The following is a 288,358-nucleotide window of genomic DNA, read 5'->3' as shown; positions in this document are numbered from 1 at the left end:
TTGGTTTTTTACGAGTGAAATGTACAGCTAACTATAACATGTGTGAAACCTATGGTTTTTTCAGTGAATTTGCAAGGTTTTTTAAATGCTAATTCCTAACTATAACGTGTGTGAAACCTATGGTTTTTTCAGTGAATATATATATATGTATGCCCCACAGTAAACTGAGAAAAATAATATTGCACAATTCCCCCCCCCAAAAAAAAATTTGAATTAGAACTTTAAATGTTTTAATGCCAGGAACCCAGCTCTCCCAAACCTGTGCAACCATTTTCTCTTTCAAAAAAATAAAATGGTTAATGAAAAATAGGACCTTAGTGCTATGTCTGGCCACACGTAATCATTTTTAAAAATAGAAGAAAAAGCATAAACGGTAAAAAAACCATACTGGTGCATGTACTGCATCAAACAACAAACTTATCAAAAGGTTCTTTAACTTACTTGATTACTCACAAAAATCCTTAAACATCCAATGGTATATGCAGCAGAAATTGCAGACAAAGAAGAGAGTGACCCTTTCCCCTCAAAATTCAAAAGAAAAGTCAACAAGGGATGGACAAAGCACTTGGAGGAGCCTTCTGGACAAGACGGGGAGGTTGGTGCCTCTGTGGCACATGGGTATGGTTTTCCGGTAACATTTTACCTTCAACCCTCCTGTTTTGCTGACTCTGTTTTCACTGGCTTTAGGACTCTGTGCATTGTACCACTGCTGACCAATGCTAAATTGCTTGTGCTCGCTCTTTAAAACATGGTAGAACTGGCTGACACACAATTGGCTTATTTAATGTACTTGTAAGTCCCTAGTAAAGTGGCTCTTCCTGAACTCAAGGCCTGCTAATGTAAATCTACTAGTGGGCCTGCACCACTGATTGTGCCACCCACTTGCGTAGCCCTCTAAAACTAGTCTAAGGCCTGCCATTGCAGCCTGTGTGTACAGTTTTACACTGTCAATTCAACCTGCTAAAATAAACCTTTTGCTAAGCCCACATCTTCCTTTTGATTACCTCTAAGTCACCCCTGGGCATGTCCTGGACAGCCCAGTGGGCATAGTGTGGTATATTTAGAAAGTAGAACATGTACAGGTCCTGATAGTGAAAAACTCTTAATTTTTTTTTTTACTACTACAAGGCCTCGCTCTCCCCTAGGCTAACTTTGGAGTTACCTTATTACATCTAATGAATGATAATTTCCAAATGGGAGTAGGGGACCAGTTCATGTTTGGTGTCTTTGGAATGATAATAAAAAATACTCTCAAGGTGAAGTCAGATATTAAATTATAATTTTCATAATGCCACCTTTAGAAATTTGGAATTTTTCTATCTTAGTCATTAATGCCTGCAGTCTGTCTACCTGTCACATGATTGGGTGTAGTTGGTTGTTGGGTTTTCAGCATTGCTTCTAGAGAGCCACACACAATAGAGAGGATAGGTGTGCCTGGATAGGCCATCACTGGCAGAATGGGAGGGCTGAGCTGCTCAGAGCCCTATTTACACTTGAATAGGCTGTTTCCTTCCTCCCCACCAAGGGCAAAATAACCCCTGTAGTTAGTCAGGAGCCAAGACAGGGAAAACAAGATGCCTGGGTACTTCAAAGAGAAACTTCTAGCAGCTTCTCCCCCTTCAAAGGAAGGTCCAGGTATAATTATTGGATCTCATATACCAACTCTTCAGTACACTTCTGGATCTATGAATATTTTGGCAGGAAGAAGAACCACTGTACTGCTGAAAGGACTGTCACTCTACTAGAGTGCTGCTCTTAAGGAATTGCTGCCCTGCTGTGCAGGCCTACTGGCCTCTTGCCTGGGTAAGAAGGACTGGGCCTGCATTTGTTGAAACCCAGGGCCCCAATGTGACTTCAAGAGCTAGTTGGCTGGCCTGCTGGCAAGAGCCTCAGGGACAGAAGGCTCCAACAACCTTGAACTGAACACCTTGACTCTGCCATCTGTGCCAAGTAGTGCCACCCCAGTCCTGGACCCTTGAGAGTGGGCCTAAAGGTGCTCTAGCAGTCCATCTATAAAACCAGCAGAACAGACTCATTGCCTCTGCCACAAGGATTCTCATGACGCAAGGACTTCTCATTGACCCAGCAGCCCACATTGGAACCACCACCTGTGCGAAGGTTTCTCATTGCAAATCCTTGCATTGAAAATCTCTAATTGACGTGGGCCTCGACCACGATGCTGGTTCTCTCATCGTAGTCTCACAGCTCCTCGGAACCAAAACATCGCCTCAACAGGGCGACACAATTTTGCCACTGCACTTTGCATCACAAGCCCTCGTCAATAGGATAGAATCTCACATTGTAGTGCCTCAGAACCGATGTAGTGCTCTGCAACCAAGATTCAAAGCAGTCTAACTGGGTCCCCGTAGCTCGCCTGTGCTCCATTGTGACCGATATGAACTTTTGACTTTGTGCTGTTTGGGCATGATCAGATATCCACAGTTAGTTCTTTGCGCTTTTTGCCGCTATTCTCACTCACATCTTTAAACTAGCATATCTCTAGTTCTACTGATTGGATTTTTGTCATTTTGGTCTAGTATTAGTTATTAAAATGTACTCCAACTTTCCAACTTGGTGTGGGAGTTTTCTGGTGTTGTGTTTTCACTTTAAAACAGTTTGAAGTGCTGCATAAATACGTTATACATTGCCTCCAAGTTAAGCCTGACTGCTCTGTGCCAAGCTGCCAGAGAGTTGAGCACAGGTTAATTTGGGGTTTGTTTGTAGCTCACCCTAGCAAGGATTGTGGTTGCTGTTTGAGTAGGAGTTCACCCCTCTCAATCAGTAACCCAATCTTTATGATTTGATTACAACAATACTTGTTTAGGCTACATTGGGTAGTTTGTTTGAACTATGGGAATTTGGCTTCAATCTAGGTGAACTACCCAACATCAAAGAGCAAAATACCCCAAAATATTTATAGAAATTCACTATCCATAGCCCTACATTTCAAACACACCATTTCTATTTCAAGTGGTTTTTAACATTTTGATTTCTATGAATCTCCACTTAATCAGTACTGGATCCCAGGGGACCCCCACTGAATCGATATTGGAATCTGGGGACGTCCACTTAGTCATTACTGGAATTCAGGGACTGCCACTGGGTCACTAGTGGAATCCAGCACTCCAGCCTACACATTTCCGATGATTTGAACCTGAAGGAATACACAAAAATAGAGAAATAGCATAGATCAAACTAATACACATATTATGAACTATTCAATTCATAAATAGAGAAAAGTAAAACATTAAATTTAATGGGAAGGTTAGAGATTTTCTAAGGTCAATTGAAGCCACTCATTGCCCATTCTATATTCTGTTTGACACACTTGCACAGCTCCTACAAATCAATCTGACAATACTAACTTAATTTTTTGCCTCAATTTCAAAGTCTTTTATGTTTACAAAACATTTTTACATCTTCAGCTTTACATGTACTTCTTTATTTACATGCACTTTATTATTCTGTTATATTATTGAATATCCTAGGCAGTTGCGGACCCCCTGGGTAGGCTTTGTGTACCTCAGGGCTCCCCGGACCACAGGTTAAGAACCACTGCATTATACTAATCTCCACATTCTGAGTTGCCTAATATGTCTATCTGGAAAAAAATAGGAGTTTCAGCCAAAATAGGTATTAGGCATTTGGTAAATCTGCATGGGGTATTATCAGGGCAACTGTGGCAGGGGCAACTGTTGCATAATTATAAACCAGATTGGTCGCACACTGCTACACCTACCAGGCGTGTTCCCCCAATGAAAATGGTCCCTGAAGGTCAGCGTCGGCGGATACACCTATGCTCGAGTGTGAATGCAAGTATGCGTGGCGTGTGCCATCCCTGGACACGTGTTTCGAGGTAGTTGCCTCTCGTCAGCAGGGAGTAGGAAAATGTGTGGGGTTGCTGTGTAAGCTGCTAAAATCGTTATCAGGTCTAGTACCTCTCGTAGCGCGCAGGTGCGTAACCATGAGTCCGTCGACTCCATCGACGCTGACTACAGGGACCACAATTCTTCGGGGTAACACGCTAGTGGGTGGAGCAGTGTGCGACCAACTTGGTGATATATATTTAGTGGCTCTCTGAGCCCCGGAGTCGACGGGCTCATGGTTACGCACCTGCGTTCGCTACGAGAGGTACAAACCTGATATGATTTTAGCAGCCTACACAAGCAACCCTGCACTCTTCCTACTCCCTGATGACGAGCAGCAACTACCGCGAAACACGTGTCCAGGGATGGCTAACGCTACTCTGACTTGCACGCACCACTGAGCATAGGCGTACCCGCTGACGCTGACTACAGGGACCACAATTCTTCGGGGTAACACGCTAGTGGGTGGAGCAGTGTGCGACCAACTTGGTGATATATATTTAGTGGCTCTCTGAGCCCCGGAGTCGACGGGCTCATGGTTACGCACCTGCGTTCGCTACGAGAGGTTCAGACCTGATATGATTTTAGCAGCCTACACAAGCAACCCTGCACTCTTCCTACTCCCTGCTGACGAGCGGCAACTACCGCGAAACACGTGTCCAGGGATGGCTAACGCTACTCTGACTTGCACGCACCACTGAGCATAGGCGTACCCGCCGACGCTGACTACAGGGACCACAATTCTTCGGGGTAACACGCTAGTGGGTGGAGCAGTGTGCGACCAACTTGGTGATATATATTTAGTGGCTCTCTGAGCCCCGGAGTCGACGGGCTCATGGTTACGCACCTGCGTTCGCTACGAGAGGTACAGACCTGATATGATTTTAGCAGCCTACACAAGCAACCCTGCACTCTTCCTACTCCCTGCTGACGAACGGCAACTACCGCGAAACACGTGTCCAGGGATGGCTAACGCTACTCTGACTTGCACGCACCACTGAGCATAGGCGTACCCGCCGACGCTGACTACAGGGACCACAATTCTTCGGGGTAACACGCTAGTGGTTGGAGCAGTGTGCGACCAACTTGGTGATATATATTTAGTGGCTCTCTGAGCCCCGGAGTCGACGGGCTCATGGTTACGCACCTGCGTTCGCTACGAGAGGTACAGACCTGATTTGATTTTAGCAGCCTACACAAGCAACCCTGCACTCTTCCTACTCCCTGCTGACGAGCGGCAACTACCGCGAAACACGTGTCCAGGGATGGCTAACGCTACTCTGACTTGCACGCACCACTGAGCATAGGCGTACCCGCCGACGCTGACTACAGGGACCACAATTCTTCGGGGTAACACGCTAGTGGGTGGAGCAGTGTGCGACCAACTTGGTGATATATATTTAGTGGCTCTCTGAGCCCCGGAGTCGATGGGCTCATGGTTACGCACCTGCGTTCGCTACGAGAGGTACAGACCTGATATGATTTTAGCAGCCTAACACAAGCAACCCTGCACTCTTCCTACTCCCTGCTGACGAGCGGCAACTACCGCGAAACACGTGTCCAGGGATGGCTAACGCTACTCTGACTTGCACGCACCACTGAGCATAGGCGTACCCGCCGACCCTGACTACAGGGACCACAATTCTTCGGGGTAACACGCTAGTGGGTGGAGCAGTGTGCGACCAACTTGGTGATATATATTTAGTGGCTCTCTGAGCCCCGGAGTCGACGGGCTCATGGTTACGCACCTTCGTTCGCTACGATAGGTACAGACCTGAAATGATTTTAGCAGCCTACACAAGCAACCCTGCACTCTTCCTACTCCCTGCTGACGAGCGGCAACTACCGCGAAACACGTGTCCAGGGATGGCTAACGCTACTCTGACTTGCACGCACCACTGAGCATAGGCGTACCCGCCGACGCTGACTACAGGGACCACAATTCTTCGGGGTAATACGCTAGTGGGTGGAGCAGTGTGCGACCAACTTGGTGATATATATTTAGTGGCTCTCTGAGCCCCGGAGTCGACGGGCTCATGGTTACGCACCTGCGTTCGCTACGAGAGGTATAGACCTGATATGATTTTAGCAGCCTACACAAGCAACCCTGCACTCTTCCTACTCCCTGCTGACGAGCGGCAACTACCGCGAAACACGTGTCCAGGGATGGCTAACGCTACTCTGACTTGCACGCACCACTGAGCATAGGCGTACCCGCCGACGCTGACTACAGGGACCACAATTCTTCGGGGTAACACGCTAGTGGGTGGAGCAGTGTGCGACCAACTTGGTGATATATATTTAGTGGCTCTCTGAGCCCCGGAGTCGACGGGCTCATGGTTACGCACCTGCGTTCGCTACGAGAGGTACAGACCTGATATGATTTTAGCAGCCTACACAAGCAACCCTGCACTCTTCCTACTCCCTGCTGACGAGCGGCAACTACCGCGAAACACGTGTCCAGGGATGGCTAACGCTACTCTGACTTGCACGCACCACTGAGCATAGGCGTACCCGCCGACGCTGACTACAGGGACCACAATTCTTCGGGGTAACACGCTAGTGGGTGGAGCAGTGTGCGACCAACTTGGTGATATATATTTAGTGGCTCTCTGAGCCCTGGAGTCGACGGGCTCATGGTTACGCACCTGCGTTCGCTACGAGAGGTACAGACCTGATATGATTTTAGCAGCCTACACAAGCAACCCTGCACTCTTCCTACTCCCTGCTGACGAGCGGCAACTACCGTGAAACAGGTGTCCAGGGATGGCTAACGCTACTCTGACTTGCACGCACCACTGAGCATAGGCGTACCCGCCGACGCTGACTACAGGGACCACAATTCTTTGGGGTAACACGATAGTGGGTGGAGCAGTGTGCGACCAACTTGGTGATATATATTTAGTGGCTCTCTGAGCCCCGGAGTCGACGGGCTCATGGTTACGCACCTGCGTTCGCTACGAGAGGTACAGACCTGATATGATTTTAGCAGCCTACACAAGCAACCCTGCACTCTTCCTACTCCCTGCTGACGAGCGGCAACTACCGCGAAACACGTGTCCAGGGATGGCTAACGCTACTCTGACTTGCACGCACCACTGAGCATAGGCATACCCGCCGACGCTGACTACAGGGACCACAATTCTTCGGGGTAACACGCTAGTGGGTGGAGCAGTGTGCGACCTACTTGGTGATATATATTTAGTGGCTCTCTGAGCCCCGGAGTCGACGGGCTCATGGTTACGCACCTGCGTTCGCTACGAGAGGTACAGACCTGATATGATTTTAGCAGCCTACACAAGCAACCCTGCACTCTTCCTACTCCCTGCTGACGAGCGGCAACTACCGCGAAACACGTGTCCAGGGATGGCTAACGCTACTCTGACTTGCACGCACCACTGAGCATAGGCGTACCCGCCGACGCTGACTACAGGGACCACAATTCTTCGGGGTAACACGCTAGTGGGTGGAGCAGTGTGCGACCAACTTGGTGATATATATTTAGTGGCTCTCTGAGCCCCGGAGTCGACGGGCTCATGGTTACGCACCTGCGTTCGCTACGAGAGGTACAGACCTGATATGATTTTAGCAGCCTACACAAGCAACCCTGCACTCTTCCTACTCCCTGCTGACGAGCGGCAACTACCGCGAAACACGTGTCCAGGGATGGCTAACGCTACTCTGACTTGCACGCACCACTGAGCATAGGCGTACCCGCCGACGCTGACTACAGGGACCACAATTCTTCGGGGTAACACGCTAGTGGGTGGAGCAGTGTGCGACCAACTTGGTGATATATATTTAGTGGCTCTCTGAGCCCCGGAGTCGACGGGCTCATGGTCACGCACCTGCGTTCGCTACGAGAGGTACAGACCTGATATGATTTTAGCAGCCTACACAAGCAACCCTGCACTCTTCCTACTCCCTGATGATGAGCGGCAACTACCGCGAAACACGTGTCCAGGGATGGCTAACGCTACTCTGACTTGCACGCACCACTGAGCATAGGCGTACCCGCCGACGCTGACTACAGGGACCACAATTCTTCGGGGTAACACGCTAGTGGGTGGAGCAGTGTGCGACCAACTTGGTGTTGCATAATTATAGATTTGCCGCATTTGCCGCATACTCACTCATCTGCCGCATGACCTTCAGATTAAAAACAATTAAAACATTTGTTTCTAGCTCAAACGGTTCAAAAGTTACTAAAAATGTGACAACGCGTGTTGCCACACAGTGGGGGGCCTTTTGCAAACCTGAACTGGTCACTTTTCTGTTGATTATTGCAATATTTAGATATTAAACTGGTACTAATGAGGTGCAACCAATGCCCAGAGAGTGCTGCCAAGTTTAAAAATGACGGAGTAATGAAGTAATATTATTAGAAAATGCGTCACATTATGCCTCATAATATTGCTTTTCTTGTTGCATAATATATTCAACCCTGCCACATAATTTGGCCCTTACCTGCTGCATTATTCCAGTGGCCCTGGCAATTATCGCATGGAAAATGACCACAGGGGATTCATGAGACGTATTCAACATCAAAGAAGGCGGAAGAATTACCAACAAAAAATTGGGAATGTCAGAGGCAATTTTCAATGGTATCCCCACTCCACAAGAGATAACATTGATTACTTTTTGTGATACAAAAGCAATTTCCGCATCACTTCTTGTCATGTATGTTAAAAAAATGTAACCCTTTGAAAACGTGAGAAATGTCACGCATGATTTTATTTTATACTGTGTTTACATAAATTGATGTTTTGTTTATTGGAATGCTCTAAAACAATTTGGAGCCGGAATGGAAATTACTATTTACTAATGAAATGAGTCACTGTGAGGAATGCGATGCATTATCCGCGCTATGTATTCCATGGATTTCAAACACATGAAATTTATTGGCAAACGTGAATCATTCTAGACGGTAGAGGAAATTGGGCATTTAGAAATGCATTTGGATAATTTTATGGTTCATTATTTAAAATATACTATGAGAAGTCAGGAAAGCACAAAGGAAAGTCAACTGCCTGCCCTTTCACTAAGTTATCGTGCAATATTCCAAATGCATTATCTTGATGGCTTGAAGAAAAAAACATTAATCAAGTTAAATGCAAACAGCAACAACTCTTCAACGAGCGATGGAAGCATTCACATATCACAATTACTATTCAAGGTTTTACCTTTGTAATATATTCTGCTCCTATTGTGCTTATCTATGCATAAACAGGAGACACAGGTCGATTGTAGTATAATTATCAGTGAAGAGAATCAATAAGCACTGAAAGCATTAACTCGTCGCAGAAAACATTGCAAACATATCTCTGATGTTCTTGTCTTCATCATTCTTTGTAAAACTGGGTGTTCGCTTGTTTTTATTAGTGTGGCTCAGATGTTTTCTTTGAATAACTATTTATTCCAGAATTCGGCATGTCACCTTGAAAAACTTTAAAATGAAAACCAAATTCAAACATAATCTGGAAGGTTGTGCAGATGGACAGGATATTAACGTCAACAGGGGTTGTCTTGTTTTATAAACATACTTTATTCAAGTTCACCTTTGTTTTGTATTTGATTTGTATTTGACATGGCACTTTTTTGAAACCAGTGATTGTGATCCTTAATCAAATGAATGAATGAATGAATTAATGTTTTTTTTTTTTTAAATGAAGCATGAGGCTACTCAACCGAGTGCCCGGTCGATAATTCTAGTGGAAAGACCCAATACTAAAATGTAGGGCCTTATTTAGGTCTTGGCGGATAGGTTACTCCGTCACAACAGTGATGGATATCCTGTCTGCTGAAATATAATTCCCATTATATCCTATGGGATTTATATTTCAGCGGACAGGTTATTTGTCACCGTTGTGACAGAATAACCCGTCTGCCAAGATCTAAATCTGGCCAATGGAAAAGACCCTGATAAACGGATGGGAATGGCCACGATTTCAGCTTCCTACTGAAGGAAAGGGCCAGAGGTCCAAAGAGAGCATCTTACCTCCCTTCTTCATATGCTTCATTCAAGACACTACCATCATGGCTGCTGACAACGATCACAAGAGTCTGGCAGGACGGTAATGGAGGAATCTGTTTGTAAAATAGCTAATACAAACAAAGAAAACCCAAGGTATTGGGTTTTGAGACCTAGTCCAAGAGTGTGGCTCCTAACCAGTGTGATCAGGAAAAACCAGAAAGAAAGAAAAAAAAAATCTTACTTGAGTCCCCTCACTCACCAGGGTTTCCCCACGGTGACATGCTTCATCATTGGGGCCATCCCAGTTCTCTACAAACTGGGGCGTGCTACGACTTGCGGAATTACGTAGGAGTACTTTTAGTGGAAGACGATGTGTGGTGCAGTGTGTGGTGGAGTGGTTAGAAAGTGATTAAAAATACCTTGCTAGTGGGCCTAAACAACTTTTATTCTTGCTCCTAGGTTGGTATGTCTAAAAGGGGGGTTGCACTGGGAAACCTGACTGTGATGAGTAGGAATTCAGTGTATGATCAACATGTTTCGAGCTTCCCCTAGCTCTTCATCAGGACCACACAGGGACCAGCCCTGTGTTTGCCCCTCCTAATAAACCTCAATAGGAAAAAATAGAGATAGTGAAAAAATAAAGAAAATAAAGTGAACGCTGCTACTAATAAAGCATGCATAATTAATACATACGTTCCCTAAATCACGTTGTATATCTGTAATGGTAAAAATGGAAAGAATGCATTAGAAAGCAAAACCCCCCTCACTCGAGTGGGGGTACACATTATATTATTCCATGCTGCAGTGCTCCACATGGGTGATTTGCTCCATAATGATGCGTGCAGGCTTCCAAGGCGAGCGTGGTTGTGCCTAAATAGGTTAAAACATGCCGGTCAAACGCGCAGCGTGGATTATTTACATATGTGTATAGATAGTTACACACAACTCAAGTGGTGACACACACACGACACACATTCCACACAAACAGGTAAAAAAAAGGGGTTTTGCGTATTTTCAAATCTTTACTTTGTTATGTGCGAGGTTGCGCTCCATGGACTCAGGGGGGGGCGGTGTCTCCCTATAAAACAATCCTGCCAGAATGAGAAGGTAGGAGAGGTTAGCGTATGTAGTTAACGGAAGTACAATGATTGAGGTTTGCATGGGCTCTCGTTGCGTTAAAGGTACGTGGAACTCACGACCTTCCTAGCGAGACCTGTGGAGGCAAATTTCACTTACTTCAATGTTGGGGACGCCTCGTCTGGGCACCTAGACCTCTCCCCGCCGGACCGCATCTTAGCGTGTCTCCGGTGAGGAGCTGGTTATAAGGCTTCCGTGTTTGCCGCGTAATGGTCTTGAGAGACTAGACCGCGCGGGGCATTAAAATGGCCGCCGCAGTAGGGAAAGGGTGGCGGCCATGCTTGTAGGATACGCGGGTGGGCTCCGCAGTATCCTCGTCTTCAACACTTTAATAGTAGCATGTCGGTGTTAAACTTTGGTCTTACAGCATAATTTAATATTCAATAAACAAAATTATTTAGAGGTGATTATGTATGGCCATGGAAACTTCTATTGTAAGGGCTCGTTTTTTTACTGTGGAAGCCTCTAGTTTGGTATGCATTTGCGCAGCATAAACGGAATGTGTCTTCTTCTCTATGTAGTTACTTAAAGCCGATCCTCTAGTGATGTAGGAAATAAAGGCATCGGTTATGAACGGGTGAACCCTACATCCTAATTTGCCAAAAAGCATAGTTTTGCTCATTATATGACCCCACTTCAGGCACATTGCATGTGTGTTTTGATGGGGATCTTGCTGTGTCTAAAGTTTTTTAGAAAATCAATGGGGAACACCTCTATGGTGTATTGGTGCAGGGGCATATACCCCATGAGAGGTGTTGCATGCTTCAGCTTGTCTTGATACCAGACCTAACCCGTGGTGACTATGTTGATACTGGCGGAAAATTCAACAGAACTGACCCCAGGGTATATCGTCACTGAGACCCTCGGTGTCGGTGCGGAGTTTGAACACCCATATAGGCAGCCAATGAAAGGATTTTAACAGGGAGGAAGTCCACGTCCCTCTAGGAAGTCTCAGATTAAGACAAGACGCCGCATTTTGCACCACCTGGAAGTGACGCAACAGAGCGTTGGACAACCCAAGGTAGAGAGCATTGGCGTAGCCCAGACTGGATGTGACCAGTGCATGTACCACTGTCTTCCTACAGTGTATGAGGAGTAAGTACAAAAGGCCAGATTTATTAGGCCTTTGCATTGTCCTTGCGTCACGCAATGTGACACAAGGACAACAAAAGAGTCTTCAGTAATATTTACAAAGCCACGCAATGGCCGATTTGAGCTGCCTTGCGTGGCTTTGTAAAGAAATGTTACACAGTACAGGTGCTTGTGTTGCATTACGATACATTTCAAGATGGGACACATTACATGGGAGTAGTATGGGCAATCCCATGCATATGCCCATGGATTTTGGTGCATTCTCAGATTTATTAAAGCCAGGAAATCCAGGAATGTGTTGAAATACTACGTCTTACCAAGTGAGGCATAAAGAGGAGAAATATATTTATTTTTCTTAGAAGGTGGAAAATGACTCTAAGAATTATTTTTGTGCAGGAAGGTGTTCTTTCCTGGACAAAAACCTAGGCACCTTTCTACTCTGGTGCAACGGCGACTGCGATGGGGGCAGGCTCCAAATGGTGCTTAAGTACAAGGAGAGAGCAGAAATGCTGCACATCTTTGTAAATATAGAGCATTTCTGCCTTCTCCCTTTCATGCAGCCTAGAAACTTTGCCTGCTGCTCTTTACTACGTGAAAGATTAGAAAATATGCCCCTATAATGAAAAAATAGCAGTCCTTGATAATATTTGTGAGGAGGACGCAACACAGATTCAGATGTACTTGTGACCCTAGAACCCAATTGAAAAATAAGTTATACATAAAATGCTCTTAAGTCTTCAAAATAATAAGAACTATATTAAGATTACGTATATAAGTAGCAGAGATAAATGCTGTAGTAACTTAATTAGCAGCAGAGCCAAAAATTCATTATTGGCAAAATAAAGGAGCAGTTACAACAAAGTAATAAATATAAATTGAGTGCAAACCAGTCTTGAACTAAATGCTTCATTTTTTCTATTGCAGAAACTTATTTGCAGCCGTGACCCGTGCAGATAAGAGCGGTGGGCGATTTCGACAGATGACAACGAGAGAAAATTATTTATTTATTTAATTGTCCCTTGTGTTTGTCTGTTGAATCCCCTCAACCCGGATCCACCGCTCTTACCTGCACAAGCCGTGGCTGCCTCTTTGAGCAGGAACGGGTTGCTTAAGAAAGTCAGGCCTATCCCTTTTACAGACACCAACTCCTCTGACTAAAAATAGGTCAAGCACCAAATCTGATTCACGATGCAGAACACCCAAGGAGTGATCTAACTCACAGGTTGGGCATCCTACAATAGTCCCAACATGAAAGTAGTAACAGAATCGATACAGCATGTGAAAATAGTTTATTGTTTGGCTTGACATGGATGTTGTTACAGGCGGGTGAACCGGAACTCAAAGAGCAGCAGCAATCTCAGTGTCTGTGCTCACACATTTCCTTATTTGAGATTTCTAAAGACTGTGGTCACAATCCCATTTACTACTAGACTGACACTCCTTATGCAATGCAATCAAATGCACGACGAGACTCAATCTCTCCTTCTAAGAGCATTCATGCAGTGATGTTTTCCAATGATGTGCATTCAGGGGGTGATGCCTCATAATCTGACTCTGTGAGTCTCTGCAACAGCTTCCATGGAATCTTTGAGGTACCTCAGTGGATTTGCCTATCATGTTCTTATTAAAATAGCACTAAATGTCATAATTACTTCCTCAAGTGTTTTCATCAGTACTATCTTCATTGTATTTTGGTATTTTTTCAGCATGTTGGATTTCTGTATTAACACATTTGTATTGCATTTATTGCACTTTTAATGTTGCCCAGTATCTTTCTCCCTTCTTATTTTCTAGATCTGTGCACTTGTTATGGACCAATAATATCCTCTAAATTTGTGACTGGTACTCTATTCTATATTTTACATTGTCTCACTTTTACGTTCAACCCTGGGGTACTGGATACTGTATAAATCTTAGAAGCACAGGATTAAGTGCAGTGGGGGAACCCAGGGGCACAAAATGAGATGGTACAGAGACACATAGTCATGTTCTACATTAGGCACATTCTCTGTAGGTCAATAAACAAATCTGCAGTTCATGCCATGCAATTCAGTCGATTACGGATCTAGTTTTTGTCTTTTGTATTATCAGGATACATATTCTATGCAAAATATAGTTATTCAAAACATGCATTGGATGTTTAAAATGTTGCTAATTTCACTTTGATTTCCTGCTTATAAATAAGTTGTCAGCATTTGGAAATACTGTAGTTTTCAATAAGCAAGCATGGGTGGCTGGATACATTAGAAAGTGGTGGGCAAGCCGAGGGCCGCACCTGCTTCCCAACAACCTAAATTAAACAATCACTCCCTTCAAAGGTCAAAAGCAACCAACTTCTCCCTCAAAAAGCCCAAATAAAAACAAACCCTTCACCCAAAGCCCCTAACCAGTAACTTTAATCCCTACACTTACATGTATTATACATTTCTACTAATTAAAATAAAATTATACTTGCTCATGGGATCCACGTCCTCCTCGGTGTTCCTCTGCAGTCTGATGTACGAAGGATGATCCCCTAATCAATCCAGATGCTGGTCTCATACTGCTAACCAGCTTGAGAGAAGTCCCTGGATTGGATGGAGTGGGCTGGCTGGACGCTCCTTCAGGCCCTGAGGAGAGCTTCAAAGTACGCATGTCACTTTGGCCGGCAAAAGACAGCCAGCCAAAGTGACATGCACACTTTGGGGAAACAGTGGACCACTTTTACTTAAGAAGAGTAGTAACCCCTCGGGATACCACGTAGGAAAACTCATAACGGGGCCCTTCGAGCGGTGCTGGATGCATGGAGCATCAACAATTTGAAGAGCTTTCGAAAGAGTAAAGAATATGAGTGTCAAATATAGTTCATTGATGTAAAATTTCAAAGCATAATTCTTAAAAAAAAATGATTAAAATAGTAGATATTTCTTCAAAGTCAACGTGGGAACACCCACAGTTAGGTCCTTGGCACGCCTCCTTATCGGAGTGTGAGGCAATGCAGTGACTTGTCCTGTGTTGTTTCACACCATATCTACGAGGCCATGAAAAGCCACACAGGGTGGCTTTATGAGTCTTGTAGATATGGATAAAAAGAGACGTTTCCGTGACGCACTGGGCTTGTAAATAAGCCCCATAGTTTTTACAGAAAATATCTGGCTTCAAATTGCTTCTTGTGAGAAAATGTCTTCTTTTTAATGGTGCCACCAATGAGAACAGTAAATGCTGCTTTAGCATAAGGCAGCAGTTAGACCTAAAATGATGTGCAGGATAATTGACTAGCTCTTTTGCTGCTGCAAAGACAAGGCCTACAATTCCACATGACACCTGCAAATGCAGCAGCCACTCCTACTAGCAGTCAGTGTGAACTCAAAGGGTCAGTCACTGGTTAAATGTTACACCACCCACTCCAAAGAGCAGTCCGATATATCTGTTAGAAATGTTTCCCAAAATAACAAGCAGCAGATACAATACGTGGCAAGGCTCTTTGGGTTTGCTTTGATTCTCGCCAGTAACATATTTAATTTACTTTGATTTACTATTTATAAAGTTTTTTTATTTGTAAAATGCGACAGTGCTACGTTGGTGCTGGATGTTAACAAAGGGAAGCCATCACACGCCCCTGAGGTTGGCCTCACACCCCTGGCACTCACTGTTTAGGTGCACAGTGCAAGTTTCCTACATTCATTGGATTGGAAGGTTCTGGCATGAGTGCAGGTAAGTTATTTTTTATACTTCATATTGTGATGTTTCTTAGCCTCTTCACTTAGCCATGAGCCAATAATAATAGTAACTTCCAAAATAAAGTGGTACATTTGGGAAACAGCAGTACAATGATGGCAAAGAGGCAGTTCGCACTCACTATAAGAGGAATACACCAGTTTTATTTTACCGAATGCTCTCAACAATCGAGGTTTATTGTGAATAATTAAATAAGTAAAAAAACATAAATTGAGCGTTTAATTGACGTAAATAAATCTAAATCCAGGTAAGAAGTACCACGGGCAAAATAAGGGGGGACATGGCAAGATACACGTGCTTTACAGATGCAATTGAATGTCTACTTAATATCCTCAAAAGTATCCTTAATTCCTCATTATAGCATGTGCCAAGTTGAAATCTGACACTTTGTGCCCCACTAGGGGTTCTCCGTTAACTTCATGGGAAGTTTACTATCCCGGAATTAACTATTCCAGGTAGTAACTCCCAATGAGTTAGATGGGATCACAAATTGGAAATAACCTGTAAGACAGGGAATTCAAAGGTACTTTTAGGCAGGTTTTGCCCAATGTCAAGAAGTTCACTGGTGCCCAACGTCACCTGTTCTGAACTGGTGGTAAATGGCAGTGGGAGGCTACTGCAGGTCGAGGATGGAGATGTTAGGTGTCAGGGAGGTCATGTGTGTGTGGCCTTACCATGGTATGGCCTGGCTGAAGGAGAGCTTTGTATTCTCCCACCGTTGTGCTGTAGGGGCTGACATAGGAAGGGCTGTGTCAGTTTTGGATCAATTAATTTCAAGATACTGTAACAGTGGACCACGTAGGAAAATTCTCGGTGTTCCTCTGCAGTCTGATGTACGAAGAATGATCCCCTAATCAATCCAGATGCTGGTCTCATACTGCTAACCAGCTTGAGAGAAGTCCCTGGATTGGATGGAGTGGGCTGGCTGGACGCTCCTTCAGGCCCTGAGCAGAGCTTCAAAGTACGCATGTCACTTTGGCCGGCAAAAGACAGCCAGCCAAAGTGACATGCACACTTTGGGGAAACAGTGGACCACTTTTACTTAAGAAGAGTAGTAACCCCTCGGGATACCACGTAGGAAAACTCGTAACGGGGCCCTTCGAGTGGTGCTGGATGCATGGAGCATCAACAATTTGAAGAGCTTTGGAAAGAGTAAAGAATGTGAGTGTCAAATATAGTTAATTGATGTAAAATTTCAAAGCATAATTCTTCAAAAAACTGATAAAAATAGTAGATATTTCTTCAAAGTCAACACAGCACACAGTTATCACAGACGTTAATGGGATCCATGAAGGTGGAGGAGAAGTCAGAAAATGTCTAGGGCCCTCAATATGAGTAGCCCGTTGTGTTCCTACTCCTGCGCAAACATCCGCTAGCACGGAGATCTGAATGACAAGGTTTACAGTAATTACCTCACCCTCTGCCATATACTGTGACCAAAACATACAATAAAAACAAGAACTCGCAGATTTTGGTTCTTAAAAGTGTGATAGGAATTACTTATTAGCCCTTTTGAATCCCAATCCCTGGAGTATTGTCTTTTATCGGGCTGAAAAGGGTCCAGGCCATTCCTCTTGGGGACCTCAGTGTGTCTACAAGTAATTGAACTGGGGCTGAGACTAAAGATGAAGCTGAATTGCAGGTGCACACAGCGGGTAGCTCGTGTAGCTATGAGTCTGTATCTCCCATCTACCTGTTTATGCCTCTGTATATCATATTCTCTAATCTGTCCCCAAGTTTTTTGTCTCTGAGTCTTTGTTGCCCACATTTCCCATACCTCTTTCTCCCAGAACTGTGTTAGTATGTGATGGTATAAAGTCGGTCTGACGTTGAACGTTTTTGATACTTGGGCATCACTCACATTTAAGCAATATTAATACCCTCTAGCTCAGGGGAATGTATCATATGACCCTAATATTGCATGGTGATTTGATGGCCCAGCCAGGGGTCAGTCAGATGCTCCTACAACCTTTCATCAGAGAGCCTGAAGCCACTGAAAAGAAGCATTTAGTGGCTGTATTGAATGCAGCCCAGTTACAAGAGCTCTTCAGCCATGCCTTAGAACTTGACCAGTACCCTGTACCAGACTGACATACATTGAACCTCTTCTGGCCACAGGACAATCATCCATCCTAGCATTGAAATATGGTACTTGTGGCAGGCACCGCAACACCCTGGTCACTGAGAATAATGTCCCTTTCTATAATTCGTAAAATTATGACAGAATAGCAGGTACTCCACTGACATCAGCACACTACCTCGCTCTCGTGAGGCCCTGCACAAATAAATACCTCTAAACACTTCATAATTACCTCACTGTCAGATCTTTAGGTATTCCTCTGCAACACAGCTATGCTACGTGGGGTTGCTGGCGCACCTCAGCCACAAGCTCCTGTGATACAAGAGGGTGTGGGGGCAGGAATGTGTGGTTGTCTGTGCTGGGAGAGTGAAGGAGCCTTGAGACAGATGCTGTGCAGATGGCTTATCACTTTAAAGGTGTCCTACCTTGATATGCTGTACCCTTTTATGGCTATCCTGGGGATTATTACAACAATGTGCTGAGGAAGAGTGACTCTCAACATGCTACACCTGTGGCATTCTTCTTCCAGATGGGGGCACAGGAGCAACCTGCAGCTGAGGACCGGCATGGTGCAAACAGTGAAACAAGCCCAGATGCCCCAGAGAACTGAGGCCGGATTCTCAAATGTCTTACATTAGCAGCCACTGAGTTACCTAACCATGAATTAGATCTAGCACAACCGACAGCTCCAGAACAGTGAGTATAAGGAACATGGTTTTCCCTCTCACTAGACAGCAGATTACATTTTATTAGTATCAAATTGATTAATAGTGATCTGGCTGATTAGAAGTGGAGCAAAGTTTATCAGCTCGAGTTCTGATTACTAGTCTGCTTTCTGATTCTGCAAGCTATGTAGTTGCTCCATGTATCAGGAACGCCTTAGCTGCTGCTGCACATATCATACATGTTTTTAGGGCAGGATTTACAAAGGCAAACTTACACTTTTCTGTAAGTTCACTATAGGTATTCACAAAGGGATTTATGAGTAGTATATTTATGAGTGTGTAGTCTCTGCACATAAAAAGATGGGATACCCCTATCTTATTATGTGTGGAAACTATGCGTTCATAAAGCTATGACTCGTAAATCCCTTTGTGAATACCAAACAATCGTAAACTTCTCAAAAGTGTAAGTTTACCTTACCTTTGTGAATCAAGCCCTGAGTTTCCACCTGAAACTGAGAAACATTCTGGCTATTAAAAATCCCAAACTACTAGCTTTGTCAAAGCTTGGTTTTTGAGCTATATGTACATTAAACAATCTCCATGAACCTGTAAGCCATATTTATTGGATAGTACGTTGCCAAGACCCCAAAGCCTACCTTATAAAATCCATAAAGTTATCTTCCTCCTGTTCTCAGAGTTCGGGACCAAAACATGAATAGTTGGTGGTAAAGTTAGAAAGGAAGAAAGCTTCAAAACAGGTGCCTGTACATCAATGTGCGGCCCCATGGAATGGCCTTGTTTTGCTTGAAGGTAGTTACCTATCTTTAGTCTCCTAAAGACTCCCCATACTTGCACCTTTGTGAAGAATATACTTATTCCTTTTCCCCTACTCACAGATTTGCACCCCAGACAGAAGGTTTGTGTTCTGTAGCTCCGAATTACAAGTTGAAACTGATTTATTGTTGTGCATTGTTAAATACCCGTCTTAATTAATGAATTCACTTATATCATAACTGTAAACGTCCTTCATATTTGCCACGATTTACTTATTGGAAAGATTGTTGTGATTTTCCTTTAAACTGTCATTTCCATTTTGTTTTGCTTTCATTTACTCGGTGTTTGGTAATGGGTAGGTCATTTGGTTTGAGGATTTAGTCATATTATTTGATTTTCTTGTTTATCCATGATGTTCCAAATACACATTCACAGATTTTATTTTAAGTTAGCCACCTGTTAAGCATACACTAATAGATGAAATATGAATCACTGCCACACAACCCATGAGAATAGAAGCATAGCTCGTAGATATGTGTGCTGGGTTTGAAGCCAATAGCTACATATGATCCAACTGCTGGTGCCATCCAAGTATCAGTTCTCAAATCTGGGAATCAGACAGTGAAAAATGTTTATAGTCAAGATAATTTTTTTTAAAACTAAATGGCCATGGGCCATGCAATGAAATAGACCCGGCAGTGTAACAGGTGTTTGCATCCACTTCTTCACTCCCAGGTCTCTTTGGTGGTTACAGAAGCTGCTGTAGAAACTAGTACAACCCCTTCTGGGTTATGCATTGTGCATATATATGTATGTGTATGTATATATATATATATATTATCTACTGGCGGACGCCAGTAGATAGTTATAGTTAGGACCGTGTTTCCATAGGAAATCTGAAAATTCTATTTTTAATAACTTTGGCGCCGGTTGACGAATCCTCGCAAAATTTTCAAAACTAATGGGGCGCTCTGCTCAGCTCCTACCCTGAAAGTCTCGGGGTGATTCGTCAAGCGGGGGCCGAGAAAAAAGGGGTCACAAAACGCGTTTTCCCCATGCATTTTCCCATAGGACCTTTAGTCGAAGGTACAGCCCGAACGGCTGAACAGAATTACTTGAAATTTGGCAAAGCGGTAGTCCTCAGGTCAGGGAAGTGCCTTTTGCATATCTGGAGTCAATCTGTTCAGTATTTTCTGAGAAAATTGCATTTAAAAGCATATACATATCTATATGCGCGCACCGTGCGTGCACCCTAACGTGCGTGAGCGTAATTCTGATTGGTTGTTTGATGTCAGTCAACATTCGAATCAGTCGAAATCAGGAAGTGTCGGCCACCATTTTGTCTATCGCAGTGATAAGGAAAGGTGGAAAAAAGGTGGAAAACGTGAAAAGGGGGCAGGGAGGAGAGTTTCTGACCCCCTAGACTTAGTCAGGGGGTCACAGAAGGACCCCCAAGGGTGAAAAAAACGTTTTTTTTTTAAAGAAATCACGGGGTGCGCGCTCGGTGCGCGCACGCGTACGCCCAACGCGCGCGCACGGTGCGTGCACGGTGAAAAACCTTTAAAAAAAATATTAACAAATACATAACTTAGCATTTAAAAAACCTTGCAAATTCACTTAAAAAACCAGAGGTTTCACACATGTTATAGTTAGGTGGATATTTCACTCGTAAAAAAACAATGAAATTCCCCCGTTATAGTTAGTTGAGATAACTATAACTCGCGCGCCCGCAATCCTCTGCTCATGACGTCACATATTACATCATTCATGACATGGTCAGTGGCATCACTCATGACATCACTGATGAAATCATCCTTGTGATAGAGTGGCGGTCGCGCGAGTTATAGTTATCTCAACTAACTATAACGGGGGAGTTTCATTGGTTTTTTACGAGTGAAATATCCACCTAACTATAACATGTGTGAAACCTATGGTTTTATAAGTGAATATATATATATATATATATTCACTTAAAAAAACCATAGGTTTCACACATGTTATAGTTAGTAGGACATTTCACTCGTGAAAAACCAATGAAATTCCCCCGTTATAGTTAGTGCAGGCAACTATAACTCACGCGACCGCAATCCTCTGCTGTTGACGTCAGATATTACATCACTGTATTTAGACACTTATTTACCCATGTCTTCTTCCATTAATTTTTAGCTATACATATATTACAAATATTTTTTTTTCAGAAAAACACATATGTCATCAGTGATGTAATATCTGACGTCATCAGCAGAGAATTGCGGTCGCGTGAGTTATAGTTGCCTGCACTAACTATAACGGGGGAATTTCATTGGTTTTTCACGAGTGAAATGTCCTACTAACTATAACATGTGTGAAACCTATGGTTTTTTAAGTGAATTTGCAAGGTTTTTTAAATGCTAATTCCTAACTATAACGTGTGTGAAACCTATGGTTTTTTCAGTGAATTTGTACGGTTTTTTAAATGCTAAGTTATGTATTTTTTTTTTTTTTGCCGTGCGCGCACGGTACGCGTAGTTGCGGAATCGTTACGCGAAGTTCGCAGAATTTTTCTGTTTACGCCGTGCGCGTACGCTACGCGCATTCGGCGATTTTTCGAAAAAAAATTACAATACATTTTTGCCCTTGGGGGTCCTTCTGGGACCCCCTGACAAAGGCTAGGGGGTCAGGAACTGTCCACCATGCCCCCTTTTCACGTTCTCCACCTTTGTTTTTCACCCCCTCAGACTGCGAGAGACAAAATGGCGGCCGACACTTCCTGGTTTTGACCGATTCGAATGTTTACTAAGATCTAACAACCAATCAGAATCGCGCTCGCGCACGGCGGCGTGCGCGTACGGTAAGCTTACGGTACGCGCTCGGAGCGCGCCTATAGATATATATATTGATTTAAATGCTATTTTCTCAGGAAATACTGAACAGATTTACACGAGACATTCAAAAGGCACATCCCTGTAATTCTGTTCAGCCGTTTGGGCTGTAGCTCGGACTAAAGGTCCTATGGAAAAATGCATGGGGAAAACGCGTTTTGGGACCCCCCCTTTTTCTCAGTCCCCGCTTGACGAATCCCCCCGAGACTTTCAGGTAAGGAGCGGAGCGGAGCGCCCCACCTATTTTGAGAATCGGCGCCAAAGTTATTCCAAATAGAATGTTGCGGATTTCCTATGGAAACACGGTCCTAACTATAACTATCTACTGGCGACCGCCAGTCGATAATATATATATATATATATAATAGCACTGTCAGCACAGATTGTGTGCTGAATAAAGAGAGCACACTGGCATATCATTTTTGCAAAGTGCTTTTTAATCCGGACCCCCTGACCTCCCCGACAGATGCGTTTCGCCTCGCGGCTTTTTCAATGTATATATATATCTATATATATATATTCAGTGAAAAAACCATAGGTTTCACAGACGTTATAGTTAGGTGGACATTTCACTCGTAAAAAACCATTGAAATTCCCCCGTTATAGTTAGTTCAGCTAACTATAACTCGCGCGCCCGCAATCCACTGCTGATGACGTCACATATAACATCACTCATGACATGGTCACTGACATCACTCATGACATCACTGATGACATCTCAAATGACATCACTGATGACATCACTGATGACATCATCCAGTGAATGTGTGTTTTTTTGAAAATTAAATATGTTTTATATATGTATATCTCAAGGTCGATGGAAGAATAAATGGGTATATAAGTGTCTAAATGGATGATTTTTTTTGAAAAATATATTTTGTAACTGACTGATAAAGTGTATGAAAGTGAATACATGGCTTAGTGAGTAATGTTTTAATATGTAAATATCTGTATCAGTCTCTCACTTTGTGTATAAGTGGCTGCATGGGTTGGTGAGTAGCTACATGGGTGTCTATATAGGTTATTAGTTGGTTTTTTGAGTATCAGTCTGAGTGTCTGCATGGTTTGGAGGAAGAAATTACGTAGTGAATAGGTGCATGAATGAGTGACTCACTGTATGTGTTGAAGACAGCATGTGTGCAGGACTGTATGGGTGGATGAGTGTGTGTATGAGTGTGTTAGTGAGTGAATGACTGTCTTAATACTGTTTTTATGAGTAACTACATATGTTTAAAACTAATATATGTGACTATTGGTGTATATAAGTGACTATATGTGATAGTGAGAAATTGGAAGAGATCCTGTATCAATAAGTATGTGTTTCTATAAGTGATTGTTTAAAAGACCAAGTATGTGTAAGTTTCCGTAGAAGTAAGTGTGGTGGTGTGTGTATAACTTTTATGAAGGTAAATGGATGTTTGATTCTTTATTAGCATGAGTGACTATGTGTGTCAATAACTCTATGGATGAGTGGCATTGTGTAATAGGATGTACAGGTGTATAAGTACATATGAGTGAGTACATGTATGAGTGACTGTATAGGACTGTTGGTAAATGAGTAGATGTGTATGTGGTTCTTAGAATTACAGAAGAGTTTGTTGAAACTAGTATTGGAATTTCCTTTAATTTTTTATTTTTTAGTCTCTATTTTTTAATGTGTGTATCAAAGGTTATATTAGGGTAAGAGGAGGTCTGCCACTTTTTCACAAGGATGATGTCATCAGTGATGTCATCAGTGATGTCATTTGAGATGTCATCAGTGATGTCATGAGTGATGTCAGTGACCATGTCATGATTGATGTTATATGTGACGTCATCAGCAGTGTATTGCGGGCGCGCGAGTTATAATTAGCTGACCTAACTATAACGGGGGAATTTCAATGGTTTTTTACGAGTGAAATGTCCACCTAACTATAACGTCTGTGAAACCTATGGTTTTTTCACTGAATTTGCAAGGTTTTTTAAATGCTAATTCCTAACTATAACGTGTGTGAAACCCATGGTTTTTTCAGTGAATTTGTATGGTTTTTTAAATGCTAATTCCTAACTATAACGTGTGTGAAACCCATGGTTTTTTCAGTGAATTTGTATGGTTTTTTAAATGCTAATTCTTATGTTTAACGTTTTTTTTTTTTTTTGCAAGGTTTTTTACATCTTTTTATTTTTACTTTATATTCTCTTTAAACACTATGGTAAAATGTTAAAGATTCTGCAATATATATTTTTTTAACTTTTTTTTTTTAACCAAACAAGTAAGATATATTAGTATAACATAGTGATTCTTTTTTTCCAATTTTTTTTTTTCCCGTGCGCGTACGGTAAGCTTCCCGTAAGCGCACGTTTTGCTTTATGTACGTAATATTTCTACGCTTTTTGCGTATGGTTACGCAATTTACGTAGACGTGCGTACTGCGTACGCGGCGCGTAAGCGCGCACGTTACGCGGAAGTGTTGGGGCGTGCCGGTTATGCGCATGCACGCGTGCGCGTGTCTTTTATACGCGCATGCGTACTTTTACCGTAAGCGCTCCGTAAGCGTAACGTAAGCGTAACGTACGCGCACGGTGGGTCATGTGATCAAGAAACAACACTTTTGATTGGTTTAAACTACTTTCAGTTCTAGAACTCTCCTACACCACACCCATTCCCCTCATTTCTGCTTGTGATCCCTTAGGAGAAGGAGCTGAGTTGTCTTTGGGATACAATGGCGGACCAGCACTCCTCTTCTGAGAGTGAGGCTAGCAGCACCACCATCAGGCAGAGAAGGAGGAAACAAAAGAGCTCTTTTATATGGGAGTATTTTACGTTTCCAGAGGGCAAGAAAAAGGTAAATGCTCCTTTAGTGACTTGCAAGCTTTGCCAGCGTGTACTTTCTAGAGGTAATCCTAACAAGAAGTATTCCTTCGGGAATCACACTATGTTAAGACACCTTGAGGATGTACACCCTAGGACACATGCTCGACATATTGGAGCAAACCCTTCAGTAAGTCGACCGAGCACATCCACAGCAGCTCAGCCGAGTCCATCTTCGGCAGCTCAGCTGAGCCCTTCATCTGTGGGGGGAGAATCACCTTTTTCTGGTCCTCTGGAAACTAACCATCGATTTGCGAAGGTTACAATGCGGTGCTCAAATTGTCATGGTCTAATTGTTCGTGGGGAGACCAGTGTTCCCCTAATTAACAACAGAATAGACCAGCACATTTGTCCTACCAGCTAATACTCCCATTCTTTCTTTCCTCTGTCCCTGTATGAACACAACGGCTCTTTTAGGAGCCAACCTTACCTTTCAACTTTTTTTAATTTTTTTTTTAAAACTTTTTTTTTTTTACCGTAAGCGTATTTTTTTTTTTTTTTTTTTAAAACACTAAAAAACAATTACCACATTACAAAGTCCTTGAGGGATTAATAACGAAAAAGTGAAAATCTGATTGAGGAGAAGTAGAAAAAAAGGACCATAAAATTTCTGACTTACCTGACCCACCCAAAAAATTAAATATCAATGTAAATTTTATTTAAATTGGTAGAAAAATGGTTTTATTTTTCGAAAATTTTCTTTCTCAATCTGGAAAAAAAAGAAAAAAGTATTAATATTTAATAAAACATTTTATAATACAGTACACGTATTTACATATTTTCCAAAAACAATTTTTTGCCATTTTTTTGCTGTTTTCAGAATATATTGCATTTCACTATTAATCGTGAAAGCAATTGCATTCATCACTTAACAGCGGGCAAAAAAAAAATAACAATCTCAAAGATTGTTTTAAAAAAGCCCAGAATCTTTTCTCACTTAAACATAACATTATAGAAATGCAAAATATTCAAAAAAAATTTCATCTAATAACAATAACTATTTCTAAAAAATACCGTCTGACAATTTTGTTACAGAAGCATAATCACAAAAATAATATATCTCAAATAACTCCACAAAACATCTGGTTACCTTTCCTTTAGGCCAAATGGTAATTTTTACATTCTTTTTTGATTAAATTTCCAATGGTAATCCAATAAAATTCCAAAATTTGATTTGTACAGATGTTACCAATTTTCTCTAAAATTTTGGTTTCCGAAAGATTAATTAGGAATTAAATTAGTCCACAATACAATTGGTTACCTTTCCTTTAGGCCAAATGGTAATTTTAAAAATCTTTTTATTAGAAAATTCCAATGGTAATCCAATAAAATGGTAAAATTGATTTGTACAGATGTTGCCAATTCTCTCTAAAATTTTGGTTTCAGGAAGATTAGATAGGAATTTGCTAAATCAAAAGGCAAACATTGCTTAAAAACCAATTGACAATCATTACACATTGTCCAGCCTTTTTTACATTTTAGATAAACTGTGTAATGACCAGAAGTTACAGTAGGTCCATCATGGAAAATTATTGCAACTGTTACAAACGTTTTTCCTGAAATTGATAATTGCTGTCCTGTAAACTTCTTTATTAAAGTATCCAATTTTGAACCATCAGCTCTACATCGTTGCACCATTAAAATTACATACTGTCCATATTCCTTTAAAATTAACGTTGAAAACATGTCAGATTTACACTCACCGCATTCCATGCTATGATTAGCATCTTTAACTAATTTAGCAAAAGTGACTGATTTACTCTCTGGCAATGTTAAATAAATAAACCTTTCAGAATCAACATTAGAGCCACATGTATTGAAACAGTTTTCACAACTATGTTCCCATTTATAAGAGAGACCAAACATATTTTCTATTTGTACGCCTTCTTCTTCCAGTACCTGAAGAAAATACATCAAGAATTCCTGTGCATCTTGCTGTACATTTTGAGAAAACTGTGTACACCCTGAACATACATCTAAAAGTTTTCTAATTTCAGTAGCACTTTCAATTTTAGTTTTATCAATACTCAGCTTTTCAAAAAGGAGACTCAGCACAGAACAGAATCTTTTTCCCTGATTTACTATTATCTGCTCTTGCAAACTTTCAAGATAAAATACAACATTCAGCACTACATTAGCGTAGCAGTTGACACCAGAGCTATTTTCAAAATGACAACCAACAACCTCTTCAACATTGTCCTTTTTCTTCTTGCTTGCAATTACATCACTCTTCTTTTGTTTTCTCTTCTCTACATCCTCATTACAGATATTCTCAATTCTCCTTTTCCGTGAAACAACACGTTTTTCCAACACAGGATACTGACCTAAATGAGGAGCATAGGTTCTTCCTAATCTATTATACTCCTTTACACAATTTGCATCAGCACTAACTTTTGAGTCATCAAAGTCTATCATGAATAAACCAGATAATGTTTTCACTCGTGACAAAGCAACATAAGCCATACCTTCTTTGAACACAGTTGAACCAATGTTCACAAAAGCACAATCTACAGTTAATCCTTGAGACTTGTGAATAGTTACAGCATATGCTAGAGAAAACGGAAACTGCTTCCTACGTACATATAAGTCTTTCACAAGCAAAAAACGGACTGAACAACGACAAATGTCTTTAACCTCTTTAATCTGATCAAACTTTATTTTTAAAAATTCAATCCCATCTTTTTTCTGGTAGTTCACAAAACCCACAACTTTACCCATAGCTCCATTCACTAAGCCTTTTTCAACATCCAAATTTCTCCTTAAAAATACTCTACAGTTCATGCAAACATATAGATTTTTTTCTAATCCAGCTGTTTTCGAAATTTTCTTCTCTAGAGAATCCAATTTTTTTCTCAGTTCGCCTGTTAATGTAATTGTAATTCTTTCATGCTGAATTTTGTCCACTGCTTCCAATTTCTTAATCTCTTCCTTTTCCAATTTCAAAAGTTCCTCATTGAATACTGAGCACTCACGTAGTGTTGGCATTAAGCAGATTACAGTATTTTTTTCTGCAATGTTCTGGTATATTTTCTCTGCAACTATTTCTTCACTTGGGAATAAATTATGTAGCAACCGACTCTGTAATGCTTTCCTGCCAACTTCAGTGAGTAGTCCAATTCTGATATCTTTCAGAATACTTGCATAATCTTCATCGTTTGCTTGCCTCATATTAGTAGTAAGTTCCTTGTACTCAAAGAAGGACCAAATATTCACATTACCAATGCTTCCCAATGACTTCTTTGTGTCTTCATGTGTCACAGTATTAAACACTGGTTGTCCTTTAACTGGAGTAAGCTGTAGAAGATCCCCAAAAACTATGACATGTTTTCCACCAAATAACACGTCATAGTCTCTCCTTAGAATTTGCTGCATTCTTAAATGCACAAAGGCAAGCATTAAGTTTGATACCATGCTCACCTCATCAATAATGAGAACTTGCATCTTCTTCAACACTCTTGACACTTCAAAGCATGCTTCTCCAGTTAGCTTGTGGTATTCTATTTTGTTCTCATGCTCCACTGGTAACATTGGCAAGCGATGTAAGGTAATTCCTTTTATGTTATATGCTGCTAACCCAGTTGGAGCAGTTACCACACAAGACAAAGTTGAATCCGTTTTTTGCTGTAGGTAGCTTCTGATGACTTTTATTAAGAAACTTTTTCCAGTTCCAGCTTGTCCACTCACATACATCCTGATTGGTTCAAATGATGTGCATGTGAATGCTACTTCAGCTGCAATTGTAGCTTCCTGTTCAATTTCTTCATTTAACATTTGGACATAATTTATGAAAGTACTGCATTCAATCGTATCTTTACATGCATTAAATGAGTCCTCATAGCTCTGGAATTCTCCAAGTAGTTCATCCTCTGAACGCCATGGTTTGAACAACTGTAAAAGTGCCAAGTAGTAAAATTCCTTTTTGTCAGTAGTGTCGCAAGTCAGCTTTCTGTGATTTATCAAACTTCCTTTTGTTTGCTTCACCAAACATCCTTCCTCACCACTGACTTTATATTTTCCATTGTTGATGTCTTCTGTGGCATTCCGTTTAAAAATGAAGTTCTGCAGCACTTCATAGAGACACATGTTTTCAAGATGATGACTTCTTTTTGGGTAATATGTGTCCAACATGTTTGTTTTGAAAATGTCTGTACTTTCTGGGTCGTTCTCGGCCAAATATTCAATTTCTCCAACAGATTTTAGAACCCGATTTCTCATTGCTGCAAGGCCTAAACTTGCCCAAATTATTCTTCTTGATTTCGAGTAGAGACTTGCAGAAGATAACCTATCTGAACATTCGTAGGATCCAATTTCTCGATGCGATAACATCTTTAAACTGAAACTGTATAGCTTCTTACTGACAGTCTTCTCGTGAGAAATCTCTTCCCACATTTCTTTCAATTCAGTCTTTTCTGATTTAGTAATGTAAGACGTCACATATCGAGCAACAGCAATGGAATTGTCAGCTACATACTGTATATCCATGTTAGCATTCCACATGGATAAAATGACTGGGTTGTAGTCATTTATATATTTTGATTCTTCTTTTCTTTTTAGGTTGTAGGTATTCTTAGGTGATTTTCTTGTAATAGTATGTCTCACAGCTGACATAAAACTGTTTACTCTTTCTTTTGAAAGAACAGGTCTAGGAAATCCAAATCGACATTTAGTGTAGAATTTAACTTTGCTCTTGTACTTCCGTCGACAGTATTTTCCACACCGATGACTTTGGAAACGTAAAACTTGGTCCTTTAACTTTTTCTCTTCTGTGCTTTTTGGTATAGCACATGTTGCATATTCTTCAATGAAAGATAACACTGCTTCATCAGCATCTGTTCCAAATTTTGGGGCATCCTTGATCCACAACAGCATATGAATATGAGCAGCACCTCTTGCTTGGTACTCTTTTCTCCAAAAGAAATCCACTACTTCTCCAAGAGGTGGATTTTTTTTATTGCAGATGAAGCACATCATAGCCTCAAATCTATGATTGAAATATCTGCAAACATTAACCGGATCCAATGAGCACAGTTCTCCAGCTGTCTTGTATTCAATGTTTTTAATGTTTGAATTTGCCTCTCGTAGAAAATTTAGTAAATCATCCCAAGCGTACTCAGCACAGCTTAGGGTAAGGAACCATGTTGGAGTTCCTAAATTCCGTAACATGCATTTTAATTCACCATGGCGTCGGTACCAATATTCATTCGTCCCACGCTGACAAGCCATCAGATTGATCAGTTGTGTTTCCAAATGATCATCTCGGTGCTGCACTTTCTCCATAAAATCCTTAGCAGACACATTTTGTAAATGTACTCCACTTTTTAAAATGTGATTTACTGCATAAGATAATGCAGACAAGTCGCTTTCAAATAAAAGATGGAACAAATAAGGAATACTTTGACGAAATCTTGGATCTTCTGCATATAGTCTTGTAGTCCGATACTCAGAAGCTGGAATCTGTTCTGGACGTTCATCGTATCATCCTCCTTTTCCTGTAGGAAACAGCTGGGGAAAACATCGAGCTTCCAAGCTCTCCTCCCATACACTCACGGGGTTTCATTTTGCTTTCTTCATCTGAAACAGATCAATAGTGTCTCCCATAACTTCTTTTGAATGAAGAGGATGTATGCTAAAATGTTCATAAATGTCTTCTTCCTTTGACTTGTCCACTTTTTCAATTTGACCAGTTGGTGTTTCTGTGTCTTCTTGTAAATGTTCTTCTTCTTCTTCTTCTTCTATATAAATTGATTCATACCATTTATTATTTTTTTTCAAATACAAATTTCCTCTTTGTACTTTTCGTACATCCACCAGCTCTTGCCAAATCTTCTTATTCTTTGTAGGTACACCATTAACCAGAATTACTAATGGTTCAGTTTCCAAAGTATCTGCATCAATAGTTTCCATATTTTTTTTCAAATCCAAGGGCAAATACACCACTCTTCCTTTTAAACCTCTCAGTAAATCAGAAGGAGGTAATTTACCAGTTTTGGGCTCCATACGTACTATGGTCTGGAACGGATGAACACATTGAATGAGTATAGACTCATATGTATTTAAATCAGAAAGTTCGGCAGGAATAGCATCCAATTCTAAATTATTATGTACAGCTCTGGTCGGCATTCTATTTTCTTCTAACTTGTTATAACAGTATTTACAAATACGCTGATCTTCACCCAATTCAAAACAATTTTCCAGAAATATATATGTTGCAAAATCCTTCCACTTATAATTATCTTCATTTTCACTTTTTTTATACAGATCAACATTCCTGGTTTGATTTTTATTATGAGTTCTGCGGCAACAAATACAAGTAATATTTGGTCTTTCATTAGAGATTATTGCAAATTTTGTGATTTGATCATCAAATTTCTAACTTACAGAGGGTTCTACATTCTCTTCCACATCTTCCTCGATAACTGTGTCATTACCTGCACTCTCTTGTTCTGGACCAAAGTAACTAAACTGAATTTCATCAGTAACCTTCTCTACATCTGATACCGATCCACGGAACAGAGCCTTATTCAATTCATCTAACTTTATTGCTGGACTTTTAGCAAAATACAATCGTCTCACAAACTTTCTCATTTCAGTATGATGAACTGCCAGCATCCTAAAATGATGAAAAACACTTTGACACACTTTCCTAGATAGACAAGCCAGAGAGTGTCCTTGTAAACCAGTATTCTCTCTCACTCTGCATGGATCTAGACTTTGAAGCACCTTCATCTTCTGTTTAACACTTTTTTTACTATATTCTCTGACGCACAGTGCAAATAATACTACAATTCCAAGTATACACTGGGGCTTTAGGACGTCTCCCCATAACCTCATCCGCAATCACTTGTTCCTCATCTCTTGGAACCATTTTCTCCTTCTCCATTATACAACCATTTTTCACTTCATAAGCACGACCACTGGTGTCAACTGCATGCAGCAAACTATTACTTTGAAGATAACTCTCTTCATTAAAAAAAGGTTCACTACTTGAACTATGCATCCATTCTCCTAAAAACACTTTACAAAAGTTTGTTCTTTTCACTAGTCTTTTCCTTTTGCTTTGTGATTTCAGTACATTGACCATTTTATCTAATGTACGCATCCTGTTCAAAATTAAAATGAATAGTTTCCTTTTTAATTCTAAAGCCTTTGCTACACTGGCTTCAATTTCTTTTTTTCTCTTATAAAATTTCGCTTTTTTCTTATATTTCTTCACATCCGTTATCAAATTGGACATAACTCTTCTCTGAAACATTTTTCTACGAATCTCTTTAAACGCTGTTTTTCTTTTTAAGTTAATCTTTATTGTTTCTGAAGGTATATTTGCATTAACTAAATGCTCAATTTTCTCCTGTTGTTTTCTATTTAAAACATTATTTCCAGTACAGACATTTTGTACATTTTTCCTTTTTTAGAAAATATTTTTTTTAAAATCTTTTGTCTGCTTACCAGAAGACTTTCTCTTTCTCCCAACATGTGCATCTCCAACTAACTTAGGTCCTCCAGTTGTCTTCAAATATACATTTTTTTTCTGGTTTTTCCTTAGTCTGGATTTTGTAGGGATCTTAAATTTTGTTCACTGCTCTTCAGCAATACCTGAATGAAACTAAAAAAAAATTCATTTATTTTATTTAAATATATTACTATATTTTTTATGATCTTTTCAAATCTTAAAATACTATGTACCCCTTTCCTAAAAGTGAAAATCACAATAAAACCATCACAAATTAAATATCTAAAAACAATTCCTGTGTGCACACAGACTCATGGTTTGATATTAGGCAGAAAACGAAATTTCTTTGCCATTTTGAAAGCACACTTACTACTCATTTTTTGGCAAGTGATAAGTACTTTTACTGTCTGACACATTTTCAATCCACTTTTCAGAATCTGAAAACAGCACATGTCCAAACAGCTTTTTGAGCCCAGGAACATGTGTAACCTGGGTGAATGACTACACTCCAGCAAAGGCAACCAGCCTTAGTGTTGTTGAATGTATTTGCATTACTCACTGCAACCTCAAACACCACTTGGTTGTGAATACTATGCATGATTCTACAGGATAAGCAGCTGGGTGTGTGCTAAGAGTCTGCTTCTGCCGAAAAATAGCTGCCCCTTTCCTACTAATGCCAATCTTAAATTACCAGAGTAGTACGCAATAAATCTCTGTCAACAATTCCCCTTTGCACACAGAGTCATGGTTTGATATTAGGCAGAAAACGAAATTTCTTTGCCATTTTGAAAGCACACTTACTACTCTTTTTTTGGTAAGTGATAAGTACTTTTACTGTCTGACACATTTTCAATCCACTTTTCAGAATCTGAAAACAGCACATGTCCAAACAGCTTTTTGAGACCAGGAACATGTGTAACCTGGGTGAATGACTACACTCCAGCAAAGGCAACCAGCCTTAGTGTTGTTGAATGTATTTGCATTACTCACTGCAATCTCAAACACCACTCGGTTGTGAATACTATGCATGATTCTACAGGATAAGCAGCTGGGTGTGTGCTAAGAGTCTGCTTCTGCCGAAAAATAGCTGCCCCTTTCCTACTAATGCCAATCTAAAATTACCAGAGTAATACGCAATAAATCTCTGTCAACAATTCCTCTTTGCACACAGAGTCATGGTTTGATATTAGGCAGAAAACGAAATTTCTTTGCCAATTTGAAAGCACACTTACTACTCTTTTTTTGGCAAGTGATAAGTACTTTTACTGTCAGACACATTTTCAATCCGCTTTTCAGAATCTGAAAACAGCACATGTCCAAACAGCTTTTTGAGACCAGGAACATGTGTAACCTGGGTGAATGACTACACTCCAGCAAAGGCAACCAGCCTTAGTGTTGTTGAATGTATTTGCATTACTCACTGCAACCTCAAACACCGCTCAGTTGTGAATACTATGCATGATTCTACAGGATAAGCAGCTGGGTGTCTGCTAAGAGTCTGCTTCTGCCGAAAAATAGCTGCCCCTTTCCTACTAATGCCAATCTAAAATTACCAGAGTAGTGGAGGAGCCTAGCGCCGGACCAAGATGGCCGCGTGAGCTTTGAGCTCCCGAGACCCACGCGCCCTCCGTCGACTATCCTGTCTTCAATCCTGTTTTATATGCACGGCATCTTGCAGATGACTCGTTATGGAGGCGATTGATGCCGCCCGAGTTCGGATCGCCCACCGGGAACCGGAGATGTGCACGGCGGAAGATTGAGGCTTGTCTCCGAGGGATGCCAGGGGCTGGTGTTGGCAGGATGCCCGACCTCTAATTGAACAACAGCGGCCAGGCGAGGTGTGAACTGTCGGACGGAGGATCTCATCCTTTCACTTTCACTTTCTCGCCCTTTGTCTGCCTTGGCCCGGGAGTGCTTTCGGCTGCTTTATTATCCTCTGGACGCTCTGCGCCCTACCCTGGCTGGCTATTGCAGATCTGACTTCTCCTGCTCCCTCTACCTGAGAGAGGGCCGTCTTTTTGCACCGGACTGCTTGGAGCCAGACATGCCGGGTAAAGCAGAGGTGGATCGGCTGAAACCCAAGGCTACCAGGCGGGGAGCCTATACTCCAGCCAATAAGTTGGATCGGTATGCCCAGCAGAAGGGGTCGCCTGGTGGATCGAGCCAGTCGCTGGATGGACAGAAGACTGCCTCACCCCCGGCCTCGGAGCTCTCGTTGCAGGACGTCATGGGCGCGCTCGAAGGGATGCAGGCCTCGATTGGGAGACAGTTTGATGCCCTGGCGCACAAAGTGGATACCATCTTGGTGGACGTTAACCTGATCCGCGCGGACTTGGGCAAAACTAATGAACGGGTAAAAACCCTTGATCTCAAGACCACGGGCCTCGCTGACGATGTCTCGGAACTTCAGACTGAGGTTCGTAAGCTGCGGGCCGAGAGTGACCTCTCCGCCCGTAGGCTCGAGGACTTTGAGAGCCGGGCCAGGCGCCACAACGTGCGCATTATCGGGGTCCCGGAGTCCTCGGACGAGGTTTCTGTAGACCTTCTCGTGGAGGACTTGGCGCTTAACCATCTGAAGCCTAAGGGCCTTGGGAAGTTCTTCGCAGTTGAGCGAGCTCACAGAGTGCCGGGTGGGAGGCCCAAGGTGGGAGCCCCACCGAGACCGATTGTCGCCAGGCTCTTTCACTTCCGAGATCGGGACGCTATCCTGCAAGCATCTCGGGTGACGGGCCCGGTCCCTTTTCAGTACGCGTCGGTGAGTTTCTATCCTGACTTCACCCAGCTGGTGCAAAGGCAAAGGCAGAGCTTCCTGGGGGTGAAGAGACGGCTTCGGGAGAGGGACCTGAAGTATGCCATGCTTTTCCCTGCCAGATTACGTGTGGTGTATGAAGACCGAACTTTCTTCTTTGAGTCGCCTGCTATGGCCGGTGAATGGCTGGACGCTTTGCCCCGACGACGGACGGGTGAGGATGCCGCCGCAGACGGGGACAGTGGCCGGGATGGGCAGGGTTGATGCCTTTGGTGCCGGACTGACTTGATTTGGTTCCGGATGATGACTTGAACTGATTGCAGTACAATACGGAGGGTTGCGGGAGGACGATGGGAGCTCTTTCCTCCCTCAGGGTACTTTTTGTAGATTTGGGTTTTGGTAGGGCGACAGGCACACTGCAAGTTGGGGGGGCTTTGTAAGTTGCAGCAGGGGTGCAGGGTGGGGGGGATAGTTGGGATTTTGGGTTTGTTGTTGGGGGGTTTGTTTTTGCAAGGCGCAGTAATCATTGTCAGGATTTTTCCATGGTGGCTCTTCCGGTGTGGGGTGGGTCTCTTGTGGTGTTGGGATGGGGGGTAGGGGTTTAAATGTTCTTAGCTGGAATGTTAATGGTTTGGGGGATCGCATTAAGCGGGGGATAGTCCTGCAGTTCTTGAAACGGTCTTTGCCGGATGTCGTCCTACTGCAGGAGACACACCTTATAGGTAATACTTGCCATGCTCTTAATAGGAAAGGTTACAAATTCATAGCTCACTCGGGATTCTCCTCCGGATCCAGGGGTGTGGGCATCCTAGTTAGAGCTTCACTACCGTTTGAGGTCAACTCCACCATTGTTGATGATAGGGGGAGGTTTGTGGCGGTGGCGGGGAGGTGGGAAGGAAGAACTTTGGTTTTGGTTTCGGTCTATGTCCCTCCTGCCCTGCAGGCCTCCACGTTTACAGATCTGGGTAGGGCCTTGTTGGACCTCCCGGAGGGTATGCTAGTGGTGGGGGGTGATTTCAATGCTGTCGGCTCTGGGCTGCTGGATAGGTACCCGCCCAGGGACACCGGGGGGGCTCAGAAGTGGCTTCCAGACTTTCTAGACACACTCGGCCTGGTAGACTGCTGGAGGCTCCGGCATCCCACACAGCGCCAATACACCTTCCACTCCGGGGCGCATGGTAGCCTCTCTAGGATTGATTACCTGCTCACTCTGGCTGCACATGCCTCATTGGTATCTGAGGCCATGCATATGGCGCGGGGCATATCGGATCATTCGCCAGTGTGTGTCCGGCTGGATGTCGGGCGCGAGGGAGGGGGCAGGGTTGCTCCTATTAACCCCTGGTACTTTCGTGACCCCAAGATGCGCAGTGCGCTGTTGAAGACAGTTGATCACTTTTTTAAGGACAACCAGGGGTCCGTTGACTCGGCCGTGTCGTTGTGGGAAGCATTTAAGACCGTGCTGAGGGGAGAGGCCCTCTCCTTGGTAGTGGCAGCCAAGCGGCGGAGAGATGGCGAGGTTATGCAGGTCGAGGAGGAGATCGCGGCTTTAGAGGTGGCCCTGGAGGAGGAGGTTACAGAGGCCTCACTGCATGAGCTGAGCCTGAAGCAAGCCGAATATAAGGACCTGGTGACGAATGCCGCCAAGACCCTCAGTAGGGAACAGCAGGGCCGCTTGTATGATGTTGGGGATAAGGCCGGGAAGCTCCTAGCTTGGCTGGACAAAAAAGAGCGGGTTAATAGAGTGGTGCCGGAACTGACGAGAGAGGGGGGAGAGGTAGTTGTTGACCCTGAGGGGATAGTACAGTGTTTTTCGGATTATTTCCGTATGGTTTATGCCTCAGTTTCGGATAGGCCGACCGAGGACTCGCTTGACCTCCTGCGGGACATCGATCTGCCCTGCCTTTCTGACGTAGATAGGGATGACCTCGATGGAGACATAACGGTCGATGAGGTGGCGGGTGCCATCCGTGCGCTGAACTCGGGTAAGGCCTCAGGCCCTAATGGTTTGCCGATTGACTTGTATAAGCTGTTCCCGGATAGGGTTGCCCCTCACCTGCGTGCCATGTTTGTGGAGGCGCGGGGGGGCGGGTCCCTTCCGTTGGACCAGAGACTGGCGACGATTGTTGTAATACACAAGGAGGGTAAACCCCGAGATAAGTGTTCCTCCTATCGGCCAATATCACTTCTTAATGCTGAGCCGAAAATTCTGGCTAAAATTCTGGCAGGCCGCTTGGTCAGGGTGCTCGGAGACTTGATCCATCCGGATCAATCCGGCTTTATCCCGCACCGTAACACTGCGTTGAACCTTCGGCGCCTCCATGGAGTGATTGCCAGGGCGGGCACGATCCGAGAACCAGCTATTGTGGCATCTCTCGATGCCACGATGGCTTTTGATACGGTGGAATGGGCATATCTGTGGGCAGTGCTTGCCAAGTTCGGCTTTGGTCCTGGTTTTTTGAGCTGGGTGAGGTTGCTTTATGAGGGTACCCTTGCGAGTGTTGTGGTAAACGGGCGGGCGTCGACTCCGTTCCAGCTTGGGAGGGGAACTCGGCAGGGGTGCCCCTTGTCGCCTTTGTTGTTCGCCCTTGCCCTCGAGCCGCTGGCGGCGTGGATACGCTGGCATCCGGATATACGTGGACTTAGGTGGTCGCCCGAGCACGAGGACCGTATATCGCTCTATGCCGATGACATCCTGTTATATCTCGCCTCGCCCAAGAATTCGCTTATAGTGGTTTGTGACGTTCTGACGTCCTTTGGCAGTCATCAATTGGAGTAAATCGTATTTGTATGTTCTGAGCGGCGAGGTTCCGCCTGTCCCGCGAACGTGTTCGATCCAGATCGCCCAGCAGGGCTTTGTGTACCTGGGGATTTTTATCTCCACTGACTCCACCCTGCGGTATGAGAGAAACCTGCTCCCCCCACTGGCGCGCTTGCGGCGGGATGTTGCGGGCTGGCGGAAGCTGCCGCTCTCCCTCGTCGGGCGCGCCGCCTTGTTTAAAATGATGTCTCTCCCCCGGTTCCTCTATGCCTTGCAGAATACCCTTGATTGGGTACCGGCCAGTTACTTTCGGGAGGTTGAAAGCCTCCAACGATCGTTGTTGTGGGATGGAAGGCCGCGCATAGCGATTGCTAAGTTGACGCTTCCGTGGTACGACGGGGGTATTGCGCTTCCGGACATTCGACGCTATTATTGGGCCACCCAGTTGAGCGCGATTAATCATGGTTTCTATGGTCCGGCTCTAAGCCCCGGCTATGCCATGGACCGATGGTTGCTGCGCGGCGGTAATTATCATAGAGTGTTGTACTCTCGGGCGCTGGACTCGTCCCTCACGGGGCCCACTGGGGTGGCGGTGCACGTGTGGAGGTTAGCGACTGACTCGTTGGGCTGGAAGGATAGGCTCACCCTAGCTACCCCGTTGTTTGAATCTGAAAAATTGGGGAGGCTCTGGCATACGAAAGGTTTTGATAAATGGGACTTGATTGGAATCTCCAGGGTTGGAGATTTGCTGATTAAGGGGAGGGTGAAGTCCTTTGAAGAGCTGCAGCAGGAGTATGAGTTGGGGAAATCCGAGTTCTTCCGCTATGTTCAAGTGCGTCATGCCCTGAGATCAGTTCTTGTAGACGGTGAGAAGGTGCCTGAGTCCTCTCCCTTGGAGGATCGGATCCTCGACGGCCATATGCCAGAGAGTACGATTTCTCTCATATATAAGAAATTGATAAATGTTCGGGCGGACCTGCTGTTGGGGCTGAGGGACCAGTGGACTAGGGACGGGCTCGAACTGGATGACGAGGATTGGCAGTCTGCGGTCTCCTCTCCTAAGGAGGTCGCGATCCCATCACGTCTGAGGCTGGTGCAGCTCAAAATACTCCACAGAACCTATGTTACGGGGCCTAGGCTGGTTCAAATGGGATTCTCTGAGGAGGGTTTATGTAGGAGGGGCTGCGGTATGGTGGGTACCTTTATGCATATCATTTGGGAATGTGGCGTTATCATGGAATTCTGGAGGAGAGTCCATACGGTGATGGGGGAGGTGACGGGCATTGTTATGCAGCCGGAGGCGCGGTGCTGTCTCCTGAATGTTTGGGGGCCTACCGATCACGATGAGGGACAGACCCAGTGGGTGACCCTGGGTAATATGGTGGCTAAGCGAGACATCGCGCGCCTGTGGGGCTCTGCGGGTCCCCCCACATTGACTGCGTGGAAAGAAAACATGGACTGGAGTATGCTAAGGGAAAAGACAGTATATTGTGCTAGAGGGCGCCCCCGGAAGTGGCACGCCATTTGGGGGAGGTGGAACCAGTATAGGGGGGGCATATGTCTTGCCCCTGATTTGGATCCCCCCGATGAACAGCTCTCTCCTTAACATTCTTTCCAGCTTTTGTATATGTATCTGATTGTTAATTGACTTTTTGGGCCTCTGCTTTTCCCCCTTTTTCCTCTTAACACAGTGTTGTGACTGTTAGACGAGGGGGGTCTGCTCTCCCCTGAGGGGCAATCACCAGTGGTATTCAGTGTCCTTCGCCTTGCTGGGTTTTTGTGTGAGTTTGTGTTTATTTAAAATAGAACCTTTTTTGCTTCTCCTCTATGCACTGTGGACGTTTCTTTGTTCTGCTTTCTCAAAGCTGCCGAACCTCCGGGATGTCGGCTGAATAGCTGTGTCCATGTTTTCAAGAATAAAGGTTAAAAAAAAAAAATTACCAGAGTAGTACGCAATAAATCTCTGTCATCAATTCCTCTTTGCACACAGAGTCATGGTTTGATATTGTTGCAGGGATTCTGCTTATACACAGAACTATGCGTAGAACCCCAGGTGAGTTGTGGTGTACCAGAAACTCACCTCAGAACCCAGAACCCAGTATCCGGCTAGCATAAGTGTCCCATTCGTTATCCGAGATTTAGCTCGGCGGTCCCAATGAAAAGACAACCCAGAACACGCGACTCAGTACATACTCAGGAATGGTGGGAATCGGAAATACCTGTTCGTATATTATTCTCACATCAGTCCACAACAAGAATCAACAGAGACACGGTGAAAATAAAAAGAGTTTATTTTTATAGACCACGTGTCCTAATATGCAGTACTTTGGCTAATACAAGCAGACAAATGATTAAAATCAAAACCATCAACATAGTTACAATTCCATAGAATATAAAAGGGGTGATCATGTTATAATGACAGTGGATACTACCACCTTCCCTTTACTAAGAAGCTAATATTATTATTATTAGACTAACAGAAGGTCTCTTAGGCTTGAATAGGGGACCCCATACCTCAAAGATCAGCTTAGTGAAATCACATCACAGGAGCATCAGGAGTCTTCTCGCAGGAAGGCTCGTCTTCGGTCTGAATAATAAACATGATGTCCGTGATATTAAAAGCACCAACTTTCAGGTATGTGCAGCTGCTCGTGTGTTATGACTAAATAGTGGGTCGATCAACCTAGAGTGGAAAACATGCATTGTCTAACAACTCAGACTGTTTGTCACATCGTGTGCAGACCAAGGTCGCTTCGCAGAGCTCGGGATGGTAACAACAGATTGCTCTCGTGTGAGGCAAAACTCGAGTCAGCAGTTCGTTTAAGCAATAACATGTGAACGCAGTGTCGTGTGCAAAAGCAGCAAGATGGCTTTCTAACTTCTGACGTGGTTATGCTAACTTAACAATGTATGTACGTATCAAGGGAGTCCTTACTACATGCCCCCTTGATCGAAGCACTACTTAGTATGCAAGAAAAGAGAGAACGCAGAGTTCAAGCGCGACAGAGCAGAACAAGGCATATCCAATTTAAAAAACATTGATCAGTTCAGGCAAAGTCCGAACAGGAAAAAACCAAAAATGGAAAGAAAAAACAAAAAACCTCAAACGTGCCGTGGGGGGTGAAAAAATGAAAAAACGCCTCACCGGGCAGAAGTGCAGACGTACAGGGACAGTTCAAGACACGTGAGGAAAACACAGTGGACGATAGTTCACTCAATCCATGAAAGTATACGCAGCATATGTGGCCACTGCTTCCAGCAGAAAATCATTGGCACGGCCACTGAAGGTTTCAGCCATCCAGTTAAGTACAGAAAAGGAACATACGTGTCAGCGGAGCCTCTAGCACCATCAGAGGGCAACCAGCGTGTACTTCCAAGTAACTCATATTCAAGAAGTCATATGCCGCTCTCACGATGTCCCAATTACCCAGGATACCATGCGCCGCACCGCAGGCCATAATCCGAACACCAGAACAGGCAGACCCGTGAGACACTAAGGGCCTCATCAGTCGATCAAAATCCGGGTCCGGAGACACCCTGTTGGTTAAGCACAAATCCATAGGCCATTCAAAGGGACAATCTAGGCAGTGGAAGACAGGTTGCACGCAGGTGAAGTAGGAATACCGGAAGGATAATCCATATGCCAGGCTCAAAGTCGCCAACGGCAGGACACCATAGTAATCAAGCATCCTGTCACGAAGAAGCTGCAGACGGGACAGGCTGTCGTGTGGCACAGAAAGAGCAGCCATTCCGCAAGATGAAAAGTAAAAGTAGCACACCTGCCACTAGAGCCAGAATTAACGGGACACCTCCAAAGACGCTGGAGAAAATAGAATGAAAAAATGCCGGAATCACACTAAAAATAGTTTGGAAAGAGGTCACGAGGCCTGAGCCCACAAGTTTAAAAAAATGAGCGAGGCCAGTCGTGGATGAGGCATTGAAAATTGTTTGGATCAAAGCTCCAAAATGCAGGGGGAGGTCAGTATTCAAAAGCGCCTGTACCTCGGTGCGCGTATTTGCTACGTGAAGGACAAATGTTTCCCGGGAGGAAGTCAATGGCACCTCCTTTTGGGACAATAGCGCTCTTATTCTGCTCATCTTGTTGAACTCTGCTTTCAAGGTTGGAATCGAAGGACAGATGGAAGCATCCAGCCTCCCATGCGGGGGTGGAAACAGGACGTTATTGCAGCAGACAACCCTCTGTGTTACAGTTACTATATACGGGATCCCTACTAACATCCCGCAGCAAGCTTCATTGTTTAAAATTAAATAACTACCGTTTGCAAGCAGCGTGAAAGATGGCGTAATCACTGGTACCGGGATACCTTTGAGGACGCAGGCCAAATTCGGAGCGTGTACATTACAAGCACCGTGCAATTGAATGTGCCTACATACAACAGAATGATCAGGTGACGTTGTACATTCCTCACCCTTCAGATATACCTCAGTACCGTCCCTTGTACATCTATACGTAAAGGGGAGGGACCAGACTTCATGTATGAAAGCGGTACCCAGCTGTTCATATCTACCCAGAGCATAGTGTTTCATACAAGAGGTAAACTTAAAAAGCGCAAACGGTAGAGTTATCAATCCGTGTAAGAGCCACACAGCGGAGTCGACTTCCGCAACAGAAAAAGGTAACGGCTCCAATTTCTCAATATGGAGAGAGGAATATGTAGCATCCTTCATGGACATGAACTGCTGTTTGTCAGTAAGGTTAAAGGGAAGAAATAACGATGTTGTATTCAGATAGTCCCAAGGGACCTTCCCTGCCTTCAATGTTTGTAATGTCCATGCAAACTGCATAACAGAACGCAACTGGTTTTGACCATGATACAACACAGACATATCATCCTGCACAATATCCACAATTGAAGAAACAATATTATCTAATGTATAAATGCGAGAAGAAAGAGTGTTAATGCTGTTATCAATAACTGCCAATACTTTTTCCATATTAGCCTGATCAATAGCTCTCAATCTTGAAGCTGCCTCAATCTGCGACAGTTTCCATACTTCGTTGTAAATAGCATACGCCCATCTCTTGGATCTGCCACCCACAGGACCTTTAACAAAATCATTCAAATCTATTTTGTCATGTAACTTTGATAAATGAACTTTGACAGATGCCAAGGTGGAATGTCGCAGCCAGGACTGACATAATTTCCCTACAGAGTATGTAGTTACTGTATGTGACGACTCAAACCGGGGCTCCACGCGATCTTGAGTATACTCCGGTTTCAGTCCTAGAAAACGACGTTGACAGGTATCAGAACTGCTTTGCCAAATTAACCATCCCTCACTGTTAAATTTCGAAATATTGAAAGACGAATTGGAAACCAATAACTGCAAAGCAGGAAGGGACAGATCTGTGTGATTATACCAATTTGGGTAAGCACCCAGATCCGGCACAGAAGGCGAATTTAGTTTTTTAGAAGTGGCCAATCCGAAACAGGTGGTTTGGAAGATGGTTGCATTTAAAAACAACATATGATTTGGTACTAGACAGGCACGGTGTAAAGCTTCAGTTCCCTGAACCTGCCACGGTTTGGAACCCCAAACCGACTTAAGATCAATAGTAGCCTTCCATAGATCATAACCTTTGATTGACAACTCATCCATAAAGGACTTAGAATATAGCAATTTGGTGTGTGTCAGTCTAACCTTGGAGGCCGAGTCAGGCTTAACTTTAAAATAAAAGGATGCCGGGGCCGAAACACTGAAATCAGTAAAATAAGTAAACTTATCAACTAATGTATGTGAACTGCCAAACGAGGGGGTGGGACAATGTTCCCACTGGGTAAAATTTACAAAATTTCTAAACGAATTCGATTTATGCAGGAAGTGATTGCCATAATGTTGAAAACAATACTGTTCCGCATAATTAGCCGCATTTTCATACAAATCCTCAGCATCAAAGGCGGCATAATATTTCAAATCTGAAAACAGTGCTTCAATGGCGTGTACATCCCAATCATCAGAACGTATGTTCTGTTTAACTACATCACCCATAGAAACACGAAATACATTAGGCACATTAATGACCTCTGTAGGCCCATGAATTTGAAATTTAACTGCATCCCATGCGATTCCATCCATGACGGGCCAGGCAGTAATATTCACAAAAGTCTGGTCCCTTTTCATGATGTGGGATGAGGAGTGGGGGGCCAAAGTTCCATTGATAAATCTAATTGTCGATCTCTCTTTGAGATAATGGCCATCCACCAAACGGAAGAAAACTACAACAAATCCAATGGACATAAACAAAAAAATACCAAAAAGCATCAACCAGATGTATGTCCAAGGAGCTATCAAAAAATGTTTCTTAAACCAGCTCACAAAAACAGCAATGTTTGATGGGGGAGTTGAGGGCAAAGAGTTAGTGTCAAAGGAAAAACGGGACTGGCCAAGTGCTGTAGATTGTAAAACAGGCGAAGGTCCACGTGTAGGATAAGCATACTCAGTCTCATCGGGCAAACCACCAGCAGGTGGTATCAGCAAGGGATCAGTAACTGAATGCATCTCGATGGCAACATCAGACAAGGTGGTAGAAGCAGGAACCGACATTGAATGTCTTTGCATCGTCTGGCATGAAACTGCCGGAGTCATACTAAGAAGTATCGGCCACTCGCTGAAGTTTGACATTGTCAATAGAGATGTACCTGTTTTCTTTGCGACCAGGAAGTGGAGGTAAAATGACTGTTCTTGTACCCTGCACTCCAAGCACTGGAACTGGTGCACGATAAGAGGGGCCGAACTCCTTCTTGTTCTCCACCTTCTCACGGACCAGATCACCAACTCGGGGTAGCCAGCCGACTACCGGAATCTGAACCTCAGCTTCAGACGTGGAGGGCAAATGTTCTTTCGAAAGAGAGTCTCTGGCTTCTTGTAGAGTCTGCAAAACAGCACAGTGATCATCTACGTCAAAGGGTGCGGTCGACGCCGCAATGTCTAGACCATCAAGGCCTGGAACAAACATTCTGATTCCGAAGAGCATCATGTACGGGGTCCGCCCACCCAGAGACCTTCTAGGGAGATTATTTAGTGCACGTTGGACGTTATACAAATGGGCTAGCCAGTTCCGGCCTGTGCCTAAAACACGTGCTGTCAATGATTGCTTTAAGTCACGGTTCATTCGCTCCAGCACACTATTACCCTCAGGTCGGTAGGGAGACGAAAATTTGACTAGGACCCCCAAATTTTTCATAGCCTCCTTGTAAGCCTTAGAGGCGAACGCAGGGCCCTGATCAGAATGGAAGGTACCACACGCAAAAGTTCCCACAAAGACACGCAAATCCCTGATGACAGTCCGCGAGTCAGCACTCCTTTGTGGCCATACCCATAGAAAACGTGTGCACGAATCCACTGCAACCAAGATGTACTTGTACGCAGTATCAGAAGAAAAAGGACCGCAGTGATCTAAATAAACACAACCAAATGGCTTATTAGAGATGTACAGCTGTGTCTGTGGTGGGCGCGCAACAGTAGAAGGTTTAATCTGTTGGCAAATGTCACAATCAAGAACATAAGCGCGCGCTTGTTTATATAAACCAAACCACCAGTAACGTTGTTGTAGCAGAGATATTGTAGCTGACACACCGGCGTGGGCTGACGCCAACCCCTCGTGCGCAGCCAAGATCAGTGCTGGTCTGCAGTCCGTGTTGGGAATAATTCTATCACCAACGTCGTTAATCCTCACTAATGGGACGATATCAGGACTTAAATGATAAATATACCGAGAGGGAAAACCCTTCGGGTAATCTCCTCCCTTCTCTGTAGCAGCAATAGCTGCCAAGATGTCATCATCAATTTTACTTTTGGATCTTGTAACTGCTGCCACTAAGTATGTAGCCACTGCTGTTTTCGCTGCCTCGTCAGCTAAGCTGTTGCCGACAGCATGGACACCAAGCCGCTGGTGACCAAGAGTGTGAATAACACTCACGAGAGGGAGACGTTCTTTAAAGTCTGCCACCCGAACCCAAAGCGTTTTATGCTTAATTGTGCGACCTGTAGTGTCGCGGTAATCATTCTGAGACCAGAAGTGTAAATTGTCATTGTAGGACTGGACACAGTAGAAGGAGTCACTCACTATAAGAGTAGTGACTCGGGGATCAGCAAACTCCAGTGCAAGCACCAGAGCCTGGAGCTCCGCCAATTGCGCGGTACAATCACCCAATGACTGCGTATGCACTGCATCAGATTGGAATTCACCATTTACGAATGTACCTACGACAATTGCGCAAGCCGCAGAATAAGCGTGCTTCGATCCAATTGCGGGTTGCGCAGACCCGTCAGTGTATATGACACAATGGTATTCTTCGAGCGGGCGCAAAGACAGAGGTGCCGGATGAACGAATTCATACTGCAAGTACTCTTGAGTCTGTAATGAGGAATCAAAGATGTAAGTGACGTCTGGCGACGTCAGTGTTGTGGCCCATTGTATCCACCGTGGATGCAAAGCTTTAGAATTTGGTACACTTGCTTTAGTCACTGCCTCTAAAGCAGGATATGGAGTTACAACCAGAATCTGTTTCCCATGCGACAGTGCGCGTTCCTTGAGGATCGCCATCTGCACAGCAGTCAGAACTTTTTCGACCGTGGAAAAACGTAATTCAGCAGAGGTGTACAAGTGGGATTTGTACGCAATGGGGACTGTGTCGCCCTCATTAAACGTCAAATTCGTGATTCCCACGGCGCCTGGTACTATTCTTATTACCAGGTTAGTGCGGTTATCACGTGTCAGCAAGTATTGTGAAGCAAGAAGGTCAGCCTGTAAAGACTGTAAAATTGCAGAGTGTTCTAGCTGCCAGCTAGATTTCGAAAACGAAGGCTGTACCAAGGCGTAAAGCGGCTTGATACGCTGGGCATAATCAGGAATGTACGTACGGCCAAAATTCAGAAAACCCAGCAGAGATTGTAATTTCTTCAGTGTCGTAGGAGCACTTAAGCGTGCACACTTTTCCAGAAAGTGGGGGGCTAACCCCTTACCTCCATTGTTGAGCTCGTAGCCCAAAAACAACACCGTATATTCTGCGATGTGTGACTTCGCAAAATTGAATTTGTAGCCATAGTCAGCAAAACTCACGATAATATTGTCAACCCGAGACAGATGCGGCATCAGCTCATCATCCGTAAGATAGATATCGTCAACATAGGAGTATGCTTCGGGGTCTATTCTTTCTAAAAGAGAAACCACGCGAGCAGAAAAGACGCCAGGGCTATTTTTGTAACCCATGGCTAATCTTGTAAACTGTTTTTGTTTTCCGCCTGAAGTAAACGCCGTCCACTGGCTACTCAGTGTGGACAGGTTATGGCTAAAAAAGCCATTGGAAATGTCAAGTGTCGTTTTAAATCTTTTACGCACGAGACTGTCGACCAAAGCCGAGCTATGTGTATTTTGTACCACGCAGGTCCGGCAATGGGAGTTTAGGTGCCGGTAATCCAAAACTAAACGGTACGAGCCGTCAGGCTTCGTTACAGTGAATAAAGGGTTATTCATAGGGGACACACATGTTTCAATAACACCCTGATATTCCAATTGTTCAAGGATTGCCGCGACGTGGGGTCTCGCTTCACGACGCATAGGATATTGAGGTTGAGGCTGGGGCATAGACCGCAATGGAATCTCATGGCAGGGGGACAATCTGTCCCATCCCACCTGAGTACGATACACCGCCGGCGCAAGCGCAAGCGCCCACTCCTCAGCATACACTTCAGCTTGGTCCTTAGGCACTGTGTGCGCAAAGGACGGGAGGATTACTTCCTCCCCTCTAGGAGCCTCTAAAATGAAAGCTGGGGGCCAATCTGCCTCCGCTAGGAGGATATCATAGGTGGTGGTCAGATTATCCCAAAAAATCCCTTTTATTGTACGTTGTATGTCACCCTCTAATAATAAGACTATTTCATAAAGTCTGTCAGGGGGAGCCACTCTGGTGTCAGCTGTTTCAACAGTAACCGATATATCAGTTGCTGTCACCGCCAGAAATGGACGCAGAGCTTGACGGACTATGGTAATTTCCGCTGCGCTGTCCAGGAGCGTCAGCGCCCATGTCCGGTTCCGAAGCTGTGTCCGCACTATCTGAGGCATACCTTGCCATCAGAGCCGCCACTTTCTTCTTCTGAAACGGGGGTCTTTGTCGTGCAAATTCGTCCTGCTTGCCTTTACCCTCAGTCTGTCGGGGCTGGTCACGCTGTTGTGAAGCACCCCGACCTTTGCCACCGCCTCCGCCACCGGACTGTGTAGCCGATGTTTCCTGTGAAGAACGAGGAGAGCGCTGTTCAGAAACCTGAAATCTATCAGGAGACTTTATAGCAGCACGATCGCGCAGATCATAAGTGCGTTCACTACTAGACTGTACGGGAGAGGCAGGCCGAGAGCCCTGTTTCTGTTGCTGCTGCTTTCCCTGTTGTTTAACCTGCCATTTTTGTTTAGGAAAAAAGGGCCGTTCGTCCTTACCAGACGTTTCTGCCTTACCCTGCTGTTTTAGATCGGGATTCTTTATTACAGGCTTAACTCCTAAAGAGCTACGACCCAAATCCCGATATGCCTCTGCGATTATTTTCGCAAATTCCTGCGGTTTGTCCTCCTCAGCAACTCGTTTCAGTTCATTACGAACCTGGAAATGCAAAGCATCACCCTTCAGGTTACCAATTATCATGGTAGCCACCAGGTCAAATTGCCCGAGGAGCCGCATCCCTAACTCTATCGCAGACTCCGCACCATGGTTCTCTTGAACTCTTTTGATAACGGAGGGCAGCTGCAACATAGACGGAGTGCCAAAGCACTGCGCGTACGTCGCTGCAAAGACCTTGCCCCAATTTACACAATCATCAATGTGGGGGACCAAGTCTTTAGGCAAACTAATGGTGAGGATCCTGTGTTTCTCCACAGGAGTAGTATTCGGGTAAACCGCTTCTATTTGGTCAAATTTTTCAGCAAGCCAAAAGGGGAAATCATCCCTAGTTTGGGGGCGCTTGCCCATAACAGAATTAACCATAACAGGACTAATGACCACCGCGTGATGATCAGTAGGCTGTCCCGCAACATCAGGTGCCCCCGCCTGCATATTGCGCGACACATACTGCACTAACGCCCTATATACCGTAATGAGGGCAGTGTGTAGTACACGCAACTCAGCCACCGTCACCGTGAGGTAACGGGGATGAGGCGTAAATCCGGCTAGTACCGGCCAAGTGGCCCCTGCAATTGATAAAGGGCCCATTCTCGGCGGTATAACCACATGGGGAAGGGCGCCATTAAACCAAATATGGTGCTGCCAAGCAGATATTGTTAATTCCTGTGTCCTATACGGCGTATAGTTCGCCGGCACTGCAGCGGCAGTGTAAGAATGAAAGGTGTCATCATCCCCCACCGCTGGAATCGTCACCCAAGAGTAGAACAACTCATAGGGATGAGCCGCATCGGCTCCCACTACAAAGATGACGTTCATACCAGTGTCCGGTACCCCATACTGCGTCAAATGACGTTTCACAGCCGCACGGCTGTGCGCCGCAATCTCCACCGACATTAGGACAACACACACTTGAAACTATCAGTAGCACAAGGGTTCAATAACCTTTTTAATTATCAAGCTTGAAAGAACCTATATCAATAGACCTAGGTAGGTTTTAAATCCGTCAGACTTGTTATCCGGAAACAAGAATGAGGGTGTTGTGGACAAACGCGAGCACTACTAAGGCGTTTCAACTCATAGACCAAACGTTAGGTGCGCCATGTTGCAGGGATTCTGCTTATACACAGAACTATGCGTAGAACCCCAGGACCTCAGTGAGTTGTGGTGTACCAGAAACTCACCTCAGAACCCAGAACCCAGTATCCGGCTAGCATAAGTGTCCCATTCGTTATCCGAGATTTAGCTCGGCGGTCCCAATGAAAAGACAACCCAGAACACGCGACTCAGTACATACTCAGGAATGGCGGGAATCGGAAATACCTGTTCGTATATTATTCTCACATCAGTCCACAACAAGAATCAACAGAGACACGGTGAAAATAAAAAGAGTTTATTTTTATAGACCACGTGTCCTAATATGCAGTACTTTGGCTAATACAAGCAGACAAATGATTAAAATCAAAACCATCAACATAGTTACAATTCCATAGAATATAAAAGGGGTGATCATGTTATAATGACAGTGGATACTACCACCTTCCCTTTACTAAGAAGCTAATATTATTATTATTAGACTAACAGAAGGTCTCTTAGGCTTGAATAGGGGACCCCATACCTCAAAGATCAGCTTAGTGAAATCACATCACAGGAGCATCAGGAGTCTTCTCGCAGGAAGGCTCGTCTTCGGTCTGAATAATAAACATGATGTCCGTGATATTAAAAGCACCAACTTTCAGGTATGTGCAGCTGCTCGTGTGTTATGACTAAATAGTGGGTCGATCAACCTAGAGTGGAAAACATGCATTGTCTAACAACTCAGACTGTTTGTCACATCGTGTGCAGACCAAGGTCGCTTCGCAGAGCTCGGGATGGTAACAACAGATTGCTCTCGTGTGAGGCAAAACTCGAGTCAGCAGTTCGTTTAAGCAATAACATGTGAACGCAGTGTCGTGTGCAAAAGCAGCAAGATGGCTTTCTAACTTCTGACGTGGTTATGCTAACTTAACAATGTATGTACGTATCAAGGGAGTCCTTACTACAATATTAGGCAGAAAACGAAATTTCTTTGCCAATTTGAAAGCACACTTACTACTCATTTTTTGGCAAGTGAAAAGTACTTTTACTGTCTGACACATTTTCAATCCGCTTTTCAGAATCTGAAAACAGCACATGTCCAAACAGCTTTTTGAGATCAGGAACATGTGTAACCTGGGTGAATGACTACACTCCAGCAAAGGCAACCAGCCTTAGTGTTGTTGAATGTATTTGCATTACTCACTGCAACCTCAAACACCACTCGGTTGTGAATACTCTGCATGATTCTACAGGATAAGCAGCTGGGTGTGTGCTAAGAGTCTACTTCTGCCGAAAAATAGCTGCCCCTTTCCTACTAATGCCAATCTAAAATTACCAGAGTAATACGCAATAAATCTCTTTCAACAATTCCTCTTTGCACACAGAGTCATGGTTTAATATTAGGCAGAAAACTAAATTTCTTTGCCAATTTGAAAGCACACTTACTACTCTTTTTTTGGCAAGTGATAAGTACTTTTACTGTCTGTCACATTTTCAATCCACTTTTCAGAATCTGAAAACAGCACATGTCCAAACAGCTTTTTGAGACCAGGAACATGTGTAACCTGGGTGAATAACTACACTCCAGCAAAGGCAACCAGCCTTAGTGTTGTTGAATGTATTTGCATTACTCACTGCAACCTCAAACACCACTCGGTTGTGAATAGTATGCATGATTCTACAGGAGAAGCAGCTGGGTGTGTGCTAAGAGTCTGCTTCTGCCGAAAAATAGCTGCCCCTTTCCTACTAATGCCAATCTAAAATTACCAGAGTAATACGCAATAAATCTCTGTCAACAATTCCTCTTTGCACACAGAGTCATGGTTTAATATTAGGCAGAAAACGACATTTCTTTGCCAATTTGAAAGCACACTTACTACTCTTTTTTTGGCAAGTGATAAGTACTTTTACTGTCTGACACATTTTCAATCCGCTTTTCAGAATCTGAAAACAGCACATGTCCAAACAGCTTTTTGAGACCAGAAACATGTGTAACCTGGGTGAATGACTACACTCCAGCAAAGGCAACCAGCCTTAGTGTTGTTGAATGTATTTGCATTACTCACTGCAACCTCAAACACCACTCAGTTGTGAATACTATGCATGATTCTACAGGATAAGCAGCTGGGTGTCTGCTAAGAGTCGGCTTCTGCCGAAAAATAGCTGCCCCTTTCCTACTAATGCCAATCTAAAATTACCAGAGTAGTACGCAATAAATCTCTGTCATTAATTCCTCTTTGCACACAGAGTCATGGTTTGATATTAGGCAGAAAACGAAATTTCTTTGCCAATTTGAAAGCACACTTACTACTCATTTTTTGGCAAGTGATAAGTACTTTTACTGTCTGACACATTTTCAATCCGCTTTTCAGAATCTGAAAACAGCACATGTCCAAACAGCTTTTTGAGACCAGGAACATGTGTAACCTGGGTGAATGACTACACTCCAGCAAAGGCAACCAGCCTTAGTGTTGTTGAATGTATTTGCATTACTCACTGCAACCTCAAACACCACTCGGTTGTGAATACTATGCATGATTCTACAGGATAAGCAGCTGGGTGTGTGCTAAGAGTCTGCTTCTGCCGAAAAATAGCTGCCCCTTTCCTACTAATGCCAATCTAAAATTACCAGAGTAATACGCAATAAATCTCTTTCAACAATTCCTCTTTGCACACAGAGTCATGGTTTAATATTAGGCAGAAAACGAAATTTCTTTGCCAATTTGAAAGCACACTTACTACTCATTTTTTGGCAAGTGATAAGTACTTTTACTGTCTGTCACATTTTCAATCCACTTTTCAGAATCTGAAAACAGCACATGTCCAAACAGCTTTTTGAGACCAGGAACATGTGTAACCTGGGTGAATGACTACACTCCAGCAAAGGCAACCAGCCTTAGTGTTGTTGAATGTATTTGCATTACTCACTGCAACCTCAAACACCACTTGGTTGTGAATACTATGCATGTTTCTACAGGATAAGCAGCTGGGTGTCTGCTAAGAGTCTGCTTCTGCAGAAAAATAGCTGCCCCTTTCCTACTAATGCCAATCTAAAATTACCAGAGTAATACGCAATAAATCTCTTTCAACAATTCCTCTTTGCACACAGAGTCATGGTTTAATATTAGGCAGAAAACGAAATTTCTTTGCCATTTTGAAAGCACACTTACTACTCATTTTTTGGCAAGTGATAAGTACTTTTACTGTCTGTCACATTTTCAATCCACTTTTCAGAATCTGAAAACAGCACATGTCCAAACAGCTTTTTGAGACCAGGAACATGTGTAAACTGGGTGAATGACTACACTCCAGCAAAGGCAACCAGACTTAGTGTTGTTGAATGTATTTGCATTATTCACTGCAACCTCAAACACCACTCGGTTGTGAATACTATGCATGATTCTACAGGATAAGCAGCTGGGTGTGTGCTAAGAGTCTGCTTCTGCCGAAAAATAGCTGCCCCTTTCCTACTAATGCCAATCTAAAATTACCAGAGTAATACGCAATAAATCTCTGTCAACAATTCCTCTTTGCACACAGAGTCATGGTTTGATATTAGGCAGAAAACGAAATTTCTTTGCCATTTTGAAAGCACACTTACTACTCATTTTCTGGCAAGTGATAAGTACTTTTACTGTCTGTCACATTTTCAATCAACTTTTTAGAATCTGAAAACAGCACATGTCCAAACAGCTTTTTGAGACCAGGAAATTGTGTAACCTGGGTGAATGACTACACTCCAGCAAAGGCAACCAGCCTTAGTGTTGTTGAATGTATTTGCATTACTCACTGCAACCTCAAACACCACTCGGTTGTGAATACTATGCATGATTCTACAGGATAAGCAGCTGGGTGTGTGCTAAGAGTCTGCTTCTACCGAAAAATAGCTGCCCCTTTCCTACTAATGCCAATCTAAAATTACCAGAGTAATACGCAATAAATCTCTGTCAACAATTCCTCTTTGCACACAGAGTCATGGTTTAATATTAGGCAGAAAACGAAATTTCTTTGCCATTTTGAAAGCACACTTACTACTCTTTTTTTGGCAAGTGATAAGTACTTTTACTGTCTGACACATTTTCAATCCACTTTTCAGAATCTGAAAACAGCACATGTCCAAACAGCTTTTTAAGACCAGGAACATGTGTAACCTGGGTGAATGACTACACTCCAGCAAAGGCAACCAGCCTTAGTGTTGTTGAATGTATTTGCATTACTCACTGCAACCTCAAACACCACTTGGTTGTGAATACTATGCATGTTTCTACAGGATAAGCAGCTGGGTGTCTGCTAAGAGTCTGCTTCTGCAGAAAAATAGCTGCCCCTTTCCTACTAATGCCAATCTAAAATTACCAGAGTAATACGCAATAAATCTCTTTCAACAATTCCTCTTTGCACACAGAGTCATGGTTTAATATTAGGCAGAAAACGAAATTTCTTTGCCATTTTGAAAGCACACTTACTACTCATTTTTTGGCAAGTGATAAGTACTTTTACTGTCTGTCACATTTTCAATCCACTTTTCAGAATCTGAAAACAGCACATGTCCAAACAGCTTTTTGAGACCAGGAACATGTGTAAACTGGGTGAATGACTACACTCCAGCAAAGGCAACCAGCCTTAGTGTTGTTGAATGTATTTGCATTATTCACTGCAACCTCAAACACCACTCGGTTGTGAATACTATGCATGATTCTACAGGATAAGCAGCTGGGTGTGTGCTAAGAATCTGCTTCTGCCGAAAAATAGCTGCCCCTTTCCTACTAATGCCAATCTAAAATTACCAGAGTAATACGCAATAAATCTCTGTCAACAATTCCTCTTTGCACACAGAGTCATGGTTTGATATTAGGCAGAAAACGAAATTTCTTTGCCATTTTGAAAGCACACTTACTACTCATTTTCTGGCAAGTGATAAGTACTTTTACTGTCTGTCACATTTTCAATCCACTTTTCAGAATCTGAAAACAGCACATGTCCAAACAGCTTTTTGAGACCAGGAACTTGTGTAACCTGGGTGAATGACTACACTCCAGCAAAGGCAACCAGCCTTAGTGTTGTTGAATGTATTTGCATTACTCACTGCAACCTCAAACACCACTCGGTTGTGAATACTATGCATGATTCTACAGGATAAGCAGCTGGGTGTGTGCTAAGAGTCTGCTTCTACCGAAAAATAGCTGCCCCTTTCCTACTAATGCCAATCTAAAATTACCAGAGTAATACGCAATAAATCTCTGTCAACAATTCCTCTTTGCACACAGAGTCATGGTTTAATATTAGGCAGAAAACGAAATTTCTTTGCCATTTTGAAAGCACACTTACTACTCTTTTTTTGGCAAGTGATAAGTACTTTTACTGTCTGACACATTTTCAATCCACTTTTCAGAATCTGAAAACAGCACATGTCCAAACAGCTTTTTAAGACCAGGAACATGTGTAACCTGGGTGAATGACTACACTCCAGCAAAGGCAACCAGCCTTAGTGTTGTTGAATGTATTTGCATTACTCACTGCAACCTCAAACACCACTCGGTTGTGAATACTATGCATGATTCTACAGGATAAGCAGCTGGGTGTGTGCTAAGAGTCTGCTTCTGCCAAAAAATAGCTGCCCCTTTCCTACTAATGCCAATCTAAAATTACCAGAGTAATACACAATAAATCTCTTTCAACAATTCCTCTTTGCACACAGAGTCATCTTCTGATTCTATGCAGAAAACAGAATTCCTCATTCATACCAGTACACCTTAATTTATGGTGAAAACATAGTCCATAATATTTTACATGTTCCTTACATTTAAATTTCTCCCGAAACACAAATTGAAAAACACAACTTCAACAAAAGGAATTCCAATTCTATTATTCATTTCTAAATTTACCACATACATCCCCTCTCAAACTCTTAACTCACCTTTAAAATTAGTTAGTTGTGAAAGAAATGTGGCACTCAAACAGCAGATTATCAGAGCCAGGATCTCTGTTCTGTACACCTCTCTCATCTCAGCAGAACCAGATAATGGCAATGTTTCCCTCTCTTTTTCCACACATATACATGTTAATTACAAATCTCATTGCTTCCCCCTTTTTTTCAAATGAAATCACACATTTCTATTGGTTGAAAACCAACTCTTTTCCAAAAGTACCCTTCCCCCAACTTGACTTCTGCCTGCTACCATAGCAACAGCTCATGGAACACTGCTGTGTGGAGTCAGGTCAGAAGTTCACCACACAATGTTTCATTTTCAAAGAGCAAGAGTGCTTGACTTTTCAATCCTAACAGCAAATCCATAGTAATGTTCTTTGGTAACACATTTTTCTGTACCAATACAAAACATGCTTCTATAAATTTACACATACAGCCTAGTTTTTAGTGTAGAATGATGTGAAACAGCCAATGAGTTCTTTTTATTTTAAAAAAATATGTATGCCTCCATTTCCAAACTGTCTTTCATTTTTTTTCCCATTCTACTGAAATACACCTCCTGAGTGCATCCAGATCTCCTTTGAAGATGTTCACAGTGTGGATTGTAGGGCACAGCTATGTCTTCTGGAGTGAAAAGTATGCAGAGAAAACAGGTATGGTGAGAGACCTTGCTTTGCCAAATGTAGACATTAAATAGATTGGTCAGAGAGGGTTAAAGTGGCACCAATTGATGCCATTGGTGAAATCCTTCATGCAAATCCAACACCCTGACCTCATAATAGTGCACTGCGGTGGCAATGACCTAGGCACTTTGACTGGGGTAGGTCTGGAAATGCTTATGAAGGAGACCTTTGCGCAACTGTTTTCACTTTTCCCTAAAACTGCCTTTGCGTATTCTAACATATGCCAAAGGCAAAAATGGAACTGGTCCAATCAATTTTGTCCACAGATTGACAAAGCAAGAAAGCACGTCAACAAATCTGTTTCTGCTTTCCTCCAAGACTATGGTATGGGTTCCATTTACCACAACAACTTGCGTTACAACATGCAAGACATTTATAGAGGAGATGGTGTACACTTCACTGATGAAGGGAACAGAGTCTTCCTCTTGAACCTTAGACTCTGCATCGGTACTTACTTGTAGGTACCACTAAAAAATCACTTCATAAACACAACGGCTCTTTTTAGAGCCCCCTAATATCTAAACACTTAAATCTGAATTTTATTTCTTCTTTAATTATTTTTTTCTGCCGTACGCGTACGGTAAGCTTACCGTACGCGCACTCGGCGATTTTTTTTTTAAATTAATAAATGTATTTTTCATACTTTTGTGTCCTTCTTTGACCCGCTTTCAAATGTTAGGGGTCTGTAACTCTCTTCCTTGCCCCCTTTTCATGTTATCTCCCTTTTTTTTCTGTGTGAAACACACAAAATGGCGGCCGACACTTCCTGATTTCGTCCGATTCGAATGTTTACAGTCATGTGACAACCAATCAGATTTGAGCTCGCGCACGGCACCGTACGCGTACGGTAAGCTTACCGTAAGCGCACGGAGCGCGCTTACAGATATATATATTGATTTAAATGCTATTTTCTCAAGAACTACTGAACAGATTTACACCAGACCTACAAAAGGCACATCCTTGACCTACGGACTACCTCTCTGCCAAATTACAAGTAATTCTGTTTAGCCGTTCGGGCTGTAGCTCGGACTAAAGGTCCTATGGAAAAATGCATGGGGAAAACGCGTTTTGGGACCCCCCTTTTTTCTCGGCCCCCGCTTGACGAATCACCCCAAAACTTTCAGGATAGGAGCGGAGCGGAGCGCCCCATTAGTTTTGAAAATTTCGCGAGGATTGGCCAACCGGCGCAAAAGTTATTTAAAATAGAATTTTGAGATTTCCTATGGAAACACGGTCCTAACTATAACTACCTACTGGTAATAAGAATAACAAGAATCCTGGCTTTTTTTCTCCAACGTAAAAGAACACACGGGCACGAGCTCCTCTTTAATTATTGTGCATAGTTTATTGCAACTCACTCCATGCCATGACGCGTTTTGGTCACCTCACGTGACCTTGATCACATACATACATATATTTATATATACAAAATTCCACTTTGCTCCTTCCATTGGACAAACGGACACGGACGATGCTTCCAATGCTTACTTATTTTAGTGATTTGAGCTATCTGCCATTACGTGTTTCAGCTGTCCTCGGCCTTGATCACATGACAACGCTGACTGTGGATATCAACGAATTTAAAGTGACAAGTGCCTAAGCCAAATTAATGAACATAGATGACAGACTTTAGATTTACGAGCTTGAGTGTTTAAAATAACACCAGAAAATATATAAATATAGGTTTCTCTGTACATTTATAATTATGGCACAAACCTTGGTGCAACAAGATGAAATAAATAAATAAATACTTAAATGTATGTTTTCATCATTGCATAATTGTTACCAAAAAGGTGGTTAAAACTGTTGCCAGAATATCATATATATATATTTATATCTATATACACACACACACCCAGATACATCCACCCTTCAGCGCCAATGAAACATCTTGTGGCAATAGCTAGGAGTTTTAGAGGACAGTGTGAGTGCATACCCTGGGCAGGGGTGCTAAACCTAGCGTGCCCACCAGAACCCCCAGCCCTCTCCAACAGGTACAGGGGGATCCGGCAAAGTTGCCGTGAGACCTGAATCAGACTAGACATGGAGCCAGTGAAGGAGCAGAGCTCCCGCCTCCCTTACTCCATTATAACCCATTATGTGCAATGTTGTGGATGTGTTTCTTAATTTTGCATGATCACATGGAAAGTCTTCCTCATGCATTTTATTAAAGATGCAGGCTTGTGTTAAGTGAGCCTTATTATGGAGGTGGCATGGAGAATGTTTCCCAGGATGCCCTTAAATATTAGGCATATATATAAGGTATAGGCATATGAATAATAACAGGGAACACCGAGCAACTGTAATACAAGGAGGTCCTTAACATCCCTCCAAATGAAATTTTAGATTGCATCTGCATAGGCACTGACTGCTGCACGCACCACTCTGTAAGCACGTCCTGTACATGGGCTCTGTATGCACCAAAGAAAGCCCCCAAAGATTGGTGGAGTCTGTGACTGCTTCCATTCTCCTGGAGGCCTTCTGTGACCACTCCGAGGCCTAGGGGACAACTTAATTCTTCACCATGTCTCCTGAGGCAATTGTTTTCATATGAAGCATTGGCACTGGCTCTTACACACCTTCTTAGGTATGTATTCTCTGTTCTGCTTCAAATTACCCTTTTCTCCATCATCAACCATTTATCAACAAATTACTCAAATATTTTATTTTTTTAGTCCAAATAAGGATGCCAGTCTCTGATGTCCTGCAACAACAACTCCATCGTTGGCCCTGGAGGAGATTGAATTGGTGAAGCAAGGTTTCTCTGTACTCTTTTAACAAAAGAAGCATTGGCATTAACTTTTCTTTAGAAGCATCAACTGCAGAAATAGATGGAGAATACTGGAACTGTTGATATCTAGTTTGGAAGGCAACGCTGAGGAATCAAAATCCAATGAAAGATATAAAACTTCTCATTAAAGATTTCTTTTCAATTTGCAGTGTACTAAAATATGTTTTGGCTAAGATGTCACATTTTTAGTTCTTCCCATAAGCAAAATCATATACAGTTAAGATCCTATCTTTGTCATCTCCTTCGACTAATACCTATTACCACTTGGAGACCTCCTTCCTATAGTTGTGTATTTTTAATAAATCCTTCTCGACCTTTGACTCCGCCCCAAGGTTTGACTGGGTTCGCAACCAACTAATCAACTGAAATACTTAAATCCGTCTTCTGGCTTAGTTCAGTCCATTTTAATATCGTGCCTTTCTCCATAAGTTGGCCCCATCTTAAGAAACCTGCACTTACCAAAGGCCAAGCTAGGCTATCCATTATACATGGCGGGGTTCCTGGAGAGTTCCAAATTGGAGCCATGGAGCTATAGTAAGGAATCCCTAGAGATTTTTTGACCTGGATACAGATTTTACAGGCTGCAATTAGCGTCTTAAATTAAATTTTATTAAGAATTTTGCGTGGGCAAATTTAAACAAAAATCCTTTACTCTCTTCTCCTAGGTTGCTTATTAGAGCCCTGTATCTCATTGGTATATCCTGGAGGGTCATCAGTAACCACCTGGTGTTTTTCAAGAAGAAAGCCCAATAATATATTTGGAAATCTGGAAGTGCTATGCCTCCCTCCAGTTTTTTCTTCCTAAGTTTTTTCCTGGAGATTCTCACACTTTTGCTCTTCCATATAAAACTTCTAAGTTGGCCATGCAGATTTTTAAACCAGGCAGGCCTAAAGAGCAAAGGGAGAATGTTAAAAATAAATGTAAATTTGGGGAGAATTGTCATTTTGACTAAATTAGCTCTTCCTAAAATGGAAAGTGGAAGGAGATCCCATCTTTGCAAGAGCCTTTTGGTTCCTTGTATAAATTGAGCATAGTTAACCAATGCCATTTGCTCCAGGTCTTTTCTTACTCGCACCCCTAAATATCTAAACTCAGATTATTCTAGATGTTTAAGGTGTGTGGGGATGGGATTGTTCCATGACATAGTTCCAGTCGTCTTCATTGATCAGGTAGCCCGAAATTCACCCAAAGCCTCCCACTAACCCCATGACTATGGCAAAGCTGTTCCCAAGTTAGCTGTATAAACTACCAGGTCATCCGCTTATATAAATGGCCATTCACTTAATCTCAATGGGGATAAGACTGAAGAACTTGTACTGGGAAAGAAACGGTCACTCTGACCAACACTGGCTCAAAATCCAGGGTCCTCTACCGGACCCAGACACTAAAGTCAAGAATCTTGGCTTCATGTTGGACAACAAGTTGTTAGTGAAGCCCCAGGTAGTGAAGGTGGCTGCCACATGCTTTCCCATCCTGAAATGGCTGTGGAAAATTGCTTGGCTACTTTCATTCCCAGCTCAAAGCACGGTGGTTCAGGCACTCATTATGTCAAGACTAGACTACGGCAACATACTTCATCTGGGGGCAGATAAAGCCTCCATGAAAAGGTTGCAAGTGGTCCAGGACTCAGCCGGTAGAATGCTCCATGGACTCCTGAAAAGTGCCTCGGCATCGTGTCTTCTACGGGAACTCCATTGACTTACAGTTGAGAACAGAATTCACTTTAAACCCTTGTGATATGTACACAGAGCAAGACCAGGAGCTGGCACACGATATCTGTATGAATTTGTTAGAGCTCACAAACCTTCCTATTCCCTCCGCTCCAGTGAACTTCCTCTGTGTGTTGTCCCCATAGTCAAATGCACCTGGATAGGTGGCTGGTCTTTTGCGTTTCAGGGCTCCAAGTTATGAATTCCCTGCCAAAAACTCTTAGAAGCTGTCCCTCGCTGATGACTTTTCAAAGATCGCTGAAGGCCAGGCTGTTCTAAGCTAGCAAATCTTGGATAAACCTGATCTGATGTGTTAGCACAGAGAAATTCCATGGGGTAACTGAGTGCTTTATAAAATTTCTTAAGAATAATCACTCAGGCGGTGTTCACTATTTTATCTGCTTATGACAAAGACTCCAGTCAGGGTAACTTATCCAGTAGAAAGGTAGATTTATTAAGTTGGCTGGGTAATCTAAACAGGAGTTTAGTTCCCGCCCTAAACTTTAATGGATCATTGAGCATTTGCAGAGAGTTGGTCAATATGTGTGTTTAAGTTTCATGCACCTTACTAAGTCCAGCTTATTTTTTTTTCAGAAGGTGATGACTTGAGTTGGTTTTGAAATAATGCCTTTTTGAAATTGAATTGTTAACTTAACCTCTTTCGGAGGACTACATTATGCAACATGGTATAGGTGGCTTTGATTGTAAAGCACATTGCTGGATCCTAATCTAGGGCATCCCCATTTTTGTGCAGACATTAGTTTCTGCCTTTCTTATATGCCAAATATTCACTCTGTAGTGCTTCTTCTTTGTTTGTGTGCACCATTGTATCTCCTTCCTCTAGGTGCTTGCAGGTTAAATAATAGAGATTTCATTAATGGTCACCTGAAATTTAAAAGACTTGCTTTAAAAATTAAAAGTACACATAATTTAACACAAGTGTTATATAACAATATAATTTACCAAACATCTATCTGTCTCCAAGCTCTACTCTCGCTAATCGTTCTTTTTAGACTATGGTGTCTAAAAAAGTAAGAGTCATGAGTGCACCCTGGGTATCAAGTAGGTCCGTAATCAGGCGTGTGACATTGCACAGCACTCGTATTAGTGATTCGTTCTAGTTTGATACATGTACTCTGTTTTCAGAGGGTGAACATATTAGAACATGGGTATAGTCCTTACATCTAATCCCGTGGGGAAAATTAGCTATACCATTAAAATGGATATTTTGTACCTTTCAACTCTGCAGGGCTACTTGGAAATGCAAATAGGAAAATTAATGCTTGCATACATTTCATCTAGAAAATTCTTATAAAACCTGAATAAGGTACTCTGGGATATACCTCCTCCAATTGCAACTGTTCGTGAATAGCTTCCAGTTTCTAAAAGGTGTAAGGTAAACAAAACCAGAATTTGGGTGGTCACTGCTCCACAACGGTCTGCAGACCTACATAATACACCGTCCAATTCATTAATTAAAGTAAGAATTACCACTTTTCTAAATCTATACCTAATATAAAACTTTTATTCTGTCTGAAAATCCTCTCTTCCTTCTCTGATGGGCTCCAAGAATCTGCTCCCTCCTCACAACAGTAGAGAGTGCAGCTATTGTGAAAGTTGGCAGTACATTTTGGACCTCCTTTTATACTATGCTCCCAGTTACCATCTGCTCCTACTTGATGGTATTTTGCAATGCAATTTGCAGTGCTTTGACGAAACACCTATTTGCTAATGCAGAATAGATTAAAATATTGATTCACTATTTAGTTATTGCTACTAGTGATTTCGCATTTCTTATCATAAAATTAAGAAATTGCTAATTATTTGATATGGTGTACATTTTAGAAAATATTTGTGGGAAAAGGAGGTTAACACCGGGCTCAGTGTTGGATAGACACTACTTGCAATTTGACTCCCAATAAACATACATATCACTCATTCTATTAGCAATCAACTAGTAATGTGCAACCAATACAATTTGTGAAATAGATAAACATACAGGCTAATGGATATATGGTATATCTTTTTTATTTTTACAAAATATAAATATCTATTTTTTGCATTTTCTGTTTTTCAATTTCTTTTTTTCACGATATATTATTTTTTTAAACAACAATACATATGGACAATAATATATTTACAAGTGATCCTCTGTACAAAATAATTCTTATTTATACAGTACAAACTTTTGATAGTTTTATAATTAATTGATCATAGGAGTTGTCCTTAGCCTGCTACTATTGGTCATATTGATAGTTCATTTGTATTACTATGATTATTTTTCCTCACACACACTATTTACAAGAACTAAAAGTCAAAAAAAACCAGTGAAAAACTTTTTGTTTGTCTCTGCTATATACTCAATTGTGGAACAATGGGCACATAGGCGGTCGATTGACACAACGCGTTTCGGCTAGGCCTTCGTCAGGAATCCGCTCTGAGTTTAACACCTTGTTATTCCAATTCGTGTATCGCTCGAAGTAATCGGATGAACCCAGGTTATATCTTTATTTAGGGGGACGAATAGTATACAATGATTTTGCTTAAAATGTATTGCGCCGATTATGCAACTGATTTCTTGCCAGACATGGATATCAATAGGGCGCACCTGTATGTTTCTGTCTTCGCAGAATAGAGTAGACCTCGTTTTTGTTGTTCTGTTCTCTATGCTGTAGACGTATGTCTTTGTCAAGTCTTTTATTTCCCCTTCATATCGGGCTCTCTTCAATCGTCCCGGTCAGATCTCGAATTCGTGGAAGTTTCGTCTCTGTTGGCTCAGCGTCCTCTCCTGGTTCGTCCGTGGTCATTTTAGAAAATATACCATTACTGATTCTTTGTATATCAACATCGTGCATCAGCCCCTTATGTATGGAGTGGGCTTGTACCTGATGCCATATTGTGAATAGATTATCATTGTCAATTAATGGATTTACAACGCACATATTGGGCAGTGTACTATGCTTGCCATATTGGAAATGCAAAATGGTGCTTTACAGTGTAAAGTCCTATTACTGAATTTTAGTCTTGGAAGCAAGATGTTTCTAGCTCAAGTCTCCTCAGCATTTACTTCAGAGTTGATATTTGCAAGTTTCACATTATTATTTTGACACAAATATTGAATAAGAAGTTAATGCAATGTTGGCAAGTTAATCTTATTCAGATCCAGGTTCAAAACTAGAAATCTCTGTAGATGTCTGGGTAGCCTAGGGGTCAGCAAGTTTACCTAGACGTGAGAGTTCTTGATCATTGCGTATCAGGTTTGATGATTTAGCACTACTGGAGCTTCCTCACAGTTTCATCCCTAAATGGTTGACTAAATCGTTCCACGTGAAGTCTATATCATGTTGCCTTCTTGGTAGTCAAAGCTTCAATGTACATCATGTTCTTTCAGTCTTTCATCCTTCTGCGTTGAATAACTGTTAATACAGTGTTTTCAGTACATCTTTGCATCTCAGGATCCTCTCCTGCAGATTTATTTTGGTTTGCAAGGTCTAAGGTGCACACTTATGCAATATGAAGATCTCTCAAGTTGCTGGCTTACTTAGGGCCATATGTATCATTCCAAAATGCGATCGCAAACGCCGAAATTCGCAACATTTTGGAGTTTGCGCTCGCAATTTGGCTCAGTGGTATGTATGAAAGAAAAACTGCCTCGCAAAATAAGGAATCGCAAAATTTGCGATTCCTTATTTTGCAATTGCATTTAAGGAATCACAAATTGCTATTCCATAAATGCAATGTAAGAAACACAGAAAAAGTGCAATTTGACCTTAAGGAATCGCAAATTACCACCAACTTCAAGTTGGTGGTAATTTGCGATTTCTCTGAAAAATTCACTTTTTTGCATTTTTCAAAGTGCCATGTGAAGCACATACATGCCATTAGGGCATGTATGTGTGCCACATGTACACACATGCACATTTCAGGGGAGCAAGAAGGTGTCCTCTTGATACCCTCGCACCCTTGAAATTGCATTCTCAATTATTTGCGATTGAGAATCACAAATTGAGAATGTCTTCCTATTCATTCCTATGGGCCTCTAGGCCCATAGGAATGAATGAGGAGTTATTCAAGGAATATGTAGGATTCGCAAAATTATTTGCAAATCCTACATACATAGCGTTTTGCGATTCCCAAATAGCGATTCGCAAACATTGTGATACATATGGCCCAAAGTCATTTAAGTGCCTGCTGTCGGCCAAGATTGGTGTTTGATCTGTAGCTGTAGGTACACTCAGCATTTCTTCTTTTAGAGGATGATCAAAAGTGTGTCAAAAGTGAATCAATTTTTATTGGGATATGTAAATCTCATGAAGAACAGTAGAAACAATGCTCACTCAGGGCATTTGTGACTCAGACACATATTTTGTTCAATACAATATAACCTCCTGGCACGTTTCAATCATATCACAGTCTTGATCACCTGAATATAGGGATCATTTTAGAAATGTTAATTTAATTTAAAAGTACCTTCCCTAGCACCATGAGACCTTCAGTTGTATGTGTGCTCATAAATTCCCAAATAAATAAAAGTAAGTGCATTCCTGATATGAACACAGTTCACTGACGTAGAAAGGAAATTTGAACATGATATCAATTCTAGAAAAGGTGCATTGTCTACTTATCTAAATGACTTCTAGTGGAAGTAGCCCCTCCAGAATTACAGCAAAGGAAAAAAATTGTTTAAATAATAAAACACATCCACCTCATCAAGAAAACATATCAACAATTGTGTTCTACAATGTTTTTAGTCAACCAGTGGTAAGCCATGTATTTGGTTAGGTGGCCTACAACTATTGCCTAAATAATAAAAAAAAAGGGGTATCCATCAACAAGTGACACAAGATCGATAACATGTAGGTATGGATAACCCTGGGCAGAGTTCGTGGAGTTGCACTACGCGGAATACTGCGAAGTGCAAAAAACAAACACCGCCTCACTACGCAGAGCTCTGCAAGCTGTGGAGCATTATAGTAAAATGCCGTTCTTGGTGATTACACAGTGCCGGATGCTTGCCGAACTGTGCAATCATCGCGAACGGCACCATGCACAGGGCAAGCGGTCTCTGCTTTCTGTTTCTGCCGCTCGAGTAGATTTTTACTCGAGCAGCAGCTTTCTCAACGCAAATGGGCTGTTTCTCAACGCAAGTGGTCACGAGCATATGCGACCAGTCGCAATGAGAAACCTGACCCCCCCCCGCATTGAGAAATGTCATCGGGAGGTTGTTTTTCCACACTCGCACTCACAAACTTGATGTTGGCAATTGCAAACGAGGAACCATCTCGCCGGGAGGTTGATTATCCTCGCTTGCGGTCACCAACTTGATGTTGACGAATGTGAGCGAGGTAAAAAACTCTGCTCCGCTACGTGGGGCGGAGTTTTTCAGAACTCCACGATCTCTGCGTAACATGGAGTGCGGAAAACTCAGCAAACTCGGCAAGCGAAGCGGAGATCACCGCCCAGGGTTAGGTATGAGAATGCATTAGCAATCAAGGGCCTGCCAATGGTGTGATTTCAAGCCAGAATCAACATCTGAATTGTATAATCTCCTAATCAAGGCACCAATAAAAAACTGTTGCTTTGGAAGGCTAATACAGTGTAGTGGAGATGATCACCACAGCCAAATAAGTAATGATTGCCTCAAACATATGTTAGAAATAGGACACAGTTCATAATAGAAAAACAATTGAACTTCAGATAAAGTAGATGAAAGTAGAAGATGAAGGAGTCACCCTGGCTACATAAAGATCACATAGGTCCAATCGTTTGATTGATCAAGACATTTAGATGCGCAATAGTATGTAAATCCAGTAATTTCCTTTCACAGATAATGTTTCTTTTAAATCTGTGCCTTAGGCAATCCAATGGATTAGGTGTGCTTGGCAGTCTGTACTAAATGACTATGCCATCCAAGCAAGCAGCAGAGTACTCCTGATATGGGGACATCATTTAGTCCACAAGTGTCTGAACAGTAGTGGGGGGGGGGGCAATAAAAGCCAAATGGCAATTCTGTAAACCGAAATCAACCCTGGGGTGTGGAAAATGTATCTTATGTCTGTTGGTTGGCTGTAGGGTAACCGGTCTATACTGCTTGTAGATCTCAACTGTGGAAACATAATGGTATTTATATAGTCTGGTGATTAGGTCCTATCTTAGGTATGCATCTTATGTGGCTATATGATTAACATGATGAAAACAACACAAAATTGAACAGAACCATCAGATTCTGGGAGTAATAATTTATAAGATGTCCATTTATTCTTGAACGGCTCAATGATGTTGAGTCATAGCATGGTTTGTACTGCTTGTAGATCTACTTTCCTTTGATATATTACTACACAATAGGGTGAAATGCAAACCTTAAGTGTCTAGGGAATGTACCATCAAACCTGTTTTCCTTGAAAGATTAAAAAATATGTCCTATGTTGTGTAACAGTTGTTACAGGTCTTTCTTTTTTCTGGGAAATTCTGTTAATTTCTTTATGAGGTCCTACAATGTTGCCTCATCATGTATGGGAATCATGTCATCAACTTGAAGATTCGCAGTTTTTACAAATCCCTTTCTACAAGTCAACAATGGTTCTTCCCATTTCCTCAGAAGATTTTTATGATATAGCAGAATAGCACGTGTGATAGGTCTTATAGCTGTATTACTTTGTATTGGCCAACCCCTTTTCCAGAAACTTGCTTTTGGGGATGAGGAGTAGTACCAATACCACTGAATGTAAGTTGTGTTCTCTTGTACCTTTGATATAATGATGTTTTTGGAAAATCTGGGCCTTCAGAAGGTTGTCCCCTGCCAATTAGCTTACTGCTTGAAACCTATCCTGAGAAGCCAATATGCCGTCAATCATGGTGTCTGTAGGGTTATCATATTCCTCTCAGTCTTCAAGGGCCATATCTAAGAGAGCACCAGAATATCTCCTAAATAATAGCCCTAAGGGACTATAGTCAGTGGAAGCTTGTAGGATGCTTGTTATGATAAAAAGTAATAATGGCAATACTTTGTTCCATTCATTGATGTTATCACATATACCTTTCCTCAACATCTGAGTAACGGTTTGGTTGAATCTTTCTACCGGCCAATTAGTCTAGGAATAGTAGACATGTATCTTGAAGTGTTGCCAGTGCAGAGTTTTACATGTTGGAGCCATTAATTGTGACATGATATTTGTTCCTGCCTTGAACTATTATCATTTAATTTGGAATGCCTACTTGAGCACTAAACACGGCTAAGCTGTCACATATGTATGCTGTTGACATGCCTAGTAATGGAAAAGCCTCTGGATATCTTCTGCATAGACCATTGCTACAAGAATATGTTGACGTTTCTAACCAGACCGAAGGGTTGCCTGTGGAACTTTTCTGAAGATCCTTAACTAGCTTATAGGCAGAATGGACATTATTTGCAGTTTATTTCTGTTCCATATATATTCCAGGCCAAAAAATATGTGCTGTATAATTTGCATTGTTTGTTTTTTAGATCCCTGGTGCCCTGTATGAGGTGGCTATATCAAGATGAAGCCTTGCCTGGCAAAATTCTCCTGGTAGTTCCAATTGCTTTTGCGAAGTTTCAGGAATTGTTTAGTATGCCAGCTCACATTCCCACTGAAAATATAGGCAAGTTGGCACTGGTCCAGTATCATCTTCTGTCCCTTCTCATTACAATGTGTATCGTAGTGATGAATGATGTTGTTCCTGCTTGAGGTTGTTCTGATTACGTAGGTTTCAATCCACCAGATTGATTACAGACTGGTTGTTATTCTTTGGCAAACCTAAAACTGTGTTTGGTTTGCTCTTCTGTTTGGTTCCTAATTCTCAGAATTTTTTTTGCCTCTTCCTCTATTTTTATATTCACATATAGAGACTCTGAAAGCATTGGAATAGGTATTTGGATTTATGGAATTAGTTGCCAAAGTAAAGGATATCTGTACCTAGAACTGATGATTCCAGTAGGTTCAGTAAGACCCTTATCATCATGGGAAATATCCTGTCCACTTCAGGTGTCACTTTTTCTGCCTGCCTGTTTACTCTACTCCTCCCAGGTAAGTACTAATAAAGGTCAGTATGTAACCACTATCAACAACAACTTATGTCCTCTCTCTATCAGTAGTTACTTCCTTTACAAGGAATAGCCATTGTGTTTATTATCTGTATAGTTGATCTCCATATGACAGATGGCCATTAGTTAGGGTTTGTTCCTACAGGGTGGCATTAACGGGGCAATCTATCCCTTCTTTACGTACTGAAAATACTAGGGCCCTATTGATTGAATCACTCATCCATGGCAGTTCGATCCATCCATTTTAAGACTGCTTTTCTGATATTTTGATACAGGTAAGACCATTAACATCTGCTGCCAGGTATGCACTTTCCAAAAATCCCTGCTGAAACTAGGAACAAAATATTTTACATGGAGAGTCTCCGCAGTTAAAATTGAATTCACAAGGAGGGATTAACATATGCAAGGGAATACCTGAAAACTTGGAAGGAGAAAGGCATGACAGAAGATGAAGACTGGAGCACTTTGGAATTGACTGTCATTGGTACACATTACATAAGCTGGGTAATACCTGCAAAAGACAAAAATAGAATGACAATGCAAATACAATACAATGAACAATTGGAAGCATTAGGAAAGCACAAAGGATAAGAGCAATAGACATGAAGGATAGTCTATATGCTCTGTGGAAAATTATCTCTCTGTAATGAAAAAGGGTATTCAGTCAAAATATAAAGTTGGAAATGTCGACTTACACAAATAAACTTACACAAGTTGGAAATATTGTGGCAGAAATATCGACAGCAAGAATATTGTGGCCAAGAATGTCGAATTTAAGGTAAGAAATATAGTTTTCAAAAATATAGAAGTCATTAATATCGTTTGCAAAAATATCGTTATTTAAAATATCGATTTTTTAATTAGTGTTATGCATTTTAGTTTATATTTTAAATGTATGTTTTTGTTTTTTTATATATGTGTTAAATGTTTAGTAGTTTTTTAGTTCCGTAGCGGGTTGTGGGTTTATAGGGTAATGCGGTGGGAAGTAATTTATTGATAATAAATTAATAATTAATTTGTATTTATTAATATTAATTCAATTGAGATTTTATAGTGTTCATTGCGGGAAGTAATTTATTTGTAATTAATTATTAATTGGATGTTAATTAATATTAATTAATTAATTGGTAATTAATTATGGTAATTTTGTAATTGTTTTTAGATGGGGTTGTGGGGTTTATAGGGGTAAAGGGTGGGAAATCATTTTTTATTTATTTATTTATTTATTTATTGGTTAAGTAGTTTCCTAAAGCGCAGGTAATCAGGGCATAGCCTTAGGTGAATGGGCAGCTGGTTCCAGTAGAGGGGGGGCGAGGTACAAAAAGGATTTCCCACCTAAGTAATAGGTGGGAAAGTAATAGTAAAAGTAATAAGTAATTAATAATTAATTGTTAATTTATATTAACTCATTGATTAAAAATGAATTGCAGAAATTTTGTTATTAACTTTAGGTGCAGGTTGTGGGGTTTCTAGGGGTAAAAGGTGGGAACTAATTTATGTTTAATTAATTAACAATTAGTTGTAAATTAATATTAAACAATTAATTGGAAAATAAATATGGAAATTGTATAATTAATTTTAGGTGTGGGCTGTGGGGTTCATAGGGGTAGAGGGTGGTAAGTAATTTATGATTAATTTATTAATAATCAGTTGATCATTAATATTAATGAATTAATTAATTGATATTTAACTAGGGTAATTGTATATATTTTTATGTGTGTGGGTTTTACTTTTATATGGGTAAACGATGGGGAGTTACTTAATTTTACTTACTTTATAATTAGTTCTTAAATACTATTAGTTTTTTAATTGAAAATACATTTTAATTGTGTAATTCATTTTTTTACAGTTTAATTTTAGCTGTGGGCTGTGGGGATTATAGGGGTTAAGTGTGGGAAGTTAACAATATTTCTTTACTTGGTAACTAATTATGTTAAATATGGAAGTACGTTTGTTTTTTATTTAAATGTGGGTTGTGAATTGTGTGCATGTTGTAGGCTGCTTTGCTTTGCAAACATTGCACTCAGCACGTTTATTTTTGTGCCACAATATTAGTTTAGCTGTTTAGCAAAACACTGCACATGTTTTTGTTATTGATTCTTCTCTCTGGGAAACAGGCTGAATATCTTGTACAAGGTCACAAAACACTGTGCTTGATTAGCAATATAGCTTGGCATTTAGACACAACTTAAGTTCACATCTGCTGTTTTAAAAAAGACACCTCGTAACATATACACGGAGACGTGCCATTTGAAAACAGAGAGGGGAACTCAACTCTTGCAGAGGAGAGGTCCTGAGATGAACGTGCCAATCTTGCATAACCTGAAATGCAGATTACCTTACAATAACACAACGTATGGGGTTCTGTTCTCATCCCAGAGATCTGTGCTATATCACTGTGCTCACAAAGTGAGTATAGACTGATGCAGATGCATCTTTAAACATGGTAGGGCTTCTTATTGTATACAGTTTACCTGTGATGTTACTCATTTGATGACATGCATATGTTTAATAGTTGCAGTGCAGTTTTTTTTATAAAGGAGCACAATAGTTTCATTAAATATTGTAAACTGTTCTCATGTCTTTTGTTTTGTTTATTATGGACATGCATAAGTGAGAAAACGAAAAGGTGACACTCTGGTTCCACGGTTCCACAAGGGGACTAGAGTGTTGTGTTCTGAGGTACTAACTTACCTGTAACTCTGGGAATGTTAGGAGGGCAGGTGGCATTATGAGCTAGTCAGGATTGGGGTTCATAGTTACTGATGTGGTATGGTGACTCAGTCCCTACATACTGAAGTGCTGTGATCTCAGGCACAATTCTGTTTACACAGAATCCCTGCAAAATAGAGCTTCCAAAGCTTGATCTGATACTTATCGCACAGGTCTCCTGAGTAATGCTTGTGCATGTCCATAATAGCCTTTACACCTACCACTAGAGACTCCACGGTGTTGGGAATTAGTCCTCCATAGTATTTAGGAGCACCAAATTCTGTGTTTTTTAAAGCTTGAAACTTTAAAAAGGACAACCCACTTTTGTGTTCCACTTTATTTCCATTTCTATTTTTATTAATGGCTGCACCGACTGTTGCCATTCTTCTCAACTGCAGACCTGCTGTCCATGCACATGTAATGCATCATGGACTTACTAATGAAGGTGATACTTTTATCTTTGTGTTAGAAGCAGATGATGCTTAATATTTGAAGAATTTTATTCTTGGGTTGATTTTCCAGCTGTGGATGCTAATTCAAACACATTTCATACATATACTACTCCTGCACCACCAGCACATTACAGAGTTTATGCGCTCATGTAAATACCACTGTCTTACTTGGAACACAATACTTGGTTCCTTGGCATCCTCACATATGTACCTACACCTGTACGCTTGGGTCCCCTCAGTAATGATGGGATGGCCTGGCCAGAACTAGCTGGATATCCTCCATACCCTGATGTAGCAAATCTCAATCTTGTACAAACATGAACATTATATTTTGCATTGATTACACTGTATAGACGCTTGACAAAATATGTTTCACACACTTTGTTAGCTGTGCCACCACTGCCTGACCTGCTAGGAAAAGCCCAGTTGCCTGTAGTGCCTACAAAAAGTATTTTAATTGTCCGTTCAGTTATGGGCAAGGTGCTCACTAATCATGAGGAAATTCCATTTTTGATTGCCCAAAAAATAGACAAACTTGAAGCTGTGTTTCCCCTCACAGTACAACAATACAAACACAGAATATTAATTATGTGCTTAACACATAGGATGGTCCCCTGATTAGGTGTTTACAACACATGGGGTTCAGTCTTTGCCACTGCATATACAATCAGTCATGGCACTCCATCCATGTCAGTCTTGCCAGAAGTGTTAAAACAAATACAGAATGAGCACAGGGCAGCTGCTGTCCTGGATTTGGGGATGAAACTAATGGGAAACTTTCCCGTGGTGTCCGCAAATGATTCTGTCTAGCATTAAGGGCAAAGTGGCATCTCTGGCTGTATGCCAGAAGCTCACAGCGGCTGAACAAGCTGACTGTAAATGTGAGCTACCAATAATTATTGCTAATGTGTACACATTCTTAGGATGCAATCATTTGGGAATCAGACCTACCAAACCACATCTTGGCAAACCTAGTACAGACAAGGAAGTTAAGTAAAACCATGAGTTTGTTAACCTCCACCTCAGGAGCACTTTGAGGGACGCTACTATTTTCATGATTGCACTAACGTCAAGGCTTCAGACAGGTATCAAAGTTCTGATACATGGTCTCCTCACTCCTTGCAGCACTCATCTAAAATGCAGTACGAGAGAGGAGGGCAATCTGAGCGCAGACAAAAAGAGTACTTAACACCGAAAAGAGACTCATACTGCTCATCTGATGTAAAGATAAAGCTGGAGGAGAAATCTCCTCCATTTAAATTGCTATTTAAGAAAAAGAAAGTTGTGGCCATCAACGCAAAATATGCCACAGACACTGAGAACCCTCCTCCTGAACAGGAGTTGGGTGGTGACTCTCCTTGATAGCGTGGCAGAATCACCCTAGTGCACCGGAATCTCCAGGAGTTTCTGACAGTGAAAACAACTTCATTACAGTAAAAACGCCAGATAGACGCGTAGCACCTCCAGATAGGTTACACGACTTAGAAATACAAATTGAGGGTGACATACAACGCACCATTAAAGTAATCTTATTGGGAGAATTTAACTTTGTTTTATGACATCCTTTTAGATTAGGTCGATTGCCCCCCATTCTTTGTCCAAAGATACCCACAGGGTGAAAATGCAATACTTCCTTCATTTTCTGCTCTTGTCCCTGATGAGGCCAAACAAGTTCATGTAGAAGAATGGGCTCTTGAACAAGCCCTGGCTTTACATGTTGGCTGGGATAAGGACTCGCTTTATCATATCATATCCATAAGGTCCAGTCCACAAGTGCAACCACAATATCCCATTAAATGAGATTGTAAGGCACCCATTAAGGAAATATTCTCGCAGTTGGAGTACCAGTGTGTAAGTGAAACCTGTATCTCTCAGATGAATAATCCTCCTTTTCCTGGTTCGAAACCGCATCATTCATATCGAATATTTTTAGACTACAGACATTTAAACAGTCTTACATGCACATTTGCAAAACAAAATACACACTGTATGGCACAAATTAACCATATAGTCTATAAAAAATACAAAATGACCTTGGATATTTCCAATGATTTCTTTGGTCACAATTTAGCACCTGAAAGCAGAGATTGGAAAGCCTTCTTGTTACTTGGTTTTCAAAAAAGATATGCAAGTCTCCCTATGGGCGATATGAATAGGCCTGGGATTATTTGTTGCCTGCATTGTGTCAATTCTACACAACATTAACCCAGATGCATTGTCTTATGCAGATGATATATTTCTGGTGGTCGATGAGTTAAACCCACACTTGGTCAGAGTGGATCACATCATTTTTGGATTCACTACATATGGCTATAAGGTCAAATTTCTGTAATTGCATATCTCATTTCTAAGTGTCCTTTTCTTAGGATATGAACTTACACACGAGGGTAAGAGTCTTACCCGTCACTTTTTTTAAAAGAGTGCCCATTTGCAACCTCCAAATACTTTAAAGAAACTACAATCTTTATTAGGATTCCTTAGTTTTGGCAAAACATACATTTCTCATTATGCCCAACACATTAAATCACTATATGAATTAATTAATTCAGATTTTTCCAATACACTTGGGACATCAGAAAACACTGATACACTCAGGTCTTTACAATCTGACTTGCTTGCCACACGTCACTTACATCCACATGTACATACCACAAACCTAGTCATCCATGTTTTACCGGGTGCAATTGGATTCATTTAAATCACTTTTAACAAAGGTGAGACAGTGCTGATGGCATATAGCTTTGACTGACCTGGATCTGCTCCCCCCCCCCAGTGCCTTGAGACCCTCATAGGTGAGTAGCGCGCTATATAAACCACTGATTGATTGATTCGTAAATCACATTTATATTCCAATGCAGAAATGTGTTTTACCTACTACTGAAAAAATACTGACTGCAGTGCAGATGGCTATTCTTAAGGAGCGGACACTTTCCCAAGGGAAACACATTATTGTCATTACTGCTGTGCCAGACTTAGAGGCTGTCTCAAAGGCTAGCATTCCGAACGCTAAAGCCCTCCATCCTAGATGGATACAATTGGCAACATCCTTAATGGCTGTTGATGTAGTCTTTGTCTTTGACTTGTCTGTACAGATACAAGAAGTCTTGCAGTATGAGCATGTTTATCCCATGCCCAATTCAGTCTTACCTCTTGAACAGTATAAACAGATTGTTTAGCCTGTCATATGGTCTAAACAGCAGTATTTGGTGGTGGGTGCCACCATTGCTGGTTTAATCTTGGACAGACAATTCCAACTACAAAAAACTTGCACGCAGTCCTTAGGGAACTGCACTGCGCAGTTGGTTGAACTAAAAGTTTTGCATCTTGCACTCAAACGTACGGATCTTGAATTCTCCACACTTATTGTTATTGATTTATATTACTGTGTACAATCCTTTAATTATAATTTACATTATTGGCATCAGAATGGATTCTAAAGGCCGCACAATCAAGCGTAAAATGCTTTGGGTTAAAGTGGCAGATCTCTGAGATGGGTTGCCACAGGCTCATGTTACACATACATTGAGTCATCAGCATGTGGGAGCAGATGTTGTAAGGAATTCTTTGGCTGATGAAGCAGCCAAAGCTGCAGTTGAGACTTCCACGTTTGCTGCAATGACTCTTTCTAAAATGAGACTCAGATATTTTAGCTGCTGTTAATGATAATAAAAATCTCATCCCCTTACCTAAGGTATTTCCCTCTAAATATACCTACCACTTGAGTGAAAAAAACATTCTTTCTCGTGCTAACTCCTACCAGGTGCCAGATAAGCCTCGCACTTGCCGTGAGGGGAAAGGCTTTTACCGGGGGAAATTCATTTGTGGCAGACCAGCTTTTCTCCAGCAGCCGTGAGGGGAACGGCCTCCAACGGACCACTAATCCCAGCATCCCTTGCCCCGGGCGCTGGCATCTTTGTCATCAGGCAGCGCCGGGGAGGGATTAAAACGCCTCAGTTGTTCCGCAGTGCGGGACGCATGCGGGACGCACCCCGGCCGAGCCTCGGCCAAGGCCGGCCCGTCCTTGCCCGTCATAGGCCGAAGGAGGCCGGGCTGGGCCATTCCCCTAATTAGTGCCAGAGATTTCTTGGACTTATTCTACCTTTATCTGCGGTAATCTTTGTGTTTCATTCCCCTCTAACAATCAGTCAAAAACTGTTAATTTAGCTTGCACTGTTTTTCGCTAGCTAACTGGCAGTTACTTCTAAGGAAGAGTTTGTGTTTTAGTGTGTTGTGATTTAATCATGAGGAAACATTGTAAGCCTTCTACCTCTCGTCCAGTGACTAGACAGCTAGCAAATTCGAATCCGCCGCTCCCGAGCCTTACAGCTATTGATAAAATGCTCCAGAAAACTATTGGGGTGGTAGCTACTGCAATTGAAAATACTGAAAGGCGGTTATCAATTACTCCCGCCATTCTCCCTGCATCGCCTATGGATGATTGCTCTGTTGATTTAATAAATCAGGACGATGTGGAAGCATTATGTTGCCCTCTTTTGCACACTTACCGTGTGCCCAGACCCCACTCGTTGAGAATGTGCCAGTGGAAACTGCCTTTTTCTACATCGCCATCGGTGTCATCAGTGACACATAAAAAGCGAGTGAGGTCAAAAAAAAGGAAGCCAGCAAAAAAAAGAGTACAAATCTTAACGCCATTTCTACCCATCTCTGGTCACCCGGATACTGTTCCCAACCCACCAATTCCAAGTCCGCCTGTGCGGGTTACCCGCTTATTAATAGATCTACAGACCCACATAGACCAGACTCTAACTGCCCATTTTAAATCTCTGTCGACAAAAATCGACAGATTAGTAACCTTGATTAACACCAAAGGGGTGGGGAAAACTCAGCCAAATCCTGCCCTTCGAGATCCTGGTAGTTTGGGGGGTTTGGGTACATCTTCCATGTTTAATAAAGCCACCCCACAGGCTTCCTCCACCTCCCAACGATCTACACTCCAAGACTTAGTCCAGCCGCCCACGGTGATGCTAGCTCAACCCCTTATTGCCTCTGGTCCATCCATTTCTCCTAATATGCTACGAGTTGCTTCTGTTCCAGCCCCCTGTGATCAACCCCCCATTCCAAAGGTCCCTGGACCAGGGTCCAAGGGGGCGGGGAGGTTGCAACTCAATTCATGTGTGAACACTGGCATAAAGGGTTTGGCTAAATCTCTTCCCTACCCACAGTTACCCCCGAGTCTTCACCATATGTGGCGGTGTGATAGGGGGGAATCCTATCATGAACTAAAAAATAAAGTTATTCACTGGTTAAGTAATAATAGGCCATTGAATGGAGTGGGTCGGGGTGAGATTCTATTTGAGCGTAGAGTTTGTTGGTTGGGGACTAGACCTAAAGACATTTGTGGGGACTGTGTTTTAATTAATTTTAGGGACCCGAGAGTAGTTGGTCATGTACTGGAATATGGAGGGCCGACCAAAGCAGGCTCTATTGATACCTGTCACCTGGGCTATTTTTATATCCATTCTAGTGCCCCAAGGCCCATGGAATTATCTTACTTCCATCAAGCCACCCAGGAATCACACTATAATATTCCGGTTGCCAACTCTTTTAATGCTCTCAGTTCCGGGGATTGACCACTATCTCTGAGGCATGTTGAAGGAAAGGCCATACCTATGAAAGGGGGCCTGGTAAAGAGTGGCTGTAGCACGGAGGTGGGCCTCCCTATTCCAGCATATGGACTTGGGACAGGAGGAACTGTTATCCCTTTACTTGCCCAAAGCAACAGCCTCGCTCAAGGATTAACAGAGCTAGGTCCTCCAAAACCATTAGCATCTCCCTGTCCTGCTGCCTGTGATCTCTTAGAGGTCTGTCCTACTCAAGTAGTTATACGTAGACCCCTAGTTGGGTCCTGGAATGTGGCTGGACTGGGGTCTAAACTCCCCAATCCAGAGTGGGGCGAGTTTATGGATAGCTACGATATTTGTCTATTTCAAGAAACGTGGCTACGGTCTATTCCTGTGAGGGTAAGTTATGTGTCCTTCCATGCTCCTGCGGTTCAAGGTCCCAGGGGAAGACCCTCGGGGGGGGGCTAGCAATTTGGGTTGCTTCTCATCTTGGTTGTTCAGTCCAGACCATAGATACCCAGTCCCCTGATATTCTATGTATAGTGCTTACCTTCCCCATTAGATACTCGTTGGCAGTATTTAATGTCTACTTGCGCCCCTATCCCATCCAGCTTGGTTTATCAACCCTGGGTACCCTAGATGCTCTCCTACATTCTCTTCCCAACTCGTCCCACAAAATTATAGGAGCTGATTTTAATTGTCATTTTGAACCTCTAATTGGGATTCCCTCAGTGACCTCGGATGAGGATGAAAATTACAAAATCACAGATTGTATAATGTACTCGGAAAAACGTTTATTGCCTCAGGCCCTTGAGATTAATAAGCTAACTATATTACATTCCTTGAGGGCCTGCAATGGTAGACTTTTCCCTGATGTTCCGGGTTCATACACTTTTAATAGACCCGGGAATTGTTCAACTATTGATTATGTCTTGGTGAATGTTGAATTTTGGGGTTATTTGGGAGCCTTTTCCGTCATACCTAGGGTCGACAGTGATCATAATCTACTGTCACTAGAATTGGTAAACAGTATTGGGGGTTGTAGTGCTCCCAGGGGTCTACAAACAACAAGTAGTGTGAATCTGGTTTTAGTGGAAGGCGGTAGACGTATCAGATGGCAGAAGTTTGTGATGGAGAAGGCTAAGTTGGCGGAACTATATCGCCATGTTGCCTGCTCTTTGGAGGAAATTTCCCACCTTTTGAGTCGTAGGTCTGACACTTTCCAGTATCTTTTTCTGGACCTGCAGGCTATTCATAATAAGCTCCTTGGTTCTCTGGCTGGCTACTTTTACAGTACTAGCTCACAGAGGCCAAGGACAACCAAGCAACATCATTGGTATAACAAAAGCTGCAGGTCGGCTACATGTGCTTTGATTAGGGAAGTTAAATCGGGTACCCAGTCAAGCATTAGAGCTGCGAGGGATATTTATAAAAAATTGACAAAAGAGGCAAAATCTGAGTGGGAGGACTCTAGGTGGTCAAGTATGAAGTCAGCCTTAGAAGCCAGGGATTTCAGGGCATTCTGGAACCTCTTTCGAGCTGGTTCGGCAGAAAGTCCCTCAGCTATTATTCCTAATCTTAGCGAGGAGGTCTGGCTTGAGCATTTCAAGCCCCTCTATTCGCTTACTAATCCCGATAGTGGACTAGACTCAGTAACCCAGTTAAACGGTATCGCTAAGGTGCATCCGGAACATGTGGATTCGGAGAGCCGATCCTGTACCCTTGCAGAAATCGAGATGGCGCTTAGCTCCCTATCACAGGGGAAAGCCCCGGGCCTCGACAGGATCCCAGGCGATCTTTATCTAAGTGAACAAAAAATCTGTGCTCCTTATATATGGGTTTACTTCAATGCTATCCTACAGGGTCTTGAGATTCCCCACACCTGGCTTGGAGCTGAAATCATACCCATCCACAAAAAATCTTCCCCCTTGGACCCGGCTAACTACCGCCCCATAAGCCTGATTGATGTTTTACAGAAACTGTTTGCCCGCTTGCTCTTAACAGGATTACAGACTTGGATGGAGAAACATCAAATCTTAACCTCTCTCCAAGCGGGCTTTCGAGCAAAAGTCTCCACCATTGACCAACTGTTCAGGCTACAGCTGGTCTATTGGAAGACGGTTTCCTTGGGTGCTGGTAATTTGTATTTGATTTTCGTGGACCTTCGATCCGCGTTTGATATGGTCCAAAGGGAGAAGCTTTGGGCCATATTATTGGAGATGGGCGCCCCCCCTATCTGTGCCATTTATTTAAGCGATTGCATGATGGAACCTATGCAAGGGTGAGATATGGGAGATGTGGGGAAATCTCTGGCCCATTCCCAGTCGAAAAGGGTGTGAGGCAGGGGTGTGTTCTGGCTCCAACTTTATTTTCCCTCTTTATTAATGGGCTGATTGAGCACCTATTGCGTGCTTCTAAACTGGATTCCCCATGGTTAGCGGGTGAAAGATACCCACCCTAATGTTCGCGGATGACACGCTTTTATTGTCAAAATCATTTATGGGCATCCAGCGCACATTAGAGGCGTTCTGTTCCTTTGCAAAATAAGGGACCTGGAATTAAATCTATCTAAAACTAAATTCATGGTCTTTCGCTCTAGTTCAACCAACTGCCCCCATCCCCAGTTGGGAGGAATCGAGCTGGATCGTGTTTCCACATTTGACTATCTGGGGGTAACCCTCAATGATAAAATGAAATGGGGGTCTCATTTGGTGAAGGCCAATTTGAAGTTGACACAATCTGCGGGGGGTATTCTGAAGGTTTTTAATAACTCCTCTTCTAAGCCCTTGGGCCCCCCGATGGAAATTTATAAATCTCAAGCAAGAGGGGGTGCGCTTTACGGCGCCGAGCTCTGGGGCCACTTTAGTATAGCCCCTTTATCTCTAACTGAGAATAGCGGCTTTTGAAACTATCAATGAGTACCCCCTTAATCCCCCTGAGATGGGATCTAGGTTTAGTTCCCATTGAAGAGATTGCCCTGAATCGCCCACTCTTGTACTGGAGACGCCTCTGGTCAACACCCGAGCTTGCGAGCTACAGGCAGGACCTTGGTGATCTCATGTCAAGAGGGAATCTGTGGAAAATCCCTTGGTTAATGCATGTTAAGAACCTCTGTTATGCCTTAGGCAGGGGGGACCTGTGGTTGTCACCTGAAGAGTCCTGTCCTATATTGTCTAAGAGATTATTGAACGTGGCTCTCCTGCACTATCGAAAGGAAATCTTATTACACTCCTCCTTGGGCAGGCTTACCAACACCTTCTTGGACATTAAGACCAGTCCTCACTATGAAACTTTTTTGGATGTAATCCAGCCCCCACTGGCCAAGAAATTATACATTCAATTTAGGCACGGCTCCTTACCACTGAGGGCTTTAACCCAGAGTTGGACTAGCATGCTCTGCCTTACGAGCTTGTGTCCTGAATGTCTTGACACGTGTGAAACAGAGCTGCATGCTGTGCTCTTTTGCCCCCTTTACACCAAGGCAAGAGCAAAATGGATTATTCAACTCTGTAAGTCCAGGGGTCTTAGGGACTACCTGGAGGTGTTCAGAATTCTTAAATACGATACTACCCCTATGATAGTGTTTGTGACGGCCAGATTCCTCCTTTCCATGTGGCATTTAAGGTGCAAAAAACTACAAAATGATAGGATATTAACTGTTCCTACATAGATGAATTTAGTGCTGTAGGGAAAGTATGTTTAGATCTGTGCTTGCCAGGGATGGGATGTTGTTCATGTGTTCATACTGTTATTGATGCTATCTTGTCCCTCCTAATATTGCTTTTAATTGTTTTTAAATGTTCACTTAAATTTTAAAACTGGTTCTTATTTCTGATGGATTATTCTATTTGTAACTGCTTTTCTTTTCTTTTTCTCTTTCTTAATTTTATTGTATATAGGTATTTATGTCTTTTTATGGTATTATACCGAAATAAAAGTTTTTGACTGTAACTATTCCAGGAGTGTGTGATCAATTTATTCCCAACCAAGACCACAGACTAGCTTTAGTGATAGCTGCACACAAAGGTGTTGCTTTTGCACATGCAGGTGTGGTGGCTACAATTGAGCTGGAACAGCCATATTATTGGTTCCATGGCTTATATTAACAGGACCAAAAATATGTCCTTTGTTGTGGCATTTGTCAAAACAAACCATTTTGCTGCATTTATTTGGACCACTGTGGTCCTCTTTTTAAGGATACAGTGTTCACAGTTATCCTAGTTGCAGTTGATTCTTGCTCCAGGTTCCTCTGGATTTGGCCACAGCGTTCAGCTGACGCTTGCACTGGTATTTAGGACATGCAGGTCTTCATAAGGAAACATACATGCAGTACATTCCTCTTTTACCAGGGACGAGCTTTCTCTTCTAAAGCATACTGGGAATCTATGGCATCCCTGGGTGTATGGATGCATTATTCTCCTCCATATAGGCCCAATGACAATTCTGTTCTGGAGAGGATGAACAGTGAAGCAGTCCTTAACAGCTAGAGTATTAGGATTAGGGTGTAGTTTGATCCACCCCTGATATGGGGTTCAGTGGGCTCTCAACAATCTCCCAAAAAGATCTCTGGTTTGCCAGACTCCATACCAGGTCCTCTTTGGCATCAAAATGTTCATTCTAGACCTTGAGGGTCCAGACAATGTGGCGGCAGCAACACCCTCTGACGTAAATTATTGTTGTGCTGTCTTAATGGACCTACAAAAGATTTGTGACACCCTATCCAACAAGCAGTTGAAGACGTCTTGGCATACAAGGTACAAGAACTGTAATCTTCCCACTGTTTTCTGCATCTAAAGACAATTGTTTAGTCTCCATTGATAACATCAAGTTACATCATCTGGCTGATTCTCAACAGTAGGGCATGAGGAGTCCTTGGTAGTTCCCATACAGGAAATTCCTCTATAGCTAGTGAGAATCATCGAAGCTGTTTCTCCCTGTTTGGGGGTCAGAGAATGCACTTCAATCCATACCCTCATCCACTGCAACTGCCAGCAACTTGACTGAAGTGAGTAATGAATTTATTACTGCATCTTCTGCAGCTGAAGTCATTTCTACAGATCCACCACTCTTGGATTTTACCGATTCTTTAAATGTTCCGGTGGCACCTGTTTTTTGTCGGACTACTTCTAGCTATCATGTGGGTTGAGGTGATTTTTATTCGGATTCTTTTGATGATTTTTCCATTTTAGACACTTCTCCTGCACGGATCTGTGTTTTTTTGTGGTTGCCTGAAATGCACTTATCTGGTTCCATTTTGGATAACAGTTTCCTTGGTTTTTGTATTCCTGTGGATTGGATTTGTGACAGTTTTTTTCTAGTTGATTATTGGCCACTATCTTCCAGAGCGTGCTGCTACAGAACTGGTAGATGAGGAGCTGCCCCCCCCCCACTCTTATTTACAGAATCTAAAAAGAGACTTGTACCTCATGAACATTTCAGCTGATCAGGAGTTGATGGAATTGTTTGGGATAAAGTTCCCTACGACATTTTCATCCTACGGAGATACTGGAGATAAAATATGTGTTTAGGGTTTCTATTGGGAATGTGATAGTACTTGGGTTATATTCTGATGATTGGGATGTTGAAATTGCAAACTCCATGCTCTTGGAGCTGGAATATTATGTTCTTTTCGAATCAGAGGATTTTTACCTTAAATCTGCTAACTATATTATTTTATGACTATTTGTAAAGCACACAAATCACCCCGAGGGGTCTCATGGCGCTGTAGAGGGGCCATCTAAGGAGTGGGTCCTACAACATGGAGAAGGGGATATAGAATAACCAGGTTTTCTGCTGCGTTTTAAACTGTTTAAGGTCTGAGATAGCACAGACATGTGTAGGATGGTGAGATATTCTGTTACCACCATTATGTTACCACCATTATGGATATCATTACTTACATCGAGCTGGGTTCAACGCACACTTTTTAATTACACACAATGGAAAGATTGTCCAACTCCCCCACAAGGGTGTTCCAAAACATACAAAGATAAATCCACATATTATTCAGAGTATGACAAGTCAGATCCAACATTCTTTTATTTTAATCGTGTTCCTACACCACCAAAGAATATGTGTTCATGCAAACTAAATTAATCTATACCGATTCATTTGTTACTAGTTGTGAAAGTCTATGATTATTGGAAGGACACCATTGGTTTGAAATCCATTTGGGGTACCAAATCCTGGCAGGTCCTGGGTACAGATACTTTATTTCAAGCCTGCTTAATTCCAACTCAAATGGTTTTCCTGATTGACACCATTCAGCAGACGACATGTCTAGGATTGCCTAGAATTAAAGAAATGAATGCACCAACCCTTCTTTCCTTTACACGGTTTGAAAATTGGCAACATTTACCCTATTTCACTGTTGACCAACTTAAGAGTATGTTACAGAATGGTACATTTAACAGAACTCTTTCAGGTCCTCAGGGTTGGTCATTGTGGACAGTGGACACAAATTAATGTCTCGGATATTTTTTTAATTCCACATCAGGGTTTAAGGCTAGCTGACCTGATCCTCGTTATTACCTATCTCAAAACTCAGAAATTGTTACAACCTATTCAATGGGAAAATTGAGTCAAAAATTGATAGAACACTCTATATTATCTGCAGTGAAACAACATCTTTCTCTCCTATCGGAGGACATGGACCTATCTTATTTTCTGTTGGGTCGTAAATCTCTGCGTACTAAAAGATTAATTCATCTTCCGTCTTAACAGCAGGGAATTCCATCACCTTCAGCCAAACCTCCGAACGCCCATGGACGGATCGCTGCTGTGTTCACTTCACCTTCAAATCCAACACTCTCTGCAGATTTCCGCATCAGCTCCAGTTAAGGAATTGGAACAAGATCTCCAATGACCAGCTCACTGCCGCCCTTAGCTCCTCCGCTCCCACCACCTCAGATGACGACCTCACCACCGCCGTTCGCACTCTACTCAACTGGATCACCGACTGCGCCGATACTATTGCCCCCCTCAAAAAGCCACAGAACCTCACGCCTAGAAAGCCTGCTGGTTCTCCTCCAAACTCCGAGACTCCAGACAGACCTGCAGATGACTCGAAAAACTATGGAGGAACTCCAAAACCCCGACAGACCAACAACTTCAAAACAACTACCTCCGCCCACAACAAACTCATCCGACTCTCCAGGAAGAAAGCACTTAAGGACAGAATCTCCACCAACGCACACAACAGCAATGAACTCTTCAGGATCATCAAAGAGTTCGCCCAACCCAACTGCGAGTCTAGAGACATCACACCCTCCCAGGACCTTTGTAACAGACTCAGCGCCTTCTTCCATCACAAAATCTTGACCATCTATGACAACTTCGACAACAACAACCCCCACGAGGAACCCTCTCCCACAGTCCCCAGCACCACAAGGCCTACTCTAGACATCTGGACCGCCCTCAGCCTCAACGACACTCTAAAGATGATGAAGACTACCCACTCCAGTGCCCCCACGGACCCCTGCCCCCACCATGTCTACAGCAGAGTCGCAGAAGTCAAGGCCCCGAGCTTCAATGAATTATTAACTGATGCTTCAAGACCGCCTCCTTCCACGATGACTGGAAACACGCCGAGATCAACCCTCTCCTGAAAAAACCTTCAGCGGACCCCACCGACCTTAAGAATTTCAGACCGATCTCCCTCCTCACCGCCAATGTCATTGAACAAGCCGTCAACAGTCAACTCGCCACCTTCATAGAAGAAAACTACATCCACGACTCCTCCCAATCAGGCTTCAGAAATAATCACAGCACCAAAACCACACTCCTCGCGGCAACAGACGACATCCGCTCCCTTCTTGACAGAGGAGAGACTGTGGCCCTCATCCTCCGGGACCTCTCTGTGGCTTCAACACTGTCTCTCACCGCACCCTAGACCGCACACTCCATGAAGCAGGTATCCAGAACAAGGCCCTCGACTGGATCCTCTCTTTCCTCTCCGGCAGAACTCAATGAGTCAGACTCTCCCCATTTCTCTCAGACCCACTCCAACCACCTGCAGAGTCCCACAAGGATCCTCTATCAGCCTGACCCTGTTCAACATCTACATGGCCCTGCTCGCATCCATCGTCAGAAAACACGGACTCAACATCACCTCGTATGCAGACGACACCCAACTCATCCTCTCCCTCTCCAACGAACCCAACATCACCAGACACAACTTTCAAGATGGAATGGAAGCCGTCGCCAGATGGTTGAAGAACAGCTGCCTACAACTCAACACAGACAAAACCGAAGGGCTCATCATAGACCCACACCCTGATGCCTGGAATGACACCTGGTGGCCCCTCGCCCTCGGGGACACTCAACCCCCATGGACCATGCACGCAACCTAAGAATCATCCTGGACTCCGAACTCAAAATGGACTGCCAGGTCAATGCCATCACCTCCTCCTGCTACCACACCCTCCGCCTACTCCAAAAGACCTTCAACTGGATCCCCCCAAACACAGGAAAACCATCACACGCACCCTCATCAGTAGCAGACTGGACTACAGCAAGGTACTGTACGCCGGGATCAACAAGAACCTCACCTGCAAATTTCAGAACATCCAGAACGCCACTACCAGACTAGCCCTCAACCTACCATGCAACTGCCACATCAGCCAAACACCTATAGACCCTATACTGGCTCCCCGTCGAGAAGAGAATCACCTTCAAGCTTGTCACCCACGCACACAAGCCATTCCACAACACCGGACCCGCCAAACTGAACCACTGCCTCACATTCCACGCTCCCCAGTGCTCCTTCTGCTCGGCCAAGCTCTCTCTCACGAAGGTACCTTGGATCAAGAAAACCAGAGCAGGTGGTCGCTCCTTCTCCCTCCTCGTGGCCAAGGCATGGAACTTCCTCCCTCTCCACGTCCAACAGACTACATCGCTCCCTAAGTTGCTAAGGGACCTCAAGATCTGGCTCTTCGATGGAACTCAGTGACCCTATAGATTTCAGCAAATCTGATCTGCATCCGAGATTGTATCATAACTCGATTCAGCCAACATTGTAATAATGGCACAGAGTTTTGGTGTATGACCCCACTCTTTTTCTTTCTTTACTTTACTATGAACAAATAGTCCTAGAATATTATATCAGATATCACTCTTGTGGCTATAACCATTCAAAAAATATGTTTTTTTCTTATTTTTTATGGTGCTGTCTTTCATAATCCATATGCAGTCATTTAGGCGTTGAGTCACAGTGCACAACCCTGAAGGAGAATCCCCTTAATCAAGTGGAAATAGCGTCTTCCCAGGTCATAAAACATCTCTGGGAGTACTCGTAGCTCTGATAGGTCTCTGTAGTACTGTGGGTCATGTCTTGCAGGGTCCATGGAAAACCTCCTCGGTGGTCTATGGAATACTGTATGACTCTGTGGGGAACGTTGGTGTGAACGGGTGATAGTTGGAGCCCAATACATATTTTGACTTCTCAAATCCTCTTCTATTTCATAAAAAAATTCTGACATGCAGACTGAAACATGCACTTTGAATACCAGCAGCAGACTTCCCTGGTGAGCAGTAGCTTTACTACAGTGATCTAATGAGCAACTAAAGTGCTAACATTCAGAATTTATGGCAAATGTGTGACACATCTGAATGCCTTCTTGATGGAACCAAAGTAAAAAACGGAAAGTATTTCCTACTGAGGAGACTGCAGTAAATGAGGAAATTAGGAAACTTCATAACAAATAAGTCTGCCAAGATGGCCACCAGAGACAAAAGAGCCCAAATGTAGCCCAAATATCACCCAGGTGTAGCCCAAGTATAGCCCAATGACAGAATGTCCCAGAGTGTTCTTAAGAACAACTAGAGCGCTTACTGTCTTCATTATGACAAAAGTATGGCACACCTGAAGCCATCTTGATTGGAATAAACTGGTAACACTTAAAACATTTAATTTAAAAAGGAACACAATGAGGGGGTTCATTTTGCCATAGAAATTATGATTAATGCTGAAGAAAGAAAATGAGGGCACATTTTGAGTGACTTCTCAAATCCTCTTCTATTTCATTAAAAAATTCTGACATGCACACTAAAACATGCACTTTTAATACCAGGGGTAGACTTCCATGGTGAACAGTAGTTTTACTACAGTGATCTAATGAGCAACTAGAGTGCTAACATTCAGAATTTATGGCAAATGTGTGACATATCTGAATACCTTCATGATGGTATCAAAGTAAAAAACTGAAAGCATTTCCTACTGAGGAGACTGAAGTACATGAGGAAATTAGGAAACTTCATAACAAATAAATCTCCCAAGATGGCCACCGGAGACAAAAGAGCCCAAATGTAGCCCAGCATCACCCAGATGTAGCCCAAATATAGCCCAATGACAGAAGTGTGCAAAACACTTATTATTTTGTGTTTTTGCAGTGCTATATAGTGCAGACTTGTCAGGTATTGGAGTGCGTTACATGAGCATTGGTTACATCACACAAGAACAAATTCATTTTGGTTGTAGACATGGGAAGACTAAGTGATTTGACCAGAATCACAGAATGTCGAGCTGAAGCAGAAACTCCAACCTGGTTCCCCAGTTGCAAAGTCTGCAGTTCTGGAAGTAACACCACATCCTCTCCCCTAAGTGCAACATTTAATCAAGTGGTCAACTGGATAAAAAAAACATAAAGGTAACAAATAATTTAAAAGTGCTTTCTCGCTATTTGAAAACTCAGAAAATATGTACTTTATTTAGTCTTTTAGAGCACTAACCATAATTTTGATGCCAATAAGACCCTCTCATATATTTAATTTCTAAAGGAAATGCTCTAGGTATTACAGTTTTGATTACATCAAGATGACGTCAGGCGTTCCACACTTTTGTAATAAATATAGAATGTTAGCAATCTAGTTGTTCATTAGGATACTGTTGAGAGGCAGAGGCCAGGGGCACGGACTCTGAAAATTGAAGGCAGGTAGGAGGGTGCAAAGGCAACAATTTAACCACACTGAGCAGGCAGCAAGGGCCGTTGCAGCACAACAGACTATGGAGGGCAGTGGAAAGGGGGGCAGGGGCAACAAACCAACAATACAGGACTTGCAAGAGAGGCTGTGCCAATGTAATAGACCATTGTGGGCAGAAGGAAGAGGCAATGGTAGTACAACCATACATGCCAACAGACCCGATTCAGCCAGGAAACGTCCAATGTTTTTAAGCTCAAATGGGCTTTATTTTATCTGTATCCTGTCTACAGTCTCCTCTTTTTCAATGTAACTCAAAGGGGAAAATCAATACCCCAGTTTTTTTTCAAAATCTCCCTCTTACCAAGTTCAAAATGTTCTCAAGTATGGTACATTGGATCATGGAAGGAAATGGGGTAGGGACATGGACTTGGATAACAGAGGACAGGAGGGACATGGAGAGGTGCACCAAACTGACCCTGCAGGGCAGGCATCAGGGTTTGCAGCAGCACAATACACCACACAGGGCATGCGGGACGGGAGTGCAGCACAACAATCCATAGAAAGCAAGAGGGAGGGGACAGGACCATGCACATGGACAACAGAGAACAGAGGGGCAAGAGGCAGGACCATAATGGACAGACAGGAGAGAAAGCTGCAGCATAACAGACCATAAAGGGCAGGAGGGATGGATCAGGGGCATTACAATGGAACAGACAAGCCAGGAGGGAGGGAGTAGGGGTCTGCACATGTAAACAGAGGGCTGGGGGCAAGGGGGCATGGCAGGAGCAGCAAGATAGCCATGGAGGTCAGGCAGGATGGGCACTAGAAGCAAGGCACACCATGAAGAGCAACAGTGAGACTGTGATGGCATACACACAGACCATGGAGGGAAGGTGGGAGGGGTTCAGGGGCAGCTAACTGACCACACAGAGAAGGTGGGAGGGGCCATGGCAGCACAGAAGACCATGCATGGCAAGTGGGATGGTTAGTGGTAGCACAATGGCTATGATGGGCAAGAAGGAGGGTGCAGGGGCATGCACAAAGGACGATGGAGGATAGAAGGGAGGGTCAGGACCTGTGCACAGACAAGAAAGTTCAGGGGAAGGGGCCTCACAACAGACCGCACGGGGCAGGCAGGAGGAGCAGTTGCAGCACAACAGACCAGGGAGGGCAGAAGGGTGTGGCAGTACAATGGACCATGTAGGACAAGAGGAAGAGGATAGGGGCATGGCATGTGGACAGGCAGGGTGGAGGTGGCAGGGACAGGTTACAGTCATCGGACAATGATAGGCAGGTGGGAGGGGAGTGGCAGCTCAACAGAACACTCAGAGTAGATAGGAGTGGCAGGTCCATGGAACATGGTGGGCAAAAAGGATGGAGCAGGGGCATACACAAAGACATCGGAGGGCAGGGGGAAGGAGAATAGGGGCAGCAAGCTAAGCACAGAGTTTAAGCAGGAGGTCAATGATGGGGCATAGAATTGGGCAATGGAGGGCAGGAGGAGGGGACTGGTACATCATACTACAGTGAGGGCAGTGGCAGCACATCAGACCATGCATGGCAGGAGGGAGGAGGCTAGTCCATGGATTCACACAACAGAGGATAGGGAGGAGGGGGATGGGGCAGCAAGCTAATTGTTCAGAGAAGGCGGGTATTAGGAACTTTATTGTTTTTAAAACGTGTGTCTGTGCGAACTACTTAAAATATGAACAAGTATGCAGCATAATCTCACTTTTATTCAGGAAGAATAGGACGTTTGTGACTGTGACTCTGGGCTCACTTGGCAGAAACACCCCCTGACCCTCCACCCCCTATCGCAAAATGTAATGCCCGTGAAAAGGGTAGGTGAACACAGTGTTATATATCACATAGTCCTGAGAGCACGATTGAAAATGAAAACTAGATATAGTGTATGGTATAAACTATGCACCAAAAAGTGTGATATAAGATGAACCGGGCGTGAAATATAATATGCAATACATTGTGCACAATGACAGATTCACTGGAGAGCGCGAGATAGCACAGGCACTAGCGCGTGCTATGCGATATGCGCCTTGGAGTGTAATATGCACAGGGCAGTGTTGTGTAACCTAACTAGTCTCTAAAGTTGTAATATAAAATATGTGCTGGGGAGTGTAACGTTGCATATGCACTGTGACAAAGATATGGATCCCAGATTGTAATATGTATGGCATAGCACTGTGCGTTATAACATAGGCATCGAGGAAGGCACGTTAGATGGGGCAATATAACCCGTGCGAAGACAAGTGTGGCATGACATATTCACGGGGTGGTGTTACAGTGCACATGGGCTAGAGAGTGTCATAGCATATGCACTAGCTAGTGGAATACAACACAGAGGTGTATGGCACTCAGCAGGAAATGGTGGGTGTAACCCAGCATTGGGCTCTGCCAGGAGCGCGCTGTGACTCTCAAGTGATGTTCGTCACCTTTCCAGAGAGTAAAATAAAAAGTATTACACATCCGGCAGTGGATGTGTGTTTTATTAAGGGTGAGGGGGGTTTCTTGCATAGTTTTGGTCGAATTTTTGTCAAATCCCCTTTGAATGGCTTGGTGTGCATGTGTATTAAATGTGCCCCTCAATAGCTACCCATGTTTGTATAAATAAACGACAAGAGTGTCTACCGGGATTAGGCACGGTAGGGCATCAGACATGTCAGAGCTTCACTAGTGGTGTAAATACATTCCACGTGGATTCATTGTATGCATAGTCGCCTTTTAATGAATATCACGCAAATCGTCATGGTGATAGGTACGTACGGTTTGTCCAGCATGTCCTAGGTGTGTCTATAAATATATATTTTTTAAAAATAATAAAAAACAGTTGCCGGCCCTGGGGATTGAGGTCAAAAAAATATAATTAGGAGACAGGCCCTGGGGATGGGGTCATCAGGGCCAATAAATTAGAATAAGAAGGGGAACCACACAGCCCCCCTTCTTAAAAAATTAAAATAAATAAAAGACTGGCATCGTGCCGGAGGCCACGCCCCCTCCTTGCAGCACTCTGCAAATGCGCCCCCTGGTGAGTTGTAAGTTGGGGAATTAATTCCTCTTCAATACCGAGGGTCCCTGAGGGCCAACTAGCCCAACAGGCATCTCCAGTTTGCACCAGGGAGCTGCGCTGCAGACAGGTGTGCTGAGGCCAAGCCCCTTTTTACACCTCTCTGCAACGCAGCTCTGTGGCACTTACTGGAGGTACCTAGTGGTCTAGTTTGACCCTAGGGACCCTTAGGATTCAAGGGGACTTAATCTCTCAACTTAGAACAGCCACAGGGCGCATTTACACAGTGGTGAAGGGAGGGGACGGGGCCTGAGGTGACGTGTGCAAACACGCACTATGGCACGTTTTAAATTGGGGATATAATTTTCCTTCAATACTGAGGGCCCCTGGGGGCTGACTAGCCCACCAAGTGCTTCCAGTAAGCGCCACTGAGCTGCATTGCAGAGAGGTGGTCCAGGCCGTGCCACTTTTTACACCTCAACGCAGCTCTGTGGCACTTACTGGAGATACCTAGTGGGCTAGTTGGACCCTAGGGACCCTCAGGATTCAAATGAACTTAATCTCCCAACTAAAAACGGACACAGGGCGTGTTTACACAGTGGTGAAGGGAGAGGACGGGGCCTGAGTTAACGTGTGCAAAAACGCCCTGTGGCCTGTTTTAAGAGGTAGTTTTAATCCCCCTGCCCTATTATATACTAGGGGCTTACAGAGGAGGTCATGCTAATCACAGGGGGACCCCAACGCATAATGTTCCCTAGTGCTTGTAGGTGTTTTCACTGTATTCTAAGTGTCTTTTAACATAGCACTGGCTCTAGGACTGATTAGTCAGACTCAGTTACCACCAGTATCCGTCTGAAAAAGTTGAGGGTACAGGATGATTTTGCAACAAGGCTTCTTTCTGCTCTTCTTTTTGTTCTTTCTGCACGTTATCCTTCGTCCTGCACTTTTCTTCGTCTTTGAGGACTTCTGTGCATTTTTTCTTCTTTCTTCACATGTCCTATCTCTGTAGCCATAGTTAGAAATTAGCATTTGAAAAACCTTTGAAATTCACAGAAAAAACCATAGGTTTCAGGCACGTTATAGTTAGGAATTAGCATTTAAAAGACCTCAGAAATTCACTGAAAAAAACGTAGGTTTCAGGGGTGTTATAGTTAGCTGGACTTTTCACTTGTACAAAACCATTGAAATTCCCCCGTTATAGTTAGTTCAGCTAACTATAACTCGCGCGCCCGCAATGCACTGCTGATGACGTCACATATTACATCACTCATGACATGGTCAGTGACATCACCCATGACATCACTGATGACATCTCAAATGACATCACTGATGACATCACTGATGACATCATCCTTGTGATAGAGTGGCAGACCTCCTCTCACCCTAATATAACCTTTGATACACACATTCAAAAATAGAGACTAAACTTTTCAAAACAATGGACATACCAATACCAGTTACAACAACCTCTTCAGTAATTCTAAGATCCACATACATATCCACTCATTCACCAACAGTCCTATACAGTCACTCATACATGTATTCACTCATCATATGTACTCATACACCTATACATCCTGTTACACAATGCCACTCATCCATAGAGTTACTCACACACATAGTCACTCATGCTAATAAAGAATCAAACATACATTTACTTGCATATACCGTTATACACACACCACCACACTTACTTCTACGGAAACTTACACACACTTAGTCTTTTAAACAATCACTTATAGAAACACATACTTATTCATACAGGAACTCTTTCAATCTCTCACTCTCACATATACTCACTTATATACACCAATAGTCACATATACTAGTTTAAAACATATGTAGTTACTCAAAAGACACTATTGAGACAGTCATTCACTCACTAACACACCCATACACACACTCATCCACCCATACAGTCCTGCACACATGCTGTCTTCAACACATACAAACAGTGAGTCACTCATTCATGCACCTATGCACTACGTAATACCCCCCACCAAACCATGCAGACACTCAGACTGATACTCAAAAAAACAACTAATAACCTATATAGACACCCATGTAGCTACTCACCAACCCATGCAGCCACTTATACACAAAGTGAGAGACTGATACAGATATTTACATATTTAAACATTACTCACTAAGCCATGTATTCACTATGATACACTTAATCAGTCAGTTACACAATCAATTTTTCAGAAACAAATCATCTATTTAGACACTTATATACCCATTTATTCTTCCATCGACCTTGAGATATACATATATAAAACATATTTAATTTTCAGAAAAACACACATTCAGTGGATGATGTCATCAGTGATGTCATTTGAGATGTCATCAGTGATGTCATGAGTGATGTCACTGACCATGTCATGAGTGATGTAATATGTGACGTCATCAGCAGTGCATTGCGAGCGCGCGAGTTATAGTTAGCTGAACTAACTATAACGGGGGAATTTCAATGGTTTTGTACAAGTGATAAGTCCAGCTACCTATAACACCCATGAAACCTACGTTTTTTTCAGTGAATTTCTGAGGTTTTTTAAATGCTAATTCCTAACTATAACGTGCCTGAAACCTATGGTTTTTTCTGTGAATTTATATATATATATATATGTCCAATTTTTTCGTGGGTTTCCTGCCTCTGTGCGGCAGCGGGCTCATGGCGAGGTTGCATACCTCAATCATCCATCCTTTAGTTTTCTGATGAAAAAAACAATGCTGAACCCAACTCCTTCAGTGCGAGTAATGATTTATTGATTTATTTTTCCATATAACAAAAAACACCCGACGGGTTTATCAGGTGAGCAAACAAAAGATAAAGCAGAATCTGCACAAATAAGATTCATTACCGATTTCACACTTAAGTCAAAAGCCATAAACTCTATACTGAAAAAAATTTGAAAATCCTGCAACTGAATTGTACAATTGGCAAACTAATGACCGATTAATACACAGCCGTCTCAAAAGTCAAGAACAGAATCGATCGTGTCTACAAACTAAAGGCTTTGTCAAATGTTACAACTGAAAATTTTGCCAAATCGCAAAATCAACAACGGAGATCCAGATGGCAAATAAAAAAACATGGAAAATACAAGACCTGATAACATACAAAAGCAAATATGTAGTGTACACAATTGAGTGTCCTTGTGCAATGAAATACATAGGCAGTACCACATGTGAGTTGAAGAAAAGAATTTTAGAACACACACGTGCCACTACAAATAAAGATAAAAACAATGCAGTGGCAAAACACATGGAGATAGCCCATAAAGGGGATTGGAAGACCCTAAAGTTCTATGCAATTGAAACACTTCCGGTAAATATTCGTGGAGGAAACAGGGAGAAAATCCTCCGTCAAAAAGAATCATGCCATATACTGAATTTCAGAACAATGACACCTTTCGGTTTAAATCAGAGGAGTTATACATACATCTGTAAATATGTCAGAAATGTCTGAAAAACTAATAAAAAGAACAGAAATCAAAGGTCCAAGTGAGTCATATACAAAAAAGCAGGAGAACCTATAATGGAAATAATAATGATAAAATGACCATCTCAAAAAGCATGAAAAAACTGCACAAGAAAAATAAGCGATGTACAAATAATGAACTCATATTGGATCTGAAATCACAAAAAGGGACTTTTTTCTGACTGAATCATGGATGCACAGCACTGTATTCTTAATGTTTGACAATTTATATGCAAAAGTTTGTTTAAAAAAGAAAACATAGTAAGAATGCTAGATATAATCCATTCTGGATTTTATACTCTGAAAAAGCCTTTAATTTTCATGGCAACTACACCTCGGTTTGTCTGCCTGTCTGTCTGAAATGCCGAAAATATTAACGAAATGCTGAAAAGAAAAGAAAATTCATCAAAAGTACCTGCGATGAGTGTGGCCCGTTTTATTCTGGTTAAAACGAGATTTGTGGAGCAATATATATATATATATATATATATATATATATATATTCACTGAAAAAACCATAGGTTTCACACATGTTATAGTTAGCTGGACATTTTACTGATAAAAAACCAATGAAATTCCCCCGTTATAGTTACTGTAGGCAACTATAACTCACGCGACCGCAATCCTCTGCTGATGCTAATACTGTATTTAGACACTTATTTGCCCATATCTTCTTCCATTAAATTTTAGCTATACATATATTACAAATATTTTTTTTTCATAAAGACACATATGTCATCAGCAGAGGATTACGGTCGCGTGAGTTATAGTTGCCTACAGTAACTATAACGGGGGAATTTCATTGGTTTTTTATCAGTAAAATGTCCAGCTAACTATAACATGTGTGAAACCTATGGTTTTTTCAGTGAATTAGCAAGGTTTTTTAAATGCTATTTCCTAACTATAACGTGTGTGAAACCTATGGTTTTTTCAGTGAATTTGTACGGTTTTTTAAATGCTAAGTTACTTTACGCCATTTGTGGCGTGCGCGCCCACTTAACGCAGTTCGTTCCGTGCACGGTTTTTATCAACTTTAATAAGCCCTGTACATTTGGTGGCCTTCGGCCACCAAAAGCACAGGGGGTGAGGTCAATGTGGATAGTGTTTTTTTTATTTCGATTTTATAATTTCATGTTGCCAAAATTACGTTTTTTTTCTCTATTAATAAGCCCTGCACATTTGGTGGCCTGCGGCCACCAAAAGCACAGGGGGTGGGGTAAGTGTGGATAGTGTTTTTTTTATTTTTATTTTTTTACCGTAAGCGTACGGTAAGCTTACGATAAGCGTACGGTAAGCGTACGGTAAGCGTACCCCGCGAAATTGCCGAAAAAAAAATAAAACCGTTTTTGCTCTTGGGGGATGTTTGGGGACTCCCTCAACATGACTATGTGGGAGGGAGTTGTCAAAACAGCCCCGTAACATGTTTTTGGCCATCATGTTTGATAAACAACACTCAGTGCGAGAGACAAAATGGCGGACGCCGCTTCCTGGTTTCGGCCGATTCGAATGTTTACTAAGATCTAAGAGCCAATCAGAATCGCGCTCGCGCTCGCGCACGCCACCGTAAGCTTACGGTAAGCGTACGGTAAGCGTACGGTAAGCGTACCGTAAGCGGGCTCAGATATATATATTGATTTAAAGGCTATTTTCTCAGAATCTACTGAACAGATTTACACCAAACCTACAAAAGGCACTTCCTTGACCTAGGGACTACCTCTCTGCCAAATTTCTAGTAATTCTGTTCAGCCGTTCGGGCTGTAGCTCGTTCTAAAGGTCCTATGGAAAAATGCATGGGAAAAACGCGTTTTGGGACCCCCCTTTTATCTCAGCCCCCGCTTGACGAATCCCCCCGAGACTTTCAGGGTAGGAGCGGAGCGTAGCGCCCCACCTATTTTGAGAAATTCGCGAGGATTCGTCGACCGGCGCCAAAGTTATTCAAAATAGAATGTTGAGGTTTTCCTATGGAAACGTGGTCCTAACTATAACTACCTACTGGCGACCGCCAGTAGGTAATATATATATATATATATATATTCACTAAAAAAACCATAGGTTTCACGGGCGTTATAGTTAGCTCACTTCTACTCACTAATTACTCACTTATAAAGTCAGTCACGCACCTAGAAAATCATCCATTCACACACTTATACACCCACTCATTCTTCCATAGACCTTTCCCTATATATATTAAACATATTAAAACTTTACAGAAACACAGACTCACTGGATGACGTCATCAGTGATGTCATCAGTGATGTCATTTGAAATGTCATCAGTGATGTAATCAGTGATGTTACTGGCCATGTCATGAGTGAACTAATATGTGACGTCATCAGCAGTGCATTGCGTGGGCGCGAGTTATAGTTAGCTGAACTAACTATAACGGGGGAATTTCTGGGGTTTTGTATGAGGGAAATGTCCAGCTAGCTGTAACGCCCCTGAAACCTATGGTGTTTTCAGTGAATTTCTAAGGTTTTTTAAATGCCAATTCCCAACTATAACGTGTATGAAACCTATGTATTTTTTAGTGAATTTCAAAGGTTTTTCAAATGCTAATTCCTATCTATTATTTATCTCTGAAGCTATGATGTTTAATGATTTTCATTGGATTTCTAAATTTTTCTATTTCAGTGTGTCAATTCCTTTAATTATATTTTTTTTAAATACTTTTTTTTCACCATTTTTTTTACTTATTTTTTCAATTAATTCTTTTATAAATAAAAAAAATTAAAATTATTGCTTTTTTTATTAAAAATTGTTAATTTTTTAAAATATTTTTTTATGTTTTGTAAAATATTTTTTAAACTATATTTTCAAAACTTTATTTATTTATTTATTTCCCATGTTTTTTGGGATCCACGCACCCTATGCGCACCGTTCTCGATCCCTACGCGAAAGCATCCGCGCACGCGTTAGGATGCGTGACTCCTAATTTTACCGTAAAAAAAAAAATAGCCCCTATCACTAATTTTTATTATCCCCGGGGACCCCATCCCCCGGGGCTTATAAAAAAACGTTGGAGACCGTGGGGGGAGCACCAACACCCCCACGGTCCCAGCCGGCTCCCCGTGTCCTTCGGGAGCCGGCATTGCTTTTCCACATGGGGAGCTGCTGACATGCAGCTCCCCGTGTAGAAAAACAATATCGTTTGGACTTTGAAAAAGAGAGCAGGTTTTCCTGCTCTCTCTTTCAAAATCCTAACAAAGTTTGCTATGGGAGGGCGGGAGACTCCCGCCCTCTCATAGCAAACAACAGTGTCCTGGGGGTGGGCACCCCAGGACACTGTAGGAGCTGGCCCTGGGGGGTGGCGGTCCCCAGGGCCCTCGAGGGCTCCAGGAGGGGGACCACGCAGTCCCCTCCCCCTATTAAGTTATAAACATTTTGCCCCCGGGATTTGGCCCACCCGGGTGCTCATTATTAATGAAGCGCGGAAGCCCGCGCTTCGGGTTTTTTATTTTCCAGCCAGATCTGCGCACCATGCGCACATTTCGCCGTTTATTTTTTTTTAAATGGGAGCCCCAGGGGGTCCTTCTGGGACCCCCTAAGCAACACTAGAGGGTCAGAGTATTTCTACCCTGCCCCCTTTACATCTTTCACACACTTATTTCCCTTACTTAATCAGCCTCGCTTCTACCGAGGCACAAAATGGCTGCCAACAGTTCCTGGTTTCGAATGTGACACTCGACAGCCAATTAGCATTCAGCGCGTGATCGGGAGGGTGTGCGCTCAGTTCGCAGAGGGTGCGCTTAGGGTGCGCATAGGGTGCGCGGATCCTCCGAGGCCATAGATATATCTATCTTTTTTACTCTAATTTTCTCAGGAACTACTGAACGGATCTACACCATTTATGCAAAAAACACAAGTCTGAACTGAGGACTACCTCTTTTCCAAATTTGGTGTAATTCCGTTCAGCAGTTCGGGCTGTAGCTGCGTCAACAAGTCCTATGGGAAATTGCATGGGGAAAACGTGTTTTGGGACTCCCCTTTTTTCTCAGCCCCGCTTGACGAATCACCACGAAACTTTCAGGATAGGAGCGGACCGGAGCTGGCCAAAAGTTTGGAAAATTTTGCGAAGATTCGGCAACCGGCGCCAGACTTGGGAATAGAATGTTGCGGATTTCCTATGTAAAATAGGTCCTAACTATAACTACCTACTATACTATATATACTATAGATATATATATGTCCAATATTTTAGCGGGTTGCCTGCCACAGTGCGGCGGCGAGCTTATGGTGAGGTTGCATACCTCAATCATCCATCCTTTAGTTTTCTGATTAAAAAAACAATGCTGAACCCAACTCCTTCAGTGTGAGTAATGATTTATTGATTTATTTTTCCATACAACGAAAAACACCCGACGCGTTTTCGGAGCAGCCGCTCCTTGTTCACGGGTCAGAGTATGTTTGTTAGCACCATGTTTTTTTCTGTGAACTTTTAAGGTTTTTTTAAATGATAATTTCTAACTATAATGTCCCTGAAACCTGTGTTTTTTTCAGAGTTTGCAGAGTGGTGCAGAAAGGGGCCTGGGCCTTTGACCAGCGCTCAGGGCTTCCGCTGCGTACGACTTACAGGAGATACCAGGAGGCCTACTTGGTCCCCAAAGTCCCACAGGAGTAAAGTGGACTTCATCCCCCAACCAGTACTTTGCCAGGAGGCACGTTTACAGAGTGGTGGAAAAAGGTGAGCATGGCCTCCGAAGACCTCTTAGCAATCCCACTGTGCGTGACTTATGGGAGGTAACAGGAGGTGTAGTAGGCCCCCAGAGACAACCTTTGGGGCCAACTACCCCTCCTATTACCTCCAGTAAGTCCCACACAGCAGGATTGGTAAGTTCCCATAGTAGGCCATGCCCCCTTTGCCCACCACTCTGCAAACACGCTCCCTGGTGCACTGTTGGTTGGGGGATGAAGTCCCCTTGCCTCCTGAAGGTCCCTGGGGGCCAACTAGCCCTCCTGTTATCTCTAGTAAGCCCCACACAGCTAGATTGCTGAGAGTGGTCTGAGGTCACGCCCCCTTTTTACACCACTCTGTAAACACATCTCTTGGTGCACTTCTGCTCAGGGGATGAATTCCACTGTAGTCCTGAGGTCTTCCAGCAGTGCGCCAAAAGGCGCGTTTGCAGAATGGCCTCAGACCACCTCTCAGCAATCCCACTGTGCGAGTCTTACTGGAGGGACCAGGTGGGCTAGTTGGCCCCTAAGGATCCTCAGCTTTCAAGGGGACATAATGCCCCAACCCAGAATGCCCCAGGAGGTGCATTTACAGAGTGGTGCAGGGAGGGAGCGGGGCCTCGTGAGATGCTGGTTTCTTTTTTCTTCTCTTTTTTTGTGTGGCTCCCTTTCTCTTAGTTCTTTTTTGGGTCCTGGGTACTCCATTCCTGAGGGCTTGAGCCATTCATAAAAAGAAATATAAAAGGGAAAGGGTGCTCGCAGCACCCCTCCAGAGGCCGATTTCTGCCCTGGGGACCCGATCCCCCTGGGGCCTGGCCTCATGTTGTGGACAGCGGGGAGAGCCCCAATGCCCTCCCTGTCCCAGCCAGCTCCCCACCACCTCCTGGAGCCAGCATTGCTTTTGGACAAGGGAAGCTGCAAACATGCACCTCCCCTTGTCCAAAAGCAATTCTGCTTTGCTTCATGGAAGCAAAGCAGGAGATTGCAATGCAGGGCGGGAGGATATTGCAAACTGCAATTTCCTGGGGTTATGCACCCTGGGACATTTCTGGATCTGACCCTGGGGGGTGGCAGTTCCCAGGGCCAGGGAGGGCTTTAGGAGAGTTGCTGCGCTGACCCCCTCCCAACGTGAACATAGCCCTGGGGAGGTGGTGGTCCCCGGGGCAGTGTGGGGGGGCTCAAGCCCTCCCACACTTGCTATTTGTAATAGCCCCAGGGAGGTGGTGGTTCCCAGGGGCTTGGGGGGCCTGTGAGGCCCCTCCACCCTAAATAAAGTGAAGCCCCAGTGAGGTGGCGGTCCCTGGAGCTGCTGTTATTTAGCAAGCAAAATTCAATAAGTTCAATCAGCATGTTATTGTGTTCTGCGAGTTTCAATGATCTCTTCTGTAAAAAATATTTAACCGCATTGAGTCCCTGTGTATGATTAGTACAAGTATATAAGCTTGTGATGTCTAGATCTAGCAAGATTCCATAAAAATATGAAACCTTCTACCATCAAAAGGAATCTTACTAAAGCCCAAAAAACAGCCCTGCTTGCTAAATAACATTTTTCTTTTTCAGGGAGATCTCTATAGGCAGGTATCCAGGACCGCAATGGGCACCTGCTTATTAGTTCAGTGGCACCTGAGGGTAGAGATACAGGATGGGAAACTATCAACAGCCTTATTTAGAAAACCCACGGTGGGCAACAGCACGTTGAATGCCACAAGCAGTCACCCACCCAAACTCAAGAACAGCATACCCTATGGGGAATTCCTCAGGCTAAAAGAGACACACACTCAATAATAAATTCGAGACCAATTTATAAAATAATATTTGAATTTTTAAGACCAAGAACACAGTTCTAAGGTAAGTACTTTCAGGAGTTACAATTTTTCAAAGTTTTAAAAATATATCACTTTTATGCACAATTACGCACCATAGGAAACAATGGGGAAAAAGCTGAAAAATGCATGGAAAATCAGGAAATGCTTTCACAAACTTCACCTTCTCATTTTGGGTTGATGTCAGGACCATGTCCAAAATTCCAGCAGAAGACATTCGGGAGGGTCCTGGATCGGCTGGGACAGAGTGAGGAAGCTCTTGGAAACTGATGCGCAAAGACGAAGGAGGCCACATGAAAACATACTGCACAGGTGGACTTACAGGTAAGTCAGAGGGGGCTCCTTTGAGGAAGAAGGGTGCAAGAGCCTGGGGACCATGGGAGCATAGTGGGCTAGTCGATGCTGGGGCCGGTAGGGCCAGGTGCAGAGCAAACAGGTCTGCCGGGCATCATGCATCTTTGTGTCCCTGTGGTCAGGAGCAGGCAACTTTTAGAGGTGATCTCACAACTGCCGGGCCATTCAGGAAGTGGGTGTCTCAACATCACTCGAGAGGTGTTTGCTTCTAGTGCTTTGGCAGTCACGTATGGATAGTTTTCAGTGATTTTCTTTGGGGGTAGGGTAACCCTACTACTGGTACGCCGCGGCTCTGGTAGGTCCAGGTGACTCCAAACCGGTTGAGGAGACAGATCTGACCCTCTGGAGCCATTGTACCTTTTCCTACTTCAGTGCTGCGTCCAAGTCGGTGGGGAGCAGCAAGTCAACAAACAGTGCCTGTGATGTGCAGGGGAGTGATACTTTCACTCCAAAGGAGTTTCTTTGCAATTTCTTGAAGACTGGAGGTGCTCCGGGTTCTTGGAGTCCTTCCAGGTTTCAGGACAACACATCAGGAGTGAATGTCGAGTCCTTGGAGCAGCAGGCAGGGTTTGGTGCCATTTTCTTCTGCAGCAGGGCTTCAGTTCTCGAGTAGTGGGACTTCTTTGTCCTGGTCTTCTCTTGTCCACAGAATCTGATGTTCAAGTCTCAGGTTGCCACCTAAATGCTGAATTGAGGGGGGTTACCAGGGGAGGCAGGTAGTAGCCAATGGGCTACCTCCTTTTATGGTGTCTACATACTCTACTGACCACTTCATGTAGGAAGAGGCACTGCCTTAGCACTGATAGGTTGCTTTTCCACCATCCCAAGATGGTGGAATTTCAGGAGAAAGGTTCAAATTGCCTACCCCATCCTAGGAGTTGAGCAGGCTAAGTGGGGACCCTTCTAATCAAACTAATTTCCCCACATTTCCTACCACCAAAAGTGTAGCAGGAAAGGGGTTTTGGCTTCCCCCACTATCTGGAGGTTCCTGGGTTGGATATCAAAGGCAGCATTGCCATTAAAGCTTCCAATCCAGGAAGGCCATCATGTCCTGGGTGAGGTGTGAAGCACTTCCGCTCTGAGCAGACTTTGTCTCTTTCCTCTGGGAGTGAGGTCAGAAACATGTCTGGTAGCTGCAGGCTGCCGAGAAAAAGTCAGGAACCCCACCAGTGCTTGGCAGGTTTTCAGGGGAACCTCTGTGTGAATTCATTCAAACATCCATCACTGATATCAGTGAGGATTCAGTGAAACCATCATGCAGTTAGAAAATCGTGTTGACAAGTATCAAACCCATGCACTCTTTATGGCTTTATTCACTTCCAACATCCAGAATAGACTCGACATTGTAAGGGCATATCTGCTCTTGCTGATATGTCAGCACATAGGATATAGTGTATCCTGCCTTGGGGCTAAAGGCCTGAAGTAGGGGTGACTTACCTATAACTTAGGCACTGCATTGGAGGCATGGCACACAGGGCTGTGTGCCATGTCGGGATGTGTGATTGAACAACGCATTCTGTTGCAACACATGACTTTACCACACATGATTTTCAATGTGACTGCTTTTACAACTCATAACCTTTGCAATGCATTTTTTATAATAAATATTCCTTTACCACGCATGCCTTTACAATGAATTTTGTTGTAAAGGCATGTATTTTGAATGCATATGCATGGTCAAAATTTTCCCTGACGCCTGCCCTTTGTCCTCAAATCATTCCCCACCCTCCCCGGCCCCCAGCCCTTACACAAAATACCCAACCCCGGCACTTTGCCCTCAAACCGGTCCCCGGCAACCCCCACGGCCTTCAGCCCCTCTTAGAAATGCCAAACTCCTGCCCCGAGCCCTCAAACCAGTCCCTAGCATGACCCCCCAGCCCTTGTTGAAAATTACCTGCCCGGAATCCTAAAGCCGTACCAAGGGGTGAACTTCCCATGGCTCCCAGTCCCTAAAAAAAACCTCATCCCCAGTCTAAAGCCCTGAAACCATACCCCCACCCCAGGCCCAATCCCCCTTACCACACCAGGATGACGAGGCAGCTCTTCTGAGGCACGATGCAGGTCATAGAGAGGAAGCAGAAGGGTCTCTCCGTTTTCTATAATGATGCCGATAGCCTTTACCACACCGGTGCCTTTACCACATTGCATATACCCTTACCTCCAGTACCACGCATATGCCCTTACCATTTATGCCATTACAATGTTAATTCATTGTTAAGGCATGCATGGTAAAGGCATATGCATTCCAATGCATGTGTGGTAAAGGCTCTGCGTGGTAACAGCTTTATTGTAATTGCTGTTTCCCGCCATGTCAACTGTTTGGATTTCTCTGCACCAAAATATGTAGACTGCAGTGGTAGAGTGTATGATCTTGGAGAGGTGTCCCTTAGGTGGCACAACTAGTGCTGGAGTCCCAGAGGACCCTCTTCAGTACCCATATCCTAGGTACCGGGACACCCTTTACTATAGATTTACATGGGTAGCTGAAGTTGTGCCAATCATGGTACAGTGTTTGGGAAAGAGATCTGGCACTGGGAGCCTGGTTAGCAGGGACCCCGTGCACTTAAGGTTCAAAATCACATCAGGCATTAGGCAAAAAGTAGGGGGTAACCATGCAAAAAGAGGTGCTTCCCTTCAGTGCGTGACTCTTGGCAGTAATGTTTTAAGATGATTCACATCAGGCCGTTTGTTAATGCATAAAGGCATTTTGGTATGTATGAATCTCAAATTGTGATTCGGTAACATTTTACCAAATCACTATTTGTGATTGAGAATGCATATCGATTTGATATTTGGAAGGAGAGAGGTTCTGGACGTCTCTTCCAAATACCGAATTGGAATGGTATGTATTATTCCTTTGCAACCCAATTTCAATCGCAGAACGGTAATACTTTACCACCAATTCCAAATGCAGTAACCCATTCACAAATGGGAAGGGCTACTAATCACTATTTGGAAATGAACAGGTTCATCCATTAGGAATACCAATATACTAATTGCGATTCAGAGATAATCACAATTAGGAAATCGGTATTCCTAATATTTGTATTTCTGGGCAATTGTTAATCCACCACTTGAGTTGGTCATGGTCATCACTTAAATATGTGCTGTTTCTTTTCACTTTCTGTCAGTATTTGCATCTTAATGCATGGATGGTCTCTGACAACAAAACGTATTTCTAATTGTGAGAAACATAAAGAATTGGCAAAATAGATTTAAATATTACCTAGTGACGGTGGCCACTGGGTAGCTATAGTAAATTCAAGAAACATTTTTATCTTAAATTTTACAAGCTGACAACTAGTGTGCTAATAGTCCACATTCAGGGCAAAAGTGAGTAGCTCTTGAATGCCATTCTGCTGAAATATGATTGTAGAACTTGAAGCCTTTTCAATGAAGCAGGCTGAAGTAAATGATATTTTAAATGTAAATGCAGATATGAAAGCAGCTAAAATGAGGACATATATGATTTTTAGTAATTCTTGCTACATTATATTTTTAGCTGGCTGAAATAGTTAACAAGAGAGAAATCCCTACTAACCATCTGTTTCCTCAGACTACCCCTTCACTTAATTTCTTAAAACCATCTTAATGTTAAAATAGTTACATTTTAGTAGCCAAAAGAGTTTTTTAATGTTCCACTCAAATGTAAAAGAGTAGATTTTTTAGAAGTGCCGGACGCTATTTGCAGCCTGGTGTCATGTTTAAATTGAACAGATCTGTACTCCTATGATTAGGGAGATCCTTTGAATATGTTTCTGTTTGAGCATTGTTTCTTTTCGTTTTACTTTTGCGAATGGTTACGTCTTCCTTTATGAATGTATTCCGACTTCAGAAAAAAAAGTAATTGTGAAATACATAGAAGGCATTGATGAAACAAACTAATTTAAAAAAAAAACCATTTATTGTCTTAAAACTTGGCATAACTCAGGAACAACTACATTCAAAGGTAATTATTTAAAACATATGTTATAATAAATAACATAAAAAATCAAGCAGAACAAAGAACAATGAGGTTACTATTGTAAAATCCAATAAAACTGTCATGGATTGCACACATTTTACAGATTTGTAACATTTTACGTACATGATGATATGAACAATTAGAAAGGAATATTTTTGGGGGACTCATGTATTTGAGGAACTTTTAGGAGTAGGCATAAGAACTATTATTAGGTATATATTCATCTTTCACCACACAAACATGAATTATTATAAAGCTGACTAATCCAGCAACATTTCTTCCAATAAATGCACTCTCTTGTGAGCTAGGTGAATAGTCGGTTTCTTTACTAGAACTCGTCAGTCTGCACAGGCAGCTGTTATGGGAAGAAAGCATAATGATTTGCCAGCTGTGACTGTAGGGAGGGCTGTTTCAAGTACCAGCTATGAATTTCCTGGGTAGATATTGACCAGCTAAGTGCCACTTAAAATACAGCATTTTCATAGTGTACAGCTGTCTAATTAACAGTTAAAATTAGTGATCTATGACATACAATTCAAAGCTCTGGAATGTGCATTTGTACACAGAGATCCTGTTTCTTTATGAAGACTAAGGAGCAGGCAGTGAGTGGGGATGAACAGACATGCTACAATGCCCTCTATAGACCAACTTTTCATGAACATATCAGCCTTTCTAAGTGTAAAGGTCTAACACATGCCGTTCTTTGATCAATAAAGTATGTATACCTACAAGTGAATCACAACTCATTTTAGCTTGGAGAAGCAACTCTTTCTTTTTCACTATGGGGTCCGATTGATTAAGAATGACAGCAATACCAATATTGCATTCTCTCTCACTCTTCACCTCTTTTCTTTTCTTTCCTTTTCACCTTTAAAATCAGGACACTGCCTTTAGTTCTTTCTCACGGTCATGAAAGTTACCAGTGATGATAGCATGAGCAAACTGGTGAGTACCAACCAGCAGCTCCCTTGGTGATGCTTACATGAGATACTTTCTGACCTTTCACACCTTTTTTATTTTTTTCAGTTTCCTTTGGTGTTTTGACAAACATTTAAAAATTGAGCACTGTAAATGACATATGACTGGCATTCTGACAAAGCCAGCTTTTTTGGGCAGAATCAGTTTTAGACTGCCCCAGTTATCTTAAAGAAGAATAGTGTGCTCTAGTAACCAGGTCTTGTGTTTTGTGGTTTCATGAGTGAAGGGTGACCTGGCTACTTTCCCTCTTCTGCTCCCTTTTTGTTTGATCAAAGTATTGATGTGTCAATGCATGCACCCATGATCACACGCGCCGGTCATCTCTGCTGAAATGCATATACATCCTTAGAGTCACAAACATTTAGGTTATTTGTTGTCAAATACAGTAATGAGGGACATGAGTATCTCATCTAAAACAAGCATGTTGGATTTGTGAATAACAAATGTCACTACCCTCCCACATGATCTCTAGTCCCTCTTCATAGATCCAATCAGTCAATGAGAACACTGAAGTGAAGTGATAAAGACCATATAAAGGACAGCCAAAGAGTGGAGATGAGTGAAATGGTAGGAGTGCAGACATTTGTGCCACTAACATCTGTACAAGTACCATGAGCAGTTCAGAAACCTATTCCATCAACACCCTATCATCAGCACCAACCATGCCACCTATATCTGTTTAGGTTGCAGACCTAGTGCTGGCACCTCTGCAATGACATATGCCAGGCAGCAAAGCTGAATGATACTGCTACCCCTTCAACTAGTGACTTAAATGCACTGGAGAGGGCAAGTTTGTGAGTGTAGCGATGGCACCTCAGAGCAATTTGTTGAAAGTTCAGAGGATCTCAATAATGGATTTGAGACACTGACATACAGTAGGAATGGAACGCATCACACAATCACCACACTTTGTGAAACCGTACAGTCTGACTCAGTGATATACAGCCATCACAACATCGTGCTGACATTCGCCTATAGAGCTTTGGTAGATCTAATGACAGATGGGTCACTACTACTACCAGGTCCAGTAAGTAGGATGAAAAAGTAGGATGAAAACGTGCCAAGAGGCCTTGTGAAAGTCACAATTGCACTTGTAAAGCTCCATTTTCTGCCATGACGGAGAATGAGGATGTCTCAAGCATGAGGAGTACTTCTGTGGAAGAGGATGAAACAGAAAGGTACACAAGGAGTCAGGGAGTGGAAATTGAAAGCATTGCTACAGGGTGAAGGAGTGAGAGCCTTGCATGAGTAGATAAAGAAGAAGATATGAAGACGCTATGATTCAGTGACCGTTAAGCTTTTTATTGATTTCACAGTATTTCCATATCAATTGCATTAGTAATAATCTCATCTATGAAAAAAGAAAAATATGGTATTAGCAATGGAATATGTTTTTTACTTGCATTTCACTTTATATGGCCTTTATTCCTTACCCCAGCAATAGATTTTGGTGATCTATGTTCTAGGTTCCATACTTCAATAGATCTTACTCCATTTGACCAACGGAGGATGGTATGGGTGGGGCAGGGAGTTTTTCATCATAGGTGTCCTCATCTTCTAGTACAGGTGGAATTCCCTTCTATTCTCTGATATCAGGCAATGTTGAACATGTGCCATTGATGTTGAATTATGTCTTTAGGCTGTACTTTCATGCTGAATACATTTATTAACAGTGTAATCTATGTTTTGATATTATAAATGCCCGCTCTACAACAGTTCTTGGCTCTTTCTGCACTGTACTGTCTCTTGGTTTTCTTAGTGTCTATGTTTTGAAATTAAGTGTCATGATAAACAAATTGTGGCATATACATTATCTCTTAAAAAAACATAGAAAATGTAGAATTTAATTAATCATTTTCAAAATCATTCTCTTTGGATACTATTATTTGTAACCTGTGAATGATGCATAATGGAAAGCGTAAGACCTGTCAGCCTTAGGGTAGTCTTCCCCTCAACCTTTTATCTTTGCAATCCCTTTTTGCTGCACTTTGTTTTTCTGGCCTTAGGACTCTGTGCACCTTTCCACTGTTAACAAGTGCTAAAGTGTTTTGCTCTCTCCCCTAAACATGGTAAAATTGGTTTACAGCTGATTGGCATATTTAATTTACTTATAAGTTCATTGTAGAGTGATAAACTGTATATCCTGGGCCTGTTAAATGCTACTAGTGAGCCTGCAACACTTAGCCCCTTAGAACATGTCCCATGCCTGCCATTGCAGCCAGAATGCAGTTTTAAACTGCCGGTCGACTTGGCAATGTAACCCCCTTGACAAGCCTTAAACTCTCCTTTTATTGCATTAAGTCACTCTTAAGGTTGGCTTGAGGTAGCCCATAGAACAGGGTGCATTGCAATTTAAAGGATGGACATGTACCTTTAACTTTTACATCTCCTGGTAGTGAAAAACTCCTAAATTCATTTTTTACTACTGTGAGGGTTACCTCTCCCATAGGAGCTGGGCACCTTAAGCACTTCAAAAGAATTCTCTAGAAACGCCTCCTACTTCAAAGGAGGTACCATGTATAAAAAGGGTACCCGCCCTTCAGTTCAATTTCTGGACCAGCGGAAGGACTCTAAGAGGACTACCAGCTGCTGTGACCTGTTGTGTATTCCACAAGACTGCTTTGATGTACCTGGAAGGACTGATTTGCTGCCTGGAGCTTGCTTTGAGCCCTCAAAGGCCTGCCCTGCTGCTTGGGCCCTGCTTCATCACCTCACTTGCTGGCCTCTTGCTCAGAACCTTATGGACAGAAACTGCTCTGTCCATCTTGAACCCACACTTGAACCCGGCCTGAGTGAGTCCTAAGCTCTCAAGTGGTGCCCCTCCAGTCCTGGACCTTTTTGTGGTAATTGTGACAAAATTCAAACCTTGAAACTTAAAAACTTTTTACCTAAAAACTGCTATGAGAAACGAGGGAAGACCGTGACCAACCTGCTTGTCTATCCTCCCAAGGTCCATTGCCAGTCACGACAGCTCCCGCTATGTTTTTCTCCGTAGCCTATTCAGCGGCCCCCAGGGAAGGGGTGTCCGGCATCCCAGAATTCTCGTTGGCTACAACCTTCAGCTGTGTCCCGCTGAAGATTTTTGACTTTCAGAAAATTGACTAAGTCTGAACGGACAAATCTTCACCGTAACTCTGTCTAGTGGCTCCCAACAGATGATGCTTCTTCCTCAGGCACCTTCTGCAGCTTTGCCCTGATGAATTTTACCTTCTCAGAACATTTTTCGCTGAATTTCTTCTAAGTCAGAAGCTAAGCACAGACCTGTCCCAATCCACATTTTGTATCTGACCTGCGCTCAGGTTAATTTAGTGAATTTTGTGGTTCACCTGACCGGGATTGTTGCTGTTACTCAAACAGGGGTCACCCGCCCTTCAACCAACAACCCGATTTCTCACAAAGTGCAGCATGGTCTCTTCATGTACTCCACTTTACAAGGCTCATCGTGCAAGCCTAGGTAGAATGTCATAGTATTCAGGATCCCTCCACTTTCAGCTGGGTCTCAATCTTGGTGTCCTCTGTTCTCAGATAGTGTGTTCCTTGCCAGAGTGGAGGAGGCAGCAGAGCATCACCAGAATGGTCAGGATGATGGCAAGCGAGAGCAGGATCCGCACCACTCAGAAGCTGTAATTGGTGCCCTTGTGTTGAATGATACCAGTATCATATTGTGAGTTTCAAAGCATGATTTAGTCCTTTCTCCCTCGTATCTTGACTAATCATTCTTATTTACAACAACATTTAGTAGACTCTTATTAGTTCACTTTCTTTTACCAAAGTTAATTAGAAGGTTTGCAATTTTCACCCATGTTCACAACCCAAAAACCATCAATCACTTTTAAATATTGTATCTAGTGTAGCACTTGCTCACCAATAAATTGTACTACTTCGTATAAGGTCATTTATTTTGTACTTCATATAAATAGGTATACTCTTGCTTGCTGTTTAGTTACAGATCAAGTGGCAGTGACAAAAGGAGCTCATTAAGATTAATCAATATAACACTACATGTCCGTCATAATGCATAAAGAATAACAAATACAGGTATTAGATTTCTTATCTTCAAGTCTTGGGCCTTATTTAGAGTATGGCGGATGGATTATTGGACCGCAAATGTTGTGAATATGCTGTTCATGTTCTTACATGTGCCATAGAATATAATCCACATCTAATAAGGCAGACAGGATAACCATCACATTTGTGACAGTAATCCATCTGCCAACCTCTAAATAAGACACTTTACTTGTCATTTGCAGTTTATTTATATTACAACCCTGAGGAAGTGGCACTGACACGGTACACATGATGGCTGGCATATCTGAACCATATGTTGTAATTGATAATAAATGAATAAAACGCACTTGGGGAATTATTTTGACTCTATCGTTTGGATTTAAAATGTAAGGCAAAGAGTCAAGGTCCTGATATAAAATTAGGAGATTTAAGGCCAGATGTATCAAGCGTTTTGCCATTCGCTAACGGGCCAATTTGCAAAGGGTAAAAAGCGTTTTGGGATGTATGATCCCAAAAGGCATTCACAAAATAGGAATCGCACTTTTTGCGATTACCTATTTTGCGAATGCATTTAGGGAATCGCAATTTGCGATTCCTTCAATGCAATGCAGGAAGCAAGAAAAAATTGCGACCTGGCTTTAAGGAATCGCAAATTACCACCAACTTCCAGTTGGTGGTAATTTGCAAATTCCTATTTTTTTGGTATTTTAGAACTGCCTGCATTACACACAAAGCCCTGCGCACAGGGAAGCCTGAATACCTGGCCTCCAAACTCAAGAAAGCCGGCCAGGCAAGGAACCTCAGGAGCACCAACACCCTACTCCTCCTCCCTATGAAAACACAGCCCGGTCCTTCGCTGGAAATGCATCAAAAATATGGAACTCCATTCAAGTCCATATCAGGCCTATTACCTCCTTTGTAAAATTGAAGGGACAGCTCAAAGACCTCTTCCTTAATCGTTCTCTCCCAAACTGATAGCTGCAGTTGAAGCTCACAAGCCAGCACACTGCTGCTCTCTGATCTTGAGTCATTTAGTCGTCTTCCTCCTCCCCTCCATGAGGGGAGGTGCCTATACCACCCCTCCCCAAAGGAGGCTCGGTGCAAGCCAACAGGCACACAACCTGAACACTACTTTATCTCCATGCTTCAAGGTGCTACATTACGCTGAGACTTTCAAAGCGCCTGTGCTACTATGTATTCTTTTTGCTAGATTGTTTGACTCTCGCATGACGACTGTTGTAAAGCGCTCCGATACCTTCGGTTCTGGCCAGCGCTATAGAAAACTCCTAAAATAAATAAATAAATACATTTCTCTAGGTGCCATGTGGCATAAATACATCCCCTTAGGGCATGTATGTGCACCACATGTGCACACTTACCTTTTTTGGGGGTGCATCAGTGTGGCCCTTTGGCCCCCGTGCACCCTTGAAATTGCATGCACAATTTGTGAGTACCTATTTGGTACTCACAAATTGCGCATGCAATCCTATTCATTCCTATAGGCCTCTAGGCCCATAGGAATGAATGGGAAGGTATTCCTTAATAGCGAACCGCAATTTGCGATTCGCTATTAAGGAATATGTAGGAATCGCAAATGTTTTTTGCAAATCCTACATACATTGCAGTTTGCGATTCTTAAATAGCGAATCGGTAAAATTCGCTATTTAAGAATCACAAAAGCAATTCTTAATACACCTGGCCCAAAGTTTGCACTGAAATGGTACATACGGGAATAATAATGTTGCATAATCTATAGAGCACTATAGAGTACACACATATCCTGTTTATTTCCCCCCGTTTAAGAACTATAAACATTAACATCCTTAAATAAACCGTGACCCAATAATAATTATACCTAAACACAATGTACTGCACTTTTCTAGCTCTATTTCTTCTGAAATTTTCTTAGTATAATAAACATTGCTTCACTCAGGTTGTATCATCTCCACTCCACAAAGATGCCTTTCTTTGTCTCATTCATTTACTTGTTAAGGAGAAACTATTGAAATGAACCATCCTTCATAAGACAGTGGAAACCTTTCTTTTATGTACACTTTGAATCACTTAAACATAGTACAGCATGTGTCAATCAAAATAAAAATCCATGATATAGTACATATTTCAAGTATCCACAAAATGAGTGAAGAACTTCAGTTCTGTAACCCACTGAAGAGCACAACATATGTATACAAATACATTTCACGTGTAGGAGTGTGTGTTTGTAATTGAATCAGTCAATGCCCAAGGCCTCAGCACAGGTAGGTTGTTTATTAGCTTTTTTACATGAGTTAGAGAAGTAGTGCAATAAGCAGTAGTCAAACTTCAAATATTTCCTCGCTAACTCTCTATTCTTTTCTTTGTTTGCTGGTGTGTTGCCTCAATACTGTACACCTCACCACACTTACCTTCTCATCATATTGGAAGCGCAAACAAACCTAACTTTGAAGTTTATGACAAATAGATGAAAAAAGGAAAGTAAAAGTGATACATTTTATCCTGGAAACAAATACCTTGCAGATTAAAAGTATATCTTTATGTACTCACACATTTTATGAAAGATCCATATTGCCCCTATATAAAAGAAAACGTACAATTTTGTCTGAATTAAGATTTAGGGTCTGTTGGGTGGGTTATCCATACTGGAATATAACTGATAAGTCATTCACCTTATTATAAGTACCATGAAATATAATGCACTTATAATAATACCGATGGGATTTCTGTCACACTTGTGATGGAGCAACCCATTCGACAAACTCTGAATCAGGCCCCTAACTCAGTAATTACCCCTACGGACACATTGGCATTCAGGGAATTTTAAAGAGGTGTTCCTTCAGCTGCCTCTTTCTATTCAGGAGGTAGAGAATCTCTCTGCTATCCTGCCCCATATAATAAATAACTCAGTACTCATTCGACTATTTGCCTTGAGAATAGAATTATTGGTCAAAATGTAATTGTTTTTGAGGGATACATCAGAAATCTTGAATAATATCAAGACTGTGCCTTAGTCACAGTTTTGGTCACTCAGGACAGAGAAACTGTTTCACACCTACGTAAGGAGTAAGACAAAATTACTCACAGCAAATGTTTGTGAAACAGACTATAAGCATGCAGTGATATCTTGTGCTGTAAGATAAGAGCATCCTGAGTTTTATTGATCAATATCTTCTATCATGTCATTTAAATCAACCACTAAGTAATTTTCTTTCAACCTATCATTAGGAGTAGTCACATAGTTAATTTCGTGATTTCTCATATCCTTATTAGGTAGGAGGGGAGCAAGAAAAGTAGATTTTGAAGAATGTCTTCCATTTCTGTGCCAAGTATATAACTTATTCTGTTATACACTGTCAATCCACATTTAATAATCCCCTTTTCCCTTTTTGCTTTGGGTTATAATATGTTTTACGCATCTTGTATCTAGTTACTGCAGCAACCAATTATCCTGAAAGATCAGAACAATAATATGTTGTGTTCTCCTAAAGACTGTCAAGTCTTTATTTAGTTCCCTACTATATACAACAACAAGAACTTGAAACACGTTGCATTGTATAACTTTATTCTCATTTTACAAATCCATATATCATTTAGTATATTGGAAGCCTCATTGTATTAATCTGTTGTAGTAAATATCTATCTTATAATGTAGTCCTATGTATACTAATGGGAATTTCCTAGAGAACTTGGGTACACTTTAAATATTGGGGGCCTACAAATACTGCCACACACATGTGACAAAGGACTGGGCATTCAATTCAGTTTTTTTTTTTATTTGAAGACCTGTGGAGGAGGACAGGTTCCGTATTGAAGTGCATTGTATATATTTTTTTTTTGCCCGGCAGAGAGGGTAGCCCTAATGGATCATTGCGTATTTTTCTTACAGTTTCTTTTCCTCCTAGTATATATCCATTGTGAGGAGAAAATCCCAAACAGAGTAATATTGTTTTATAGTAAAACAAAAAAAAAGAAATTAATAAAAAGAAATATTGCATCCACTGTGCAAAATGGACATTCATTTCTCATCATGCTACTTAGAGATCACCTTAGATATCTCTTTATTGTAGGCATAGGTAGCACACTAACATCTGCAGACATTTCTACACAACAGCTAAGGTAGTATGACTCCTAGGTTCATAGGAAGTAGAAGGCCAGCTGGACCAACGAAAAATACACAATAAATATGGTGTCTCTTTGTTTAAAGAAAAAGTAACCAATTAAAAATATATTAAAACATTATAGGGCATTTGACCTCCATTCCTGCTGGCAATCTGTTTATTATAAACAAAATAAACAAACTGCCTTCTGCTACAAATACAGATGGCAGGATGGTTTCTATATTTATAGTGGAGCATATTAAACAGACTACCATTTATCACAAGACTAAATAGTACCATGTGATTTTTTGCCTAATTTAATTGAAGTATTATGAATACAGTAAAGAAGAAACTGACACATCTGCATACAAATACCACTACATGGAAGCCCTTTTCGGATATTAGAAGGAAGCAATCTATGGCAGGCCAGGGTAAAAAAGCATCTCCTTATCCAAGTTTATTCTAGTCTGCATCCTGTTTAATGCATGTAATTTAGCTTCTAGAGGCTCATTCTCTGATGTGAGTTATGCTTTTTAACTCCTTCTAATGTCGACATTTTCTTCCTTGATCTCAATAGTTATCTATTTTCTACTGTGTCTGTTAATAGAAGTAATTGTTCATTGTTTTTATCCTGCCAGAAGATCTGTTGCTTAATTTTCAGTCTAACCTGATCTAGGATCCCCCATAAATGTATCTCATTCCTTGAATTAAAACAACATCTACGGTGGTGGAATAGAAACACATGCTGGTCAATTTTTAAAGAGGGAAATTCACACTTGTTTTCTCTTAAAGCATGCTATCTGGATTTGGAGTGGACGATGGCCAATGTGTATAGAAGGATAAGACACACCATATTTTTACTTGTGTCTGCAAGTCCCTTAACAGTTTGTTGATGTCCACTACTGTAATATCTTATTAACATGAATGCATGTGTTTTCACAACCATCTTCCCTTAGGTTAGTTTCAGAAGCAGTTCAAACATCTTTCTGTATCACATTAAAGCTAACCTCAGGAATCATAGCCACTGTGCACCTATTAAAGACTAGTGTGATTGTTTTTTATCATCATCCAGTTCATAACCTGATAACTGATTCAACTTCCACAAATTCTTGACTTCTAGTAAGGTGACCAGATTACTTACAAACACCTTTAATTTACTAGTAGTTAGAGCAAATTTAAGATCAGTTCCCCCAAACCACCTGTCTTGATGGAATACAAAAGCAGTGTGTTCATTGTTCAAATTGGGGAGACTGGCTGCCCTAACCTCCCTTAACAGTTAGCCTCTGGAATAGGGCCAGAGTATATCCAGTCCCACTAAAAGAGCTAGTAATACAGTCATTGTATATGTGATTAAGCCTCTTCAGCATTTGTAATGCTTGTGTTATCTACACCCTTTAGTAAGTCTTTTGAATTCAAGTGTGTGTTGTTCATGCCTAGTTTCACATGGTGTTAGGTCAAAACCAATACTCAAATGACTCAGAATTCATTTCGCACCATCAAGAATCTTAATAGGCATTAATATATTAGAATGTGAAATGGCCTTTCATGTGTCATTATTCAATTTGTACTCAATTGCCTGCTTGAACTTCCGTATATGCCATTTCCATCTCCTAGGTGCCGATCACGATCCGGTAAAAAATTCCCCCGTGCGACTCGTATCGGGTCTTTTTACCGTACGAATCGTACAAATGCCGTACGAACTGGCAATCACGATTCGCATGGTAAAAAGTCCATACGACCCGCACCGGGAATCATTCCCCACACGTCCTCGGGTCGGAAAATGTGTCCGACACGTCCTCGGACGATTTACCTTACAAACGTAAAAATCCAAGTCCGACCGAGGAATCACGATCCATCCCGTGCGTCCGAGCCTACAACCGTATGGAAAAAACACCGTCCGCACCGAACACCAATAGCAACCATGGAGACATGTGCCCGCATACGCGCCCAACACTCCCCCCAGCCCCCGTACGTCCGACACGTACCCCCCGTATATGTATACCCCCACCCGTCTATGTACACCCCAGTACGTTCCAGTCGTACCCCCACCCCAGTACGTGTCGTACCACCGTCAATGTAAACCCCCCCACCCCTGTACGTGTCGTACCACCGTCTATGTACACCCCAGTACGTTCCAGTCGCACCCCCACCCCAGTACGTGTCGTACCCCCCGTGTACCTACACCCCAGTACGTTCGAGCCACACCCCCACCCCAGTACGTGTCACAGCCCCGTCTACCTACACCCCAGTACGTTCCAGTCGTACCCCCACCCCAGTACGTGTCGTACCACCGTCAATGTACACCCCCCCACCCCTGTACGTGTTGTACCACCGTCAATGTACACCCCCCCACCCCTGTACGTGTCGTACCACCGTCCATGTACACCCCAGTACGTTCCAGTCGTACCCCCACCCCAGTACGTGTCGTACCACCGTCAATGTACACCCCCCCACCCCTGTACGTGTCGTACCACCGTCCATGTACACCCCAGTACGTTCCAGTCGTACCCCCACCCCAGTACGTGTCGTACCACCGTCAATGTACACCCCCCCACCCCTGTACGTGTCGTACCACCGTCCATGTACACCCCAGTACGTTCCAGTCGTACCCCCACCCCAGTACGTGTCGTACCACCGTCAATGTACACCCCCCCACCCCTGTACGTGTCGTACCACCGTCAATGTACACCCCCCACCCCTGTACGTGTCGTACCACCGTCCATGTACACCCCAGTACGTTCCAGTCGTACCCCCACCCCAGTACGTGTCGTACCACCGTCAATGTACACCCCCCCACCCCTGTACGTGTCGTACCACCGTCAATGTACACCCCCCCACCCCTGTACGTGTCGTACCACCGTCAATGTACACCCCCCCACCCCTGTACGTGTCGTACCACCGTCCATGTACACCCCAGTACGTTCCAGTCGTACCCCCACCCCAGTACGTGTCGTACCACCGTCAATGTACACCCCCCCACCCCTGTACGTGTCGTACCACCGTCAATGTACACCCCCCCACCCCTGTACGTGTCGTACCACCGTCAATGTAAACCCCCCCACCCCTGTACGTGTCGTACCACCGTCTATGTACACCCCCCCACCCCTGTACGTGTCGTACCACCGTCAATGTACACCCCCCCACCCCTGTACGTGTCGTACCACCGTCTATGTACACCCCCCCACCCCTGTACGTGTCGTACCACCGTCAATGTACACCACCCCACCCCTGTACGTGTCGTACCACCGTCCATGTACACCCCAGTACGTTCCAGTCGTACCCCCACCCCAGTACGTGTCGTACCACCGTCTATGTACACCCCCCCACCCCTGTACGTGTCGTACCACCGTCTATGTACACCCCAGTACGTTCCAGTCGTACCCCCACCCCAGTACGTTCCTGGCGCACCCCCAACACAACCTCCTAAGTACGGAGCGCACCCCATGCCCCAACATCACAACCGCATGTACGAGTCGTACAAAGCCACACACAAGGACCAAATCGTACAACCAAATGGCCCATGTACACACCGTACACACGCTCAAAACGCACGTACACAACAAGGACAAAACAAAACAACTCAACAATACACCATTCGAAAGGCACACAGCCACTAAACATGGCCAACAACCACTAAAATAACACAATCACTGACCTGCAACTGTCAAAAACAAACAGAGGCCCAATACACCACCACTCCTTATAACACACCCACCCAAAATTCAAACACTGCCACACCCACCCATGGACCAATAAAAAGGGCCCACACACACAAACCATGAGCCTTTGCAACAGACCCACTGCTGCCAGACACCACAGAACCAGACTACAAGCGACACCACATCTTACACTTGCACACCTTCACACGACCACCCTCACAAACACCCTCTCATCACATTCACACACACACACAACCATCCACACCCCCCCCAACATCCACACACCCCCCACACCCACACCATCCCCACCCACACCCCTCACCATGCCCACTACCAAGAATCCAAAGTTCAGTCACCGAGAGTTGGAGGTCCTTGTTGATCAAATCCTCAGAGTCGAGCCACAGATCTTTGGAACATTGGTCAGAAGCACCAGCCAGGCAGCCAAAACAGCCATGTGGCAGACCATCGTCGATGCTGTGAATGCTGTTGCGGACACCAGGAGGACCAAGCAGGATTGCCAGAACAGGTGGTACGATCTGCGGAGGAGGGTCAGAGCCAAGAGACAGGAGGAACACGACCAGGCCAACGCCACCGGAGGAGGGCCCTCCCGCAGACCCGTACAGTACCATCCCTGGGAGGAGAGGGTGATGGCCATACTGCCGGTGGAGGCAGTTGAAGGAGTAGAAGGACTCCGAGACCCGGGTGAGTACACAAACAACGCACCTCACATGGGGGGAACTGCAACCACAAACAAAATTACTAACAGGCACGCAACCACCACAAGCCATCGCATTACTCAACCACACTCCATGAGCAGGCACATGCCACTGCTGCCACCATGCCCCATGCACCCAGCTGGACAATGTCAAGTCACAGGCCACAGAAGACAACAACACATGACACGGTAACCCGGATGGCGGGAGTGTGGGCACCAAGAATCACATAGTGCGACTCCAAAGCAGACAACAATGCCCTCTGCCCATATGGCCTAGGTCACAGCCAGACAAACACTGTGTCCCAACACAGGAATGACTTGCCAGCAAATGGCGGATGCCTTGCATCAACACATGGGGGTGAAGGCACCGCTTTGCACATGCCAGCAGCTAATGAACAGCCAACAGTGTGAAAGAGTGGCAGCACACACCACCACAGCAGCAGCGCACAGACACACAGCAGACAAAATGGGTGCCTGGAGATCAGAAACAAACTCACATCAACAGGCCAAGGGCCACTCAAAGATCTGCTAACAGTGTGTGCCCAGGAAGCTGGGCCAAGGTGACAGAGGGTGACACACGGAGGGAGGGAGAGGGGGACACAGAGGGAGGGAGAGGGGGACTGAGAGGGAGGGAGACACAGGAAGATGGACAGAGGGAGGAGGCTGACACACAGAGGGAGGGAGAGGGGGACACAGAGGGAGGGAGAGGGGGACTGAGAGGGAGGGAGACACAGGAAGATGGACAGAGGGAGGAGGCTGACACACAGAGGGAGGGGGACACAGAGGGAGGGAGACACAGGAAGATGGACAGAGGGAGGAGGCTGACACACAGAGGGAGGGAGAGGGGGACACAGAGGGAGGGAGAGGGGGACACAGAGGGAGGGAGAGGGGGACACAGAGGGAGGGAGAGGGGGACTGAGAGGGAGGGAGACACAGGAAGATGGACAGAGGGAGGAGGCTGACACACAGAGGGAGGGAGAGGGGGACAGAGAGGGAGGGAGAGGGGGACAGAGAGGGAGGGGGACACAGGAAGATGGACAGAGGGAGGAGGCTGACACACAGAGGGAGGGAGAGGGGGACAGAGAGGGAGGGAGAGGGGGACAGAGAGGGAGGGAGAGGGGGACAGAGAGGGAGGGAGACACAGGAAGATGGACAGAGGGAGGAGGCTGACACACAGAGGGAGGGAGAGGGGGACACAGAGGGAGGGAGACACAGGAAGATGGACAGAGGGAGGAGGCTGACACACAGAGGGAGGGAGAGGGGGACACAGAGGGAGGGAGAGGGGGACACAGAGGGAGGGAGAGGGGGACAGAGAGGGAGGGAGAGGGGGACAGAGAGGGAGGGAGAGGGGGACAGAGAAGGAGGGAGACACAGGGAGAGCAAATCAGTCCTTTGGTGTGTGGGAATGTCTGCTCGTCAGCAGGTGGACTGCGTGCATGTAGACAAGGGTGCCCAGTGCCAGAACCCCCCCTCTTCATCATGGCAAAACGCAGGGCCATGTTACAACCTGTACACGAGCACAAGGACAGCCACCTGCATCATATGAGTGTGTGGATCCACTCCATGTGCACATGTACAGTGCTACAAGGAAGGCGCAAACGCATAGCTCGGCACACATGCACACTCCACTGCTGACTGCAGTCACACTTGACGCAGCAAGTAAGACTGTGCCACACATAGTTAAAGGGGCCAAATTGGTGCCCAAGGGACACACACATGCACAAGTGCACTGTGAGTGGAATGCAAGACAGATCCTAATTCCAAGAGGAAATGTGCCAACTTTGTAACGGATGCAACATGGATGTTGCATGGATCAAAAGTAACATTGTCTCTCTCACACACAGGTCAACGCCGTGCTGCACCCCCCAACACTGGGGGGGAACACTCACAGGACCCGGATCTGCAGGAGACCGATCCCACCGGCAGCGACCACTCTCACCACTCTGCGGACGACCCCGACCGACCTGGCCCCTCTGGTGTCCAACCACCTGCAGCACCTGCGTCAGGTACAACCGTGCCAACCACCACCCCCACTCCTGCCACATCCCAGGAGACACCCAGGATCCCTGCCCCAACACCACAATGCAGCCAGGCTCGCCAGGAGGGACACGGTGTCCCGGGCACCCAGGAGGAGGCAGGCGACAACGCCAATGCCACCCCTCAGGGGTCCCGGAGACCCGATGTGCCCACAAGGGCAGGCCAGACGCAAGTGGGCAGGGGTGGTGGGAGTGGAGAGCGGCGGAGGCGCGAGCCTGACCAGTTGGCTGGGGATCCGGTATTTTCCCATGTCCGTAACATCCTGGACTCATACCGGCAGGACACCACGGGCATGGCCCAGGTTGTGTCCGTCCTCGAGGGGATCAAGGTCCAGCAGGCCCAGCAACATGCGGAGCTAATAGCCTGTCTACAGCTACACCAACGGAGGATGGAGGACAGACAGGCTGAGCAAGTGACGGCGTCCCAGGGGATTCACGCTGAACTCCGTCGGATGGCCGACACCATGGCCGACCCTCCCTGTGCCAGAAGGCGGAGAACATCACCACCCACAGGGAGGGATCATGAGGAGGAGGAGGAAACATCCGACGGAGCATCCCAGACGTCGTCACGGCCTGCTGCTGAGGTTCCCCGCAGGAAGCCGGGTCGTCCACGGAAAGGACCGTGAGGGTGGCTGCTACATCACCATCTCCCAGGACACCTGGCCTGGCACCTGGCCCACTGGAGCAACAGCATCACAGCATCAAGAGACATTCTCTGCCACATGGCCCTGCTGGTCACTGGCTGACCAATGTTGACAAAGACTGTGGCATGGACTCTGAGGATTTCCAATGGCAAGGACACCAACTCCCCTACTGAACTTTGGATTCCCTAATCCCGGAAAGGCCCTCACTTGGCCCCCCCCCCCCAATAATAAATCACACTATTAAGAGTAGATGCCTGCTGGTAGCATTATTACCTAACATGTGTCTTGTACAGTCTAAACATGCCTGAGTCATCTGTTCACTTCAACCATCCACACCCTGGGGCCTGAGTCTGGCACAGGACACATGGGTCACAGTTTTCTAGGCAAGACAGACATGGAGCACCATACACACCCGTGATGGTCAGAACCAGCTGAGGGGGTGGCCGAACAACCGTGCTGACAGACACATTGAGTACAGCAACAGTCATGCGCAGAGGTCAGGGATCCTGGCCCGTGTCCTGGGGGGCACCCAGGTACGTGTAGACAGGTGGCAGAACCATGTCCTGCAAGCTTGAGTCCGGTGGATGCAGAGAATGGGGTCATGGACAACGTTGGATGCATGGGGATGGCACATGTCACAATACCCACACAGTCATGGACATCATGCCCATTACACAGTCTCAGCACACACACACAGCTTGCATCTTGCCACTCGACACATTGACACATAGCCACAATCAGGGAATACCATGCCAGACATGCAGGATGCACCGTGCCAACACACCAGCATTGACTGAGAAGAGGCACCTTGGAGGCATAGGGACACCTTTAATAGTCATGTGTTTGGGATTGCAGAGGCAACTTGAAGTACACATGAACACATCATGTGGAGTAACATGTGGCTCCAACACTGGCACCCCCCTTCTGCAGCACAAATGCGTGATAGCCATGGAACTGGCACACAAGTGTCGGATAATAGCTAAATACCCACAGCTGCTCACGGAGAGCCTGCCATACACCATACATCCGCTGATGTGGAAGTCCCACGCCATGTCAAGACAATGTTAACCGTATGTGTCCGAGGGCAGTGTCACACACATTGATGCCTTCATCACAATCCACCATCCCATCACTGATGACTGACAACCAGGCAGCCCATCTATTCAGGTGTACCCAGCTGCATGTCGTGTCCCATGGGGATGCCACATGTCTGCAGAGGACCCAAACCCCGACCGGGGCAGTGTGCACACATCGTGAACAACTGCCACACCCAATACACCCCAGATGCATCCCTTACCCCATGGAGACTTCCAAACGTGTCCGTGCCTGTAACGCTGAGTCAGCCCACGATGCCATGTCCATGAGGAATAGCAGTGCCACAACAATGCAACCAGCAAACGGCATGCGCAGGTACCTGGGGAAGAGAGACACACAAGAAGTCAGCCACAAGAAGCACAGCCACTTGCATGTGCATGTACTCGACACATGTATGTATGACAACATGCTAGGTCACAATTATGTCTGGGGAAATACTACCATCACTGCCACCATCACTCCAGTGACACACCCACACACACCTCTGACCCACGTGCCATACATGCAGGTGGAGACACACATCACAACGCATGCCACACGGGGACCAATGCGTGCACACTCAGACCCTGGTACTCACCACTAAGCAAAGAAGTCGCGTATGAGCCGAGTCCGGATGTCCTCTTGCGGCTCCACATCCTCCACATCACTAGCCCCATTGCCAAGCCCTTCGTCCTCCACGGGTGGATGGTCCTCGTCATCTTGATCCAGGATGAGGGGCACAGCTCTTTCAACTGCCATGTTGTGCAGCATGCAGCAGACCATGAAGATCTTGCAGACCTTCGCCGGGGCATATGGGAGTGCGCCGCCGGTCTTGTGGAGGCACCGGAATCGGCTCTTCAGCATGCCAAACGTCCTCTCTATCACTCGCCTTGTCCGGCCATGGGCGGTGTTGTAGCGGAGCTGGGCCGGCGTGATGGGGTTGCGGAGAGGTATCAACAAAAAACGTGGGAGAAGGTCCAAGGGAAAGGTTTTAAAGACCAGCAGGTTGTGAATCCCCTTAACCAAATATTGTAACACTGAACAACCTGGGTCTAGTGCTGGGTCAGCAGGGATAAACAAAAGGCAAAACCACTCATTCTAACATCTCTTGGTTAGAGAAGAGCCCTTTAGGGAACAGAACCCATCAATCACCGAAGAATCAGTGTATTGTCATCATCTGGGTCTGTCTCTCCTGTCACACCACACTCTAGCTCTGGTGTGGTGTGACAGGAGAGACAGACCCAGATGATGACAATACACTGATTCTTCGGTGATTGTTGCGGAGAGGTGTCAGCAGCCAAGGCATGTTGGGATAGCCAGCGTCCCCTAAATGGAAAGCACATGGATATCGTTAGAACAGGCGAAGCGGTAGTGCTGCTCGGCCAAACAGAATACAGGACAGACAGACTGTACCCACCAACAACACATGCACGTTCGTTGCGCAGCTGCATCATCATATCAGGCATCCCGCTACGCCTCATGATGTAGGCATCGTGTGCTGATCCTGGAAAACGAGCACAGACATGTGAAATCACCATGTTGGACAGACACACCACAAGGGCATTGATGGAGTGGTAGTGCTTCCGATTGCGGTACGCCACCTCCCGTGCGTGTGGTGGTACCAAACCTACATGTGTCCCATCTATGGACCCAATGACATGGGGCATCCCTCCCAGGGCATAGAAACCACGTTTGACCTCAGTCATCTGTTCAGGGGTTGGGAACTTGATGAAGTCATCCAGGTGAATCAACATGGCCTCCAAGAAATCATGCAGCACACCGCTGAACATGCTCTGGGACATGCCACCAACATGAGCTATGGTATATTGGAAGGTACCCGTGGCAAGGAAATGTAGGGCAGCCATTACCTTCAGCTGGGGTGTCAGTGCCGTAGGATACCTGTGCTGCGGTTGCAGGTGTGGTGCCAGTCTCGCCGTCAGCTCCAGAATCAACGGTTGGGTGAAGCGGTAGAGCCGGATCCTGTCATTCTCCTGCATGGTGGCCAAGTCTGGAATTCTTCGGGCAACAGGAGGCGCTCTGCAGTAATTTGGAAGTGACAAGGAAGAGTGAGTGCACTACGAGAACAACGCATGTCTACTGAGCACATGTAAATCTGCCAATACACACATGCCACATAGGGAGTCAGGCATGTGCTACATGCCCAGGACACGTATGGATGCAAGGTGACACTCCTTCCAAGACCCAGCCACACACGGTGATTGAGAACCTCCCCATGCCACGCCATGGGAATAGCTGTGTCCCAGTGCAAGTGAACAGCCCGACGCAAGACAGAAGTGACATACACCCACACATCAGCAGAAGTAGGATGCCGATTGTAGAGACTGGTAGCGGAACACCGGAGCCACAGGTCACATGACATTACACTAGGCCTGCCCACACACCTTGCCATGAAGGTGCACATGTCATGACTCACCACACATTCCTTGTGAGGATGCTGACATGGCCTTGTCACGCTACTCCGTGTCCCATGCATACATGTGCACCTCACATCAGATACCACATGTGGCATGGTGTGCGGAACAGTGTGCAATGATAATCTACACACAGACACCTGTTGGTTGCTGCAACGGCTGCAGCTTTTGAGGGTGCTACAACATCAACCTGATGTAAATCCCGGACACATAAATGACATAGTCACATTGTGCACTGTGGGTAGTGACAAGTCAGGTTTCATGACCCCTGTACCGGCCATCATGGGACACTTCCGTGTGTTGGTGTCCGTGCCATGCCAGTGACGCTCACCCCAAGTGCGCAGTACGACATGCACACATGTCAAAGGAGTCAAGGGCATGCCTGGCACACATTGCACCCTCACACAGTACACCTGTACACATCTCATCATACATCTGGTGCCTCCTCCACTCAGGAGGCATGTTCCACATCACAGCCTGTCACACCTGTGCCCCACACATGTAGTAATGCACAGACGATGCCTTGATGTCCATTCCTGGACAAGTATGTCCATCCATGGACAAGTATGTCCGCCCTATTCCTACCTGTGTGTCGACTATCACCACAGTGATGTGTACAAACCGGCGTACTGCTGCTAAGAGGGCCTGTGTATGTTCCCCAATCACTGTGGGAGTGCTGCCGTATGTGTACCCATCGTGATGGCGAGCGTACAGGCATTTGTACGGTCCGTACCACAACGAGTACGCATACGCGTGCAGACCCATAGTGATAGTGAGCGTACAGGCATTTGTACGGTCCGTACCACAACGAGTACGCATACGCGTGCAGAACCATAGTGATAGTGAGCGTACACGCATTTGTACGGTCCGTACCACAACGAGTACGCATACGCGTGCAGAACCATAGTGATAGTGAGCGTACATGCGAGTGTACGGCCCTCTCACTATGGGTCTGCACGCGTATGCGTACTCGTTGTGGTACGGACCGTACACTCGCATCTACGCTCACTATCACTATGGTTCTGCACGCGTATGCGTACACGTAGTGGTACGGACCGTACACTCGCATCTACGCTCACTATCACTATGGGTCTGCACGCGTATGCGTACACGTAGTGGTACGGACCGTACACTCGCATGTACGCTCACTATCACTACGGGTACACAGACCCATAGTGATAGTGAGCGTACAGGCATTTGTACGGTCCGTACCACAACGAGTACGCATACGCGTGCAGAACCATAGTGATAGTGAGCGTACACGCATTTGTACGGTCCGTACCACAACGAGTACGCATACGCGTGCAGAACCATAGTGATAGTGAGCGTACATGCGAGTGTACGGCCCTCTCACTATGGGTCTGCACGCGTATGCGTACTCGTTGTGGTACGGACCGTACACTCGCATCTACGCTCACTATCACTATGGTTCTGCACGCGTATGCGTACACGTAGTGGTACGGACCGTACACTCGCATCTACGCTCACTATCACTATGGGTCTGCACGCGTATGCGTACACGTAGTGGTACGGACCGTACACTCGCATGTACGCTCACTATCACTACGGGTACACAGACCCATAGTGATAGTGAGCGTACAGGCATTTGTACGGTCCGTACCACTACGTGTACGCATACGCGTGCAGACCCATAGTGATTTTGAACGTAGGCATGCATGTACGGGCCGTTGCCATGCATTTGGGGTGCCCTAGGGCCCGGAAACGCACCGTACCTGTGTGTGATTCTCCTAATTACATAGGGGACAAGTATTAAGGCCTACATGCATGCTGGTTGTCATGGCGACCAGGTTCAAATTTCGATTTTGTTCTGGAAGGTGCACAGCAGAAGTCAGTTGGAATTCTTCTACTTTGTTGCAATGTGTTTGTGGGGCTGACATCATGCAGGAGAATGAAACCGATAGAGAACCCACAGACTGCTAGGTTTGAAGGGATTGGTGGAAACATAGGATGCAAATGTGAGTGACCAATCACTCTGTACTCCTGTGCATGAGACTGGGCAGAAGGCCACATATAAGGCAGCCAGGTCCCATGAGGGATTACTTGCACATCTTTGCATTTGTCGACCAAGCTGCTGCTACTGATTCCCTGGAACCATGTCAAGGGCTGTGGAGAGGACACAGCCATTCACCCTGGAGGAGAACATGGCTCTGCTGGATGTGATCCTCCCACAGTACCCCATGCTGTATGGGCGACCAGGGTATCAGGTGAGTGCATAGGCCACTGCCACAGACTGTCCCTATGTTGTGACTGTGTCTTCAGGCATTGTGACCCGGTGTGACACACATGCCATGTACTGTCGGGGGGGTACCAGGGGGGGGGTGCCTGATGTCTCCCAGCAGTGCCCTGAGACAGGAGGGGTGTGTGCAGAGTCCTCCCAGCAGTGCCCTGAGACAGGAGGTGTGTGTGCAGAGTCCACCCAGCAGTGCCCTGAGACAGGAGGGGTGGGGGCCTATAACTCACAGCAGTGCCCTGAGACAGGAGGGGTGGGTGTGATGCACAGTGTGAGCCTTGATCATTGATTGTGACATTGCCATCATTCCACCTGAGTACCCACTATGGCACGTACTGCCTTTTCCCTCACCAGAGGATGATGTCCCTATGACAGAGGTGCAATGCGTCGGCTGCATTACATGCCATGTAGTAACCAGCTATTATGTTCACATATGTCTCTCTGTGACATGTGGCTGGTGTATTGATGTGGTGTCACTTGTACTTCCTCACAGGTAGGCGCCTCTGCCAAGGAGCAGATCTGGCTGACCGCCGTCAGTGCCGTGAGGCGTGTGGATGGTCGGAGGCGGAGCCTGTCCCAGGTGAGGAAACGCTGGCAGGATATCCGGTGCTGGACGCGGAGGATTGCACGGCTCCTGCTGGGGGACTCACCTGAGAGCCACAAGAACCGCGGCCGCCGCCGTCTGACCCACCTCCACAGGCGTGTGCTGCCGGTGGTCTTTCCAGACCTGGAGAGGCGCTTACAGGCGATGCAGCAGGCGGAAGGGGGTAGGTACATGTGCGTTTGTTGTGTGTCACCGGCATTTGTAAGGGCACAGTGGCATTAATTCACTGGCAGGGTTTAAAGGTGCTGTGCCCATCCAGTTTGCCCAAGTGTAGCGCTGCGCCCCTGCCACCCTTCCCCTCCTTGCAATGTGTTCCCTGGTCTGTGTGTAGTCACTCCTTCACAAGGTAATGTAGGCTGGCGCTTTGTCCACGAGAACAATGACTGTAGCATCATGGGTGGTGGTGGTGGGTAACAGGTTGTGGGACCTTGCCTGTGAACTGTCAAGTTCACTGCATGTGGGTTCCATGTCAGTTGGCACTGATGCTGGCTCCAGACATGGGAGTTGGTCTCTCATGTGTCATGCCTTACAGCGCGCATGTCCTATGTAGTGGCCTGTGACATGATGTGCATGAGTGTGCGCTACGCATAGTGCAGGGATGGTGACGTGTGTAGCAGTCATTCCCATTCAGCCATTCAGTAGCATGTAGTTGCGTGCCCAATACTGTCCCCTGGGGCACCTTATCCTCAGTGTTGTTTGTGTCATCATCAACGTGGACACTCTCACTGTCTACAGCGTAGGTTGTGCTCTGTGCCATTGTCCCCTGTCACCATGTATATAGACGTGCTATTATGTACAGGTGTCCACTGTGCAGCCTGACCTGATTGTCCCTCTTCATACTCACAGTTGCCAGTGCCTGTGTGTCTTGTTATACTCATCTGAGGATGGGCACTGGTACCTCATTATTTGTACAGGCGCACCTTTGCTGTTTTGCGTCCAATCTTGCCTTTTGCCTGCCACTGTGTTTATCACCCAGACTATGAGATGTTGGTGCCACCTGTGTCTCAGCAATTAGCATCGTGTGGGGGTTGCTTGGGGCGGGCAATGCCTATGTGTCAAATCCTGATTCCTAATTGCTGGGTCTGGACAGTGTGTGATGTTACTGGACACACACGCAAGGTGCAGTGACCGAGTTATGTTGGGCATGTTTGCAGCATTACCTATGCAGCATGTGTCTCAAGTTCATGGATATTGTCCCTGGTCATAGGTATTTTCACAAACGCTGTGTGGTGCAGAGGCAGTGCAGGATTGTCCCCAGGGCCTGGGTGCTATGTCAGACTCCGTTTCCTGTCATCAGCTATTGTCTCATGCTCTCCATGGTATTTCAGTGGCATGGTGGCTCAACCAACTGTGTTTCATGCCCTACATCGGTACCTTGTTTTGCAGATGTTAGGGATCTGCCTCTTCAGGCTATGCAATGTTGACTATGTAGATTGGACTCATGTGACAGATGTGTACAGGTGTCTGATTAATTTCTGTCTCTCCACCCTGCCCACAGCATCGTCGGGGGACACAGAGGGAGACATGGACACGGACCAGGCGGAGGGACCGAGCACCAGTGGCAGCCGTGACATCGGGGCTGGCACATCGAGTGGGACAGAGGCGGAGGATAGTGTGGCCGAGGACCTGTCGACTGGCACATGAGACTACGAAGCTGACAGGTCCGAGGAGGATGTCTCAGGGTTGGCGGAGGCTGCACCAGCAGCTGACAGTGGAACAACACCTGCCACCGCCCCCTCAGTTCCCACCAACCGCCTCCCACTTGCTCGTGTCCCTTCCCAGCGTGCCCGGTCACCGCATGTCTCCTTCCTGCCAGGCACCGCACCCCCTGCCCCTGTCTCCACTGCTGCCGCCAATGCTGAGTCTATGGACATCCAGCGGCAAATGCAGGTTGGTCAGGCTGCGATCCTGAATGTCCTCCATTCCCACGGGAAAACCCTCACCAACATCGAGGCATTCTTGGAGGGCATTCATTCTTTGCAGGCTGACCAACGCAACTTGCTGAGGTCCCTAGACTCCACACTGACTGCAGCAGTGGGTCTCCTGCAGCGCGACCTCCCCCCACCTACCCCTGCCCCATCCACACTTCCCACTTCCATGCCTGTCCCACGTACACCCAGACGTCGGCATGCACCCACCACAACAGACACAGGCACCACACCAGCAGGGAAGGTCCACCGCACTCCTCCTGACACGCACACACAGGGTGAGATAGGCACACCCACTGGGTCGGGGGGCAAACGTGTGACACGCAGCCAGAGTGGGAGTCCGCATTCCACACAATCCACTCCCTCCAAATCCCCTCCCCTCAGCTCTCCTGGCCACATCTCCCCCAAGGACTCCTTCATGGCCGCTCTGTCCCTGAGCCCCACAGTTACGCCACCACGCAAGCGGTCAAGGAAGTCCTCGGTCAGGGTGGTTGAGTCTCCCCCCCTGTCTCCACCCTCCCCCGGTGGCGCTGCAACCCATCCCTCTGAACCCCCCCCCTCCTTGGGGCCTGAGGTCACTTCGGGTGCAGGGGACTCCCTGGAGGACCTTGCTAAGGTGTGTAGTGCCATCCTGGCCTCCGCCTTTGGCCATGACACACCCCCTGTGGTTGAGTCCTCCATCCCTGCACCCACAACGCCGCCCCTTTGCCCTGATGTCCCTGCGGTGCCTGTTGCTTCCCCCCCCCCTGATGCCCTCACCAGTATGGAAGACGATGGCATTTGACTGTGCAGGCAAGGTAGGGGACACACATCCCACTGTGTCCCCCATGCAGCTGGGAATAATTGACTGCCCTATGGCCTTTGTTGACTTTGAACTGCCGTTGATCCACGGACATTGTGCTCATGCTGATTAAAGCTTTATTTTTTTTTTCATTATCACACTCCTGCTATGGTGGTATTGGTGTTGGTGGGGCTGCTACATTGTTTTGGGTGGTGTTTAAGGCTTTGGGTGTGTGGGATTTGTAGTAGTGTTCTGCTCTTTGGGGCCACCCTAGGATCTGTGTGCCATCACAAGGTGTTGGCTAACTTCCTTAGGTCATGTCAGCAGTTACTGCATGGTTCAATTGTCCCAGGGTGTATTCCTTCCTCTGTGTACCCAGTTTCTTCCCTGCAGGGTGTTCCCAATGTTTAGCGCAGAGCTGTGTCTACATGAGCTGTGTGTGTGACGGAGCCCTTCTACTTTGGCCATGCATGCATGGCCATGTCTCCACCTGCAACAATCGTGGCATCCTTGGTGATCACTGTACTTGTGTGTGGAGTCAGTTGACATGAGTTCATGGGGACATGTTCCCTTGTAGGCAGTATGGATGTGGGTAATTGTGGCATCACACACATGTGTTACACCCCTCCTGGGTGTGGACACTGCTGGGAGGACTCTGCACACACCCCTCCTGGGTCTGGACACTGCTGGGAGGACTCTGCACCCACCCCTCCTGGGTCTGGACACTGCTGGGAGGACTCTGCACACACCCCTCCTGGGTCTGGACACTGCTGGGAGGACTCTGCACACACCCCTCCTGTCTCTGGGCACTGCTGGGAGGACTCTGCACCCACCCCTCCTGGGTCTGGACACTGCTGGGAGGACTCACCACCCACCCCTCCTGTCTCTGGGCACTGCTGGGAGGACTCTGCACACACCCCTCCTGTCTCTGGGCACTGCTGGGAGGACTCACCACCCACCCCTCCTGTCTCAGGGCACTGCTGGGAGGACTCTGCACCCACCCCTCCTGGGTCTGGACACTGCTGGGAGGACTCACCACCCACCCCTCCTGTCTCTGGGCACTGCTGGGAGGACTCTGCACACACCCCTCCTGTCTCTGGGCACTGCTGGGAGGACTCACCACCCACCCCTCCTGTCTCAGGGCACTGCTGGGAGGTCTCTGCACCCACCCCTCCTGTCTCAGGGCACTGCTGGGAGGACTCCACACCCACCCCTCCTGTCTCAGGGCACTGCTGGGAGGACTCACCACCCACCCCTCCTGTCTCAGGGCACTGCTGGGAGGTCTCTGCACCCACCCCTCCTGTCTCAGGGCACTGCTGGGAGGACTCCACACCCACCCCTCCTGTCTCAGGGCACTGCTGGGAGGACTCTGCACACACCCCTCCTGTCTCTGGGCACTGCTGGGAGTGATGGGCACCCACCCCTCCTGTCTCAGGGCACTGCTGGGTGGACTCTGCACACACACCTCCTGTCTCTGGGCACTGCTGGGAGTGATGGGCACACACCCCTCCTGTCTCTGGGCACTGCTGGGAGTGATGGGCACCCACCCCTCCTGTCTCAGGGCACTGCTGGGTGGACTCTGCACACACACCTCCGATTTCTGGATATGTGCGCTTGGCACATACACGGTGGGGTTACGCACACTGCATTAGAGGTGAGGGTACGAGTCTACTGACACTGGTGTGGTGGGGGTACGCTCCGTACGTCCGCGGGTGGGGGTACGGGTCGTACTTACACTGTTGGGCTGGGGGTACGCTCCGTACGTCCGCGGGTGGGGGTACGGGTCGTACTTACACTGTTGGGCTGGGGGTACGCTCCGTGCGTCCGCGGGTGGGGGTACGGGTCGTACTTACACTGTTGGGCTGGGGGTACGCTCCGTGCGTCCGCGGGTGGGGGTACGGGTCGTACTTACACTGTTGGGCTGGGGGTACGCTCCGTGCGTCCGCGGGTGGGGGTACGGGTCGTACTTACACTGTTGGGCTGGGGGTACGCTCCGTGCGTCCGCGGGTGGGGGTACGGGTCGTACTTACACTGTTGGGCTGGGGGTACGCTCCGTGCATCCGCGGGTGGGGGTACGGGTCGTACTTACACTGTTGGGCTGGGGGTACGCTCCGTACGTCCGCGGGTGGGGGTACGGGTCGTACTTACACTGTTGGGCTGGGGGTACGCTCCGTGCGTCCGCGGGTGGGGGTACGGGTCGTACTTACACTGTTGGGCTGGGGGTACGCTCCGTGCGTCCGCGGGTGGGGGTACGGGTCGTACTTACACTGTTGGGCTGGGGGTACGCTCCGTGCGTCCGCGGGTGGGGGTACGGGTCGTACTTACACTGTTGGGCTGGGGGTACGCTCCGTGCGTCCGCGGGTGGGGGTACGGGTCGTACTTACACTGTTGGGCTGGGGGTACGCTCCGTGCGTCCGCGGGTGGGGGTACGGGTCGTACTTACACTGTTGGGCTGGGGGTACGCTCCGTACGTCCGCGGGTGGGGGTACGGGTCGTACTTACACTGTTGGGCTGGGGGTACGCTCCGTGCGTCCGCGGGTGGGGGTACGGGTCGTACTTACACTGTTGGGCTGGGGGTACGCTCCGTACGTCCGCGGGTGGGGGTACGGGTCGTACTTACACTGTTGGGCTGGGGGTACGCTCCGTGCGTCCGCGGGTGGGGGTACGGGTCGTACTTACACTGTTGGGCTGGGGGTACGCTCCGTACGTCCGCGGGTGTGGGTACGGGTCGTACTTACACTGTTGGGCAGGGGGGTACGCTCCTTGCATTCGTGGGTGGGGGTTCGAGTCGTACTTACACTGTTGGCATGGGGGGTACGCTCCTTGCATACGGGGTGGGGGTAGGGTCCGTACATATCCGTCCCCACGCTATGTGATGTTTGTGCGGCCCGTACCCAGGCCTTTGCCACGTGGGTGCGATCCGTCCCGCCATTGTTGGGGTGACGTGTGTGGGCGTGGTCCGACTCGTACCCACGCTCTTCAGGCGTGGGTACGGGACGTACCTGTCTGGTTGTGTTGCCGGTTCGCGTGGTGACGGACTTCCGTTGTGGCGGTCGCTGGCTTATCAGGACACACCCCCACCCCCTCGTGGTGACCAGGGCATGGGAGTCAGGTATGTCCAGGCCATGTGTAGTGTGTCACTCATGTGGTTGTTTTGTGGCCTGCCCTGGTCGTGCCACCCCCACCCCACCCCACTTTCCCCCCTCCCTTAGTTATTCTGACCTTCTGCGGCGTCTGCGTCGTAACCTGTAGAGGAGGTGTACTGCTATGAGGGCAGGGATGACTCGTAGGTTCGGGTCCATGTCTGTCCGTCGCGTACTGGTACTCCTTGCTCGCGTCGTCCTGTCGCGTACGGGTCCTCCTTGATCGCGTCGTCCTGTCGCGTACGGGTCCTCCTTGGTGGCGTCGTCCTGTGTGTCCGTCACGTACTGGTCCTCCTTGTTCGCGTCGCCGTCTGTCCGTCGCGTACTGGTGGTCCTTGTTCGCGTCGTCCTGATTTCCCGGCAGTTTTTGGCTGCCGCAAAATATTCACCGTGCGGGGTGACGTCGGTGCGAATCGTGATTCCTGGGTCGTGAATGGCTGGCTGCGTGCGTCCCGACGTCAGGTCGGCGCTTTCCCGGATCGCATTGGTAGGTGTTTTTTGTTCGGTCGGTCTTTTTTACGATTCGTACGGTAATGGTGTACCCGTGCGAATCGTAATTCCATGTTTGTATATTTTGACGACCGGGTACGCGTCGGACGGAGAATATGCTCCGTCCGACGGTTCGTACCCGGTTTTTGCCGGATCGTGATCGGCACCCTAGACTGCATCACTTTGTTTTGGTTTTACATATTACAGCCATTTCCATTTATTCAGCCTCAGGCCAGTAATTGGTATCCATGCGGTTTTGTTGCATAGGAGCCCTATTGCTGCAATAGCTGTTAAGTGTATTTTTTTTGTTTTGGGACTTTTGGAAAATGTCATGTGCTGAACGTTGTTATTAAACCTGATGCTAGCAGTTGTCTAAATTGACAAGAAAAACATGGCACACAGTGGTGGGAATGCTCCCCCTGCTGTGTTGGACAGTGATTGACTTAGTGTTTTTTCTGTCCCAATATGGATTTCATGCATGGTAAGGTAAGTAGTGTCATCTCCTAGGTCAACCCTGTTGGTTTTAGGTGGGCTGTTGCAGATGCCCTAAAGAAGGTGTACGGTGTCTATCAGATTTCAATGAGACACATCTTGGCACAATTTTGGAACCACAATCAGAAGGATATTAATATTTAGCACAACAGGCCAAACACAAGGTGCTTAAAGGAGGAATATGAGGAAGGAATGTGAATTACACAGATCAGCATAAAACACATTTGATGCCATGATTTTGGTTTTGGAAACCTTAACAAAAGATTATGACCATAGGTGGTGGGTACCTGCATATGTGTTTTTTAGGTGGTAGTATGTATGTGATCGGTGTAGTATGACTAGGGGTGTGTCTTTTTAAGGCGGGACTATATGAGATGTGGGAGGGTTGTACTAATCTAGGTCTTTATACAATGATGAAAAATAAATGATATATGTGGTCGTCAAACTATGTATAATACAAAAATACATTGTCTAAAGTTATGAAATGTGTACTAATAAGAATGGTTTTATAGGAACAGCTGAATCCAAATGAAATATGTCAATGGTATGAAACAGTTTTTTGGCCAAACGATTGGCTGGCCCATTTTGATTTTTTTGGTCCATATGTTTTTTCCACTGTTCGGCTTTATCAATTTTCAGGGGGCCTCTGTGTGGATTTTCAATTGTACCAGGTGTGAAATCTGATCTCTGTGACTACACATGTAGTCACCAACCTTCCATGTTTTGGTAAAGTATTGGACAATTGTGTTTTGGATCAACTTACGGCTGTTATAGACCAAACAAAACACACTTCCTTATAAATCTGGCTTTTGCAAGGGCTTCAGAATGAAAAAGGTAACTGAAACATTTAGATGGCACACAGCATCTAAGGTGAAGCATATCTCCTAGTACTTATTGATCTAATTACAGCTGTTGACACAATTGACCATCAAAGCTAATTCACACTCTGGAGAATCATATGGGCTTGAAAGGGAGAGTTTTCAACTGGTTCAGATCTTTCCTAGTCAATCACATAAGCTAGTGAGGCTAGGATATTGGACTTCAGACCCTATAACTATCACTTGCAGTGCTTCCAAAATGCCAATCTTGGTTCCTATTTTGTTTCATCTACATTTGGAAGCACTGTGAGGTGTTCTAGAAAATTCAGGTGTCGCAATCAACCAACAACACTATTTGTTTGAAACTCTCCAGTTATTTTGAAACTTGTCTTTCCAAAACTCACAACTTGCCTTTCCAAAATTTCGAAATATCTTTCTAAATCTTAACCATGACTAAATGGAATGTATCCTCTTTTGTCTCCACCATGAATCCAAATGTAACCATAACTAACCTCCGCAGCACACTTAGCTAATTTATTCCCACTCACTATTATAAAGTTAAGTCTCTGGGCATCTGGATAGACCGACACCTCTCTATGTCATCGCACATAAAACACATAATTGTATTTTATGAGCAACTCACCTTTTCTTGAAAAAACTAAAGTCCCTCTTTTATCCTAAAGTGTGAGCATCATCCCCCAAAGTCTTGTCATCAAACTGCTGGATTATGGCAACTCAGTTCTGCCAGGTTCCCTCGAAAACTGCAATCAACTTTGGTTCCAGACCAATTTCTAGAGCTCAGAAATTCAACATCATCATCCAAATTTATTGTGACTTGCATTGGCTTCTAGTCAAAGCCAGAGGCAAATTTAAGCTTGCTTGCTGCATATTCAATGCCATTCATATGCTGTGCAAAAACCAGTCTACCCATCAGCTGCCTTAAAAATCTCATAGGTAATTAAAAGCCTCAGGAGCAAAGAGATCTACAGACTTAAAACCAATACATTAAAATCCCACTCAACGGAGGAGCCTAGCGCGAGACCAAGATGGCCGCGTGAGCACAGAGCTCCCGCGACCCTCGTTTCCTCCGGCAATTATCCTGCAAAAATCCTGTGTCAAATATCCGGAATATTGGAGATGAACCACTGCTGAGGCGAGCGTCGTTGGCCGGACTGAAATTGTACACCGGAGACCGAAGTTGTGACAAGTGGAAGTTCGCGGCCTATCCCCCGGGAGGTGCCCGGGTCTCGCGTTGGCATGGGCCCGGACATTAATTGAACAACAGCGGCCGTGTGTGGTGTGGACCATCGGATGGGGGCTGTGTACACTTTCACTTTCGTTTTCTTTTACAACTACGTGCCTCGGCCCGCGAGTGTCTTGGACAACAGTTGCCTGTAGCTCGGCCTGCACATGCATGGGCCTGCATCGGGGTCCCGGATCCAGCGGACCTCGTGCCAATTGCGTGGCTGAGCGGCCTGTTTTTTGACGCTGACCGTTCCGGGGTTGAGGATGTCGACCAAATCGGAAGCCGACAAACAGAAGCCCAAGAACACCAGGCGGGGGGGCTACACCCAAACCAACAATATGGATCGCTATGCCCAGCAAAAGGGATCGCCAAGCGGACCGGGGAAGCCACAGGAATCATCGAGAGACGGCTCGGTCCCCGCACTGGAATTGACACTGCAAGATATCATGGGCGCCATTGAGGAGATGAAGTCCTCTATTGGGCAACAGTTTGAGACCCTGGCACACAAAGTGGACACCATCTCAGTTGACGTTAATTTGCTTCGCGCTGACCTGGGGAAAACTAATGAGAGAGTTAAATCGTTGGACCAAAAAACCACTAGCCTCACGGGGGACGTCTCTGATCTGCAAATAGAGGTCCGCACGCTGAGGACTACCAATGATCTCATTGCCCGCAAGATGGAGGATTTTGAAGGCCGGGCGAGGCGCAATAACGTGCGCATTGTTGGCGTTCCGGAGAAATCTGAGGAGCAATCAGCGGATTTGTTTGTCGAGGACTTGGTGGTTAACCATTTGGCGCCTAAGGGCCTCAGCAAGTTCTTTGCGGTCGAGCGGGCCCACCGAGTCCCGGGCGGGAGGCCCAAGGTGGGAGCCCCCCCCGAGACCAATCATCGCCAGGATCTTCAACTTCAGGGACCGCGATGCCATTCTGCAGGCGTCACGAGGGTCTGGACCGGTCACTTTCCAGAACACTGCAGTGAGTTTTTATCCTGACTTCACCCAGGCGGTGCAGAAGCAACGGCAGAGTTTCCTGGGGGTTAAGAGGAGGCTACGTGAGAGGGGACTGAAGTATGCCATGCTCTTCCCAGCCAAGTTGCGCGTCGAGTACGAAGAACGAACCTTTTTCTTTGACTTGCCAGACGAGGTTGGGGAATGGCTCGACACATTGCCTCAGCGGCGGACTAGCGGGAACCATGCTGGCGGAGCGGAAGGAGGCCATGTCGCAAAAGAGTGAGGACTCTGGTGATTGAACATTCTGGCCAAGTTCGGGACAGTGGTTCGCTGATTTGTTTTTACTGCTAGCTATTGTCCGGGGGTGGCGAGGGTACAATGGGATCTCTTTCCTCCTACGGGGTTTATTCTTGTAGATTAGCTTCTGCTTGGGCGAGAGGCACACTGCAAGTTGGGGGGGCTTTTTGGCTTACGCAGGGGTGCAGGGTGGGGGGTGGTTTGGGCTTGTTGGAGTGTTTGTTGTTGTTTTTCATTTTGCAAGGTATCGCAATGCAAGTCTCGTGTGCTGCTCTCGGGGGTGGGCGGGGTCTCTTGCCATTCTGTGATGGGGGTAGGGGTTTGAATATACTTAGTTGGAAGGTTAATGGCTTGGGGGATCGTATTAAGTGGGGGATTGTTTTGCAATTTCTGAAGAGGTGCTCTCTTCATAGTTTTGCTGCAGGAGACGCACCTGATAGGCAACACGTGTCATGCTCTCAATAGAAAGGGTTATAAATTTATCGCGCACTCTGGGTTTTCCTCGGGATCTCGGGAGGCTGGAATACTTGTTAGGACCTCGCTGCCGTTTGAGATTGATTCTACTACTGTCGATGAGAGGGGGCGTTTTGTGGCGGTTGCGGGGAGGTGGGAGGGCAGGACACTGGTTTAGGTTTCTGTTTATGTCCCGCCTGGCCTGCAGACCGCCACATTTGCCGACTTGGGGAGGGCTATGTTGGATCTCCCCGAGGGCGTGTTGGTAATGGGTGGTGACTTTAATGCAGTTGGTTCCGGATTACTAGACAGACATCCGCCAAGGGACCCCGGGGGGGCGCAGAGATGGCTCCCAGATTTTACTGATACACTAGGTTTGGTTGACTGCTGGAGGCTGCTGCACCCCGCTCAGCAGCAGTACTCTTTTCACTCTGGGGCACACGACAGTCTCTCTAGAATAGATTATGTTCTCACCTTGGCTGCACACGCTTCCCTGGTGTCCGAGGCAAGGCACATGGCCAGGGGCATCTCCGATCATTCGCCGGTGTGGATTTGTATGGATTTTGGCCGTGGAGCGGCAGGTAGGGTTGCCCCGATTAACCCCTGGTATTTTCGTGACCCCAGGACTCGTAGCGCATTGCTGAAAGCGGTTGATCTCTACTTTTCGGAGAACCTTGGCTCGGTTACCTCCGCGGTGTCTTTGTGGGAAGCGTTTAAAGCAGTACTAAGAGGGGAGGCCCTCTCCTTGATAGCGGATGTCAAACACCGGAGAGATGCGGAGGTGGCGCAGATCGAGGCTGAGATAGTGGCATTAGAGTCTGTTCTGGAAGACGAGGTTACGGCGGAAACACTGCATAAGTTGAGATTAAAACAGTCTGAATATAAAGCACTGGTGACAAACGCGGCTAAGGTTCTCAGCAGGGAACAACAAGGGCGATTGTATGATGTGGGCGACAAAGCTGGGAAAATAATAGCGTGGTTAGACAGGAAAGAACGAGTGAATAGAGTTGTGCCAGAAATACTGACGGATGGCGGGGATATTGTTACAGAACCCGATGGGATAGTCCAGTGTTTCGCGGACCACTTCCGCATGGTCCGTGTCGGACAAGCCGGAGGAAGACTCGCATGAACTGCTGCGAGACATTGCCCTGCCTTGTCTATCCGACGTCGACAGGGAGGACCTTGATGGTGACATCACCGCGGATGAGGTTGCAGTTGCTATCCGCTCGCTACACCCGGGCAAGGCCTCGGGCCCGAATGGCTTGCCGATCGAGTTGTATAAACTCAGGCCGGATAAGATTGCTCCGTATTTGCGAGATATGTTTGTAGAGGCGCAGGAGCATGGGTGTCTCCCATTTGACCAACGCCTGGCGACAATAGTGGTTATACATAAAGATGGCAAGCCCCGGAACAGATGCGGATCGTATAGGCCAATCTCCCTACTCAACGCTGAGCCAAAAATCCTCGCCAAACTGTTGGCTAACCGTTTGATCAGGGTCATTGGGGACTTGATCCACCCAGACCAATCCGGGTTTATCCCACACCGCAACACTGCGTTGAACCTCAGGCGACTCCATGGCGTGCTCGCGAGGGTTGGGACGATGGGGGAGTCAGCCATCTTGGTGTCACTCGATGCCACGATGGCTTTCGACACTGTGGAATGGCCGTATCTGTGGGCAGCGCTCACAAAATTCGGCTTCGGACCGGGTTTTATAGGCTGGATTAGACTACTTTATGAGGAACCTTTGGCTAAAATTGCGGTGAACGGTAGGGCGTCATCTCCGTTCGAGCTTGGGAGGGGCACCCGGCAGGGTTTTCCTCTGTCGCCACTATTGTTCGCCCTCGCCCTTGAGCCGCTGGCGGCATGGATTAGATGGCAGCTAGACATAAAAGGGATCCGATGGTCGCCAGACCACGAGGACCGTATTTCTTTGTATGCAGACGACATTTTGTTATACTTGACCTCACCTAGGAAATCCCTCATAGTGGTCTGTGACGTTTTGAATTCTTTTGGTAGAAACTCGGGTCTCGCCATTAATTGGGGAAAGTCGCATCTATATGTTCTCAGTGGAGACACCCCTACCGTCCCGCGGAATTGCTCCATCCAGATCACCCAGCGGGGCTTTCTGTACTTGGGGATGTATATTTCCACCGATCCCTCTGTCCGATACGAGAAGAACCTACTCCCTCCATTGTCACGCTTGAGACGGGACGTTGCGGGTTGGAGGCGGCTACCGCTCTCCCTCTTAGGCTGCGCCGCATTGTTTAAAATGATGTCTCTTCCCCGATTTCTCTACGCCTTACAGAACACCCTAGAGTTAGTTCCTGCCTGTTATTTTCGTGAGGTGGAGAGCCTCCAGCGCTCGCTGTTATGGGACGGTCGACCGCGTATAGCTATAGCAAAGTTGACCCTTCCATGGTACGACGGGGGGATAGCACTCCCTGACATCAGAAGATATTATTGGGCTACCCAATTGGGAGCGATTAACCACGGTGTTAACGGTCCGGCGTTGAACCCTGGGTTTGCTATGGATCGGTGGCTGTTGCGCGGGAGTAATTATCTTAGGGCGTTGTATTCCAAATCATTGGATGGGTCCCTCACAGGACCAACCAAGACGGCAGTGCATGTGTGGAAGGCGGTTACAAACTCATTGGGCTGGAAGGACAGACTTACCCAGGCTACTCCGCTTTTTGAATCCGATATACTAGGGAAATTATGGCACACGAAAGGGTTTGAGAAGTGGGACCTAATTGGGATTTCTAGAGTTGGGGATTTGCTGACTAAGGGTAAGGTGAAATCGTTTGCGATGCTGCAGACGGAGTACGAATTAGGGGGCACTGAATACTTTCGATATGCCCAGGTGCGTCACGCTCTGCTATCTGTCTGCGCCAAGGGGGAGGTCGTGATTGAGTCTTCTCCGTTGGAGGATCGGATTCTGGATGGTCATATGCCGGAGAGTACAATCTCCTTGATTTACAAGAAGCTTGTTAATGTTCGGACCGACCTCCTCCTTGATGTGCGGGAACAATGGACTAGGGATGGTCTCGAACTGGACGATGAGGACTGGCAACATGCCATCTCCTCTCCGAAGGAGGTTGCGATCCCGGCTAGACTGCGGCTGGTGCAGCTTAAGATACTTCACAGGGTATATGTCACGGGGCCCCGCCTGATTCATATGGGTTTCTCTGACGATGGCTTATGCAAGAGAGGCTGTGGGATGTTGGGCACCTTTCTACACATTATTTGGGAGTGTGGGGAGATCGTAGAGTTCTGGAAACAAATTCATGATGTGATGGAAGAGGTCATGGGTATCGCACTCTTCCCGGAGGCAAGACGATGCCTATTGAATGTCTGGGGTCCCACCGACTATGATGCCGGTCAGACCCAATGGGTGACCCTGGGGAATATGGTGGCGAAGCGAGATATTGCGCAGCTGTGGGGATCCCAGAGACCTCCCACCTTGGTAACATGGATGGAAAATATGGACTGGGGCATGTTCCGGGAGAAAACGGTGTACAGTGCCCGAGGCCGCCCTAAGAAGTGGCATAAGATATGGGGGCAATGGAACCATTATAGGGGAGATATTTGTGTGCCCCCGGTTACTGAGATGCTCGATGTGTAACTTTCCCCCTAGCCCTACTTCCAACTATATACGTAAAACTGTTCATCACCTGGAGTCTGTACCCCTGCTTTCCCCTCACTTCTTTGGCGTGGCGTACAGCTCCGCTGATGGGAGTGGGACCTCGCCCCGGCTGAGAACTAGTGCATGCTTATTATATGCTTTGCCTTGCTTGTGTTTTTATTTTTTGGTTTACATTAAAACTAAACCTTTGTTACTCCTGATGTACGGGTATGGACCTTCCTACGTATTGTTCTCATCGTGCTGCCGGACCTCCGGGATGTCGGCTGAATAGCTGTGTACCATGTTGACGTAAATAAAGGTTTTAAAAAAAAAGAAAAAAAATCCCACTCAACTGCTACCCAGTGCTTTTCTGCTGCGGCGCTATCCTTGAGAAACTCCTAACATGCTGGCCTCTGGTGTTTTAAAGACCATCTACAATTCAGAAAAAAACGAAAAACCTACCTGTTTAAACACTGTCTCAATGTATAATTACCCTTTTCCATCTCTTATTTCCCTCCTGACCTCCACTATTCCCCTTCTTTGAGTCTTAACTCATCTCAGCCTACTGTCTCTTCCCTTCTTCCCTTTTCTCACATGCTCCACAACCTATTTCGCTACCATCTCTTCACGCTTTGATGCTGAGGTTAACATACGTTTTTAACTAATTCTTCTTTGTCTCCCATTTTTTTATAGAGATTCTGATCAACTCCACAACAGAGATCCAGATATGCAATTCTATATGTGAAGCACACTGACAATTATCTTAGGTAACGTTGAGCTATATGAAAATGTGGAAATAAAAATAAAATAATCGTCCACTGTCGCTCAGTGCTCAATGTGACAGCAGGGAAAATTACAGAATTAAAAATGATTTAATGTTGCTCGGTGCCCATTAGTACCTCCATCTTCAGTCTTGTAAGTGAAACATTGACACACCTGACGTCGAGAACTGCTGAGAAATGTGTGTTCCATCACCCTTCCTGTATTGAAATGTAAAAAAATGATCAAGTTGTTTAACATTTTTTCCTCACTTAAAACGTGCAGCAAGCACTGGGCAATACACATTCTTTAGGGAAAGTGCAATCTCATAACTCCCAGCAGATGATTTAGAACTGAGAGTGGCAGCTTTTAATATCATTTTTTGCAGTTTTATATAGCGCAAACTCGACCCGAAGGTATTGGAGCGTTTTACATGAGCATTAGTTACGTTACATAAGGACACATTCATTTTTGATTGGCACTGGGAGATTAAGTAATTTGCCCAGAATCTCAGGAAGCTGAGCCGAGGCTCGAACCTGGTTCTCCAGCTCCAAAGTTGGCAGCTCTGGACCTAAGGCCACAACCTCTCCCAACGGCTTCATAAGTGAGCACTACAATACAGCAACCTGAAATTCATGTTTTACAACAGCATTTTCCGGGAGTCTGACAACAATGTATTCTTACAAATGCATCGAGGCTGTTGCATACAACAGGAATCCCTTTGAACATAGATGACCCACTCGATGCATCTAAGACTGGTAATGCATATTGCTAAAATTAGCGTTGTCCTTCGTCGTCTTGAACAGGAATATAATTTTAATCTTCCGCAATTACGTCATTGCACGGTAAAACATGGCTGGATTCCTTGTTGGTGTTCCTATCATCAACGACAAAGAAACAAGCATTAAAAGCTCGAGAACTAAACAGAAGTCAATCAATTAGAATCGATATTATTTCTAGGGGTGGGCGGAATTTGCGAAATCCACTTTCGCAAATTATCGCGAAAATGTTAAAAATTATCGCAAACACGCGGAAATATCGCGAAGATGCGGAAGTTTTTTTCCCGCATGTTCGCGAGATTTTCTGCATAGTTGCGGCTCGCCAACTTAACCATGTGGTTGCTCACGGGCGCGGCCATCTTGTTTTCAGTTGTCTCGCGGTGCATGATCGCGAGAAGAAAGATGTGATCGCACGACGCATGACAGCGCAAATGGCTAAAAACAATACAACATCTCATGGAGAACGCGACCGGATCAAGAAAACTTGTCGGCGAACGCAGGGATGCAGGTAAGGCGATTGCGCGCGCGCGAGAATGTATTATTTTACAGCTCGAGCAAGAAACAAATTATCGTCAAGCTGCGGAATGCGGAAATTTTGACATTTTCACGCTCTCCACGGAGCGCGAAAATGTCAAATTATCGCAATTTCCGTGAACGGAACGAAATTTTCACCCAGGCCTAATTATTTCACATATGGCTGTTAGTAAATGACTGGCAACATATACATTCTTCACTTGGTATAACTTTCTAGTTATAATCCTTTGTTTCAGAGTGACACACTGATTGAAAGACCTACTTAATGTTTCTGCGTTGAGATGCTATTATGTTTTGTAGGGCGCTTTATCTAAGAAATATAAAGAGAAAATCAACGTAAACGTCAGCAGATCTTTTGGTCAATATGATACTACCAGAAAATAGATTGTTCTTTAGAAATGCTTGTCTGCGAAATAAGATTTCAGAATCACTGGTTTTGTTAAACTCCTGATAAAACTGCTGTTTGGTTTGTCCTTCTCTAGCAAAGGCAGCAACATCATTAATTGATTTTCTTCATGGCCCATGGTGCCACTCCTATACAAGTAAAACATTCAAAAAATACACACCTGAAACTTTTTATATTTAGACAAACCATTAAAATTGCATGTCTTATAGCAGTAGAGAACTAAGTATTGGTTCCCTCCCTATTGTAAACTTAAGAATGTAATTAAGTTTTGGTTCTGGCATGCTGGAAGCAGAAGGAAGTTTCTGGAAGCAGAATGAACTTTCTAATTACAATAATTACAATAATAAAATGCACAGATTTGTTCAAATGTGTTTCTTGGGCAACTTTGACATATACTTGTCAGTGCAACAGAGTGTTTATGACTCACCACTCCCACCTCCACCACACGAGCGCTTATGTTGTTTGCAGAAGCAGCAGGCGCCGGGGCACGGTATATGCCTGTGACTTTTGATATTAGTAGGGAAGGACAAATGCGTAATTAGTTCTTAAAATGAAGTAGAATTCTTAGAAAGGAGTTAAAAACTAATGACACAATGTCATTAATGTTCAAGTTGATCGCTGTCGTTAATTTTGTAAAACTTGCCCCTATGTGAGTGTATAGTTGGAAACCATGAAAAATCAGTTGAGGCCTGGACAGATGAAATGTAAACATTTGTAATACAGCTACATTCTGGCTGAGTTTCCAATGCGATGTGGTTTGCATCCGTATTTCTGTTTTTGTACTATTGTCTTATTTTAGGAAATTAAAAGAAAAAAAGCAAAAGGTCATATACTGGCATGGCATGATCAGTTAAACAGCATATCAGTTAGACTTTAAATCAGGCATTAAAGAAGTATCAGACACATTTGTAAGCATTAGGTCCTTGTGTATAACAATTTAATAGGAAAACTGCTATCAGTCAGCACTGCATCTATTGCTAAAGAAATAAAGAAGGGAGAGAACACAGGATAAGACAAGCATTTGCAATGCAATTGGTTTCGCCTTTGGGACCTTATATTAATTTAGCTATGCAGCACATTAGCCTGAGTGCTGAAACATCTACTGTCCTTTAACATGGAGGGAAAGTAAGCACCAAACTGCGTGACATGCCAGGTATGGGAACACATTGAGAGAAATATTGCCTTTCAGCAGAAAAAGGTATAGTCCAAAGCTTTGTTTTTAATATAAAAGCAGGGCCTTCTGTGGTCATATCACTGAAAATACAAGATTTGAAAAAAATATTCTTGTCTTAGGGTGCTCGTGGAAGACAATTTCTATAGACTGGAATCTAGAGAATGCTAAAGTGATTCTGGTATTTTATTGACCTCTGCTGGTCTTTTTCTATCAAGAAAGTTAAATAGAGGCAGTTGCGAGAAAAAAAAAAGGAAGTCCCTCAGCAGAAAGCAATTCTGGTATTTTACTGACCTCTACTGGTCGTTTTCTATAAAGAGAGTTAAATAGAGGCAGTTGAACAGAAATAAATCCCTAAGCGGATGCAGACATGTCCTAGGGCTGATCTCCAGAGCCCACAAAGTACATACACATATAAGTATATACTAAAGTATATACTAAAGTATATATACTAAAGTATATACTAAAGTATATGCAAGATGTCTCGAATGCTCGACCTAAAAAAAGCCACTAGGTGTGAGAAGAGTGAGCCGGGTTGAGGGAAATGAAGCAACAGGAAAGAGGGATGTGGGGATAAGGAGGGACTTAGGATGAGTAATGTTAGAACAGGAAGAGGCTTATGATGTAAATCAAAGAATGCAGTCATAAAAATAGGGGTGGGAAAGATCTGTAATGGTTATCAGAAAGGAAGTGATGTGGATTATTATGTTTATGTCTCTCTGGTTGTATCAAGTAAATGCCGCTTTCTGCCATATGACATACTAAAAAATGAAGGGCCTGATATGGAGTTTGGCGGATCGTTACTCCCTCACAAATTGGCCCACCTCCCTTATTACTAGTGCATTGTATCCTAAGGCGGATGAATACTCCGTCAAGTTTTTGACGGAGTACCCACCTGCCAAATTCCAAATTAGGCCTTAAGCCATTTATAAAGTCATAAAGAAACATCTCGATTTCAATCATCTTCTATTGCAAGAATGTTATTCAAAAAGGTCACCAGCCAAATTGAAAACTTCAGGTTTATCATTCAACTTGTATGTTACTTGTTCTTACAGTGCTATCCTCTGGCATTCTTGGATCCATGTATTCAATGTAGTGAGGACTGTTGAGCGATAATGGCAAAGAATATTTTGTTTTGCTGCTATCACCAACCTTCTGTGTTTCTGAATGTTAAGGGTAACCAATGCTGCTGTATCATGTAGAATAGCCTGGGTTGCTGGTTTTGGCAACGGTATTTCTCCAGCTTCTAACTTAGCTGATACACCTACCGACTATGTACGCAGTAATGGGCAATCCCATTATATATCTAAAATATATCACATGCAGCAGGAGAGCAATTCTAGCACTTGTCGTGCTCAAGAGACCAGCCTTTTCTAGTTTTATTGGTAACCAATTTCAATTGTTAAAGATCTTGAAATCGTCATGATCTTGCAGCAATGCTTCCCAATTCCCAGGCGTATAAACAACATGTAGCACAGCCTGCCAATGCGGTCTCAAAGCTCTTAAATTCAGGATTGAAAATTGATTGGTAATGAGAACAATATATAAACCCAACACTACCCATTTGTATAGTCCCCACAGTGCTCGTTAATGAGTGATACCTTAATATCAAATGGTAGGGCTCAAGATTGCTCCGGAGACAATGCATTCATTGTTGGTTCTTCCAGGATTTTTAAGGTCTCAAATCAAATTCTTGTCTCAGATATTGAAAAGTCTTAGGCATACCTCTTGTAACAATTGTTCAAAATTTTCCAAGCCATTATTTGACCAATTGGGCTTTATTACTGATTTGCCACCAATTTGGATACGAACATGGCAGTTACGATCAGGTTTCATAAGCGGAGGGAATCAGAAATCTGGGTGTAAATTGAAAGCTACTTGACTGGAAAATCAAGATGATTCCTCTCGAGTCTTACCCATAGAGTCTGGTTGCTGCCAATGGTATGATGATTGTGATAACTGTAACACCAAACAATATGAGGTCATGTGGGATTATCTAAGGTCACCTGCTGTAGTATGAGCCCAAAGTCTGTCAGCTTTCATTCTAGACGTGTGACTGCTCCAGATGTATCTCCTTATGTATGAGTCTATCTGGGATAGTAAAATCTTAGGGATCAGAATAGACAATATGTTAAAATAATGAATAGAATCTTGGTGCTTGTGTCATTTTTATTGTTTGAACTTTCCCTCATAATGATAGGTTTAGGTGCAGCCATTTTTTGTAATCAAGGCCAGTTTCATTAATGAGTGGCAGTAAGTTGTCCTTCATCATCTTAACTAATCCTCTATTAATTTGAACCCCAAAGTATGTAAGTCCTTAAGGAGTTCAGCACACTTGAAACCAGTAGCCAAATTTATCATAGGGGGAGATTCATATTTTCCCCAATTTATTTTGTAATGGGGGAAGCAACTGGTAAAATGTGTATGGTGTGGTTAAAGTGAGTAAAATATTGTCTGCATAGAATTTTTTTTTATCGGTCCTGTGCAAGTGTCTGTCAATTTCAGACTCCAATTGGAGATGTTGCAGTACTGCTGAAGGGAGTTTGATACAGATAGAAAGAATAAAGGTGATAGCTGGCATCCCTGTCAAGTGCCTCTGCTGGAGCAGAGTTTTCTGTTGAAAATGTATCGAGTTTTAAGCTCCAGTTTCGTCTATATGTTATGATTTAAAATTACTAATTTGTAACGATTAATTAATAGTTTGTTTTTGTCTGGATTAACCAACATTACTAATGAGAGAAACTACACGTGGGATGCATATATGTTGCTTAATAATAATGTGCGGTTTTATTAAATATGTGTTGTAAGTGCTATTTGTTTTGTGTTTGTGAGTTTAAAATAACGTGTGCTAATGCTTTATTGCGTTGCAGAAGGCTAGATAAGTACATACACATAAGGGTATTAGTGGGGTTTAACACTGTACAATCATTATGATGTGGTAACGTTGTTTGTGTTTCTTTTAATTAAGATTGTCCGTTTTGGCCTAAAACAAGATGGCTGCCATTTACAGCCTGCGCTCGAGTGATCGAATTTTGATGAGAGGCTTTGCTGAACATGGTCGAGAGTCACCTGACCGCAGCTTCTGCCTGGGTAGAAAGTTTTCCGTGAGGACAGCAGTTTTGGGAAAGATTCCAACTGTCCTTGAAGAAGGATAAAGCCACAATGAACAATGACCAGTCTGCGGTGGCTCTGCTAAGATATCAAGGAAGAGCATTTACGAAAGAAACATTTGCAAACTTGAGTTTCCTTCTTCCGTGTTTTTATTTTTGTGATTTTTCCTGAGCGGAGGTTTTCTAAATGTAACCAAGAGACTTCCTTTCCTGCTCGCTCTGCTCAGTGGCTCAACGGATATCTAACATTTGTTTGTAACTTTTATTTGTAACTTTCCCTATAAATATGTTAGACTAGAGAGGGTCCGTGTTCGTTCTTTCCTTTGCGTTCATTACATTCATCGCGTCCCTTGTGGTCATCGCGTTTGGACGTTTGATATGCTGAGGACGGCGGCTCGAGAGACTTTACCGAGAGACCTGTCCTGACCCATTTAGCTAGAATAGGTAATTATGAGAATAATGATTTGCTAATGATTGACTTTCCATTTGAATTAATTTAGATAAACAAGCATTTGTTTGAATTCCAGTGTCGGGTGTTTATTCCTTGTCATTTATTGAGTTTCAAATGTATTTCTTATGTTTAAAATCATGACTCAGGACAATGTCATTAAGGTCGCATTGACCTAATTGTAGATGCAGATTGGTTTAGGTTTCCTCTCCTATATTCAGTGTTGATAGAGTAATATTGTGAATTTAGTGTGATGGGCCCTAGCGTATGATGTGTGATTGCGCGTGTGACTGTAGATTTACTCTGTCCGTGGAAGCAGGGAGAATTTATATGCGCCGATCTGCAGCAGTTTCCTGGTAGCAGATGATGGTTTGATTATTGTCTTGATCTGATTAGATTGCTTGTACAAAGGCTTTTTGATTCATTGATTTATTGGATTAATGTTGATATATGTACTAATACTATATGTTGAGGTCATAGTATTGAGTTCTATGTAGTGTGTACGGCTTCTGGAACTTGGGAGCTGGTGACGGTTCCGTAGTAGGGCAGAGGGAAGTGAGTGCTGCTCTTGGGAAAAACGGGATTGTTGGCCCTGTACGTATGCGGGGAAAAACGTGTGACAATTGAAGTTGCGCGTCACATTGTCTGGGTTCGGAATCAGTGACATCGTCGTGTGTTACTATTAGGGACATATTTTCAGTATAAAAGGAGTGCGTATGGTAGCGAAGGTTATCTGTGAAACTCTGGTCTTAAGTCCCAGGGATCCGTAAGGTTCGCCGTTAAAGCTTATCGCTGGAGGAGTAATAGGCATTCTCTGAGCTTGTCTGTAGGACTGTGCAGAGGTAAGCTGCTTGGTTAACGGGTGTTATAATTCTGTAGTGGGACAGACTGTTCGCTGTTCTCGGGAAAGGCAGGATTCTGTGTGCATGTGCTATATTTTTCTGGTGTGAAAGTGCGTGAATGTATGAGCATTTAGTTGATTGTAAGACTCTTTGGAGCAGTCCTAGAGGAAACAGTTAATGGATGCATGTTAGAAGGGCAGAGTAGAGGGATGTGCTACTGTGTCAACGAAAGTAACTATTCCGTGGTGGAGCAGAGGTAAGCGCTGTTCTAGAGAGAAGCGGAATTCTTGTGAGTAAGATTCTCTTTACTATTCTGTGGTTAGCGAAGCAGACAATGGAGATGTTTATATATTGTAACTAATAGATTTTGTAGAATCTGAAACGAAGTCTACTGAGAAGGCTTTGTAAAGGAGAGGTAGACGAGTGACAGGAGACAGAGCAGAAGCGACTGCAGCGACTGCTGACGTCATTCAGACCGCGCTCTGATTGGGTAGTGGATCAGAACAGTGTTCGCGCTAGGATTGGTGCGTTGGTGTGAGCCGCGCAGGGATTGGAAGGAGTACAGAGTGACGTAGACGCTCCAGGATTGGTGCGTTGGTGTGAGTCGCGCTGTTATTGGACAAAAGATCGTACAGTTGCGGAAGGGACTAGAGAATATTGGTAAACGTTAAAATGTATTACCAACCGGAGGAAAAGAAGAAAAAATCCTTGTTCGGTAAAATAAAAAGGTGGTTCGACAAGGATAAAAACGTAATAACTAGAGAGGGTGAATTGCTACCTCCGACGTGAACTCCTGCATCCTTCATGGTTGCGAAATATGGGTATCATACATGTATATGGTTGGATAACTTGGCTAAGTATACTAAGGATGATGGTGTCCTAGCGTTCCCGGAACATGGTTCATTTAATCTGGCCGTGTTGTGAAATTTACGGGAAAAAATGAAGTGTCTAGAGCCTAGACCAAGGCCGACACAGTTCGAGGCGTTGGTGGAATGGGAAGATGAGGTGCATGAGTGAGAAAAGCAGAGGAGTGGAGGCAATTATAGGTACTTTTTTGGGAGGAAGTATGATCGTGAGACTCATCATGATCGAATGAGGAGATGGCGAGATGCTAGTATGTCAGAGGGATTATATCCTATGAGGACTGTTGAAGAAGCGGAAAGGAGAAAAGGTGCAGAAAAGGTGCCTGATACAGAAGTGAGGAGGTATGGAGTTAATGATTACGAGGATGAGGTCTTGGATGACTTGATTTACAAGAGACCACCTCCGTATAGACCGGAACCAGATGAGAGCACGCCAGTTGCTACTCCTGTAAGAGATACTTTGCGAATTATTAAAACTAAAGTTGTGACACCTGATCTGAAAAGTGGTAGCTCTTTCACGGAAAGGGAGAGAGAGAGAGCGAGAGAGAGAGAATCGAGTCAGTGAAGAGAAAACAAGAGAATTAGCCAGAACAATATCTGAGCTGACTGAGAAAATCCGAGAGCTGACGAAAAATCTTGAAGCAGTTACAGTGCCTGTAACAATTGGTCCGGTTGTGCCTATTTTTGATAAACAAAGAATGGGTGAAAATAGTTTGACAGTTCCTTATGTTGGAAATGGTTTGGTTGGTACTTGTACTTTGGAGGAATCAAGAATGAGAACTGGAGGAAATGATTCGAGACATGACACATGTGGTGGAGGATTAGATGTGCAGCCTAATTCAGGATTGAATACTGGTTGTTTGGGAGGAACAATTTTGGAACCACAGAGGATGACAGAACAAGTGGGTGCAGTGAAAAAATCTACTGAAATAACAGCTGAAGATTTGAATGATTGGTTGAAAGTTCTTCAAAAGAGGGATAAAGATTCACAGGCAATTGATGTAGCCAGGAACAATTCCTACAGATATACTCAAAAACCATCATGATGGAGAGTTGTTATTTATGTGTAAAAGTATCACCTGGAGGGCTAAGAGTACACATGACAGGTTAAGAGCAATAGCGAGTGAACAGGGAGTTGATATGGATAAGGTGAAAGCTTTGCAGAAGTCTTACAGGATGGATTTTACAGATAAAGATATTGAAAATCTAAATGGTGCTGGCAGAACAGGACAGATTAAGGAAATGATTGCCTTATTGAGAAAATGGGGTGATGTAGAAAAGTGGAAGGATAGGTGGTACAAGAAAAGGGAAGATTCAGTGGACAGAACTTACTCAGCTTTTCCCATGAGAGAAAAAGAGAAAACAGTGGATGCTTATCCTATGAGAGAGATTCCTGGAGGAGGATATGTACATGTCCCATGGACTAGACAGGATATTTTATCCTTTACGAATGATTTCCCTCGACTGAGAGAAAAGCCCGTCGAGTGGTATAGGCAGGTAGACAGGTTTGTGAAATTGTCGAAAGTACTGTGGATTGATCTGAATATTCTGTTTGATATAATTGTTCCAGCAGACTTGTGGGCAGAGTGTAAAATAGTTGTAGATTGGCCTGCTAAGGAGTATCCAAGGGATCAGAAAACAGGAGCACCAGATCCAGAGGTTATGAAAAAATATGAGCAGGTAATTGTATTCCTGAAAAATAAAGTACCCCCGAAAGAGACAGACTGGGTTAAGATAGATCGAACACATCAGGAAGCAAAATAATCAGTTCATGCTTTTTACGAAAGGCTGATACTGGCTTTTAAACAATTCAGTGGAGACGAACACCTGGGTGATAAGGATTTGAGTCATTTTGTATACAGATTTGTATATGGCCTGAGACCTGAAATCAGTGAAAGAATACGTGAGCATACAGTTGATTGGCAGAGTAAAAAGATTGATGAAATCTTGAGACATGCAAAGTACTTCAGTGATGAGATTGAGGCGAAACAGAGAAAGCTGAAAGAGAAAGCAATGTGGGCACAGGTGAAAGTTGCTGAAAGACAAGAAGCACAGTTGATGGAACAGGCAAATAATCCAGGAATTAGACCCAGATATGCGGGAAAAGGAAAGGGGAATTTAGAGGAGGCTAAAAAGAAGTTCCCTTGTCACAACTGTGGACAATTGGGGCATTGGAGATCCAAGTGTACCAATCCACCATTAGTGAGTAATGAGAATAAACCCTTAAATCAACAGGTGCAGAACGAGGGGTGTAATCAACAGCAGCAACAGCAGAAGGTTGTCAGACAGCAGAGTCAAGAGCCAAAACCGCCCTTGCCGCAGAATAGAGGGTCCCAAAAGTATAACCAGGACTCAGGATTCTACAATGATGAGCAGGTAAACAAACCGAGACGTTCTAACCTGGTACAGCAGTACTGGTTAAAGAATGAGGGGAGTGAGTCTGAAGGGGACTATTGACGGTGCCGAAGAGAGGAGGAAGAGTGCATACTTGGTGCAACTCTAGAAATAGACCAGGCAGGACCATTTGTAGATGGGAAAATAAATGGGGAGAGTGTTACTTTTTTGGTAGACACAGGAGCGACGAGATCAACTGTCAGGTCAGCAGATATTAGAAATCTTCCTCTCTCGGACGAAGCAATCCAAGTAGTTGGTGTAGCCAATACACAGATTAAGACTCGTCTTACCGAACCAGTAAGGGTAAGAATAGGGAAATTTTCAGACATGCACAGATTCGTAGTCTGTGACACTAGTCCAGTGAACTTGTTAGGTAGGGACCTATTGTGCAAGATGAATTGTACAATTTTCTGTACTCCGGATGGAATAGCTTTTGAGACACCAGATGAGGATGTTTTGTACCGGATGACTTTAGATAATAGAGAGAGTGAGATTGTTGGTACATATGCTGTGTTTAATCCAGATGATTTGCCTCAGGAGTTGAGACATACAGTGAAAACAGCAGTTTGGGATTTTACTGGAGAAGATGTGGGATTGATGAATAATGTGGATCCGGTGAAGATTTCAGTGAAAGAGGGGATTGTTTATCCTAATATCCCACAGTACAGATTGACACCAGAGATAATTGAGGGAATTACTCCAATAATTGACAAGATGATTCAACAGGGTGTTTTGAGAGAGTTACTGAGTAGCCCGTGTAATTCACCGATAATGGGGCTAAAGAAACCTAATGGAAAGTTCAGGATTGTACAGGATTTGAGAAAAGTTAACAAAATTGTGGTGACATGTTGTCCCATTGTGCCAAATCCTTCAGTGATTTTGTATCAGATTCCTCATGATGCCGAATGGTACACGGTGATTGATTTGTGTCATGCTTTCTTTTCAATTCCATTGCATCATGACAGCCAGCCGATTTTTGCATTCCGGTTTGGCCAGCGTATTTTAGCATGGTGTCGTATCCCACAGGGGTATACAGAGAGTCCTTCGATATTCAATCAGTTGTTGAAAAAGTCATTGGAGAGTTTGATCATGCCTGAAAGCTCAGTGCTAGTGCAGTATATTGATGACTTACTTGTGGCATCGAAGACTCGTGAAGCTTGTGAAGTAGATACCATAGCTTTACTGAATCATCTGGCAGATGGAGGGTTAAAGGTATCTCCAGCCAAATTGCAATTTTGCAAGAAAGAGGTGTATTATCTTGGACACAATATTGAAAAGGGTCTGAGAAAGGTGACTGATGACAGGATCAAAATTATCAGAGGAATGAGAGCCCCGATGACCCAGAGAGAGGTGAGGATGTTTCTGGGGATGGTGGGTTATTGTCGTCAGTGGATAAGTAATTTCTCCCTGATAGCGAAGCCACTGATTAAGTTGACCAAAAGTGAGGTGAGAGACCCATTGGAATTGGATGGAGAACAAATGGCAGCATTTGAAGAGTTGAGGAGCAAAATGTGTGAAGCCCCTGCTTTGGGAATGCCAGACTATGAGAAAGAGTTTGAGTTGTACTGCAGTGAGAGAAATGGGTGTGCACTTTCAGTGTTAATTCAGAAGCATGGACAACTGAGAAGGCCGATTGCGTACTTCTCATCGACACTTGACCCTGTAGCTGTGGGTTTGCCAGGTTGCCTGAAAGCGGTAGCTGCTACATGCAGAAGCTTGGAACAGAGTGAGGGCATAATAATGGGATATCCTGTAAGGGTGTTCGTACCTCATGATGTGGCAATTCTTTTGACAAGAAGCAGGCAACGTTGTTACCAGATGCTGACAATGTGAATGTGGGAGATGATGTTGATCATGATTGTTTGGATGTGCTTGACTACTGCACGAAACCAAGACCAGACATAAGAGATTTGCCGTTGCCTGAGAGTGATCATGTGTTGTTTGTGGATGGATCATGTCTGAGAACTGATGATGGTGTGCTAAGTGCAGCATATGCAGTGTGCAAGGTTTCAGAAGTTATGGAAGCTTCGCCTTTGAAAGGAGTAAGATCTGCTCAAGTGGCTGAATTGGTGGCATTGACAAAAGCTTGCAAAATTGGGAAGAATCTGAGAGTGACTGTGATGACTGATAGTCAGTACGGATTTGGAGTCGTTCATGATTTCGGCCAGCTTTGGCTACAAAGAGGTTTCTTGACGTCGAGTGGGACTCCAATAAAGAATGCTGAAGTGATTGGAAAATTGCTTGAGGCGATACAGCTGCCTAAAGAATTAGCAGTTGTGAAGTGTGCTGCTCATGGACAAGGAGATGATTTTGTTACTCTTGGTAATCGTTTTGCCAACGACATAGCACAGTATTGTGCCAAAAACAATCATTCGATTAATAGGGCACGAGAGAGGGAAATGTCTTTTTGTTCTGTGATGTTTACTAATGTCCTAGAAACGTGGGATGAAGTGAAAGAGTTGCAGGATGAGGCAGGAGATGAGGAAATGAGAGATTGGATCAAGGCAGGTTGTGCCCCAAGAGAAACAGATCATGTTTAGATCTATAGAGATGGTAGACCAGTCATGCCCAACTCAATGCTATCGACAATGGCAAGAATGTATCATGGCCAAGGACATCTGGGGAGGGACGCAATGATTAGGTCTTTTAAACAAACCTGGTACAATGCGAAGTTCAGGTTGATTGCAAAGAGCATCTGTCAGAGATGTTTGATTTGTCAGCAGTTCAATACTGGGAAAAAGACAGTGGTGAGTCTAGGAACAATAGGCAGAGAAGGAGGTCCTTTTACCAGAATGCAAATAGATTTCATTGAAATGCCCCAAGTGAACAAATTGAGGTATGTTCTAGTGGTAGTCTGTTTGTTCTCAAGATGGGTGGAGGCCTATCCGACTAGGAGAAATGATGGAATAACAGTTGCAAAGTTACTGTTAAGAGAGTTGATTCCTAGGTACGGGTTCCCAGTGACTATTGAGTCTGATAGAGGTGGACACTTCTATAATGAGCTCATGGGTTTAATTTGTGAAGCATTGAGCATACAGCAGAAGCTACATTGTGCATACAGGCCAGAGGCTTCTGGAGTCGTTGAACAGATGAACGGCACAATAAAAAACCGAACTGGTAAGATGTGTTTAGCCACTGGAATGAAATGGCCTGATGTCTTGCCTCTAGTGCTGATGACTATTAGGTCTACTCCAGATAGAACCACAGGTTTGAGTCCGCACGAAATCTTAATGGGACGTGCGATGAGACATGCATTTGTGCCTGTCAACAAATTGATGACAATAACTGATGACATGATTTTGGATTACTGTAAAGGCCTGGCTGACGCAGTTCATTCTGTGTTTCACCAGGTTGGAGAAGACGCTACCACACTTGAGAAGAAGCAAGCCCATGATCTGAGTCAAGGGGACTGGGTGAGGATTAAGGTGCACAGGAGAAGAAATTGCTTGGTTCCAAGGGGGGGAAGGCCAAGACAAGTCATTCTGACTACTACAACTGCAGTAAAGTGTGCTGGTGTGAAAAACTGGGTGCATGCGAGTCATACTCTGAGAGTTCCAAATCCAAAAGATGGGACTGGTAAGGAGTATTTTGAAGAGTCAGATTCCAGTGATGATGCAGAAACTGAACCAGTGAGAAGGGGGAAAAATCCTGAAAGGGGTGAAGGAGAAAGAGGGTTGAGTGATTCTTTTCCCTTTCCAAGAGAGGCTTCAAGAGAAACATTGAAAGTCTCAGAGGAGAGATCGGATTCTGTAAGAGTGCCTGAAGTTCCAACAAGCAGTAGAAGAGAAAGGAGCAATTCCACAGAAACTACACCTGGATCAGATGAAGAGGTTGAAAATCAACTTGAGATTACACCTGAAGAAGCAGGGTTAGAAGAAGATAGAGAGGGACAGATTGCGGAAGACCCCCGTGGAGGTGTAGGGAACACTTCTGATAAGCTAGGTGAAGGGACAAGTAGACAGCAAGAAGATTGCGTGTCGGAGACCCGAGGAGGGACAGAATTAGGGAAATCTCAATCGGTGGTGGAAAAGACTGTGGAGCGAAAGAAAATTGTTGAAGAACAAGAGGCAAATGAGACAGAATCAGATGAGAGTGAGAATGAAAAATCAGAAGGTCGAGTTCTGAGAAAGAGAACTTGGATCGGAGAAAGAAATAATATAGAGGTGAGACCAAAAAGGGTTGTAAGAGGAGATCTTTGGCCCAACAGGATAAAGTGACTGAGGTACAGACTGACACGAGCAAATTCATCGAAAGCTGAACAGGTGAACGAGGTGTCGAGTCAGAATAAAACAAAAGGTGAAAAACAAAAGGTTACAAAAGAACCAGAGGAGATCAAGAGAATCAGAAAACCTAACCAGAAGTATAGGTCACCGGAATGGACGTATGTGGCACTGTCTGAAGGTGAAGAGGCAGAAAGTCACGGAAATCCAGAGGGGACTGTACGAGAAGTGGTTGAGGAGAAAACTGTTGGAATTCTGAAAGTAATCTTGACTGACATTGGAGAAGAGTCGGATGCACAGGATGTTGTTGAAGATCTGATACAATTTGATGTTGCTGAAGAAGAAGTGAAAAGTGATGAAAATCCAAATTGAGTGAACTGAAGGAGTCACTTGGAGAAAAGTGAAAAGAGAAAATCTGAAATTAGCTGTGTGAAATAATCTAGTGTTCTAGTGTTTCAGTAGTGGAGTAGAAGAGGCTAAGTCAAAAGACACTGCCAAAGTAGTAAAATGGCTAACACAGAGAATAATCAAAGTAGATGTGCCTTTTTGAAAAGATGGTGTAAAATGTGCTGCTGCTGTACTGGATTATTAATGCTATTATGGGGTGTATTAGCTTTATTAGTTACTTTTAGAGTTACAATAGACGCTTTTGGAATACATACTGAGAATGTGACCAATGTAGAGAAGAGTTCACAGAAAGTAGTTCCAACTAGAATTAGTAACACTTACATACATAAAGATAGGTCAATTAATGATTTTTTTAGCAATGTTTTTTCAAAATTGTTGTACGAATACGTAAAGACAATGGAAGTTAGGGATTGCTACGTATGTATGCAATTACCTGCATCCGTTTCAGAGGGTGTTACTTATCACCATTTACCAGCTACGTATGGAATTTCATGTAGTGTGCTAAGTAGTGTTTTTTATTTGTTAGGGAAAATAGATTATGAGATGTCTAACAAGGATAACATTTTTGGGCAATTGCCTATGAACAGAAAGCTGAATCCAGCTAAAGAAGCTAACATTTTTGGTGAGATTTTTATTGAGAAAGAAGAATTAACCTTAGATTATGTTTTTAAAAACAATTTAACTTGCAGTCTGAAAGAAGAGGAGAAGGCTTTCCTAAACATGGTAGGGGAAAGGAGAATGGGCATGCAGGGAAATATAAAGTGAGTGAGACAATTTGGGATATTGAGATGGGAAAGGAGTTGAAGAATGGGGCCAGTCCGACTTTGGCTTTAGATGCACTGCAGAAGGGTAAACTATGCATTACCAGAAAGAAATTCCAATATGATACATATTTTGTTGGGACTAGTGAGTGTCATGATACATACTTCATTGCAACAGGATGTATCTGCTCAGTGGCTCAACGGATATCTAACATTTGTTTGTAACTTTTATTTGTAACTTTCCCTATAAATATGTTAGACTAGAGAGGGTCCGTGTTCGTTCTTTCCTTTGCGTTCATTACATTCATCGCGTCCCTTGTGGTCATCGCGTTTGGACGTTTCCTATGCTGAGGACGGCGGCTCGAGAGACTTTACCGGGAGACCTGTCCTGACCCATTTAGCTAGAATAGGTAATTATGAGAATAATGATTCGCTAATGATTGACTTTCCATTTGAATTAATTTAGATAAACAAGCATTTGTTTGAATTCCAGTGTCGGGTGTTTATTCCTTGTCATTTATTGAGTTTCAAATGTATTTCTTATGTTTAAAATCATGACTCAGGACAATGTCATTAAGGTCGCATTGACCTCATTGTAGATGCAGATTGGTTTAGGTTTCCTCTCCTATATTCAGTGTTGATAGAGTAATAGTGTGAATTTAGTGTGATGGGCCCTAGCGTATGATGTGTGATTGCGCGTGTGACTGTAGATTTACTCTGTCCGTGGAAGCAGGGAGAATTTATATGCGCCGATCTGCAGTACCTCTTCCAATGTTGAAAGCTGTATAAAGAAACTCATTGTCACTGTTTCTGCAGTAGGCAAAGAGGAAGGCCTCTGAACCTTTGTTAAGAAATCCTCTCAGAGTCGAATTTGTCTCATTAATCTAAACAGGTACTCCCCCCTCAATCCTGATCAAAGGCCTTCTCAGCATCCAATGAAATAGCCAAGGCCCCAATTGGGGGGACTTTAATCTGCCAGAGGTGGTGAGATAGAAGGCACAGATGCTTCCTTAAAGACCTGCTGGAGACAAACCCAACCTGTTATTAAAGAAATGGCTAGTCTATTACCTTGCTCAACCTAAGATTTTCTCTATGATATTAATATCAATGTTAATTAAGGAAATGGGACTGAAGCTTGAGAGCTCTAGGGGATCTTTTTCTTCACTGAGGAGAAGGATAATGGTTGCTTTGTTAGAAATGGCTCCCAATAAACCAGAGATTTCTGTTTCCTTGAAAGCTTTAGGTAACTGTGATATAATAAGATGTTTACTGGTTTTATAGAATTCCCCTGGAAAGCCATCTTCTCCTGGGAATTTACAGGTAGTCAAGCTCTCAATAACCTCTGCTATCTCTTCTGTGATTTCGCGTCTAACAACTTTTTACATTTCTCTGATAATGTAAGTAAATGTACAGAAGTTTTAAATAGTTCTTCTGTGTCCCTATGTGTGGTAGGATATGTATTGTTAAGGCTGGCACAGAAGGCATGAAACTTATTAGTAATTTCCATCGGGTATACTAATATGTCACAGTTTACAGTTCGCACAGTTGCTATGACAAATTGTGACTCTTGTTGCTTGAGTTACACAGAAATAGCTGTCTAGCTTTCTCTTCCCACTTATTTTTTCCTTGATTTAATTTGACCAGCCTTGCTGCCTATTTGGTAAGAAAATAATTCAATTATATTTTAGATTTAGTTAAATGTTGTTGTATTGTAGGACTATGTCAGGGCTCACGGGCGGTTTCCTCCCTCCAACCTGGCTGTGGCTTGTGTTTCCCCCTTTCAAACCCATCAAACTCACCTGCAAAGAAATCGCCCCTTGAGTTGGCGAGCTTGTTGGCACTGCCGGAATTCCAACATGGCCGCCAACATGCTTCAGCACACCGCTGTTCAGGGGTCTAGTTCTCCCCGTAAATCTCTGCCTGGTGAAGCGCTTTCCAACATTCCAAGTCACACTTCACTGAAGACTTCAGTTGAGGAGGAGCAGTTCTGGCATCGTGGAAGTTAGTTAGGGTAGTTTACGAATAAAAACGAAGTTGCGGTTAGTTTTTGATGGTATTCAATATTCCTGAGTAAAAGGTCAGTGTTAACCCTTGGGCATGCTGTGAAAACTCCTGAGTTCATCTTACACGCATGCCCAAAGCAGCTTCCTTGGTTTCCTCTCAGTACAGCCTCAATTCGGAAACCTCGAAAGCATCTAAAAAGTTAATTTTCTCAAATGTCAAAATAAAAAGAATCTCTCTTTTAAAAAACAGAACGCTATTAGCCTTCCCTACCGAAAACTCACTAGGAGAGTAAACGCATGTGTTCAAATTGGAGATAGAAGTCGGCTGACTATAATCTCCTAAATATCATTAAGCCTTAACGCCCCACATAAAAGATTGTATTTGACATTTCCTGTCCGTAGAGTCCAGGCTTTGATCAACGCGGGTGCGGCATTCCACACGCCGGGTTGTCCCAGCCAATAAATAATAAGAAATAATACGAGAGAAAATCACACCCATTCCAATTAGAGCCTGTGTGTATAACCCCGCAAAAAAAATAGAAAAAGAAACAACTAATGCAGAATTGCGGACCCCCAACTAAAAGTCCACTTTAGTTCTTATCGCAGTGAGTAAGGTTAAAGGGATATTGGAGGGTTTGAAAATCACACAAAGAAAATAGTAATCATATACTTACCATATGTTTTCTTGTTCACTAGCTGAGGCAGGTTTAAACGCTCTTTGTCCCTGTAACAGACAAGAGTGAGAGAGAACTAAGTGGCATCTTCTCAACACAAACACAAAGCATAGCATGAGAAGTAAGAAGAGAAGTAGACTCCAAAACACACTCTAGTAAGACAAGTAATTTAGCTTGAAGTAAGAAAGTAAGTCAAATAGTAGTTTGGTATAGTAGTAAAATTTATGTTAATGTTTACAGTACTGTCAGAAGTTTAAAAGAAGAAGAAGACGAAGCAGAACAGGCAGTGAGCTTGGAGTTGTCTCTTCTCTGTCCCATTCCCCTTTCCCCCCTTGGTACTTACCTGAGAAGGATCATTCAAACCTAGCAGGGACGTTTTTTGAGGGGCATTGGAAATTAGCATCATTCTGCTTCTGTGCGGTTAAGACCTGACAGACTGAAGTGCCCACGTTGGTCCAAGCACCCGAGCAAAATGGCAGAGGGACTAGATTTTAAAAGTTTAGGAGACATATTGGGACATATACAAAGAGACCTTGAGGCAGTCTGGGAGGAAATAAAATTCTAAGACATGAGATGGTTAGTTTTAAAACGGAAAGGGTTGTCCCGGGGACTAGTCAAGGGGCTTCTTTTTTTGAGAATCAGAGAAAAAATGCAAGCCCCGTACCTTTGGCCCCCACACAAGTCTTTCACTCATAATCCCCTGTAATTACACTCGCGCCTCCAGAGCGATTCAATGGAGACCCGCAGAAAGCACAATTTTTTTTAGCACAGTGCTCTCTGCACTTTATGTGCCATCTTACAATTTTCCCCAATGCCCAATCCCGCGTAGCTTTCATTTTATCATACCTCAGTGGGGATGTCGCCTCGTGGTCTATGCCACTTGTAACCAAAGATGATTCAGTCCTATACAATCTAGAAGACTTCAAAAAAGAATTTCTCCGAATGTTTGATAGGAGCACAGCTTCACAAGCCTCCGACAACTAATTGTTAGAACTAAAACAAGGCAATAGAGAACTAGTGGCTTATCTAGCCCAGTTTAACAAACTGGTGGTAGAGACAAAGTGGCCCAAAAATAAAAGAGCGGCAGTATTTTATAGAGGGTTGCGTGAAGAATTAAAGTATGCCTTGACCCAAATTCCTAATCATCCTACCGAAATTTCGGCGCTGGTGGATTTAGTTCTGGAAATCGATAATCGGCAAAATGAACGGAAGGGAGAACAAAGGAGAGAGTTCAGGTCCAGTGTTCCTCGTTTTGATCGTGCCAGATCAGAAAACACACGGGTTGCAGAAGGATCTTCAGGAGTAGGAGCCATGCAGATTGGTGTCATCAGAGGTCCGATATCCAAAGAGGAAAAGGAAAGGGGAAGACTGAACAAACAATGCATGTAATGCGGTAGCGGCGGACATTTTGTCAAAACGTGCGTGAAAAGACCCAAGATGCCAGTGAAGGAAAAGGAAAAGGAGAAGGAAAACTAGCTGCACCACCGGTAGGCGGAGTTGGACTGGTGGATGCGATTAAAGAAACAACTCCAATGAATCATCAATTGGCAAACACCTTGCAAGTCTCCTCGCCCCATTTGGTAATGTCCGTGATGTTAAAATTCAGAGAAGAAGTTTTGACGGGAATCATCATCATGGTGGATTCTGGAGCAACAGGCAATTTCTGCGACCATAGATTCGCAAATAATATTGGATTACAGGCTATCAAGAAAGAAAAGAGCGAGAAGGTCAGGGCGGTTGACGGAACGGATTTAACTTCAGGACCTATAACTAGTCATACAGAACCAGTGTAAATGACTACCACCGAGGGACATCAAGAAGTTTTGCAATTCAACCTAATTAATGCCCCCCAATTTCAACTGATTCTAGGTCTGCCATGGCTCACCGAGCATAATCCGTTAATCGATTGGGGAGCTCGAACGATCAAATTGAAGTCTGACTATTGCACAAGTCATTGTTACAATAACATGGTGGATCTCTCCGGACCCAGAGCTGCAGCCCTGCTATGTGAAAATGGGAATTTGGTATGAGTGATTCAAACCACCACGATACCTGAAGAAGAATATATGATGTTACTTAGCACACCGTTACTCTGCAGGTATTTACTGCAAAGTTTTTACTTCGCAAATACCATTTCTATGCATGATGTTAGTGTGCATGCTTTTACTTCGCAAATATATACAAATACATAAAAAATGCTTTTACTTCGCAGTTAATTATTATGCATTCTGTTACAACGTATTATTGGTACTTCAAAACTTGCCTAGTAATAAAAACAGACATTTTCCCCAACAATACCCTAAATACTAAATACAAATACACTACCCTACACATAACAAACTCTAAAACACTACCCAAATCCCCAAACACTACACTACCCTACACTACTCAAACACAACTACACTACCCTAAACCCTAAATCACTACCCACTGGACGACCCTCCCCCTTCCTCCAGCCCACTCCCTACACTCAAACACTACCTTGCACGACACCCCAACACAACCCTAAACCCTAAAACACTACCCTACACTGTACAACACTACCCTAAACCCTAAAACACTACCCCTGAACAACTCTCCCCCAACCCCCAGTCCTGTCCCTACACATAAACACTACCCTGCATGACACCCCAACACTACTCTAAACCCGAAAACACTACCCGACATTACACTAACATAACACTACAACACTACCCTAAACCCTAAAACACTACCCCTGCACAACTCTCCCCCAACCCCCAGTCCTGTCCCTACACATAAACACTACCCTGCACGACACCCCAACACTACTCAAAACCCTAAAACACTACCCGACATTACACTAACATAACACTATAACACTACCCTAAACCCTAAAACACTACCCCCAGCACGACCCTGCCACTACTCCCAGTCCTTTCCCTACACTGAAACACTACCCTGCACGACCCCCCGACACTACCCTAAACTCTAAAAACACTACCCTACACAACACAAACACCACATCACTACCCTAAACCCTAAAACACTACCCCCAGCACGACCCTGCCCCTACCCCCAGTCCGGTCCCTACACTGAAACACTACCCTGCACGTCCCCCCGACACTACCCTAAACCCTAAAACACTACCCTACACTACACTAACACCACAACACTACCCTAAACCCTAACACACTAGCCCCAGCACGAACCTGCCCCCACCCCTTGTCCTGTTCCTACTCCCAAACACTACCCTTCACGACCCCCAACACTACCCTAAACCCAAATACACTACTCTACACAAACACAACACTGACATCACTCGTTAAAAATATATTAATAATTCAGTTAATATGTTTATTTTTATTCATCCCGTTTTGCATTAAATATTTTTATCTTTAATTTGCACAGTAACTCCATTATGCCTAGTAAGTGCATGCTAAGTAATGGAACACGCGTAGTAAATGCATGCTAAGTAATATTATCTGCGAACTAAAATATGCGTAGTAATGGTAGAATACCCTGAGGAATATCAAGATTTTGCTGACATATTTGATGAGGTCAAGGCTGAGACGTTACCTCCCCACAGACCCTATGATTGTAAAATAGATTTAGAACCAGGGGCCAGTCTGCCGTGCAGTCGGATCTATGTCTTGACGGAAATAGAAAATGTCCACTTGAAGGAATACTTGGCCAAAACTTTGGAGAACGGGTTTATTAGACCATCTCAATCCCCAGTCTCATCCCCTCTTTTCTTCGTACCGAAGAAAGGGGGAGCTCTCAGAACTTGCATTGACTTTAGGGCGATCAACAGAATAACAGTTAAGAATCAATACCCATTGCCCCTGATTTCCGTTCTGATTGACCAGGTGAAGGAGGCAAAAATGTACACTCGCTTAGATTTACTAGTAGCTTACCATCTGATTAGACTCCGGGAAGGCGATAAGTGGAAGACGGCATTTAGGACCAAATATGGCCTTTACGAATATCTTATAATGCTGTATGGTCTTTGTAATGTGCCGGCGACCTTCCAGTACTTTATCAATGACGTTTTAAGTGAATTAATCAACCAATGTGCCATAGTCTACATGGATGATATTCTGATCTATTCTAACACAAAAGAAGAGCATCAAGCTCAAGTTGTAGCTGTGCTACAACGTCTGCGTAAGAACTCTCTATTTGTCAAGTTGGAGAAATGTCTGTTCAACACCGATACCGTGAAATTTTTAGGATTTGTATTATCACCTGAAGGAGTGAAGATGGATGAACAGAAGGTGAAGGCGATAACAGATTGGAAATCCCCGATCACTATTAAAGAGGTTCCAAGTTTTATTGAATTCTCCAACTTTTACAGACAATTCATTCACGTTTTTTCTCAAAAGATCCCCCCATTAACCCGTTTGCTGAAAAAAGGGGTATCATTTAAATGGTCTGAAGAAGCTGAAGAGGCCTTTAAGTTGATGAAGGAAAGTTTCACCTCAGCACCAGTCCTACTTCATGCAGACCCCTCCGAGCCATTTTACCTGGAAACGGACGCTTCGGATCTGGCCATCGGAGGAATACTTTCACAGAGGCACAAGGATACGGGACAGTTACACCCGGTGGCTTATCGCTCTCGCAAACTCAACCCTGCATTTTGATGATATAGAAGTCCCAGCAGTCCAAGACATTGCCCGACATGTAACCAAGATTCATCACTCTGTAGCCCAGAATTTGTCGATCGCTAAAGATCGTTACAAACACTTTGCTGACCAAAAGCGTAAAAAAGAACCGGATCTTCACATAGGGGATTTAGTGTGGCTGTGTACAAAACATCTCAAACTCAAGGGTCCCCATAAATCTCAACATTGTTTCATGGGCCCCTATCCTATTGAAAAGGTCATTAATCCAGTAACTTATCGTCTATCCCTACCTGGCACAACTAAAATTCATCCAGTCTTTCATGTCTCGCTTCTTAAACCAGTTCACCCAGGTTTGCGCAGTCTCTCCCCTCCTGATCCTTTAATTATTGATGGTGAGGTGGAGTACGAGGTGAAATGCATTTTAGATTCAAAGAAGGTTTGCAATGAACTTTTCTATCTCATTGATTGGAAGGGCTATGGACCAGATGAGCGTTCATGGGAAAAGAGAACAGATGTCCATGCTCCTCCTTTAATCAGAGCCTTCCATGCCAAATTCCCTTTAAAACCACGATTGGAGGAAACCCCGTTGGGAGGGGGTACTGTCAGGGCTCACAGGCAGTTTCCTCCCTCCAACCTGGCTGTGGCTAGCGTTTCCCCTTTTCAAACCCATCAAACTCACCTGCAAGTAAATTGGCCCTTGAGTTGGCGAGCTTGTTGGCACCGCCGGAATTCCAACATGGCCACCAACATGCTTCAGCACACCGCTGTTCAGCGGTCTAGTTCTCCCCGTTAATCTCTGCCTGGTGAAGCGCGCTCCAACATTCCAAGGCGCACTTCACTGAAGACTTCAGCTGAGGAGGAGCAGTTCTGGCGTTGTGGAAATTAGTTAGTGTAGTTTGCGAATAAAAATTAAGTTGCAGATAGTTTTCGACGGTATTCAATATTCCTGAGTAAAAGGACAGTGTTAACCGTTGCGCATGCTCTGAAAACTCCAAAGTTCATCTTACACGCATGCCCATAGCAGCTTCCTTGGTTTCCTCTAAGTACAGTCTCAACTCGGAAACCACAGAAGCACCTAAAGGTTTTTTTTTGTGTCCTCATACAACCTATAATGAGCGTGGGGGCAGGCAGCCACCTCCAATGCTCACCAGGATACAATCCAAGGCCAGTAGTCTTGAAACGTTACCCAGAGTCCTGACATGACTTCAGCCATAAAGGTATATTCACAGGACTTTACAAGTAACCAACAGTCCAACTGAGGGTTCCCATATACACTGACTGCGGCAGAGTACCTTTTCCACTGTTTTCTTTTCGATCTCATACACACCGACCACTGAGCACTACCAGTCTGACCAACTAGGAGACTCTGGATGAGACCACCTCCTACAAATCTCTCTCCTTACCAAAAGAAGCTATAAAAAAACTACCATTTTCTGGTGTCCATGGCAGCCCAGCCCCACTCTACAGTGTTGCACAGTACTCAAAATAGTCTCAACTTTGGACTTATCTCCATCACACGACCAAAGATGCTTGAAAGTGGTTTTACCTACCAGGAGGTAAAAATGGATTATGGCCAAACAGGTAACAAACATTTGGAGATCATCAGCATCCAGACTGCCACATCTTCTACACCTAGGGTCTCTGTTGTTGCTAATCTTCACCAGTTTCTTAGGTGGCCAGTAAATCCTGTGAAGAGTGAACAGGTGATTTTTCTTGAGAGGGACAGATTAAACTGCGGAATAAAGTAAGCTCAAAGATACTTGCCAAAGATCCTGTAGTTCCCCCTGTGGCAAGAAACCCTACCATACACCAGCTGCCTTTATCAGATGTGAAAACAAATTAGCTACTTCCTCCTTCAAAGCATTTGTATCATGCAACTCCATATCTATGATGTCAAGCAGCTCGTAGCTTGCTAAGTCTTTTGGAATGTTGGTGACGGTCCGACCGCCAGCATAATCAGGCCCTAGATGACATATGAACTACTACTACTGCATAGATATACAATTTTAAAAAAAGTATTTCACAATAAAATGGTTACATTAAATAATCACACTCCAACGGAATCCATTTTGAAGGAAGCGATGTATTATTTGCACTTAAATCTAAACCAATTTGATGACAGCGTTGAAGACTAAAAGGGTGACAATTACTATTCCCACTCCAATCTGAAACTATTTCGGGAAGGTGTTGGACACTAAAGAAGTGAAATTTGCTGTTGCCACTTCAATGTATGCCAATTTGGGGGAGGTGATTGGCACTAAAGGGGTAACATTTTCTATTCCCAGTCCAGAAATCTAAACCAATTTTGGGAAGGTGTTGGACACTAAAGGGGTGATATTTACTATTCCCACTTCATTCTAAACCAGTTTGGGGAAGGGGTTGAACACTAAAGGGGTGGCATTTACCTATCCCACTCTAATCTAAACCAATTTAGGGAAGGAGTTGGACACTAAAGTGGGAAAATACTACTCCCACTCCAATCTAAACCAATTTGGGGAAGGTTTCGAACACTAAAGGGTTGACATTTACTATTCCCATTCCAATATAAGATAATCTGGAGAAGGTGTTGGACAATAAAGGGGTGACATTTACTACTCACACTCCAATCTAAACCTATTAGGGGAAGGTGTGGGACCCTTAAGGGATGGCATTTACTATTCCCACTCCAATCTAAACCAATTTGGGTAAGGTGTTGGGCACTCAAGGGGGTGACATTTACTACTCCCATTCCTATTTAAACTGATTTGGATAAGGTTTTCAACACTAAAAGGTGACATATACTACTCACACTCCAATATAAACCAATTTGGGGAAGGTGTTGGAAACTAACGGGGTGACAATTGCTTTTTTGTATTCTGTTTATTATATTTGCAACAAAATGTCCATATATCAAAGACAGGAATAAGCCTTCGTGACTTGTACATCTTACAAATCCAGATGAAAACATCCAACTTCACAATACAGTGCATCACCTTTATATCATGTGAGGGTTTCTGTAGAACATCCTGGTAAATAATGAGTAAATGAAAAAAAGGAAAACACAGAAGAGAAAGGAGTAGAGAGCTGAAGAAGGCAAACACTAACCACATAATTGCCTGAGCCCATGAGCTTAGCTTCCATAAATCGGTAGCCTTCTCATAATCATTGGCAATGTACAAATTCTATGTATTTACAGGGAGCTGCTCAGTGCAACACAGTATCACAGCCTAATCTGTGGCTTTCTCAGCTGATCTACGTAAGCGTATATAGGCCCGAAATGTTTCCCAGATATCTCTGGGGCGGGGGGTGGCCGGCATCAGATCCCAATAAGTCTCCAACTGGTTCTGAGAATACGTAGTGGCCCTTAGCCAATCCTCTAGCCAAGCGCACGGTCTGCGACCCCAGCATATTGCCACCCTTCTCTTACCCAAGAGCAGTAACAGAGCAACTAACTTGCAAAGCTTTAGAGGGACGTCCTCTGCATATCCCAACAAGGCGGTGAGTGGTGTGCAATCAAATCGTAGCCCCATCATCTCATCTATAGCATCCATAATAATTTCCCAATATCTCCAAATTCCATTCAGAACATTCTTCAGATGATGGGTTTCTTCCAGAAGCTCCTTGCCCTCAACGATATAGTTCAGTGATATGGAACTTTTTTACCTTTCCTGATGGAGAAACAAAGACAAATGCAACGAAGGTGACGTGCAAAATTTTCCAGAGAGTCCTATCAAGGAGAGATCCAACTAAAAAATACTCTTGGGAGACCGCAAGCATGATGAAACACCTCAGGACTCTCCACCCCATCAACCTGGCAAGGGAAGAATGCAAAAGAATGCATCACAACCCCCCGCCAGCAGTGGCAAGTACATCTACATCACCGCCAACTGTTGTTCACCCGGACATACGTCCCGAATTTGGACAACTTAAAATTAGTTGCATTAAATGCAACAAACTGCTGTGTTACGGTGAGCAGTCCGTTGAGCTTATCTGCAGGGCGCAGAGAAACCATCACTGTTAATTATTTTATTTTTTTCCTCATGTTCACTTTTTTGTTCTTCATATTCCCTTTTTTTGTTTAAAAAAAAAAAAATAATCACAAAATCGTTGAAAAAAACAAAAAAAAAAATATATAAAAGAAAAAGGAAGAAAAAAAAAGTTCTGAACTATGAGGAAGTGCTGCAGCATCACACAGTAAGCTCTTTAACTGCAGTGTGCTGTGGTACTTCCGAAGAACAGGGATGCAACATATGTACGTAAAAATGTTGCAAATCTATGCTTCTCTCTGCACGGCTGCTTAAACTGCAGCCATGTGGTGACACAGGCACCCTTGCACCATGGTGCAAGGATATCTGTGTCATGTGCTGTTTGTTTTTGTGCAGGAAGACACACCTTCCTGCACAAAAACAATCAGGAAACACATTTTTCTCCTTTAATGTATGCTGAACATTTTAGCATGCATTGAAGATTAAAAAATTAGGAGAAATGAAAATAATTCTCCTTGTTGTGCTTTCCTACACAAATTGGAGAATGGTGCAGCATTCGCACACATATCGAGATTTATGATTTATGATAAATCTGGAGATGTGTCTTGTTCTATGAGTATTCAGTGCAATCACGCACACCAACACTTATAGAACACCCTTTCAACGCAAAGTGGTGTGTATGATGAGGTTGTATTTACATGGAGTAGACAAAGTACACAGAGTGTCTTTTCCTCTCTTTGTAAATATGAAAGAGTGTCTTGCGCAATAACTATGTTACAAAAAGTGACATATTTCAGTTTTTAAAATTGCTTGCGAATGATAGAAGATAAGCACAGAGTTTTGTTTGCAAAGATGCTCAAAAAAGAATGATTGAAATGATTGCGGTCCTTCAATAGGTACAATGGGAAATATTATGAATCACTCAAATCTGTTTTTTGGAGGTCACATGTTATCCGATAACAGAGAGATTTCAAAACTACATAGGTATAAACAGAGTGTTTTTAAAAACGTGTTGAAACTTTGTAGCTTCTTGCAGATCTGCCCATTCTGCATATTAATACTTAGTTAAACTTACCTTCACAGTAATAGAAGTTATAAATGGTGCACATTTTTTTCAGATTTTTTTTGTAAAGCAATTTGAGGTAAATTGCTTATTTTAGAATTAGGATCTGTGAAAGAAAAGAAAAAATAGTTATAACATGTAATAATACATTTTTTACAACACATCATAATTTCAACAAAGAAATTTGTTTGCCTTTTTTGCTGTTCTCAGAATATATTGAATTTCACTAGAAATAGTGATTTCAATCGTACTCATCACTAAACAGCGGGCAAAAAAAAGCAATCGAAAAAAATTGTTTAAAAAAACCCAACATGCTATTCTCAGTAAAATACCAGAAAATACAAATCACAGATATATGAAATGCTTATGGCTAACAAAATTTTATAATTTTAACTGATAAAAACTATAAATGTTGTCGCTTTAAAATATTCACCGAGTCAATGAGCACAAAAAAGTCCATAATTCAAACATATACCTTTCCTTGAGGCCAAATGGTATTTTTGCACTCCTTTTTATGTAAATTGTCCAATGGTAGTCCTATTAAATTATTATAATAAATGCCTCAGAGATTGAATTATCTTCCTAAAACTTTGACGTTAAAAATATTAGGTAGGAATTTGGTAATTCCCTAGGCAAACGTTGTTTGAAAACCAACTGGGAATCATTCTAAAGTGTCCAGCCTTTGTCACATTTTAGATAGGCAGTGTAATGTCCAGATGTTGTGGAAGGACCATCATGGAAAATGATTGCAATTGCTACAAAAGTCCTTCCTGATATTGATAGTTGTGTTGCTACAAATTGCTTTATTAAAGTATCCAATTTTCTTCCATTAGCTGTACAACGTTGCATCATTGAAATTATGTATTGTCCATATTTTGTTAAAAATAATGTGGATAACATTTCAGATTTACATTGGCTACACTCCATGTTTTGATTTGCACCTTTACCTAATTTATTGAAAGACACTGATTTACAGTCTGGTAATGTTAAATACAGAAATCGTTCAGTGTCTACATTAATGGTACATGTATACATGCAATTTTCACACTGATGTTCTTTAAATACGGTAGATCCAATGTTCGCCAATGCACTGTCTACACTTAATCCTTGAGATTTATGAATAGTCACTGCATATACCAGAGAAAATGGAAATTGTTTCCTACGGACATATAAATCTTTAACAAGCAAAAAACGAACTGAACAACGACCAATTTCTTTAACTTCTTCAATCTGATCAAATTTAATTTTAAAAAATTCAATTCCTTCTTTTTTCTGATAATTAACAAAATCCACCACTTTACCCATTGCACCATTAACTAAACCTTTTTCTACATCCAAATTACGCCTTAAAATTACCCGACAGTTAACACATGCATATAGTGTCTTTTCTAAACCAGCTGTTTTAGATATTCCAGTTTTGTTTTCAACTTTCCCGTCAAAATAATAGTGATTCCTTCATGCTCTATTTTATCGATGGCTTCCATTTTTATAATTTCTTCATTTTCCAGTTTCAATAGTTCTTAGTTGAATATGGAACACTCGCGCAGTGTTGGCATTAAGCACATCACTGATTTATTTTCTGCAATTTTCATGTACACTTTTGCAGGAACTACATTTTCATTTGGAAACACATTGCAAAGTAATCGACTCTCCAAAGCTTGTTTGCCATGTTCTGTAAGAATTCCAATTCTTATATCTTGAAGAATACTTCCATATTCAGCATCATTTGCCTGTCGCATATTTGTTGTCAGTTCTTTGTATTCAAAATAAGTCCAAATGTTCACATTACCAACACTACCAAGAGACTTTCTGGTATCTTCATGTGCAAGTGTTTTAAATACCGGGTGTCCTTTTACCGGAGTCAGTTGCAGTAGATCTCCAAAAACTATGGCATGTTTACCTCCAAATAACACGTCATACTCTGTTTTAAGAATTTGCTGCATTCTTAAATGCCAAAGGCAAGCATCAAGTTTGAGACCATGCTTACCTCATCAATAATGAGAAGTTTCATTTTCTTCAGGACTCTTGAAACTTCACAACAAGCTTCTCCAGATAGCTTGTGGTATTCCAATTTGTTCTCATGCTCTACTGGTAGCATTAGTAAACGATGTAAAGTAATTCCTTTAATATTATGTGCTGCCAACCCAGTTGGAGCAGTGACAACACAAGACAAATGCGACTCAGTTGTTTTCTGCAGATAACTTGTAATTACTTTAATTGAGAAACTTTTTCCTGTTTCAGCTTGACCACTCACATACATTCGGATAGGTTGAAATGATGTACATGAGCACCCATTCTTTTCATGAAGTAATCCATGGTCAATCTGCTCTTTCACTTGTTGATATATTTGTTTCTGTTCAACATTTAGTTGTTCTTCCAAGTTTCCTAACTGTATTACATCTTCTTGAGCTTGATACATTGCTGTTTCCACCTCATTCATGGCAGTTGCTGCTTCATTTTCAACAATTGGTTGTCCAAGTGGATCTTGACTCAGTGCAACAGAACTTTGACTGTCTTGAGAACTGTCTCTAGCAATCTCAGCTGCAATTGTAGCTTCTTGAACAATTTCATCATTCAACATTTTCACATAATTTGCAAAAGCACTGCATTGTATGCTATCTTTACAAGCATTAGATGAATCTTCATAGCTCTCAAAATCTCCAAGTAATTCCAGTTCTGAACGCCACGGTTTGAACATTTGCAAAAGGGCTAAATAGTAAAATTCCCTTTTGTCAGCAGTGTCGCAACTCAGTTTCCTGTGATTAATTAAATTTCGATTCCTTTGTTTCACCAGACATCCTTCGGAACCAATCACTGCATATTTTCCATCATTGATGTTCTCTGTAGTATTCCGTTTAAAAGTGTGGTTTTGCAGCACTTCATAGAGACACATGTTCTCAAGATGATGACTTCTGTTTGGGTAATATGTATCCAACATATTCGTTTTCAAAATATCTGTACTTTCTGGTTCATTTTCTGCTAAATATTCAATTTCTTGAACAGATTTCAGTACCCGATTTCGCATTCCTGCAAGACCTAGACTCACCCAAATGATTCTTCTACTTTTGGAATATAGACTTGCAGATGATAACCGATCTGAACATTCATATGCTCCAATTTCCCGATGCAATAACATCTTCAAACTGAAACTGTATAATTTCTTACTTAGAGTCTTCTCGTAAGAAATCTCTTCCCACATTTCTTTCAATTCCGTCTTTTCTGATTTAGTAATGTAGGACGTTACATATCGAGCAACAGCAATGGAATTGTCCGCAACATACTGAATATCCATGTTAGCGTTCCACATGGATAAAATGACTGGATTGTAGTCATTTATGTATTTTGATTCTTCGCTTCTTCTTAAGTTGTAGGTATTTTTCGGAGACTTTTTTGTGATGGTATGTCGCATAGCTGACATAAAACTGTTCACTCTTCCTTTGGATAATACAGGACGTGGAAATCCAAAACGACATTTGGTATAGAACTTATCCTTTGACTTGTACTTTCGTCGACAGTATTTTCCACACCTATGGCTTAGGAATCGTAATACTTGTTTTAAGTTTTTATCTTCTCTGCTATTGGGTACGGCACATGTGGCATAATCTTCAATGAAAGACAAAACAGTTTCATCTGAATCTGTTCCAAATATGGGGGCGTCCTTGATCCATAACAACATATGTATATGAGGAGCACCTCTTGCTTGATACTCCTTTCTCCAAAAGAAATCCACCACTTCTCCAAGAGGAGGATTCTTTTTATTGCAGATGAAAGACATCATTGCTTCAAATCTATGATTGAAATATCTGCATACATTAACAGGATCCAAAGAGCACAATTCTCCAGGTGTCTTGTATTCAATATTTTTTATATTGGAATTTGCTTCTCGAAGAAATTCAAGTAAATCATCCCAAGCATACTCAGCACAGCTTAGTGTAACAAATCATGTAGGATTTCCCAAGTTCCGTAGCATACATTTCAGTTCTCCATGACGACGGTACCAATATTCATTAGTGCCAAGCTGACATGCCATTAGATTAATCAACTGAAATTCTAAATGATCATCTCTCTGATGCACTTTATCCATAAAATCCTTTGCAGTAACATTTTGCAGATGCATTCCAGTTTTTAAAATGTGATTTACTGCATATGAAAGTCCAGACAAGTCACTTTCAAACAGAAGATGAAACATATAAGGGATACATTGTCGAAATCTTGGATCTTCTGCATATAATCTTGTTGTCTGATATTCAGATGCAGGAATCTGCACAGGACGTTCATCATATCGTCCACCTTTTCCTGTTGGAAACAACTGCGGGAAACAACGAGCTTCCAAGCTCTCTTCCCATACACTCATGGGACTTCCTCTTGCTTTTTTCATTTGGAACAACTCAATCGTATTCCCCATCACCTCTTTGGAATGAAGTGGATGCACACTGTAATGTTCATAGATTTCTTCACATCTGGACATGTCCACTTTTTCAATTTGTCCACTTAATGTTTCAGTATCTTCTGCTAAATATATTTCTTCTTCTCCTACAAACACATTTCTATAGTACTCATTATTTTTTATCAGATACAATGATGCTTTTTGCACTTTTCTAACATCCACTAACTCTTGCCAGATTTTCTTATTCTTAGTAGGAACACCATTAACTAGAATGACTAGTGGTTCATTTTCTGCATGGTGTACACCAATAGTTTCAATATTTTTCTTGAAATCTAACGGTAAATACGCAACTCTTCCTTTCAATCCTCTTTGTAACTCTGATGGAGGTAATTTACCTGTTTTAGGCTCCATACGAACAATAGCCTGAAACGGGTGCACACATTGAATGAGTATAGACTCATACATATTTAAATCTATCAGCTCTGGAGGAATAGCAAACAACTCTAGATTATTATGAACAGCTCTAGGAGGCATTTTATTCTCATCTAATTTGTTATAACAATATTTGCAAATACGCTGCTCAGATCCCAAATCAAAACAATCCTCTACCAACAAATAAGTTGCAAATTACTTCCACTCATCATTATCTTCTATTTCACTTTTTAAATACAGATTGACACCCCTAGTCTGATTTTTATAGTGACTCCGCCGACAACAAATACAAGAAACATTTGGTCTTTCACCTGAAATTACCTTAAACTTAGTGATTTCATCCTCAAAATGTTTTGTAATTATGGGTTCTACATTGTCTTCAACATTTTGTTCTACTAATGTGTCAGTTTCTGCACTCTCTTGCTGAGGACCAAAGTAAAAAAACTCAATTTCATCACAAACGTTCTTCACATCTGATACTGACCAACACAAAAGAGCACTGTTCAACTCCTTTAACTTTAGTGCTGGTCTTTTTGCATAATACAATCTTCTCACTAACTTCCGCATTTGAGTATGATGTACTGCCAACATCCTGAAATGGTGTAAAACACTTTGACAAACTTTCCTAGAAAGACAAGCCAGAGAATGACCTTGCAAACCAGTATTTTTTCTCACTCTGCAAGAGATCTAGTCCTTGCAACACCTTAATCTTTTGTTTAACACTTTTTTTACTATATTTATCAATAGATTCTTGTCGTACACTACAAATACTACTGCAATCCCAAGTGTACACAGGGTGTTTATGACGTCTCCCTAGAACTTCATCAGCTATCACTTCTTCTGCATTTCTTTCAACCATTTTCTCTTTCTCAATTGGACAACCATCTCTAACCTCATAACCTCTACCACCGGTGTCAACTGCATACAATAATTTTTTGCTCTGTAAATAACTCTCTTCATTAAAGAAAGGCTCTGAACTGGAACTGTGTTTCCATTCTCCCAAAAACACATCACAATTCTTTTTTTCTATTAATTACTCTTTTCCTCCTACTTTTGGCCTTCATTAAATGGATTGGTTTATCTATTGATCGAATTCTGTTTAATACTAAAATGAATAGTTTCCTTTTTACTTCAAAAGCCTTTTCAACAATGTTTTCAATATGCTTCTTCTTTTTATAAAATAGAGCTCTCTTTTTATATTTCTTCACATCTTTCAGCAAATTATGTACTACTCTTGTAAAATATTTTTTTGCGTAATTCCTCATACTGATTTTGCCTTCTTTTACCATACTTTGTGGCCGATTCGGATCCTGGAAAAACCGGGTACGAACCGTCGGTCGGAGCGTTTTCTCCGTCCGATGCGTACCTGGTCAAAAAACATTACAATATTGCAAGTACGATTCGTATGGAAAAACCATTTCCGTACGAATCGTACAAAACACCGACCGACAAAAATATCCATACAAATGTGATCCGGGAAAGCGCCAACGTGACGTCGGGATGCACTCAGGCTGCGTTACACGAACCAGGAAGTACGATCCGCACCGACGTCACCCCGCACGGAGTATATTTTCCAACTGCCAAAAACTGCCGGGAAATCAGGACGACGCGCACAAGGAGCACCTGTACGCGACGGACAGCCATGGACCCAAACCTACGTGTCATCCCAGCCCTCATAGCAGTCCACCTCCTCTACAGGAACCGACGCAGACGCCGCAGAAGGTCAGAACAACATCCAGGGGCAAAGGGGGGGGCAGGGGCAGGACACACGACCCCCACCCACGTCACAAATCATACATGCCCTGGACATACCTGACCTTCAGGGCCTGGTCACTTCGAGGGGGTGGGGGCGTGTCCAGCAACGCATGCGTCCGCCACAACGGAAGTGGGTGATGACGCGAACCAGCAACACAACAAGTCCGGTATGTACCGTACCCACGCCTTAAGAGCGTGGGTACGAGTCGTACCACGGCCACCCCTACGTCACCCCAACAATGGCGGTACGGCCCGTACCCACGTTCTAAAGGCCTGGGTACGGGCTGTACCCCCACCCGTGTATGTACGGCGCGTACCAACACCCCACCTGTGGATGTACGGCGCGTACCCCCACCCCCGTATGTACGGCGCGTACCCCCACCCGTGTATGAATGGAGCGTACCAACACCCCACCCGTGTATGGACGGCGCATACCCCCACCCACGTATGTACGGTGCATACCCAACCCCCGTATGTACGGCGCGTACCCCCACCCGCGTATGTACGGCGCGTACCAACACCCCACCCGTGTATGTATGACGCGTACCCCCACCCGCGTATGTACGGTGCGTACCCCCACCCGTGTATGAATGGAGCGTACCAACACCCCACCCCCGTATGTACGGCGCATACCCCCACCCGTGTATGAATGGAGCATACCCACACCCCACCAGTGTATGTACGGCGCTTACCCCCACCCGTGTATGAATGGAGCGTACCCCCACCCCACCAGTGTATGTACGGCGCGTACCCCCACCCGTGTATGAATGGAGCGTACCCACACCCCACCAGTGTATGTACGGCACATACCCCGACCAGTGCATGTACGGAGTGTACCCCCACCGGTGTATGTCCCCAGCGTACATGGCCAGACACAGGAGGGGTGGGTGCCTATCACTCCCAGCAGTGCCCAGACACAGGAGGGGTGGGTGCAGAGTCCTCACAGCAGTGCCCAGACACAGGAGGGGTGGGTGCAGAGTCCTCCCAGCAGTGCCCAGACATAGGAGGGGTGGGTGCAGAGGACTCCCAGCAGTGGTCAGAGACAGGAGGGGTGGGTGCAGAGTCCTCACAGCAGTGCCCAGACACAGGAGGGGTGGGTGCAGAGTCCTCCCAGCAGTGCCCAGACATAGGAGGGGTGGGTTCCTATCACTCCCAGCAGTGCCCAGACACAGGAGGGGTGGGTGCAGAGTCCTCCCAGCAGTGCCCAGACACAGGAGGGGTGGGTGCAGAGTCCTCCCAGCAGTGCCCAGACATAGGAGGGGTGGGTGCAGAGGACTCCCAGCAGTGGACAGAAACAGGAGGGGTGGGTGCAGAGTCCTCTCAGCAGTGCCCAGGCATAGGAGGGGTGGGTGCCTATCACTCCCAGCAGTGCCCAGACACAGGAGGGGTGGGTGCAGAGTCCTCCCAGCAGTGCCCAGACATGGGAGGGGTGGGTGCCTATCACTCCCAGCAGTGCCCAGACACAGGAGGGGTGGGTGCACAGTCCTCCCAGCAGTGCCCAGACATAGGAGGGGTGGGTGCCTATCACTCCCAGCAGTGCCCAGACACAGGAGGGGTGGGTGCAGAGTCCTCCCAGCAGTGCCCAGACACAGGAGGGGTGGGTGCAGAGCCCTCCCAGCAGTGCCCAGACATAGGAGGGGTGGGTGCAGAGGACTCCCAGCAGTGGACAGAGACAGGGGGGGTAGGTGCAGAGTCCTCACAGCAGTGCCCAGACACAGGAGGGGTGGGTGCAGAGTCCTCACAGCAGTGCCCAGACATAGGAGGGGTGGGTGCCTATCACTCCCAGCAGTGCCCATACACAGGAAGGGTGGGTGCAGAGTCCTCACAGCAGTGCTCAGACACATGAGGGGTGGGTGCAGAGTCCTCCCAGCAGTGCCCAGACATAGGAGGGGTGGGTGCAGAGGACTCCCAGCAGTGGACAGAGACAGGAGGGGTGGGTGCAGAGTCCTCACAGCAGTGCCCAGACACAGGAGGGGAGGGTGCAGAGTCCTCCCAGCAGTGCCCAGACATAGGAGGGGTGGGTGTCTATCACTCCCAGCAGTGCCCAGACATGGGAGGGGTGGGTGCAGAGTCCTCCCAGCAGTGCCCAGACATAGGAGGGGTGGCTGCCTATCACTCCCAGCAGTGCCCAGACACAGGAGGGGTGGGTGCAGAGTCCTCCCAGCAGTGCCCAGACATAGGAGGGGTGGGTGCCTATCACTCCCAGCAGTGCCCAGACACAGGAGGGGTGGGTGCAGAGTCCTCCCAGCAGTGCCCAGACATAGGAGGGGTGGGTGCCTATCACTCCCAGCAGTGCCCAGACACAGGAGGGGTGGGTGCCTATCACTCCCAGCAGTGCCCAGACATATGAGGGGTGGGTGCAGAGGACTCCCAGCAGTGGACAGAGACAGGAGGGGCGGGTGCAGAGTCCTCCCAGCAGTGCCCAGACACAGGAGGGGTGGGTGCAGAGTCCTCCCAGCAGTGCCCAGACACAGGAGGGTTGGGTGCAGAGTCCTCACAGCAGTGCCCATGGAAATAAAAGTGTGCAGTACCCACAGATACAATGCCCACAATTGTCAGTCAGGTGCACAAAGACCCTGCAGAACACGGTACACATGTGTGCGAGGCTGGGAGTACACACATGCATAGTGTGTAAAAGGGAACATGTCCACATGAAGTCACGTCAACATACTCGAAACTCAAGTACAGTGACCACCCAGGATGCCACGAAAGATGCATGTGGAGACATTGCCCAGCATGCATGGGCAAAGTTGAATGGATCCGTCACACACCAAGGATATGTAGACACAGCTCAGTACAACATTTAGGCAACACCCTGCAGGGAAGATGTCAGGGTCCACAGAGGAAGGAACACACCTTGGGACAATGTCACCATGCAGTAAAAGCTTACATGAACAAAGTTATTTTGCAAATACCTTGTGATGGCACACAGATACCAGGGTCCACCCCATGAGCAGCACACTACTACATTTCCCAGACACCTAACACATGATCCCCACCCCAAATCATGGAGCAGCACCACCAACAGCAAGTCCACGAAAGCATAAGTGTGCAAAAGAAAAACAAAAAGCTTTAATCAGCATTCGAATTGTCAATTTTTTCAAATGTCCATTATTTACAAGGCCCATGGGCCAGGCCATCAGCAAAGTCCTGGGGGGGTACACATCGGACGTGTGTCCCCTAGCTTGCCTGCACAGTTCACATGTCCATTTCATCCACAGAAGGGGGGGCATCATGTGGGGGGGAAGGACCAGGCACCGCAGGGACAGGTGGGGCAAGGGTAGGTGTTGTGGGTGCAGGGACGGAGGACTCCACCACAGGGGTGGGGCAGCACCAAAGGTGGAGGTGAGAAGGGCGCTGCACACGGTTGCAAGGTCCTCCAGCGTCTCCCCTGCACCCGAAGGAACCACAGGCCCCAAGGAGGGGGGGGGTCGGAGGGATGGGTTGCAGTGCTACTGGGGGAGGGTGTGGACAGGGGGGGGACTCAACTACCCTGACCGGGGACTCCTTTGACCGCTTGCGGGGTGGTGTCACCTTGGGGTTCAGGGACAGAGCGGCCATGAAGGATTCCTTGTTGGAATCTTGGCCAGGAGAGCTGATGGGAGTGGATTTGGAGGCAGGGGGTTGTGAAGAATGTGAACTCCCACTGTGGCTGTGTGTCTTACGTTTTCCCCCCGACCCAGTGGGTGTGCCTACTTCACCCTGTGTGTGCGTGACAGGAGGTGTGCGCTTGGGCTTCCCTGGTGGTGTGGTGCCTGTGTCTGGTGGGGTGCGTGCATGGGTACGTCTGGGTGTGCTTGGGACAGGCATGGGAGTGGGAAGTGTGGATGGTGCAGGGATAGTGGGGGGGACGTAGCACTGCAGGAGACCCTCTTCTGCAGTCAGTGTCGAGTCTATGGACCTCAGCAACTGGTGTTGGTCAGACTGCGCAGCTGAGATGCCCTCCAGGTATGCCTCCATCTGGGTGATCACTCGGGTGTGGCCATGGAGGACATTCAGCATCGCAGTCTGACCAACCTGCAACTGGCGCAGGATGTCCACAGACTCGGCTTTTGAGGCAGCAGTGGAGACAGGGGCAGGGGGCGCGGTGCCTGGCAAGAAGGAGACACGTGGTGACCTAGCACGGCGGGAAGGGACCATAGCAAGTGGGAGGCCGGTGATGGGAACGGAGGGGGCGGGTAGAGATTGTGTGCTGCTTTCAGCTGTGGGAGCAGCCTCCGCCCCCTCTGGGAGCTCAGCCTCGGACCCGTCTGCGTCATAGTCGGAGGTGTAACTGGACAGGTCCTCCTCCTCACTCCCCTCGGCCTCCGTGCCACTCGATGTGCCAGACAAGTTGGCACTGCTGCCACTGGTGCTTGGTCCCTCCTCATGCTCTGTGCCAGTGTCTCCCTCGGAGTCCCCCGACGATGCTGTAGGCAAGGTGAAGAGACAGGAAATAATCAGACACCTGTATACATATGTCACATGAGTCAGATCTACATAGGTCACAGTGCATAGCCTGAAAAGCAACATGAGTAACATCTACAATACAAGGTACATATGTAGGCCCTGCAACACACAGCTGGTAGACCCACCATGCCACTGAGAAACAATGGAGTGCATGACACAACAGCAAATTACTTGATATCAAATTGGACAGTGGAGCCAGGCTCTGGGGACAATTGTGCACTGTATCTGTACCACACAGCGTTGCCAAAAAAGGGATGAGCAGGAACCATGTCTATTGACTTTTTGCACATGCTGCAAAGCTAACGCATTGAAACATGCCCAACATGACTGGGTCACTGCACCTTGAGTGTGTGTCCAGACAAACATCACACACAGGCCAGACCTAGCAAAGAGAATGCAGATTTTGACATGTAGGCCTTGCCCGCACAAACCACCCCCTACCTGAGACAATGTGATTGAGACAGAGGAAGTACTGACACCTCTTACTCTGGGATGAAAACACATGGGCTGCACTAAATCCTGATTGTACACAAACCACCACTGTTGCGCCTGTCCACATACATCATTGACAATCAACCATCATCAGATTGTCGTACCAAGACACACAGGCACTGCCCACCGTGAGTATGCACAAGCAAAATTGGGTCACACTGTAACGTGGACACATGTAGCACAGTTTACTCAAATACAGATGAGGCCAGGGTACAATGCCACAGAGCCCAACCTATGCCGAAGACACTGAGAATGTCCACATTGTTGGATGACACACGTGATACCTAGGAAAAGGTGCCCCAGGGCACGGTAGTGGCCACACACCTCCATGGTCCTGGATGGAAATGACTGCAACTGAAGCAACCGTCCCAGCACTATGCATTACTCCCACTCATGCACATCATGTCAGAAGGCACAACATTGGACATGCATGCTGTAAGGCAGTACACTTCTAAGACACACTCCTATGTCGGGACTCAGCATCAGTGCCAACTGACATGGACCCCACAATGACTGACCTGGCCAGGGCACAGGCAAGGTTCCCAAACCGCTTACACACCACCCCCACACATGATGCTGCAAGCATTGGGCACTTGGATTAACTGCCAGCCTAGATTACCTTGTGCAAGAGTGACAACCCACAGACCCAGGAACACATGACAAGGAGGGGAAGGGAGGAAGAACAGCAGGTGTTAAAATGGGGAACTGGTTATGCACTGCACATTTAAACCCTGGCAGTGTATCCATGCAACTGCGCACTTCCAAAAGCTGGGGACACACAACAAACACACATGCACCTACCCCCTCCCTGCTGCTGCTTCTCCTGTAAGCGCCTATCCAAGTCGGGGAAGACCACCGCCAGCACACGCTTATGGATGTGGGTCAGACGCCAGCGCCCACGGTTCTTGTTGCTCTCAGGTGAGTCCCCCAGCAGGACCCGTGCAATCCTCCTCGTCCAGCACCGGATATCCTGCCAGCGTTTCCTCACCTGGGCTAGGCACCGCTTCCGACCCTCCGTCTTCCGCATGCCACTGACGGCTCGCCTCCATATCTCCCCCTTGGCATGGACGCCTACCTGTGAGGATGCAAAAGTGAGAATACTTTAATACACCTGAGCAATGACACACATATTAATCATTTGTCTGATTTGAACAGGCCATGGTATGCAGAAAACTCATTGCACCTTTGTCATAGGGACAATATCCTCTGGGCAAGGCAAAATGCACTACGTGGCAGTGAAAGTACACAGGTGGCATGAGGGGAGCCACACAATTAAGGATCCTGGATCACACTGTGCATCACAAGCTACACCAGGATTCTGTACAGCACCTCAAAGCAGTCACATGCCCCAGCCCACTGACGCAACCTCAGCAGAGTACACAGACACACACAGGTACAGGACAATCACCTGCCATTGCCAACTGCGGGTACAAACCTCACTCTGCCCATGTGCCACTAGACTGGGGGGTGTCACAGGTGTGGGGCTGGCTCAGCACGGCAGTCACACAGCACTGCTCCCTGCACACATCACATGGCCAGGGTATATCCATCCCTCATGCAGCTGGTGTGCAACACTCCCCATATGCACTCACCCACATGACAGGGGACTTACACACACACACCAATGTCCAGGGGACGAACACATCATTTGGACACTCACAGCACAGGTACACTAAACAAACACACATCTATGGGTACTGTCACCTGTCACACTGGGGGGAACACAGAATCACATAAGGACTGTAGCAACAACATTCCCAGGAGGAGTAGCCAGGCAGAATGTGGCATGCACCATGCATTGTTTTTCACAGTAAGCACTATGCAAGTGAGGAGTGCACACAGGAACTACAACATGCGCTGCATGGGAGACATGAGGCCTTCCCCACCCTGGGACCCACTCCAAACAACATTGCATGTCTGTCACACAGGGACACAATGCCAGAAGTCACAGTCACAAAAAAGGGGCACAGTCTAAGCTAGTGGAGTCAGCCCTCACCTGCTCCCCTGGTCGACCATACAGCATGGTGTACTGTGGGAGGATCACATCCAGCAGGGCAAGGTTCTCCTCCTGTGTGAATGGCTGGGCCCTCTCCACAGACCTGGTCATGGTGCCAGAGGAATCACGAGCAGCAGCAGTGTTGTGGAATGAAAGGATGTGCAGGCAAGTGCTCTCTCATGGGACCTGGCTGCCTTATATCTGCCTTGCTGGCCTGTTACATTTACAGGAGTACAGAGAGATTGGTCAGTCACATTAGCATCCTACGTTTCCTCCAATCCCTTTAAACCTACCCCAGTGAGGGGCTTTGCATGGTTTAAAAATTGAGCATGATGTCAAGTCAACAACCACTTTGCAACAAAGTATTTGTTTCAAACCGACTTCTGCTGGCCACCTGATGCAAAAATTCAAAACGGTAAACTCGGTCTCCATGACAACCAGCATGCATTTAGGCCATTATACTTGTCCATCATGTGTCTCCTATGTTATTTCAACATTTTCACACAGGTACGGTGTGTTCCACGGCCCTAGGGAACCCCAAATGCAGTAATACGGACCGTACACGTGTGTGTAGGGTCCCTATCCCTATGGATGTGCTGGCGTATGCGTACGCCATAGTGATACGGACCGTACACACGCGTGTAGGGTCCCTATCCCTATGAGTGTGCTGGCGTATGCGTACGCCATAGTGATACGGACCGTACACGCGTGTACGGTCCGTATCACTATGGCGTACGCATACGCCAGCACACCCATAGTGATAGGGACCCTACACACACGTGTACGGTCCGTATTACTATGGCGTAGGCATACGCCAGCACACCCATAGTAATACGGACCGTACACGCGTGTGTACGGTCTGTATCACTATGGCGTACGCATACGCCAGCACACCCAAAGTGATAGGGACCCTACACGCGTGTGTACGGTCCGTTTCACTATGGCGTACGCATACGCCAGCACACCCATAGTGATAGGGACCCTACACACACGTGTACGGTCCGTATTACTATGGCGTACGCATAGGCCAGCACACCCATAGTAATACGGACCGTACACGCGTGTGTATGGTCCGTATCACTATGGCGTACGCATACGCCAGCACACCCATAGTGATAGGGACCCTACACGCGTGTGTATGGTCCGTATTACTATGGCGTACGCATACGCCAGCACACCCATAGTGATAGGGACCCTACACACACGTGTATGGTCCGTATTACTATGGCGTACGCATACGCCAGCACACCCATAGGGATAGGGACCCTACACACGCCCTAAGAGCGTACGTATGGTGCGTTTCTCACCTGACAGTGGTGACAGGCGGCACACAGACAGGAATAGAGCTGTCATACTTAGCCAAGGCTGGACATCAAGGCATTGTCTGTGCAGTACTACATGTGTCGGGCACAGGTGTGTCAGGCTGTGATGTGGCACATTACTCCTGAGGTGTGAAGCTCATTTAAGTATGATGAGCTGTGTACACATGTCATGTGTGATGGTGCACTGTGTGCCACACATCCCCTTCACTCCATTGACATGTGTGCATGTAGTACAGACTTGTTGAGCCATGCTTCACTGGCATGGCACAGTCACCGACACCCGCAACTGTCCCCTGATGCCAGGTACACGGAATCTCACCCCTGAGATGTGAATGTCCGCGTTGCACGCTGTGACTATGTCATGTGTGTGTCATGTGTTCCCATAGGTTTGCTGTAGGTGTTTGGTCAAATGCATCTTCAGTTGCTGCAACCAACATGTGTCTGTGTGTAGATGGGCATGGCACACTGTTATGCACACCAGCCCACATGTGTAATCCGACGTAAGGTGTGTATGTATGCATGGACGCGGAGTTTCATAACAAGGACATATCTGCATACTCTCAATGTATGACATTAAATTGTCGTTCACTGCCAAAGCATAGCACTCAAATGCTCTTGCTGCTAGAGGAGCGCAAGCCAGATGCTATCTTTTTAACGGAGACCTGGCTCTCCGCCCAATCTGACCCAGACATAATCGCAGCTCTACCCAGTGGTTACCACATAGTTAGATCCGACAGACCAGCAGGAAGAGGCGGCGGTCTGGCCATCATTCTTAAAACCCAGTACCGTTGCCGCACCTCAGCAGATAGTATCCCCGAGTGCGAAAGCATGGAATTCTGCATAGAGTTCAACGCCAACACTTCTTTCTCAGGCACGCTGATCTACCGTCCCCCTGATCCAACAAAACTGTTCCATAGGTCGCTCCCGGAGATAATAGCAAAAATAACTTTATCTGCGGCTAATTACACAGTCCTAGGAGACCTGAATCTTCACTTCAACTCCTCCACAGATTCGATTGCCAAAGAGCTAATAGACGACCTTGGAGCTCTCCAGCTGCACCAGCTGGTCACAGCTCCAACCCATGAGAAGGGCAATCTGCTCGATCCAATTTTCAGCAGCTGCAGCGAGCTAACTGTTGACACTCCCATCCCCCTCCCATGGTCAGATCACTTTCTGATTCCGTTTGCTTGGGCCATCCACAAGGTTCCCCAGCTACCCCCCCGGACAACTATTAGGAGGAACTGGTCAAAACTCCAACTGGAACCCTGGAGGCACAATCTGGCCTCTACCCGCCCGCCCCCTTGCTCAAACCCCAATGTAGCAAACGAAAATTATGCCAGCTGGATCCTTAACTCACTAGATACGATCCTTCCCCTCCGGAAATCCTCATCTAAGAGAATGCATAAATCCGCGCCCTGGTTCTCCGACTCCTTAAGAGAACTAAAACGCTGCTGCAGGCAGCGAGAGAGAGCCTGGCGTTTGGATTTCCTCCCGGAAAAAAAGGTAGCCTACAAAGAGGCGATAAAAGCATATAGAGAGGGGATTAGGACGGCAAAAGTGACCTTTTACTCTGATAAAATCCTAGAGGCTAAATCTAAGCCCAGGGAAATATTTCAGATATTAAAGCACTGCTCAAGTGTCATGACCGCCCCCCCTCCGAGCAAAACCCAAGATCAATGCAACGAGCTCGCGGAATTTTTCCACAACAAAGTCCTGAAAATTTATTCCACCTTCCAAACGGGAGCTGCAGCCTTGGAGACAGCCAACCCACCCTCTCCTAGAAACCTCCCCCCCCCAGGTCAGCCAACCCTAGAGCGCTTCCCTCCCATGGACCTCGACACCCTCGGCAAAATGGCACGCTAAGTTAAATCGGGCTCCCCACGCGACCCAGCCCCACCAGAAGTCCTGATGCAGGCACACGAAGCCACCTTGCCTGCTATCTTGGAACTCCTAAACGCATCCATAGCCTCATGTGCCGTTCCTACAGCATGGAAGCAAGCCATGGTACGGGCGTTACTGAAAAAACCGAACCTGGATCCCGATGATCATTCCAACTATCGTCCCGTTTCACTCCTCCCTTGGGCTGGCAAGGTACTGGAAAAATACATCAACGCCCACCTGGTCCAGTTCATTGAAAACCACTCCCTATTGGATGTATCCCAGACAGGTTTTAGGCCTAAACATGGCACCGAAACTGCCCTACTTGCGGTCGCCGAGGAATCCCGAATGGTTCTGGACCAGGGAGGATCAGTGGCTGTGATCCTCCTTGATCTAAGCGCCGCCTTCGATACGGTCAGCTATGCCACCTTGCTGAACCGTCTCCGGGTCATTGGAGTCTCAGGCGACGCACTTAGGTGGTTCGACTCCTTCCTGTCCGACAGATCCTTCCAGATCTTCGACGGCGATATAACATCAACCAGCAAGCCTCTCAGTTGCGGAGTACCACAGGGCTCCTCTCTGAGCCCTGTGCTATTCAATATCTACATGAAACCATTGGCTGGGATTGTCAAACCGTACGGCATTAAAATTGTGTCGTACGCCGACGACACTCAGCTAGTGGTATCATTGGCTCAAGAGACCAGTAGCCTACCCCATGGAGGCCTGCTGAGCTGCCTAGAAGATGTTAAGGAATGGATGACCAACTCCTCCCTTAAACTAAACGGAGATAAAACTGAGCTCTTGCTTCTAGGCCCAGCCTCGCCAATTCCTTTCGCCTCCTTGTGGCCCCAAGCTCTGGGCACTCCCCCTACCCCCAAGGAAAACGTCAAGAGCCTGGGAGTATGGCTGGACAGGAAGCTCTCCTTTTCCACCCAGGCTACTAAGTTGTCCGCCACCTGTTTTGGCATCCTCAAGACTCTGAGGAAAGTCCTCCCTCTTCTGCCCCTAGAAGCCAAGAAGGTGGCAGTACAAGGCCTCATCCAGTCCCGCCTGGACTCAAATAATGCCCTGTATGTTGGGGCCCCCGAGATGACTCTCCGGAAACTCCAGGTGGTGCAAAACTGCGCAGCACGCACCCTGTTACAGATCCCACGAGCCCAGTCAGCCAGACCTGCGCTAAAAAGTCTTCACTGGCTACCAGTCAAATACAGAGTGACATTTAAGGCACTGTGCATTGCGCACCAGGCCTTTTGGAAAACGGGGCCAGCAATTAACAGCAACCTTGTCATCCCCTACCACCCTAACAGGAACCTCCGTTCCACTGAGGCTTTCCTGGCAAAGGTCCCTAGAGTGAAAAGAGCCAGATCCGGGGGCAGGTTGTTCTCATTGAACACAGCTAAACTCTGGAATACTCTCCCCCTCCCACTCCGCTCCAACCCGCACCTACTATCATTTAGAAAAAAATTGAAAACCTGGTTATTCACCAAAGCCTCCGAGTTCTAATCTGCCACTCAGCATGTCCCCCCAATTATCTCAGCGCTTGGACGCCCTTGGGCAGCAACCGCGCTCAATAAATCTATTTCAATTCAATTCAAGTATGTGTGATCAGTCTTGACATGAACTCCCTCATGGCAAGGTGTGTGGTCTGTCCTTTTTCTATGACATGTGACCTGTGCATCTAGTGTTCCGCAACCTGTCTGCACAATAAACATCCTCCTTCTGCACATATGTGGATGTCTGTGACTCCTGTAATGCGTCTGCCTGTTCACTTACACTGGCCCACAGCTAGTTTCATGGCATGGCATTTTGAGGTTGAGAATCGACGTTTGTAGCTGGCTCTTGGTAGGAGTGTCCCCTGCCTGGCATACGTGTCCAGGGCTCATTGCACAGACCTGACTCTGTATGTAGCATATGTGTATTGCCTGTTGAACATGTGCTCAGTACATTGACATTGGTGGTGTACTGTACTCACTCTTCGTTGTCCCTTCAAATTCACTGCAGGGCTCCGCCTCTCCCTCGACCAATTCCGGACTTGGCTGACCTGAGGGAACATGACTGTATACGCCGCTACCGCTTCCCCCAACGTTTGATTGAGGACTTGACGACACGGCTGGCACCACACCTCCAACCGCTACACAGGTATCCTGGTGCACTGACACCCAAGATGAAGGTGATGGCAGCCCTACATTTCTTTGCCACGGGTACCTTTCAACATACCATTGCTCACATTGGTGGCATGTCCCAAACCATGTTCAGCCGTGTGCTGCATGATTTTTTAGAGGCTATGTTGGTTCACCTAGATGAGTTCATTAAATTCCCAACTCCTGAGCAGTTGACAGGTGTCAAGCGTGAGTTCTATGCCCTGGGAGGGATGCCCCATGTCATTGGGTCCATAGATGGAACACATGTGGCTTTGGTACCACCACAGGCACAGGAGGTAGCGTATAGGAACCGCAAGCATTACCACTCCATTAATGGCCTTGTGGTGTGTCTTGCCAACATGGTGATTTCACATGTCTGTGCTCGTTTTCCAGGATCAGCACACGATGCCTACATCATGAGACGTAGCAGGGTGCCTGAAATGATGCTGCCGCTGCGCAATGAACGGGCATGTCTTGTTGGTGGGTATACTATGTCAGTCCTGTATTTAGCATCATCTTCCTGTCTTACTGCTTCTCCTGACCCACTTTTGTCCATGATGTTTCCATGTAGGGGACGCTGGCTATCCCAACATGCCATGGCTGATGACGCCTCTCCGCAACCCCAGCACGGCTGCCCAGCACCGCTACAACAACGCCCATGGGCGGACCAGGCGAGTGATAGAGAGGACGTTTGGCCTCCTGAAGAGCCGATTCCGTTGCCTCCACAAGACCGGTGGCGCACTCCCATATGCACCGGTGAAGGTATGCAAGATCTTCCTCGTGTGCTGCATGCTGCACAACATGGCAGTGGAGAAATCTGTGCCACTCATCCTGGATCCGCATGAGCAGGATCATCCACCCGTGGAGGATGAAGGGCTTGGTCACGAGGCAAGTGATGTGGAGGAGGAGGAGGCGGAAGAGGACATCCGGAGTCGGCTCATAGGCAACTTCTTTGCTTAGTGGTGAGTTCCAGTGTCTGAGTGTGCACGCATTGGCCCATGTGTGGTATGTGTTGCAATGTGTGTCCATCTGCATGTCTGCCAGGTGAGTCAGAGGTGTGTTTGGATGTGTCACTCGAGTGATGGTGCAATGGATGAATGTTTTTCCAGAGTCATCCTTGTCACCTAGCATGTTGACAACCTTATACGTGTCGAGTACATGCACATGCATGCGGATATGCTTCTAATGGCTGACTTCTGGTATGTCTCTCATCTACAGGTACTTGCGCATGCTGTCTGCTGGTGGCATTGTTGTGCTCCTGCTATTCCTCATGAACACGGCAACATGTGCTGAATCAGCGTTACATGCACGGACACGTTTGGAAATCGCCTTAGGGTAAGGGATGCAGCACGGCTTTTTGGGTGTGGTTTTTGTTTTGATTGTGTGTGCACTGCTCCTGTTCATGTTTGGATACTTAGCATACATGTAGATTCACCATGGGGCACATGACATGGAGCTGAATTCACCTGAATTGATGGTCAGACTTGCTGACAGTCATCTGTAATGGGATTGTGGATTGTGATGGAGCCATCAATGTGTGTAACACTGCCCTCGAAAACATACGGGTTGCACCGGGTTGACATGGTGTGTGAATTCCCCATTGGAGGCACAATGGTGTATGGCAGCCTCTCCGTGAGCAGCAGGGGGTGTTTAGCTGTAACCCGTCACTTGTGTGCCGGTTCTATGGATTTCCAGCATATGTGGTGCAAAGGGGGGTGCCAGTGTCGGTCCCACATGTTCATCCACATGACCTGTGTATGTGTTGACAGAGTTGCATTAGCATTCCGACACACATGACTAATAAAGGTGTCACTCTGCCTCCAAGGTGCCTCATCTCTGTCCATGGTGGTCTGTTGCCACTGTGCATGCGGCATGTCTGGCATAGTTATCAGAGATGGTGCATATGGGTCTATGTCCAGAGTAGCAAGATGCAAGCTGTTTGTCAGGGATTAGAATCTGTATTGTGCATGATGTCCATGGCTGTATAGGTATTGTGGCATGTCAGTCTCCAGGACGGCCACTGTGCTGCATGTGCATCCATTGTGTGTGTGTGTGTGTGTGTGGCATGTTGAACTAGACATTCCTTCCTTGACATACTCCTTTTGCATAGTTCCTTCCAGAGATCCTTGTATTTGTGTGCAACTTGGGGCATTGTTTTCTTGACATGGCGCATGCTGCTGCAGGGCCTGCAGCAAGGGCACCCAGTGTCAACGGAAACGAGCTGGTGTTCATCATGGATTACTAGCTGACATGTGCTATGCTGATCAGCGGCATCTGTGCCTCATGCTGCAGCACACTCTGCATTATGCACAAGTTCCCCAGTTCCATCCACCTCAAGGCAAGAGAGACCATCCCCCAGGTCAACTACGACATCCGTGTCTAATCCTACCCTGCACTCTACAGACATGTGCGTTACAACTCCCATGATACTTGTCCACATCCAGGGTGCATCTGCACAGCTCTGCTTCTACATCTGGTGACCAGGCCACATCAACGTCAAACAGCGATGGGGGACTGGATCACTGCCAGCTGCAGGTTGACCTTCTCAATCCACGCACACACTCAGGATGCAGCCCACAACCACAACACAACCTTGTGGCACTGTGATCCAAGACCCCATTGTGCCATCTCCAGGCATCCAACCTTGGCCGGCCCACCATTCTCCACATCCACCTGACTCAAGCATGCAGGCCATTGTTCTGCCACCTGTCTACACATACCTGGGAGTTGCACCCCAGGACACTCCACATGATCCCTGACCTCTGCGCATGACTGTTGCTCTTCTAAATGGGTCTGTGGGCACAGTTGTGCGGGCACCCCCTCAGCTGGTTGGGCCTATCACGGGTGAGTATGGTGCTCCATGTCTGTATTGGATGATACATTGTGACCCATGTGTGTCCTGTGCCAGACTCAGACCCCAGGGTATGCATGGTTGGAGTTACTTCAAAACTTAGGCATGGTTTGACTTCACAACACACACACATGTAGTGGAATAATGCAAAATGAAGGCATCATCTTGTGATTGTGAAGATATTTATTTGTGGTGGGGTACGTGTTTGGGGGGATGACAAGAGGTGCTTGGCGGGAGTGTAGAATCCAAAGTTCACTGGGGGAGTTGGTATCCTTGCCAATGGAAGTCATCAGAGTCTTTGCCACAGTCTTTGTCAACATTGGTCAGACAGTGACCAGCAAGTCCATGTGGCAGAGAATGTCATTTGCTGTAGTGCTGCTGTTGGGCCCGAGGGCCAGGTGCCAGGCCAGGTGACCTGGGAGATGGTGATGTTCCGCTGACTCTCACGGTCTTTTGCGTGGACGACCCACCCTCCTGCGGGTACCCTCAGATGCAGGCCGTGACGATGCTTGGGATGCTCCGTCGGATGAATCCTCCTCCTCCTGATCCCTCCCTGTGGGTGGTGATGTTCTTCGCGTGGTGGCACACGGAGGGTTGCCCATGTTGTCGGCAATCCGACAGAGTACACGGGTCATTTCCGTTTGCACCGCCACAAGCTCAGCCTGTCTTGCCTCCATCCGTCCTTGGTGTCGCTGTTTACAGGCATGTTGCTTGGCCTGCAGGGTCTTGATCTCCTCGAGGGTCCCCTTGATGTCGGTGAGGGTGGACGCAATCTGGCCCATGCCCCTGGTGTCACGCCGGTATGAGTCGAGGATGTTGCTGACGTGTGACATTACCGGTTCCTGAGCCAACTGGTCAGGTTTGCGCCTCCGCCGTCCTCCACTCCCACCACCCCTGCCCACTTGCACCTGGCCTGCCGTTGTGGGCACATCGGGTCTCCGGGACCCCTGAGGGAGGGCATTTGCGGTGTCGCCTGCCTCCTCCTGGGTGCCCGGTGAACCTTGTCCCTCCTGGACAGACTGGCTGTGTTGTTGTGTGCGGGCAAGGCTCCTGGGTGTCTCCTGGGATGTGGCAGGAATGGGGGTGGTGGTTGGCACAGTTGTACCTGACGCAGGTGCTGCAGGTGGTTGGACACCAGAGGGGCCAGCTTGGTCTGGGTCGTCCACAGAGTGGTGAGAGTCGTCGCTGCCGGTGGGGTCCTCTTCACACAGACCCTGGTCCTGTGAGTCTTCCCCCCCAGTGTTGGGGGGAGATCGACGACGTTGACCTGTGTGTGAGAGAGACAATGTTAATTGTGTTACATGCGACATCCATGTTTCATTCATTTTTGAGTTGGCACAGTTCCTCTGGGTGGTTGGATATGGCCTGCATTCCTCTCGCAGTGCACTTGTGCATGGGTATGTCCCTTGGCCACAGCTTTCGACACTTTACCTATGTGTGACACAATCTTAGTTGATGCATCTTTTTGGAACGCAGTCAGCAGTGTAGTGAGCGGGCGTAGCAAGCCATGCAGAGCCGCCTTTCGTATTGCACTGTACTTTGCCAAATGGTGTTTTCACCATGCTATTTGAGAATGCAGGTTGGTAACTTGAGCATTTGTGACAGGGTTCTAACAAACACAGTGGGTAGGTTTACTGTGTGTAAGGTTAGGTTTGTGCCTGCAGCACGGATGTACTCGTGCACAGATTGACACATGGCCCAGTGTTTGTCACAGGAAAAAGGGGGGGTTAAGGCACTGCCAAACCATGTCTACATGCACACAGTCCACCTGCTGACGAGCGGACATGGACACACCACCCAAGGGTGATTTGGTCTCCCTCTGTCTCCCTTTCTCCCTCCCTCTGTCAGCCTCCTCCCTCTGTCCGTCTCCCTCTGTCACCCTCCTCCCTCTGTCCGTCTCCCTCTGTCACCCTGCTCCCTCTGTCCGTCTCCCTCTGTCAGCCTCCTCCCTCTGTCCATCTCCCTCTGTGTCCCTTTCTCCCTCCCTCTGTCAGCCTCCTCCCTCTGTCCGTCTCCCTCTGTCACCCTCCTACCTCTGTCCGTCTCCCTCTGTCAGCCTCCTCCCTATGTCCGTCTCCCTCTGTCTCCCTTTCCCCCTCCCTCTGTCAGCCTCCTCCTTCTGTCTGTCTCCCTCTGTCACCCTCCTCCCTCTGTCCGTCTCCCTCTGTCAGCCTCCTCCCTCTGTCTGTCTCCCTCTGTCTCCCTTTCTTCCTCCCTCTGTCAGCCTCCTCCCTCTGTCCATCTCCCTCTGTCACCCTCCTCCCTCTGTCCGTCTTCCTCTGTCAGCCTCCTCCCTCTGTCCATCTCCCTCTGTGTCCCTTTCTCCCTCCCTCTGTCAGCCTCCTCCCTCTGTCCGTCTGTCTCTGTGTCCCTTTCTCCCTCCCTCTGTCAGCCTCCTCCCTCTGTCCGTCTCCCTCTGTGTCCCTTTCTCCCTCCCTCTGTCAGCCTCCTCCCTCTGTCCGTCTCCCTCTGTCAGCCTCCTCCCTCTGTCCGTCTCCCTCTGTGTCCCTCTGTTTCCCTTTCTCCCTCCCTCTGTCTGTCTGTCTCTGTGTCCCTTTCTCCCTCCCTCTGTCAGCCTCCTCCCTCTGTCCGTCTCCCTCTGTGTCCCTTTCTACCTCCCTCTGTCAGCCTCTTCCCTCTGTCCGTCTCCCTCTGTCTCCCTTTCTCCCTCCCTCTGTCAGCCTCCTCCCTCCCTCTGTGTGTCACCCTCTGACACCTCAGCCCAGCTTCCTGGGCACACACAGTTTGCAGGTCTTTCAAAGGCCATTGGCTTGTTCATGTGGGTTTGTTTGTAATCTCCGGGCACCCATTGGGCAGAGTGTCTGAGTCTGCGCTGCTGCTGTGGCGGTGTGTGCTGACACTCTTCCAGAGTGATGCGTCTTGATTGGCTGCTGTTATGTGCAAATTGTGCCTTCATACCCATGTCATCCTGCAACGCGGCCACCATTTGCAGGCAACACAGTACTTTGTGGGGACAGACTGTTTGTATGGCTGCGCCCTAGGCCATATGGGCTGAGGGCATTGTTGTGTGCTTCAGAGTTGCTATGTGTTAGTGTTGGGGCCCACCCCCCACCCTCCCGGCATCGGGGACATCCTGTCTTGTGTTGGTGTTTTGTGTGGCCTGTGACTTGGCATGGCCTTGCTTGCTGCATGGGGCATGGAGGCGCTAGTGGCATGTGTGTGTTTTTGGAGTGTGGTTGTGTCCGGTGCTGGCTTTAGGGGGGTTGCGTGCATGATTGGGATTTTGGTTGTGTATGGCGTTCCCCCATGTGAGGTGAGTTGTTTGTGTACTCACCAGGGTCTGGGACTCCTTATACTCCGTCTACTCCCACCGGCGGCAGCGTGGCCATCACCTTCTCCTCCCAGGGATGGTACTGTACCAGTGTGCGGGGCGGCCCTCCTCCAGTGATGTTCCCCTGGTTGTGGTCGTCCGTCATTTTGCGGCGGACCGTCATCCGCAGATCGTACCACCTGGCTTGGCACTCATGCCTGGTCCTTCTGGTGGCCCCAACAGCATTCACAACATCGACAATCCTCTGCCACATGGCTGTTTTTTCGGATATGCTGGTCCGTCTGACCAATGTTCCAAAGAGCTGTGGCTCGACTCTGATGATTTCGTCGACAAGGACCTCCAGCTCATCCTTTGTGAACTTTGGATTCTTGTTAGTGGGCATGGTGTGGGGTGTGGGTGTGGATGTGGATGGTTGTGGGGGTGTGGGTGTGGGTGTGGATGGTTGTGGGTGTGTGAGTGTGGTTGTGAAGGTGTGTGTGTGAATGTGATGAGGGGGTGTTTGTGATGGTGGTTGTGTGAAGGAGTGGAAGTGTAAGGTGTATTGATGGCTGTAGTATGGTGCAGTGTGTTGTCTCTGTGGTCTGGCAGTAGTGGATCTGTTGCAAAGGATCTTGGTTTGTGTGTGTTGTGCCTTTTTATTGGTCCATTTGTGGGTGTGGCTGTGTTTGACTTTTGGGTGGGTGTGTTATAAGGAGTTGTTGTGTTTTAGGCCTCTGTTTAGCTGTTTGGCAGTTGCAGGTCAGTGTATGGGGTGTATTTGGGCTTGTTGGACATGTTTTGTGGTGTTGTGTGAATCGAATTGACTCTCCTTGTGTTGTTTGGGGTTGGCCTGGTTCAGTATGTGTGTTTTTGGCATCTGTACGGTACGTACATGCACTGGTGGGGTGTTGGTATGTGCCGTACATACACTGGTGGGGTGTTGGTATGCGCCATACATACACAGGTGGGGGTTCGGCGCGTACATGCACTGGTGGGGTGTTGGTACGCGCCGTACATACACGGGTGGGGGCTCGGCGCGTACATGCACTGGTGGGGTGTTGGTACGTGCCGTACATACACTGGTGGGGTGTTGGTATGCGCCGTACATACAAGGGTGGGGGTTCGGCGCGTACATGCACTGGTGGGGTGTTGGTACGTGCCGTACATACACGGGTGGGGGTTCGGCACGTACATGCACTGGTGGGGTGTTGGTACGTGCCGTACATACATGGGTGGGGGTTTGGCGCGTACATGCACTGGTGGGGTGTTGGTACGTGCCGTACATACACTGGTGGGGTGTTGGTACGCGCCGTACATACACGGGTGGGGGTTTGGCGTGTACATGCACTGGTGGGGTGTTGGTACGCGCCGTACATACATGGGTGGGGGTTCGGCGCATACATGCACTGGTGGGGTGTTGGTACGTGCCGTACATACACTGGTGGGGTGTTGGTACGTGCCGTACATACACGGGTGGGGGTTCGGCGCATACATGCACTGGTGGGGTGTTGGTACGTGCCATTCAGACACGGGTGGGGGTACGCTCCGTACATACACGGGTGGGGATTCGGCGCATACATCCGTGGCGGGGGGGCGTTTGGCGTGTACATATGGGGGCTGGGGGGGGTGTTCGGCATGTATGCGGGCACATGTCTCGATGGTTGCTATGGGAGTTCGGTCCGTACGGTGTATTTTCCATACGGTTGTAAAATTGGAAGGACGGGATGGATCGTACTTGCGCGGTTGGACTTCATTTTTCCGATTCGTAGGGTAAATCGTCCGAGGATGTGTCGGACACTTTTTCCGACCCGAGGATGTGTGGGGATATTTTCCCAATGCGATTCGTATGGACTTTTTCCCATACGAATCGTACTTGGCAGTTTGTACGCTACTTGTACGATTCGTACGGTAAAAATACCGGATGCGATTCGTAAGGGGAACATTTTTCCAGGATCTGAATCGGCCCCTTTGTCTCCTTTGACTGTCCATTTGCTTTTTTGCTTTTCCTCTTATTTTGAATTTTTTTTCTAGTTGAAGCATTCTCAGAGGTTTCAGCATTCTGTACATTCTGTTTGGTCCTACAAACATTTTTAATAAATTGCTTTGTGATGTTACCAGAAGATTTTTTCTTTTTAGCCACATTATCTTGTTCATTCAATACTTGTGGTTGATGTTTCTTCAAGTAATTCTCCTGTCTCTGTTCTTTTGTTTTTCTGGCATGATTTCTCTATTTTAACGGTGAAAAACAGTATCTGTAAAAAAGAATCACAAATAAATGTATATTAATAACTTTCAAATTTATACTATTCTATTACCGTACAAACACATTTTACATAAATACTGACTAAGAAACTATAGTCCTGAAGCACAAGTGTGATGATGGTTAAAACACTACATGCATAGTGCATACTACTTTGAAGCAGTTCATGCCCTAAAGCCTGCCTCACTAAAAGACTACATGCTAATTGACTGAATGATTACAGTACTATAAGGAGACACACTGGGTGAGTGACAGGGTGTTTGCCAGAAGTGTATGAATACTGACATGGATATTGATGGTGTGAAACACAAGTGTGTAGGTGATTAGAGACCTACATGCATAGTGGATACGTGTTTGAATCCATCCATATGTTAAGGCCTGTCTCAGTCCAATAGTACTTGGATACTGACTGAATGTTTTCAGTATTGCAAGGAGATTGCCAGGATGAATTTATAAGCATTTGTATTTTGGTGCAATTATTACATTACTACATGATGCTGAATAAGTCACTGGAGATTTATAAGGAGAGTGACAGGGTGTTTGCGGAAACTGTATGAATTCTGTCTGGGATATTGAAGGTGTGAAAAACAAGTGTGTACCTGGCTACGGACCTACATGCATAGTGGATAGACGTTTGAAACAGTCCATAGAGTAACACTTGGATCACTGCAAAACTACCTGAGTACTGACTGAATCATTAGAGTACTACAAACAGACTGACTGGGTGAATCTTTTTAAGTTTTAGGGTTCTAGTGCAGTGAATAGATTAGTACTTAGTGCCAAATGAGTCAGTGGAGGTGTGCAATTAAAGTGACAGAGTGTTTATTGGAGTTTATAGATACTGACAGAGAAATTGAAGGTCTGAAAGACAATTGTGTTGGTACTTAGAGACATCCATGCATAGTGGAAACACGTACTTAGGTACTGACTGAATGATTAGACTATTGCAAGAAGCGTACCTGGGTGAATTTATAAGTGTTTCAGTTGTGGCGCAGTGAATGCATTACTACATGGTACTGAATAAGTCACTGGAACAGTGCAAGGGGAGTGGCAGGGTGTTTGCTGGAAGTACATGGATACTGACTAGGGAATTGAAGCTGTTAAAGACAAGTGTATAGTATGTTAGAAGACTGCATGCATACTGCATAGACATTTGAAGCAGTCCATGTGGTAATGCATGGTTCACTACATGAGTACCTGGAAACTGACTGAATCATTAGACTACTGCTAGGAGAGTGCCTGGGTAAAACTTTTAAGTTTTTCAGTTTTGGTGCAGTGAAGAGATTAGTACATGGTACTGGATCATTCACTGGATGAGTGCAAAATGAGTGACAGGGTGTTTATTGAAGTATATAGATACTGACTAGTTAATTAAAGAAGTGAATGACAAGTGTGTAGGTGACTAGAGGCCTGCATGCATACTGGACAGACGTTTGAATCAATCCATGTGCTAAGGCCTACCTCACTCCATTAGCACTTAGGTACTGACTGAATTATTGCAAGAAGATTGCCTGGGAGAATTTATAAGTGTTTCAGTTTTGGCGCAGTGAATGCATTACTACATGGTGCTGAATTAGTCACTGGAATAGTGCTAGAAGAGTGACAGGATGTTTGCTGGAAGTACATGCATACTGACTGGAGAATTCAAGCTGTTAAAGACAAGTGTATAGTAGGTTAGAAGCCTGCATGAATACTGGATAGACCTTCGAAGCAGTCCATGTGGTAATGCACAGTTCACTGCATGAGTATCTGCGTACTGACTGAATCATTAAACTACTGCTAGGAGACTGCCAGGATGAAACTTTTAAGTTTTTCGGTTTTGGTGCAGTGAATAGATTAGTACATGGTACTGGATCAGTCACTGGAGGTGTGCAAGATGAGTGACAGGGTGTTTATTAAAGTATATAGATACAGACTAGTTAATTAAAGAAGTCAAAGGCAAGTGTATAGGTGACTAGAGGCCTGCATGCAGAGTGGATAGACGTTTAAACAGTCCATGAGCTAAGACCTCAGACACTGCATGATTACCTGGGTACTGATTGAATCATTACACTACTGCAAGGAGAGTGCCTGGGTTAATCTTTTTAAGTTTTTGTGTTCATTTGAATCAATGCATGTGCTAAGGCCTGCCTCACTCCGTTACTACTTGGATATTAACTGAATGTTTACAGTATTGCAAGGACAGTTCCTGGGTGAATACATAAGCAATGATTGCCTTCGAATTCTACCAAAACTTGAGAACAGGAAAGGTTTTTAAGCAGTTATGCGTATGAAAAGATATGAAGAACCCAAATGCTTCTCTCACAGTGGTTCCCAAATGCACACAAACTCACAGTGTGATTCTAGACAAGCAACACTGGGGCATATGCATCAAGCTAACCAAAAGCGATTCCTTAATAGCGAGAAATAAGGAATCGTTATTAAGGAATCGCTTTTGGGTATGCATCAACAGATTCGGTAAATATTAGCGATTCCTTAAAAATCGCTATTTTTACCGATTATACAATAGCGGGGCATGCAAACTCCGAATAGCTATTAGCGAGTTCGGTAATTCCGAATTAGCAAATAGCGAATTCGGTATTAGCGAAATCGCAAATGACCGCGTCGCACCGGGAACGTGCAGATGACATCACCAACCAGGAAATACAGCAGCCCCACCCTCATTGCATCGACAGAGGAGCAAACAGGAGCACTGACTGCAGACTGCCTGTGCAGACTGAAGCCACACAGACTGTTCCATCAGCAAAAGAACTACATCCATGGAGAAGGAAGCCCCATCCAGCGCTGAGACTGCGCGCAAGCGCAAGCGCAAGTTCTCCGACAGGGAGCTGGAGCACCTAATAGAGGGAGTCTCCAGCAAGCACGATCGCCTCTTCGGGAAGCTGTCCCTCAAGGTGCCTGAGGCGGAGAAGCGATGCATATGGCTGCGCATCCGCGAGAGGGTGAATGCAGTAGGTGTGACGCCCCGCAGCATCGACGACCTCAAAAAAAGGTGGTACGACCTGCGGAAGCGTGCGAAGGAGAGGATAGCAGAGAGGCTCCGGGACGCAAGCAGAACGGGAGGCGGCCCTTCCATGGTCCAGGCTGACACTGCCCTGGAAGGAACAATTGAGCGGGAAGCCGTCGTGGGAGTGACCCAGTTGGACACGTCCGGCGCAGCCACAAGTGCCCAAGGTAAGATGCATGCCTGTGCCCATACCCAGCATAGCGTAAATCCCATTCAAGGCCCCCAGCAGGATCTGAGTGTGCATGCAGCTTTGCAACACGCAGCTTGACTCCTAACACTAGTGCATCATGGGAGTTGTAGTCTACTCAGGCAAGTGTGCATGTAAAGGGGTAAATGCAATAACCATTCACCAGATCAGTAGAAGCTGGGTATAGACAGTATATTTAGTGGATCACGGAGGGACATGTATGTGTACAACACTACGTAGGTCTAACCATCCCACTAACCATGCACTGTTTCACACACAGATGCATCACCTGGGGATTCAGATGACAGCGGGCAGCTGGTAATCTCCGAAACACCGGTTGATTCAGACCTTGAGACAGCGCAGGATGGCCTCACATCACCTACACCTGCCACCCCACCAGCACCACCAGCACCAGCAACACCAGCACCAGCAACACCAGCACCACCAGCACCAGCACCAGCCACACCAGCTGCTGCCACGACGCGGCGCAGGTCCCAGGTTGCGCCCTTGCCAGTGATGGAAACACCCACCACACAAACGGGACACGGTCAGCGCGCCATCACACCACCTGATGCACCACCTGTCTGTGCCAGGCTAACACAGCGGCGCAGGTCTCGCCAACGTTCGGTCTCATCAGGCAACCTGGATCTCCAACACACTCCTGGCATTGAGGAGAGGATGCTGTCTGTACAGCGCGTGCAGAGCCGCCACATGGCAACCATCAGCACCAACATCGTGCACCTTGTTCGTGAAATGCGAGCCATGACTGCCGCAGTAGCGGCCATGGGCACGGCGGTCAGGGACATGAGCACTGTGGTGGCAGAGGGCAATGCTCACCTCAGGGAAGATGTACAGGAGCTCACCAGTGCCATGAGGGAGGGCCATGAGTGCCAGAAGAGGAGGCACCGACCGCAATTGTTGCGTTCCGCTGCCGCTACTAAGGCTATCACGCGCCACAGCAACAGTAATGCAGTGTTGGCACGCCGCACTGTGTCCTTGCAGGTCGACCTTGGGCACTTCTGCGGGGATGTGGCAAAGGCACTGGGGCAGTTGACCACTGCTGTGGAACACTTCCAGAGCAGCACATGCAGTGCTGCAGCTTTGGGGGGGGATGACGCTAGTGAGGCTGCCTCCAGTGTCAGCAGCGTGTCACTGGCAGAGGCCAGCACCAGGCACCGCAGTTCGCGGGCATCCACGGGGACAGGCCGTGGTGAGGCAATGGAGACACCTGAGCGGAGGCTTGGGGTACGTGGCAAGCGCCACTAGACAGTTGAACATACATCCAGGACCATGGTGGGGCAACCATGGACAACCACTTACTGAGTATGCACAGGCGTGAGTTTAAGGCACATTTGATTTTTATTTTGGCAATTGGAGCATGATTAGCATTGCTAGTTTTGTTGCACAAACCTCAGTACTACTGTGCATTAAACAGTTGCACCCCAAACAAAATTGTCATGTTTCATTCTCACATGTTTCAAAAATGATTTTGCATTATGTATGTCCGCCTCCTATGGCCCTCTGCTGTGTTCGGGACGTGTGCCTGTCTTTGTTGGGCGGGTGGTTGGTAATCCCGGTGGTCCTCATTCCTGTCCACCTCTATGGGTATCCCCCTTCTGGTCGCTATGTTGTGCAGCATTGCGCATACAGCAATTATCCGGCAGCATGTTTCAGGTTTGTATAGCAAGGCGCCGCCAGTCTTATGTAGGATTCTGAAGCGACTCTTCAGAATCCCAAATGTCCTCTCTATGACATTCCTAGTGCTGATGTGTGCAGCGTTGTAGCGATGTTCCTGTGGGGTGGTTGGATTGATGTATGGGGTGAGTATGTATTCACGCAGGGCGTAAGCACTGTCACCTAGAAGATAGAAGCATAGACTTAGCATTGGTGATGTACATACATGTGTGGTGTTGGTGTAGGGAAGCGTAATTTTTACGTACCTAGCAGGAGTCCCTCTCCAAATTCTCCGTTGATTAGTCGCCTGTGCATTCCACTGTTGTGGAAGATGTAGGAGTCGTGTGTGCTCCCCTGGAATTGTGCCACTAGGTCCGTTATGATGTTATTGGCATCGCACACAACCTGCACGTTGATTGAGTGGTATGACTTGCGGTTCCGGAATATGTACTCATTTGCTGCGGGTGGACATATGGGGATATGCGTGCAGTCGATGCATCCAATTACATGTGGGAATTGTGCCACCTGGTAGAAAGCCTGTTTGGTGCGGTCCAACTGCTGTGGGGTTGTGGGGAAGCTGATGTGGGTGTGCAGCATTGTCAGCATGGCATCTAGGAATTTCTTGAAGAAGCGTGACAGTGCGCTTTGCGATACGCCTCCGGCCACCGCAATTACCCCCTGGAAACTTCCTGAGGCCAGTAGGTGCAGGCTGCATAGGACCTGAACGTGCGCAGGGATTGCATTGGTCCGGTGTGTCTGGTGCTGCAGTAATGGTTCAAGGTCTGCAATCAGGCGCATGATCATTGCACGATTGAGGCGATAATTCTCGTACACCTCGTCCTCATTCTGCCCGAGCAAGGTTATGCGCAGTCTGAAAACTCGCTCCTGGACCCTTCTCCTGCGCTGTCCTGCTACATTGATACGCATCCTCCTTGCAAGCACGTAGAGGGCAGCCATTTTGTGGGAGCCAACAGGGTCTCCTGGGCCACATTTAAGGGTTTTGTGATTGCCTCAATCATTTGCACATGGCATAATTTTTTTTTAGGATTTTTTTTTTTTTTTTTTTAACTTTACCTCCAGGTTTTGATTCCCCTTATTTAGCTCATGCAAAATAGCGATTTTTGGGATTTTCGTTATTAGCGACTGTTGTTGCATTGGGGTGCGATTCGTTATTTGCTATTGGCACTTTCCGGGCGCTAATAGTGATTTCGGTAACTGCTAAAGCCGTATTTAGCGATTCGGTAATTTTGCATTTTGGTTATTAGCGATTCGGTATTTTGGAGGATTTATTTTAGCGATTCGTTATTTGCTCACGTTTTTGGTTCATGCATTTGAAGTGGGTATTTTTTAATCGGTAACGGGCGGTTTTTGCGATTCGGTATTTTACCAACTGGATTTTGGCTTGTTGCATGAGGCTGACTATCCCTAGGAGTTTACCAAAACTCATTCACTACTGTGGACGGAGTAAGGAGACTGCACACAATGTACATATTTCAGTACTGTACTTTATTGTCAAAACCTGACTCATTATATCAATACATAAGCAATGACTGGCTTCTAATGCTACTAAAACTTGACAACATGACCGGTTTTAAAACAGTTATCTGTCAGCAAATACACAATGTTACCAAATGCTTCTCTCACAATGGTTACCCAAATGCACACAAACTCACAGTGTGATTCTAGACAAGCAACACTATCCATAGGAGTTTACCAAAACTCATTCACTACTCTGGATCGGGTAAGGGTACTTCACACAATCTACATATTTAAGTACTACACCTTAGTGTCAAAGCCTGACTCATTTTATCTATGCACAAGCAAAGACTGGCTTTTAATGCTACTAAAACTTGACAACATGACAGGTTTTAAAACAATTATCTGCACGCAAATACATGATTTTACCAAATGCTTCTCTCACAATGCTCACCCAAATACACACAGACACACAGTGTGATTGTAGACAGCCAACTATCCCTTGTACAAAATACATTTACTAATCTACAAGATCTAAGGTGCCTGCACACATTGCAGAAAGTCTTCTACTACAGATTAGTACCAAAATGTTTCTCTCAAAATGATTCCTAAATGCACACCGACTCACTGTGTGATTCTAGACAAACAACACTATCCCTTGCACTATACCAAAACACATTTCTTAATCTACGAGTACTACATTTTAGTGTAGAAACATGACTCATTTTGCAATTTCATAAACAATGACTGGTTTCTAATTGTACCAAAATATAAAAACAGCACAGTTATCTGTCTGCAAACACATGAAAAACACAAATGCTTATCACAGAATGGTTTCTACATGCACACACACTGTCAATAAGATTGTAGACAAAAAAAAGTACTGCCTGCACTTTAGCAGGGGAAACACATTAGTTTGATTAAAATCAAAATAGACGACATACATTCCCTCACAATTAAATAACTCACCTTTCAAGTTGTTTTGTAGATTAAGAAGTATATCAGTCACACACCAGATTTTCTTATACAGAATCTCTGCACTGTGCACCTGTCAGCAAAACCAAAGAATGGCAAAGTTTCCCTCTCATTTTCCACACATATACATGTAAACATCAAATCACATTCCTTCCCACATTAATTCAAAAGCTAACACACATTTCTATTGTTTAAACATTTCAACCATTTCCAAATGACATAAATTTGAACCCTACCCCCAATGTGCTTTCTGCCTGTTACCATAGAAACAGGTCATGGAACACTGAACTGAGCACACAGGTCACAAGTTCAGCACACAATGTTGCTAATCAAAACAGCACGTGTGCTTGACTTTTCAACATATCAGCTTGTCATATATAATGTTCCTTTCAAACAGTTTTTGTTAACCAATAAGAGTCATGCGTTTAAAAAACAGAAACATGCACCTAGTTTTCAGTGAAGAAGGTTGTCAAACAACCAATGATTTCTTGTCTTTTTTCAAAACTGCATCTTAGCCACCATTTTACAGAAATCTTACTTTTCAAACTGCCATTTCATTTACAGAGACCATCTGAGTGCATCCAGACCTCCCTTCAAGATGCTTAGAGTGTGGATTGTGGGACACAGCTATATTTTCTGGAGCCAAAGGTATGCAGAAAACAAAGGCATTCACAAAGACCTAAGTTTGCCAAATGTAGACATTAAATGGATTGGACAGAGAGGGTTAAAGTGGCACCAATTGATGCCATTGGTAAAATCCTTTATGCATATCCAACACCCTGACCTCATAATAGTGCACTGTGGTGGCAATGACCTAGGCACTTTGACTGGGGTAGGTCTGGAAATGCTTATGAAGGACACCTTTGCAGAATTGATTTAACTTTTTCCAAAACTGCCTTTGTTTATTCTAACATATGCCAAAGGCAGCAATGGAACTGGTCCAATCATTTTTGTCCACAAATTGAGAAAGCTAGGAAACATGTGAATAAATCTTTTTCTGCTTTTCTCCGAGACTATAGAATGGGGTCCATTTACAATAACAATCTGCGCTTTCAAATGCAAGAGATGTATAGGAGAGATGGAGTACACTTTACTGATGAAGGAAACAGAGTCTTCCTCAACAACTTTAGACTCTGTATAGGTACTTACTTATAAGTACCAAAAACTCTCAATGAACACAGCAGCTCTTTTTAGAGCCACTCAAGAACAAAACACTTAAGCTTGATGTTTATCTCCCAAAAATTTCAGGTTTTATTCTCTTGGATCCGTGCACCCAACGCGTTAGGAACCGTGCACCCTACGCGAGAGAAATCGTGCACCCAATGCGTTAGGATGCGCGACTCCTAATTTTACCGTAAAAAAAAAAAATTGCCCCTATCACTAATTTTTATTATCCCCGCGTTCTTTGGGAGCCGGCATTGCTGTTCCACATGGGGAGCTGCTGACATGCAGCTCCCCGTGTGGAAAAGCAATATCGTTAGGATTTTGAAAGAGAGAGCAGGTTTTCCTGCTCTCTCTTTCGAAATCCTAACAAAGTTTGCTATGGGAGGGCGGGAGACTCCCGCCCTCTCATAGCAAACAACAGTGTCCTGGGGGTGGGCACCCCAGGACACTGTAGGAGCCGGCCCTGTGGGTGGAGGTCCCCAGGGCCCTCGAGGGCTCCAGGAGGGGGGCCACGCAGCCCCCCTCCCCTATTAATTTGTAAAGATTTTGCCCCCAGGATTTGGCCCACCCGGGGGCTAGTTATTAAGGAAGCGCGGAAGTCCGCGCTTCAGGGTTTTTTTTTTCCGCCCGGATCTGCCACCCTGCGCTCATTCGCCGTTTAAAAATTTAAAAAAAGGGGGCCCCAGGGGTTCCTTCTGGGACCCCCTAAGCAACACTAGAGGGTCAGAGTATTTCTACCCTGCCCCCTTTCCATCTTTCACACACTTATTTCCCTTACTTAATCAGCCTCGCTTCTACTGAGGCACAAAATGGCTGCCAACAGTTGCTGGTTTCGAATGTAGACAGACACTTGACAGCCAATTAGCATTCAGCATGTGATCGGGAGGGTGCGCGCTCGGTTCGCAGAGGGTGCGCTTAGGTTGCGGGGAGGGTGCGCGGATCCTCTGAGGCCATAGATATATCTATCTTTTTTAGTCTAATTTTCTCAGGGACTACTGAATGGATTTACACCATTTATGCAAAAGGCACGAGTCTGAACTGAGGACTACCTCTTTGCCAAATTTGGTGTAATTCCGTTCAGCAGTTCGTGCTGTAGCTGCGTCAACAGGTCCTATGGGAAATTGCATGGAGAAAATGCATTTTGGGACCCCCTTTTTTCTCACCCCCGCTTGACGAATCACCACGAAACTTTCAGGATACGAGTGGACCAGAGCTGGCCAAATGTTTGGAAAATTTCTCGAAGATTCGTCAACCGGCGCCAGACTTATTGGGAATAGAATGTTGCAGATTTCCTATGGAAAATAGGTCCTAACTATAACTACCTACTGGCGACCGCCAGTAGGTAATATATATATATATATATATATATATATATATATATATATATACATAAATATATATATATATAAATATATATATATATATATATATATATATATATATATATATATATATATATTCACTGAAAAAACCATAGGTTTCAGGGGTGTTATAGTTAGCTGGACTTTTCACTTGTACAAAACCATTGAAATTCCCCCGTTATAGTTAGTTCAGCTAACTATAACTCGCGCGCCCGCAATGCACTGCTGATGACGTCACATATTACATCACTCATGACATGGTCAGTGACATCACTCATGACATCACTGATGACATCTCAAATGACATCACTGATGACATCACTGATGACATCATCCTTGTGGTAGAGTGGCAGACCTCCTCTCACCCTAATATAACCTTTGATACACACATTCAAAAATAGAGACTAAAATTTTCAAAACAATGGACATACCAATACCAGTTACAACAACCTCTTCAGTAATTCTAAGATCCACATACACATCCACTCATTCACCAACAGTCCTATACAGTCACTCATACATGTACTCACTCATCATATGTACTCATACACCTATACATCCTGTTACACAATGCCACTCATCCATAGAGTTACTCACACACATAGTCACTCATGCTAATAAAGAATCAAACATACATTTACTTGCATATACAGTTATACACACACCACCATACTTACTTCTAAGGAAACTTACACATACTTAGTCTTTTAAACAATCACTTATAGAAACACATACTTATTCATACAGGAACTCTTTCAATCTCTCACTCTCACATATACTCACATATATACACCAATAGTCACATATACTAGTTTAAAACATATGTAGTTACTCATAAAGACACTATTGAGACAGTCATTCACTCACTAACACACCCATACACACACTCATCCACCCATACAGTCCTGCACACATGCTGTGTTCAACACATACAAACAGTGAGTCACTCATTCATGCCCCTATGCACTACGTAATACCCCCCACCGAACCATGCAGACACTCAGACTGATACTCAAAAAACCAACTAATAACCTATATAGACACCCATGTAGCTACTCACCAACCCATGCAGCCACTTATACACAAAGTGAGAGACTGATACAGATATTTACATATTTAAACATTACTCACTAAGCCATGTATTCACTATGATACACTTAATCAGTCAGTTACACAATCAATTTTTCAAAAACAAATCATCCATTTAGACACTTATATACCCATTTATTCTTCCATCGACCTTGAGATATACATATATAAAACATATTTAATTTTCAGAAAAACACACATTCACTGGATGATGTCATCAGTGATGTCATCAGTGATGTCATTTGAGATGTCATCAGCGATGTCATGAGTGATGTCACTGACCATGTCATGAGTGATGTAATATGTGACGTCATCAGCAGTGCATTGCGGGCGCGCGAGTTATAGTTAGCTGAACTAACTATAACGGGGGAATTTCAATGGTTTTGTACAAGTGAAAAGTCCAGCTAACTATAACACCCCTGAAACCTATGGTTTTTTCAGTGAATTTCTGAGGTTTTTTAAATGCTAATTCCTAACTATAACGTGCCTGAAACCTATGGTTTTTTCTGTGAATTTCAAAGGTTTTTTAAATGCTAATTTCTAACTATGCCTACAGAGATAGGACATGTGTAGAAAGAAGAAAAAATGCACAGAAAGAAACAAAAGAAGTGCAGAAAGAAGCAACAGAAGTCCTCAAATACGAAGATAAGTGCAGGAAGAAGGATAACCTGCAGAAAGAAGAAAAAGAAGAGCAGAAAGAAGCCTTGTTGCAAAATCATCCTGTACCCTCAACTTTTTCAGACGGATACTGGTGGTAACTGAGTCTGACTAACCAGTCCTAGAGCCAGTGCTATGTTAAAAGACACTTAGAATACAGTGAAAACACCTACATACACTAGGGAACATTATGCGTTGGGGTCCCCCTGTGATTAGCATGACCTCCTCTGTAAGCCCCTAGTGTATAATAGGGCATGGGGATTAAAACTACCTCTTAAAACAGGCCACAGGGCGTTTTTGCACACGTTAACTCAGGCCCCGTCCCCTCCCTTCACCACTGTGTAAACACGCCCTGTGTCCATTTTTAGTTGGGAGATTAAGTTCATTTGAATCCTGAGGGTCCCTAGGGTCCAACTAGCCCACTAGGTACCTCCAGTAAGTGCCACAGAGCTGCGTTGCAGAGAGGTGTAAAAAGTGGCACGGCCTGGACCACCTCTCTGCAATGCAGCTCAGTGGCGCTTACTGGAAGCACTTGGTGGGCTAGTTAGCCCCCAGGGGCCCTCAGTATTGAAGGGAAATTATATCCCCAATTTAAAACGTGCCATAGTGCGTGTTTGCACACGTCACCTCAGGCCCCGTCCCCTCCCTTCACCACTGTGTAAACGCGCCCTGTGGCTGTTCTAAGTTGAGAGATTAAGTCCCCCTGAATCCTAAGGGTCCCTAGGGTCAAACTAGACCACTAGGTACCTCCAGTAAGCGCCACAGAGCTGCGTTGCAGAGAGGTGTAAAAAGGGGCTTGGCCTCAGAACACCTGGCTGCAGCGCAGCTCCCTGGCGCATACTGGAGATGCCTGTTGGGGGCGCGTTTGCAGAGTGCTGCACGGAGGGGGCATGGCCTCCGGCACGATGCCAGTCTTTTATTTATTTTAGTTTTTTAAGAAGGGGGGCTGTTTGGTTCCCCTTCTTATTCTAATTTATTGGCCCTGATGACCCCATCCCCCAGGGCCAGTCTCCTAATTATATTTTTTTGACCCCAATCCCCAGGGCCGGCCACTGTTTTTTATTATTTTTAAAAAATATATATTTATAGACACACCTAGGACATGCTGGACAAACCGTACGTACCTATCACCATGACGATTTGCGTGATATTCATTAAAAGGCGACTATGCATGCAATGAATCCACGTGGAATGTATTTACACCACTAGTGAAGCTCTGACATGTCTGATGCCCTACCGTGCCTAATCCTGGTAGACACCCTTGTCGTTTATTTATACAAACATGGGTAGCTATTGACGGGCACATTTAATACACATGCACACCAAGCCATTCAAAGGGGATTCGACAAAAATTCGACCAAAACTATGCAAGAAACCCCCCTCACGGTTAATAAAACACACATCCACTGCCGGATGTGTAATACTTTTTATTTTACTCTCTGGAAAGGAGACGAACATCACTTGAGAGTCACAGCGTGCTCCTGACAGAGCCCAATGCTGTGTTACACCCACCATTGCCTGCCGAGTGCCACACACCTCTGTGTTGTATTCCACTAGCTAGTGCATATGCTATGACACTCTCTAGCCCATGTGCACTGTAACACCACCCCGTGAATATGTCATGCCACACTTGTCTTCGCACGGGTTATATTGCCCCATCTAACGTGCCTTTCTCGATGCCTATGTTATAACGCACAGTGCTATGCCATACATATTACAATCTGGGATCCATATCTTTGTCACAGTGCATATGCAACGTTACACTCCCCAGCACATATTTTATATTACAACTTTAGAGACTAGTTAGGTTACACAACACTGCCCTGTGCATATTACACTCCAAGGCGCATATCGCATAGCACGCGCTAGTGCCTGTGCTATCTCGCGCTCTCCAATGAATCTGTCATTGCGCACAATGTATTGCATATTATATTTCATGCCCGGTTCATCTTATATCACACTTTTTGGTGTATAGTTTATACCATACACTATATCTAGTTTTCATTTTCAATCGTGCTCTCAGGACTATGTTCTATATAACACTGTGTTCACCTACCCTTTTCACGGGCATTACATTTTGCGATAGGGGGTGGAGGGTCAGGGGGTGTTTCTGCCAAGTGAGCCCGGAGTCACAGTCACAAACGTCCTCTTCTTCCTGAATAAAAGTGAGATTATGCTGCATACTTGTTCATATTTTAAGTAGTTCGCACAGACACAATGTTTTAAAAACAATAAAGTTCCTAATACCCGCCTTCTCTGAACAGTTAGCTTGCTGCCCCATCCCCTTCCTCCCTATCCTCTGTTGTGTGAATCCATGGACTAGCCTCCTCCCTCCTGCCATGCATGGTCTGATGTGCTGCCACTGCCCTCAATTTAGTATGATGTACCAGTCCACTCCTCCTGCCCTCCATTGCCCAATTCTATGCCCCATCATTGACCTCCTGCTTAAACTCTGTGCTTAGCTTGCTGCCCCTATTCTCCTTCCCCCTGCCCTCCGATGTCTTTGTGCATGCCCCTGCTCCATCCTTTTTGCCCACCATGTCCCATGGACCTGCCACTCCTATCTACTCTGAGTGTTCTGTTGAGCTGCCACTCCCCTCCCACCTGCCTAGCATTGTCAGATGACTGTAACCTGTCCCTGCCACCTCCACCCTGCCTGTCCACATGCCATGCCCCTATCCTCTTCCTCCTGTCCTACATGGTCCATTGTACTGCCACACCCTTCTGCCCTCCCTGGTCTGTTGTGCTGCAACTGCTCCTCCTGCCTGCCCCGTGTGGTCTGTTGTGAGGTCCCTTCCCCTGAACTTTCTTGTCTGTGCACAGGTCCTGACCCTTCCTTCTATCCTCCATCGTCCTTTGTGCATGCCCCTCCACCCTCCTTCTTGCCCATCATAGCCATTGTGCTGCCACTAACCCTCCCACTTGCCATGCATGGTCTTCTGTGCTGCCATGGCCCCTCCCACCTTCCCTGTGTGGTCAGTTAGCTGCCCCTAACCCCCTCCCACCTTCCCTCCATGGTCTGTGTGTATGCCATCACAGTCTCACTGTTGCTCTTCATGGTGTGTCTTGCTTCTAGTGCCCATCCTGCCTGACCTCCATGGCTATCTTGCTGCTCCTGCCCTGCCCCCTTGCCCCCAGCCCTACTCCCTCCCTCCTGGCTTGTCTGTTCCATTGTAATGCCCCTGATCCGTCCCTCCTGCCCTTTATGGTCTGTTATACTGCAGCTTTCTCTCCTGTCTGTCCATTATGGTCAGCTAGCTACCATTGCCTCTTGCCCCTCTGTTTTCCGTTGTCCATGTGCATTGTCCTGTCCCCTCCCTCTTGCTTTCTATGGATTGTTGTGCTGCACTCCCGTCCTGCATGCCCTGTGTGGTGTATTGTGCTGCTGCAAACCCTGATGCCTGCCCTGCAGGGTCAGTTTGGTGCACCTCTCCATGTCCCTCCTGTCCTCTGTTATCCAAATCCATGTCCCTATCCCATTTCCTTCCATGATCCAATGTACCATACTTGCGAACATTTTGAACTTGGTAAGAGGGAGATTTTGAAAAAAAACTGGGGTATTGATTTTCCCCTTTGAGTTACATTGAAAAAGAGGATATTGTAGACAGGAGACAGATCAAATAAAGCCCATTTGAGCTTAAAAACATTGGACGTTTCCTGGCTGAATCGGGTCTGTTGGCATGTATGGTTGTACTACCATTGCCTCTTCCTTCTGCCCACAATGGTCTATTACATTGCCACAGCCTTGAAGGAGGGTAGATTTTGTATCACAGGGGGCCCCTGGCCCGTTCTGTCCACACCTGAAGTATGAGACCCTTGTCCTTGCCCTGCCAGCTGCATTTGTAGGCCGTATTAAATTGACCAGCGGGTCCTGTGTTGCTATGTAATTATCCTGAGACATCCTTACCACTCAGCCAGCATAAAACCCCTGTGTAGGCCCTTCTGTTCAATATGTAGGCCTCTTTGTTAAATTGACCATAGCTCTGCAATTTTAGTGTATAGCAGTCTGAAGGCAGGTCTGCGAGGCCTTCTGATCCAAACTAGTAGCCCCCACCCTACCCGAGTGCTCCGTGCTCGGTATCAAAGTTCAACATCCCCCTGAAGCTGTCGACATACAGTAGGCTGCATCCTGGACTGGTACTTGCTTCCTGGGCAGATTTCCCGCTTTTAAGGAAGTGGCAACCGCAGAGCGTCAAGTTAGGAGAACTGAGGAGATTTTATACATGAATATATTGAATTCCCGTACAATACCCATTATTTTCTGCTTGCTCTATGGAACTTACGATAAGCGATTGGCCTGAGAGACTGACCTTTTCACCCAGTCCATTGTCAGCATTAAGTGGGTAAATGACGAAATGTCTGGTAAAATCTGCAGACGAAGCTTTTGGGTAGCATACGTAGGTAGATGTAGCGTGCAAAGGAGCCCACAAAATGATATAAAAAGGGAGCACCCACAGATATCGACGGACTACCTCGCCGTCTGTATGTAGGTTAACAGGCAGTGCAGGTTTTCCCCAAGAGCTGGGAGCTCTTGTCTTCCTTTGCTTAAAATGTCTTGCTCTGCTTTGCTTGAAGTATCTTATTCTATTTTACCTATATGAAATGTCATGTTATGTTTAACCATTGTTCTCTTTACTTTTGCATTTAAAAGATTTTGTATTGTAATTGCAGGAATGCTTGCTCTAAGAGTAAACGTGAGTGTTCCTAGGTAAATTTTCCTTGGTGTAACTTGTTTCTCATGATGCATTTATAGATGTGTTTTCTCTCTCTCTCTGTCAGTACATTAATTGAGATACAGAGAATATTATGACAGCTGTATGATTATCTGGATTCTGTATTTTGTACTTTATGTCTCTATTCTGCGGTTTCTTTGAAGTTGCATCTTCTCATTAAACTGCCATTGTATTCTGCCTCCAATTCCATGTCTCATATGTCTGTTTTCTTCATTTTTGGAGCAAGCGTTCCTAGGCACCCCGGCTCAAATTAAGGTGCCCCTTTTGTCCCTGACTCACTCTCCTGCTCAGTTCTGTGGTGGCTCCCGGGGATCTGGGGACCGCCCCTAGCTTCCTTGACCCGTAATAGATCTTCCCTCCAACAGCCTCTCTTGCAAGTCCTGTATTGTTGGTTTGTTGCCCCTGCCCCCCTTTCCACTGCCCTCCATAGTCTGTTGTGCTTCCACGGCCCTTCCTGCCTGCTCAGTGTGGTTAAATTGTTGCCTTTGCACCCTCCTACCTGCCTTCAATTTTCAGAGTCCGTGCCCCTGGCCTCTGCCTCTCAACAGTATCCTAATGAACAACTAGATTGCTAACATTCTATATTTATTACAAAAGTGTGGAACGCCTGACATCATCTTGATGTAATCAAAACTGTAATACCTAGAGCATTTCCTTTAGAAATTACATATATGAGAGGGTCTTATTGGCATCAAAATTATGGTTAGGGCTCTAAAAGACTAAAATAAGGACATATTTTCTGAGTTTTCAAATAGCGACAAAGCACTTTTAAATTATTTGTTATCTTTATGTTTTTTTATCCAGTTGACCACTTGATTAAATGTTGCACTTAGGGGAGAGGATGTGGTGTTACTTCCAGAACTGCAGACTTTGCAACTGGGGAACCAGGTTGAAGTTTCTGCTTCAGCTCGACATTCTGTGATTCTGGTCAAATCACTTAGTCTCCCCATGTCTACAACCAAAATGAATTTGTTCTTGTGTGATGTAACCAATGCTCATGTAAAGCACTCCAATACCTGACAAGTCTGCACTATATAACACTGCAAAAACACAAAATAATAAGTGTTTTGCACACTTCTGTCATTGGGCTATATTTGGGCTACATCTGGGTGATTTTGGGCTACATTTGGGCTCTTTTGTCTCCGGTGGCCATCTTGGGAGATTTATTTGTTATGAAGTTTCCTAATTTCCTCATGTACTGCAGTCTCCTCAGTAGGAAATGCTTTCAGTTTTTTACTTTGATTCCATCACGAAGGTATTCAGATATGTCACACATTTGCCATAAATTCTGAATGTTAGCACTCTAGTTGCTCATTAGATCACTGTAGTAAAACTACTGCACCATGGAAGTCTGCTCCTGGTATTAAAAGTGCATGTTTCAGTCTGCATGTCAGAATTTTTTAATGAAATAGAAGAGGATTTGAGAAGTCACTCAAAATGTGCCCTCATTTTCTTTCTTCAGCATTAATCATAATTTCTATGGCAAAATGAACCTCCTCATTGTGTTCCTTTTTAAATTAAATGTTTTAAGTGTTACCAGTTTATTCCATTCAAGATGGCTTCAGGTGTGCCTTACTTTTGTCATAATGAAGACAGTAAGCGCTCTAGTTGTTTTTAAGAACATTCTGGGACATTCTGTCATTGGGCTATACTTGGGCTACATCTGGGTGATATTTGGGCTACATTTGGGCTCTTTTGTCTCTGGTGGCCATCTTGGGAGACTTATTTGTTATGAAGTTTCCTAATTTCCTCATTTACTGCAGTCTCCTCAGTAGGAAATACTTTCAGTTTTTTACTTTGATTCCATCAAGAAGGCATTCAGATGTGTCACACATTTGCCATAAATTCAGAATGTTAGCACTCTTTTTGCTCATTAGATCACTGTAGTAAAGCTACTGCTCACCAGGGAAAACTGCTGCTGGTATTGAAAGTGCATGTTTCAGTCTGCATGTCAGAATTTTTTAATGAAATAGAAGAGGATTTGAGAAGTCACTCAAAATGTGCCCTAATTTTTCTTTCTGCAGCACTAATCATACTTTTTATGGAAAAAGGAACCCCCTCATTTTGTTCCTTTTTAAATTAAATGTTTTAAGAGTTACCACTTTAATCCAAGCAAGATGGCTTCAGGTGTGCCATACGTTTATCATAAGTAGGACTGTTAGCGCTCTAGTAGTTCTTTGGAACACTCTGGGAAGCTGCAGTAGAACACAAAGGAATCAACTGACAGTCTCTGCCCTTGTTGGATGTACATGTTTTACTGAGAATGTCAGACTTCATTCTCACATGACTGAGAAAGATAATGTGAATTTACAGAAAATAAGCTCTCAGTTTAGCCTATAGATCACCTTCCAAACCTCTGTGGTAAAAGCATGAGAAAATATTTTTCTCTCAATCATGATATCCCAGCAGAAGGCTTTTTCACATGGTGAAATCACCTTAGAACATACCACAATTCCTAAAATGAGTATGGTACCATCAACAAATGATTTATAATGTAACTAAAGTCTTAAAACCTTCTATTAACTGCAATGCTTTTTAATGAGGTGCTATCATGTATATTGGTCCCAAGATGGCTGCCAACACTTCTTGGATGAAGTGCTGACAGCCAATCAGATCTCAGGATGAGATGTGTGGTTAGGCTCCGCCCACATATATATATGCTTTTAAATGCTATTTTCTCAGGAAATACTGAACAGATTTACACCAGACCTGCAAAAGGCACTTCCTTGACCTTATGGCTACCTCTCTGCCAAATTTCAAGTAATTCTGTTCAGCCGTTCGGGCTGTAGCTGTGTCTAAAGGTCCTATGGAAAAATGCATGGGGAAAACGCGTTTTGGGACCCCCCTTTTTTCTCGGCCCCTGCTGGACGAATCCCCCCGAGACTTTCAGGGTAGGAGCGGAGCGTAGCGCCCCACCTATTTAGAAAATTTCGCGAGGATTCGTCGACCGGCGCCAAAGTTATTCCAAATAGAATGTTGCGGATTTCCTATGGAAACAGGGTCCTAACTATAACTACCTACTGGCGACCGCCAGTAGGTAATATATATATATATATATATATATATATATGAGACAAAACTTCTCTCAGGCTTCACCCCGAGTCCCAGGGTTCGTCGCAGCAAAGGAAAAGCACGGCACCACAGAGAATTTCACCGTTGAAATTTATTAAGCAAAGATCTTCAGGACACGCACAAAAGGACGGTCGACGCGTTTCGGCACTCAGCCTTCAACTGGACCATAGAGTCCTGTCGTCCAGAATGTCTCTTTTAAAGCAACATTTACAAATTAATAATAGAGACTGAAAACATACTGGACATGCATCGCATCGTGGAGCAAGATATATTATTTACAAGTAAATGAAAATTTAAATCAATTGAAAAACACAATAGTTCATACCACCATGGTAATTGTTTGTTGTTACAAATAAAGTTTTTTAGAAAAAATCATTGCAATTGATTTCAGGGAGTTACGGATTTAAAAATAACGATCAAGGTAAAGTACCATTGAGGTGATTATTTGCATCAAGTATGTTATCAACGATCAAAGTACGTGTTGTTGTCAAAATTCATAACATTCCCAATCTAGAATCAAAGAAGGGTTATAACAAGTTTGTGCAAAGTAATTTACATATATCTAAGTCAGTAACAATCAAGGAGTAAATGATTTTTAGAAGAGATGCAGTGAAAGTGATGAGTAACTGTCAATTATTGATCAAACGTGGAAATATGTACAAGTGCAAAAAAGACAAAAAAGACTGAAAGGTGCCCATCATAAATTTTCAGATTGAGAGCCATTAAAGGTGCACATGTAATTCAGCATCCAAGTTGTGTCCCAATGGGTTTTCAGTACCCATTAATAGTATCATTCTTGACTCTGCTCTTCTTAAGTCAAGCATGCGATTTCCACCCCTTTCCTTCTGCTTGACAATTTTAATGCCAGAGTATCTGAGCTGACAGGAGTCACTTGAGTGGAAGTCATAAAAATGTTTTGCCATGGGGTATGTGAAATCCTTGTTCTTGATCGCACGCAAATGCTGTAGGATGCGAAGTTTAAGTTTATTAATCGTGCTCCCTATATAATATTTCTGGCAAGGGCATTCCAGTCTATAGACTACATATTTTGATTCACATGTGATGTGATCTCGAATTATTTCATGATGGCCATTCTGAAGTTGGTAAGAAGTGATGTTTTTACCCTGTTCACATGCCTTGCATTTTGAGCATTTCCAAAATCCAGGTGTGGTTAACCAGGACTTGGTCATTGATGGTTTGACTTCAAAATGACTTTGTGTTAGAATGTCTCCCAGGGAGGCTGTCTTTCGATAGGTGATTCTTGGGCAGGGAGGCAAAGTTTTCTTTAAGGTTTCATCTAGCAGTAGTACTCCCCAATGTTTAGAGATCATTTTTTGTAGTGCATTACTTTGGTTGTTGAAATCAATAATGAGTCTCGTAATGTTGACAGTATCTTCTTTGTGCCTACCCACTTGGAGTAATTCTTCTCTGTTTTTGTTCTGAACTCTGTTCACTGCTGTTAGAATCACCTCCAAGGGGTAACCTCGTTGTAGGAAACGTTGGCTCATCTCCTCAATTTGTAGGTTGAAGTCTGACGGTTCTGAGCAATTCCTTCTGGCTCTTAACATTTCCCCATAGGGGATGCTCCATTTGAGTTTTACTGGATGCCCACTGTTGGCGTGAAGTATACTGTTACTGGCCGTCGGTTTTCTGTGCATTTTGGTACAAAATTTGCCATTGAGTATGTATACTTCAACATCCAAAAATATAATATTGGAAGTACTGATAGTAGATGTAAAAGTCAGTTGGTATCTGTTGATGTTAAGAGAGTCCAGAAAATTCTTGAAGAGCTCAGAGTCGCCTTCCCAAATGATGAATAGGTCATCAATGTATCTTGACCAAAATTTGATGTTCTTAGCGCGGTCATCATTAAGGACTTCAGTTTCCCATGTTGCCATCAGAAGGTTGGCATATGTGGGGGCAAAAGATGTGCCCATCGCAGTCCCTTGTTTTTGTAGGAACAGCTCACCTCTGAACAGGAAGGCATTATGTGTCAGACAGTAAGTCAACATTTCAATCAACATAGCGGAGTGTTCCAAAAAACAAATTGCTCTAGTGTTGAGGAATTCTTTTACTGCTGCGATGCCATCAATGTGACGGATGGAGGTGTAAAGTGAAGAAACATCAATGGAGGCCATGATGTAGTTTTGTTTCCACTGTAGTTGATCAATTTTTTGCAGAAAATCCATTGTGTCCCTTAAGTATGATGGGAGAGCTGTAACGTAATTCATTAAAAAGATATCAATAAAACGAGATGTGGATTCCAGTAGAGAACCGATGGAGCTAACAATGGGTCTGCCAGGTGGATTGATTGTAGATTTGTGAATCTTTGGTAAGAAATAAATTGTTGCCGTGATGGGATGATTGGTTTTGAGATATAGATATTCATCCAAATCGATGAGTTCTCTCTCTTTCCAAGCCTGGAGTTTCAAATGATATTCATCTGTCCAGTCCTTAATTGGATTCTTAGTTAACCTTTCATAATGATCCTTGTTGCTAAGTTGTCTGACAGCTTCTTTAATGTAATCCTCACAATTTTGAATAACTATGTTCCCGCCTTTGTCAGAGGCTTTAATGATGATGTTTTGATCATTGCGTAATTCTTTTAGGGCATTGTGTTCTTCAAAAGTGAGGTTCCATATTTTACTCTTATTCATGTGTTTAGTAGTAACTTTACCCTTTTTGGTGGATGACATCGGACAGTTGGTGGACATTTTATTGATCTCCTCTACCATGATTTCTTGGAAGAGATCAATTTTGTTACCAGGAGGAAGTTGTGGACAGAACGTTGATCGATTTTTAGCACCACTGTTACCTCCTCTGTTGGTCTCAATGCCAGTGTCATGACAATATTGTAAATCCGACATGGAAGAGTAATTTCTGGCATCAGCTTGTGTGGATGACTCAGTTTGTAATAAGGTAGCTGTTCTTAATGCTGGAATGTCTTTGATACTCAATGGTTGAGTAGTAGGGCTTGGTGAGAGTGTAGAAAATGATTGAGAGGGTTTCTCTTCAAAGTATTTTTTGAGTTTAATTTTGCGGCAAAATTTATACAAATCAATGCGTATGTTGGCTAGGTCCATATCTTTGTTGGGACAGAAGGATAAACCTTTATTAAGCAGAGAAGTTTGTGCTTTAGTGAGGATTTTGTTGGAGAGATTAACAATTAAGTTGAGATCTTGTGGTTTTAATTTTGTTTTGTTCTTCCTCTTCCTCTTTTGGGTCTGGCCACCTCTCCTTGTTCTCCGTTTCGGGGTTGTGGACGTCCCCTCCCCCGTGATGGTCCTTGGCCGCGTCCCCTCTGTCGCGTTGTCATCTGCATGAGGCGCATTTCCCCGGAAAAATCCAGACTGGAGGTAAGTTGGTCCTCATCCGCTGAACTTAATTCCGAGCTCTCTTCTGAGACAGGAGTTGTTTGTCCACTGATTTTATCCATTACTACACGGTTTCTGAGTGTGTCGTATTTTCTGGCAAAGGTATAAATTCTGCCATATGTGTAGTCAAGTCTGTCCCTGTTAAATTTGTTAGCTTTTCGTTTCTCTACATCATCTTCGTGTTTGTTGATTTTCTTTTCCATTAACTCAATTAATTTGGTAGTATCCTCATCAGTAGCGATTTGATTTAATTCACTCTCCAATTCTTTGATAGTTGTAGCAAGAGTTGTGAGTTTTCTTTCAGCGTGGGCAATCAATGTGGTCATTAGTCTAAAAGAACATTCATTAGTGTCTGTTTGCCATTGTTTAATTAAATCAGCATCCAAGTCATTTAAAGTGGGCATAATGAGAATCCTCAAACCTCTGGGAATTCTTTTAAATTCAATATATTTTTCAAGCGTCGTTTTCTCCCACCATTTATTTATTTCTTGGATGCGAGCGGCTTGTAATTCTTTTAGAATGCAAGACCTACAACCTAAATTATGACCTACAACACCAACTCTGATAACATCAAACACATCCTGACTAAGCATTGGAACGTTCTCACCACTGACAATGTTATCGGCACCAGTATCCCCAAACGACCTAGTATCACATATAGGAAAGGTAAAAACATTAGGGACATGTTGGTACGTAGCGATGTGACAATATTCCAGGAAAGACACATACATGGGCTTCAGGGATTTTTTCCCTGTGGCCATTGTAAGGCGTGTAAACAGAGCACATACCTCAAAACGACCACTTACAATGGAGTTGACAAGGAGATAGAACAATTCCTAACGTGCAGTACCACATTTGCCATCTATGTGATCGTATGCCCCTGCAACAAGTGGTACATAGGGAGTATTACCCTTCATGCTAAAAAACGGGTACTTGAACACAGTAGAGCCATCACACATAGAGACGAAAAATATCCTGTTGCACGTCACTACAGGGACCATCATTTCTCTGACTCCACTTTACTCAGATACTTTATCTTGGAACAAGTCCTGAGTAATCCCAGGGGAGGTGATAGGGTACTGAGGTTGAGGCAGAGAGAATCCAAATACATTGTTGATTTTCAAAGTAAGGATCCTGGCGGCCTCAATCAGGACGAAGAATTAGCCATACACCTCAGAGAATGATGGATTCAGAGCCTGTTGCTAGCCTGTTTGTGTAGGATGGCATTATGGTTATATTATGTCATGTCTGTGCAATTAGTATGCATAGTGAACTTTCTTTAGTAATGACTTTGTTCCCTTCTCTTCTTTTTCTCTTTTTTCACGTCTTTCTCTTCTTCCAATTTTAGAACATGTACTAGAACTGTTAAGATGCAGATTCAAATGCACCTGTTTTTAACAATGTTTTCTTATTGTGATTTTGTTCATTTCATTTCAGGAAGAGAGGAAGGGGCCCCAACACCGGCACTCACTTTGCACGGGCAGCCTACCCTCTTTCCCCATTTATTTCACCGATGCCATCACCAGTTCTGGACACTTGGGCGTGTGAGAAACTTTGGACCACCTCTTGGTCATCAACACGGTTAGCCCCACTTGGGGAACACATACAAATTCTTACTGACTGTTGTCTGGACAATGTACCTTAACATTACTGTTGCTCTGCTCGTCTGATATTAGACACCTTGCACACACAGGTGAGGATCTCTGCCTCCCTGCACTACAAGTGTCTCTCCATTCGGAGTCACAGGGGGTGGTTTGAGCAACACATCACGAACACGCGACACATTGGTGGCGTTACAGGCACTTGCCAGTTATTGTGTTGCCACATACCATGAAAGTCATCCTTTTGCATGACAAGTTACTCCTGATCTTATTGCCGCATATTTGACATTATACCAGTGACTACATCTATGTTTGCGATGTGAACTAGACCACTCCAAGATGGCTGCCGTACTGTGTTGTATTACTAGTACTATGTACATTGGTCCTTTGTTTGTGCTCGCAGCCTGTTCAACTTTAAATGAAATGAAATGAAAAAAGTATTTGATTAAGCGCACTGCGGCCAAGCGGCTTCCTGGCACTGGTAGCAAGAGCAACAGTCACAGAAGCAGCCCGAAGGAGTTAGCCGGAGTACGCCTGAGAGAAAAGAAAAGTTTTCAAAGATTTACGAAAATGGGAATAAATGGGAATGGATCGCATGGACAGGGGAAGGCTATTCCAGAAATGGGGGCCAAAACAGAAAAGCGTGTGCCTCCAGTTCTGGTTTTGCGGAAACGGGGGACATTAAGAAGGGCCAAAGATGAAGAGCGGAGAGTGCGAACCGGGGTGTGAGAAGAAATAAGGGAACATATGAATGCAGGAGCAGAGCGGGCAAGGGCCAAAAAAACCAGACAACCCATTTTAAAGAGAGAACACTGAAGAACAGGGAGCCAGTGAAGAGACCTGAGGACGGGAGTGATATGATGGGTTTTGGGAAGGTGAAAAATGAGACGGGCGGCCTGGTTCTGAATAGCTTGCAAGCGGCGTGATTCGTAGGCTGGGATGCCCACGTACAAGCTATTCCCGTAGTCAAGACGGGAGGTAATCAGGGCCGTGATGATGATTTTGAGTGCCTCTGAAGAAAAGAAGCGGGAGATCTTTCGAATGAGGCGAAGGGATAGAAAGCAAGAGGAAACAACAGAGCTGATTTGTGCATGCATGGAGAGATCATGACTGACCTGAATACCCAGAGTTCTGACTGAGGAGACGGGAGTGGGAAGAGAGCCAAAAGAGGAGGGCCAAAAAGCAGAAGACCAGGGACTGGAAGAGCCGCCCGTCAAGACCAGCTCGATCTTGTCCGGGTTAACTTGAGATGGTTAGAGCTCATCCAATCCGAGATAAAGACCAAAGTAGAGCGAAATTTAGAAGAAGACAGAGGTGAGGAGGAAAGATCAAAGACAAGCTGGAGGTCATCGGCATAGTTGTACACGGAGACCCCCTGAGCAAGAAGAGCGGAGATAAGAGGGTGAATGTATAGATTAAATAGCAGAGGAGAAAGAGAGGAGCCTTGGGGAACACCACAGGAAACCAAGTGGGGGGAGCAGAAAAGCCAGACAGGTGAACAGCCTGAGAGCGGCCAGAGAGAAAGGAGGCAAGCCAAGAGAAAGCAAGGCCCCGAATGCCCGCTGCGCTGACACGATCAAGAAGGATGGAATGGTCGACCGTGTCAAACGCAGCGGATAGATCAAGGAGAACCAGGGCTTGAGGAAGAGAGGAGTCAGCCTTAAGTTTCAGCTCATCGAGGACAGCCAAAACCACTGACTCAGTGGAGTGGCCTCGACGAAAACCTGCCTGATGAGAGGCCAGGACATGGTACTAGTACTATGTACATTGGTCCTTTGTTTGTGCTCACAGCCTGTTCAACTTTATTTAACTTGTTATCACTACAGCACTGACATTCACGTGATCAAGACTTGTTAGAGCCGAAACGCGTTGTGAATAAACACCCGTTTCTCCGCTACTTTTGTTGGACTGTTTGTTCCTGAGAGCGCACGTTACCTAAGTATTTTGAAATATTGAATTTCCGGTGTGCTCCGCCGGCGTGTGCGCCAACTCCCTTGGGTCCCAGCAACCAGAAGGAGCGTTCCCTTGGTGTTCATATATATATATATATATATATATATATATATTACAAATGTGACAAGGAGTAAAAACTAATTCAATACTAATGCCAATAATATCTGGTGAACCCAAAGGTATTTCTTTAATGGTGGTACTCAGAGTGGTTTTGACCCAAATTGTGACACTACCCAAGGGCCAGCCTCTGCCTGAAGAAATAGCCATCTCGCTATAATCAGTAAACCCTTGGTGATATAGTGGAACAGTGGACTAGATCTCTTGGAATAAACATACATCATACAGATCAATAAAGTTGCACCACTTTGGGATGGAAAGTTGAGAAGACAATCCTGCTATATTCCAAGAGACCAGTTTAAGGGAGGAGGTCAAAGGCAAGTCCGTAGCAACGGGAATAGATGAAGATAAAGAGCCTTCCTTCTCCAAGTCACCAAGTCAATCATCATCTGCCAAAGCTTCAAAACTGTTCTTAACTGGAATGGCAAAAAGGGAGGCTATTAATATTGCGGGAGGAGTGATTGGGTCAACAACAACACTATAGGGCTCAGTCACAAACATCCATAGTTTGTAAAAATAGCCCAGAGGGAGTGATAAGATGTTGCTGGTAATCATTTTGTTTCCTTCCTGCCCAATGAGCAAGTACTTAACTAAAGAAGGTGACTTAAAATTTACAATTATGCAAACACCTTTCCAGTCCATGAGCCCAGGGCCAATCCACCACACCCTTTTGGTCAACAAAATGTTATTTTTTTAGCTTAGAAGGAAAGATCTTATGACCAGTTAGCTGGTGTGAAGTTTTATTCAATAAGTCATTGTTTGTCTCTCGCTGGTCCATTCACAGGGGTGTGGGCTCCAGTAAGCACTAACACATAAGGAAAGGAAACTGGTGGGAGATTGATCACCGGTTAGTTTATAATTCGAACCGTGTTCTCCACAGATCTTGGCTCCTGTCTAGTTAAGTTCCTCGTAGGGTCCATTTGCAAACGGCTACTCTTACAGCAGGGCCATTCTCCAGTGGTAATGTGATCTCAGAGGTTTGGCTGTAGGATTGTCTCCTTGGGGTAGGGCCAATCTGTGTTAAAGTTAAGAGATCCTGGGAATTTCAAACCGGCCTATGACCTGTGGCTATGTGAGGCATAGATGATATAGTAGCAGTAGGATTCGAACAGGCTCTTGATCCCGTATGTTTAAAAGTTAGTCTGTGTGGCCAGTTCCCTTTGGCTAGACTCAGCGTGATGCTTTGATCGCTTAATAACTGGCACAGGGCTAGAAGCTGGCTTTTTCCTGGCCAAAGGGTAACGTTTGGGCTGGCGAGTCCACTAGCCTTGTGGCGAAGGGAGAGTCCAAACACATAACAACAAGAGTTTGTGCAGATGGTGCAGCTATAGTTGAAAATTAAGAGAAAGCCTTTGCTCTATGAGATCAATCTCATTGCTACTCACACTCGCAGCCCTTTGAAGCATTCTATCGATTGATGTTGTGGTCGAAGGAGGCGTGGCTAGATTGGAGGGGCCCCCAATCATCTTCTTCACCATTGCGTTTGACTAAATGTGCTACTGATAAAATGCCATTTAAACTGGAAAATGATTTGATATGAGACTCAGGAAATGGCCACACATACCTTAGGGGGAAGCCAAGAGAGTCAGCCCTGCCTAGCGTCCTTCAGGCTCGCCTTGCTGGATGCTTGTTTCAGTTTAATAGTGCTACTGCACCTCAGCAGCATTGCAGGCCTCCTCCTTCGGGTCGGGATTGCTGGGGAATGGAGCCCCCCTTCAGTGGCAGCGTTACGAGGCTGTAAATGCGACAATGCAAGTAGGGCTCTGTGGCCAGGGAAGTACAGGGCTCTCTCACGTCCCCCAATCGTTGGCACAGTGGGACCCTAGTTGTCGATATGTGGGGTTCCAGCAGTGCACCTCACCTTAGCTCTGCAGCCACAGGGGGATCCAGGAGTGTTGGTGCTCCGCTGTATTCAAAGACAAGCCGCAAATCATGGCCCCAACAAGGTCCAAGGACAGGTAGCAGCCTCAGTCGTTAGCCTGTGCCTGAGCTCCCTCTTCACTCGCAGGGTGCTCGTGACAGCACAGCCCTGCTCTGCTATGAGCCTCCCTGCAGTTTGCACAACAATGACTGCAGTGGCCATTCAGCCAAATGTGGCACATCTCACCAGTTGGTCAGTACCATTGGAATTGACCACTCAGAATCAAAGAGCACCAGAAACAAAGTCCACACCATGGTGCATTAGGACCATGAACTCACTGTACTTTCAGCAGGTTTTTGGCATTCCCGAAATTACCAGCGCCATTTCCGCAGCATTCTCCTCACTGCTCGCCTCGCTGCTCATCATCCGGGGTTGTAAATTGTCTCTGGTGCTTGATTTCCTCGCTCTGTCTCTCGGAGACAATCTCTGCCACACAACTCCTCCTAGATCACACAAGTAGAAAGCAGTAATAGGAGGGGGTGAAAAGAAGGTGCCCAGGCTCTCCACGGTCCCCCCCTCCAATTGTGGTGTTGCCTGTATCCCCACAACAAGTTCTTTAGCCAAGCACTTGCCCGCATTGCTGTCATGCATTTCTGCTTCCATTGCCATTTATTGTAAACACCAAAAAGAAAAATGTACTTCATATCAAAGACATTTTCACCACCAGTATGCAATAGGTAACCAGCATTTTATCATGAACGCCCACTGACACCGCTATGCCAGGGATAGCCATACTGCTGCCACAACTTGTCACAATACTCTAAGGATATGGCACTAGATTAGTAGGGATAGCAAGAGGGTAGACAGTGTGATGACATGTATAGCTTGAATGCATCAAAGAATGTCCACAGTATTATAGGAATGGACCACAGTGATGTCAGGGGTAAACAACATGTTGCAAATAATATACACGGTATTCCAGGGCTGGGTCACCATGATGCTAGTGGTTTGACAACAGCTGAGCATATTAACTATTGCAGCATTCTCTGAGGACAGGTTCCCTCTAGGAATGTAAGTAGAGAATCTTTCGTTGAGAATGCTAGGTCTATTTTCAAACAACGCTTCCTTGACTCAAAAATAATAAGGAGTCTTTGAAATGATTGAAACGGGACTCAATAAAGTTGATGGATGATGAATTCATATTTCCTAATATTTAGGATCATTCTGGAAGACGCATTTAATTTGCACCAACTGATGTTTGTTTACAAATGTACCCAGGCAGGCCAGGAGAGGTTGCATTACAATAGTCCCGCCTCGCAGTCACAGATATGTAATCATTCATATTCCATACCTGTTGTGGTTGACCCAAAGGTGAATAATACGTTTTGAGATCATAACTGAAGGTGAATAATATAGCCTTATAGCCCCCCCGCAGCGGGCTATACTGGCTATTAAAGGCCCGCTCCAGCGTTAAAGGCCCAAACCGAAGCTGAGGGCCTTTAACAAGGGAGCGGAACTTTAATAGCCGGTATAGCCCAGCTACTAAGGGCCATAAAACTATTAGAACATTCTGCCACTAGAGGGCAGAATGTTCTAGCAATTTAAACAAAGGCCTCTCGGAGCCCGAGGGGATTGAAATCCCCTCGGGCTCAGAGAGGCCTTTGTTTAAACAACATTGGAATGTTGCTCTGCGGCCCTTTACCTGCCCGCAGAAGCACGGCGCACTCCATTGTCTGCAATGGAGTACTCCACAATCCTATGTTCTAATCTGTTTTAAGATCATAACTGAAGTAAACAGGTCTTAGTCACTCTCTTAATCTGCTCTTCTATTGTTAAACCAGAATTAAATATTAATGGAACATTTTTACACTTGGCTCTGGTATGGGTTGCAGATCTAAAGAGGAAGGGCAGGAAGCATGGTTAGTTTTGCACTGTTGTTTAGCAGAATGGCAGGAGAATTTCTGTATTTCCCCTAGAATGTCAGGAAGAATGCCCAACAATATCACAAGGATGGACCACTATTAGTCCAGAGAGAGTCAATATGCCACCAGGAATGTCACTATATAAGAAGGACAGGCTACTATTATGCCAGTGTGTCACATGAAGAATGACTTCAATGTGACAATATTGCAGCACAATTAAACCAACTAGTCAGAGTGTCAACAATGACTACATTATGCCAACATCGGCCACTATTATGATATGGATAGCCAGAATGTCAATAGAAATAGCCACAAAATGTCGGGTATATGCAGTTTTGTAATTGTTAGGCCAGGGTGAGCCAACACTGTACCAAGCATACCCTATCTCTCACCTCCTTGCACAAACACGCAAATTCAGTCACTCACATCTAGTCACATGCTCACATACACACATGTGCATACATACACTGACTTTACATTCTCTACTGACTTAGCTTTCTAGGCCTGGCTGAAAAGTAATTCATCCTAATCTGCCTCTGCTGAGGCCTACAGATCAGCAGGAATAATCATGCAGCAGGCATAGATAAATCAGTCCTGCTTGTCAGATATTGCTCATCTCACTCAGTTCCCTGTCTCATTTGCCATTCAGCAAAAGACTCAATGATCAAGGTGTGGTCTTTGCCTGAGTGAAGGCTGAAGTGTCCACTGCCACACATTAAGGCAAAGTAGCAGGCTAGTTTTACATGCTTACAGTAAATTGAAGCAGGCATGTGGCTCAGCCACACTTTGTCTACATGTAGAGCACACGTGCAAGGCAATCATTAGCTGAACTGGTCTCATGATATTGGCACTCAGCTTTAATAATGAATCCTTAGAGGGGTATCTGGAAGTTGTGGGGCTATACCAACCATGCCTTAATGGATCATTTACTGCAGTTACAGATGCATACTAGTATTGTGTGCAGCTATTAAAGAAAAGTGTGGTTTCTATTGCTTATTACTTTGGCCTTACATTTTAGATCTGCTTCAAACATACCAAAAACAACAAAATATGTTGTCCGCTGTTTGGTCTTTGAACGTTACATGCAGTTGATTAAGCAGGAGTAACTAATAGGATGGCCCAGAATTTACATTTTGGAATTTTCACAGGGTATAATTGAAAAATCAAGACTGATTGAGTACCGGGGGAAAATAATGCCAACAGAGAAAGTGCCCTTTACTCCAGACATCCAGTGACTCAAACACTGGTGGCAGCTCAGTTGGTCATAGATGTCCAGCACCTACCTCAACCATAACACATCAAACCAGTATTCCTGGTATTCACCAAGAACAACAAGCAACAATTAGTCCAAACCTGCCTCAACAATGTGAATTTGGATGGATTCAAACCCCAATTACCATTCAATGCCAAGTCACTGGACACTGACTTCACCCTCAAGGAACATGTGGCCAGGAGAACCAAGGCACCTGGTTTCAATTCAGCTCTCTCCATTGAAGAAAGTAAAATCGCACCTCCAAGACAGTGATTTCAGAACAGCTGTTCAAGGTCTCAAACTCTTGTGCCTGGTAAGTGCCTGCTGCACCAGAATCATCAAGGATCTGAAAAAATCTGATAACATCAACCACAGCCTGATACAACTCATTTGACACCCCTTACCAATCACCAGCATGTTCAAACCTAGTTTCATCCTCTACTAAGCCATCACAACTGCCATCCCTGCCTTTATGGTTTATAAGCTCTCAGTACAGCACAGTACACCACCATATGGGGATAAAGAAGTCCAGAAAAGAAAAAACCAAGACAACAAATCTTCACAATCCATGCATCCAGGATCGAGAATGACAACCAAATATCTAGCCGGTCTGCTTCAAACTCGCTGCCCTTCACCTTGGTTTCCACTATGTAAATTTTACATACACTCATATACTCTGTATGAATGAAGGCTATGCCCAATACATACTCAGTAGGTACAATTGGTGAATGACATACTCAAAAGCTACCTCCTGCACCCTTTTCCCAGTAAATGCTGAATGCTACATAAGGCTCTACCAAGTTACCATTAGGGTTTGGTTATTGGGTGATCACTTGTGATGTAACAAGTGATGTTCTGAGGGGTTCATTTGCCATGAGCGTGCAGTTTTAAGGTCTTTGAGCATAACAGTAACTTATTTTTATTTGCAAGGGTGTGTTTATGTTTTTCTTTATTATACTAATGTTGAGTTACTGAACTTAGTGATTGAACATAAGGTACCTTGATGTAATTTTGTTCCCTTTGTGGATTTTGTTAGAAGAAACTTGATCAAGTGACTAAAATGTGCTTGCCCGCTGGCCACTAAATCCAGAAAAGCATGCCCTTTCCCTTTGGGTATGCCCAAATGGCTCTGGGTTAAGCATTTAACCATGTAGGCTTGGCTTGTGACACACTCTGCAGCTTATGTGTTCACATCTGGGTCTTCGTCTGCTCTCTGTGCAAAGTGTCCCTACTTTCAGACACACCCAGTGGGCTCTTTGGGAATGGTGTAGCAATTGGATACAATGTGTACCAATCGGTCTAACTCAAGCACTGGTTCACAAATATCATAAAGGCTTACACAGCAAAAACCGCTTACTAGCCCAACCAATCAAATAATTTCTGTTTGTAAGCTGGCTGGACCAGTTTGCTACAGAGGCACACCTAGTGAACGAAAAGCTTTCCAGCTAATCACATTTCATTTGCTTTTCAAATATTTTTATTTTAAGTAGTTCATGAGCAAAAATGCTAATACATCAATATTTCTCCTGAGCAGATTAACTGCAAACAGTTATAGGATCTATTCTGGTATACTTTTTATATTCATAATAATTATGATATATTCTGACCATCATTTTTTGCTGGAGCAGAAAGGAAAATTTGCAAAGAGGATTGCAATTTTGGTGTACCCTTTTCCTCCCACCTCTTTGAGCAATTTGCACAAAATCTCAAACAGTGAATCAGTGTTGTACAAGCTATGTTTCAGCAAAATAAAAACACAACACAGACTTTAACCTCTAGGGGGGTAACGCAGACCCCTGAACCAAGCCTATGCGAGAATGAAGGAGGGAGTGTGAGTCCTTCAGGGAGCCACCATTCAGCCCAAGTACAATGAATACCTGGGTGGTATGGGAATTTGGGGCCCCTCATCACATTCTGCAGCCCACCCCATCATTTTGTGATTGTACTACTAAATAACGACATGAAGATTATCGACATACAAGAATATCAGGGATAGAATATCGAGGGACAAAATATCAGAAGGTAAGTGCATACATAGAATAAAGATTCTATTCCGAACTCCACATCTACCCATGGACGTCATTTAGGGGTCACCAGGGGTCGCAGCTGTGATCCCTGGCTTGCTCCCTGCAACCCCTAGCACTGCATTTGCTATCCCTGGTCACAGAGGTTGCAAACTCAGTGGCAAGAAGACAGGGGGAACGACTTTGTCCTCCTTGATTTCAGCTCATTTTTAGGTCGAGCATTTTGAGACCTCTTGTATATACTTTAGTATATACCTATTATATACTTATATGTGCATGTACCATGTGGACTCTGGAGATCAGCCCTAGAACTTGTCTGCTTCCACTTAGGGACTTTTTTCTGTTCAACTGCCTCTATTTAACTATCTTGATAGAAAAGGACCAGCAGAGGTCAGTAAAATACCAGAATTACTTTCTGCTGAGAGACTTTCTTTTTATTTTTCTGGCAACTGCCTCTATGTAACTTTATTGATAGAAAACGACCAGCAGGGGTCAGTAAAATACCAGAATCACTTCAGCATTCTCTAGATTCCAGTCATAGAAATTATCTTCCACGAGGACCTGTAGACAATAATATTTTTTTCAAATCTTGCATTTTCAGTGATATGACCACGGAGGCCCTGATTTTATATTAAAAACACGCAGTTTGGTGCTTACTTTCCCTCCATGTTAAAGAACAGTAGATGTTTCAGCACCCAGGCTAATGTGCTGCATAGCTAAATACATATAAGGTCCCAAAGGTGAGACCAATTGCATTGTAAATAACCCTGGGCGTAGTTTGCGAAGTATGCATAGCTTTGCAAACTGCGTAGTGCACTGTGCAAGATGCTGTTCGCACTGATTGCACAGTGCCGGATGCTTGTCCGCACTGTGCAATCAGTGCAAACTGCATCTTGTTATTGACCACAAGAAGCTGCTCCTAGTGTGATGTGACCTTACTACAATTGTGAGTCAAGTGTGGACATCTCACAAAAAGTGACGGACTGGCCTCACACACCACCTGGTGTCATGCTTCATCATCGGCCAGTCCTCGCCCTCCTTGTCCGCCCGAAATTCGGGCGGACAAGGAGCAACACCGTAGGCTGAACACGGGACACCTTGCCTCAGATAACTGAACAGGAGTGTCTCCTCCTTTATCCCCCCATGTGGCAAGTAGTCTTTCTGACTAGGGCTTTACAGTTGGAAGCCATCTAGGTAGTGGAGTGTGGCCTTCGCCACACCTGCACAGTGGTTTTCTCTTGCCACGAGTTGGTAAGACCGGAGCCCTCTTCTTGTAAACCTAGGTCCTGATGAATGCCCTGGACCCGCTCGGGCCAAGAAGGCAGAAACATGTCGACCTAACACTAGACGGCTAGGGGACACCTAATATACCCCACCTGCCGCTATTTGTTTTTAGCATCATATAGTTACTGATCACATTAAAAACACTTTGTAGTAACTATAATGATTTTTAATTTCACGTTCTACCCCATGGGCCCCCACTCTTTAGTTTAGAAGTGCATCCCTGTCTCCAGGTGTATGCCCGCCCTCCATCAAACGAAGGTTTTGGAGGGCGAGGACTGGCCGATGATGAAGCATGACACCAGGTGGTGTGTGAGGCCAGTCCGTCACTTTTTGTGAGATGTCCACACTTGACTCACAATTGTAGTAAGGTCACATCACACTAGGAGCAGCTTCTTGTGGTCAATAGTAGTTATGGAGGCCGCTAGCTCCTAGCACCCCGTGCCTCCTGTTCCCCCCTCCACACTCTGTGGAGTTCTTCTAGTGATTGCCAAACTGCATCTTGCACAGTGCAAGCGGTTGTTTTCTGCCACTCGAGTAGATTTCTACTCGAGCGGCAGCTTTCTCAATGCGGACTGGTAGTTTCTCATTGTGAGCGGTTGCGAGCATACGCGACCACTCACAATGAAAAACCTGACCTCCCCGCGTTGAGAAGCTTGCCGGGAGGTTTATTTTCCACGCTCACGATCGGCAACTTGATGTTGCTGATCGCCAACGAGGAAAAAGTCCCGCTGGGATGTAATTTTGCTTGCTCGCGGTCGGCAACTTGACGTTGAGGACCGCGAGCAAGCAAAAAATGACCGCTGCACTACGCTACGGTACGCGTATTTGCACTGTGCTACGTGCAATTTGCGTAGTGCGAAGTAGCGCAAACTTCGCAAACTACGTGAGCGTAGCGTAGTGCTTTGCCCAGGCTTAATTGCAAATGCTTGTTAGTTACACTAACAGTGAATAATTATATATTATTCACTGTTAATGTAAAAACTGGAGCATCAAGTAGGTAAAACATTTTTTAAAATGTATGTTGTGTGCAGGTGAAAGTGTGTTTGTGTGATAAAGGGAGTGTTTATGTGCAAGCATGTGTGTATGTGAGCCTGTGTGTGTGAGTGAAAGTGGCAGTCAGTGATAGGAGTGGCAATAAATTAATTTAAATGTCAGTGAGTATGTGTGAGAAAGGGTGAGTGATAATGATGGAGTGAGGGTAAGAGTGAGTGCAAGGGTGCTGCTCAGTTCATGCTTATTTTGCCCTATGTATGCTTACCAGACGGCTCTGCCTTAGGAATGTTGTGCACCTGCTATTCTTCCATGTTCAGTGCCCTCTTCTCTTTGTAATAGGCTCCAACCACTGCCCAATGTTGATGCTTTCTGGGACTGCCTTCTATCTTCTTGATGCTTTCCACTGGTGAGCAAAGGCTTCCCCTGCCCTTTGCATGCTGCTCTTTCAAAGCTGTTAGCTAAGGTATCCTTACTGTGAACTGCTGATGCTTACCTCTGGAAAGTGCAGCACTCCTGGTAAGGAGTGAGTACCCATACCTTCTAATTAAAGACAAAGCCGCTAGCCTAACAGCCTCCCTGATCATGGGGTGAGTGCTAAGCTTGTGAGTGTTATACCTGTATGAGGGTAGGGTGAGTGCTGAGCCTGCAAGAGGGTAGAGAGAGTCTTATGTGACTGTAGGGTGATCCCTGTGTGAGTGAGTGTAACATGAGTGTATTCTGTGCGACTGAGTGTAATATGAGTGTATCGTCTCCTGTGTGAGCATAAGGCAAACAGTTTGTCTGCTGTGTGTGAGGATATGACAGTCACTATCCCTGTGTAAGTGTCAGGAGAGCATTTCCCCTGTGTGAATATTGTGTCTGTGCGAGGATAGGGTGAGCTCAATGTGAGTGTGTATAGCATGAGCTTTGTGTCTAATGTCTGAGTGTATGTTGAGCACTGTGCTTGTGTGAGTGTAGGCTGAGTAGTCTGCATTTTTTGAGTGCAGGGTACGTGACACACTGGCTTCTATGTGCTAAGATAAGAAACACGTAGTAAAAAATGCAACATTTTGCATGTCTTCTTTTACGTCTTTTTACATGCCATTGCTAGTGCTTTTAATTTGTAATCACCTTAAATGCACCTATATACTTATGTACTATATATGTATATACTATGTAGAAATGCATAAAGTAGGCAAGGCAGGCAAGGCAAGAAAGCCATCTCTCAGCCAGACCTAAACTGAAAGTATCAAAAGGGCTGCAGTGCCTTACCTCTTTCTGGATAAAGCATGATGTTCTGTTTTGTTATCAAAAGCATCGATGATCATTCTGGATGATCTCATGTTTTTGTATAGTACTGTTGTACATGTTTCTTTACCATTGCATCAAAAGTGACGTATTTCAGTACTTTGAGATACCTTTAAGAATCATAGTCTGAATGTTTTATGCTCTTAACTGGTATTGAAAAATTAGGTTTTATGTGAATGAAACTGACTAAGTAGATTACATAGCACACTGTGTGCCGTCATCCAGTATGTTTACTTATATTTGTTTAGTGGCATATATGTTATGTTATGTTATTTGTTTAGTGGCATATATGTTCACATTTAGTTACCTTATGTAAATGTGATGGTGTGCTGATTCCATTGGTTAGCTGTAAACTACGTTATGCAGCCCTTAGGCTGCCTCAACATGCTGAAAAGAGGGGAGTATAGGATGGACCAGGTCAGAGGGAATGTACTATGCTTGTACCACACCAGTCCGTGGAGTTCAGTTTACAAATGATAGCCAAACGTAGGTGTTGGTTGGCTGGACAGGAAGCTGGGAACAGAAGATGGGAGACAGGAGCATGAAAGGTGGGGATAGGATGTGGCATAACTGCCAAAGCTGCTGACTTTCGACATCAGATCAACATCCCGTGATTCGGGCAAATCACTTGTTGCCCCTGTGCTTAGAAGCACACATGATGAATGGGACCTTCTGTAATGTTACTGGTGCTCATGTAAAGCGATCCAATCCATTTGGGTGGAGTTTGCACTATACAGCAAAATGAAATAAACAGTGTTAAGAAGTAGCTGTGAGTTAATCGGTGTAAAAATGTGTGTGATAATGTGTAAGGTTAAGTGCAAGAGACGGATGAAGAATGAGTGTAAGTGAATGAGAATGATTGAGTGAGGAGGTGAAAAGTGTTGTGAGTTACTGAATGTAAATTAACAGGAGGGCGAATGAGGTACTAGACTTGCCAGTCTGCTTTTTGGCCCTTGCCAAATATTGGCACTGGCATGCTGGAGGCAGTTATTAACAGACAGGGACCTGGCATACCTGAGATAATGCTTGATGTATGACACATTCACGGCGAAAGGCTGGAGCAGGCATACTGGAAGTAATTCTTGGTATGGTATGGGGCAATGGAAAATGCCAGCTCTAACACTTTGTAGATGATTCTTGGCATAACGGATGAGGGCTGTGGCATATAGGAGGGGGACAAACATGACACAATGCTGGCTCTATCATACCAGAGACACATTTTGAGATAAGGGTCACTCATGGTACATAGATAACATTAATAACATCATTCAGGGACTTGAATATTGTATGTAATTGTTGGCATGAAAAGGCACCCATAGGAAATTTCGAAAACAAGGGGATTCAACTCCTGTGGAACGTCCGGTTTCATTGGCTTGGGACATCATGAAACCAGACATATATTTAACAAGTGCCCACAGCTTTTTAGCAGATTTATGTGAAAAGATTGCTTTAAAAAGCACTCCACCCATTTGTTCAACATTTTCTTCCGGAGAGAAGCCCTTATCCCTGAATTCATTAAAAAAAATCTCTAGTTCATTTGCTTTGTTTAAACAATTTATGGCATGTATTGTATTACTTTCTTTCTTTATAATCTTTATTTCGACCGTTTTAGATCATAAAAGATATACAACAATAAAACATTTAAAATAGAGTTAACATTCGAATAAAAAGCACATGACATTTTGAGAAGGAGCATAAATAACAACATGGTGCAAAATACAATTCATTCAATAGTTCTATTATCCCCAGCCTCAACCTGCTTTATATGTCTTGCTCGAATGTGCCACATTGCTCTTAAAAATTTAGCTACCGCAAACACAACCACTTTTAGAGGGTATGTCAACGCCCTAATATACCTGGGCCCAAAAGAGACATTAGAGGTGTATTTTTACATTAATGACGCAGTTATAATCTAACTTCAGTGATGTCAATTATTATGATACCATACGGGTTAAGGTCAAGTCACATCACTTCCTGGTAAGATTCAAGGTCAAGAGTCATATGATGTTACTTCCTTTGATGTCAATAAGGTCAAAGGGTGTGTGATGTCACTTCCACTATCCCAGCCATTTTGGTGCATCGAAGTCTATGTATCTACCTACCTTGAAGAAATATGTACCAGGTAGGTACATGGATGTGGGGTTAGCTATAGAAAATCTCGACTTACTTAGCAGTCAATATTTTTTCAATATTTTTTCATCGATATTTAGTCTCCTATTTATTCCGATTTACATATTTAGTACCAACACCCACTCGACCTTATACTACTGCTAGCAGTATCACTAAATATGTAAATAAAGGGCGAAGATTATGAGAAGCTACCTAAATGGAAGCATGCGTTTAAAAAAAAGGCTTTCTTTTCATTCCAATATAGTTTGCAGATGTACTTGTTTGCAATATCTGAGTGGAGTGTTTTCTAAACTGTTTGAGTGCAGGAGACGAGCAGCCTGCTCTATCAGCCCGCACCTCCCCATTAATCCAGACAATAGATATTAAGGAAGGAGGTTCCGTGGGGATTCCCGCGGGGGTTATCATCTTCATAATTCAGGCTTTTTAATAAAAAACAGCTTGGAGTGCGCTAAAGAATCATGCTTGGCCCGAAATGCTTGATTAAACATTATGAAACGATGTAAACTTATCCAGATCTTGTTGGCCTTTAAAGGGTCATAGCCAATGCTGATTTCGTTGAATTGTTCAGCCATTGCAAACCAAACATTTTCCTCTATTTAACATTTAAGTAGTATTTGCATAATTAGTAACTCGACCTAATTACATAGAACGAGATTTTGTGGAAATCCTCATCGGAGTGTCTGTCTGAAAGATTTTCGCATATATCACGTTCTCTTTTCTCGACTGGAGTCAATAGAAATCAGAGCTCTTTTGGTTTTAGCGCCGGGGGCTGTCACAATTTCTTTTTCCTTCGGGGTAGCATAATATATTGCAATAGGAATCAGGATGCAAGAAAAATATACCGATGAAGAATTGTTTTCTAGAAATGATTCAAACAAAATAAAACAATCACGACTTATATGAGCTTTATTTCACATCGCCAAGTCAAAACAAAGTGTAGGATTCCTTACCCACTCCGAGAAAAATGTATTTAATGCGTTTTGCGCGAAGTATATCATATTCCGAGAAGAGTGTGTTTTTGGCGGCGTCAGCAGTGTGGGCCGAAATATAAATATATTTTGTTAGAAAAAGCTTATGGCTAAGCAGCCAGTGTCTTGTGTTTCTTGCGCAGTCCTTTTTCACAAACAGAAAATATATATTTTAGATAGGCTGAGGCAATCTCAGCACACGAAGTCGTGGATCACGTGACCCTCCAAATAGCAGGAATTATATATCATACCGTTAAATATCAGCACCCTGGGGTTCGGGCTTTAATGGGTGCGATATATTACTCCTATCACGAGTTTATCTCTTTGTAATGACAAATAACATACAGAGGCTGGAGTTTTTTGTACCAAAATCAACAAGTTGCCCTACTCACTGGGCCCTTTTGCATTTTTAAATATACTCAGGTTTGAGCTGCTGATATTTATTTGTGTCAAACTCTAGATTGTTCAGAAAAGTCAGACCCACTCGTAATTGTGCAACCAGAGGCTTGTATGGGTGTCACCATTTAGCACTGGTGTGAATGAATGGATGGGCGAAGAATGGACAGATGGTGAAGAGCGAAAGGATGGATAGATGAATACATAGATATATTGATGGGTAGATAGATGAATGGATCTCTCCTAAGAAGGGTCAGGTTTGTAAAACCGATGACAGACCACCGTGAACATTCTTGAAAAGGGCTCCTTCCCACCTTCCTGTAAGGGATCACATCCCCAAGCCGAGAAAGGATGGTGGGCAAGTATGAATAGTGGGGACAGAAGTTACACACCGGCCTAGCTTCAGAAGAGGAAGTGGGTGAATAAGGAAGGATGCCAACAACAACCCACAACAAGTAAGAACCGCACAGAGTTACCTCTAGTACTCTATCTACCACAAGGTTAAATAGCTTTCATTTGGGAAATTGTGGCCCTTCTGATTGGTTACGTTAAAATTGAGTCAAGTGACCCTCTTCTACCCAGCGTTAGGTAGAAGCGGTAGCAGATCGCCTGATTGAAGATATTGACTGGAGGAATGTGCTATTGATCAAATATTGTAGTCATATTTATCTATGTAAGCGATTAGTGTTTGTCGACTCAGTCTATAAAAAAAAACATTAATAAAGAATCCCTGGGGGAAAAAAAGAGGGATAGGTTTGTTTGATTTGCATATTTAGTGTGATAAGAGGTATGGTTCAAGTGGGGGTATTTTATTTTTCTGGCTACTCCCTTGCCACCCATAATTGAGAACTAAGGGTCTCATTACGATGTTGGTGATACCGACACCTATGGCACGTCAGTGTCAGTCCCACCGACATCTGAGGCTGTGGTCACACAGTCGGATTACTATGCGGTTGGTCAGACCGCAGATGTGCAGGGAACAATCAACAGATTCCAATGGGCTCAAGGAGCCCATATCGGGGTTCGGCCAGATCGCATTCCCCACATTGGAGGCAGTGCCTTCCCAGGCACCACCGTGGGGATTACGGTACACCTTTCTGCCTGTTCTTTCATGGCAGTCCACCCGCCATGAAAAGGCAGGCAGAAAGTGACGTTCGGGCAGGCCCAGTTCTAGAGGGTGGCCCTGGTGGGCCGGGCCCACCCAAGGAATACCTTTAATGATTAACACTCTTATATAGGCTACTTTCAGGCCCGAGGAGAGGTGTGAAGTCAGCACAGTTTATTAGCTGCTATGATGCACAAATGACCAGCATGGAAGTCCTGAAAAACGAATTATGATTCTGGTCCTATTGCATCGTATTTTTAAAATTCAATGCTTTGCAAAGTAAAAAAATTCCAAAGTTTTTTTTTAAAGATTTAAAACGCCTCTGTATGGCAGCAGACAAATTTCTGCTGCTGCATATGACCAGGAGCATGCTGCAGTCTTAAAGTTCTGCATCTTACAAATTTGACAAGTAGTATCCCTTCCCTTCCCCAAAGTCAGAAACACATGAAAGAAAGTAAAGAATGTTGCTCTTTGGGGTCTGATTATTGTGTCAAAAATGTCAAGCGCGGACACATGCCAATGCCTAATATATCAGATCGATTACATACTTTGTTGTTTTTTGGCCAGTACCCACTCATCTTCATGGCCGACCCATGCTTCTTTGAGGACCTCTCAAAGAAAGAATTCTAGAGCCTGGTCTGCTTTCAGGGTCCCAAGCAAGCCCCCTTTCTCCCTGGCCCTCCACTATAGGGCCTGGGGGCACCCGTGGTGCTCTCCTAAACATCCCTGCACCATGTGGCAGGCAACGATGCGTGGATGTTTGAAAACATAATTTTTTTTATTGCAGCTTTTCCGCCTGACGTACAAGCTGCATTAGAAAATGGATGTTTCCAATCACCCATAAGGTAGTCGCATCCTAATACTGTGGGTGGAACCACCGACTAATAGTCGGGCGGTTCCCTTCCCGCAAGGGTGTCAGTCAGAAGCTCATCAGAGAAGCCAACCTTTGGCTGTATTAGAATTGCTGCTACCTTTGAAGAAAATTTCCATTGTTTATGGACTTCTCAGATATTTTCAGGAGTAGTCATGTGAAAAATTCGACAGTCATGTTTTCTGGCATTAATGACGGTCAACATTTAGGCATGTGGAATATTCACCGGGTTCCACATTATGCACATGTAAATGTGATGCAATTATAATGTCCACATTTAACCAATTTTGCTCACTAAGGTAGATACCCTTCCATGTTATCTTCAGGGGTATAGATGAAAGGGTCATTCACAAGCATATGTTGAACTGAATTATACAAATAGCATTGTGATTCAAGTCATATGATTTTGCTCTCCAGTCCTTGGCTGAATAAAAGGCATAAGGAAAAAACATTTCCAAAGCCAATGAGTTTTGCCTGTGATCTAGAAGCCCAAAGCTATTGACTTAGCTAATGCCTTTCTGTCCAGATGCCCACTGTGCGTCCAGTTTCTTTGCATTTAAACTGTATCAGTTTGCCCCAATATTCAAATTTTCCTTCGCAAAAGAGGCTCGATATGTCAAGCAATTGCTTATTCTCTGTCTTCTGAAAGCTGCCCCTTCTTGGCTCCGTTTTCAAAGTACGGAACAGCACATGGAATTCAAGCACAAGTGTTCTTAAAATTAATACTGATCCAATTTCTGCTGGGAAATTCACTGCATGTGGGTAATCACACAATCAATTTAGCAGAACAATGCCTTGTCAACAGTATTTAATTTATAAAAAGGTAAGTGCCAGGGCCCTTCTCACGAGACCAGTGCCGCATATTCCCTGCCAGCGCTGCCAATGACGTTCCCAACAAAACGATTAACTATCTCCTACAAATTTGACAATTCAGACTTATCTAGGCTTCCCAAAGTTATAAGAATGGCATGGATGGCAGGTATTATTCATTTTAATGTATGTTGAACAATTTTTGTAATATTTTTTATTTTTGTATACCACTCAATTGCCCTGAGACATCTTTGCGCTTCTAATATTAGGATAATACAGGATGCTAAAAGATGTTGGTGCTAGTTGTTAAAGAGCCAGGTTTTTAAAACGTTTCTAAAGGACGATAGATTGGGACTGTATTTTTGTGTTACGGGTAGAAAGTTCCATAGCTTAGCTGTTCCTACAAGGAAGCTTTCTCCTGCCCCAGTTTTCTATTTTAGTTCTGGGGACCACCAAAGAACTTAGCAGCGGCTCATCCTAAATTTCTTGAAGAAGTATACCAAGTAAAGTGATATCTCAAATTGTTTGGGCCAACGTTATGTAGCTCCTTAAACATAATGATTTAAATTTGATTGTTTTATCAATTGGGAGCCAATGTACTTTGACCAAGCCCTGGGAAACAGATTGATACTTGGAGATGCCCAGGAGTAGCAGTTATTATGCATTTTGCAGCGTCTGTAGTGTCAGCAAAACTTTTTGGGGGATGTTTAGAAACACCTCCCAAAAAAAAAAGAAATAAGCTTGCTGAGGCTGGTTCCAATGTCCTGGGAAATGTTAACACCAATTAATGGATGTTGACAATTCAAAGCATCCGAAAATGAGCTGAAATCTTTTCCTTTCGTTTTCCCTGCCACCATGTGATATCGGCTCCTCACTGTGTGACCCTGTGAATGGAGGCAATATGGTGTGCCACATGGTGGCACTCTGTGAGTTGGCAGGTCTGCAGTGCAGAAGGGTTTGGTACCATTCTCTATCCCATCTGCAGCGCATATAATACCATGAAAAATCTTGATTTAGTGCATGTGCTGTTGGCGACAGAGCTCGGAGACACAGGATCATATATACAATATTTTGGCGTGGGGTACCACTGCAAGTCTTCTAGCTGCACTGCCCTACGTCAAAAGAAAAGGGCAAGAAGGCACCATATCTACAAGATATGGTGAATTACGTTCCTTTCTGCTGGCACACAACTGAAGCCGTGCGCCAATGCATGGCGCAAGGGTGTCTGTGTTATTAGCATGATTGTTTTTGTGCAAGAAGGGACACCTTCTTGCACAAAACCAATCAAAGGAGGCATTTTCCTCGTTCTGTGTGTGCTGCAGCACACGTGGAAAGAAGAAATAACAAGGAGAAATGTAAATAAATGTAAAAATGTTTCATCGTTATGCCTGCTTTAGGAAGGCGTTAGGTTTGGCACTGCCCCAGATTTATGCTATGTTGTAAATCTGGGGCAGTGTCAAAAACTATGAGTGTTGCATGGGAACACCCACAACAACACCCAAGGAATGCTCCTTCCACGCAGAGGAAGCCATTGCCTTACTCCATATATATAGTCCATGAAAAGCCACTCAGGGTGACTCTATGTGGTCTTGTAAATATGGGCCAGCACACTGCGCCTCCGGCGTAAAAGTGCGACAGGGACATTGTAAATATGCCCCATAGGGTGGTAATTGTCTCTACATGTTTTCTGAATGTGGACCAATATCATGATGGGTTGAACACTTTCTTTGGTTGTGAGGTGTCTAAAGTATACCTCGAATTTTAGCCGAGATAATGCAACTGGGAAACAGAGCGAGGCAAGCTCTGCCCACTGTCCTGTCTCAAGTCTATGCATTAACTCATAGAAACTCCATGTTATACATTTGAACCGATACCACCCCTGCTGTCACACATTTTCGAATTAATGTATGTGCTGACACAGTAAAAAGGGTGAAGAGCTACCCATTTATGCACTGGTGCAGCGTTAAAAATAACATAAGGATACGGTCCCAGAAATTATTGCACGGGCTCCAGACACTGGAACTCAGAAACAGCGAGTAACCACGCTCAGTGTGTCAAGCCGTTACTTGTGCAAATCAGGAACGGGGTATAATCACGAGGTCCCTGGATTTGGGCCGCTTAAATTCGTCCAAATCCGGGCTAAGATGTTTTCGGTGGAAATAAAAACAGCTTTAAATGGAACCAAGACAACAATTACATTTTTCTGGCTGTGCTAGTGCCCACCCGTTGAGCAAAAACATATTTACTTGTATAATACATTCCTGAAAGTCGAACAGCCACCAGCAAAAATATTAATTTATGAATTATATCGTTCGCTTTATTGTTGAAGAGCCATGCTGTAACTTGCCCTTGCCAGGAAATGTAACAGTGGGTGATCATACAGAACACGTGCTCGGTAGTTGCTCAACACTTAAAGCTTTTTGCCTGCATTTTGGATAAGTACAAACATTGTATCCGGATAAAAACCTCCATTACTAAAGTACTATAACTAGCATTCATACTTAAAATGAGCACAAATAACGAAATGAAGGCATAGCCAAATGTCAACTATAGGATTGAAAACGGAGTTGGTTTCTTCTGCCAACCAAAAAGAAACAGCCAAATGTATGTTTAAATGATTCTGTTTGTAGGTATAACTATTACGGCTGGAGCAATAACGCATGCCTGCATTTTTCAACTTCTAAAGTAATACCTTAAGGGGCATATTCTCAAGGAGCTATCGTCGAGTTATCGGTACTTTATTGCAACCAACGTCACGATAAATGTACCGCCCCATTCAATGTACCGCTGGTGCTAACAGCCGATATCACCAGTTTTCTGGCGATAGCATCCTCAAAAAACATCGCCACGGATGACCCCGGCAACTATCGCTAATGAAATGCAGAGTAGGCATTCCTGAGCAAAAAGCCGTGACAACACCACTGCACAACATTCTCAACGACCAGCCAGTTCGGCGATAAGATCCCAAAACAGGCGATAAGGCGCGTTAGCAGCAGGATTTTAATACCTGCTCTGACCTGGTGTAAAGTCGGACGACAACCGGCAGCAGCCAAGGGAGCACAACCCATGGCCAAACATGAAGAACAACAGATGCCCCTGAGCAACTGAACATGCAGCCCGGAGCCCTAATAGGGCAACAACACCCACCGCCACCCCCCAGCGGACCCCACCCCCCCTCCCTTTGTACAAAGAGAATGCACATCAACTCCACGGAATCATGAACCAAACAAATCGCCTGAAGTCGCACATTCACAACACCTAACATACAGGTGTGGGCAGAAAAATAGAAATCATACATTCATATCACATAATCCAAATAAAACGTTTATTACAGAATAAACAAAAAACAACAATCCTGAAGAGGCACGGCGGGTCTTCTCTGGGCATTCTGTAAGTCACAGCCTGCAAGACAAAAATCTAGATAAGAGGGTGTGTCATGCGCCCATTAAAGGACAGAGAGAGAGAGCGAAAGAGAGGGGGAGAGAGAAAGAGAGGGAGAGAGGGAGAGAAAGAGAGAGGGAGAGAAGGCGAGAGGGAGAGAGAAATAGAGGGAAGAGGGAGAGAAAGAGAGAGAGAGAGAGAGAAAGAGAGGGAGAGAGAGAGAAAGAGGGAGAGAGAAAGAGAGGGATAGAGAAAGAGAGAGAAAGAGAGGGAGAGAGAAAGAGAGGGAGAGAGAAAGGGAGGGAGAGAGAGAGAAAGAGAGGGAGCCCCAAACCCAGGCCCCGCAACCATGGCACCCTCCACATCATGCAGCCCCACACCGCAGGCCACCAGTTCACACACTTGATTCTGGGACTTGATTGCGCTATGGCAGAGAACATTTCAGTGCACCTGGCCTCATCGCAGGCTGCACACCCGCTCAGCCCTCGAGGTGCCACTAACTCTGAGAACCGAGAGGTGAAGCCACGTGTCGGTAGGCCCACACTGCCCGCTGGCTCAGGCCCACACTGCGGTCCAGCAGGGCTCACACTAATGCCACCATTCCGGACCGCCTGGATGGCGCATCATCGTAGGCTGCATACCCGCTCAGCACTTAAGTTGCTCCTACCTCAGTGCACCGAAAGACAGCGTCCCATGGTGGTGTGCCTGTGCCTGCCGCAGTGTATCTGGTGCCACCAAGTCTGTGCCCCGCAAGACATGGACCCTTTATGATTGAGTCACGCGGTGCGGATGCCATCATGTCACCCCGGCACCAGGCAATGTGCTGTGCCCGGGCCCTAGGCCCTCAGGCAGAAATGATAACCCCATGGAGACAACCGGTTGCAGAGTGGAAATGGTGTCCAGCACGTGCACCTGGCCCTTTTTATTGGCAGGGTCACATGTCCTGTGACGCCTGTGTTGGATGGGTGTGGTGTGGGTGTAAACCAGCCGTGAGGGAGTGACTGTGGCATGCTGACAACTAGACCTGTGAGCAGCAGATCCCTACAGGGTAGACCTGGGACATGTAGCGTTGTTGTCCCCCCCTGTGAGCGTAAGCGGAGTGGGCTGGCCTGGCGTATGCCAGTCCAGAGTAAGGGTGTGAACAAAGACTCACGGGCTCTGGACGTGGTTCTGTTCTGGGCTGGACAAGGAAGTAACTAGCGTGTGTGTCTCTGTTCTAGTGTCGGCGCCACCGGCACGCATTCAGCAATGTGTCAACCTGTGACCCAACTCCCACAACATGAGCAACATGGACGTAAGGGGAAATCATTGATCCTACATGCATCCATACCTCCACACTGGCAAGATCATAGACATGACACATTGGTGTGGAAATGAAAGTTTAATGCACATTCAATGGAGTGTTGCAGCTTGAGCAGTACAGGGCCCTGAAAACCCCATTTTACATGGTTAGCCCGTGGAGGGCCAGCAAGAGTCCTTCAGGGAATTACATGTGCATCGGAAGAGGAAGAGTCCAGTCCACAGTCTGATAGTGGTGTCATTGGTGACCAAACAGAATATGGTGGTCCAAGTCGAGGTCCAAGGTGAGTGTTGCAGAGTGCATCCGGGGTCAGTGGAAGGTGATGATGCAGAGGGCAAAACCATGCAGAAACAGGCCATATGGCGGAGATGACCACGAGGGCAAATTCATCCGCATCTTCCTCCTCTGTTGTTTCATGTGCCTCACATGTGGGTGGTGGTGTTCTGTCTCCAGCACTGTGTGGCACTGGCATGTGGATGCAGTGGTAGCAGCAGCATGCATCAGCACCAGGCCTTGTGGCACCAATGCCATGAGGGGGGTCTTTATGGCATTGAGTGACCCAGCTACCTCTCGCTCGTGTGCAGCCGTGGCAGCCGATCGTTCCGCCCGCATCCGCTCCATGTTCTCCATGAGCCTCTGCATGAGTCCCAACTCCCGTGCAAGCTCGCTGAAGTCACTCTGACTAGACAGTTGTTCTTGTCGCAGAGTCAGGACTCTGGCAATGTCAGCCATGGTTCATTGGAGGGCATGGAGCGGACTGTCGGTGTCTGTTAGGGACTGAGAGTAGTTCCTGATGGGACTTAGACACCCACGTATGGCGTCTAGTTTGGCTGCCATGCGGTCGAACCCCACCTGCACCTGTGCAGCCAGGTTCTTGCACCCCAACACACGGCACTGGAGGATCATGTGTTCGTCGTGTGGGTCCTGGGAGGCAGCCGTGGTGGTGGGTGCTGCCTGCTCTGTGTTCTGTGCAGGGGGTGGGTTCTCCTCGTAGCAGCTGGGCTGCCCTGCTCCTGGAAGTGGGTGCGGAGGCTCTCCAGGAGCTGTTGGAGGGCGTCGGAGTCAAAGGTGTCGTGGTCCTCTTTGTCATCAGAGAAGAAAGGTTGGGACTGCTCTGCAGGAGGTGTTGAATTTCCCTCTGCAATGTGAAGGGGAGATGCAGTTTAACATTGTGTTCACATGCATGTTGTTGCATTATACATGTTTACATTCAGACTGCATGACAATGCACATTGTGACTGTTTGTGGGGAGCTGCCTATATAATGCGTGACAGTGGACATTCTGACAACATCACGGATGTGTGTTTGTACTTGTACATTGTCAACTCACATTTCCCTGCTATGCTACATGTGATTGGCCAGTTTCTGCACACAAGCGGCACCAGTTGTGTCCTCTGTTATGCTGTGGGCGTGTTGTGGATTGTGCCGCATCGTTGTCAATGTTGATGTGCTCTGCAAGTGATGTGTGTGTGCCGCATTTTGGGGGAGTCTCCCCTGCAGCTCTGATTTGGCTGCCCCTTATCCCTTACATGCGGTGTGCCTCAGACTTTTGTGCTTATACAGTGCTGAGATGTTGCATACTTGGATGCATTTGTCTCTTGGTGGGAGTTTGGGGTCTGGGGCATGGTTTGTCCGCAGATGTGCTATACTTACTTGTGCATGTGTGCCATTGTGCCCATCTCACCCCGTCTCCCCAGTCCCTGGTCGTTACTCACCGTGGTGCTGTTGTGTCCGTTCATGTTGAGCAGTGTCCGGCTTCCCAACTCCTGCCACCGTCTCCCCACTGATGACTGTGGACACCATTTCCTCCATCTCGTCCAGCTCCTCCTGGGGCGCTGGGCTCCCACCTCCAGTCTGCATTGCTGCCTTCCAGTTGTTTGCGAGTTTCTGCTTGGTTTTGCGCTTGCATCATTCCAGTGCCTCTTGACCTCTTCCATTGTCCTCTTCAGCACTCCAACTGCATTCCCCTTGTCCACGATGGTCTGCCATATTCCATTTTTAGTTGCCAGTGACACAGTGGAGGTGACGAACAGTAGTTGGTGGTGTTCTATCACCTCCGTTATAAGGATCCTGTTTTCCTGCAGACTGAACCGCTTCTTCCTACTCTTCTTCTCCTTGCCCTTCCCTGACCCCGAGGTTCCAGGCTGGTCCTCCGGGGGGCATGTGGGGTTCTGGTGGTCCTCTGCACTTGCTCCGGCTGCCTCCATTGTGCTTCGCTGTTGTTTGGCTTTTGTATGTGGTTTTTTCCCAACTTTTATAGTGCATTTTCCCACATGTCACGAGGGGATTGCAGGCCTGTGGCTGGTTTTCACAGATTTTTGTATCGAGATTTGCGTCATTGCCGCTTTTTTTGCATTGGTGTTTCGCATTTTTGCGGCGTCACATCGATTTTAATGCGTTCATTTGACGCGTTGTGGTGGGTCTATCGCATGGTGCCGCCGTGTTGTGAATACCAAGTTAACACGGTGTTATTTTCCAGTGATAGACTGCGATGTGAAAAGTTGCATTAAGCTACTGTTGCGGTAGTTATCACATGTTCTTGAGAATATCCCCCTAAATAAGTGTAGAAGAGTGGTATTGTAACATGAAAAATAGAAGTAAAACGATAAATAAATCCAGGGCAGGTTTTTGGCCTGGGCGAACTGGCCCCAGGACCTGGGCACCATTCTTCAGAGGGGCCCATGGAGCAGAGGGCATTAGGGTTATGCAAGCATTAGTGCCTCTTGCATCTACCTGGCTTCGGTGATTCAGTAACATGTGACTCTAACCCTTTATTATCTTTCAATAGGTGATTTTTTTAACACCCCACTAGCCCCAGTCCTTGGTCTCCCTTCTCCCTTTCACCCGTGATGTCACACACAACAAAACCCTCACCAGTGTGACAGAGCTAAGCTGTCATCGATTTTGTGAATTGAGGAAGGTAAGGAGATGGAGATGTTCAGAGGTCATCTCTGTTTAGCTAGGGAATATAAAAGGGACTCCCTGCTGCCTCATTTTATTCACTAGAAGCAGCAAGGGTGCCAAATGTCTTTCCGCCCAGATTCCCATCCTAGCAAAGTCCAGCTCTGACTAGAAAACAACTTACTGTAATCTACATTAGGGTAACAATTCTAGTGCTCACAGGAGAGATCCTTGCACAATAGGTACCCAGAGGAGCTCAGGATGACCAAGCATCAATGGAAGAAACTGGAGAGCAGAGGGAGAATGAGCCAGGACAACGTGGGCAGGAATGCCTGCAAACCTGCTCTCAGACATGACCACCAGCTGATCACACCACGAAACACACTGCACTCGCAGGCCTACATTTATGCCAACACTAACAGCAGCAAAGAGTTCTTCTCTATCCTGAGAGATTTCACCTCCCCAGATGCCTACTCTCCCTGCATCTCCACTAATAGGACTTCTACACCAAGCTATCCCAGTTCTTCTGCAACAAAATAACTAGCATATATGACAAGTTCGACCCCAAACTGGGCATCGCCGAACTTGCAATGAGCCTTTCATTATTAACCAAAGAAAACACATTTACAAGACCTGGCTAGCCATTACCAGAGAATTACCTGTATTCATCATGCAGTCAATACCTGCAAGGGCCCCATCAGACCCTTTTCAGCACTACACAATCTTCAAAGGACTACGGCCCATAAGCTCAGAGGTCACCCTGATCCTGAACACCTCCATCACAATAACTACCTACCTTGATGCCTGGAAACAAGCCACAATACTTTCCTCTCTGCTGAACCAACAACACTAGACAACTACAGACCTATCATCCTGTAAAGATCCTCCAGACAGTCAAAGGTGAAGTAAAGGTTCTTTATTTAAGTAAAGGGTAACACCTCAGCCTACTAGTTCCACCTTCAGAGAAGACAACAGAATAACTGCTTCACAGGATTAAAGATATACATTCCAAGCTGAAGCTTGGTAATCAGAGTTCCAGAACTCTGAAGTAAGAAAGGTAGAAATAGAAATACTATGGCAGACAATGTAACATGTAATACAGAATATCACACATCTTCCTCTCAATAGCTAGACAAACAGTAGAAATACCATTATAAGTTATAACCTAAAATTGTACAAAACAAACTAGATATTATGGCTGAATGACTATAAATTAATGCTCAATATTGTACAAAATCATCTAAATATTTTGTCTTGACACGTGTTATTACATTTCTCTCACGTACCACATCTTTGTTTAATTCTGAATCATTTTTAAAAGTGACATCAGGAGGAACATTGGGAAGTTTTGAAATTCTGTTCAAGTTCCATACTCTATGGTCTTCTGTTCTAATGGCATTCTTGAACACTTTGATGACTCTCATAGGAAGTAAGAATTTAGAACCCTCAGAGCCAGAAGTCTTTCGAGGGCTGCAAATTTTAACTAACTCCCCAAACTTCACAACAGTTTTCTTAACCGCTTTTCTTCTGTCAAAAATCTCTTTATTCATACCCATATTCTTTATCTCTTTCTCGATGCTTTCTTTGTCTTCATTTATGCACAAAGAACCAGGTGAACTTTTGGTTATCCAAGAAGGACACAACAAGGTGGAAGGTTTGCGCTTAAAGCTCAAAGGGTGTCTTACCAGTTGAAGAATGAGGAGTTAGTCTATAATTTTTAACTTTATTATGAATTTCTGCTTCCCAAGAGATATGATTCGTAAGAGCTCTCTGAATAGTCTCTTTGAGAACTCTGTTGAAACTCTCAACGATATCGTTGGGTTCAGGATGATAAAGTGCTGACTTTTTGTGGACTATCCCTTTACCATCTAAGAAACCAATCATATCCTTGGATGTGAACTGTACACCATTATCCAAAAGTAGGGTCGAAGGAAAACCCTCCCTCTCGAATATGTTCTCTAGAAACCGTATAACATCCTTGGTTTCTATCGAATTAGTGATTCTTATCTCAGGCCACCTGGAATAAACATCAAGGAGAACTATTGCAAAATTATCTACACTTGTGTGTTTGATAGGCCCTAGGATATCAATAACTACTTCGTCCCAGACATTTTTAGGAAGTGTTCTCAAAGACATGGGTTGTACATGTGGTATTAAAATCTTGTCACTTCTGTTACACTCATTACAATCTCTAACAACCCTCTCCACAAAAGTGTCCATCCCAGGCCACCAATAGGTTTGTCTAAGAATCTCTTTTGTTTTGGAGATACCAGGGTGGCTCTCATGGGCAAAGTTTACCAGTTGCGACCTTAAAGAGGTTGGTGGAATGAGCCTTGTGCCTCTCATTAAAATTCCATTCTGACATGCCAGTTCATCCTTAACTCGAAAGAAACCACTGAGAATTTCATCTACCTTTGCATTCTTAACCCAATTTCCGGCAATGCCATTACATACAGATTGAAGAGACACATCATTTGAGAGCTCACAGAGTTCCAGAACTCTGAAGTAAGAAAGGTAGAAATAGAAATACAATGCCAGACAATGTAACATGTAATACAGAATATCACACTTCCCTGCTACCCTACACATCCAAAGTCCTGGAGAAGCAACACAAATACAACCCTCATCTGCACTGGAGTCCTCCTGGACACAATATGCCACCCCATCCTCATCCAACGACTGAAGGAAACTGGAGTCCAAGAACCCATACTCCATGGAATATTCTCCTTCATGCCTGGTTGATCCCAGTTAGTCAGCCTTGCCCCCTACTGCTCGTATGCCTGCAACCACATCTGTACAAAACTACAAGGCTTATCACTCAGCCAGACCCTCAACAGCTACATGATCCCACTTGCTACTATCATCAGCACCCATGCAATCAACGTCCTGTCCTATGCCGATGACACACAGCTGATACTCTCCCTCTCAGACAAACATCTCGGATTTGTAGAGTGTGGTTAATCACCCATGAGGGTATCCAAGCACTCCCCATAGGCACAGGGAGATTTAGTGATTTGCCCAGAATCACAGGATGTTGAACTGATGCTGAGACTTGAACCTGGATACCCAGCTTCAAAGTTAGCACCTCTTGCCCTTACACTACATCCTCTCATTCGATGTAACATCTAGATCAAGGTAGCGGCCTGTATGTCTAAAGTCACTAACTGAATGAAAACTAGCTGTCTCAAACTGAACACCAACAAGACACATGTTGTGATTTTGGGCAAAAACTCCTCACTGTGAGACTCCACTTGGTGGCACAACTCAGACCCTCTCCCACCACACACTCCAAGAAACCCTGCATTATCATCGATAATCAACTCACCATCACTGCCCAAGACAAAGCCGTCAACGCTTCCTGCTTCCACACCCCGAAGACGTTGAAGAACATCTTTCCCACTAGCACCCAAAGAACCATTTCCCAAGCCCTCATCACAAGAAAACTGGACTACGGGAGCACCCTCTATGCCAGAATCAGCGTGCAACTGATCAAGCATCTCTAAGCCATACGGAACTACTCAGCAGCTAAGATCACACTAAGTCTACCACATTGCATGCACATCACCCCACTCCTTCAGGAGCTGCATTGGCTTTCTGTAGTCAAACAAGCTCCGTTCAAATTCCACATACACATCTTTAATGACCTACATAACACTTGCCCAGTTTACATCAACAACTGCATCACATTCTATAAGCCCAGCAGACACCTTCGCTCAGCCAGGCTACTACTCGCACACAGCCTATGCATGTGCAGAGCCAGATCCGGAGATAGGGCTTTTTTGTACATCCCTATTTAAGCCTGGCTCAACCTGCCGCTACACATCAGAACTGCCTCTTCAACTCTCAAATATCTCAAGAAGCTGAAGACATGGCTCTTCAAAAAGACTTGGCCAGGATTGTCCTTGATTCAGTGCCAGTGTTAGAAATGGGGGTCTCTGGTTGGCAATGGTTTGCACTTTTCTTCAAGTCAGGACCCTTCTTCCTAGTCAGGGTAAGGGGGATACACTTCTAAAATAACCCCTGCTCACTCCCTTGGTAGCATGGCACGAGCAGACAGGCTTATCTCAGAGGCAGTATGTAAAGCATTTGTGCACACATACAGTAACACAGTGAAAACACTAAAAATGGACACCACACCAGTTTAGAAAAATAAGTAATCTTTATCCAAACCAAACAAGACCAAAACAACACAAATCCACAATACAGTAACCAAAATATGACTTTCAAAAGGTAGAAACAGTTCTGTCCATAGCAAACTATGGATGCAACACTTTCAATACAAAGTTCCTTGGATGCGTCACAGTCACAGACAAAAACAGCCCCAGGGAAGGTGATTAGTCAGTTCCATATGCCCAGGGAAGGTAATGCATTGGTTCCTTACTCCAGGGAAGGTGATATGTCGGTGCCTTGCTGCCACTCAGGGGAGGTCATGAGTCGGTTCCTTACTGTGCTGGGAGGTGATGTGTTGGTTTCTTACTGTGGCCCCGGTGTTCTTGTAGACTTGCTGCCCAAGTGCGATGTGTTGCGCACTGGAGGTCTAGCGTCGCTTTGAAAAGCTTTGCCTTGTCCTGCGTCGGTGCAAGGGGCAGCGCCGTGAGGCTTTGCGTCGCCCGGCAGGACTCGGCGCGGCTTTGAGTCGCCTGGCACTGGTTTGTTGAGGCTTTGCATGGTTTCGCAATGCTTTGCGCCGGTTCTTGCAGAGATCAGCTGCAAAACCAACTTCTGAGGCCTTTTGACTGCAGGAGGCACCTCAGGCAAGGGTAGGACTCACAGATAGCAGAGTGCAGCAGCACCAGCAGAGTTGCAGGAAGTCTTTCTTGTCCCTGGGACTTCTTAACAGGAGGCAAGCTCTATTTCAAGCCCTTGGAGATCTTTCTCATGCGGGGGACACGGCAGACAGCAAAGTCCTTGTCCTTTCCTCGGCAGAAACAGCCACCGCAGGCCAACCCCAGACAGAAAACAGCAAAGGGGCAGTACTCCTCCTCAGTTTCTCCAGCTCTTCTCCTTGGCAAAGGTTCCTCCTGATTCCCAGAAGTGATCTTTGAAGTATTTTCTATCCCTCGGACTTCTAACAGGAGGTAAGCTCTACTTCAAGCCTAGGAGAAAACTCTCACAGCAGGATGATGACAGCACAGTCCAGTCCTTTCACTGCCCAAAACAGAAGCAACCACTGTGAGCCAACCCCAACAGCACACAGCAGAGGGGCTGTACTCCTCCTCCTGCTTTCCTGGTTCTTCTTCCTGGCAGGTTCCTTAGATCAGCAGTAATTCAAAGTTCAGGGATCTGGGCCCCAACTTTTATTGTCCATTTCTTTTTGTTTTCTGGTGTCAGAGAGGCTGTGTGCTTAGTCAAAAACAGTTATGTCCTCTCTGGTGCAGCTTCCCAGCAGTAGGTGAGACAGCATAGTGTAAGGCAGACCAGGCCTATGCAGGTGCAAGGTAATCTCCTAACCCTACTCTAAATGCAGCCCAGGTCTATTCATCCCCGCCTTGACTCATTCAAGAAAGGCAGGACACACATCAACCCCCCTTACCCCCGATGGCTGTCTGAGAGAATGCACATCCCCAGACCCTGTCATTCAAAAGCGAGACAGTCAATCCACAAACCAGCAGAGGCGCACAGGATGGCTAAGCAAGGAAATACCTACTTTCTAAAAGTTGTATTTTCAAACACAGAATGTAAAAATCATCCTTACTAAAAGATGCATCTTTATATTCTGAGTTCAGGCATACTAAACTGTATCTTCCTATCTTGTCCTAGTGGGAAGTTATATTTATAAGGTGTTAATAAATAAACTCCCATTCTATCCTATGGGACAGATAGCCTTTAAATACTGAAAAATGAAATCAGCAGTGTTTCACTATCAGGACATGCCACACACATCAGGGAATGTCCTACCTTTCACATACACTGCACCCTGCCCACAGGGGTACCTTGGGCCTACCTTAGGGGTGAATCAAATGTATGAAAAGGGAAGGGTAAGGCCTGGCAAGTGGATCCACTTGTCGGGTTGTCATGGCAGTACCAAACTGCGAACAGACACTGCAATGGCAGGTCTGAGAACCTTTTGCAAGTCTGCTTGTGTGGGTGGCACAATCAGTGCTGCAGGCCCGCTAGCAGCATTTGGCTCAGAGTCTCTGGGCACACACAGTGCACTGTACTAGGGACTTAGTAGTAATGCAAATAACCCAATCATGGAACACCAATTCATAATAACATTTTATACAGAGAGAATATGCACTTTAGCACTGATCACCAGTGGTAATGTGCTCAGAGTCATAAAACCAACACAAACAGGGTCAAAAACAGGAGGCCAAAAAGCAAACAGTCTGGGGATAACCCGCTGAAAAAGTCAGGTCTAACAGCCAGGATACCCTCTCAGGTGATAGATCACACTTTCAATACACATATTGTAGCATAACAGTAGAGTGAAAGCTGGCTCAGTGTCATTCAGCCTGTAAAGAATGCATGTGTTTATGTGCTACTGGAGTGTTTCATCAACAGGAGCTATATATCACAATATATCAAAAGGTTATTTTATTTTTTTGTCTTCCTATCTGGTTCACAGAGACCAGTGTCAATGCTCCTGTGCGGAAGACTCTGTGTTCAGTAACTGTGCAGTGTTGGCTTGTAGATTTTAGAATGTCACCATCATTCTTGCAAGGCTATCATTCCTATTCTTGTGTTCCAGATTTGGATGTTATTTTAGGTGGAGTCAGACTGTATAGTAGTTATTGGATTAAACTTATAAACACCTTCAAGGCTCCAGTATGATTTGTTACAAGGAAAACATATTGCAAAAGTGATGACAAGTGCTTGAAATGACCTGAGTAGAAGATGAACTTGGCATGCAGAAAATGTCTTTATTGTGAGGAGGAACAAAAATAATCAGTCTTTCAAATTGAAAAGATTTTAGTGCTGGGTTACTTGTGGATCTGCAGAGAAAAATAACACATCTGCATCTATGGATCTGAGATATAATTTTTAAGGATTTTCCAACTTACTGCTGTACAAGATCTATCTTGTACTGTGGCTCAACCTCAATGTCCACATGTGCACACATCATTCTTCCAGAACTAGAAGTTTGCACTTGATGACTGAAACTCCTTCATCATCATTATGCTTCTGCCTGATGTAATTACATTGTGTTGGATAATGTAACATGAACTTGTATGGGGGCCATCTGAGTAACCCGCATTGGACACACAGATGTATGCATCAGGCAGCACAGAGTAAAAAGATAGAAAGTACAATTGTAACAGTAAAAATAAATCTACTTCATAAAGTAAGGAGTATTTATTTTATTACTTTTATTATCTGGGAAAAGGTCATCTCTTTTCTGGTTTCCAGAGCAAGGACTCTTGAAGAAAATTTCTTTGTTGTGGTGTCCTGTTCTGTGCTGATAAATCTCATATTCTTCCTAATTCTGATACTTCTGGTGTGGTATTTTGCTTGAACATAGTGTATTGCTACAATATGTAATGCAGTAGGTAAATGCCATTTTTGGCCTCAACGGTCTAATTTTTTCTGCACTAATGTGCTGCTTCTTTACTATGCCAGAAACTACCAAACAGTTCCAAGTGCTTGTGCGCTGACCTCTAAAGTTTGACACAATTGGCCTAATCCAAATTGACAACATTCACCTTTCTATAAGGCTATAGCATATGGTGCAGAAAACTCCCATGGTATGATAAATTAAATGTAACCCATGGACTGAACTTATTTTGCCATACACTAGTGTGTTAAGGGAAAACATAGCTTCAGGCCTACCATTGTAGCTGGACTGCTGCAGTGTAAAACACACAGTGTGATCGGTTAAAATATACATTTTTGACAAGTAAAAACCTCCCTTTTAAATATTAGTGGGACACCACTATATAGGCCTTGTAGCCCATAAGGTGTGGTGCATGGTCTTGAAAAGTGAGACATGTAGAAAATTACTGTTAATGTGTATGCACAGTTATAAGGTCCTAAAAGCAATTACTGCTAACGCAGTAAAGGGGCCAGCTAGAAAAATTATTAAACTATTATTTTTTGGTCAATGACGAAAACAGACTTTTAATAAATATTAAGTAAAAGTAACATTTAGGAAATAACCCTTTATAGACCTGCACTTTCAGAAGGCTTATTAGCATTATCCTCTGCAAACTCCTAGCCTGTCCTCAGCCTTGAATGAGGTGTGAATGAGATGTGATATTCCTGTCAGGAGGTAGACAAGAGGTTGATTTAAATGAGAAGAGATAACTTCTCTGAGCTCTGTGGAATCTACAAGTTGGGACTGTGGGCCTCCTCTTGACATCCCAGTCTCAAACCCTGACTAGCAGGTCTGTTTGAGCCACATATAACACTTTGGTACATTTGAATGCAAGAAACCAGAATGTAGGCCATTTTCTTTGCATTCCCTGTCTGGGTGCAGTGAGACTCTGCCTATGGCATACCAGACTTCTTTCTCCTAGTTTTTTGTGGGTATAGGGCATGCTTAAAATGCTTTCTAGTGTTAGATGTCAGAAGGCACTAGTGATTACTATAGTGCACTCTCCTACACACCCACAACTCTCAGAGCCCAAGTTTACTGAGGCCGAAGACTTTTCCCATCTTGGAAATGCTCTGACATGTAATTTTGGGCCTGTTTGCAGTAAGGGGAGCATGACCTACTAAACAAATGAGCAGGGTTTCCACTGGGAACATGTATTGGTTAGGTAGTGCCCAGGAGTCATCCCCACCTAGTAGCTTGTGGCAGGCATAAATGTGGCACCCAAAGGCACCGCAGCAGACCACTTTCTGGACCTGTGAAAGAACAGAAGAGTATTGGACCTGTTGAATGTGAACTAAGACGTTGGCTGAAAAACTGTCCCTGCTCCCTCTTGTACCCAGCTGAAGAAGTGGAATCCAGGGCTCAGTTGTCTGACCTCCTGGGTGGCTCCAGGGACACAACAAGCTTCAAGAGGCTTTTTTCCTACCTACTTGACTTTGGCGTTGGCTTCTGCCTGATATTCTGGGAGTTTCTTAGTGCCTTTCCCTGAAGACCTATGAATCTTAGAAGTGTTCTTCATGGGTATTAGGGCACCAGAATAAAATGTTGAAACTTTGAAAAATGTTTGCTCCACAGCTTTAGTGGTATCCATTGTGAGAAGTATCCAAATGGCAGTTGCAAGACATGAGATTTAATGTCAGCTTTGTCCCGAGCAGAGAGCTCCACACCGCAGAAAAACCAACAAAGGGAAGTACTTCATTAGAACATATAAGATTTTTTTGACTGGAAGCTGAAAAGCTACACAGTCTTAGCAGGATCAACCTGCTTCCAGTATCTGACCTGGGATTCCATGGTGGTGGCTACAGCTTTAACTTGACCAGATGGGAGAGAATTTGCAACTCAAAAAATTACATAGACCATTTTTTGAATTTGGGCTTACATTTTTGTAAAACTTCTGATTTCATACTTTTCAGCTGGAACAATCTACATGGTGTGTCCTCTCGGGCCTCCATCACAGTCAGCCTCAAATTACACGTAGGTACCAGTCTACCGTGACCATTGATTACTATTGCCTCTTGGCGCTTTTCTGGTGCGATTTTCACTTAAATATTTAAAAATGTATATCTTCGGTGCCCCTAATTGGATTTTTGTTGTTTAGTGTCACTTGGTTTATCAAATTGTTCTCTATTTTTACACATTAAAATGAGAGTTTTACTATGTTATGTCTTCGAATTTTTTCACTGTTATGGTACCTCTAAAAGTGTTATACATTTTCATTAAGTTAAACTGGTCTGCCCTGTTCCATAGCTACCAGGGGTTTAGCTCAAGTTTAAATTACTGAAACCGTTAATTGGAATTTGAGAATGTATCTCCCATCCACCCCAACTGATCCACTTTCTAACAAACGCTTTTCTATTTAATTTGCACTGTGCTATGGTGCTCTTGTACGCTCAAGTGGTGCTATTATGACACTGAACTTGTCCAACACCTGGTGAAGCATTAGTACATAAATAGTCCACTTCTAGCATTAACATGAACACTCTAATGTTGAGTGTAAACCTACCGCAAACATTTTGGCCCACTGGAGCTGAACCATGTATGAGATGGTCAAATGTAAGGAATGTTATCTCCAGTAGCGGCTCCTGGAGGGAGTGCTGCGGGGCGGTGGGGTGGGGGAGGGGTAGGGTGTAGGGTAGTAAACTCCAAATTAAGGCCGAACGGAGTTCAGTAACTAAATAAATAAATAAAACAAATTACATTGCGCTCTGCATCGCCGGTTTGGCATTGTGGCACACGCAATGTAATTTGTTTTAATTAATAATTTAGTTACTGAACTCTGTTCGGCCTTAATCCGAAGTTTACTACCCCCCACTCTGCCCCTCCCCCGCCTCACCGCACCACCCTGCAGCACTCCCTACAGGAGCCGCTACTGGTTATCTCAATTATATTTCAACTATTGATGAGGGAAAGACCATTTCAGCTGAATGGACGAAAATACATTTTTTACATCCCCTGGCAACTAGAGGAAATATAGTTTATAATAAAGGTGCTGCTGGCAATGGTAATGTCATAAGCCAGATTTTACTTTACTTATATCTATATTTTTGTCTCAAAGTATGCCATGGGATTACAAGATACAAGTTATTTCAAAGGAAACGGGAAACGGGAGTCTATTGATGACTATATTACAGCCTTGAAGAAATTAGGTATTGACTGTTGATTTGGGACACTAGAGGAGGAACTAATTAAGGACCCCGTTGTAATGCATTCTAGCAATCCCATCATTCAGGAAAGATTATGAGCAGATTTTGCCTTGGAGTTGAAAGAAATTTTGGCTATTAAATACAACCTGTAAACGGTGACAGGAAAAGTAGTGAGTGTGAAGTACTTAGAATGTCGTGGAGAAATGAGAGGAAACATTTTTCAAAGGAAGTTCTTCAATAATGGGAATTCACTTTAGTGAGGGTCCTAGATGGTATTATTTGAAATGTTAGTGGGTCATCACTATCCAGCACTTATAGCTCCCAAGGTAGAGTGCATGCTATATAAAAGTGGGACATGTAGAAAATTAATATTGATTTGTCCCAACAGTGACAGGGCCATAAAGGCTATTGTGAGTGCCACAGGCCTAGGTGTCCAGTGTAGAAAACCAGAGCACAGAATAAAAGCAGAATACTGCTAATTCAGAAAATGGACCAACTAAAAAAAATAATTAACCACTGTTTGCAATAGTTATTAAAACTCAATTTCTCTTGTGAAGCAAGGATCATTGTGCATTTAGTAAAAGATATCGAGTGATTAGCCAAAGGTGTTTTGTGTTGCTTAGTTAGCCATTTCTCCAAATTATTTAAGCAAAGGATGTTGCAGGGATTCTACACATACACAGAGCTATGCGCAGGAAAATGGGACCTTGGTGTATAGGGGCTAAGCCTTCCCACCACCTTAGTGCCCACGAACCCAGGACAGACTAGCTATAGTGTCTCACTCGCTCTCCTGCTCACAAATGGAGAAACCAATGATTAGACACCCCAGAACACAACACTCCCGTATTTCTCAGGAATCTCTGTAACAAGACACTCCTTTTCGCTCACATTCTCGCACTTATCCACAATAAGTTCTGACAGAAACACAAAAATAGTTGAAAATATTTATTTTAACCATTGTGCTCTAAAATGCAGCATACTAGCCACTACCAGCAGCAAAATGTATAATATCAATACAGTTAGCATTGCAGCAAGGCCATATATCAGAAAGGGAGATATAATTTTATAAAGACAGTGGATAAAGGACTATAAGGCCTAACCGCCCTCCCCTTGGTAAGCAGAAGTATTATTATATAATAGAAGATCTCTGGGCTTTGTCAGCAGACCCCATACCTCAGGCCATAGATCGTATTTCTACATCGCAGGTGCGTGTTGCTCTTCTCCCTGGAAAGGTCCCTCTCCAAGTGTGTGTTACCTAAACATACATCCTCATAATATCAAAGTATGATTCTCCAGCAGAAACAGCTGTATTGGTATGTTATGTCAAAGTGCTAGGGCATGACCAGAACAGAATAACAAGAGTTAGTGTTTATCGACCTTGCTCACTATGTTCAGACTAAACTCCATGAACAGGCAGAAAATGAGCACAGCAGAGAGTTTTCATGTGAAAGGCATAAACAAAGTTGTGCAAAATAAAGACATGCAGTGTTGTGCGCAAAAGCAACATCATGGCTACCGGGCTCATGCTAACTTAACGATGTTGATAACGTCTCTAGTAACCATGGAGAGGAAGAAGCATGTTGAGGGTGATATGGAGCACATATCAAGTGAGGATGAAGTTAACAAATATGAGAATGTGGTTGGCTTGACAGAGAACCACGTTTAAACATTGGAGGTAGAGGCTGTAGAAAAAACAAACTAGTTTGCCAGATGACTATTTTGGGGGTAGATTTATAAATGTATGCTGGCTCACTTTCACCATAAACAACAGTTGATTAGGATGTTTGGATGAAGATGTTTATTAATAGGATTGGTAGAACACTATTACCATCTGACATTCATTCTGAAGTTTATAGTAGGAAAGCTATTTCTATGTTACGTTATAGCAACTCAAATTTGAGCTTAGGAAAATGGGATATAAACTAAATGTGGTTGGGAATGGACATCAGTATATTGAAGTCTGAACAAAAGAAACTTGATAAAGTATTGGATCCCAACAGCAAGGAGCAAGTGTTGGTGATAGATGAAAGAGAGGTTACAGGGTTGTTTATAGTAAACAGGTTTCCTTTTATTTTTAAGTAGTCAATAGGAAGGTTGAAGGAGTTTGAGCCTAAGATTTTATTTAAAGAATATGCATGTCATAAAATTCATGAAGTTAGAAATGTCCCTCATCTTGTTTGAGAAAAGGTGTCAGTTGAGTCGAAGAAACCAGTGGAGGCTGAAGTCATTTAGCCAGCTGAAGCATCTGAATAGATTTCCCTATCGGTTATAGAACAATGGCAAGAATAAGTTCTGTGTCAATCTTCCCCATCTGAATAACAACATCATGTAGATATGTTCGTTTTTTTCTGACTTACTGAAATGTTAGTTTTTTTAAGGGTACAAGATGGTCTTTGACTGTGGATTTGTCATTTGCTTATTATTAGATTGCACTGCACCCATACAGCAAGAAGGATAAAGCTTTCATAAATCCCAATGGGTGTTTTCAGTTCAAATGTATGACTTTTGGCTTGGCATCATGTAGGCTGTCTCCATTGTCAATATCGTGGGTGCACCATAGGGTGACTCCAGGGATGAGGGAGAACAGAGAGGAACTGTCCCAGCACCTGGCGACAGTCTCTCTGCTGTTTTAGGGTTAGAATGGGGGAGAGGATCACACCCTCTACTGACCCATCCTGCTCTTTGGAAGACAGGAGGTTGGGTAGAAGTTGACTCTCCTCTTCCACTCCATCATCCATGACTAAGTGCATGGTAAACTCAAACCTCTCAAAATGTGCTATAAGGTGATTCATGTGTAGGACTCTCAAAGGGTTCCTAGGAGTCTGCATGCACACCAGGGGCCCTATCATGTATAGGGTACACTTTCTCTATTTGCGTCCTGGTTCACCTTAAAACAGGTACGCCAGGCACAAACAGAGAAAGTGCGCCCTATTAGTTAGAATGTGCTGACACCAGGGCAGCTGCAAACTCATGCTGACCTGGGGGCATGGCATTCAAGAGAAATATGGAGCAGCTTTGAAGCAGCCACTCCATGTTTCACTGTGCAGGCGGCAACTCACCTACAATTTTAAATGGGTTTAGAGATCCCCTTGCATGCGGGTGCAGAAAGCGAATGCACATACCTCCAAGGGGATGTCTGGGGATCCTTAGAACCCCTTTCTCCCTCGAGAGTGCTGCTATCAGGGGGTGCACTGACAGTGTGCCACCTTTTAGGTGGCAAACTATCAGTGTGCCTACTGACAGCTTCTATGCCTCTGCTGCCACGTCTGTAATAGTGTAAAAGAACTACAGGATCATAGACCCATAAACCTAGTTGAGATTAGGGTAAGTGAATAGAAACATAAACAGAGATCTCAACCGGTCTCATTCAAAGGCAATTATACATGCATGTCTATAACATTGCAAGCACAGAAAAGGAAGACTCTCAGGCAATTAATTAAAAAAAAAAAACAAAAAAAAAAAGCAATCATGTATTAAATACAATTCATACAAAAGGACAGGGGTAAGAATTTTGAACCAATCTTCAAGGGAAGAAAGTTACAGTTATATCAGCTCCTAACTGGAAACGCACGGTCCACCAGGTGCGATTGAATCCGCAATGCTTCGGAGTTTCTAATGAATAGGGAACCGGTGTAGAAATCAGCCCGAGTCCAACAGAATTCTGAAGCATTGCGGATTCAATCGCACCTGGTGGACAGTGCGTTTCCAGTTAGGAGCTCCGAAGCTCTGCGTTCTAGTCGCACCCGGAATACGCTTCAAGTCAGAGGGCGACTTCGGTTTGAATTTTCCTTGGATGCGCATTTTAATGCGTTTACTCTCAGTGTTTAATTCCCCCAGCACTGTTTGAAATTTTAATAATCCGGTCCTGATGATGATCCCAATTTGTGTGGATCGAAACGCCGTCGACTTGTCAGCTTAATTGACGGCAACACCCTGTCATATGGTTCTATGAAAAATGGATTATATTCAACTTCATTGTTTAAATTAAGACTAGAACCACCGACTGTATTATATTGTATATATTCACTATCACTTCACTTTGCACCGTCCCCTTGCTGACTTCACTTTGTCACTTGTGTCGCTGTCTTTATGTGTCACGTACACTTCCCAGCACCAAGTACAATTTCGGATTGTGTTTTGCTAATTGATCCTGCGTGCAGTGCTGATATAACTGTAACTTTCTTCCCTTGAAGATTGGTTCAAAATCCTTACCCCTGTCCTTTTGTAAGAATTGTATTTAATACATGATTGCTTTTTTTTTTTTAATTCATTGCCTGAGAATCTTCCTTTTCTGTGCTTGCAATGTTTATAGACATGCATGTATAATTGCCTTTGAATGAGACCTGTTGAGATCTCTGTTTATGTTTCTATACGTCTGTAATAGGGCACAGGCACAGAGGCCAGTGCAAATGAGGGAACGCCCTCTTGAGAAAGCGCTGGCGCTGTATGTGCTCCAGCGCTTTCAGTATTGCAGAAGGGGCTGCACAAGCATCTGTGGTCCCTTTTATAATACCTAAGTGCCCCAGAGGTGCGCAAAGGGGTGCAAATGCCAATAGTGCCCTGGGGCACTTAGTTTAATATGGCCCCAGGTAGGTGACATCACTTTTGCACTCCTTCGCCTCAAATGGCCCAGACCAGCGACATGAAGTTGGTATCATGGTCAGATACCATCTCCTTGGAGAAACCCACATGGGTAAAGATTTCCATCAGAGTGCTGGCCACAGTGGGCGCAGGCACCATCCTCAGAGGGATAGCTTCCGGTTACTGGGTGAAACGATCAACCAAGACCAGAATGTACATGTTGCCCATGGCTGTCTTGGCATCCAGAGACCCCACAATGTTAATGCCCACCCACTCAAAAGAGGTGGTTATGACAGAAAACGGCTCAAGAGGAGCCTTGCACCTCTTCCCAGATTTGTCACTCACCTGCAGGTTGGAAAGGTCCTAAAGAATGCATCTAAGGTCAATAAAAGTTGTTGACAAGCCTGTCAAAGGTCATGTCCTGCCTCAAATGATCCGTCAGAGGCACATCATGAGTCAAACCCAGTAGGAAGACTATGAAGCACTGGGGTACCACCAACACAAGGACTTCCCCTAGCACAGCAACCTTAGGCTTGCTATATAGGAGAACATTCTCCCAATAGATCAGATGAGATCGAAGAGGCCTTACCAGCTGCTTGTCCTCGGCCTGACGGCGAAGACCCATAAGAGTGGGGCACTTTTTCTGCACCGGGCAGAATTCCTCCCTGGTGAGGCCTCCTTCCTGCAACCAATGGGTCTGCTCAGGCAGGTCCCCAAGTTCATACACACAAAAGAAGAGTAGGAGTACAAATAAACATATAATTATTATAGTATTTGGCACATGCTTTTCTAAACTGCTCTCACCCACAAATTGTGGCACATTTCATCATCGGGCTTGCTATCAACAACCCTGCTCAGACCACCACCTGGAGTGGAGGAAAAGGGAGGGGAAAACAATACAAACACAAATTTTCAGGGATCAGAAAAGAATAATGGTGCAGAAATATGAGTTTAAAACTGGCTCAGGAATATATGCTGTCCATTATATTACTGTACTTCCTGGTCAGGATTAAAAATGTATATAGGATGATGGTGTCAGAGAGAATTAGTAACCCCACACCCCTCCTATCTGTATGTCGGTCAAGATGTTTCAGCCTATTACATAAAGCCCTAAAAGGGTCTTATGGCTTACATCAGGACCTAAGATCCCCTTGATTCCCCTACTCACTTACCTTCCTTTGTTAGTTGATTGAGATTTGACACAATCTGGTATGGGGGCTGCAAAACACACTGTGGAAATACCTGTAGATGGAAACTTAACAATCATAACCATTTGTCCATATTAGAGCGACCATTCTCTGTGTGTAAAAGCTAAATGGAATATAAATGCTCAATGCAAACACGCATATGCCACACTGTCATTGTATCCATTAACGATCCCAAACTGTAATGATGGCTAGCTAGTCATCTAGTTTATGTGTACCCTTAAGTTGGCATGGTATCCAGCGTTATGCTCTTCTCCTGGCTGTATAAAAAACCTATGAGGGAGACCATAATCAATTCATCAATTGTGGTTTCTAAAAGAGCTAATGTGGCCTGAGGGGGCAGTTGGTTAACAATGAACCCTTAATATTTTTAGAAGATGTGACATTTAGAAAAGACTGGGTACTAATCTCCTGGAAATGTACTAGAGATTGGCTCATCCTAATTATTTACTCGGCAAAAAGGATATCTGATACTCCACTAGTACAGATCCAGACAAATGAACAACAGCTCAAAACAAATATAAACTTAGCAACATATAAGAAAAAACTAGAGGAAATTAACACTGAACTAGGCAAATACAAGGAATACTTAATGCAATCCAGGATCAATAAATTACAAAAAGATCTCAAACACTTCTCAAGTGCATATAACAAAAACTACTTGAAATGAAGAAGGGTTCCAAGGGGGATACCTCTAGCTCAGGTAGTGACAGCAGTGATTATGAATACAGACCAAGAAGGAGAGATAGAGATAGGGGCTTCTATAAGGGACCGCACCCTATATATACCCCCATGTTTCCATGATACCCAGGCTAAGGATATGGATGGCCCACAATGTTCCCACCAATGCAACAGATAGATGGGCTGCAGACCCCCCAGTACCCACAAGTTCCATCCCCTTTTTAGGGGGATGTAGCGGTAGTGGTAGAGGAAAACAAAGAGGAGCATTAAAAGTACAGTGGGAGGACCTGAACCAAAGGGTGACCAGAAGGTATTTATTACAAGTGTTTTCAATAAAAAATTTCAACAGACAAAGGGTGATCAGGAGAATGTCACAGGACTCTGTCCCAGGAACCATTAAGGAAAAACCTTGGTTATGAATCTTATAGACCAGACACTGACAGATCAACAAGAGATCTGGGTTGTGTCCGTACGAATCAACTGAATAGTTTCCAACTTAGACAAGAACTACCAGAATTATTCAGGCGAATAAGATTGAGAACATTTTTTGAGGACAAAGAAGAGGATAGAACACAGGAAGGTGGCACCTCCTTTCGTCCTAAGTCCAACTCCACTCCCCAAATGGTGGGTGCGTTTGAACAGTGAGTAATACATTAAGTTGAGGAGCTAAATAAGCTGGAGACCAACCCATTTAGAAACCTCTCCAGATTGGAAAGGGAGGCATTGGACAAACTCAGACAGCACACCAACCTGATCATTAAACCAGCGGATAAGGGATGAGCTATAGCCCTCCGGACCAAAATAGCCTATGAGAGTGAATGTTTATGGCTTTTATCAGACAGAAGGAATTATAGTATCCTGACCAGGGATCCTACCCCGGAGATAAGAAAAGAGTTAGCAACCCTAGTTGATGAAGCAATTAACAATGATTGGATATTACAACAGGAAGGGCTCTTTCTATGCAGAGAGAATACTGTGATTCAATATTTATATGCATTGCCCAAAGTATATAAACTCACTAGACCTCCACATGGGAGACCAATAGTATCAGGCACAGGCTTTATACTAGATCCAATATCACAATTTATCAATTTCTTTTCTAAACCCCTTGTACAGAAAATGGAGCCACGTATTACCAACCATGACATCTATAACATATATCCACCATGAATTCACCTTAAGAAACAAATAAAACTGTTTTTTTCTTTTACATCCTTTGATTATAGAAATACCAAATCTCAATATTCCAATGGTAAGGAATATCAGTCCCCTGACAGGGTACAGGGCTACACCTAAAGAACAGATCACTTTATTTTATATTTTCTATAGCATAATAATACCCACTCTGCATGAACAGTTTCCTAGATCCAGGATCACTTGATATCATGGGCAAATCTCCCAATCAGGATACACCTACTAAAGGCACCATAAAAGTATTAGTAAGACTCCACCACATTTATATACACACCCGATTAGGTGAAAATTATTTTGGCACCAGTAAGCATGGTATTCTTATACCACCTATGCGTGTTCGTCATTTATATTCATAATGCAAGTTTCCCATAAAACATATATAAATATGCTTTGGACACTCTGGTATGTGCCTTTTGCCTCCATACATGGATTTATGATCATCGTTCTCATCGTGATTACAACTTAACCTTATGTAAATGTTGACTTTTACTTTTATTTTCATCTTGCCATGATGAAATAATATATGTAATATATTCTATCTTTTTCCTTTCCCCTTTCCTCAATGGAACTAATATTTTATGATGTATCATAACGTTGTGGACTCACCCATACACTATAACTTTAATTTGTTTCCTCCTCAAAACTTTCCCTCTCCCAATTAGCTCTTACTTTTCCTTTACTTTTTACTTCATAATGTTTTTTCTTTGTAACTTTATTCTTCGTTTCTTTTTTCATTCTTTCTCTCGAAATCTTCTTTTTAATAATTTTTACTTTTCTTTCTCTTTCCCCTTGCGGGCTTATCCTAAAATCCTTCCTTTCCACCATCATGTCGGAGACTATACAGGATTTTCCTCTTATGCACCATGTAATTATCATTTCATATTTGGTTTTTCTTTTCTACCCCCCCCTGAATTTTTTTTCTTTTTGTAAAAATTTGCCTTCAATTTACTGTATATTTTGTGTTCCTTATATGTACGTTAATTTTGGTTATGGTACTTGAATATATTTGACTTGGCAGCTCTGAGGAAATCACAGGCTGAAAGGCCAGTTATAGGGGGTGAAACACATGTTTTCTGTGCCACAAACATTTTGTTTTCTGTTTCTACTTTGTCTTCTAAGACTCTGAAAGTTAAAGAGTCCCCTTCACAACTAACTCTGGACTCAATAAAAGGATTTAATTCCGAATAACTTTGAATATTCCTATTTGTCCTGGCACACCTCATAGTCAGAAAATAGAGGCAATTTGACTTGCACCACATTGTTTGTTGACTGGTTGGTTTCCTTAGAGTGTCGCATTCATAGAATCAATTTCTCAAGATCCCCCTGACGAAGGGCTCAGATGTATAGCCCAAAATGCATTGGGATTTGTTGAAGATTTAATTTTGAAGAACAAGAACGTTATGTGCTGACTTTAAGCAATTTTCTGTTTCTACTTACACAAGTGATTCTCTTCAATGAACAAGAATTAAAGCAGATGACATCATCTTCGCTCGCTTGGAACTGTGTTTGTGCAAAGATATATTGTTAACGAAGGACTGATTTCAGTCGTTGTTTTATCAATTTTGTTCATCATGATATGACGTTTGGTTTGAATTTTGAACACGTTCAGTCCGCTTCTTTAGCGACATCACGTAGTGCACTCGGTTTTTCCAGATAATTATCTGGAATTTTTTCTTGTGTAGTTCAAATTAGGTGGCAGGCAGAGCCCCTCACCTGGTGCACACACTACGATCCATAGAGTTTTTATATTATTGAATTTGTGTGAAATTCCTGAATTAGTATAATTGAGTGCATTTTAGCTGCTTCAACTTTTATAACTTTCTAAAAGTGGCATTTTCAGACCTGCAATTTAAAATCCAACTTCACTAAAAGATGTATTTTCAAATTGTGAGTCCAGAGACCCCAAACTCCTATTCTCTATCAGCTTCCAATGGAAGATACACTTTTAAGGCAGCTGCAAAACTAACCTATGGGAGATTGCTGTAGTGAAAAACGAAATTAGCAGTATTTCACTGCGACGACATGTAGAACACAACAGTACATGCCCTACCTTTAAAATACACTGCACCCTGCCCATGGGGATACATAGTGCCTACCTTAGCAGTGCCCTACATGTAGTATAAGGGAAGGTTGGGGCCTAGCAAGTGGGTGCACTTGCCAGGTCAAAATGGGAGTTTCAAACTGCACATACAGACACTGTAGTGGCAAGTCTGAGACATGTTTGCAAGGCTACATTTGTGGGTGGCACAATCAGTGATGCATGTCCACTAGTAGCATTTGATTTACAGGACCTGCGCACACACACTGCACTGTACTAGGGACTTACTAATAAATCAAATATGCAAATTCTGGAGAAACTAATTACCATTACACTTTAGACAGGAAGCACTTGCATTTTAGCACCGGTCAGCAGCGGTCGTCAGCAAAAACAAAATGTAGCACACAGTCAAAAACAGGAGGTCATAAGCAAAAAGACTGGGAAAACCACACCAAAAGATGCCAGGTCTAACATCATCCACTGCTGCCATCTTTTCCAAGACAACTAATTAGTCTTTAGAAAAAATAAGGAAGAACAAGGCATGATGTTGGAAAGAGTGTTGGGGATTTTGGATGAAAGGGGTTATACCCTCAAGTACTATAAGTGTACATTTGCAGTAGGAAGCATCACTTATTTAAGGCATGTAATGATCTGGTCAGACATACGCATTCATTAGCTGATGCTGTCCAAAATTCTCGACCATCAGCCAGTAAGGATGATGTGCAGTCCGAAGGTTAGCAGACTTTTGTTCAAACAAAATATGTTCCCCAGTTTGAAGAAAGGATATTTCACATTACAAAACTAATAAAACAGCAATCCAAGACAAGTGATTAGATCCTGCCAACATGTTTTTCATCTTAGAAGAAATGCTATTGTGAATGCTTCAGCTTTGAGTTGCTTTGATCCTACGTTGGTAAAAGTGGTAACAACTGGTACTATTAATGTGTGGCTAGGTGAAGTTTGGTCACAAATTGGGAATGATGGAAAGAAAGTGACTCTTTCATATGCTTCATCTTGATTGTACTCAACCTGAGAGCATTACTCAGTCATCAATAGAGAGAGACACTTGCATGTGTATGGGACTTGGACTGTTTTAGAAGAATACAAAAAAGTAATGGATGGAATGCTTGATTTAATCTCTGTCACTGGTAATTACTTGGGGCCTTATCCCAGCCCATTATTTAAATGCCCATCATGCCACCTCAGATTAGACCCGGTGATATGCAAATCAGCCTTGGTTCTGCTCCAATAGGAAAGTAGTTTACATAGCTGGTAAAGAGAATATCATTGCAGACTTTTTGTCAAGAGTGTCAACTCAGATGAAATACTGTATAGAGGATGAATGGAAAGAACTTTGAAACCTATGACACACGATAGTTGATTTCCTGCTATTAAGAAGGATGCGTTAGTGTGTGCATAGGAGACGGACAGAGTGTTGCAAGCTGTGAAAGGGTTTATGGAGGATGGTTGGCAGTAAAAACATCTGTTAAATAAGGTACATAAACATTTTGGGAAGTTAGAATTGAACTATCTGTAGTCAGTGCAACAGTAATGTGTGACCAAAGGATGGTACCACCAGAAACTATGAGGAAATCTATTGTTAAGATGGGACAAGAGAATCATCTGGGCCTTGTCAGGATAAAGCAGAGTGTTAAAAGGTGTAATTGATGGCCTGGAATTGATATTTTAATTAAAATACTGGTGAGAGAATGCATGCAATGTGTTATGACAGACAAATCCCTAAGGACGTGGAGCCCACAAATGTGTGATAAAATCCTTCCTCAGAAGTGTATGGCCATCAGCAATATGGGGTATGTGGGATTTTGGCATTCAAGTGTTGTGGCAATCATTGACACACTTTCACATTGGCTTTCTGCAGATGTAGTGGATAAGGCTGACACCGATGATGCATTGTATTTTCTGGATGATGCATTCTCAAGTGGGATTCTTCATGCTAAGAATGTAAGTCACAATGGTGTTCACTTATATCTAGTAAGGCAATGAATTACCCAACTAAACTAGGGATTAGGTATAGGATAAACTGGCACAGGCATCAACGTAGGCTTTTGCGACTCCTTAATTGCGATTATTAAGGAATCGCAATTAAGGAATTGCAAAAGCCTATGCATGTAGGAATCGCTATAAAAATAGCGATTCTTACACATTCCTTAATTGCGACTCGCAAATTGCGAATCGCAATTAAGGAATGCCATCCCATTCATTCCTATGGGCCTGCAGGCCCATAGGAATGAATTGGAGATTGCATGAGCAATTTGCGAGTACCAGTAGGTAGGTACTCGCAAATTGGTCATGCAATTTGAAGGGTGCAAGGGTGTCAAAATGACACCCTTTTGCACCCCTGAAATTGATCTGTGCACATATGTTGCACACACACATGCCCTAAGGGCATGTGTGTGCGCAACATGAAACTTTGAAAAATGCACAAAAGTGCATTTTTCAAAGTTTTTGCAAATTACCATGAAGTTCAACCTCATGGTAATTTGCTCCCCCTATTAGCGAAATCGCTAATTTTTTTTACTTTAATGCATGGCATTTAAACAAACTTTAATGCATTGCATTTAAACAATCTCAATTTGAGATTCCTTAAATGCAATCGCAATTTAAGTAATCGCAATTTAGAGATTCCTTAAATTGTGATTTTTGCATTTGGGATGATGCATCCCAAATGCAAAAATAGCGGTCGCAAAGGGGCAGATTCTGAAAATCTGCCCGTTTGCGACCGTTTTTGCCTTAATCACAAGTTGAAGAATGCTTTTCAACATAAATTTAAGGGTGACTTTGACGGGAAGCTCTGTGGATCTATTGAGTAACTATCAAGGAAGCAACCAGTTGATTGCGGTTGAAGTAATGAAACACTGGTTGGTTGTGTGTGGCTGGTGTGAGGCACTGGCCTTTAGAGGTCAGAAAGAAAATCAGAGAAACTGATAAGATGTGGAAGAAATAGTCTGATGCAAAAATAGTGTAATGTTTGTGAGAAGTGGGCCAGTGGATCCGAATTAGGAAACCAGAAAAGAGTCAAAAGGATAGAAGAAATATTTGGAACATGTGAAGATTGCGAAGATGATGCGTAACTCTGTGCAGATGAGTGATGGATGGTGTTGGCATTTTAAATGCTATGCTGTTGGATACGAAGATATGCGGGAAGATGGTAGTCTTGTAGACAGTGATGGAGCAAGGATTCAAGAAAACGAAACTTGCTCGGAGAAATCCCTCATTAACAGCACTAATTGTTAGAAAGAGTAAAGAAAACAAAATGAATACACACACAGCATTTACATATGCAAAAAGAGCTTTACGCATGCTTAATTACTGAAAATAAAATGTAACGCAACTAAAACCAGCTTTAAACTGGAAAACGCTTTTGCGAATTAGAATTACGTAGATAGTAATGTAACTAACCCATTTTGAGAGGGAAAAACTCTCAGGCATGAGCAAGAGTTACTAACATTATGTTTTGAGACACTGCATGCCCGGCATATGCTTGCCTGAGTTTAAAGAGAGCTATTGCTGCTAATGCTTTTGCTTAACGAAAGAGATAATAACATGGGATAGAGTAGAAGTGGGTGAAAATCACATATTTGAGAAATTAACATCTGTTTATGAGTCCTTTATTAATAGTGTATGTTTGGGCCTGTTGTTACATGCAAGAGAAAAAAGATGGCGGCGAAATGGACGCAAGCTACGCATGCGCAGAAAAGTCATGATGTGACCCGCTGACCGTGTCGCTGACAGGCTGCTAAGAGCCAAGGATGAAAGATGTGTGAAACCTCTTCTCAACTGTGGAACTGCATTCAGAATGTTATTTTGATTTGCAACATTAGATATATGGGAAAGGAATTAAAACCGAATAATGAATGAGCCAAAGGGGAAGGGTTTGTTAGACAAAAGATGATTATTAAATTGAATATAGCAGCATGAGGTGAATGACAACTCCCCTGTCCCTGCCCACTCATAGCTAGTATTTCATCAAGATTTATAACTATTGAGGATGGGACATGCAGAAATAAAGACTATAACTACTGTGACTTAAAGGGGTGTTAGTAGGTCGACTTTGCTGAGAGAGAGAGAGAGAGAGAGAGAGAGAGAGAGAGAGAGACGAGAGCTGCTGCTGATGAGGAAAGGAGAGAACAGACTGGGAAGATTCATACCTGAATGACAACCTGATTAGATTGAAGATTCCAGAAGAATATCAAGGAGGGGGAGAGTGTAAGTGAGGGATGCGCCCCGGTGCATCAGGTCTGTAGAGAAGTTTAGTAAGTATTACCCTGCCCTGAGCCTGTCCTTTAGTCTTTGTCTCCTGATTCTTAATCAGGAGACCTCCACCAGCCCTTTTGGCCTGAGAGTTGGTTTTCCGTCATCGTCATTGGGTAACTATTATTCTGTCTCAAATTTGCATACCTTTGCAAATGTATAATTTATTATGCCTTTTGTTTCTCCATCTATCCACTCATAATTCATTGATTTGTTGAATGAATCTGTGAATTGAATGTATATTGCTAAATGAATTTTTCTCTCCCATGAAAATTTGATGGTGTTTGCACTGTGAATTTGTATTGATGAGTGTTCATTTATGACTGAGATTTAGATAAAAGTTATTGAATCTTACCCAGAGTCTGTGGTTATTTTCACTAAGATCTGTAAGTTAGTTAGTTAATTGTTCATATCACCATCAACTACTCAACTAATGGTCCATCGACCAAAGGAAGAGTGTTGATCTGTGAAGATTAGTTAGACACTGAATAAATCTCTCAAATGAATTAACTAATCATGATTGAAGTGAAATTACAAGACTTGACCCCCAGCGAAACGGCCAGGAGAACCTGATTGTGTATATGGGCCGATTGAATTTTTCATTTGATTGTGAGGTGTTCTTCCCTGGCTTTTCGCTGGATCAACAGTATTGGCACTATGGGTGTTACAAGTAATTTTCCAATGGAGGATACTTCAATAGACAGAAGGGGATAGTGCAGGAGGAACAAGATGCCTCTTGTGTTCCAGATGTGGCCATTAGTCTTAGTGAAAATGTTGTCAAAAACAGACTGAGTAGGATTCATTCTTAGGCCACTGTGCTGATTAAACTCATAACCATCTTCAAGGCCCCAATATGGTTTATTACAAGATGTTAACGTTACACGGTGCTGAACTTCTATGATATCACCAATGGAACAGGAGTTGGTCAAGCAGTTGAAAATAGGCTCCTGAAGCGATAGGAGTAAAATATAGAGCAGAAGGGGCAGATACCAATATGGAACCATATCTTTCAGTTAACATTGACAAAAGCCTTCAGTCAGATGGTCTTCTGAGGTAACATTATGCTTTTAAAGTTGCTTTAGGGGTTTGTTGGACTACCCTTGGAGAGGGCCCAGGTTCTACAACTCCTAGGTATGTTTCAGTAAACACATTTACCTTCCTCCATAAGACAGCTGCCAGTGTGAACTCAGCAGTTCCCAGAAATGTATGCTGCATTAGGGTAATATCCATGAGATTTCCAGGATTATGAGTAACAAGGTGCCAGGTATAGCTGAAACATAATTGTGAATGCATGTAAATTATGTAAAGGCAGAGCAGATAATAAGCTCCTGTACTGGGACAGGCACAGAGCAGGGTAATTCAATAAGATTCTGGAGAATGCAGCTCCTTATATATTAAAAGGAAATGTTGTATACATTGCATCTGGGTAAACCAGTTGTGAGCTAAAAGGATAATGTGTCAGTGATACCAGTGGCATAACGAAAGCTTAAGCCTCACCCTACAAGGTACACTGAATGGGGCCCCATACACTTACCATACCCACTATCTAAACCGAGCAGAAAAATGGGACATTAGTGGTATTCATTTAAAAAATGGCTGTTTACTGTCTCACTGTTTATTTTGCTGACATGTCAGAAGCTCAGCTTAAAACAGTCTTTAAAGAAGAGAATCGTAGAAGGCACTCTCCAGCCCATTCACAAGAACAAGGGAGAAATTGGGAAGTATGTTGGCTTTTGCATCATAATGTTCCTTAGAAATTATTTAGTAAACCTAAGGTCTTATAGTCTGTACTGAAAGAGAGCTCCCAGAGTTTTTCAATGCTTCAGATTTTGCCTCAGAACCCGGAACACACATTTCTTTGCAGCTATTAATCATATATGTGCCAATCAGATACACAGAACAGAATGCACAAAAGGCGAACATCTCTTCAACAATGGAAGCAATATTTGATAATGTTTTTACATTATTTTTCATGCACTAATTGTTTCTCAATAAAAATGATTTTACCAGCAGATTGTTTACTTCATGTTATAATAGCAGCAAATCAATATTATGTTTTAGTCAATCGGATTGATATGTACGTCCGCTGTCATGACATACAACTGTAACTCCAATATATATATGTGGTGTCTGAACATTCCAGCTGCTCAAGTATTCAGGGGCGTTGGCATCAACATAATGCAGATTGTACCAATCAGGGTGTCACAGAGTTCGCCAATTGAGAAATGAAAGCCCATTGTGTCAACAGCTCTGCTGAAATATGCTTGAACTGCTTATTTTGCCTAAGCTGTTAAGGATGTCATGACTAGTTATTGTTACACATTAAACATCTGTAACAAATTTACATGGTTGTCGGCACTGTTATTCCCTGGGTTATTTATCAGTGCATGATGTTAGTTTGTGCGAAGCTCCAATACAACACACATTTTCAGATAGGCTGCCATACTGCCCATCAAGCACTTGATATGCACAAAAGATGGACACAATAGAACGGTTCTCAGTGATATACACAACACAGGTATAGGGATATGGAATCAACTACAATATAAACACCTCACACTCCTTTAACCCTTTCGCTGCGGCGGGAATTCCGCCGCAGCGCTGGGGGGTGCGGGGGGGCAGCGCGGTGGCGCTGTGCTCATGACGGAGCCACTCAGTCATGAGCCACGTTTGAGCAGTGCTCATGACGGAGCGGTTCCGTCATGACTCCGCCCAGTTGCGTTGTCCCCCCGCACAGGCGGGGAAACAGCACCGCGTGGGCGGCGCGGCCGCCAACGGTCGTGGCATGACGGAACCGCTCCGTCATGAGCACACGGCAACCGTGGCTCATGACGGAGCGGTCCCGTCATGAGCGGGGAAGGGGTTAATTGGACAGTTTTAAACACACAATATGTCCATTTTCAGAGGTGAAATATTACCTTCCCAAATATTGTGTGTTTGGATTCTGGCAGGAGCTCCATAATTCAAACTGAAACTTATTTAAACTGAAACGTATTTATTGCCTCTGCTGGAAACAGGTTGGTCAAACTTCAGCCTCCTGGTTAGGAGGAGCTGCACACAAGCTCACAGAAGAGCATATTCTGGTGAAGAGCAGGCACATATAGATAGTTGGAGCTATAACCACCCATGAGAGGGCATTACGTTAGCGTGTTATTTCTGTGTGATCACAAAGTGCATTTTCACTACACCAATACAGTTTGTCTGAGAAGACATCTCTATCACATTTCTTATGATTATCTCTCTTAGTGCCCATCTCATGTCTATCTCTGTCTCTCCTCTGCTTATTTAACCATCTGAGTATAGCTAGCATTGTCACTTCCAGTGCTGTATCAATTTTTTAGTAATACAGCCTGCACTGCAGCTTCCCATGCTACATCTCTTTTGTGTGAGGGAACATGCACAGTTGCTTTCCGTGCTCTACCTGTTTGTGAATTAAATTCACACTAATGCTAAGTATGCTGGGCCTGTTTTGAGTGAGGGGAGCCTGCATGCTTGCTTTTGTTACTGTACCTGTTTTGTGAGGGAGAATTGTACTTCTACTTTCTGTAGTGTACCTCTGATATGTGAAGTTGTTTTTTATAGTTAGTGTCCATTCTGGGACTTTGCTGTGTGTGGAAAGCATTCACTTTTGTTGCACCTGCGGTACTTGTTTTGTATTGAGGACGTCTGTGCAACTGCTCCATATTTTGTCTCTATTGGATGAAGGAAACTTCACTGTTGATGCTGAACCTGTCCTGTGTGAGGGAATCTTACAATTCTGTCTTTCTTGTATCTATTTTGTGTGTGCATGAAGTTCCCAAGCCTTGTGACAATGAACTAGTACTGCTGTTGCCTGTGCTCTACCTATTCCCTATAAGAAAAAACTCTTGTGGTGCATCCTGAAGGAGTTACCTCTCCGGTCTTCGGCCTCCTCCCCCCACCACTTTGATTTCAGACATTTCTACTGGGTTTTGTCTGCCCTATTAGCTTCACCTAAAGTGTCCCTTTCACCTTGAACAACAAACACTGCAGTTCCACCCTTCACCCCCACCATCTACCAAATGACAGTGCTACAGGAAGACTAATCAGATGCTACTCCCAGCAAAAAGCCTAATTGAGTTCCTAAAGCATGATCTTATCTACCCACGTCAGTGTCTAGAACTCCTTCTTCCAACTTCAGGAATGCCAGCAATACAATTCCACTCTTTAGGAAAACAAGTTCACCTCCAGCTTGTGCACACAGCCAGGGCAGAGGAATTTAGAATGGATGCCATAGGCCTCCATTTACTCTGTCTAAGTCATACACACAATGCATGTGTCATTGTGGCAACAGACAGAAAAACGCACAACATATTCATGGGATGTTAGCGTTAGGATGGAGGTTAGTGCATAGAAGCAGAACTTTACACAAGGGGGCAAGTGAGTCTTTACTCAGGTGACACAGATAAAAAAAAGTCTAGTCACAACTATGGATTCACTAAGCACAGTATGCTGCCACCGCCATTCTATGGACTATAGCCATAACAGAGAAGATAGTCCACAGTCAGTGCAATGAGATCACACTTGTTGTGTCCTTCCAGGTCACAGGACAAGTCCAGCACCTTAGTTGTGTCAAGGGACAGGCCATACCTCTCCACATGCAGTAGATTAGGGTGTGGCTTTTTCGAAAATAAAAAACAGGATACCAGGTACACATAATCGTCATTCAGAGAAAGGGAACACAGCTGTCCTTCATGCAGATGATATTCCTATTAGCTGTGTACACCACATCATAAAAACAGGTACAGCAAAGAAAATGGCAGTGCAAACGTCTATTATCATACACGTGCAGCATTGCTTTAAGGGTATGTAGGCCTCCCTTACACAACACAGGTAACACAAGGGAAGGGGCACTGCAAACCTTTTTCATGCCACAGATATAGCACAGAACAGAGTTTCATCACACCAAACAGGTACAGTGCAGGCAGCACAAAATAAATAAATCATACAATATGTCCGCCATCGTGGTGCTGACCGGGACCGTCCACAATACATGTGTCGGTCCTGCACACCCAATTAGGATTTTGCACTTCAACATTGCGGCGGGTGCTGCTGACTGCAGCACCTGCCGTGATGTTCAAAATGCATGTTGTGCATTTCACTGCACTACTTGGCAGGCACCACACGGTGCCTACCACTTGGAGCAGTGAAATGTAGCGGGGTACCATGGGTACCCTCCCAGTGTACCCACACCTCCCCCCAACGCAACAGGCCCCCGAAACCTATCCCCACCAGCCTTTCCATGGTGGTTTCGCTGCCAAGGAAAGGCTGGCTGAAGACAGCATCCTAATTTGGCTAGGCACCGCCACCATTTCAGCCTCTCTGGACCGTCTGCTAGGCAATTGTAAGGATCTTTACATCCACCACGGTCACAGTCTGGATCGCCCCGTCATCGTAATGTGGCGGGGGGGAAATCGCAGTCTGATGGCGGAAGGCCCGCCACCGCACGGCTGGCAGTGGCGGTCCTTCCGCCATCACAATGATCCCCTTAGTTAGGAGATGTGTGAGCAGCTACCAAGTGGCCCCTCACAAATTTGACACCTTTTGCCAGTTGTTTTATAGGCAAAACATATTACAAGCTTTCAGTTTTGTATTCTCAGAAACAAGACTATAAGTCTCAGAATGCACAGTAATGTTGGGATTCTCAAAGCATGTCACATATGGCATTGGGCCAATTGTCAGATGTGTGCATTCACTTGTGCCAGATACTCAAACTTAACTTAAAATGTGTTAAATAAGCCTCAGAGCCAAACATAGACCCTCCCAAAGTAACATCTGGAGCAGCAAGAATTCAATTTTGAAAGTGCATAGTTGGAGGTCAGCTACTAAAATCCAACAGGCATACATAAAAGCTCCAGACTTACAGGTCTGAATATGTGCTTTTTTAAAGAACATCTCTGCATTTATTTTTGCACAGCTGGGCTTGTGGACTCTGAGAGTTTTAAGACTCGATTTTACCTTGCCCTGTGACTGTCAGTAGGTCACTGAGAGGAAGTAAAACAATCTTACTTTTAGCAGGAGCACGTGGGAAGAAGTCATCCAGGGGTTTGTTAAACTCAGTATGTGGGTGTCATTTCGGTCTCGGCACACGTGGGACAATTCTAAGCAGGCTTCAGGAATGAGACATTCTGCCATCATCTCAATTTCACTGTTCTTTTTGTAGCTGTGCCTAGCTTATGCAGCAGGAACGAAAGTGACAATGAAACTGCTTCACAGGGAGCCAAACTGCTAGCAATCACTAGGTTTATTTATTTATTGGAAATGTTTTATAAAGCACGAACAAGACCGAGACGGGTATCAGAGTGCTGTACAAAAAAAATAACTTTGACAGGAGGAAACAGCATGAGTACAATACAATAAGTTTTAGCAGAGCACCAAGTCAAAAGAACAACAAAATACATTTCGAAACACAAAGTAAAATGATTGTCAAGCAAGAGACGGAAGTGACTAGGAAATTTCATTAAGGCTATTGCTGATGAAGTTCATCCAATTGTAGCCATTTGATCTTTTTAAATGAAGCAGTCGAGGGGTTGGCTCTGATCTCCATCGGATGGGCATTCCAAATTCTTGGAGCCAGCCCTGAGAAGGTGCGATCATATGGTCTTTTTTTGTTGAAAGGTTAGTGTGTGCCTTACCTGAAGGGGGCTCCACAACACAGGAGGTCATCAAGAGTGCTCTGCACCTTTCCCAAAAAGAGTGAAAGACTAGAGAACCCTGTAGTGAAGGGGCCCACTCAATCCTGCCAGTTTTGGCTTCTCAGCTATGCACAAGTCCTGTGTGCAATTAAGGGGTCGATTCTGATCCCGGGTCGGATAGCTCTCCGAGAGCTGTCCATAGCCTTACCGTGCGACCGACACGTACCCGTAGCCGGTCCGTCCTGTAGATGAAGTACGATGCGCATGACTGCCAAAAACACGACCGACACGTAGGCTGTGATTCAAGCTCCATTCTCCGTCCGAGCCGTAAATCCTAACGCAGAACCGAGTCGCCCGGAAGCAGTATCCATAGCAGTTTCCGCCCTGACAAGTACGATGCATACTTCCTCCGTGCCGGACGGGTCACCACGTAAGGCACGTCACAGCATCCGGAAAACAAGCATATCAGCTACGATTTGTGCCACAACTCAATCCACGGCTACGAGATGGACCAGCTTGCAGCGGGTACGAGACGGAGCAACAAGCAGCGTGTACGACACAAACACATCATGCATCCCATCGCGCAGGTCATACCAGTACTCTACATCTATGACCGGATCAGGAACTGACGCCGATGGCGCCGGCGGTAAGTTAGACACATACCACAGAAACAAACGACACGTACCCGCACAGGGGATCCACATCCTGGCCACTAACAACAGGCCACCATAGGGGTTGCATGGCCAGCACCCCTAACACCCCCACCCATAGAGCTTATGTTGCTCATCACCCCTGCCACCCCCAGCCATAGGGCATATGTTGCCCATCACTACTGCCACACCCGCCCATAGGGGACCTGTTGCCCATCACTACTGCCACCCCCACTCATAGGGCTTATGTTGCCCAGCACTCCTGCCACACCCATCCATAGGGGACCAGTTGCCCATCACTACTGCCACCCCCACCCATAGGGGACCTGTTGCCCATCACCCCTGCCACCCCCAGCCATAGGGGACCTGTTGCCCAGCACTCCTGCCACCCCATCCATAGGGGACCTGTTGCCCATCACTACTGCCACCCCCACCCATAGGGGACCTGTTGCCCATCACTACTGCCACCCCCAGACATAGGGGACCTGTTGCCCATCACCCCTGCCACCCCCACTCATAGGGAACCTGTTGCCCATCACCCCTGCCACCCCCACTCATAGGGGACCTGTTGCCCATCACCCCTGCCATCCCCACACATAGGGCTTATGTTGCCCAGCACTCCTGCCACCCCATCCATAGGGGACCTGCTGCCCATCACTACTGCCACCCCCACCCATAGGGGACCAGTTGCCCATCGCTACTGCCACCCCCAGCCATAGGGGACCTGTTGCCCATCACTACTGCCAACCCCACTCAAAGGGCTTATGTTGCCCATCACTACTGCCACCCCCAGCCATAGGGGACCTGTTACCCATCACTACTGCCACCCCCACCCCCACCAATAGGGCTTATAGTGCCCATCACCCCTGCTACCCTCAGCCATAGGGCATCTGTTGCCCATCACTACTGCCACCCCCACCCATAGGGCTTATGTTGCCCATCACACCTGCCACCCCCATCCATAGGGGACCTGTTGCCCATCACTACTGCCACCTCCACCCATAGGGGACATGTTGCCCATCACTACTGCCACCCCCAGCCATAGGGGACCTGTTGCCCATCACCCCCACCACCCCCACTCATAGGGGACCTGTTGCCCATCACCCCTGCCACCCCCACTCATAGGGGACCTATTGACCATCACTACTAACACCCCCAGCCATAGGGGACCTGTTGCCCATCACCCCTGCCACCCCCACTCATAGGGGACCTGTTGCCCATCACCCCTGCCACCCCCAATCATAGGGGATCTGTTGCCCATCACCCCTGCCACCCCCACTCATAGGGGACCTGTTGCCCATCACCCCTGCCACCCCCACTCATAGGATGGGTGAGGCGCCACACATCCATCATACTCCAATATTAGGTATGTCAGCAAAATACATCCCCCCTAACATCATGACAACAGTGTGTAGTCTGTGACAAATGCCCACACAAGTGATTCAGACTTCGAACATACAATGTAACTAACAGCACATGTGTGACCAACAAATGAGTGTCCCCAAGGCAAGCATCACTATAGCACTGTGTCAATGTAAACAGAACACTCCCTCACTGTGTAGAACAAAAGTTAAGTGTGGGCTTCCAAACTGCAGCAGATGTTGAGCATTGTGGTGATGGGGTCTAAACCCCCTCATCACAGTGACCAAAAGGTAAGTAAGTGTCATCATTGTCAAAGCTGCAAATAACAAACAGCATGTATGATCCCTGCTCCCAACACATTAAACACTTCTGGGGCGAAGTAGTGGTTGCGTCCCATTCCCACAGAGATGTGGTGAGGCTAACAGTGCTGTGAAAACATAACACACTCTCGGCCATGTGCAGACAGGCACCACACATGGGGGCTGACAATGCATACAGTGTACAATGACACAAGAGCAGAAGTGACCATCACAAAGCATACACACATCTCGAAAATAGACACACTAATCAAAACAACCTGTGTAGACTGTAGGTGTCAGCTCACAAACTCCCATTCCATGCCAGCAATGGCACCTAACAACCAGGATGAATGTGCACAATGATGAGATATGACTCACAGGGACAGCAGGGAAAATCACAGAAACAGCATCCAGACAAAGGCCCACAACAGCAATACCAATGCACTGATGCAGATGCACAAACACAAACAGGCAACCTCACACTGCACATCTGACACAACATGTGTGTGTGTGTATGTGCCTCAGTATCCCCAGGCAACTACACAACACATGAGGGGGGCTGAACCACAGTGACACAGATGTCGACACAGTGCCATACAAAAGTAAACCATCATTAGGACACCCTTAGTGGACAATCAGGCATTGTGAGATGAGAGGGAGCACAACAGACACATTTGAAACAAGCTTGAATGAACACCAACTAACACAGCAAGAGACTGACACACAACAGCATTACCCCCAGTTACCAGAAATTGGGGTGACACAAGCATGCATAACACCTCCACTGTGATGACAAAGGCAGATGTCGTAAAAACTGGGAAACCCAGACATGTGTCCTGTTCCACAAACGTACATCACACTTACACAAACACAAATCACTCAGCATGGCCCCTCATCCATGGACAAACGGGAGCTAGGGGACCCTCCATGCAAACATTTACATCAGTCCACCCTCAACACCATACACCCTGAACTGCAACAATGTGCATCTGTGAAGCCCACATGGACAGGTGACATTGCACATGCACCCATGACAAACACAGGAATGTTGGGAGGAACTAAGGTGCACAGACTCATCACACAAGGACAGTTTACAACCCTGGGGAATGACAGACATACTGCACAGTATGCGGTACATGGCCATGACGTCAAAGCTCACGTAACCTTCAGATTACCTGCCACAGTCCCAGGACAATGCAGAAGCCAAGGAGAACCACAAGACACACATGCTGACACCTACCAACATTGCAGCCCTGAACCCGACAAGTGGGGGCAGTCACACACACATACACATGTCTCAATCACTGAAAGGTACCACCTAGGGACAACTACATGATATTGCGAATAAACAAGTGCCTTGGGGAACCCTTATTGTGTCCTATCTGTGTCTGACAACATCATCACCACTCAGAACTGACAAATCCCAATGATGATACACCAATTAACAGTAGTGTGTCATGCACCCACACATCTGGTAGCCCATGGCAAAGTAGTGGGATGAACACAATACCACTCAGCAAGCATCAACAACAGGAACATATCAAGGGAGCACTGCCTGTGTATGAAAAGGGATGTGGACACACACACATGCTCATACAACACAAACCATGGACCCAGGCTATGTCACAGGACAATACACTTACTTGAGGGGACCCAACTCCTGTGGAAGCCCAGCTGTGCCAAACATATTCACAGCATGTCTCACTCATGTCAGCAGAACACTTGGTCAGTCAGCCATCAGTTACCACACAATGAAGGCTCTGGTCACAACAGCCTGGGTACGTGAGTCTCCCCTAAGCCATCTGCACATACTCAAAACATATGTCTAGCAAGTTGCACAGAGGACCCAGTTGCTCCTATACCAATGATGCCCACACCTGTAGGTCCAGTGGTGGTGCACCCAAAGTCTGTGAAATTGACAAATTGGACAATGGGAAGCACATCATATGTGCATGGGGGCAAGCCAGAGATGTGACCACGCAAATGAAATGTTCAGAGAGATGTCCACAAATAGTTGATCATGACACACCCAGGTAGCTGTAAAGGATGACATGGATACCCACCAGAATAGGATACATATCTCATGGACCACATGGAGTACCTCACATCAACACATCAGTATTCAACATTGGAAACCAAGCATTACAGGTGCAAGGGCATGTTAAACATCATCAACATAATGTACAGCTAAATCAAGTTCACAGGGATGAAGAAAAAAGCTTTATTCAGCATATTAAAAGTTAAACATCTGTTCAAACAAAAGGCCAATGGCCAGTCCATGTCCAAATGCCAAGGAGTGAACTAGAGTGACAACTGTCACACGTTGCTTACCTGCACTGCTAAGGACCGGGGTCATCCCCTCGGAGGGGCATACATGGGGGCAGGCCAGGCACCGCAGGGACAGGATCAGGGCGCAGCAGAAGGAGGCAGTGAAGAGGTGATGGATGCAGGCGAGACACTTGCAACTGCAGTGGAGCTGACTGAAGTGGTGGGTGCTGTCACAACTGTGGGGCACAAGTCAGATGGGGTGGGTGCCGGCACAACTCCAGTGGGCAGGTCAGATGGAGTGGATTGGGTCCCCACTGCAGTGCCTAAGTCAGACGGGGTGGTCGTGGACTCCACTGCAGTGCCTACATCCATGGGAGCGTAATGGGGTGCAGGTGAGGTCGGCAGGACGGGAGGACACGGTCCCCACATCAGTGGCACTAACCGTCTGACCAGGTGAGGAGGAGCAAGTGGTAGGGGGGGAGGGCCTTAGCATTTTGGGGATGGTGTATCTGTGGGTGGGGGAACCCAGGGCAGGGAGTGGCGGGGGAACCTCTGGAGTGGTGGCCTGTGGGATGGAGGAGAAAGACTTTGCCTTGGAGCTGCGTGGTGGCGGGGGGGTCTTGATCTTCTGGCTCCGGGGGGACTTGCGGGTGGGGGTCTCAGTCTGACTGCGCATGGGGGAGGGTGTTCGGGTGTGAGGGGCCCTCACCTCTGTGTGTGGGAACGTCCTCTTCCCCTTGTAATCAGGATCTGCTGGGTTGGTGGGAAAGAGGCCAAGGTCACAGAGAAAGAGCTTCTGGGGAGATGGGGTTGCAGGTGAGGCAAGGGAAGGGGGCTGGGAGGGAGAGGTTTCGGAGGACTGCGAAGTGGTTGTGGATGACTGTGTGTGTGTCTGCAAACCAGCCCCTCTGAGTGTGGTATCAGTCCCCTGCACTTGCTTGTGTGCACGTCTAGACCTTGGTTTGGGTGTTTGTGTGCTGCCCGTGTCTGTGGCTCTGTGAGAATGTGCAGGTGTTTGGGTGCTTGGGACAGGTAGTCTGCTAGGAATTGTTGGTGGTGCAGGGGTAGGAGGGGTGCAGCACTGTTGGAGGAGGGACACTTCTGTCGTCAGGGAGGAGGCCATGGACTGATTGGTCCTCTGTAGGGCAGACATGCCCGATGAAATGCCCTCCATGAACGACACCAGTTGCGTCAATAGACTTGTGTGTGCATGGAGGACCTTCAGCATCGACGTCTGCCCTACATTGATCTGTCTAAGTAAGTCCACAGACTCCTCACTCAGGGCAGCAGGGGACACAGGGGCAGGGTGTGCGGTGCCTGGCACAAAGGAGACATGCTCAAGAAACACAGGAGCCTACAGGGACCTCTGAGATGGGAGCCGATGGGAGGGTGGTGATGGTGGTGGTGGTGGCGGTGGTGGCAGGGACAGCCTCACTAGCTGGGGTTTGGTGGCTGCTGACACCCGCCTCCACAAGGGAGTTATCCTCAGAGCTGCTGTGGCCCTCAACTGGGGGTGATGGTGCTGACGACTCTTCTGTGTGGCTCTACTCGCCCTCCGTGCCACTGGGTCCCCTGACTCCTCTGTGGCTCCTCCTGGTCCGTGGAGCTGTCCCCTCCTGTGGCCATGGATGTATCTGGGTAGAATATGAAGTAAGAGAACAACATCAGTCACCTGCACCGACTGCACACACCACAGTGAGTATATCACATCACAGGGAAAGCCCTGGCATCATCAGCTGAACACAGCTCAAAGTGCCAACACTGTTTAGAATAAGCCAATTGTCATTCTCAACATCAACCATGGCACACATATTCCTCCTTGACTTGGACACATATGCCTGTTGCATGTTGGATGCTAATACCCCAATGTGCCAACATGCACCACCCACACATTAGTTGGACATGGAAGTGAACATGTAGGAGTATGTCACTATACACACAGCACATCTCTTGCTACTGACTCAGTACAGGTGTCCGGATGAAGGGATGGGGAGAGACTAAATTAACATGTTTGTGATGCATGCCAGCAACACACACTATGATGTTCTCATGCCCTGATGGGCAATGCCACAATGGGGTGCATGGTGCACACTTGAACACAATGCAGGATCACTCATAGCAAGTTAAATGCCATGGCACGGGGATCCCTGGAAAGTCAGTCAACACTGTCTCCTGTCACAGGGGAAGGGCATCCAGACAACAACAATATGCACTGACTCACAATCCTAGCTCAGGGGTAAAGCTAACTCTGCAGATGACTGGCGCACTTGCCCATCCCCTGCAAACAACATATCCAGGACCCAGAAGACCCCACATCATGCAAATCAGACATATGAGTCTCTGCAAACACAACTCCCTGTACATTAACACATCACAGTCTGCCATGCATGTAACCCAGCTGCATGAAGGACACAGTTGCATACACCATTGTGCACTGTCAGATGATCACACACCTATATGTCACACAGGTCTTATCTCACACAGTCACATCTCAAATGTCCTGCTGACCATCAGAATCATGGACACCCCAGTTGTACGTAACAACAAGCCACACCATAATGACACAGAGGCAGACACCTGAGGGGACATGTCACTAAGCACAACCTGTAATTTAATACACAGGAGTGGGATTACAGAGTGTTTCTAAATGCCCTTGAGGAGGCATGACTGTCCAGGTCTACATGAAACAGTGTTTGGCCCTGGACAGTAGTCAGGTGGCTAAGCAAGTGTGACATACTTGATATACATACTCCTGAGGCCCCAAAATTGGAGTCCCCTGCTGCATGGGT

The sequence above is a fragment of the Triturus cristatus genome, chromosome 9 (genome assembly GCF_964204655.1).
Source record: "Triturus cristatus chromosome 9, aTriCri1.1, whole genome shotgun sequence".
Taxonomy (NCBI): Eukaryota; Metazoa; Chordata; class Amphibia; order Caudata; family Salamandridae; genus Triturus; species Triturus cristatus.
The sequence above is the reverse complement of the archived record's forward strand: the minus strand, read 5'-3'. Positions refer to the sequence as shown.